The sequence below is a fragment of the Mercenaria mercenaria genome, chromosome 19 (assembly GCF_021730395.1).
Source record: "Mercenaria mercenaria strain notata chromosome 19, MADL_Memer_1, whole genome shotgun sequence".
Classification (NCBI taxonomy): Eukaryota; Metazoa; Mollusca; class Bivalvia; order Venerida; family Veneridae; genus Mercenaria; species Mercenaria mercenaria.
Window position 1 is genome coordinate 7544734 of NC_069379.1, and position 288358 is coordinate 7833091.

The following is a 288358-nucleotide window of genomic DNA, read 5'->3' on the forward strand; positions in this document are numbered from 1 at the left end:
CATTAAGTCTGTTTAGAACAATTCCTGCGTAATATATTATGCAATTATAAAGATGAGAATGTACTAGATGTAACGTATAATAAAATGTATTACATTGTATATGTAGGGTACATGTCACGCACAATAAAAATTAAAATGAATTGAATTATTTGACCTATTGACCTAGTTTTTGAAGATACGTGACCCTGTTTTGAACTTTACCTAGATATCATCAAGGTGAACATTCTCACTAATTTTCATGAAGATCTAATGGCCTCTAGAGAGGTCACAAGGTTTTTCTATTTCAAGACCTACTGACCTAGTTTTTGATCGCAGTTGACCCAGTTTCAAACTTGACCTATATATCATCAAGATAAACATTCAGACCAACATTCATACAGATCCTTTGAAAAATATGGCCTCTAGAGAGGTCACGTTTTTTTCATTATTTGACCTACTGACCTACTTTTTGGTGGCACGTGACCCACTTTCGAACTTGACCTAGATATCATCAAGATGAACATTCTGACCATTTTTTATGGAGATCCATTCACAAGTATGGCCTCTAGAGAGGTCACAAGGTTTTTCTATTTTAGACCTACTGACCTAGTTTTTAACCGCACATGACCCTGTTTCAAACTTGACCTAGATATCAACAAGATGAACAATCAGACCAACATTCATACAGATCCCATGGAAAATATGGCATTTAGAGAGGTCACAAGGTTTTTCTATTATTTGACCTACTGACCTAGTTTTTGATGGCACGTGACTCACTTTCGAACTTGACCTAGATATCATCAAGATAAACGTTCAGACCAACATTCATACAGATCCCATGAAAAATATGGCCTCTAGAGAGGTCACAAGGTTTTTCTATTATTTGACCTACTGACCTAGTTTTTGAAGGCACGTCACCCACTTTCGAACTTGACCTAGATATCATCAAGGTGAACATTCTGACCAATTTTCATTAGATCTCATAAATATATGGCCTCTAGAGAGGTCACAAGGTTTTTCTATTTTTAGACCTACTGACCTAGTTTTTGACCGCACGTAACCCAGTTTCGAACTTGACCTAGATATCATCAAGGTGAACATTCAGACCAACTTTCATACAGATCCCATGAAAAATATGGCCTTTAGAGAGGTCACAAGGTTTTTCTATTATTTGACCTACTGACCTAGTTTTTTGACGGCACGTAACCCAGTTTCAAACTTGACCTAGATATCATCAAGATAAACGTTCTGACTAATTTTCATGAAGATCTTGTGAAATATATGGCCTCTAGAGAGGTCACAAGGTTTTTCTATTTTTAGACCTACTGACCTAGATTTTAAGGGCACGTGACCTAGTTTCGAACTTTTCCTAGATATCATCAAGGTGAACATTCTGACTAATTTTCATGAAGATCTTATGAAATATATGGCCTCTAGAGCGGTCACAAGGTTTTTCTATTTTTAGACCTACTGACCTAGTTTTTGAAGGCACGTGACCCAGTTTCGAACTTGACCTAGATGTCATCAAGATGAACATTCTGACTAACCTTCATAAAGATCCCACAAAAAGTGTGACCTCTAGAGTGGTCACAAGCAAAAGTTTACGGACGCAAGCACGGACGCACGAACGACGGACGCAGCGCGATCACAAAAGCTCACCTTGTCACTTTGTGACAGATTAGCTAAAAAGTAAAAGCAAAAACATTGTGTGTGTTTGTGTCGAATTTGTTACTGTAACTCTCCATCTAAATTTATGTACACAACTTGTGTCTGACATATGTCTTTGGTTTTGTGCTTGCAGACGGAACCGTAACTACTATAATTATCTTAGGGTTATATGTATATGTAGAAACACACGATACTAAGATAAGACGATAAATGCACAAAAATTCACAATTTCAATTAACTTAATCTTAATGAAACACTTTTTAATGATCATGACAAAACATTTATATTTATGTGTGTGTGTGGGGGGGGGGGGGGGGGGGGGGGGGGTATGTTTGAAGAACAAATGCTCATAATATATGACACAAAAAGACGCAAGTACATCAACAAAAAGGATATTAAGCATATAATTCTATAAAAGCAAAAAATGTCTGTGTATTAATACATTGTGAGATATGCAAAATATAAGAAACCAGTTTCTATTCGTAAAGCAATTTGTACATTTTTATATTAAATAGTATCTAATGTGTGTCGAACCACGGCTAATTTTGAATGTAAAATGTATGAAGAACTATGACATAACATACTAATCATATCATAACATATCAAGCTAAAATTAAAACTCATAAAATGTGGTTTTTGTTGAAAAAAAAATGTTCACACTATACATTCGTTTTAAAAAATTACATTGCTACGTTGTTTAAACCCATAGCGCATAGAAACATTAATTACAAAATATTTTGTGCAATGTTTCTACTAATCCATTGCAAAATTAATGTTTTTACACTGTTGGATTAAGAACAAACTATCTGTCACTTGCAAGACAGTTTAAAGATTTTCATTTCAGGAAATATTTTGTACATTCATTGCATTTATCACTTCTACATCCTGCATAAATCTCTAATGCACCATCATCATCACGTATTTAGTTTTTCGTTTTCATCGTACAAAACTGTTACCATATATCGTCTTGTTTCCTTGCACATGTAAAAAGAATGCATTTATTGTAATCTACTGCCATTTGAAAGCACAACATCTAAAGGTTTGTCTCTAGAAGTTTGTACTCCGTCTGTTGCCGTAGTAGTATTCCCTTCTCTTCTCCGGTCGTCGGTATTCGTTACTTCCGCTACTATAACCATTCCCCTATAAACAAATAAACCTTTATTTGTAAAAGCTATTTGGAGGCCCGTTAAAGGAGACCGAAATATTTGCGATGTACATATACTGGTTTACCATCGACAAGTTACTTTCATTCAAAAATAGTTTTGTGGGGTTTATACGTTACAATATCAGGTCCTCAGCTTTATAATGTGTTTGCAAATGCTCGTACAGAGAGCAAAGTAAAATACCTTCCATATTATTTGATAGGTACGGTGGTTTTCATTGTTTTTAAACAGAAATCGTGTCTGAATAAACGCGTTACTTCTATGCGCCTACGGATAAAATATCATGCCAATGATATCTATCATAACAATTTTAAATAGTTCTGATGCGTTTCATACACAAATCTATAATATTAGAAGACACAAAGAAAAGAATAAAAACGAATTTGAGCAATTAATTATTCCGAATATCAAAATGATATATAAAACAAGTCAAATGACCACTTACTTTTAAAGCCAAATATTGAATGGAATGCATCAAATTGTTATATCTTATGTTTTGAATATCTAAGAAAAGTATTAATTTTATTAATTTCTTTAGTTTTATTATGTATACAATATAAGTTTGTTATTCTTGCCTTACATTTTCGAGAACTGGACAAATGTCACAGGTATTTCTATAATGTGTTTTTTCACATGACAGTTGTATTTATGCTTATTACAGCACGATTATTTGAAATTAGCTACAATAAAAATGACCATATTTTCGCAACAATTTCAAAGTGTACATTTGAATACAGATCGTATTGGTATATATTATTTGTAAAACATAGGACCAAGACGTCTTATACATTCCATTTGAAACAGGAACATATGACATGAACATGAGCACGTACATGTATGGTAATGAATTATATTTGTAAGTGATATTCTTACCACTCCGCTGTCCTGATCTATTAAGTTTTTCTCTTCGACCATAGTCCGGCCTCGGTGAACTTGGCCTTCCGTAATCAGGGGAAGGAGATCTTCGGCCATTCACATTGTTCCTCGGAGCTCTCCAGTCCATGTCGTAATTTGCGTCCAAGCCTTGGTTGTGACTTGAAACCCTTCTTGGCTCTTCACCCGAGTACCGTCGGGTATCAGAGCGATAAAAATGCGCATCATGATTCGCAAGGTTTGGCATAGAGCCGTGAAAGTTTGGCCTTGGTAGTTTATGAGGTTTCGCGTAGGCGGCTGAACCATTGAGGTAACCATTGTGGTTTCTATAACTGCTACCACCATTTTGTTGTTCATAGGGTAGAGACCTGAAAAAATACAAAAACATTTTGATTTGTTTGAAAATAGTACAAGATGACGGCCACTAAACAATATCATAATAAGAGAGGCTTCAACTTATAATTGAACGCAATGAAATATTTATAACTGCACATTTCACTGTTTTCTTCATTGTGATATCTAATAGATATAGTATTTCGATTCAAAATATCGTTTGCTGCAAACGCGAAAATATATGACAAATTACATGCATAGATCGTGGACTTTTGAAGATTCGCCATTCATATAAATGTATGATAAGAGGTAAACAACTCGAATATTAGATATCTGATTAAAAGCATTTGTCATGAAACTGTGCAAGAAAAAAGCACTGGTGGACTTAAACAATTCTTTCCAAGCACGACCTACAGCAAAAGCACCGACTATCCTTCGTATAAATCAAATGTAAATATTTTGACATGGGATAGATTTCAAGAGGCCAGGAGTTTTTAGAAGAACATTTAGTTGGGAGCAAAATGACGCATGTAAATTGGAGGTTCATCATCGCATCTCTGTACAAAGAAACAAACAAAAGGCATGCTCCTGGAGGCTATTTAAGAAAGTATGTAGACTATTCTATTTTTGATGAGGTTATGAAATAGATGTTTATTTGTTTTTTTTTTTTCGTTTAGCGTCGTTTTCCAACAGTTTTTCAGGTATGTAAAGGCTAGTGATGGGCAAATCGGTTAGATTTGCCAACCGATTAATCGGCATAATCGGACAAGCCAACCGATTCGATTAATCGGATATAATCGGATAATCGGTTACTCTAGTTACATAAGTATATATAAGTTCACCTCACAGTGTATATTTTATGTCATTACTTAAGAAATGAACCACACAGACATCAAATATCTTATTTCTATTGTATCCCTTCGTAAACACGAGTAAGTTAACAGCATAAAATAAAATATTTGTGAAGATAGTAAATTTCAAATCAGGTACTCTTAATTTCACCAGTGACTTATCCAGTGTTATTTAATTAAATTTAATTTAATTTTTTTTGGAGCAAAAAAAAAGTATTAACGATTTATTAATTCTTAATTAACGACTGGAATGATTTCAATCCCACAAATACCTTTGCTAATATGCTTGCGTAAGTCTTACGGCATGCAATGCATACTGCCATACTTATGTCAAGACTTTAGGTTGATGGTTTTCCCGGCTTAATGTTGTAAAAGCCACATATCTTCCAAAATCTGGGTTATCACAGATGACTTCAATTTCTTTCGAGACTTTGGAGGAAGCTATTTTTACGTAGAGTAATTTCCCTCGGCGTAACTGCCCTAAAGAACCGTAAACACCAAAAAGAAAAAGGTCAGAAACAACTAAATTATCCCTTTAGGGTGCCAAGTAATTAATCGGTCTGGGAAAAGTGAAGTCGGCGATCGCGTTCATGAATGCAACGCCGACGATTATTCGATTGTCGCCGATTGTCGGCCCATCACTAGTAAAGGCGGACAGTTAACCTGACCAGTATTCCTGGATTCTGTACCAGTACAAACCAAGTAACTGCCAACTTTGCCACATGAATCAGAGGTGGAGAACGAATGATTCGGACACAACATCTTTTATCAAATCGTCACGGAGAACATACGCTTCTGGCCGAGATCGAACTAACGACCCCTCGATCCATAGATCTACGCTCTCCCTATCGAGCTAAGCTTGCTTGTAGAAAAAAACTCGTTACGGAAAATGCGGATCAAGAAGTAATGAAAATGGAAGACAATAAACCAATAAATTATTACTACAACTTTTCCGTCTAAGTGTAAACTTTAGAATTCAGAATGAGTTACTACTGTGTGGCGGATCTAAAATCGAACAATGAAAATTTCATCACTGAACATATATTTATTTTCATATTTTTTGTTAAAATTGATCTCCTCTCGTAAGGTCAACGACGATGAACTTTTGTTTTAGCATTATTACAGCCGTTCCAGTAAGAAAAACTTTATGATACAATCGAAAATTGGCAAGCTGAGTTGATTATGCTGCCTCATGTATTTGCTAAAATTTGTTAAACTCAAAACGATCTCCGCCTATTTATTCTTTGAATGAAGCCTAGAATGTAATCAAGCATACTAATAGCAGACTCGGTTTATGAGCAGTAATGTAAAGAGCAGCAACCCCTAGTATATCTAATAGGCTTCATGATCCAAAAGGACCAGAAAATCTGAAAACACTGAGTCCGAGGAGGTCTTTTGCGGTCGCATACGGCACTTAAAGATTGCTGTAGTGATACTTATCGTTAATATAATCTATATGATCCATTGGAAGCACAACATGCAACAAAGCAAAATAAAAGCAGACTAATGAGCTAAAGCAGTCGAAAAGAAACCTTCATTGTGTACTTGCGCACAGTGTTGAAAATTACCGTTATATTTTCTGGTCCTTCCTGATGATCACGGACCACATTAAAGTCATCTACATATTAAAAGAATTCCGCTTAAGTTGGCGAGATTGTGTGTGTTAGCGATGTTGTACACTGCACCACCTCTCAAAAACATATCCTTGAATACATATTTTGCTTCCCAAAGGCTTAATGATTTTAACTACCTTGTCGTGTGGAGTCCGTAAACTTAACCTCGTACATGGACAAAGTTGAGTATATTCAATTTTTCAGGATAATACAGTTTTTGCTTTACTGAGTCTGCTGTAATGAACTGGTTTCATTCTAAGCCTTAAAAGTATTTTTAAAGCTATTTCACTATAAGTTTTACTTGTTTAGACGTATTATCATACATATCATCATCTAAATATAACTGTACCCGCCCTCTAAGCTGAATAGGGAAAGCGCAGATCTACGGATCTCGGGGTTGTGAGTTACGATACCCGGGCTGGGCGTATGTTTTCCGTGACGATTTGAGAAAAGACACTGTGTCTGAAATAATTCGTCCTTAATCTCTGATTCATGTGGAGAGAACAGTTTCTACTGGTACAGAATACAGGAGCACTGATTAGATTAACTGCCCACCGTTACATAACTGAAATACTGTTGTAAAACGACGTTAAACCCTAAACAAACAAACAAAAATCTGAAACCAACGGCTTAAAATACCACGATATAATTGCATTTAAAACAAAATTCCTTTCCTGTTGATCAAACATATCCATGTTTAAGAAATGCTCTACAAACTTTGCACACATAAAATGAGTTTACTATTTACCTATAACTATTTAAGGAATTCCTGTCGTATGAAAAGTTCTGACCATCCCTCATATACTGACTATTCATTAAAGAACCGTCGAACGATTTGAAGTCATTGTTATCCATGTTTCTCATAGACATTTTCTCAACTTCCTTAACCTTGGCTGCTTTCCATCTGGAAAAAATGAAACACACCTAGTTCTACAAAGATTGTTGGTATAGTAGTAATGTCACTGTCAATCATACTCAAAGTACCTTAGACTTAAGTACTAGCTATGCGCGAGAGGAAGTAGCTCTCTAGTTCTAAACTTTAAATACAAATTAATGTTTTGCTTTCGTAGAAAACATGTTGCAGTTGATGCGTCAAGTAAATGCGATAGCTACCTCAATAATTATCAATATGTGTTATACACCCGTGGAAAAGATATATGGAAGGACAACTAACCATATGTTTAGTAACGTGGTGAAGTTAAATATAAAAGTTGAAGTTATTTTCGAGGATATTTAGCAATATACTACATTCTGACTTCTATAGTCTATAATTCATATAGTCAAAATACACATATCTCGTTGGTTTATTGTAATTATATTTACCTGCATACTGCAATGACAACGACTGCCAATATAAAGACAACGGCTCCAAGACTACTCCCCGTTGCAATAAAAATCGTTTTGAGATCTAAAAATAGATAACAAGATACAATGACTATGATTCAAATATTTGACTTCGTAACATACGTATACATCGGCACTTCTGCTAAAAATGTTGAAATCCAGTTAATATAGTTAAGTGCTTTCGGTACCGACACTAATCAATCCGAATTTAAATGCTAATCACGAATGACGTCATCACCGATTAACAAAGAACATAACCTTCAGCTAAAATTAGACGTGGCCTACTTACCTTAAATTAATTTGCCTTGAACAGTACATAAAACTTATTGCCTCCATTTCTTATAATTGGTTTGAAATATGATACGTATTCTATAGACACTATGTAATACGTATATATATTAATGTGTATATACCTCTCAATCCATTTTCCTGTCTTTATTCACTTTTCTTTCTTACTTGACGTATCAAAATATAATAATAATCCAATATGTCACAAATAGCTAACTAGGGTAGTGCTCATTGACTTAGTCTAAATAAAATTCTTAACTTTGTAGGTTTAAGGTAGTGAACCATTTATGATACTTATTCTCCCTATACAATTTCAGCATTCTCCTTTTTTACGGAAAGACATGCACCTTTTGAACTACACACTGTATTAACGCCCATATAATGCCGAATTGCCTAATGAGAATACGTAATCACCCAGTGTCATGCGGGGTTTAATTCAAAGTTTAGCGCAGTCATTTTTCGAAATTTCCATTTTATGAAGCAAATGCAAGGCGACTACGTAGTCTTTTCAAGGTACGCATTTAATACATGTATGTGTCGAAGAAATACCTGTTTCCGCTAATTGTACGTCCTCGCATGTTTTCCCCGTCCACCCATCACGACACCTACAAATTGCTAAAACTATCAGTAACATAACTTTGTAAATATATGATCTAGGTACAAGTTGTCAAAGTGTTTTGTAAGGATTTTGTTTTCCTGAAATAATGCATTTATTTTCAATAAGTAAGTCTTTATGTCAGTGTTAGACCCATACAATTTCGAGAGAAGAAAACATCAGCGATACTTTTTTTACATGTATCTCATGTATATATTACTTTAATGTTTATGGAATATTCGGAATATTTCGTTAGGTGACAATGATGAAGGTTTATACATTTATTAAATTCATAATTTTCAATTATAGGTCATATGGCGACTTTTCATCTTTGATGATGGATGAAGACCTCAGCAACCCTCCGTTCATTATTTCTTAACGTGTTGGCACCTGAGTAGAACCACATACTTTCCGTAAACCAGCTGGATGGCTTCCACACATGAAGAATCCAACGCCCTAAGTGAGGCTCGAACCCACATCGCTGAGTGGCAAGTGGCTCTATGTCAGCGAGCTTAACCACTCAGCCACGGAGTCCCCTTAAAATCTCATTACTCAGCTAAATATAAAGTGGACTGGACCAATAAGCGGTGATAAACATTATGACTTTGCTACTTTAATGCATAAATAGATAACTCATGACGAATAAAAAGAATAATTTTCTCTTTTCCCCTTTTTCAATTTAAGTTTCATATAAAGCAAACAAAGGACAAAAACAAACTACAAGGCAAATAAACATTCTATGGAAGTTTAAGAAATGCCGTCGTTAATACATTAACATTATACTTGTTGAAGGACGACCAACGGACAATTAATCACCCTTTAACTGTTTCTGTTCATGCGGTCTAGTAACTGAAGAATGCATATATGAATGAAATTGCATCATTGTTCAAAACAGTAGGGCAAATTAAGCATATTAAAATTTTTCTAACTGTACATTACATTTTATCGTTAGCTATGGCCCTTCGACTTTCATAGGTCGGTGTAATACATGATCATATCCTATACAGAATACTCTTACATGATTCTGTTAAAAATAAAACGATAACACGAACTGATTCGATGCACTTATGAGCCGCACCATAAAAAAAAAAGAAGAAAAAAAAAAGTGCATTCGCGCAGTCTGGTCAGGATTCATGCTGTTCGCTAACAGTTTCCTTAATTGCAATAAGATTGGAAAGCGAACAGCTTAGATCCTGATCAGACTGCGCAGATGCACTATGTTGATTTTCTCATGGTGCAACTCATATCATGTTTTATACTTACCTGCACTCAAAATCGGTGTCCTCATCAATCATATGACATGAACCGTAATTCTGGCATGGATTTTCATTACAGGTATTATTTGAAACTGAAAATGTATGATAAAGATGCATATTTAGATAACTGAAATAGTAATTGGTCGAAAGTATTAAATACCAGAAATATGCCCAAAATACAACCGACTCACGTTTAAACAAGTGTGTTTTGTTGGCAAATAAAACACGTTTTGGAGTTAGATACGTAGATCAAAACATCGTGTTTTATTTGCCAACTAAGCAGGCAAAAGTAAAATCTATTTCTATTTTAACACGTTCGAAGTACACCAGAAAGGGCTAAAATAGATAAAGTGAAGAACTAACTCCAGAAATATACTTTTTACTTCAAAACTAACATATTTCGTCCATTGGACTTCATCAGAGTATAATAACAAAACAGCATGACGTCACAGGAAAGTAAGACGTCAATGACGACGTCAACTGACGTTACCCGTTTTGGCGTAATATTCACATGTAGTATAGGATCAAAAATAGATACTTATTCCCTGCAAAAATTGCAAAGCAAAAATAATATTAATACAGGCAAGCAAAACTAACTAATATGCAAACATACATTAGGAAGAATCTGTGTGATAAAATGAAAGACTAAAATAATATTTTAGCATTCATGCCATGAGGCCAGGCTGTATTCAATGTATGAATCCAACGAGTCTCTTTCAAGAGCCTAAACCAGTCATTTTTACCAAGTCGATTGGCATGAAAGAAAAATCACTAACAGAGTGATTTTCAGAATTGAAATGTTCAGATACATTTGTAGGAGTATCAGGAAAATGTCTAATATCAAATTTATGGCTGTTCATTGTTTGTGAACATTTCTGATGTGTCTGTCCCACATATTGTAACTTACACTTTTTGCATGTGATTAAATAGATAACATTTTCAGACACGCAGTTCAGATTTTGCTTAACATCGTAAGTTTTCAAAGTTTGAGAGCTTGTAAACTGTGCAGATTCAGTGATATTAGCGCAATGAGAACACCGTGTTCTATTACATTTAAAAACACCACCATTTACATCCGAAGACACCAGGCTGCTGTGAACCAAGATATCACTGAGATTTGTAGGTCGCTTGTAAGCAATAATTTGTTTGCATTTAACCAGGTTTCGTACACTGCTTTTCTCAGATAGTTAAAAGAGCCCCCAATATTTATTAAGGATCTGACAAATGTTTGGTAGGGATGGGTTGTATACGCAAACAAAGTTCTACCAATATTAACATCAAGAAAAGTAGCTGTATCTCTTGAATAACTGTGGGTGAATTTTATATTGGGATGGACATTGTTTAAACTGTCAATGAATTTAAGTAGGTCCGCTTCACTGTGTTCCCATATAAAATGATGTCATCAAGGAAGCGTAACCAAAGCGATGGCTTAACAGTAGTATTAGCTAGGAAATCGCTTTCCAATTTACCCATAAAAAGTGAAGCATAAGTAGGAGCCATACGTGTACCCATAGCAGTACCTAAAATTTGAACATAATTTTCATTATTTGAACTGAAAATGGTTTTTAGTCACGACCAGTTCAATAAGCTGGCAAATATCATTGACTGACTGATGTGACAAGTATGAATGAGCTTTGTCCAAATATTCACGGCAAGCCTCGATCCCATCATCATGCGGAATATTGGTGTATAAGGTGGAAACATCCATAGTAACCAAAAATGCATTAGGAGAGATATTATGCATAGACCCTAGCTTTTTAATAAAGTCAGTAGAGTCTTTAACACATGAGGACAGGGCTTCCATGTGTGGCTTCAAGATATTATCAATGTATTCAGATATGCCTCCAGTAACAGAGTTATACCCAGATACAATTGGCCGTCCTGGGTAACCAAGTGGTAGTTCTGAATTAATATCTTTATGAATTTTGGGCAAGATGTAAAATTGTGGCGTTCTGGCATCACTAGGTACAATTAAAGTATCATTAGAATCACCATTAACATTCATGATTTATATCCTGATAAAAATTAAATATGAAAGGGATACTAATCTGGGATTCTTTATAGGTGGAATAGCCAAAAGTAGATCATTTTGCGTGTTCTAATCAACAAGACAATGCACGGTAAATCCATCTTTGTATATATTAAAGAAAATCTTTAAAGTGTTAGAACACGTTTGGACCCTATGGCCTTTATCAAAATCATCACGTCCGTCCCGGCCCAAATTTCACGAAAAAAACTACGTTTTCCAATCTAATATCAGCTTCCTTTTGAGCCATTTTGATACATTCGTGGTGAAAGAGATAAAGTAACTGAAACATTAACTATGAAAAGAATTGTTCAAACAGCGTTATCTTACGTATGTACTGTTACATAAACAAAAAGAAACGAAGTATTTGATGAACAAAAAGATAGGAAACACGCTTAAAACTATAATACTTGTGATATAATAAATACCTACTATATGAATTTTAATAAAGATATTAAAGCACGTATTACCTTTGCATTCATAATCCGATTTGCGTGTGTAACCTTTCTTACATTCACAATGTAATGTTGCGTTGATGTATTGGCATTTTGTTGAGTCAGGGTTGCAGAGATTATATTGTGGTATACTGCATAATGCATCAGTTTGCTTCTCTGAAATACAGCACACAAAAATAAGAATAAATGTTTGTGATATCCAACTCCAAGGCACCTGGTTAGGAGGAACATGATTTATATCCTGATAAAAATAAAATATGAAATAATTCACCGGTTGTATTATACAAATGCAATTAATCATAATGGCATTTATTTTCTCCTCAGGGTGTATTTAGCTTTGTTGAATACCCTAGAAAACTTCAATCCAGTATGCAAAAAAGTATTTATACACCCATCAATAGTGACTGATTCATCAATTTGGCAATTGTTTAAGTTTTCTTTTATTAAAATCCAAATACATGTCATACTATAGAATATACTGAAAATGATATATTTATTGAGCTCAAGTTGTTTTAGCCAATGTACCTTTTTATTACCATTTTAGAATGAGATATCTACTTCTTACGACCAGTTTAACTATACTATAATCTTTGCATATAATACTGCATATATACAATCTTTTTAAGTATTTTATAAAACATACTGACAACAAAAGTAGCAGATACGAACTTCATCATGAACAATCACATGATGTTTGTAGTTTTCGAAAATGTACAGGTCGTAATCGGTTATCAAGTAACAGTTTCAACATTTCTATATTTAGGACATAGATATATACGTACACCTTTGTAAATAACAATATTATATATAAGCTTGGTACAGGTATATCTTAAATGATATTGTAGTATTGGTACAAACTTTCATCAAATACTACATCTTTATCAAATATCACATTGAATGGTAGATCGACAGATATATCATTCTTCTCTGCTTTGCATATTCCTTTTGGGCAATTTTCCTTCCTGTAGTCGTGCCATGCTTTTGTAATATTATCCGAATCCAATGGTTCATCAAAATGCAAAACAAATTCAACAGCTAGGTTCTCAGATGTTTCCCTGAAAATTGGAATTTATCATTCAACAGTTATATAACGCTAGTCATAAATGCAAAAGATGGCTATTGTTTGAATAAATATCTTGTTAGGTACTCCGTTTCGGTGAAATATCGACTGGAAAAGATGCAATACATTACGCCGTTGCAATCTTTGAAATACGACATAATTTCACACTATAGTGTATTAACATTTGGACCATATAGCCTTTATCAAAATCACCACGTCCCGGCCGAAATTGCACGAAAACAAAAAACATAATAAGTAATTACTAAGTTAAGTCTGTTATTTTAAAACCTTGCTATTGGTTAATTTATTGTTATTTCATGTCGACTGTTTCTATAGCTAAATCATACCTTGATGAGTAGTTTTTGTCTGCAGTACTTATTTCAATCATGCTAATATGATATTTCTATTTAAGCACCATATAATGAACTTAAGTATTTGCTTCAGTATATTTCTTATTTCTATACTTCATTTTCTGTAAAATTCAGAATTACTGTGTTTTGATCTATGTAATAGTCATATATGACAGAGCATGAGATTTTTGGTCCAAATGCAATTTTGGTCAAAAATGGGATTTTGGGCTAATCTGACAGACTGTGACCGTTTCTGAGTAAAAATCTTCAATTTGACAACAAAAATCAGCCGTTGTCATGGAGATATTACCATTTTTCGGACATCATGTTTTTGTCTAGCTGTATCAAAATTGAGGCAGTATATCTTAATAATGACTCCATATTTAAATAATATCAAGATGAAATACATGATAAAATAACAAAGGCAACAGGCAATTAATGGATTGTATTTCTTTTTGTCTCTTTCTTTCATGTAGTATAAAAAATATTTATGTTCCAAAAACCGTTTCTATAGCAACCTTGTTATTTAACCTCTTTTTTAACAGTACCTTGATGAATCTAGCAATAAATTACATAGAATGTGAAATAAATACACAATTAATTTTTCTAGTGTGCATTCAATTTTCCGACAACTGTTTTATGACATTCTTTAGAAACAAAATACAGACTATATTTGATATCAAATTAGACAACATCCCCAAAACGAGGACATTAATCTTATTGTTATAGACACCTTATCTATTAAACAGTAAGAAAGAAAATCAGACAAGAAGATATAATAATCAGACTGTTACTATCAACTGTGAGTTTGCTATAATTTCAGAAGACTTAGTTATACTGATCAGTGAATCATTACCATGGCAACAATGTGGTATTTTCTTACAAAAATACTAACATTTTTGGCAATTTCTTTGTAATAAATTGAATATTGGAAGTGTTTTTTCCATATATTTACATCAAAAGCTGTCTGTTTTCTTATTTAAGCAAGAGAGCAGACATCATTCCATGCAAATTAAGGTTTGAGAAATATATAATTTTCAGATAAACCTCTCTCAGTTACAACTATTGCCATTTTAAGGCAGACTTGTGTAATAACATAGTGCTTTGTAGATGCAATTATTACATATTGAAAATATTCACTAACATAATACAGCTTAACTTATATAACATATAAACAAGAAAGATGTTGTTTACATATGATGATATCCAAAATAATTTAAAAGTTAAATTAATGTTACCATGGCAACAATGCACTATTTTCTTAAAATAGTATTTTTTTTGTAAATTTTCCAGAAAGAATCAGAACATTTGTTCAGTGTACATTTGTTTTACACCATAAATGGTGAATTATGATCACTTATAAAAAACAAACATCATTTTATGTAATGTAATTTGTCTTTGAGAACTACATATTTTCCTGATATGCCTACCTGCATTACAGCTCTGCCACTTTATGGCAGATTTGTGTTATAACATGTTTTGTTGATGGTTACATATAAAAGATATTTTCTTGCAGAACATAGTCTGATTAGCAGAATATAAACAAGACACATGCTGTTTACATAATCAAACAAATCTAAATTTAAGTCAAATTTGTGTTACCATGGCAACTCACAATATTTTGCAAAAAAATTTAGTTATTTCTACAAAGGTCATGTCATGTAAAAATATCCTTTAACACAATTATAACCATGGATTTACATGATTAATTCTTGAAATAAGATATATTATATTCAGCCAGTAACAAATATTTTCTGCTATATTGGTAGTTTTCTGTCATGGCCATTTCTGGAAAAATCCTTCCTACACTCGCACTGGCAAGGCAGTTTATTGTAAAAATGTTTCCTCCAAAGGTTGTGCTTTAATGTCACACATGTTGTAGTTTTGAAACAACTAGGATTCATTCAACAGACATGTCTTAGTATTTCATGCATGCAGTTTTGGAAAATTTATAAGTTAAATTCTGTATTGTTAGAACAATTAAGATAGTGCTTCTCAAACAACTTCACAGCTGTCATGGCATCAAAACACTTATAAAATTCTTTTATCCAATATTTCCCACAGTTTTACTTTTTCTTGAAACACATTTGTAATTTGAATTAGAGTTTTTAACTTTTTCAGGTCATGAGGGCAGGAAACATGACCTTATTTGTGCAATATGGAGTTATTTGCTCATATCAGTATTTGTGACATGCACTCTATTCCACAGGCATGATGTCAGCTGGATGATCAGTAGAACATATTAATTCCTTCTGTTTCATTCCCATTTACATATTCATAGTTCTTTAATCACTGAAAAACAAAAATTCATCAACGTTAGAATTTCATTTTAATAAGATTTGTATAAGGTTACAGAATGTAAGACTGTAAAGCATCTTTTTAAGCTTAAGAGAGTCTTTTTGTTATAAGCTGAATGAAAGCAGATTTGATAAGTATAAACTCATCCAAGAATCTTACAGATTTAAGCAGAAAAAGTAGCTTTTCAAGAAAACATAAACTAGCTAAGATTCTGACAGACTAGACATACAATTCATGTAATCAAACTTAATGTAAACACAAATACTGTAAAAATAATTTTGAAAATATGAAAAAATACATACATGATATATTCAATTATTGTATATCATTACTTATTCACTTCTTAATATACTACACATATTTGTTGAATTGGTCTATAATCAAAATCATTTCTCTTAAAATGTTATGAATGAAATAGATCATTTATGTTTATGCTACTTTAATGTCTTTATCTTTCTTAGAATAGCAGTATAGTAACTGTAAAAATGTATGAAGAAATTTACAAACCACCATAAAATCCAACTTGTGGTGTATAGACCTTCCTGGAAAATCATTTCACTGTTTAAGGTCATTGCAACAAGCCAAACAATCCTCAGTGGTTGATCTGTAAAATGAAATAAATACTGAAAAAGGCTGAAATGTGAGATAAAAATGCCCTGGGCAGTTAGCTCAGTACATATTTAGCACAAAGACTTCTATAAAAAAGAGTAATAGGTTTGAATTCCTGGCAAGACTTTCAAAACAAAATGTATCTAAAGTTTATTTATTTTACTAAGTGGTTTTCAGTCACTTGCCAAGAACAGTACAAAATGGTGAGGAATCCAGAAATAATGGCCAAGTGAACAGTATGCAAATTTAACATGAAAAGCTTTGGAAAAAACTGTTTGTCTCTTTCCAAGTAAAAGCAATATTTATGCCTTGTAGAAGTTTTATGTATGGACTGATTTGACATTACATGTAAGAAATTAGTGGTTGAAGCTGACAATAGATGTGTTTCAACTATTCCTGATTAGTCACTTTCATGGCATGGCTATATAAAATGACCAGGGCTTTCACTTATGTAACTAAACATTATGACTGACTGTTGTAATTTTGTCTGGCACCAGAGTCACAAGGTCTTCATGTAATTGTCTTGCATACAGATTCTCCTGAATAAGAGTCAAAACCGATTAAAAAAAGTTGAATTCATGGCAGTTTTAGTAAATAAAATATAGTCTACAATATATTGACACTTGTAAATAAAATGTGAACTGCGCTACCTCGAATCTGTCATATAGTGTCAAATCCGGGCTATTTTTGGAAAAGATATCGGACAAAACTGTCGATATGAATTCAAATAATATTTTTTAACACTACATATCGCTTAAATACTTACTTACCTTGAGATTCGCTAACTGTCATTCTTTATACAATCGAAATAAATCATAAATAATTGTTTTTGTTAGTTTCATTTTCTCCGCGACCTTCGATGTTTACAAATGGCGTGTCGATACAAAGGGCGATAAATTATCAATCATTTAAAATTTTTAAAGAAACGGAATTGCAAAGCACGGAAATGTTTATAAATGTCACTTCATTTATTTCTTGAGGCAAGGTAGAGTATTATTGAAAACAAAAAATGCACTAATTGCCGCGAACACGTGGTAACGTCTACCATTTTTTTTTCGTGACGTAACTTTAATCGATGTTATCTCAAATGACGTAACGCCGAATTTGGACCCAAAATGTCATGGTGCGTCACATATACGGTTCTAATATAAATGAAAAAGTCAACATTGAAGACGTATCAAGAGCACAAACAAGCACCTAGCTAAGCAATTACTTAAGTTTTTCGTGAAACCTGGCTTTCTTGGAATACATCAACTAATCAAAACGTACTTTAAGTACTCGTTTCATTTTATAAAGAAGGTAATACCGAAAAATAAATGAAGAGTATATAATCTACTGAAATAAAATTTTATCTTATCTCTTTAGATAACGAAGGTATTATATAGGATCCTTTCAGAAACTGGAGGATAAGATGACCTCTTGTTTCTGATATATGTTATATTACAGTCCTCTATTACTATCCTCTAAAATTTACAGACCAATATGAGGTCCGATCATATTATTCAAACCAAACACAGTTATAATCTATTCATAGTAAAACTTGTAAGTTTCTTGAAAGATGTTACCCAAGAATTTCCATTTTGCAGTTTTATTACTTTTCGCCTATTTCTCTTCGTAAGAAAATACAGTAGATCAAATTTATGAAAAACAGGTGGAATGTATCAGCTTGGAAAAAAATATTACCACACTTTCGATCGTTGATTTGAGTGATACAACATATCTGCATCATTACTCTTACAAAAGTATGTCCCCAAATTATTCAGAAATTTTCCCCTAGTTAAAAGTACGTTATCCGCTATCATCAAGTGTGATTTGAATTTTTCAGTTTTTATGTACCTGATTATACCAAGGATTAGGAAGGATAGATTTCTCTTGGACTGCGAGGAGGTGCGCACTGTGTACTTTAATGTGTTGGTTTTGTCTGTGCATTTGTATGTGTATGTGTCTTTTCTTTTGTTCTTGGACCACTGCGAGGAGGTGCGCACTGTGTACTTTAATGTGATGGTTTTGTCTGTGCATTTATATGTGTATGTGTCTTTTCTTTTGTTCTTGGAACGCAGCTATCCCTTGTATATTTTTGTCCTTGTTTCGATCGAGTCCGTCTGACAGGTAATGAAATGCAAAACTCCTCTTACCTCGGCTTAAATGAGTTCTTTTATACAAACACATTGGACGGACTATCCCAAAATGAACTACAAAACCTTAAAGACAATGAGTCCACGTAAAGGGACAGTAGACGTTAAATGTATAAATAAGAACTGTTTAATGTTTTCTTATATAAGTCTATGTAAAACAATTGTACCACGGGACGGGGGTCAATTATGGTTCCAGGGGCATAACTTGAAGAAGTGTGGTTGAGAACCGCAACACAATGTTACATGCCAAATATCTATGCCCTCGGCCTTGCGACTTTAAATAAGAAGATTTCAAAAGCTTTTCATTTTAGTTGCCATGGCAACCACAGTTCTGCATGGAGTGGAATTCTTTGGAACAATTTGTTAAAGGACCGTCCAAAGAACATCCAGACCACGTTTAGTCCTCTTCCACGGACTGATTTCTAAGCAGATGTTGTTTGAAGTCTGGACGGACCGACGACGGACAGAGTCGGACGTTGAGTAATCACAACAGCCCAGACCGAGTACTTCGTGCTCAGATGAGCAAATATAGGTTCCGTGGAGGTACCTAAATGAAAAAATTTAATCTGTATGTTTATTCGTACTTTAAGATTAGAAAGCGTATTGACTTACCGTTTCTTCCTATTATTACTGCCCTTTGAAATGGATATGATTTCGACGCGTGCATTGTGCTCCGGATATTTGGATTCATAAGCAGTTTTTATCTGTGAAATAATAAGAAAAAAATATTTATTCATCTATTTTCAAATAGCACTTTGAATACCAGTCTAATGCTTTTGCATATGTAACACAATTTGAGTTTAACTGTTTAATTGAAATTGTTGAATATAATAACATTAAATATCGTGTTTCCATATTTCGTTTCAGGCTTGGGTTGTGTCCTTGTCAATGAGAAACCTTTGTATTGTGTGGTATTTTAGTTACTAACAACAATGGCCAGTTAACATGACTCCTTGATTCCTTGTCAGTATTACCCTGACTATCATATAACTTACACCAATAGATTAAGAGGAGGGATATCTACGAATCACAGTCAGTCATTACAGAGAACTCTTCCTAAACTTTATTAAAACTATTGTGTTCTTGGTATATACTGACCTAACGATGTTTAAATAGTTTTTTCCCAAAATATATGAATACCTGTGTCTTCAAATAGACTTTCAGTTCATGATCTTTATTTTCTATTGAACCAGTTACCGCTATACCTATCGTCGCAATGTAAACATATCCTCCTGAAATGTAATATTCAGTCAAGCTTTTTCTTTATATAATGAATGGTGTCTTGTTTGGATCATTGCGTTCTTTTTCTTTTTTTCCCTCATCACAATGTTCAATATCACAGTGTTGAGTGTTGAAACAAGGAAAATGAAAACACAGAATTACAATGATGAGATTCGGAAGTTGAAATTACGATGTTAGCAATCTAAATGACGATAATGAAAATATCTTACTATGATGATGGGAACACAACATCCCAATACCTCAATGGTACTAAGATGTCGCATTTTCCAGATCGTTATACTAATTTTCATCATTGTGGTTTCAATTTTTTGACCATCGGAGGAAAGCATGGTCAATATAAAAAGAAATCAGGGACAATACGAGAAAACACAATACGTGACTCAGACATTTGATAGTCTATACAGAAGGGGCCAACTTGAAGTTGAATATTGATTATCATAGTTATCGTTAATCAAGTTATCTGATACTGGAATAACTATTTGTTCTGGTAATCGTATTGGTTCTCGGACAAATAACAAGGCCAATATAAAATCATCTGATGATAACGTTATAGTAACTTTATCAAACGCTTACGTCACATTCTCGCATACCAGAGGTTAACCATGGTTCCCTAGTTCAACCGCTGATACATTTTACTGATATCGTTATTTGGTTACATTACAGGAAAATAAATACATTGTTAGCCTAGTAGTAGAGCGTCCGCTTCGAGTGCGGGACGTCGTGGGTTCGATCCCCGGCCGCGTCATACCAAAGACGTAAAAATGGTACTAGCAGGTACTTCGCTTGGAGCTCAGCATTAAGGGGATAGTGCTAGGACTGGTCAGCCCGGTTTCAGTATTATGTTATAATGTGACTGGGTGGGGTATGATGCCACGTGTCTACGGCGTGATATTCCAGTGAGGCAGCACTATAAAGCTGGGCATTGTGCTCACTGCTACAAGCAGACACCGTCGTTTATATGATTGAAATATTGTTGAAAAAGACGTTAAACCCGAATACACACAAACACAAATAAATTCATCTAATCAGCAATGTATTGCGTCATATCTTCGCGAAACAATCAAAATCGGCCGTGAAAAGCTTGATCACGTCATGTTCAATGTCGATGCCCATAATCTAGGAATATAGTTGTTTCTTGAGGCATATTTCGTAGCATCCGATCTAATGACTATTTTTTATTAATCGCAGTCATGCAGTTTCATCATAATTCATACTAGCAAGTATGTTGAAAAGATATTGTTTGAATTTTCAATCTGGCTGTCGAATAATGGCAAACATTGATTGGCTGAAACCACTACAGGTACTCATACTAAGGGTTTTTAAAGATCTACCTGAACAAAGTATCGTAGTAGAATTAATAGTCTTAGGTTCCTTCCCATCTGGGCAAATACATGTCCAGGAGCCATCTAGATTATCACAAACACCGTCAATGCAAGACTCTTGGAGGTCACATTCGTTTATATCTGAAAATTTCAATCGTCATTTAAGCTTCTTATTAAAGACATTTTTTTCATAACCATATAGATATCATAACTAAAATAATAAAAATGAGTTAAGTTAATTAATGATGACACTTTGTTTCATGCTGTTAAAATAGCACATGCAGCTTTGAATGAGTTTTTATGCATAATCTTACGTCATTCTGAAAGTTATGAACATATACACACTGCCTGGCTGCTGAAACTTTATCTCCTCGATGAATTTAACCTCGAAAGATTCGCTCCAAACCTAACACACTGTATGCCACCCTTACAAGGTAGCATCGTGATATGGCGCCAACTAATGTATAGCTCGTTAAATCGATAAGATTGAAGCTGAGTTTTTCATATAGTCTTTAAATGCCGAGAATTGTCAAATTTGATATTTATACACCCTTCAAATGAGCATAATCATTCATATAGAGATGACATAATTTTTATACCACGCAACCATTTTTCTAATATTTGATACTGCGCGATCTCAGGCACAGTTGTCGATCTGTTACTTATTGATTTAGCTTTGTGGTTAAACAAAAAGTTGAATAGTTGCTGGGTATATCGGACACTTTTCGTTAGTCAGATTGAATTAGGTATTAAAAAGGAGCGAAAACGTATGTTTCCATCTGCAAATGCAATAAAACAGAGATGCCTGCTAACAAGATGGTCAAGAAAATTTTGTTATATGTGTAAGAAATAAGATCAGAGATAAGGAGTAAAATATATTTGTTAAAATATTTGACAGAGTATTTGACCTAGAAAAGAAATATTTTTCTGTAAAAAAGAACCTTAATCCGTGTAATAAATTCGTAAATATTTCAGAAATAGCATGCATATCAATAATATAAAAATTCAAAAACAATCTTATTTTTTAGCTGTCATTAAAGTTAACATTTGTTGTATAATACGTTCCTTAACAGTAGGTTGCATACACAAAATAACACAAAATACAAATATGACTCTATCAGAGGATAAAAAATACATTTTAACAGCACACATTACAGGAAACGATGAATTAACATAATAATGTATAGCTTTACCTTCACAAGTAATTATTGTTGCTTCTTTATTTGACTCTCTTGTGTATCCACTGTCGCATTCACAAGTCCAGTTACCCAGAGTATTATTACAAGAACCGCCACAGTAATAAACACTATCCGAACATTCGTCTATATCTTTTAAAATGTTGCAATATATGGATAAGAGAATGATTTCCGCATAAGTCACAGAAGCAGGTATTTTTAATGAGTATAGTTAACACGAAGATTGCCTTTTGATAGAAAGATACAAATAAAAAATATTATAATTCAGTATTTAAACACACACACGAGCTTTTCTGCTTTGAGATATTTTTAACCATGAAAGCAAAGGTTGCGTTACAGTGGTGTTATTAACTATTACTTTTCATTTGAAATATATAGCAAAATAATACCAGCTTTTATAGTATTTCGAGCAAGCGTTTTAAAAATTCAATATAAGTTCTATTCGAATAACAGTCAAACAGACAGAAAGAACTTCTATGTATCATAGGGGAAAATAATTCATTTATTTAATACCTTCACATACTATCACGTCTTTTGAATACACGTGCTTCCGATATCCGAAATCATTGCAACTACAGGTCCAGCTGCCATGTGTATTTGAGCATTTCCCTTCACCACCACATGTATATTTTGGCGAATGACACTCATCAATGTCTGACAGTAAGACAACTATTATTTCATGATAATACATAATGATGAGATATATCTACGATGTTTCATTTCCGGATATTTCGAAGACTAACGTAGAAGCAGACCGGCCATATGAGCGAAAGTCGATATGAAAACCGTTAATTGACAGAATATAATATCTAAAAACATGCGTTAACTTGTAGTGGCATTTGGAGAAATGAAATTAAATGCATTTCTTAGAGTGTTTCCCGACAAGTCATATATAATAAGATGAATGAGTTAGTTGGGAGTAACGAATACGACCTTGTCATGTCACCTTGACCTTTGACTTAATGATCTGAAAATTAAGAGTTCATCTGCTTAATATCATGATTAACCATCGTATTAATTTTCGTGATCCTAGACCCAAGCGTTCTCAAGTTATCGTTCGGAAACGGTTTAAATGTTCCAGGTCGCTGTGACCTTGACCTTTGACCTCAAAATCAATTGGGGTAATTTGCTAGCCATAACCAACCTTCACAGCAACTTGTATCATCCTAGGCCCAAGCGTTCTCAAGCTATTTTCCGGAAACGATTCAAAATTTCCTGGTCACTGTGAGCTTTACCTTTGACCTACTGATCTCAATCTATCTTGAACTGTATGTTATAATATTACACCTATGTACCAAATTATACTATCTTAGGCCAAAGAGTTCTCAGGTTACACCTATAAACCGCGGGTGGGGGTATTTGCCATAAATACAATGTCTATATAAGGAAAGAACGATTATGTCATATAGACCAAAATGGCGTGGCGGCAGTTTCATTAAAATTATAATATTTAAAATGCCATATCCTTTTCCTTTGTAGTCTAATTTTATCATTTGAGTTTTGCTTGTTTATTTCTTTCATGATGTTCTTTCTTAATTTAACAAGTGAATTATGTATTGTCATGCAATACAAAGTCCCCTACTAAAGAGCACCTAATTTTCTCTACAGAATAACATAATGAACTTACATCTGTCAATGACGTATAAACAATATTGTACTATATAATTATGCGATATGATAATAACAAAACACTTGGATGAAAACTTGCATATACATAAAAATACAGTTGTTGATTGTTTCATCTATACATATAAACAAGAGTGCCAAAATGTCACAACATATGCCCGTCGTAGCACCTGCATTTTTATGAATTGTTTTGGCCAAATATAATGAAGTTATAATATAAGTTATCTATAATAATAACGAAGGGAAGTTAATTCTGGTGATGAACATTTGTACCAAGTTATATCACAATCCCTCCTTGTATGAAGACGAAATACTCCGGACATAGTCATTCTGGAATTTGACGTTTGACCTCCAAGAGTGACCCTGACCTTAGATCTAGGGACTGTTTCTTATGAATGACAATCTGACTCAGGGTCATGAATATTTATGCCAACTTACATCAAAATCCATCTATGCTTTAAGAAGAAATGCTCCGGACAAACTCATTCTTGTATCTGACCTTTGGCCTTTAACTCTGACCTTGACTTTTGACCTAGGGACCTAGTTCTTGCACATGATCCTCAGTCTGATGATGTTGTACATTTGTGGGGACTTATTAATTGTATCAATTGTAAAATATTGCATAGTCCCCCTAATGTATGAATATAGTAAAAACAAAAAATACTGTTGCTTTTTAATCGTAAAAGTCAAATTTAAATTCGATATTTTACTTAATCCAATTTTGTGTATAGAAATGCAATGCCAATACATGTGTACTCCAATCAATTATTTTTACCTTCGCACGACTTATTAGTTTCGTTGAAGATAAATCCTGTTCCACATGCACACGTATAACCGCCTGGCATATTTCTACATTTTCCATGTTGTGAACAGTTAATATGATTTTCGGTGCATTCATCAATGTCTAAAAGAGACAACATTTTTCTCAATTGCACATTCCGTGAAGACATGCTTACTCTCAGTTCGAATTCATATTATATATAGGAATGTAGAAAATATCAGAAATATTTGAAGATGAATATTATAAAAATTTGACACTCGATATGAATTGTAAGGTCACTTGCATAATTATGTCATTTCTTGTATTAAATGCTTGATTTATCATTAACCTCAGGTATTTAATCATAACCTCAGTTGTAATACGTCAGTAGATAAGTTATTATTTTTTTTTTATATCACTACTGGCAATAATGTATTTAAGCTTCAATTAAAGCAAGATAATAAATCTATGTAATTGTTTTAAGGAACTTACCTCTGCAAGTGATGTTCGATGCATATTGTAATTCGTCTGGATAAGACCGGTATCCGGTATCGCATTCGCATGTCCAATTACCAAACGTATTTTTACATTTTCCACCGCAAAAGTAGGAATTATCAAAACACTCATTAATATCTGTAAAGAAGAATGGCCGGAATTTACAAGTAAGAACTAAATTTTAAATTACATTTTAAGCTATAGCATGATATTCAGGATCGTGCTTCGAATATACTTTCAGTAGTATTATAGTTTTTTTATTAAATCTTAAGAGCTTGGTAGTTGAAACGGGATATAAAGTATAGCGAATATCTTTACAGCAAGTAAACATACCTCATTTAAAAACTTATATGACTGATAAAAGGATAAAAAATAAGTGACTTTACAAATTGAGAGAGAGAGAGAGAGAGAGAGGGAGAGGGAGAGAGTGAGAGAGTTCAATACCTTCACAGACCACAACATCCTTGGAAACTTCATTTTTCCAAAATCCAACTTTGGGGCAATTGCAACTCCAGTTACCAATTGTGTTATTGCAAGTTCCATTCTTACAGGAATATTTTGTTGAATGACATTCATCAATATCTAAATAGAACAAAGTCTTTTAAGTATGAAACCCAATAATATATTATAATGTAGTCGAAATTTCATCACTTATTTGCTAGTTTATTTCCTTCATTAAGCTTATTCTAAATTGATAAATTGTCTAATATTGCATAGTTCCCTTTAGGTGTTTATAAGAAAAATATAAACAAAAGTATTGTTATTCTTTTTAAATTGAAGAAGTTAAATTCATATAGAAATGCAATGCCAATACATGTGTACTCCAAGTTATTACATACCTTCGCACGACTTATTAGTTTCGTTAAAGATAAATCCTGTATCACATACACATGTATAACCGCCTGGCACATTACTACAAGTTCCATGTCCAGAACAGTTAATATTGTTTTCGGTGCATTCATTAATGTCTAAAAAAGACAACATTTCTGAATTGCTCTTTCCACGGAGACATGGTTAATCACAGATATAATTCACATTATGTACAGAAAGTGAGAATGTATCAGAAATTGTAGTTTGTAGCATTTGATTTGTTAGATAAAAAAAACAGCTATAAATGTCACACTAAATAATGTTTCGACTATTATACTGTTTGATATTCAAATGAAATGTAAGGTTATTTTCGTAATGTATTAATTTCGTTCATGATTAGTTGTTAACATCAAATACATCATGAGAGTAGATATGGTATTCAAAATTAATATGATTGATGACAATAATGATAATTTCAAACTTCAATTAAAGCAAGATAATAAATCAATGTAATTGTTTTAAGGAACTTACCTCTGCAAGTGATGTTTGATGCATAGTGTAATTCGTTTGGATGAGACCGGTATCCGTTATCGCATTCGCATATCCAGTTACCAAACGTGTTTTTACATTTTCCGTCGCACAAGTAGGAATTATTAAAACACTCATTAATATCTGTAAAGAAGAATGGCCTGAATTAACAAATACGATTTTAACATTTTGTTTTAAATAACATATATTTAAGCTATAGCATCATGTTCACGATCGTGCTTAGAATTTACTTTTAGTAGTATAATAGTTTCTGTTATTAAATCTTAAGACCTTGGTAGTTGAAACGGGATATAAAGTATAGCGAATATCTTTACAGCAAGTAAACATACCTCATTTAAAAACTTATATGACTGATTCAAAGATAAAACATTAAAATGAATTTATACAGAGGGAAAGAGAGAGAGTTAATACCTTCACAGACCACAACATCCTTGGAAACCTCATTTTTCCAAAATCCAACTTTAGGGCAATTGCAACTCCAGTTACCCATTGTGTTATTGCAAGCTCCATTCTTACAGGAATATTTTGTTGAATTACATTCATCAATGTCTGAATGGAACACAGTCATATAATATAAATATAATTCCAATTTAGTAATTATGTTCATGCTTCGAAATATTTTGTTATTTACAATAAAAATATTGACAATATTGTTTTTAAATTAATTTACTGACTTTATTCCATATGTTTTCATCTTTGACAAATAAAAGATATAAAGACGAAACGACGGGGAGAAAATAACATATATAAACAATTATTTCAAACCAGGGAACCTACATAACTTTTGGACTTCCTTTTTCACGATAGCGTTTCTTTTTAATGATGTTAATAATGCTTATGATGAAACATGGTAATACCGTAGCAGGAAACGTTATATGGATCTGTGTTGTTCATGGAGTATCCCTCTTCACATTCACACTTATATCCTTTCGGAGTGTTCACGCACTTTCCATGTCCGGAACAGTGGTCAATGTTCTCAGCACATTCATCAATATCTAAATATATCGTTTCTCAAAATAAGCATTATGCAATCAAAAAGTAGTTTTCAAGTCCTTTAGCTATTACAATTACGTAAAATTTATTAACTTTAAACTTATACCAATAAATTCGCTAATTATTTTCATGCTTCGAAACATTTTATCATTTACACTAAGACTGTTGACAAGATTGTATTTAAAATAAATTTGCTAACTTTATTTAAATTTTCTAATCTTTGACAGATATAAAATATAAAGACGAAAAAAGATGAGAAAATTCAATGCAAACAATTAGCTTCCATTCAAGAGAACCTTAATAACGTTTGGAATCACATTTTCACACTAGTGATTCTTTTCAAGTATGCTTTTAATGTACAGTCAAACCTGTGAACAACGACCACTCTTCGGAACAAGCAAAAGTGGTCTTTGTTCAAAGGTGGTCTTTATTCGAGGGGAAGGGTCACTTCTCAGTTAGCCATTATCATGCTGAAAAAAATATTTTTACAGCTTCTTTCTTTCTTTAAGTTCTATGTATTAATTCGGCTGGTGCAAACTTGCAAATTTTCAGTCAAACAGTTATTATTATCTTTGCTGTAATGCGAAAGTCATGAAAATTCGGCGGATTTCAAATATTTTCATGTCGGAACGGTCCAGCTTGGTCGTTATTGGGGGCAAATATGACCCCTTGGAATGAATAAGGCCGGTCGCTGGTAGCGGTCGCCAGGTGGTCGCTATTCATGGCCATTTTTCTACAGGGGAGAACGACCAGAGACCTGTCGTTGTCGACAGGTTGTTGCTATTCACGGGTGGTTTCTAGCACAAGTTTGACTGTATATGATAAAACATGGTACTACCGTAGCAGGATACGTTATATGGATCTGTGTTGTTCATGGAGTATCCCTTTTCACATTCACACTTATATCCTTTCGGAGTGTTCACGCACTTTCCATGTCCGGAACAGTGGACAATGTTCTCAGCACATTCATCAACATCTAAATATATCGTTATGTCTCTTAAAATAAGCATTACACAATCAAAAGCAGTTTATAGTTCCGTAAGTAAAGTAAATGAATAAAATTGATTAATCTTTAACTGATACCAATGAATTAAAACATTAAAACGCTTTCTATGCGACTCCCCATTTTAATTATAATATCAAAATACATCATTAATCTAATTTCATCTATGTAGTTTACTTTAATTGAATCATAATCTCTGCTATACGTTAAATAAAATGCGCAATAATTTTAAACTTATTGCCGAGAAAAGTTTCTTCTTACAATTATTAGACACAATGTTTAAAAGTAAATGCTAAAAGTATCTTTATACGTAAAAGAAATAAAGAAATACACACCTATATAAGCTGAAGTCAAAGTACTAGATATACATCATAATAAAAGTAGATATAGAGGTTAATACACGACAGAGCCGGGCCGGGAGGTGATAATCGGCCCGGAAAATGAATAATGGCCTGAGGGCTTTAGCCCCCGGACCATTATGAATTCCGAGCCGATTATCACCTCCCGGCCAGGCTCTAGCGTGTATCAATGTCTTTAATACATGTACTTTGTTGCACTACTCAAGTCAAGAGCAGTAGAACTACAATAGAAAAAAAGTGGAAACTTCGCAGGTCGCTCAACACGACAAAAACGAAAATGTTGAAGGCTCGGTTTGATTGAGCCTGTTCATGGACGGTAGTGGAAATACATGCTTCCGTCCACGCCCTCTAGCCCCGTGTTGAGCAGAACTCAACATTTACGCATGCTAAAAGTACAAAAAGCAATTTAGAGACATCCGCAGATGTATTCAAACGGCGGTGAACATGGAACCTTCAATGATACACGTGTTGAGGCGTGTAATTCCATGAAGAGCGGCGTTTGGTCCCCAGATAAAATAATGGGTTTGCCCCAAACGAGAAAACAATGGGCAGAACTAAACAGACTGGAATTTAGGAAGGGGATCTGAGGTTATGGAGCCTGCGTATCACAGGAACTGTCAAAAGACAAAATTAAAATGCAGGCACCATATCCAAGGGGTGATTATACAATACCCAAGGCTATGAAAGCGGGAGTATTGGAACCACCCAGGCCGAAATGGTCATGTTGAGAAACAGTACCAATAACACGACATAAAAGTCGTGCTGAACAATCTGAGAAAATCGAAATATAACAGCCCTGACTGAATGTACGGGGAGACTTTTTACGGCCGCCACACGGCACAAACAACGCTGCTGTGATAATAAAATAGAAAAAAAGTGGAAACTTCGCAGGTCGCTCAACACGACAAAAACGAAAATGTTGCAGGCTCGGTTTGATTGAGCCTGTTCATGGACGGTAGTGGAAATACATGCTTCCGTCCACGCCCACTAGCCCCGGTTTGAGCAGAACTCAACATTTACATATGCTAAAAGTACAAAAAGCAACTCCTGTCGCTAGATTTCAATGGCTAAATAGTTTGGAGATACTTGTGTCTCAAAATTTGTGTTTATTCTTGCACATTTAGACAAATTAGATCTACAGAATTTCTTGTCGGTAGGCCTACGGAGTTTTTAGGTAGATCTTAACTCGTAATGTATCTATCAAACTCATCTAAAGGTTCGCCATTCTAAAAATGTGGAACAACACATAATTTGAGCCAGTTCATGAAAACAAAAAGCAAAAAAAAAAAAAAAAAAAAAAAAAAAAAAACAATCTTAACAATAGCTCTAGCTTAGCTAGATATCTAGATCTAGATCTATGTTTATGAAAAGCAGTCATAACTTTTTCACCGAGAAGAACTCGCAACTTCGTCGGCGAATCATGCTGTTTTACAATGCATACTCGAACACTGTTGAAACTCGGAAGTCTAGATCCAAAGTAAATATGTGCATGTCATGTTTTATTACTAATTTTAAAATCTGGAAAGTAGATCCCTCGGAAGCACCGAAAACAAGCATTGCGATTCTGCGATAAACCACGGTTTACCGTTGTAGACCAGTGACAGACCATTATGACGTCCATGATGACGTTTTATGTAGCTACTGGTTTCACGCGCACGTGTTCACTGGGCGGATTATGATTATGAGTTTTTGGCCCGGGCCGATAAGTGATAATCAGTGCGTGAAAGCAATAACCTACTGAAAATACATTCATTGTTGTTACTAAATATAGTAACATATGTATTAATTTGTTATAATAGTCTGTACGTTGAGAATTTTTATACCTGTACATGTCATGAGCGTTTCATTGGTAGATACAGAATGATATCCCTTGGGACAGGTGCATATCCCTTTGTCACTTACGCATGACATATTACTGCCGTCACATTCAAAGTCTTTGAGTATATCACACAGACTGACTTCTGCATAAAAAGGTAAAAGGAATACAGATGATGTGCATTTCCTCTCTAACAGTGTCATTTTACTATCATCACAAAGTGAAACATGTTTCAACTATCTCAACTTAAACTAATCTATATGTAATAGATAGGTACCAGAAGTAAAAATGTATGTACATGGCAACTGTCAAGGTTGTGTCCAATTTTTTTTGTTTTTTTATATATTTTTATTTTTTGTTTGTTTTACTTTGTGTGTGTATATGTTAACCGTAGAAACATCATTACACGTATATACTACTGAAGGGTTTCGTTTATGGAAGTTGCTTTACAAACGTGTGGGTATTCCTACTGGACCGTTTCCACATTATCATTAACCATTATTCTTTATGTACCACATGACTGATGCATTATTTGAAAATAAGTCCTTTTTTCCCGATAACGTAGACACAAATAAAACATGCTAATGTGAATTTAGTGTCAGATACTTATATTGATAACACAATTCATAGTTACTTTTTACAAAGATACCAGTCTTAGTTACAAAATATTTTATACACTGTATTAGCTAACCTCCACAAGTAAAGTTATTTCTGTCGTCTTGAACCGGAACAAAGCTGCTGTTTTTACATATACACATCCAGCTTCCAGGAAGATTTACACACGTTTCATTGTTACAATTGTAGGTTTTACATTCGTCTATATCTGTATAAGATATGCAAAATACTCTGTTTATATTTCATTGTATTGTATTTACATCATGTATTGTACATAATGGCCGGGAAGCTTATTTTTAATATGAAACACAACAAAATGTGTGCGACGTATTATTCTATGGAAAGGAAAATATAATGTAAATATAAGAAATGGAACATATTTTTCTTGTTCATGCGAACGTCAAATTAAACAGGAATCACTACAGCGATCCATGCATATGCCGATCCTATTCCTTTGTTCATTTCGCATGAACACAGAAAAGATACTTCATTTCTAAATTATTTTCTCTCAAGCAAATACAAAAAACAAGCAAACAATAAAAAAAAATGAAACCAACAAGATTGATACTATACATAGATATGCTAATTATATTTCATATTAAGTTTTAGTGAATAATATAATCAGTAGGCATAAATTAAATTTCATTGCTCCCAAGCTGGTAACTCTACTATAGTTTGTCCTGCAACAAAACGATAGTTGCACAATTTCACATATTGAATAATATTCTAATATTTCTCATAATCTAAAGTCAAATACTTTTTGAGATACATGCGACACAAACATGCAGTCCTCTTGATAAATATCAGGTGCACAACGTCTTATTCTGAATGAAATGGCAATCCTGTGAGGTTTGACAACCCTAGGTCAAATATCTTTTGCACGATACAATTCGAACGGACGAGAAAACTTACGGACAAGAGTACCTCTAAGCACCTCCTCCCCGCTCTTTTTTCGAGGTGGGAAAGTGGGAGGATAGGACACAAAAGTAGAATCAATAAATAAGTCACTTTAAGCTTAGACAAGCTTTTATATGAATACATTTTCGAGTCTAGGCTTTTCCCGAATATGATTTCATTTTAACCCGAGACGGATTACGATATCTCAAATCTATTTTAATGTCAAACTTGAAGGATAATCTGATGATTCTTGGGCTGATTAGACTACTATAGTTTCACAGACCATTCATAAACATCTCAACTTTTCCATATTTGATAAAGATTAAGGATACTTCTGGTGAAGAAATACCAATGAGTTACAATGTTTGGAAGGGGGGATATCTAAAGTTGGTTCGCAAGAGTTCTTCGCGTACTTTGTTTTTTTTAGTAAATTTAATGGGTTTTATAAAGAGAAAATATAAAATTTTCGGTGTAACTTGTTATATTTCGCTTGCATCGCCAGTAAATTATTTCATACACTGATAATTACGTCAGAAAAAATTGGGCAAATTTCGAAAACATGTTTTCAATGAAAATTGGTGTTAGCTCACAAAGTGTGTGTGTGTTGGTGTGTGTGTGTACGTGCGTGTGTGTGTGCGTGTGTGTGTGTGTGTTTTGGGTTTAACATCTTTGTTAACAATTCTTCAGTCATCTAAACGACGGTGTCTACTTGTAGCAGTGAGCATAATGCCCCCAACTGCCTCATTGGAATATCACGCCGTAGACACGTGGCATGATACCCCACCCAGTCACATAAATACTAATACCGGACTGACCAGTCCTAACACTATCTGTTATATTTCGCTGGCATCGCCAGTAAATTATTTCATACACTGATAATTACGTCAGAAAAAATTGGGCTAATTTCGATAACATGTTTTCAATGAAAATTGGTGTTAGCTAACAAAAGCGTGTGTGTGTATGTGTGTGTACGTGCGTGTGTGCGTGCGCGTGTGTGTGTTTGGGTTTAACATCTTTGTTAACAATTATTCAGTCATTTAAACGACGGTGTCTACTTGTAGCAGTGAACATAATGCCCCCAACTGTCCCATGGGAATATCACGCCGTAGACACGTGGCATGATACCCACCCAGTCACATAAATACTAATACCGGACTGACCAGTCCTAACACTATCTTCTTAATGCTGAGCGCCAAGCGAGGAAGATACTGATACCTTTTTTACGTCTTTGTATGACGTGGCCGGGAATCGAACCCACAACCTCCCGAACTCGAAGAGGACACTCTATCACTAGGCTACCGAGGCTAACAAAGTGAATATGCTGCTATTGTAAAAGAAATCACGCAGTGTAGTCGTGTAGAAAATAAGGGTGCACGTAACACAGTCTAACTATAAATACTGCTGTTATAAATTAGTAGTAGAGTGTCTACCTTAATTTCGAGATGTGCTGGGTTCGAGTCTCAGTCAGAGCTTACATTTTCAGTATATAATAGAATGTTATGAAACTGTTCCAGATGTTCAATATCATAAGCGAACATTAGTCAGCAATTCAGATCACTGTTGAGAGTAAAATGTAGTACGCCCAAATAGAAAATATGCAATTTATTATGTCCCGTTGATGTTTCTGCTGTACATGTCCATGAAGAGTTATATGTCTTTGATCACAAGACTGTCTTTTAAATGAAAATATTAAACTCTCATTACCATGTACTTTTGTCTGGTTAAAATATTGTTAATATATATATATAACTTCTAGAAATATATGGACATTTGCCTGCATTTCAAAGCCTTCATACATATGTTTTGAAATTATATACAAGAAAACAACTACGCATACTTTTACAAGCCTACGAATATTAAGGCTTAAGTAAATAAAAGACAATGCATGGATATTCGAAAACAGGCGAATTTTTTGCAATTTATCTACGGACAGCATAGTATTCTTTTAAACGTCAGGGTTTTTAACAAATATTAAGTAATCGCAATGAGGCAGGACTGAATGAAATGTAGTGCATTGATAAGGAAGATTCGAACACAATCGACTAGAAATACCGCCTCTGATTATGTTGAAAGCAGGAGCATTTGCTATCTAATGAGTTCATTAAGCTTGTATCCATACCGATGCAGAATTTTTCTGATGGATTCAATTTCGCATATCCGTTCTTGCATTTGCAAAACGTTGTGCCATTCTTTTGCCGACAATCAGTTGTTACTGGGTCACAGTTGCCATTTGATGTCAAATCACACAGTATATTGTCGGAATCTTTAAAATGAATATAAAGAAATAGAACGAAATTCATAGCCATTACCGGAATTAGTTTCGAAACTATGCGAAAAAGGCAAGAAAGGTGTTAAACAAATACTGTTGCTAGAGTAATGTGTGAGTAACTAGTGGTTCCAAATTAAATTTTAAGTCAGATTAAAAGCAGTCAACAAATACTTCATGATTGCACTAAAATGTCATCTTTTAGCAACAACAAGGATAGCAACATGAAACTTTATTTCACATCACACCAACATTAGGTATATGAGTATGCAAACTAATCTACTAATAAACACTAATGTAAGGTTGTACAATCACGTTAATGCATTTTAATATGGGAGGTAATTTTCTAAATATATGACATTTCAATTACTGTATTGTTTGACGTTTATGCAAAATATTAATATAGGATAGATTTATTCAAACATTATTAATATTAAAGTGATGTGTGAGATATTGTACATACCTTTGAATATATAGTATGAAGTAAAAGTCATGTCTAGGTTCTGCGAATTATGGACCCACAAGCTTTTGTTACTAAACGCAGTATATAATACATTTGATACTCTCTCACTTCCAACATGTTCCCCCATGCGCAAATTATACAAAACGTTGTACTTATGCATTGGGTCAATTTTAGTACTAAAAAATAAAAACAAAATAAACTTAAAGTTATCAACTACACTGCATATTAAGTCTTGGACTACTTTCTTAATACCCATGACAACTGTGCGCGCTTGAATTTTCTTTTCATACTAGAAAGTATGTAAATCCGAAATGAAGAGAAAATTTAAAAATGTAAAGTAGTTTTTTACATGCTATTCTTTTTTAAATGTTTTATTCAAAATAGTGTTACGTTTCATTCGAATCTAATACACATTTACAGTAATAGCTTACCTTATATCTACTTTAAGACTCAGCACAGTTGCTGAGACAAACAGACTGCTTATAGGCTCGGAGAATGTTGTATTTTCGAGTGTCTTGTTTGTGTAGATAATCTTCAACTGGATTTATAAGACAAATCTAATTCAGTTTCTGTTTTGAAATGTACGTATAGAGTTTCACTATGCTTACCAGTATTCATTTCTTATTTTTTTCATTTCCAAAAATAATTTCGAACAACAACACGTGAAAGTAGTGCGTGGTTATGCGGTTCTTTATCCAAAGGAATAGTAACAATAAGATTGAAAAAGAAATAATGATTTGCTTATAGTTTAATTCAATTTTCTTGTATTTTAAGACCGTAATACCTGATCTTGGATGGAATTAACAATTGTGTCGTTACTTGACTGCCCCCGCCAGAGTATACTTAGGTTTCCAATGTAACTGAAATTTCCTGAAAAATGATTAATACACTAATGAATTAGTGTTACTGATCAGAAGACATAATTTCTTTACACATCTTTCTAGATCAAACTGCTCGCTTTAAGATTGTTCTGCACGTTCGGATATCATTCTCTTCTACAATGCAGAATTTGATTGAACCCTGATTTTTCAAGAAAAATCCTCAAATAAATAAAGATAGGATCGTTTGCTCCATCTTTTGCTAGTCTGATTTGAAAAATGTTGACATCACACAACTTTTCAAAATAGGAGTCTATGGGAAAATCTCAATGTTGACACAATTTTTGAAAATAGAATTTTTCTACAATGCAGATTTTGATGACACTTCTCAAAGTCGTAAATAAACATATGGCCTATAATATGGTGACATTAAATGTAAAGCTCCAAGTACTTGTTCCTAAGATATTTGCCCTTGATAAGATTGATCCACACATTTCAAGCTAATTTGAAGACATGTTTGAGAATTATTTACAATGTCCCACGTTTTACATTGTAATAGAATATCATAACCTAAGAAAGATAGTGCCGTTATAATATATCTTATTCTCTGTATGTCTTTTATTTATAAAATGGTTTTCATGACCATTTGCCGAATCCAGGTTTTATTCTACGTTATCCGGATAGATGGCGTTACGTCATTACTTCCGGTTTCTCAAACGTGCAAGACTACCTTATTGCTTCAAGTGCCTGCGGATAAATACGTGTAAAACTTTACAATGACAAAAATAACTTTATTAATTGCATAACTAAATGTTGTATGTTTACATCGCAGATGCTCAAGTCTATTTTCGTTGGTAATCATTTAGTTACAACAGTAACGGTTTTTCTTGTATAAAACCATAAATAGCTGTTTTAGTCCATTTACCAAAGCATAACAAAAGAAAGAAGAGCGCTTCGAAGGTGACAAGCGCTTGTTTACACACGTATAATTCATAAAAAGTGAGTAAAATAAGGCGCTTAAAGTGTTTTGTGAAAATTCAGTCAAAATGTAAATGTAAAAGAGCTAAATTATGTTCCATTCCAAAGGTTTACCCCAATATCGGTGTCATATGACACGGGGGATAAAGTGTTACACGAAGGACGGAGTTCGTTTGATAACCTGTCATGTATTCTTCTTATAACTGCAAAGATAAATAATTACCATTTTGATGACAGATTCCTTGTTTTGTCATACTGCAATCAGAGGAATTCGAACGTTTTCCAGGAACTCCGTAACAGTTATCAGAAGAAAACATGTCAGGTTATCAGAAGAACTCCGTCCTTCGTGTAACACTTCCTCCTCCGTGTGACAACACTACGACACTTATCGACAAAGAAACACGGTTGCATAAACTAAAAACGTCACCCACGAGAAATTTAACGTTTTTTCTGCTTTGTCAAATATCCAAATAAACGGCAAATTAAACTCTTTTTTTATATTTTCGTGCATTTGCCGTTGAATTTGCAGTCTGGAGCGTGCTTTAAATTTCACAGGGTATGTGCGTAATAGTCGCAAGTGTTACCTGACTTCTGTTTTCTTCTGGATTAAAAGAGCACAGGTTAATTACTGTATCTGGCACAAAGACTTGTTGATCAGTCAACGGCCCAGAGATCGATTGATAGTTCTATTTTTGCGCGGTGCTCAAATGTGTATCATAATTTGCACATGACTTACGTTAACTATCTCTATATAAGTATAATGCATGCAACATATTTTGAAATGTATAATATCCGGTGTCATATATATGTTGTGATAGACTCCAATGGATTATGATAGACCTGGCTTACCCGAGGCGCACGAGCGAATAAAACATAATGGAACGTTCAAAATGATTAAGGAGAAAGTGTAACATAGGTATAGTAGGAGCGGGACCTGAAAGACTCCTCCGACCCCACTATGAGATTTGGGTACGGGATTTGATTTGCCCACTTCCCGTCGTCCCCAGCACCTTTAAGACTTTTCTTCTTAGAAAAAGCAGAAAAGCTCATTTGAGAGAACATTTAGATAAGAATTTGATGCAATGACTATTGTCAAATGCAAATAGACAAAAGATTATAGAAACGCAGGAACTGTATAAAGAGAGAAAGATTTAACATAACTATGCATATCACATCTGGACCTATAAGAAATATATTGACGGTTTTCATATATACACCGAAAGTTAAATGTTTCCTTGTTCGTGTAATAAGTTTGTCAAATATTCTATAGGCTCCTTTCCGTCGGGAATTCATCTCACTGTGTATATGTATATGTTATGCGTAATATCCTGTCCGTTTGTTTTTTATTTTGGTGGGAAAATTGCACGTGTCTTCTATTGTGATCCATCGGTTCATTTACCTAAAATTACATGTTGCCGTCATGGTTCATGTCGACAGAAACGATTTTGATTTTGTCATAATAGAACGTAATGTTGAATTATTCTGTAAGCAAACCAAATGAAAATGTGCGATTCTGAGCGTGACTGAATGATGTATGATATTTTTCTTTCGGTAATAATAATGCTTTGAATTATGCATTAAAATTCAAAAAGGACGTTATTCGAAGCATAAAAATAGACTGTAACTAATGACGATCCTTTCGCTAACTGATTCAAGTGTAATATCTCTCTTGTACACCTCCTACTCATGCAAGCTCATGCACTCGCCTTTTCAGTTGCGGATCGAGTCATATACGATTAACAAATTTTTACTATAAAGTTTAATTGATATCTTAGCAAAATCTACCCTTTCTTCAATGGTGACTACAGGATTTTACATACAACATCTGGAGTCTTAAATAAAATGTGTTGAAGTAATTTTTTTTCTGTATGTTTCCCGAATACTCACTGGTCTGGGGCATGGAACTTAAATTGGGTGTTTCAGTGGGACATTTTTGAAACTGATATTTCTTTATAAGATGTGGATCCTAAATATTACTTAAAAATACAGAAATATTAACAAGATTATTTAGGAAAACTCAGAATTTCTGTTTCTAGCAGATTAAATAGCATCTTGTTAACGATCACGATGGCTTTTTTTATGTATTGACATAGATAAGTGTCACCAGCGCAAAAGTTTTGAGTAATAGACTTCTAATCTTTTTTATGTCATTTTTTCTCATCGCCGTTTCCGTTCAGATTAATGGGACGTGATTGAAAGGGAATATCCTGTAGGACTGCGAAGTTTACTTTCCACTTTCATTCATTAAATCAATTAAAGTACTTTCAGTCAGGACTCGGCGAGGGGTAATACCTACTTTGGTCACATCAACTGAAGTGAAGTTAGTTTCCTTTAAATGACAGAAAATATGATATAAGAAGAATGCACCTGTGTTATTATAATAAAGAGACGTTCGCACGAATATTTTTTTCTTTTTCTTTTGTTTGTTTCTTTTTCCTTTTTGTTCAGGTGGCCTGAACATCAATTTCCCCAAGTACTGACTTGGTACGGTATATTTAGAAACACAGTCTTGTCAAATATTAAATCGGGCATTTTATTTTTGAGCTGACCTCTAGTTCATGTTTATTACGCTACGGGTGACGCCATGTTGGAAAGTCGACGTAACGTCATATAGCATTACGGTCTATGGGAAAAAAGACAAATGTAAGATTATTTCTTTAAAATACACTTTATTGAAGAAATGACAAAAATGACTAGAAATATTGATGTATGGTATATAAATATTTTTTGTACGACTTTACAGACACTGATTACAGAGACACTAGGTAAACGTAATAGGTGGAATAGAGTTTAGTAAAATTGAAATGAAGGAATGAGTTGTTTCAAGATGCATGTATTACATACAGATCTAGATACCATGAACAAGTTTTAAATAAAAGTGCAAAGATTTTTTTCGAGAAAAAAGAATAATGTTAGAGGTGTCCCATGAACTAAAACTAGTCTTGCTGACGTCTTCCAAATTAGCAAAGTGAGAAAAATTATTAACACAAGTCATCTACTTAAGAAAGTAGTATGCCAATACATAGAATAATAGGTTAACAGAAACTAAAAGTCAAACAGAATATTGTGTAAAATAGAGAAAAGTAGAAACTTCACAGGTCGCTAAACACGACAAAAACGAAAATGTTGCAGGCTCGGTTTGATTGAGCCTGTTCATGGACGGTAGTGGAAATGCATGCTACCGTCCACGCCCTCTAGCCCCGGGTTTTATGTCCCTTGAACGGATTGACCAAATACTGAAAAAAACTAGTAAAAGGAAAATATTATCAACCTGACAATCATTGTCCATTTGTACACAAACTACCGTATTGCGGGTTATTTCTGCTGTCAAAAAAATCTGAGTTTTGGTTCCAAAAATTGAGGAATAAATGTGTGCTTGTTTTATTTCTGCGTTTTCCCATAAAAGGAAGAGAACTCTGCGTTTTCGATGCCAAGGAGGAGGTAATTTTCTGCACGATTCATCGTCGAATTACCAGCGCGTAAAAACAATATAACAAATTATTTCAGCACAGTATTTTCCTATGCTAGCGCGGTCACATGGTGTGTAAAATACATATTTACCATTAGATTTATGGGTCCCTACAGTTCAGGGATGGACAGAGAAGTGATTACATTCCTTGATTTATCATTTACTTCCTAAAGCACACTTTTTGATCCACAATCATTTTCAGGAAAACTATATTTATGTACACTGGGGAATGTTGCCAAGGACGAGTTCATTTGTTTAAAGAAAATAAGAAACACGGACTGAACTGAAAATGTCATTTATTATCTAAAATGACAGAACAAAGTAATGACTAGAATATAAACAAGAAAAATACAACTAAGAAAAACACATTTAAACAAAGTTGGGGCAAAAAATACGCCATATAAACAAGAAAAATACAACTAAGAAAAACACATTTAAACAAAGTTGGGGCAAAAAAGACGCCACTAGAAATATAAAAACAAGAAAAGTAAAACTAAGAAAAATATATTTAAACAAAGTAGGGACAAAAAAGACTGGGTAAAAAGACATCCTGCATAATATTATATCCAGAAAAGTAGCATTGAAAATAAATTGGCTAACAAGTTTTAGTTTATTGATGAAATTCTAAAATCGAAATAAGGGCGGGAAAAACTAGGGTTTGGGTTACAGAAAATTAACGTTTCTTGTGTAATCGCATAAATTATAGACGGTGTAATGATAAAAGCTACGCGTGAGAAAACTTACAAAGCTAAAGGTTTAGAGTACTAAATTATAACTGTGTGGTAGGTTAAGTGTACTAAATTTTATTTCGCAAGTGTGAAAGATAGAGGACCCCGAGTACATAAACTGATTTATTCGTTTTGAATAAATAGATTTTTATGTACACTGGGGAATGTTGCCAAGGACGAGTTCATTTGTTTAAAGAAAATAAGAAACACGGACTGAACTGAAAATGTCATTTATTATCTAAAATGACAGAACAAAGTAATGACTAGAATATAAACAAGAAAAATACAACTAAGAAAAACACATTTAAACAAAGTTGGGGCAAAAAAGACGCCATAATTTTGTGTTGAAAGTAAAGCTTTGAACGGCCTGAGCGAAGATTGCTTGAAACATAAAATCGCCCCAACCGAAGACCTTGGCAACATTGTATGGTGTAAAATGAAAAACTTGAAGATATAAGATGCCCCGACGCGCAATCATGCAATAAGCCAAATCACGCGAGTAGCGGAAGTCTAAAAAGTATTTACATTAAAATATCATAAGATAAAACCTTAAGCTGAAACTACTAAAATGTTATACTATAGACTAATTGTATTTAAGCAACGTTCAGTACATTATACACGTAAAATAGAGTGTACAAAGGCTAACTGATGGGGCAACAAAATGGCACGTTAACAAATACAGCGTTTATAAAAATACGAAGGACGGTAAAATTGGATGATGTACAAGGTCAAAACAGAAATGTACAGAGGCCAAAAATACCCCGTGTACATGTCGTTATGTCTGAAGCCCTCAGCTCCAAGACAAACTGTTTGACAAGTGCTGCCTGAGATAATATCTACCTAAAGGTTATATACACGTTAAGTGAATTAAACAAAAAGTATGACACAAAATGTAGCACTGACGGCATAATTGAAATGAAAAGAGGCAAAGATAATACACACAAAAATTTGAGACAGAACAGTAAAGAGGCCAAAATACCCCATTTACATAGCCCTAAATTCCGAGTAATCATAAAGTGATGTTTAAACTGAGTTACATTTACGAATGCAGAAAATGGTATATACAAGAAGTAATGCATACAAAATAGAATTAACACAAGAAAGGAAGAATGAAAAAATATACATTAAAAGTGGTAGATACTAAATGTGCAGAGGCCAAAAATACCCCGTGTACAGATTATTTTGTCTGAAGCCCTAAACTCCAAGACATTCAGTTGACTATTCCGACTAAGTTACAGGTGCACAAATGGTAAGGAGCCCTAAACTCCGAAACCAACCTAAACCTGTAAGGCTTGAATACGAATATATTTACGAAAAGCCGAAGATTTCCATCGGCCCATCTGCTGTATAATTTTTTCGGAAATTCCCAGTGCTGCGGCAGTTGAGGCAGCGCCTATACGAAAGCTGTGTCCTTTAAACCTGGCTGTATCGCAACCACAGAAGATCAGAGAGTTTCGCAGTTGCACCGAGAAGGCAGAACGCGAAACCGGGTTGTTATCCAGAAAAGCAAAGAAAGGACCTGACACTCGGCCGCGTACTTGAACATAATCCCATAAAGCTTGAACAGGGCACATTTGCACATTACTAGGTTTTGCAGTAACATTAATTGTGGTTGACCGACCTTTGTTATGTTTATAGTTACTGAGTAAGATATCTGCTGAAAGCAAGGCGTGATTTGAATCCTGGTGGAAGGTTACGTCAGAGAGTGATATAACAGGTGTGGTGCCTGGACTACCTGTAATTTCTCCTATGCGTAAGAAAGCGTGGAAGGCTAACAAGTACATTGCTTTAAAAAGCTTACGTTCAAATGCCAAACCACTCGTGAATGTCAACGAACTAACCAGTCTAGAAAGCAACTCGGCCGAAATAGGCAGCCTTTTATCCGGTGAAGAATGTTCCTTCGCATAGCCTTGCAGACACTTCTTTACAACAAAATGCTGTGTTGGGTCTGTTAAACCAAGCAGTTTGTGCACATATGCAATTGCCGAGATGTAGGTTAACGTCGTACTTGTAGCCAAATGCCTAGTATGACAATCAGCTATAAAGAGCAGTATTGTATGGACGGAGACCGGAAAGGTTCTTGCAACACTAGGAGTCCGCTGAAGAAAGTCTTGAAATCTTGATAGAGCTCTGTCATATACACGTTGTGAATTTGGTGAGAGAGCTTGCTTTAACAGTGTTTCTGCAACCTGTGTTAAAGTGACAATTTGTCCACTGGAATGTGTTCCGGTGTTGGATCTGGAAACGAGCATGTCTCCAAAAATCTGGGAACCTGTTGACGAGACAGAAGGTCTGCTAAAGTATTGTTTGTGCCAGGCACATGTTGTGCTTGAAACAGAATGTTACACTTTAATGATATCATGACTAAACGGCGCACCAGACGCATTAACACCTTATCCTTTGAAGATTGTTTGTTAATGACATTAACAACTGCTTCATTATCTGAATTGAATATTATGCATCTGTTTTGTAAGAGAGTAGACCAAAGCTCCAGAGCCAGAACAATGGGAAACAATTCCTTCACAGTAATATGCATCGCATCCCAGAAAGTATCCGCAGGCCAAACACCGGCAAAATAACGATTTGAAAGGTAGCCACCGAATCCAATGTTGCTGGCATCTGTAAACAGCTGTAAACTTTGCGAACTTTCCCAGCGGTCTGGCAACATTAAGGAAATGCCATTAAAACCATCAACAAAGATACTCCAGGCCGCTAAGTCTGCTCTTGCCTCTGCATTTAAACGAATCTTATGATGTGATTTTTTCACACCCACCGTCAAGTCAATGAGACGCCTGAGGAATGCTCGGCCAGGTGTTACAACAGAGCACGCAAAATTGAGTAGACCTATCAAACTTTGCAATTCTGTAAGGGAGACCCTCTTCCTGACTTTGATACTATGTAGGGTGTCACGTAGTTTGTGTACTTTATCTTCTGGAAGGCGTTTTTCCATGCGGACTGAATCAAGTTCAATACCAACAAAAGACATAACAGTGCTAGGGAGTAAAGTTTTATCCTCCTTAATAGGTAAGCCAATTTCATCCGCCAACTGGAGGAATTTCTGTAGATCACGTAAACAGCTTGAATAAGATGGAGCAACAAACAAGAAGTCATCCAAAATGTGAGTGCATGAGTGTATTTTCAGCCTGTTCAGAGAGACCCATTGAAGGGCACTTGAAAAACGTTCAAAAAGGTGACATGAGTGGCTTAAACCCATCGGAAGCGTTTTATCATAATAAAACTCCCCACAGAAGGAAAACCCAAGTAAATGTTGTGATTGAGGTGTTATTGGTATCAGTCTGAAAGCATTTTCGATATCGGTCTTTGCCATGAAGGCGCCATTGCCACACTGCTTAATCAACGCGACAGCATCATCAATGTTATTGTATTGGACAGAGCAGTCCTCCCTAGGTATATGGCTATTAACAGAATCACCCTCAGGAAAGGAAAGGTGGTGTATGAAACGATACTGACCAGGGTTCTTCTTTGGTACAATACCAATTGGTGATAGAATAAGATCGTCAAAAGGCTTTTCCTTGAAAGGCCCTGCAATCCTTCCTTCTGAAACTTCTTTGAATAGCAGTTGTCGTAGGATGTCAGGCTGTTGTTTGGCAGATGTAAGATTGGTAAGGGAGTCATTTGGAACCAAGGAGTTACCTTGAAAGGGAATATGGAAACCGTTTGTAAATCCATGTATAAGAAAATCTCTCTCATCAGCATAAAAGCCGTGAAGCCAAAAGTCTAATATATTGGGTTTTATTGGAGTAACAACAGCTGTATTAAGGTTTTGGTGGTCTTGTAATGGTAGCTGGAACTGATTTGCTTGGGACTTGGGTTGTTTTTTGGATGGAAGATCCTGATGAAAGCCCTGTAGTTGGTGATGGCCCAGACTGTTGGGAGAAGAGAGGCTTCTTGGGACAGTATCGCTTGGAGTGTGGTCCCCTGCATAACTTACAGATGTGAGAGAACCTGCAGACTCGGCGTAAGCATTGGCCATTGTTATTGTAGTTGAGGCACGGTAGAGGTGCTCTTTTGGCACGAAAGGACTGGTTGCTTTGAGATCGAAAACGGAAGCTTAGGCTGTCGGCCATGGCTTTGTTGTAAAGCTCTGCATTCGGATAGTCCCAGGGATGCATGTTAGGATCGGTTTCCCTAAGCTTGCGGAAAGATATGTCGTACTGAAGGGCTGCATAAGGACCTGCCTGTTTAGCCAGTTGTTGAATTGTGGAGGAATATTTCATCAATGACGGAGCAGCATGGGGCAGACGTTCCGTGTATATACCAGTAAATATGGTGAAAGCCTTGTGCCATCCTTCCATTGATTTAATGTCTTCTTGTTCGGCTTTCTGTAGGCCAATTGAACCATCGGGGTTTTGCCTGAATGTTAAAGAGCCGGATTCTTTCGCGGAAATCAATGATGCAAAAGGAAGGAACTGTTCGGCCCATATCTTGGCCTTCAACTTTGTATCGACTCCCACAGATAAAGCTATGCCAGTGTTATTAAATGATGGAAGATTAGTATTCGAACCTGTTGCATCCAACGGAGAAAATGCCCCAATGGTTATTTGCCGTGTAGATTGATCTAGCTGTAATTCTTGTGTGTGTGTGGCACTGGCATCAGACTGTGAGGAAGACGAAGCTGGGATAATGCAGCTGCCCTGAATAGTTTGTATGGATTGGTTTGCAGGCTCCGGTGGTGCAGTCACATGAACATCTACTAAAGTGCTTGGACCTGGTCCATTAGAAGCTTCAAAGCTACCAGTGGTTGAAGTGGATGTGATGGCGGGATGAGGTACCGACACACCGGTTGTATGATCAAGCGTAGATGACGTCTGTGAACTAGCAGCAACAGGGACGGGTTGTTGTCGAGGAAGTACCCCCAGATCATGCAGTGACTTCATAACTGCGGTTGTAACCTGTGGCACAAGACGTTCTGTAAGTTCTTTAATAGATGACGACTCATTGGGAGTTCGTTTCCTTTTACTCATCCTGAAAGTCACAGAAAGATGGTAAAGGATTGGCCTTGACCAAGCGCGTAAAACTTAAAATTGGTCCTGTAGATATGTAGCGATAAAAACCTGTGCGTTGTATATACATGACGGGTAAACATTTACTGGCTGATAATGTATGAAATAATTCATATGTGTTGAGACAAAAATTAATGAAATATTGTTGTATGTATTAATGTCACGTTAAAGTCTCTTTATGTTAACAACTGACGTGAACATGACCGAAATGTAAGGCTATAATTGGAGACTGAAGCTATGGCATCAGAGTTAAAAACATATACATGTACATCTATCTATCAATCTATCTATCTATCTATCTAAATATATAGATCAAAGCTGGCTTAGTCAAAGTAACAAATGAAAAATTTAGTTAATGGGTAAAACAGTAATTGTGAACCAAGGCCACATCAGTCAAAGTCTAAATGTAAATAAGTAACACCTGAAAATTCATTAAGTTTTTACAAAGGCCATACTAGTCAGATTTACATGTAGAATTTTACACTAACTGACAAGTCATTAAAAGTGGACGAAGCCATATCTTAGACTATACGGAAAGTTTCAACCATAAAATATACAAGTAGTGGTTTAAATAACATGAAATGTGGACCAACGCCACAACAGGGCATCAGAAATTGTGGTCCAAGGCCACCTCAGTCAAAGTCTTTATGAAAATAAGTACTTGTAACAGCCTGAAAATCAATTAATTGTGGACCGAGGCCACACTAGTCCATGTAAAATTAACATTGATTGATAGTGCATGAAAAGTGGACCAAGGCCACATATTAGGCTATTAGTACAAGTATTGTTTGTTAGCGGAAATTTAACACACTTAGTGATTTATAATCCATAAAATGTGGACCAAGGCCACATTAGACAAAGTGTAAGTGTAAATGTGGACCGAGGCCACACTTATCAGTGAAATAGGTTTAACATGGGGACCAATGCCCCTTTACAAAACAGTACTGCAGGACCAAGGCCATGCAATAGAATCATGCAATAGAATTATGTTGAACTATATACTAATATAGTTCTTGATTTAAGCGGATACATCTTTTGATGTTGTTTTAATGCAAAGTTTCCGGCCCCGCTCCTTAGGAAAAAGATAGAGCTCGGGCCACAACCAAGGCGCAAACATAATTACGAAATAGCTGGACATTGATACACATGCACCAATGCCATACCCGAAATTAGCGTAAAAATGCCATACCAAAAGTAGCGTAAAAATGCCATACCCAAATAAGCGTAATTCTTTAGATGTAATTGTATATGACTACAGGTTTCACCTAACCTGAATCCTGACGTGGAAAAACGTCGTGTAATTGAATTGTATTTGTTCAAACCTGTGTATATTAATAACTCAAATGACTTAATATGTAACATGCTTATGCATTAACACTTTCATATTAAAAGAAGACTGTTTTTTGTAACAACATTAATTTTGTCTTAATTTGTTACATGTCTGTGCATAATTTCCTTATTAAATCAATGAAAGGTAGTCTGTATTGTGAATTACTGAATGTATGAAGATAGCTAATAACTATTGTACACGTAATACAGGTACACATACCTGAACCTTAATAAATCTACCTGTTGAAATGAAGCCGACGTTTACAAATATGTAATTCAAAAGGTTGAAAAATTGTAAAATTGGACGTGTAATCCACATTGCAGGCATTGATACCTATACAAAATTGAGTAGACCTAAAAGACCAATCACCTTAATCGACATGAATAACAAAATAGACAATAAAACAAAATAGTGTAAGCCAAAAATTAAAGACTTTGCAAAATCTGTCATTTGACACTAAACAATGCTAAAAGTTTATACAGTCTTGTTACATTACACCGATTGAAATACAAATAACTTATGAAAGTTCTTGTCCATCCAGAAATAACCAACTGATAGAACTTTGTAAAAGAATGTCAAGTAAAACACGGTTATTGGTAATCTCTCATCCGGAACCAGCATTTGCACCATGGAAAAGTCAACGATTTCGAACAGCCTGTACGACCGCACCTCTGACGTTGAAAAACAGACGTCTCATACCATTTTGGTTCAAATGCACCCCGTCAATATAAATACCACGTGAAACGTCTGTCAGATGACGTAAATGCCAGTAGTGTATATTCTGGTAACCGGAACATTCCGCTTTGATTATACGATTAAAGTCTTTGACCCTATCGTTGAACAGCTGGCTGCTGATTAAACGTGTTCGCCGACGAGGCATTTGCTGGAGAATGTATACATTGTCCAGAGAATAGCGCAGTGACCATTGGCTTGCCAATGCCAAAATTCTGGCAGCAACAGCTTCTACCGAGAAATCCTGTTCGAGGGAATCCAGATCATTGCCCCCAATCCATAACAGCACGGAGTAGTTGGTCAAACTGCTGAACAACAGGATTCTGACAGATTTTGCCAGAACTTATGCCATGAAATCTAACGTTAAGTCCTTCACGAACGTTCAAATTGTTTGAGTTCTGACCAGATAAATATTGTACAAAACGACGAACGTGGGAATCCCCCAAAACAAGTATGTCCATCATTAATCCGACACGATACCGCCAGAACAAAGAAAGTTATTGTGACGTAACACGATTGTCCACTTCGGCGTAAAAATATCCTTTTACATCAATGTTTATATATAATCCGTTGAACGACAATGAAAGAAAACTAATATATAATAAATAACATCAATTTACGTTTGTATGTTGAAGAATTTCTACGTATTAAGCTTCTTTTACAGAAAATTAACGTTTTTTGTGTAATCGCATAAATTATAGACGGTGTAATGATAAAAGCTACGCGTGAGAAAACTTACAAAGCTAAAGGTTTAGAGTACTAAATTATAACTGTGTGGTAGGTTAAGTGTACTAAATTTTATTTCGCAAGTGTGAAAGATAGAGGACCCCGAGTACATAAACTGATTCATTCGTTTTGAATAAATAGATTTGTATCCTTTCTCTTTATGTATCGTGACATACTCATTCTACCGTTTTTAAGTCAAAAACAATTGTACAAACTACAAAAGCAAACTGCAATATACGTTTATAAAGGTTATATTAAGGTTACTAAAGTATAGATAGGAAGATCTTCACAAGGGATTAATAAGAATATGTCACGTGAACTTCACCCAGTTTATTTTATTCACAAACATAGTTTTCTTTGAGATTAACTGTTAGGACTTTAATTAAATTACGCAATTATCGGTTATGGATAGCTGACGATCCTAATTTTCAGAAATCAAATCTTGCTATTGTAAACTTCGGATTACCTTGGCCAACATAGCGTGAAACAACGGTGATGTAAAAAATACAGTTTCATTTGCGGTATAAAGTTTTGGTTTGTAAATATTCTGCTTGAAATATTTATGTTATTATACCGAAAGACCACAGAATCGCAGAAATATTCCACCCGTAGAAATAACCCGCTATACAGTATATGCTTTTGATTTATTAGCTTCGAATTTGATGGATCATTTCCAAAAAAAAGAAAAGAAAATCAAGTGATGTCAAAAATATGTGTAATTATGTAACATAGGTCATCTCAATTCATCCTCTATTAACCGGAAACGGAAAATATAAGGTTCATTGAACAAGCAATATTTTGCAAAAATAAGGAAAATTCAGTTCCCTGCTAGTATGTTTATTTGCAGAAGAACATCAGCATTAAATTTGGACGTACATACCTTGGCATCGATAAACTGGATATGTTGAATTTCCAACGTCTTGCCATTTTCTGCCGGCTGGACAGCTACAATTCCAAGATCCTACACTGTTATAACAGGAACCACGTACACATCGCTCTCCCAAAGTACGATTTTTCTCAAAGGCTTTGCATTCGTTTTTATCTGTTGGCAAATATGGTCACATATATACAGGTCGCAAATGTTTATGCTGAAAAAATGATCTAGACTCTTTGGATAACTGACTTGATTCTCTCTCTGTCTCTCTGTCTCTCTCTCTCTTTCTCTCATATGGAAGAAAGCCAGTGTGCACCCTCGGACACAAATTCAAGCATAAGTGGGTACCTAGCGACCCTGCGCGTTTGAATAGCTTCCTTAGAGTGGTATTCCCTTAGGTATGAGTTGAGCCGGTACAGTATTCAAAGACCTATGCCTTTTCGTAATGGTTGCAGTATTTTGATGAATTCATTTTTGTGACATGAGTCACCTGTATATGCATATGCACCTTTAATGTACGGAAAAACTACTGCCCTACCTGAACAATATTTCGTATTTAAGTAAGCTAGTTCATATCCACTTTTACACTGGCACTCGTACTCGCCATGCTCTTTATCAATACAGTTTGTACTGCCGCGGTCACAATCTGTTTTGCCAGGAACAGTACATAATGCACCCTCAGTCGTCGCTGAAAACCAAAGCAGTTGAATACACGGAATACATTTTAACTTCATATTTATTGTTACAAAATGCATGACGCTATTGACACTATGCTCTTACAAACATCAGATGTACGGACGGGTTGAGTTAGTGTATGTTACAAAGCAAAGAGCTAAGTTATATTTCAATATTTCGGTGTGAATCTATAGCTTTCAGATTCGTTTGATTTCATGGTTAATCAAAGGGTAAATACATCAAAATCAAGATGGCCATCGAAAAAATAAACATATTAGCTATTAAATATGTATTGAAAGTTTAAATGTTGTGTTTTATTTGAGTACCAAAATTAAAACAGTGATTTATAAAGCATTTGTGTTTGCCTTTATTATTTGATGACTCACTTGTACCTGTTATACAGCGGTTCGTATAGATATGCTTAAAAGCACCAAGGCCGTTCACTTTTGAAATAATTTTCTCGTCGCTTATTTTAACTGGTACTGGAAAAGCGTTAAGATGTAAAGATATAGCTACATGATAGTAGTTATGATAAGATGTGAGCTACCTCTTGAGCATGAGACAGTAGGAAAAGCCCCTTTCAGTTTTAGAAATAATATATTTTTTAATAGTGATTTGTTGCTGAATAAATCATTGTTTGAATTTCAGATGCGAAGGAATTATATCACGGACGTAGCCCGAGTGATATAATAATACGCATTTGAACGACAAACTGACTATCGACTGTAAGCTGGTTGTTATTGTCATTATAAAACAAATTTACGGGGACAAAACTTATTTGGTGTCCGAGATAAAACAGAATCATAATCATAGTAATTATTTGATAATCTAAAGAAATAAAATACTTTAAAAACAGCGAGGAAATAATGTATTCAATTCGTAGTGATACAAGTAGTTCTTAATAGAAAAATGTCGACTAAACAATTGAATTTCACTGGTCTACCTACAGAACATACTTACGATTAAAATGTTATTTTTGTGTATTTATACGGGTTTAAAATAGATTGAGACTTCACAACTGTGAATGGGGCTAGCGATTATTTGGTTATTTGCAATAAATACCAATGTGCTTTATGCCCGTATTATCGCCTAAAAAACGCATTCAGCTTTCATATTTACATTTTCTACAGTAACTTGCTACAAAAATAAGTGGTTTGATTTCCACGAGTATCAGAATATCAGAATATCGATCTCTTTAACATCTAAATATAATAGCCAAAACAACCCGTTCAATTGTAATTCGCATTCTAATAAAATGCAAATCATGCTTTTGTTTTCTTTTTAGTCCAGTGAAAAATCAGACAGGTGTGCCTTTTCAATTTTCATCTTTACGGTCACAAAATTTAGATTTAGCTATAACTCAATGCTCTTTTTGGAATATTGTTGCCCAATTTTAAAAGAATTTTTGTTCATTGGAATGACGTCAGACTGCACGAACAATCTCTAGGAAAGGTCATCCTTGATATCATTATACTAATGTTGTTTACACGAAAATAATGTTTCATAAAATACAAGATGAATGCAAATATATGAATATAATTACAATGTTAGCTATTATTACTGAATAAATTACTGTATAATAATATCTTGAAAATATTATTAATAGAACTTATCAAGATCACATATTATTTCTTGAACTATATAGACTCACAGAACAACTCTACTTCATAGCATACGACGGTATACAAGGAACGTAGTATGAATATACTGCTTATAATCTGTATAACTAATCAAAGAAACTTTCTTTTAAGGTAGTTCTGCTCGTTTGATAAACCGGAAGTGATGGCGTAACGTCATTTATTAGAAACACGCAGAATAAAGCCTGGATTCGGCCTATGGAAATGAAAATTATTTTATGAAAAAAAAACCTGTGAGTCAATTTATCAAGATGGCACTGTTTCTATATATATCTATAGTCAAAATCTGATTAGAAATATGACACATTAAAATTTAATAGTTCAAATTAGTCTGAAATTAGCGTGAAATATTCAGTTCACTTTACTGAAACATCCTAAAAATACGCACATGGACCTGTACATTTTATTTCATCACATTATAGGCTGTATGTTTATTTGCAGCTGTGAGAAGTTTCACCAAAATCTAAATTGGAGAAAAATTTTTGATCGCGAAAATGTTATGACAGACATGATTTTCCCATAGACTCCTACTATAAAAAAATGCGTGAGGTCCAAATATTTCAAATCAGTCTACCAAAACGTCAAGCACACGACTTTACTCTTTTTATTTGCTAGATTTTCTGGGTATACTATGAATTTTTGAAAAATCGGAATTTAATCAAATTTTACATTGCAGAAAAAAAATCTATCTAAACGTGCAGAACTAGCTTATCCACAAAAATATCATTCAGCAAATGATTTACATTTGTATCATATTTCAGTGGAATCTCATGGGTTTTTTTTTAATCTATGTATAAGACCTGGATATTTGTCTTACATGGATGTAAAAGGAAACTACACGTGCCCAGGTCTGTGACCGTATTTATCATGTGTGTAAATCATTTTAATGTTACGGGAAACACTTATAGAATTACGAACTAACGAACACAGTAACGTAATAACGGAACAAAGGATTACATTCACGCTTCGAGTTCATAATACATAGAGATGTGAAATACTAATCATATTCAGAATTCCTGTTGAAACTTACCGTTGTTTATGTGGTTTTCAGCTGACTCGAGGTTTATATTTACATTACCAACTTTAACAATTTTTTCTGTCCCACCTTTTGAAGTGAAGGTTTTAAAGGAATCCAACAATTTTGCTCCTATTACTTTAATGTCAGTTACATTTTTCCAGTGAACAACGTAATCTGCACGAACATCATACCGACCAGTATCCCGTCTTACACGCTTTTCCTGGCTGAAGGGAGAGTAATGACATTATTACTCCAAATGGAGGATTTAAGGATGGTGGCTTTGATTTCTGAAGTCGGTTCTAACTTTTTGAATTGAACACATTTATCGAAAACTGTTATTCTATGAGACTCAAACAACCTATTCATTCACCGAATTCAACTCTTATTATTAAAGATGGATGAATATGTTGTGAAAGTTTGGCATGTTTCAATTTACTATTTCTTTCAATTGTTGCTATATATTATCATTTTATGAACTGTTTTATAAAACGCAGTTGAATTTTCTTGACTTTTATTTCGATGTACTGTGCTTTCATATTAAATTCAGATACTCACCTGATAAACAAACTCAGTCGGAAAACTTCCACACTCAAAAACCCCTTCGTGTTATTAAATCCTGCAGCAAGCTTTAAGGGAAAGATATATCAATTACAAAAAACGCGCACACACACACACACACACACACATACACACACACACACAGACACACACACACACACACACACACACTGGTGGTCTATATTCATAAAATTAAAAATGTCCAAAGCAAAATAAATGTAGTTATATAAAGGATAAAACAAAATACTTGGACCGAACCTGAATTTAGATTTTGCACAAAAGCACTTCTGATACATTCCTGACTATTCACAAATCCCTTAGTGCTCACTTTTCTTCAAAATTTAATACATTATACACATCTAACCTGATATAATAGTTACACTGATAAAAAGGACTGATTGACAAACTGAACATTTACTAGTTGAACCAGTGACATCGTTTGAATAATGTACGATATAAGTTTTCTAATTTTTTAACCATTCACATAATAATCTAGGTCACCTACTATGTCATAGTATTACAGTGTTAGTCTGACAAATTCGATTAAAAACAAGAACATACATGAAAACACTCATTTCATGCATAACATAACATACATAACGAAACTATCTTATTCTGAGTCAAAGAGTGGGTTATGATAATAACTATTAACAGCGACCTTAATGGCATAATTTATTTCTTGTCTATCCCAGGTTACATTGGTTACAACAAATATGATTAAGAGCGGCATCTTGAAACATTACCTTCTCTTGGAAATCTTTTCTGTTTTTAGCAGAATCAATTGTCTTGTTAATTTCAGAAATATGTTGAATTGTCGCCGAGATAGTAAAAGACATATGTCCAACATATGTGGAACCCCCTACAATTAAGACAAAAGATGCATTTGTGCAACAAAGGATAAGGTGAAATAACAAAACAAATAATATGTATTGATAAATGGTCATGATAAAATACATTTTTTACGAATATACATCCAAATCCGAAAAAAGTATTCATAATTAATGTTTTTAGCTTTTTTGACAGTGTGTAACATCGAAACGATTGAAATTTGTATGTGTTTTACCTGTTTCTTTGCAGACACCATTTGTCTTGCTATATCCTGGCTCACAGATGCAATTAAAGTTTCCTTCAGTATTCAGACAAACCTCATTCTCTCCTGTGCATTTTATTGGAGGTAACTTGCATTCGTCTATATCTTTATAATAGTAAAAAAGTAATAAATTAAAAGAGATTCGTTTCATGTGAATAATTTATTAAGAAATACTCTTCAAATGAATTCCTGGACAAACGGGTATTTTTGTACAATACAGAACATTTCAAGATACCGTTCAAAAGAATGTATTTTGATTATTTTGAACGGACATCCCGTCTACATATTAAGACTGAATAGTACTTTTTAATTCAAATAGATAACATAGTTATGTGAAGAAATAAACGAAACGTGTAAGTATCCATCACGTCAAGTAGGAAGTAAATATTTAAAGATGTAATTTATTGAAATGTGTATTAGTTTCACTGTTTTAATTCCATTTAAGTATACTTGCTCACACTTGATTTGTTTAAGATGTTAATTTCCACAAAATTTGGCGTAGAATTATATGGTATTAAAATGACAAAGTAAGTTTAATAAAGAGTGCTGATTTTCACACTTAATACGTTTTTGGTTTGAGCGAAAAGAAAATTTTGCCTTAAAGGTGTGAACGAATCTCCAAAAAAGGAAAACTTACGCTGAATGAGGGCAAACCCAGCACAAACCTAACAAAGCATATTAATGGCCGTATTACTGACGGTCGATTATTGCTAAACTTCTATGTTATTGTTTATAAAAGATATGAAAGTGAGTTAAAAATAATTTTAAATATTCATTACCTGTATTGTAAAATGCAATACATACCATCACATTTATGACCATCTATATTTAACTTGAATCCTTCTTTACAAAAACATTTATATGAGCCATCCGTGTCATTGCAAATTTGTCCGCAAGGATTAGGACCAACTGCACACTCGTCTATGTCTGCGTGTGAGAGAATTTAAGATAAGAGAGAGATTTCAAGTTTATTTGGTTTTCTAATTTGATATTCCGTTTCAAGTACACGTTTATCTTTATACACCTTTTATTTATTTAGAGTAAAGTAGATTTGCTTTATATACATGGAGCATTGTTCCATTTACCTACATACACTGTAATAAAAATTTCGAATAGAAAATTAAGCTAGTTTGTCTTTGATTCAGTCCAGAAAATAAACCGAAAAGGACATGTTGATTTCAACTATGAACATATATCAGTATTTCAAACAAATTCTGTAGATAGTCGTTGATATAAGCGGAATATAATGCAAGAGCTTTGTAATTATACGAAATTTTTTAATACGAAAGCTTTAAAGAATTGAATCGCGGTTTAGTTGTTTCATTATAGGCATGAATAAGCGTGTTTAAAGTGTATTGAGGCTGAAAAGAATCCATGTATACTTTAAACATAGCCATGCATTTATTTATAACCTTATTGAAACTGTTAAACAGCTATTTATATCTTATAATTACAATTTCGTTTTCAATTTCTTTCTTTCACATTGTTTCAATTATCAGGTGACGCATACCTTGAAAGTTATAGAAACATTACACTCGTCAACAAGCAGTAACTATTTAAAGAGCAAACGTTCGTTCATCCAAATACATAATTTGCTTTTCATCGGCAATATTTGGTACAACACATGTATTTTATACGACAATTTGGGACATGCGAACACTAGTTGTGTTTTCACCTCTAGAATGTCTCGAGTTTTGGCCCCAAAAGATTCACTGGATTAGAGCAATAGCTCGAAGCAAATAATTCGAACTGAAATTATTAGGCAAATACTTTCTTGCGTGGTAAAAATTTAGAAATATTATAACTTACTTTCACAGGTTTGATTATAGGAAGCGACCATACTTCTTAGTCCTTCTGGACAATCTGCACACGGCCACGCTGGACTACTGCGATTGAAAGATCCATTGCAATTATCCTCGTAACAAGTGTAATCTTTACAGGGATCTAACTGTACTTCGCAGTAAAAGCCTTCGGAGTATGCAGGACACTTGCAAGCTGCTTTCTTTATTTTCTCTTTTGTAAGATAAAATATTTGTCAGTAAAAATGTCAATTAAAGCACTGAATGTATAACAATGTTTAATCATACTTTTTTCTGGCTATGCTAAAACTAGCAATACAATCTGACTTAAGTACTTGATCTTCTAAACGAAGATCTGAGAACGACCCATTCACATACGTCTTTAGACTAGCTCCTAGACTATGATATATCTTTTTACATTTTTATGATTGAATGTAGTGAACTGAGCCAGTCTATATCCTATGTCCAATATCATAGTCTAGTACAATCCGAAAATTCACAAACCTCTTTTTAGGTTTGTTATCAATCAATGTCAAGAACTGGCCACAGCCTAACTGTTTACTGCCACATGTTTATGCAATTTATTGAGACCATCTGGTAGCTGGGATTTACAACTGCAGGGGTCAGCTGAATTGAAATTTTACCAGAAATGAATTTTCATTTCTCTGTATTGGTACTTGCAGTTAGATTGGAAAATCTGAAAGATACACATTCCTATGGCTTGTCATAAAATGGACATAACTTATAATGAATTAAACTGTAATTGAACAATAAAGAAGTAGAACAGATGTGCTTTTTCCTGAACTGGTAGCGGAAAAAGTTAGCTTTGGCGATATTTGTGTTTAACATGTTTAAACCTTGAACATGAATAGACGGAATGCACATATAATATAGTGGTATCACCTCTTTGTGCATGAATGAATATAATCCAGGTTCAGGGGCTGAATAATGCATATTGAAGTTTTGTATTTGAAGGACAGTGAAACACAAGTACAGGCACATGAATCTGCAATCTTGCTCTGAGAATATTCGGACAGAATATTTTCATTTCTTGTTATCCTGTATTCTGTTAGTTAAAAGGTCTATGACTAGCTTTCCTGGGGATTTTTAGCTTTAAAAATGTATATGTAAATACATGATAACACATTTTTTTACATCACAATTGGTATTTCTGCAGAAGATAGAATCGTCTCAAAGTAAGATATAATTTTGAGCTTCTAATTCTTTTTTTTATTTTATGCAAATTACGCATGTTGCATACTTATATAATATTCCTTAGTTAACTCGGATCCAGTTAGTTACTACTATACAAATCAAGAAAACCCCATACTTGTATAATCTTTAGCACAGTCAGATGTTTTGAAATAAAAATTAATTGATTTGTGAAAAATATGAGCCACGCCATGAGAAAACCAACATAGTGGCTTTGTGACCAGCATGAATCCAGACAAGCCTGCGCATCTGCACAGTCTTGCCAGGATTCATGCTGTTCGCTTTCAAAGTCTATTGCAATTAGTGTAACTGTTAGCTTCATTTTAACGTTAAAAATGTTTAATACTCTAAATACAAGTAAGCATTTGATATTTCGCATAAAATATATAGCATTAGGAGTTAACATTATAACTCCGCCCTTTCATTTGAAAAATGCCACATGCCAAATGCAAAATATTTAATGCCAAATGCTAGATCTTAAACATGGAGTCATAATTGTCAAATGCGATGGCAAAACAATACTGTGGAAGGTCTGCGCCGTGCTAATTGCAAAATGCTAAATGAGATATAATATAATAAAAATGTCATTTAGCATTGAATAATAATTATGTATTTAGCGTAAAGTTATTGGCATTTAGCATTAAAATTGACATTTGGCAATTAGCATAATGAACTGGCCCTCCATACAAAGTTGAATGCTAACATGCATTGTCCGATGCTGGCATGACATGGTAGAAGATGCTTCAAATCAGATCCATAAAACATGATGCAGATCTTTATTTCATAAAATCAAAGGACAATTAGCATTATCTTTCAGCACTATTATAAACATTAGATATTTGAAATTTTCGCATTGATCATGAGTAAGAATATTGTATTTAGCGGTTAGCATTAGATATTTGGCAATAAGAATGGTGCATCAGCCTTCCATATATGCATTGACCTTCAATAGTTTTGTTTTTTTTATCAATCTTTGTTAAGAAAATAAAAGGTCTTTTTTGTTTGGTGCTGCAGTGACTGCAGTATGGTGCTTGGTCACTGAATAGAAATCCTTTGACAAAGACGTGCTGTAATAAACTTTTAAAATCCATTCTTCAGTTTCAGAATTTTAATGATTAGAATAATCCTTTAAATAAGATAAACATATTTTTGTTAATAAATATATTTGCAAGATAGAATGGTTCTTCAACTATCACCATTAAAAATCAGTTAGGTAAACAGATCTATGATCAGCAGCATAGCACTTGACCACTGGCATGATGTACCAAATTATCCATGGGTAATCTAATAGCCATAGGTGCCAATCATCTCTCTGAGAGCATTTCGGATTGTACTAGACTGATAATTTCAACATCAATCCTGTGTGAAAATCTCTAAAATAGACTGGCTTTTGTCTCTATGAAATTTAATTTGTCAAAAAAGGTAAAAATATAGAAATATAGTTATTATCAGTCTAGTGGCTAGTCTAATACGTCTTCTGTATATTTTGGATTTCCAGTATTGCTATTTTTATTTTAACCAATCAGACGACTTGTTCGAATGTCAAAGAGTAAGAAAAATGTAGTTATTCCAGAGCTCGAATCCGGGACCCCCCGCTAATAAAGCAAGTGGCCTACCGACTGAGTTATCCGGCTATCTGACACAATTCGACATAAGAATCGTAAATATTAAAAGTCAAGGTTACAGGTAGATTTGCACAATGTTGTAAGTTAAGCTCTGATTGGCTAGCGAAAGGGTCGTCAGAACGAGGCTATGAATAGGTCGTTCTCAGATCCTATGCGTAGCGTAATAGGAGATGTACTTTAGTCAGATTGACTAGCAATATGGACTCACTACTTCTACAGATATAGATGCTTTTCATATATAACAGATATCTTTCATTGTAACCATTTTAGGATCATTTTGACATAAAATCTACAGAAAAGTTGACAAAGTCAATCTACAATGCTTGTAAGTTGTGGATAAAGTCATTCCATCCAGTTTTATACTTTTCTTAAATCAAGGATGGGATTTTCCACAATTCAACAAATGCGGTTAATTCATTTGTGAGTTTTGTATTATACGTGATTAGTACTCTGATTACTGCGTTACACGACAATAACGTCAAAGAACCAAATAAAAAAGAAAAGAAAAACATCATGAAGTGTTTACAAACGTGGCTGAGTTAACAAAGATCTATGGCTTAGTCACACTTTTAATGATAAAGTAATATATATATTATCCACAGCTAAGGAATGCAAAATCCAGTCGTACAATAAAGACGTAGAAAAAGTCCAGTGTTGGACACCAAGTGTAAGATGACATTGTCGTATTTGAGTATTTCATTCGGAATTCTCTGTCTCATAGGTAGGAAAGAATTCATCACAATGTTAGCAGCGTCGGATTGTCGTGGAGTTCGTGGTTGTATCAGTCTTCGAATCAATGCAAATGAACAGATAAAATGCATATCCATTATATCTACAACATTTGACATGAACGAAAATCATTTTCCTAAGAAAGCATTTTGGACAAGACCATCGAAATTTTATGCCCGCAAAATTACATGATTTCGCAGTATTTCATCAATAAAAAACATAAAATAAAAATATTGTTTAAATACCTTTATTTTAAGGCTTATTGTAGAAATACTACTTCTGTTTCTGGTTAAGCCTACCTACTATGATTTCACTATGTCATAGGTCACTTTAAATTTATTCTTATTTAATTAAATAACACTATTTTCAAATAAATGAAGAACAATCAAAATTGAACGAAATTAGTTGAGAAATAATACTTTTCCTATCAAACCTGTCTTTCAGCTGTTCACTGCACTATATTGAATATCAACAAAAATACCGACAGAAAAAAGTCAAATTGTGGTTGCATGTGATGTTGATCTGTTTCGCCGAGCTAGTAAAAATATGACTGGTTTCGAGAGCTACATGCTTTTTGTGTCCTTCGAATTCTTAACCAGTATTGTGTATAAACAATATACTTGGTTGAAAATAAACTCATACCTGAAGAATTTCCATTAAACGAACCAAAATCACACTGTGACGGGTCCTCGCACCCACAGTAATAAATAGGTATTTGCTTTGCCGCTGAAAATCCCAGCGTGTCATTTACTGTAAATATCAAACTTGTATCACTGTATCTTAGATATGTGCCAACCATCCAGCTAAAATTGCCGTCTCCTGTAAAATAGATAAAAAGGATAAGATTATATTAGCAAAGGATAATGATGTATATGAGGATAAAGATATATAAGATTAAGGATATATTAGGTTAAGGATATATAATATTGATAAGAGTAAGACTAAAGTTACTTGTTTACAAATAGATATGATTCAGTACGATATATGTTGGATCGTTATTTAGTAATTAAATTATAAACGATGTAATGATTTCGTTTTTCTCGATGTGTGTTTGATACAGTCGCATTTTGTTTTTGTATTTAAGTACATTAATGTTAATCTTTAACATAGCGTTGTATAAATCCATGTATTCACACTAGTGAAATGATATGAGATACTGTTCCAGCGTAGAAGATATATGTTGAGTTTGTAGTTCCTTAATTTCCTAACAACTGAAACCAACATACTGAAAAAATATTCTTAAATGACTTATCAAAAGAGTTAATTTACCTACTTATTTGTGTGAACCCGGCAAACTGTGTGCAAATCTCTCCTAATCGGAATGCCCTTTGATGTAGGCTGATTTCTTGTAACTTATTCTCTATTCCATTTACGAATTTAAAAACAGGAGAAAACTTCAATAAATGCAATAATAAAAGGATCCTTCCTCCCGGTTAAAAACTTTAAACAGTATATAATGAGCATGTAAATTTGAAATGACTGATAAGGATTAAGGAACTGTTTCCTGTTCCTTTTACAGAAGTCAAGTAATATATAGAAAATCCGAAAATGAAAAAGATACGAGTCAGTAAAGCCTGCTAAACACCTTGTATTACAAAAAGAAAAAAACAAGAGATCGACTATTCTAAAGCCTTGTCAATTGAATAAATATTATAAAAGTTGAAAAGGGGGCACAATTTAGTAAAATGCAAAACCGAGTTATCGAACTTGTAGAATGCATGTCAGCTCGTCACAATGGACGAGTGTGTGGTGTTTCAATACATTTACATACAAAACTAAAGAAAAACTGCTAAGTTTATAAAGGGGCATACTTTTGTGAAAATGCACAGTAATGTATTTAACTCTGTGCAGTGTATGTCAGATCATCTCAGTGAAAAGTGTGTGAAGTTACAATTCATTCCCATTAGTGGGTACTGAGATACAAGCTTACATACAAAAACGTAACTAAAATATGCTATGTTGAAAATGGAACATAATTTTGTGAAAATTATCAGTAGAATTGGATTATGTAACATGTGCACTTCATGGAAAATCATAACAGTGAACAAGTGTGTGCAGTTTCAATCCATTCCCATTAGTGGATACTGAGACACACGATTACAGACAAACTTGACCAAAATCTGCAAACCCGAAGAAAGGGCAAACTTTTGTGAAAATACACAGTAGAGTTATGGAACCTGAGTACTGCATCTCAGACCATGAGAGTAAACAAGCTGTGAAGTTTCAATCCATTGCCATTAGTGGGTACAGAAATAGGATGCCAGCTCACATACGAATATCTTACTTGCTTAGTCTGAAAAAGGGGCACAATTTTGTAAAAAAGCAAAACAGAGTTACGGAGCCAGTCAGTCAGTTTATCTCAATGAATAAGCGAGTTAAATTTGAATCAATTCCCACTAGTGAATACTGAGATACAAAAAACAAATCGGGACACCGACGCCGACGCCGACGCATGAGTGAGTTCAATAGCTCTTCCTAAACTTTGAATAGTCGAGCTCTAAGAAACTTTGATACAAGGTTTTTAAGATGCTTTGAGATATAAATACAATATCTGCATTAGGGCATGGAAATTTAACAATTGCGAATATGATTGTTGTGTAAAATTAATTTGAATCAAAAGAGGCATTGATACTTTAAGGTAACTATCGGTAATTTCCGTGAGACTACGTATCCCCAGAATCCTTTACCGGCATCCTTCGATCATGACACAACATTTTTATTCATAACAACCTGGGATCGCCGAAATCGCATATAGAGAATAGGTAAATAGACGGAAAGTGTAGATTGTCATCATGGGTCCACTAACTTAATGTCAAGTAAAAATAAGGAACTGGAAAAAGAAAATAAATGAAAGTATGTAAAATCAAAAGTAGATATATTAGTAGATATATTACTGTCATGAATTTGAGTAAGCGATTCTTTCCAAGGTTTTCAGAATGTCGTCTCAAAATAGGGGAACACTGTTTAAATAAGGATATGGACTTGTATTAGATGACTACTCAGATTTGAAGCTCGTACGAAATGCGGCCGGTCTCCCTCAACGCGGCTCGCTTAGCGACTCCTGACATGTGAAGATCTGGAGAACGAACCAGTGACGATTCGTCCCTGAAGGAAATAAACTAATGGTGGACCGGTTTGCCCCAAACCCCACTTCCCACTGTCTTACTGGTTATCTCGGTCTGGAAACGAATAGGTGTAGAAAAATATAACTGGTCTAACTCAAGCTATGGAGCGTGTCCTTAACAAATGAGTTCTCACGGACGTCCCCAATGGTTTTGCAGATAGATAGAAAAAGTGCGGTCCCTCAAAGGTGGAGTCCTGCTATATTACATGGTGGTTCTGTCCGGAGTTCTTAGCCAGCGAATGAGCAAACGAAGAGAGTTTGGATTGTCTCATTCAACAACTGCAATCCATTAAATGTCCATCTTCTCCTGAACAATCTTGAATGTTTGTCTACGAGTGCAAGCTAAGGTCGGCATTATATGTAAACATTTTTCTTATGTTGATTTACGATTGCAGGCAAAGGTCTATAATAAATACTGATCTATAATACGAAAAACTTCGAAAATCTATATATGAGCTGCATTTGTTCGAATACCGATTTATGACCTACACTTTTTAATGTTGATTTAGGATTGCAGACCCTGGGCTATAATAAATGTCGATCTTCGAAATCTGTCTCACGTGTTTATCTTAAGATCTTACACACTCATGCTAACCCGTGGAAGTTTTTGAAAAAGAGTAAGGTTATGTTTTTGCATTGGTTTTTAAAGTATTATCCGGATAAGGAATGACGAATGAAATTTTAGGTCCAACGCGACAAAACGAAATTTAACACCGCAACATAACGAAACACAGAACATGACAAAACGAAACATTTAGTTTTGCATCGGTGTCCTCGCCATTAACAAGAATTTCGATATGGCGTGTTAGTATAAGAGCCAAAACGAAATGAAATGTTTCGGGTTTGCGTTCGTGCAATAAACATAGATTTCATTTTGGAGTGTTTCATCGCTTCGTGTTGCCACGTGCACCAGGACAACACAACGAAATGTGCTTTAAAGTGTTCCATGCAATTTTAATTCAGACAAAAATAAAGTTAACCCAAGTTATCCTATAACGTTCTTGGGCCGTATAAAGCAAATGCCGAAAGTCGTCATGTGCATGCATATTTCTTTATCATGTTATGTGTTTACATTAGAATCTACTTTGTTATTAAACTTGCTAACTTTAAAGGTAAACCACATTACAAAAATCCAAAAACTAGCATTTTTACTAAAGTCGCTAATTAACCATTTCTTTTTATTTCTGTAATTGAGAAATTAATCTTTTTTTCTTGAATCCAGTGTTAAAGAAAACAATTTTCTGTGTACAGATGACTACGCTAAATGTATGTAGGTATAAAACAGTTATTATCAAATATGTATCAAGCGGCATTTCAAAGCTAGTCAAATAATGGCAGAAAGAAATAGTTTTCATTTTTCTGAGTTAAAGTGGCATCTGTATGCTTTATGGTGTTAGTTTCTGTTTTTGTAACTTTGAATTCACACTTGACACTTTAGTAGTATTTTAAAGCAGATTTTATGCTTTTATAAAATTGTAAACAAAAGTATTTCACATGTGTTCTTACCAATCTTTTAACTTTCAGTTTTGTAGGTGTACCAAAGTATTCAGCTGTCTGACAAAAATATCTCTTGTTGATACATAACCACTGGTTTTCTTGATGTTATGCCAAGGTGTATAGATCATTTATTGATATAAGGTTAGTTATGCTATTTTCCTTTTTTTAAATATGGGCCTATATTTTAGTGACATCTTTAAGAAGATTTAATTATTGCGTACATACCTTTGTTCAGTACTGTCCAAACAATAGGGAGATAAAGAGCTGCAGAATTATCAGGCAATAAAAGATACTAAAACAAAACCCAAGACACTAAAAGTAAAAATTAAGTCTTCAGTTATGTGCTTTACATCGCACAAGGTGCTACGCATTCATGTTTACACGATCTGCACAACAAAGTTCACAATAGCGGGTTTCCAAGATTGCATTTGGAACCTTTAAGGTGAGACTCTGTTAACACCGTTAACATACTAATTTAATTTAAAGTTCTGAAATATATGTTGGATGACAATCCTCTCTTCTTTCCTAACTGTTAATTGAAATAAACACTTTTAATGGTACTGTGTAAATTATATACTCGTACATTTGTACAAAGGCAGTATACATAAAACATATACAGAAAGAGGCCGGGTTTTAGAGGACGTCTCTTTACCATGACCCAAGAGTGTCTTATCATTTAGTCAAGCATTAACATTCTATGACTCCAGCACATCTTGATATTAATTTTGCTTGTCCATTTTGTAATAGGTAAAACAAGAAAAAAGGACTCATAAAGGTCTTTAAACGTTTAGAACCTCAACCCTTCGGTGTCATTTTGAGGTCAGTTGAACGTTGTTTCTTTTCATGACAATGTATTTAGGTGATACAACAAAATGTTCTTTTTTCATTAACTATCCTTTGTGAGAAATAATAAATTAAAAAAAGTTTGCTTCAGTAAACTAGCGCAAATATCACCATTAGATACAAACTAAAGTTTTATTTAGCATGAAACAACTATGTAACCCTAAGGTCGCCAAATCGTGTATAGATGTCCAGTTGTAGAATTAGGAATTGGAACAAAAGAAAAAAGGTTAAACCACAGGTCAGTTCTATACATAGAACCAACAGAAAGTACTTGAACATTCTACAGTATTACGAATTTCTATACAAATAAATACTAAAAGAAATGGAGAAACCATGATTACTTAAAGAAACTGCATCATAACATGTTTAAATAAATGTTGCAAATGCAAATGAAGACAAACATACAAATTCTTAATAAAATTCACGTAAATAATACTATGTAAATATTTGAGAAGTAGATGTAATGTTATTTCAGCAAAACTATGTGCTTTTTCTAACAGCTACTATTTTTATATCTAAAACGTTTTGACAAATACCTATTATATCATATTGTTAAAAAACGATAGAATATTCACTTCCTTAAGGTAAAAATGATGTTTAATAAGAGCCATTACTGATACATATTTATGAAAGTCACAATGAATGGAGAACTTATAAATATCGTTTGATGTACGAGGAGTGTTCGATATGAATTACTTATTGTCCTCTAGCTCGATATCCACGTGGGGCACGATAAAAACCAATACCTACCTGTATAGGGTTACTCAATACCTACACAACGTTTATAAATGTACATGTTAGACTAAGTGTAAGACATAAACTTTGCCATTTGAATACACGCAATCACTGACCACTGTAGTAAAAATGGTTGGTAGAAGCGTCGACAAGAAAGATGAAATACGGGCTTACATCAAAGCTCGCTCAAAACTTGGTTGTTCTTTGAAGCAGCTGATGACTGAACTTTCTACTGCTTATGGACCTTCTTGTGTGTCTTATGAAACAGTTCGGCGGTGGAAAAAGAAATTTGAGTCTGGTGTAGAGTCCATCAAAAATGCACCGAAATCAGGTAGGCCAAAATCTGCATCTCGTAAAGAATTCGTTTCCAAAATAAAGGAAATCATAGAAGGAGATGCCAGATTTACAGCTCGTGATATTGCAGGAAAGGTAGGCATATCACTATCAACGGTTCACCTTATTTTGAAGAAGCATTTGAAAGTCAGAAAGATTTCTGCTAGATGGGTGCCACATCTGTTGACTGATGAGCAAAAGAGGCAACGGGTTAAAATGGCCAAAAAGCTGCTTCAAATGTTTCCAAAATAGGACAAAAAGCTGTTTGCCAATGTCGTCACAGGTGATGAAACCTGTGTCCATTATTTTGAGCCCGTCAGAAAGGTTAGCAATAAGATCTGGGCCAATAAACACAGCAAACGCCCAATAATTGCCAAACGTTCTTTGAGTGCAAAGGCAAAGAAGGTTTTGTATGCAATCTTCTTCTCTGGTGAAGGAGTTGCAATAAAAGAGCCGGTGAAAAAGGGCAAAAGCATCACCGGAAAGTACTACAAAGACGTAGTACTGAAGAAACTGAAAAAGTATTATCAGAAACGACGCCCTGCCACTGGTTTTAAACATGTCCGTGTTCTACATGACAATGACCCGCTCATATCTCCGCAATAGTTACGGCGTTTTTGAAGAAAGAAAAAGTAACTGTTTTGCCTCACCCCCTGTATTCCCCAGACCTTGCCCCATGTGATTTCTTTTTGTTTCCGAAATTGAAATCATTCCTTGCTGGGCGGAAATACCAGTCCCGGCAGGCACTTGGATCTGCCATTCATCAGTACCTTATTACTGTGCCCAAATCAGCGTACCGTGACGCCTTCAAGAAGTGGATACATCGGCTGAAACTTTGCATTTCTAGCCACGGGGAGTACTTCGAGGGCATGAAATGAGCCCTTTTGGGCTAACTTGAAATTTGAAGTCTCCAGCTAGAAATAAGCAATTCATTTCGAACATCCCTCGTATGTCGTAATTGCTTACTTACCAAATGTATAATTTGTAATGTCTGTTTCTACGCTGTAGCTCATATTTCCTGGCTTGTCGAAGTCATCAGCTACGTACTGCTTTAAGTCAAGTTTTACATAACTATTTACTCCGTATGTCACATTCAGGAAAGTCGGAGTATTATTCTTAAAATGAGGAGGCTTGTTGTCTGCAAAAAAAAAAAATAATAATAATAAAATAAAATAAAAAAATAATAAAAATAAAATAAAGGGTTATAAATTCAAATATTTACAAATAATATATCTGACTTAAAGGTGTTCAATTACATTTTAACAACATTTTGTGTCATTTTTAGTATTTAAAATATATACCATTGCATATCTTAATCAATCATGACTTAAGTTACACACCAAAATTTGATATTGTTATCCTTGTTTTTTATCGACTGTTTGGTTCAATGAAATAACGATCTTGACGTAAATGAACAAGTAAATAATGTGAAATAATCAAAATTTAATTTGTAAAAATGTCATAATAGTCTGTTGAAAATCGGTAGGTGGCGCATATTACCTAACGCACGACCTAATGTGTCCGTACTTTACTCTGCTTTATCACAATTTCTTTACCAAGATGCAATTCCTCATTCCACTCTATGTCGGCATCATATCGAATGCATTCTCGAATAGTAGAAAAGTGTACACGTCTTACCATGGTACGTTTAACATATGATGCATAGTTACCATATCGTGCAAAGTTTCATAGTTTCCATATCGTGCAAAGGTTTGATACTGAGGCTTAGTTTCAGTGTGATCAAACATTTTTATACATATTTACAGGTATATAACAATATTGTTTAAAGCAACGAAAAAGAGAAAAGGTATTTAGAACAAAAGTTAAAAGAATTTCAATTAAATGTTAGAAGCGTATTTGTTGTCGAGTTTTAGGCAGAGGCTTAAAATTTCTTACACGATGATAGATGTTGCGCAGACACTGCTTTACTTCATGCCAATCTTAACTGGATGTTATTTATACATTTACTTAACAGCGATATTACATGCGCCAAATCGATGAAAATGTGTCATTCGAATGTCACAACGACATCAACAAAAGCAAAAAGTATTTGCTACATATGTTGAAAACCGCAAATGAAAGTAAGTTTTATACAGTTATTCTTTATTTTCAGCTCTTCAAGAATGATTACGAAATTGTCCACGTGTAGACTATTACATAATACACAATCTGTTTACAATCTGAAGGGTCGTGAAATTAAGTCCCGGCGAGGTAGGGATGTTTCAAGTTTCAAATTGTTTTGATTTATTAATGTTTATTTCAAGTATGTTTGATTATTATCACTATATTCAAACGGTTTATAAATTTAGATTTGATACCGATGTAGCATATAAAATGACTTTATCAAAACATTTGTTTCATTCCACGTTCTTTTAATTTTTCACTATGCTAAACTTTATATAAATAATTATTGGAAAACTATATCAATTATCTGTGTATGCTGTAATCATAATTAAATGTCTATAAAATAACAACCATATTCTAGATTTGAATGTAATCCGAATCACTGAGTAGACAGTTATGTCTAATATTTAATTGCTCCATATTTTCTCTTGAAACAGCGGTTTTATTTTCAGTTGTAAGCATGTTATTTATCCATCACTACAAAGGATATAACTACATACATTACTATCATAACTATTATTATTATACCAAATTTATTATTGTTATATACATAGTCTGTCCAAGAATTCAACAAGCAAATTCTATGAATTGGTATCCCCCGCCGAAAGGGCTTGTGGTGAGGAATGACAAAAATATATCTGGCAAAAAGCTAAGGATGTTACTAAGAAGCAAATAATTTCATTAGCCAAGATCATTTTAGCAGAAAATGAATGTTCTTCTTTCTGGTTTTTTTCTTTTTGTTTTGAGGTGGCATGGGCAGCGGGGGTGACTAGATGAGAGTACGAAATCTTACAATGATGTTGATTATAAATATTGATGTAAAATTAAAACTGATGAAAAAAAATGGATGGGAGATGGGAAGGCATGATCGGGTTGGTAGGGCAAGACTAAGATGGGGGAACGGTACAATTTTGCATGCTAATAAATATTCATGGAAGGTTTGAAAAGAATTAATAATAAAAAAAGGAATCATTTTTCCCCTTATTTTCTTTGCTTATTTTGGTGAGTGGAAGGTGGGGGGGGGGGGGGGGGGGGGGGGGGGGGGGGGGGGGGGGGGGTAACCAAGGTAAGGTGGTGACCAAGTGTGGGTACAAAACTTCACATGTGTATAATAATTTGCAAGGAAAAGAATTAAAGAAGTTTAATGAAATTCTACCAATTGGTTGATTGTTATGTACAAATCTGTAGGTTATTAAACAATTAAAGGGCAATAACTCTAAGGAAAATTGACCAATTGAAAAAAATGACAGGTATCATCTAAGTATGTTGGTTCACATTCACATCAAGTTTCATGAAATTCCCTATCAGCTTATTACTGAGTAATGGCTGCAGACGTGGAATTTTCATTAAATCACGGTTAATAACTCATCGCACTATGTTGGTGCATGTTTATTTCAAGTTTATGAAATTCTACCTGATAGTTACTGAGAAATGGCTGCGGGCGTACATTTTCGGTCATTTTTCATTACATCAAGGGCAATAATTCTAAAGGAAATTGACCAATCAAAAAAAAAAAAAAAAAAAAATTGACGGGCATCATCGTGGTTCATGTTTATTTCAAATTTCATGGAATTCTACCAGCTAGTTACCGAGGAATGGCTGCGTACGGACGCGGGGACTCTTATCATTTTTACGGACTCTATTAATACTCTTATGTCTGCTAATTTATAATCACCTTGAAGGGCATATATTGTCTAGACAAAAGAAACATGTTTTTGCCGTATGTATTCCTTCAGATTAGCTAACGTTATAAATCATTTAAATTGACCAATCTGTAAACTAATATATTCATGAGAAACATAAAATGTTGCTTGCGACATAAACCCAAGTACATTGATCATTAAATAAGATCAGTATTAAAAAGGTAAAAAAAATGGTTCAATCTTCAAGAAAATCAGTGTGTGTTTATCATAAATATATTAATATTGAAATATTTCGGAGTTCATTTTTTGTCAATGTGTTTCGGTGTTGAGATACTATACGGTTTCACATTTATAACAGTTATATTTTGATGTAACATAAAAATTTGATAACATACTTCTCTTATTATCTATTTGATCCTGATAAAACTGACATAGCTCGACGTACTTAGCTTGGATCAGATCTGCATCAGTCACATGCAGAAGGTTAAATTTTGTTTCCCACTATATAATTTTTGATGTTTCTGATATATGAAATAAGGATCGATAAATTTTGCAAAATACTAGTCAAATTTACGTTTATGATGTACCACTTAAACTCATGTAAAACTACCACTAAAGCAAAATCATGTTTCTGTTGCAAAAGAAACTTAGCCGACACAGGTGTATGCGGAACGTTATGTGACAAATCGTTTTTTTTTTTAAATATTGAGATGGTGTGTAAACACCCAGTATAATCTCGTTAAAATATCGGTTGTCTCCCTTTGCTGTTACAGATAAATATCGTATTTGTGAAAATGCATCAATATTTGTACCATTAAAACAAATCCCGGATGTAATAAGTATGTTTAACATATGTTTACTTACGCAATATTACATATATGTGGTGTTCCTTTTCCACAGTGTCCATAATAGCTTCACCTTGAGTTTCATTCTTTGTTCTTGCAATTGTAGCTAGGCAATGGGCATTAGTCTGATTGTTCCAAGAATTTTTGCATGTCCTTCTGAATAAAGTTATATTATCGCCCGTAAAGCCTGCGTACAGTTTTTCCAGGTCACCTTTCTTAGCAAGATCTTCAAAAAAGCCTGGCACAGTTTTATCTTTTCCGTTCCAGTATGTAAAGTTGCCCCCAGTTATGCTATAATTAAATTTATTTTCGCTTTCTGGTGTTACCCTCCCTGTGAAAGATAAAACAGAAATAGGAACACGTCATACAGTGCGACAGCCAAACAATTTAAATTAACGTTTAATTTCTTAGTTACAAAATGCTCTTTGTTTTTTTTTTTTAATTGTCAACTTCCCAACCTTGACTGAGATGTCCCTCATCATACGGTTTCTATATTTCACAACTTATTCGTTTTGCAAGGGCCTGCTAAAAGTTAGAGGATTTCAATGATTGAAATCTACATATCAACAAAGATAAAAGCTGGACCAGAGGTTGCTGTTACAGGGTTTTTGCTTCACGAGCAAGGTAATTATTGAATTTCATATACATGTATTTTACGTATAGAACAATGATAAGTAGAAGAGAGCCATTCATTTTTTAAATGTGTGTTTACTATTAAAGTGTTAAAGTTACACGAACCGCTAAACACTGATTATCATACATGACTGATGTACGATAAGGTATCGTTAAGGACAAATAGTCATTATACGTATTACTATTTCTGATCCGTGACTGACAGGATAGTAATAAACCTGGTTCATGTGTACCTGAGAGTTACCATGTATATTCACTTGGAAGATGTTAAAGTAATGAATCATATTGACTTTATGGACACGGACTAATTAGTATTAGTTAACAAATATTCATTTTTAGTGATAATATATAGTGATAAAAAAAAATAGTAAGTAATGAAGAATACGTATAATTGTTGATTTATTTACAATGTGCTCTACCTCCATATCTTGAAATAAGACAAGGTTTACACATAGTTTACAGACAAGGTTACAGAATATGTAGGGATAAGTCGGATAACAACAGTACAATTCAACTTTATAATCGGTCAGTTTCCATTCTTCAAAATATTTATTACATAGGATGCGTTCATTTTGTTTCCGTTGATGGGTGACAGACAGACAGACAGACAGAAAGTCAGACAAATGGACGTCTTTTGAAAAAGGAATTTGACTCTCTGTTTAAAGGGACCAATAATTATTTTTCATACTGAGGTCTATGTGAGATTAGTTATACACAATTTAATAAATGTATTTTGAGGGCAATAGCTACCTACGTGCATAATATCAACAGATTTAAAACTGATGATATATAATGAAAGAACCAATTACAAATATCATGTAAATGTTAACACTCCAGATTTGAGTGTTCCATATGGTGAAAGAAATATAAAAAAGACATTGAAAATATGTCTTACATGATTCCCCATAATAATATAACTGCTCTTCTGTTGCATTAATGCTGCTGACTTTTGTTCCATTACTTGCAGTATAATATCCCTGCTGTAAATTTCCTGCTAGACCACTCATTCCTGTAATATTCTTTCGCGGATGTGATATAGTAACACTCATAAACGCTCCACCGGTAAATGTTATCTGCAATATACAATATCAAATAGACATCTTAAGACGTAGGCCGTTTTCATCCAATAGTTAATAGTCAATCTACATATCATGCTGAACAAATATGTGTATATCGTTTTTTCACTAAAATCCATTAAATATGGAAATGAAATGTTGACGTGGTAGTGGGGAGAGGGGTGGGGACAGTGAGGGGCTGGGCGCGAGCGAACAATGACAGCAGATTTGCTTTTAATGTGTTTACTTAATATGTAGAGCAATGATATGTGCAAAATAGCTCATATCCGTTATCTCCAGCTTAAGCAGAGCCAGTAAAAATAAGAACAGTTAGTTAATGTATGAACACATAACTAAAGCCTATCAAGTTTCACTAAAATTTAGACAATTAAACAATCTCTAAGAACTCATGCTGAAGCATATGACGACAACAAATAAAACGATAATAGCAAGTTTTGATGGTTACCTCTGATATGTTTAACGATGTTTGCTTTGTCCGTACTCCAAATCCGTTTGGTGTACAATGCCACTGAAATGCTATAGATTGTCCAGGCGTTATACCCTCCTGCTTGGAATTCTTCCATAACGATCCATTATGTTTGAATAGATATAGTGCCTCGTCAGTTCTATTGTATACAATCGTGATGGTGTCTTTTTTTAAGTTATCCTGAAAATGTTTAGATTTTATCTGTTTGTAACATAATGAATGGTATCTCCAAAAAATACTTATTTTTATACATAAAAACTTCTGACTTTAGTTTTAATATTACATATTTTCGGCGTTTTAATCCTTCAAAAATGTACAGTAAGTCACTCTATATGTTACTCTCTTTTACGTAAGTCACAAGAAAATTCAATATTAATACTGTTAAATAGATTACAGAAGAATTATTCGACTTACACGCACAAAAAATGTCACAGAACATTTTAATATATACCTGATGATAACATAGATGATGTCGGTCGGTGTGACATTATAAAACACATGAAAGGGAACAGTAGGTACTATCGACAAATATAAGGGAGTCATGGTTATCAAGAGGACTAAACATAAAAGCAAAACTTGAGTGAATTCCTAGAACTAAAATAAATGTTTTCGGTAAAAATTGTCAAGACCGTAAATTGAGGGTAGTAAAAAGATAAAAAGCAGGGGCGGATCTGTATATATATAATATGTAATCCGGATGCAGTGAAATAAAAACATTTCCCGTGCAATAATACAGATAAATTTTCAATTCGTTAAGACCACTGACATTTTGCCAAAAAAGGGATATTACATAGCTTTAATGTGCTTGTTTGCTATATAGTTTATTTGCTTTATTAGCATGAATACAGGTATATTTATTACGTTTCAAAACATTTTTAAATTAATTTAACAGTTCTAAACGCAGGCCAAATTTTTCTCGCGTTATACTATTAGCTAATAGTCCTTTTATTACTTCTTATTATTCAAGCACTTGTCTTTTCATTCTTTTATTTATTATATGTCATAGTATATAACTGCCTTCAGTTTAATTTTAGTACCCATCCGCTCAGCTCAATAGGGAGAGGGCAGATCTGCGGATCGCGGGATCGTGAGTTGGACCACCGGGTGTGGCGTATGTTATAAAATACATTGTGTCTGATATCATTTGTTCTCCACGTCTTATCTGTGTTGGGAAGTTATCAGTTACTTGCGGCGGAGAACAGGTTCGTACTGGACTGTTACACTGGTTAGTTAAAATGCCTACAGTTACATTACTGAAATAATGTTGAAATAGCTTTTGAATGTTACAAGTGTGATTTTATTACATTACATTTGTATGTACACTGATGAGCCGGTAGGAGAAACTAGTTTGTATTTTTGTAATTAAATACTGTTAGGAAGGCAAGTGAACCGTTTTATATATTTAATTTATAGACTTCCATCTTGTGCCGAGTCTTTTAATGGTCAAGTTTATATGTATATTACAATATCCAAGTGTTCAATTGTAATTTTCTTTTCATTATAATAAATAATTGGAAGCTCAAACATTGACACTTCCTCTGGGTCTTAAATGTCTATTTAGTAAAAAAAATAAAATAAAATATAACACGTTTAGAATTTAGCGGGATGGGGGAGGGGAGGGCCTCCGTGGCCGAATGGTTAAGATCGCTGACCTCAAATCAATTGCCACTCACCGATGTGTGTTCAAGCCCTTCTCGGGGGGTTGAAGTAGTCATGTGAGGAAGCCATCCGGCTGGCTTATGAAAGGTGGTTGGTTCTACCCAGGTGTCCGCTCGTGATGAAATAATGCACGGAGGTGCACCTGGTGTCTTACTCCACCATCACAGTTTTGGGAAGTCGCCATATGATCTTTTATTGTGTCGATGCGACGTTAAACCCAACAAAATAAATAAACTGGAATTTAGCGGAACTTTGCGGTAAGGTTAAACAGCGATATGTTAGTTCCGGCTTCGTGTTTCAATTGTTTTTTTTAAAGAACGCCACGATGTATCACTTGAATAGAGGTAACGAATGAAATAAAATAGAATGAAATTTAGACGTTTTGACTAATCGATATCACGTGTGTATAACAGTATCATAGTTTAAAGAAACATTTGACTACTTACCACAAGGACGAAGGCAACAAATATCGTAGCATCTATATTGCCTTTAATCAAGAAATCTGTTTGGGTCTGAATCTGTAGTGATCTAAAAATGCAAAGCACAATTTAACGATAACCAAAAAAAAAAAAAAAAAAAAAAAAACAAAAAAAAAAAAAAAAAAAAAAAAAAAAAAAAAAAAAAAAAAAAAAAAAAAAAAACAAGCACCATTGTCCAACATATTACAACGGAATGCCGAAATAAATGACTAAACTCAAGTCGCAGCCGCAAAACACATGCAGAATAAATGTCTTTTTGTAGTGTTGAATCGTATGAATAAGTGCACGGAATGTGTTTTTATCACCAATAAGTACAATGTAAAGCACGTAAGTTGAATTTTGTCGATATTCATTAATAGAGTCTTATTTTATCGACAGTCAGGAGGCTTGTTTCACGTGCCAAAGGACTTACGACGTATATTAATGTAATTGAATCTATGATGTATTTAACACATTTTCCATCGTATATAATTCTGTAATTTTGCCTTCAACATGAAAATTAATACCACTTATAACTGGTATGATAAGTTATGTGTAAACATATTTATTAATTAAAGACGAGTTGAACGCTGTACTGATCCTGATTCAACGATTCACATGAAGAATTATATCCTATAAATATATGATCACTTGGCCTTGACATTTTTATGCAATCAAAATCACGTTCGTTCCTTATGTGGACACCAGACCCAACAAGTGAATGAAGTATTGGCATTCAATACAAAGTCCCCTACTGGAAGGCACCTTACTGTTTCTACTGCAGTATAATATAATGAATTGATATATGTCAATGATGTATAAACAGTATTGTACTATATATACAATATGTTATAACAAAACACTTGGATTAAATTTGCATACATAAAAACCTGTAGCTGCTTTCATATGTATTTATTTTGGCCAATTATGAAAAGGTTATCATAAAAGTTATCTATAGTAACAACAAAGGGAAACTCATAAAAAATGTATTAGAAAAAAGTATATTACAAGTCCATAAAAAACTCTTTACCAGGTAGAGACAGGTCAAAATACATCTAAAAATTCAATGTAACATGCATGTTATTCCACAAAAAAGTGGTCTCGATTTTTCCCTACGGCCAGTAATGAAAATAAAAGTAACAATATAATCTATTTATAGTAAAACAAAGAGAGGTATTTCTTAAAACACGGGTGTCTCATGGCAATGAACATTTGTGCCAAGTTCCATCAAAATCTCTCCATGCATGGAGAAGAAATGCTCTGGACAGTCATGCTTATATTTAAACTTTGATCTCTAAGTATGACCTTGACCTTGAATCTAGAGACCTGGTTCTTACGCACGACAATCCGCCTTATAGTGGTGAACATTTGTGCCAAGTTTCATCAAAATCCCTCCATGCATGAAGAAGAAATGCTCCCGACAAAGTCATTTTGTATGTGACCTTTGGCCTCTATATGTGACATTGACCTTAGACTTAGGGCCTGGGTTTTGCGCATAACATGTTGTCTCATCCAGGGAAATATTTGTGCCAACTGATATTTAAATCCTGCCTTACATGACAAAGTTATAGACCGGACAGGAAAAAATCCTATTGACATTTGATCTCAAAGTGTGACCTTGACCTTTAAGCCAGGGTTCTGTGTGTTGCGCATGACACGTCATCTCATCATGGGAAACATTTGTGCCAAGTAATATTAAAATCCCTTCATGGATGGCAGAGTTTTGGACCGAACAGGAAAAAAGCCCTGTTGACATTTGACCTCAAATTAAGACCTTGACCTTTGAGTTAGGGCTCTGGAACTTGCGCATAACACGTCGTGTCCTCATGGGGAACATTTGTGCCAAGTGACATTAAAATCCCTTAATGAATGACAGAGTTATGGACCGGACACAAAGCAGACCCTGTTCATGCCATGTTAACATTTGACTGCTAAGTGTGACCTTGACCCTTGAGCTAGGGGTCTGAAAGTTGGGCATGACACATTGTCTTAATATTGCTCTGTTGGCATATGACCTCCAATTGTGAACTTGACTTTGAGCTAGGGATCCGGGTCTTGTGCATGACACATCGTCTCCTTATGGGGAACATTTGTGCCAAGTGAAATTAAATTCCCTTAATGAGTGACAGAGTTATGGACCGGACACGTCTCCTTCTGTGGTACATTTGTGCCAAGTGATAATAAAATCCCTTAATGAATGACAGAGTTATAGACCGGACACGAAGCAGACCCTGTTCATGCAATGCTAACACTTGATTGCTAAGTGTGACCTTGACCTTTGAACTAGGGGTCTTATAATTTATAATTTGTCTTATTATGAGGTACATTTGTGCCAAGTAATATTAAAATCCCTTCATGGACGGGAGAGTAATGGACCGGACAGGAGAAAAGCTCTGTCGATATTTGACTTTCAATTGTGACCTTGACCTTTAAGGTAGGGGTCAGGGTATTGCGCATGACACGTCGTTTCCTTATGGGGAACATTTGTGCCAAGTGATATTAAAATCCCTTAATGAATGACAGAGTTATGGACCGGACACGAAGCAGACCCTGTTCATGCCATGATAACATTTGACTGCTAAGTATGACCTCAACATTTGAGCTAGGGGTCTGAAAGTTGGGCATGACACATTGTCTTATTATGAGGTACATTTGTGCCAAATAATATTAAAATCCCTTCATGAATGTGAGAGTTATGGACCGGACAGGAGAAAAGCCCTGTTGACAGTTGATCTCCAATTGAATTGTGACCTTGACCTTTGAGGTAGGGGTTCGGGTTTTGCACATGACACGTCGTCTCATCATGGGGAACATTTGTGCCAAGTAATATTAAAATCCCTTCATGGATGACAGAGTTATGGACCGGACAAGAACTTGCGGACGGACGGAATGACGGAATGACTGAAAAGCGCATTCCTATAGTCCCTGAAACTGGTTTTCAACCAGTAGGGGACTAATAAAATCAAATACATACTTATTACTGGTTTCAAGAAAAGTGTATTCTCCATGACCATTAAATGAATACTTGTGCTGATCCACAGTGGTTATTTCAGGATCACCCCATGACGTTGCTGAAAGAAAGTGTTTCCGACGTTAATAATTGTACTTCGGGACGTCAACGAATATTGTATATTGCAAACACATAATGAAAACCACGAACTATTACTGATAACTAGCATGTATTTTGTGTCATTTTAAATACTTTTGTAAGCATGACCTTTTGAATGCATTTTACAATCTGTCCTGAAGATACTTTACAAGTTATCTTTGTGCAAGTAGCTAGTGCTCAAGAGTGTCTGAATATGAAATTACCTTGTACATAGATACATTCCTATCTTCCTTCCTACAAAGCTGTACTTAATAAACGTGTACTTGTTTATTATCATTTCCATGCGTCCAATATAGCAATTAATGAAACTAATTAATGAAATTAATGAAATATTGAAACAACTGGATTAGATCTAGAATATGTGATTTAATCAGTCAGAAAATGTCAAATAATTGAACGAGAACTATGCATTGTTTGAAAAAAGTACACAAACTTGTTAATGTTTGTTATAACTAAATTTACTGTATATTATATCCGTGCTGTCGGAACAATTGTTTGACGGAAACGTCTCGTAGAACAGTTTACATTGGTCATCATTCATGCAACATGTATTATGTATATCCGCAATATCAGGTTCCAGAATATCTGGTATTACATATCCGCCATTCTTTGGTCCTGTTAGCAGATGTCCATAGGCACTGAAATATTATAGAAAACATATGTGTATCATATGTATAAGATATATGATATTTTCTAACTGAAAAGGACATAAATAAAGGTTCACAGTCATATTCTGAGATAATACTGCGCTAAAACTGTGTGTGCTATATATTATTTCAATGACATGTTTCTGACATTTTTTGCGTGACATATTTCAACAAAAAGAAAAATACAAGTCAATAAACCAGTTGTGCTTTTATGTAGATACTAAGATATGTCAAAGCGAGAGCCTTACTCATAACAACACATTTGTTTCAATCCATTTTCAGAAAACCATTGCTTGTAGCAATCGCCAATCTTCTGAAAACTGTAATCAAGCGCCATCTTCTGTTCAAAACAAGCACAAGGTATCGCTGTATGCTGGTGTTTTAGAATGGAATTCTTTATTTCTTTGTCAGCTGTAATTCGTCGACAAACATGCGATCCGTTTTCAGACGCTGAAATGTAAAGACAACAACATTGTTTCTTAGTATGCTTTATAAATTATATAAACTATTCAACTCTTCAGAATAGCGAAACTAAAACTAGTATGTCATTGACAACACATGCTAGTACCTAGCTCAGATCTTCAAGTAACTTTATTACGGACGTTAATTTCATGTCGGAATGTAGGCACATAATTTCATTTTGGGAGTACGATAAAACAAAGCACTGGTAAACACTTTAAAATCGACAGTCAGATCGTTATAACTCTCAGAAATTGCTGTTTTATGTAAAGACAACCTTTCAATCAAATAAGGCAAAAGATAAGATATACTTACATACCTGTTATCGGCAAACGCGTATGGTTAAGCAAATATTTCATAATTGAAAGCAATTCAAAAAGTTCAGAGAAAATAACCAAATATTGCATACAAACTTTTAACCCACATCCATCATTCCTTCCCAAAGAAGGATGGTTAGACTTAGTACAACACAGTACAAAGTTGCATGCATTTAATACTCTTAGGGAACGTAAATTGTCATAAACAAATATTCTCTTTATCGTAAAATTAACGAAATACAATTATTAAAATGGTATAAAAAATCAAATAACGACTTAAAGGCGTACGCTAGAATTCCCTGTATATGAGATGGGCGAAAATTTTCCCAATAACAGAATTTCTTTAAACTTTGGATATTGAAGGACAATCATCTAAGAAACAAAAAAATGCAATAAAAATCATAGGTCACCAGATTCGAAAAAGAGTTATCTGCCCTTGAAAACGTCATTTTTGGGGGAAATGCCGTTTTCAAGGGCAGATAACTCTTTTTCGATACCGGTGACCTATGATTTTTATTGCATTTTTTTGTTTTTTAGATGATTGTCCTTCAATATCCAAAGTTTAAAGAAATTCTGTTATTGGGAAAATTTTCGCACCAAATTCTAGCATACGTCCTTAAACAATAGTTTTTTTTTCTCATTTACACAAATAATTTGTCCTCTTTGTTGATTCAACGCTAATAGTTTCAAAAGTAGTGGAAAGAAATGTTCGGCGTACTGATTTTGTTAAAGCTGATCACAAGTTTAGGATCATATCTGAAGGCTTTTATAATTTTAACAAATCGCTAGCACAACCATCATGAGATAACAAAGAACGTTGAATAATTGAACAAACAGTGACCTTAACATTACTTGTTGGAAAGCATTCCGATCGATCGCTGTATTGTCGAGGAGATAAGCCTGATATCGCCGATGGCTAGGCGTGCAATGCGATTTATTCGTGTCAAATATTTTTATGGCCTGCCAGGTGACCGCAAGGTAGAAATGTTTTTTTTTTACATTTCTGTTTCGTTCAAAGTCAATGTGTCTTGTATAAATGAGCATTAAAAGACGTTCACGAAAATACTATATTAAAATCTTTAATAGTTATTTTGAATATTGATACAAGAGGGCCAAGAAGGCCCTAGGTCGCTCACCTGAGAAACACACAATAACAGTGTAAACATGTTTGACCAAGGGATTTCATGGAAAAAATAATCTGACCAATTATCATTAAAATTGGAGCAAAAATCTTGAGTATAAATAAGTAATTTCTTTCATTTGACCTAGTGACCAAGTTTTTAACCCCAGATGACCCATATTCAAACTTGACCTAGATTTCATCAAGGCTATCACTCTGACCAAATTTCATGAAGATCAGTTGAAAAATACAGCCTCTATCGCATACACAAGCTAAATGTTGACAGACGACAGACGACGGACGCCGGACATCGAGCAATCAGATAATCTCACCTGAGCAATGCTGAGCTGGGCTAAAAACGACAAAGTAACATAAAAAGATATAAACGAACATTTTAGCTATTGCAGCTTTAAAGTGCATACTTTTTTGTCTTAACAGTTAATAGGTTCAAATAACCTATGATATTTTCTAATATAAGTAACGTTCTGCGTTATACATTATAAATTATAATAGTAAATGACACAATTATCACTCAAAATAATGAGTGCGGGCTGACCTCTTTTAAGGAACAGCTGAGTGGAGACTGACTTAACTTTAAGACTGAATGAGAATTTTTGAAATGTTCCTTTAAATTCAGTGATAATTCGAGACAACTTAAAATGTCTGCATTCTGTCTGATTTTTATAAGACTATTTTTTCTTTTATTGATGCGTATACGTGCTTTTTCGAAGAGTTTTTTTTAGCTTTTGTGGATTAACTGTGTGGAATAAATTACAGTTAGTAGTTTTTTAAGCAGTTATAATATCAAAGACATTTTATAAATCACACTGAATTCACATACCACGGACGACTCAAAATCTCAAAATGACCTTTACGACAATGGTATTTTTCCTAAAACTATTAGTAAACAAATTATATCATCCTTTTTAATTACATAGAATGTTATTTATCAATACGTATAATATCTATTAAGGAAAAACTGTACTAAACACCCTCCTGCTCAATGCAAATCAAGACAGACGCAACTTTTAAATCTCAAATTGAAAACTTACAATGTTAAAGGCGATACATATCTAGATTTTTTAAGGGAAATTTTGACAGTTTTTGTCAAAATAAGCATGACTGTGGACAGTAAAATAGCTTATCCTGTAATGAAACTTATATTTATACCTGATAAAAAAAACACTTTGGATTCGACGAAAACCATCTATAAATTACGATTCTTGCATATGGTTTGTCGGTCAAAAGTAAATCCAAATTTTGATCGAAGTTCAATGGAACTAGGGGTTAGATTTTCAAAAGACTGGCAAGTCATTCAATAATCAGGCATCAAACTTGTTTTCAAAGTTTTATAAAGTTTAAACCTAAGCCAAGCAAACCTGTGTTGGAAATACAAAGTTAGTTGTTGTACAATAGATAGCTAAACACAAATAACCAAAACAACACTTCAGAACTCGATTAAATGAAAATCAAGTTAATAATATTTTGTCATTATACAGAATCATATGAACAAGAAAAATAACATATATCAATGTACAGGGCCTCGAGTTACAGCAATATTCGAAACTTTGATTTTTATATATATATAATAAAAAAAGTAGGCAAAGTTAAGGATCGATAATAATATATTAGCTTAGATGAAATATGACCATTTCAGTGTCAGTTCACCTTGATATGCTCGCACTGATTATCTAATGAGAAAACTTTTTAAGTAGACGAACTTACATTCAAGAGTAAATATTACGACTAAAAGAGTACGCTTTTACATGTCTGTTCATTATTACTTTGATAAGAAAATGCATAATTATTTCAGAAATTAGATGTACTTCTTTTCTGTAAATTCCTTTCAAGTAAACTAGTCCATATCTTAAAATAAACAGTCTTTTGTTTCGAAGTTTTAAGAAAAAATAATAAATGACAGGAGCTACATGTAGTGGACGGAACCTGCGGCCACATGGATACTGTGGCAAGGGTTTCCCTACCAACTACGTTACCAACACATTGCCTTAAAACCTCGGGGATTTTCATAAACTTCCTTGCACATTGATAATTCAGGTGTTTGTATATAAAGCCTAGTTACAATCACGAAAGGGTAAGGACTCAGAACAACACAAATATAGTATATGTTGTTTCAATTATTATTTATATTACTTCGGCCGTTGCCGGTGTCGCAGGATCAAATCGACATTTACATAACGCCTTACAAGTACTCTATCAACTAGCAAAACACTAGCTAAAATTTACCTCCAAAGCATCAAATGCATTTATCTCAAGAGGGAAACGTAATGTTGATTATTTTATTTTTAGATACTTTTCTCTGCAATATCTTCATTTTTTTATATTTTACCTTCCTGATACTGTGATAAAGTGTTTTTTTCACAAGGATGTGTTTATCTCCGTATTCTAAGATGACCAAGCATTAAAGCTGGGAGTGAATAGTGATGTCAAATGCTGTTCAAATTGTTCCGCGTTATTTTAACATTTAATCAATACATCGTCGATCTCTTCGTCGCTGCTTGGTGAATAAACATAAGGCTTAAGTTTGAAAAGGAAATATTTTAAACGGAATGTTAAAAGTTTTAATCAAAACATCGTTTATGATCAATGCAAAGAATGTACATGCTGTATGGTTTCCTAAGCATTCGGGCACCATATTGTATATGTGTTGTCATATTTCTTATAATTTATTATTGCATGTACATTTCTAAATTTCATAATATCGCAAGATTACCTTGGGAATATAACTACACTATATTTCATTACCATTGAACTACTGTAAATAACTGCAGAAAGAAACACTTATTTTTCATTTTGGTCATAAAGGTAACACTTGCAATGCTAGCTGAATTCGTTCAAAAACGACATTCCCAGAATAATGTCATTCAGCTGGTATTACTATGGCAAACAAGTGTGTGATTTTTAGTGTGTGATTGTTTAGTTAACTAAGATACCACCTTGATTACAATCGCAAACGAAATATGGTTGATAAATGGACAAATACAAAAAAAGAGACATGATTTATCTAAAGGAAAAGTTATGGAATTTAATACTATTACAGGAAAAGCAAGACTTAAATTATATTTAGTTGTTATAAATAATAAACGAGATATGGGCTTGCTTAGAATGGTTAACAAGGTGTCTACATATGACACGGATAGAGACGCCGACAAAGATGTTATCGCAAAAACAGTGGTGACTTTCGTCATGCTGAGATATAATATTGTTCTACGATGTTGATTTAATAAAACATTTTTATTCCTCTTTGTATCCGAAGGAAATTTAGCCGGATAAAAAACATTTTTTTTTTGTAATTATATCGATTTGAAAATAATGGACCCCAGTCGATGTAAATAAAGGCTTTCAATAGAAATTTACATTTTGATGAAATTTCATGGAAAGGAAAAGTTCTACATTGTAGATTTAATGCAGCTTGCCAAACCTGTAAATGTACATCTTTTTTTAAATCATGTGGTCAAATAATGTAAAGATCTGTTGGCTGTTTTATCCACAATTCGCCAAATATTAATTAAAGTCCTTACAGTGGTACTTATGTTATTATTTCAGATTATTTAACATTTAAACCAATCTAATGTTTTTTTATCTAACTATATGACTCTGAGATCATCAAGATTTTTTACCTAGGTGCCATTATAAGGATTTAGCTTAGCGTCCCGTCGTATACAAATGTATTAGTTGCCTTTAGTGGAAAAGTCAGTTTCATATTTTACACTGACTTTACAGCCACGACTATCTAAGAACCACAGGAAGAAGGATAAGTAAAAAATTGAATATGTAATTTTAATTCCCACCGGACACTGGTATATAACTAGAAATAGATAAGTACTTACACACTAATTAGCATTAATTCTTACAGCCGAACAGATTCATTTGTGATTAAGAAATAAATTAAATGGACTTGCTTCCAGATCGTTCGACATCATTTTTTTTTAGATATCTGGAAATAAATTCCATATTTGTAATGAAGACTTTAAAGCTTAATTAGCGACCAACTAAATGCTGCAAAAACACAAGAGAGTATTTGCTGTTTTTACTACATTTTATGATGAAAATCGAAAAGTGTTTGTAACGCTTTACTCTGGGTAAGCTTTCTCGATTAAATATATCTATATTTTAAGTCATAATTTACCAATTCCGCTAAAACGCTATTGGTTACGACGACGGGAAAATGTCTCTATTGCCTCGGTGGTACGTTGTTCGATTTCTGACACGGTCATATATTTTTCTTGATATGGAAGTTTTAAAATATTTAAGAAACAAAAGCACAAATTCTAATATTCATAATATGACCAAACTTGAAAGAAAGATCATTTTGGCCAAACCTTGAGGTCAGTGTCTTTAAAAAAAGAATATAATTCTAACCTGCTGACGGTGGAAGATATGCACTGCAATTGTCAGGTGGATTGATTTCATAGAATGATTGGCATGACGTTTCGTATGTAGTTGAATCGTTTCCACAGCAGTCTTGATGAGCATTTTCAGTGGCTTCTTCCTTTGTCTGAAGGAGAAGATATCCAGCAGCCGAACCACCAGTAATCAGGTTACCATTTTCACTAAAAATTGAAAGAAGATTTGATTTTCAGACAGTTCAGAGGATTGAAAATGCATGTCTACCAAATTATTTGTTGTGACTGTAAAAATATGCGGATTCAGTGATGTGTGTTTTACTTCTTTAATATCGTTGATTCCATTTATTATATTATGTGTAATTGGAAAGTTTAAGGAGTCGTGAGGGGTGTTGCACCTTTAATTACCGCTCATGAACATGAAAAACGAGTTATATTACATTGCTTTGTTGTATTCCGTGCTTCGAAAGGATCTTTAGCGTTTTATTTTCTAACTATTTTAGGGTTGTGCAGGTATATAGTTATATTCTATCGACAGAATATGAAAATGTTTGTTATTAAGAAGCTTCCTGTTCATAAACACATTATTTCACATCTTATGTTTCAACCAAAACATTCCGAATTTGCTCAAGTATTTTGCAAAATAATAGAAGTTACACTACCGGCTTCTTTGTTCCGATGAGGTCTATAAACACCTTATAGACCACTTATTATATATAATAAGAAGTCTATAACAATTTCCAGACCTGTCCTACCTCTACTGTTTAAACGAAACTGACGAAAAATCTCAAGTGCCTCTAGCGGGAATCGAACCCGAGTCGCTCAATGATAGTCCAATGCTCTAAAAACTAAGTCAAATTGTCGACGCACTTACGCACTTGTCAGAAATTAATTTGAATTTATGCTTAAGCGACCGAAACAATGCATTAGAAACATGAGAAATCCGTGCCTGTCATTAAAGTGAACGCGTGACTGACTCCGTAAATATAGTATCATTTGCTTCAAAAAAGTACGTTCAAGTGAGAAATTTCCGACCAGTTTTACATATCTTGATAATTGATCTAAACATGACTTTACTGTAAAGTTTTAACATTAAATTCTGAACAGGCATTGATATTTATCTGAAAGTTAATACGGGCAAACTCGTACGTCTAGGATGAGAATGCTTCATGAAACAGGACATTTTATTTTACAAAGAAAAAATAATGACAATAATATAATTGCAAAATGTACAAACAACACAAATTTCCTCCAGGTTAATCATTTATCTGCTATTTTAAATTGTGACGATTTTCTGTACAATTAACATGGAACATAAATTTAGAAAATAGCCCAGTTTAATGATCGTGATACATTCCAAACGTGTCTGAAATAAGATTAACAGGTTAAACATATTTAAAGGCAGTTTTTAGGTAGTGGTAATTGGCCAGAAACTGGTCAAAGTACATTTCTTGTTTTCTGAAAAATGTTCTTATTTTGCTGAATGTCATTCATTCATATCAAACTAACAGTTGACATTTTATGCCTTTAAATATCATAAGATATTTTGCACTTTACAAACTTTTGTCGACCTGACAGCCTTTCATTTGTGTAAAACTGTCACTTTCCTGGATTCTATACTTGTATTTACATCCATAGGTATCTGACAACTTCTTCACGTGAATCAGATGTGGAGGACAAGAACGACTTTAAACTATATAATATTTATTCATATCGTTGCCATGTCAATTAAAACAGAGGCCTCGAACTACAAGCCCCGTAATTAGTTGTACTCATTACTTTCATTGTCAAGAAGACTGAAGGTTTTATTATCTTCTTGATGGTGTGCGCGCAGCCCTTTTGACTTAGAATTTCAGGTTAAAGTTTTGATGCACTTTCACTACTAAATGGATTTGATTTAATTTCATCATCCCCCACATCATATGACACAATGTCCATAACTCTTGAACCAATTTCCCATTTTTATTTAGAATTTCAGGTTAACGTTTTTGTACACTTTCACTCTGTCTCTGTTATTACTAAATCGATTTGATTAAAACTTAAAATAGTTGTTCCACCTTATCACCCACATCATATGACACAAGGTCCATAACTCTATTACCAATTGTTCATGAATAATGTCCCCTTTTACTTAGAATTTAAGGTTAATTTTGATGCATTTTCATTATATCTCTGTTATTACAGAGAGGATTTGATTCAAACTTATAATAGTTGTTTGGCATCACCATTCACATCATATAACACAAGGGCCATAACTCTAGTACAAATTATCTCCCCTTTTTACTTAGAATTTTAGGTTCAAGTTTTCGTACACTTTCACTCTGTCTCGGTTATTACTAAATTGGTTTGATTCAAACATAAAGTAGTTGTTACACATCATCACCCACATCATATGACACAAGGTGCAGAACTCTTGCACACAGCTCTTGTTTTATAAATAGTGCATGCGTATTGTGTTATAAATCTACATCAGGCTGGTACATTCATTTACAAATATAGGTGTTCTTTAGTGGCAATAGTGTAAAAGGCTTTCCTAAATATGACAAGAATGATCGATGTCATACTTTTATGTTACTAACACAAGACAGATAAGGTCAGACCATGAACACAAGACAGATCAGGTCAGACCATGTACAGTACATGCGTTTGTTCTAGTGATTAGCCGATTTCAAGCTGAAATTTTCAGCAAAGGTTATACGCAAATCCAGTGTAACTAACTTGTAACCGACAGTGGTCTTGGTCTAATAGTATTTCATATAATGTGTCACTGATTTTCCACAAAAATATCTTTATACATTAAAGGCTTGGTTTTAATGAACAATTATGGTTTGCAGCATTCTATCAGTTTGTATTATTTTTTAAAAAGAAGAGTTGGATTGTTAGCCATTTTGACATCAATTTGGTAAAGGTGCTATCATGAAAAGTTCTGATTATTTTTGTTACCTTTGTACGGATATTGAAATATCGTCATAATAATAAAAAGTAATTTTATTTTATCTTTCATTTACCTCCGAAACCGTACTGTTTGTTTTTCATTGTTGACTTATTTTAGAATCATAGCTTCTTGTACCATTTAAACGTCCTGCCTTATAAACTATGAACTCATCGGACATGAAGATTTAGCTATAATAAATGTTAGACCTGTGACCTTTTTAAAGCATTCTGTTTAATTCACATGTCTTTTATAACCTAAAGCAATACGAAATATTAAAGTTACCGTTCTTCGAAACACATTTTGTTGCTAAATATAACACTCACATTAAAATTCATTACTGTTATTTTATTCATCATACACTGGAATTTTCCAACTTATATTTATGTCTCTACTTTGTTTGCTTCAGCTGATCCGTCATTTCCTGGTTCAATTACTTTAACGTTTGCGCAAAAAATTAAAGGAACTAACGAGACAATTAACACAGCTGAAAATAGAAAATCTTTCAGAAAAAAGGTAAAATATCAATTTTAAGTAAACTTTTGCAAGATACATTATTAACATTTATATTAAAATCTTCATATACATCTGCGAATGTTCTTTTAGGTTTTCAAAGATACAAAGACAGTTTTGCTGTCAAAATGCGCTAATGCAGATCCCCTCGAAAGAAAACTAATTGTTTATCCAAACCTCAAACTTATTAGATTGATCAATAAAAGTACAACCTACAGCAAATATCTTTTTTTCATAATTTTCTTGTTTATATTTTAGCTTGAAGAAGCATTTAAAGGATCGAACGGAGTTAAAGGGATTCCAGGTTTTAAGAGTGTCGAAGTAATCAGAATCATATTAGTTTTGGGGTAGGTTAAAATTTGTTGCATTCATGTTATTGAAATATAGGGTCTTAAGCACTACATTAGTAAAAGTTGTTCTAGATAATTATGTTTATTACTTAATACATGTGATAAGTTATCTTTTAACTGAGACAGGTCAGTTTAAGTAATTTTTGTTTAAAAGGCACATCAAGTAGTTTCCTTCTAAACTACAGAGTTTCTTATAACGTTCCCGAAAGTTAAAACTACTGTCAAATATCAACAATTAAAAGGTTCTTGTGTAATATTTTGGGACACAACGTCCGGGTTTCTCAATTAAATAGTAGGTTCAAGTTGCGACTTAAAACGAGAAAGACGCTATAAGCACAAAGATTCGCAATAGAAACTGTTGAATGTAGGCTGAAGTTACTTTGTGCACGTTAAACAATTGAAGACGTCATCGGAAATAAGCTTCCAGCTTGATTGACTATCTATAAGTGCTTAATACTATTAAGATCTCATTCACATTTCACTATTTCATCATTCAACAACTACTGAGACTTTCCGATAACACTGGCCTGCTTTTTTCGTTATAATGATAAAATTGGGCCTGTTCTTATTGACAGACTACTTTTAAAATCAGTTCCTTTCCAAATTCAATTTTATGATATTATGTTATATGACTTTTTTACCATATTCTATAATATCTACTAGTAATTTTCGTAACTCTGCCTGTCCCCATTTTTATCAAACGGAAGATAGTACTTACTGACGTCACTTTGGAACGTACATGATAACATACTGTGCATTCTTGGTTTATCCCTTAATTAAGGCTTTTGATTTTTGTTTACCTATATGCAAAAGGTTTTTGTTTACTATTATTCTTTGAACAGTGAAAATGTAGAGATAAAAGTCTTTCTGACAGTGCTCAGTCAGGAATTGAAATTTTCAACGCTTGGAATATGTGTCTGTCAAATGTTTTAAAAAAATGTAGAAATATTCATATTTTGATTAATGATTAATGACCACTATGAACTTGCACCCCTCCCAAACAATTAAAATATTTTATATTAAATGCACGTGAATTGCCTTGTTTGCATACGGGATTTTTCCCATTAATACATTGGCGGATCCAGTGAAAAAAGTGTTTTTTATGCAAGTATACAATATATACTTTCTACATCAAACTATGGGTAAATTTTAATGAGAATTTTCACAAAAGTAACCGAAAGTATGTTCGAGTAACCGACTGAACATTAGCGAAATTTATTTACTGGAAACAAATGTGTATATTTTTGTGGAAAATATGCCTTAAAATGTTCAATTTTACTTTCTTGCAGTAACAAAAATGTTTTCTAATTCGTTTCATGATTTAATGTTTGTATTTTGAAGTTTAAAACGTTTGTTCTTATTTGAGAAAATCGACGTAATCATAAAATGTGTCGAAATATAAGATGGTTTAGATATTTTAATTGAAATTCTTCGTGATACTCAAAAGCAGTGTTGCAGTCTTTAAGAAAATATGGGTAAAGTGTCATCTGGCGGCTGTAAAATGTCTCCCCATACTTGAGTTCTATGGCATTATATTTTCTGGTCCTTTGGAATCGTGGAGTGTATTAAGCATTACTTGTATAATAGAGATCTGCTTAAACCGGTGCTGGATAGGTGCGTGACTGGTGTTATGCGTTTCATTACCTCTCTTGAACAGACACAGTTGAACCGAGTCTGCTGTTACTTTACAAAGATTAATTTTTATAGATATTTTGGCATAGAAGACCTGTTAAGTGTTTGTAGCTATTGGTTAGGTAATTCAGAGTCAAATATTTCAAAGGCAATCTATATGTACATGCACAGTATTTTCAGCTGCATGTTTTAGACACGGGTTACCTTACACAGTTCAGAGGGAAACATATGTTTTCTGAAGATGATATTGCATATATGTTTATGAAAAATAACCTTTTACAGTGGTAATCGTCGTAAAAGAGAAGCTAGTAAATCTAATAAAGTACAAGCAGAGTACATTGTCCACATTCGGAAAAATGAAAAGGAGACAACAGATGCTGAAAAGCTAACAACAGCTTTGCAAACAACTTTTTCGTTATATATGAAATCCAACAAATCATTAACAATTGAAATTGGCAATGAAAAGGTACAAGTATCAGGAGCAGATCTTCAAGTATATGATGGTAAGTAATTCACAAAAAAGTACACACAAGGTTAAGCGTTCAATTTACGTGATTGAATTCGATTTACGTCACTCTTATGTCAACACTTAGAATGCTCAAGCATTAGTGTTAGCTTTGGTATAAATAGCTTTGATATAAAAATAAAGGTTTGAATACACGAGCTTTTCAAATATTTCTATCTGGTCTCTTTTTGTTTTATCTTTATACAATTATTTAATGATATTAGTATCATCGTTCTCATTATCACTTCTCATGTATTGTTATCGTTCGTTCTAACATGCTTTCGATCGGTCAAGTTAACAAATGCATTTATTTGTCGACTAGAGTCAGTCTGAATTATTCAATAGCATTCAACCAGTAAGTGCTGCAAGACTTTTTTCAAGGCTTGGACTCATTGTTCACGTTCCTAAATTCAGTAACTATTTATCTAAAGGTCTCTTGTACGACTGTTGTTCAAAACTATGAGTGAACTTTTACATAACCATAAAAAAGTCAACAAAAGCATGCAAGAATTATAATTCTGTAATTTAGTTGTTTCATTTCAGTTGAAGAAAATGGATTGTGCATGATACCAAATCGAACAGACTGCGATACAAAAAGTACATTTTGCAACAACACGTTTGGTGGTTTTGAATGTGTCTGTAAACCTGGTTACAAACCTTTCCTACGATTCAAGAAGTCTTGTGAAGGTATCGAGTAATTAAATAATATTACAGATTGGAAAATCGGAGTAAACGGTTATTATGAAATTAGATATTGCAATAATTTGCATTTGAAAAATGACTTTGCCAGTGAAAACATGGTGTCATATTTAGGGGACTAAATAGACTGCAAATGCCGCTATTTATTAAACTATTTTGCAGGACTTTTCCACGAATTTTAAGTCATGGTAGAAACGCTGGTAATTTCAGAGATTTTGATACACCACATTTCAAGGGTTCCCTGCCAAACATTATGCATGCAGATGCATATATTTACCGTGGCGATCAGAGGCGATATTCATTCCAAGAAAAGAGGCGGTATTCCAGTTATGACCAGGACAGGAATGTAGATACAGATTTAAATTTTGAAGGGAACCGAATGTCTCTCCGACACGAAATCGAGAGACCACCTTCACCATTGCCAGATTATAATCGGATGGTAAGTTTACAATGTTTTCATTTGATGAAAAGATTCTTGCACGATTTGAAATATTTTTATCATTGTGAAGTGCTTCTGTCGCAAAGTAAAAATCTATATTCAATTTTCTGGTCAGTGACTCCAGTGTTCGTTAAGATAATTAGGCCTAAAATAATTCTTTGTTCCCGGTAACATGCTAAAAAAATTAGGGTAGGTAGGTCAGAAAAAAAAATGTGGAATTTGTTTTATTAACCGAGACTTTTCGGAAATTATTTTTGTGTCAAAAAATGAATACAAATAAGGCGGGTAATTATGCCTTTAGAGCGTCAGTAAGTTGATTTCACTGGCCACGTTTAAAGCATAAAAAGTGCAGTTTTGCATCTTTTTGTTAAAAGGTTGAAAAAATAATATTCTCCAAGGCCATAAAAACATTTAGGGTCGGGCCAAAAGTTTAGCGTAGGTCGGGATAACGGGAACAAACATTTTTTACGCCTAATATTCGCGTCATCCATTATTCCTTATACAACCTCACTTTTTATAAGTCATTAAAATTGTTAGTGTCTTACATTTGATGTATAGCCGATACGTTAATAGGAAGTGTGTATATCCTCATTGGTACCTGATATTTTCTTGCAGAGCAATGTGGACCGTGGTGGCATCCAGACAAATGGCAACCGTCGTTCCGGTCACTTTGACGAGTTTGGTGCCCCGATTAAATTTTAATTCTATAACTGCACAGCCGAATTGGGCATAAATTGAATATTCTACGATATCTGCTGAAATTACAATACAATTGTTCACTAGTGGAAGGTGCTAATTGATAGCTGGAAAGTAAACTATTTAGGCAGTAACGACGCCTTACCAAGTTACCCGAGAGCCGGATATTTCAATTCACATTTACAATCAGTGATCGATTATTTTTTTTCATACTGTAGTTTCAAAAATTAAAAAAAAATAATGTAAATACGAATTGTTTTATTCACAAACCACATCACGTGAGTCATCTTTGGACGAAGAGTTTTCCCAGCAGTAATTCAAGAAAAGCTATTGAGATGCGCCGATTGAAAGATGATACCACCTCTAAGACGCATAGTGGTATTAAGATAGGCAAGTTTAAAAACGTTCTATAAAAACCTTAAAGTTACGAGTGTCCGCGTTGTTGAGGTAAACTATTTTACTGCAAAAATAAGACGCTGTGCTTTATTTCTGTTGGTGATTAAGACATTCAGCTGGTTTGTGAAAGACAGGCGGGTCTAGCCAGATGCCTATCCGCGATTAAGTGTTTTCATATTTTGCGAACACTGTGTGTTTTGTCATATTTAATTCATATTACTATGCATTATTTACAATCAGAGTGTGTATTATTGTGCATTATTTACAATCAGACTGTGTATTATTGTGCATTATTTACAATCAGACTGTGTATTATTGTGCATTATTTACAATCAGACTGTGTATTATTGTGCATTATTGTGCATTATTTACAATCAGACTGTGCATTATTTACAATCAGACTGTGTATTATTGTGCATTATTGTGCATTATTTACAATCAGACTGTGCATTATTTACAATTAGACTGCATTATGTACGATTTTCTTTAAATCAGTTTTCAGTTATATTCGAATTTATATACCTGTTCCATTGTTAAAGCATTTAAGACCATACTATATCATTTACATGCATGTTTACATCAATTTTTTCATTGTCTCTTTGCCTTTTGCGAAACCAAACATTAGACATTATCTATTTTCAGTTGTCATTTTTGAGCGCCATTAACATTCATGAGATTTGTTTTGTTTAAGATATTTATTTATTAAATATGTCAGTGTTTTTATTTTCTTGCCAATTTGAATTTTTCCCCAATTTCAAAGCTAAAATTCTCAAAGTTATTATTATTATTATTTTTCTTTTTTTACTTTTTTTCAACTTTTCCGAACAAGATTGTACTTATGAAACCTTAAACATTTGAAGTACAAGACAATTTGCAAGCTAAATGCATAATGATAAATTGTATGAACATTATGTCCTTAAATGTGATTTTAACAATACATTACAACCTCTCTAGAGCGGCCATCTCTTAAGCAAAAACCTCTTTATAACAACATTATCAAAATTTCCCTAAGCTGAAATATACTGTCAAATTACTTCTCCAGAACAACAACCGCTGCATAACAGTCTATAATTTTATCTCCCAAAGGGTGTTGCTCTACAGAGGTTGCACTGTACCTATTTTAGGCGTTTTACGACGCAATTTTCCTAACTGTTAAAGGCTAGGCCCCATTCCGAAATCTGTGGTGGAAATATATTGTAGGGTTTAGAGTCAAACGAACACAGTTTAGGTCTAGTGGTAACTTTTCAGCTTTTTTTTATGGCGGCTCCTATTGTCGTATGTGTTAAGCTTTGGATTTTACTATCTTCAAAAGAACCACAACAGTCATAAAGCGACATTTGTTGAATCAGATTTCGGACATATCATTACTCGGATTTAGTACATTTTAAATGGAAATATATGCTTCTTTATGTTACCTTAGCAACCGGTAGGTATTTCAAGTAGAAACACCAGTGTTAAGGTATTTGGCTACTAATAGTAATGTTTAAAAAATGGCATTTGCTTGGTATATTCTTAAAGTTGATCGTGTTTCGCACTGTGTTGCAATATTTAAAAAAACTTTTACCGTGCCGATGTATTGTTCATGATATTTTCTCAAGCTCAAGTAGAGACACATTAAAGTGATGGCCACTATCTGTTTTAGAGATAAATTCACTTTGAACAGAAAGTAATCGCTGATAAAATGATTTTTTTCCATTCTTGTACAGTAAATCAATAATAAGTCTTGAAAGAAGTAAAAACTTACTAGGAAAAATGAAAATAAGAAAAAAAATGTTGGTCCCTGTAGAGCTTGAACCTACGCACCCCTGAAAATTGCAGTTAAAGTATGTTTATGGTAGAAACTGAATACTCTTCAAAAAAGAGGTACTCTATTACATGCCTAATACCTTAATGCAAAAGAAACAATTATCCAATGAAATATAAGGAATTTCGAAATTTTTTCCTTATGAACTATGTCTTAAAACCTACTGCAGCAAGATGACAAACGACAGTTTGAAGAATATGTTCATGTCCAGCTGTATTTTATGTTGACTTTGCACAGAAAAACCTTGCTCGGAGTCATCAAATAAGCAGCTGATTTTCTTTTACCAAAAGCAGCCAACTTAGGCTTATCGGGACCGGCTCTCTCTCTAGATATTATTGGAAAAACAATTCAGTTCCTCTTATGCATACTCAGTCATACTGGTAAAAACAGTAAAAGGTAAAACGAGTATGAAAAGTAAAAGTAAAGTATAGTAAAGTGTTTTATTATAGCAGTTTGCTTACATGCATTGAAGAGCATTATTTCTCGATTCCTATTTTTTTAAAGCCAAGCACCACACAGATAGGCTGGCGGCTCACCAACTATTCTGTAACAAGAATCGCCTCAGACAGGGCCCGAACTTTTATATTTGGATTATTTAACAACAAGTAAAATATTGATGCAGAGCATCAAATCGCCGGAAAACTGTCGCCTAATATTTTGAAGATTGGATTGAAAAAAAGGCTAATAAAGCTATAACTGCTATGGCGGTGCATTGCATGTCGTTGAAAGACTGAAAAACGTCGTATCCTTGATGAAAGTTACCCAAAATTAATCTTTTTCCTTTGTTTACAAAACCCATGCACCAGCATCCTCACATATAAGAACGGATATCTACGACGGCATATATTTTTCACATTTTCAAACAATAAATGCAAAAGATTTCTCGTAACCAAAACATTTCGACAAATTATATTATATATCTTCTAATGAAAGGCCCATAGTTTGTAAAGTAAAAAAACAATGAACTTTAATGACATTCATTTATAAACTGTGTTACAGACAAGAAACAGTCACAGAATTTGTCCTAAAACTGTGTTACTTCCATTGCCTTACATGCGCTCATGTAGATCTTTTTTTCGTCTGCAGTAGTACGAGTATATTCTAAATATACGCAGCGTGACGTAGACACAGGTAAAGACTCAGCCAATCAGTGCTCGCTTTATTTACGGCTGAATATGATAGGGATTAGTTCTTTATACATTTTTTCTATTTTCCTAAAAAAGCTATTTTTTAAAATGATAAAAATCTTATGCAATTTTCAGCTCCTAATTCCTTTATGTAAGCCTTTCATTACCTGCCATATTTTTCTTTTATTTACAATATCATTTTTTTTCATTGTCACATTTTAATAACTTCTCCTACCACCTGCAGAATCCTAAAGCGTATCAAGTATAGTTCTACCGGCGACTAATTAGATATTCTTGTCGGTTGATATCTCACTTTGCAATCCAGTCCTTGGATACACAATGTGTCTATGACAGATATATACGCATCCAGCTCTGGCTGTTGTTTTTGTTTTGTGTTTTTTTTTATACAAGACGGACACGAGAGCAAAACACGAATGAAGGAATATACTAGGACTACGCCTTGGCACACCGATGCAAATACTCACCTTATCCCATAAATCATCAAGATCAACATTCTGACCAAGTTTCATTAAGATATGGTCATACATGTGGCCTCTACAGTGTTAACTAGCTTTTCCTTTGATTTGACCTGTTTACCTAGTTTTTGACCCTACATAATCCAGATTCAAACTGGACTTTAAGACCATCAATATTAACTTTCTGACCGAGATTTAAGAAGATATAGTCACAAATATGACCTCTACAGTATAAACAAGATTTTACTTTGATTTGATCTGGTGACCTAGTTTTTGACCCCAGATAACCCAGTATCAAACTGATTCGAGATTTTATTGAAGGTAATATTCTGACCAAATTTCATTACGGTTGGGCTAAAGTTGTGACCTCTAGAATGTTAACAAGCTTTTTCTCTGATTTGATCTGGTGACCTAGTTTTTGATTCTACATAATTCAGATTCAATCTGGACCTTAAGACCATCAATAATAACATTCTGACCAACATTCATGAAGATATAGAAAAAATGTGGCCTCTACAGTGTAAAAAAAGAATTTCCTTTGATTTGATCTGGTGACCTATTTTTTAAACCCAGATAACCCAATATCGAACTAGTTCAAGATTTTATTGAGGGTAACATTCTGACCAAGCTTCCTTATGGTTGGGCTAAAATTGTGACCTCTAGAATGTTAACAAGCTTTTTCTTTGATTTGACCTGATGACCTAGTTTTTAACCCCAGATGACCCAATATCAAATTCCTCCAAGATTTTATTGAGGGTAACACTCTGACCAAGTTTCATTAAAATTGGGCCAAAAATGTAACCTCTAGTGTTAAAAAGATTTTCCTTTGATTTGACCTGGTGACCTAGTTTTTGACCCCAGATGACCCAATATCAAAATCGTCCAAGATTTTATTAAGAGTAACATTCTGATCAAGTTTCATTAAGATTGGGTCAAAACTGTGATCTCTAGAGTGTTAACAAGATTTCCTTTTGATTTGACCTGGTGACCTAGTTTTTGACTCAGATAACCAAATATCAAACTCGTCCAAGATTTTATGGAGAGTTACATTTTGACAAAGTTTCATTAAGGTTGGGCAAAAAATGTGACCTCTAGAGTGTTAAAAGTCAAATTGTTGACGAAGGACGACTGACAATGGACGACTGACAGACGGACGGACGACGACGGACGACGGACACAGGGCGATCACAAAGGCTCACCTTTGAGCACTTCGTGCTCAGGTGAGCTAAAAAGCTTTGATCTCGTGTTGTGACCTTGATCTTGAGCCGACATGGCTGACTCGAGTTCTGCACATCGTCTTGATGAGGTGATCATTTGAAATCCTTCAATGGGTTTGGGAGATATGGAGCGGACACAAAAGTTTTTCGGACGGACGGACGGAACGACGGACGGACGGAGACCATTCCTATACCCCCCACCCCCACGCACACACACACACACACACCACTCGTGGCGGGGGAATAATAAAATAGTACACTGTTCCGCTGTGGTACCCAGCATTTCCATAGCTGCTAGGAAACCAGACCTGCTTTCTATTGTATCTATAAGGTGAGAGTTCTGTAGTTTTATTGCATCGTATTAGTATGTGCCATAACAAAGCATTGTGCAAAACAGGACAAAACATGTTATTGCACATTGGCATGCACATGGCAACACAATAAAATATGCAACAAATGCCATGTGCAGGCCAGTGCAACATAACGGAACATTTTGCTTTGTCTTGGTATGCATGACAACACAAAAATCTTTGTTAATACTGTGCACACCCGTGAGAAATAAAATGTTTTGTCCAATTCGTTCAATGCTTTCATTTTGTCACATAGGCGTGCCTGCCAAGACAATACTACAAAACTTCGAAAATGTCATTACAGCACATTTGCACGCGCGGGCTGCTTACGATGACACAACGAAATATGTTACACATGGCCTGCACAAGCCAAACTGATATTGTGAAGCCACCACAATAACATATTTTTATGGAAAATGACAATAATACCTCTAAAATCTTAAAGACAATGAAATAATTTGGAATGACAGCAAACAAAATCTAAATCTGTCTTTAAAAGATCGTTTTATATTTCCGATAAAATCTAAGCAATTTACAACATGCAGCCCATCATTTTATGACAATATTTTCCAGTTTATATAAATTCTATCATTATATTAACATATTATGCATTTTAAATGCTAATAACATCCATTTGATAACAAAACAATATTCTTTCAACTTTCATAAAATAATCAGCGTCCAAAAATATATCTAACAATTTTTAAAGGCAATGACCTTCAGATATTCGTTAAAATTGAAGTTTGGTCACATTATGAACATTATACCATGAGGATTTGTTTCTAAACTATCGTAAAATGCAAAATCAAGGAAATAAACATGACGGAGTCGAGAATCCAACCGGGGTCACCATTGTAATAAAAAGTTCCCATACAATCTTGGCCAAAAAAATACACAACAGAGAAATACATACAAAACTATCGTTAAATAAAATGCTTTATAATTAAGGCAATTACCTCCCGTACGCATTACAAACGCTTATAATTTTAACTGGAAAAATCAGTAAAACCAACTAATTCTAATCCTACAAAAAAGTGCAAAACAGCCGCCTAGAGCTATCATTAAAATGTGATTAATACCCCTACTGAAAGCCTTGTTTGAAAAAGGTTATAACACAACTAAAAATAACCACTATACCGTTTGAATCTGGAAGATAATTTCATATTTTTTCAAGAAAGAGTGATGATAACTCTATTTCAATTTATCTACCTTTGTGTAGAATTACATGGAATTACATGGAATTCCTTTAACATTTATTTTTCTTACGGTAAACCTTAAAATGCGAGCAGTAAGTACAAAAAAATGTAAATTCTATGACTGTGATTCCGTTCTCAAGTGTAACAACAGGCCGCAAATTCACGAAAAAAAATAAACACTTAGTTACGTCTCTTATTTTAGAATTATGTTATTGTTTAAGTTATTGTTATCTAATGTTGATTTTTTCTATAACAATGTATTTATACCTAAGTAATAATATGGTTAGTAGCTTTGTCTGCAGTACATATTTCAGTCACGCAAATGTGATATTTCTATTTATTAATAAGCACGATATAACGAACTTAAGTATTTGCTTAAGTATATTTCTTATTTCTATACTTCGTTTATTTCAAAAAATAAGAATTGCTGTGTTTTATTTATGAAATAGCCAAAAAAGGATCTGACATAGATGAAAATGAAAAAGCCAACATTGAAGACGCATATAGAACAAAAACAGGCTTTGAAATAACAGACATAACTAAGCAAAGAACTTAAGTTTTTCGTAAACTGGAGCCAGGTCAATGCCCAAAAATCAAAGTTGAACGAGAACATACGATATTTTACAAATAAACATATTCTACAATATTGACGATCTACGACCTTGTCGGCTGCTTGATAAGCAGACGATATGAACGTGATACACAGAAATCGTTTAGGCTCTGTGCACCTCCGCAATATGGCGGAAGTAGCGTCACTCCTCTTATCTTGAAAGGGTATTTTTTCAATCGCGCTCAAATGTCAAAACAAACAATTGATAATAATGCATTTTACTGAATTTTAACATCGTGGATCGTTGACACTTTAAGAGAACAAATGTTTCCATAAAGTAATCACATCTAAATTTGTGAAATATCATAATTAACGATTACGATTAATTGTGCATGGAGATTTCAGTATTAGCATAACAGACTTGTATCGAAAGTCAGTGAAACATTGAAAAATGGGAAACTTCATCAAAACTCTGAAAATATTTCAGCAAGCGTTTATTGTATTAATCGTTGTACACATTTTACTAACTGAACCAACAGTTTCAAGACCAGGTAAGTTAATGTTCTCTTATTTTGCCTGTGTTTGAACTATTCTGTGTTAACATATAATTACATGAATTATTTTGTGTTTTACGTATAATTGCATGGACTCTTCTGTATTACATAATATTAATTATATATGATGTACGAACTGTTCTGTTTACATACAATTACTTACATGTAACAACATGATCTATTCTTAATTCATATAAAATTACATCAACAATTCTTTTTAGTCACCACCTGACGAGAGATAACTTTTATTCACAGAGTGGGGGTCTGGTGCGCATCCTAAACTGATTTAAACTTTGTAATTGAGTTTTTGTCACTGATAGTTCTAAGGCGGTGCCCCAGTGCATTCCTTTGTTTGTTTGTCTCGTGTAAGGAGTATTTACGTTTAAACGTGTTCTCGTTGAGTGTTGTTTTTACAGTCATACAGCTAAACCTCGCGATTCGATTTGAGTGGGCTACGAGCTTCGAACGATTCTATTACTTTTTTTGCAAGTTTCGTGGGCGATGTTGACGTTTATAGATTTAAAGGAAGATTTTGATTGAAAAAAAAAAAATAAAACATACATAAAATAATTGTCTAATAACTCTTCAAGTATCATTAAAACGAGTTTTATATTGCTTACCTAGAGGACCGGCTGGCATGTTTATTTTACATTATTTTGTTTCCTGACATACGTGCGTTAAGTTAAAACAAATTTACCTAAACATTGCTATGGAATATACACCATTTTTGTTTTCCGATTTTCCTTATAATCGACTCAATACGGTGTTTATAGTTTGATAATCAGGCTTCGTCACATATTTTCGTGATTTCACATATCGCCAGATGATGTCATATATTGTCAAAGGGGCCTCCGTGGCCGAGTGGTTAAGGTTGTAGACTTCAAATCACATGCCCCTCATCAATGTGTGTTCGAGACGCACTCGGGGCATTGAATTCTTTATGTTAGGGAGCCAACCAACTGACTTGCAGAAGGTCGGTGGTTCTACGCAGGTGCCCGCTCGTGATGAAATAATGCACGGAAGGGGCACCTGGGGTCTTCTGCCACAGTCAAAGCGGAAAAGTCGCCATATGATATATAAATGTGTCGGTGCGACGTTAAAGCCATTAAAATAAATAAATAAATAAATATATTGTCTAACAAGCATTTGTGTAATAAAATGACCTCCTGATAGTAAATATTAAAACAGAGTGGATTGAGTAACTAGAGAGATAAAACTAGCTTTACAGAAATGTTAATAAAATCAACTGTGTATTCACTTGTTATAATTATTGTGAAGCAAGTCTCCAAAACAAAACAAATGTCTTATGGTATAGAAATAAATAATCTTATGCTATATTTTCTGGTCCGTTAGTATAATGGAGGCCATTGAATTGCGACATAATAGAAGTTCGTTTCACTTTGAGCCAGTGATATGAGGCATGCGAGATGATGTGCATTTCTTACTTCTCATGAGCTGACTCAAACCGAACCTGATACCGGTATTATGTTGCTTTTTGAATTCTATGCTTCCAAGGGACCTTTACGCAGATTTATCAAGTTTTTACGAGATTAGTGGCGCGAAAATAAAACTTTATAACATTTTCTTTTACTTTTTTTACTTTTTTTACATGTGACTTTTTGAATTGCTTCAATCGTGGTCTAATCAGCAAGGTAGAACGTGATAGAAACAAGGTGCGTGTGGCTTTTATCCTTGAAAAAAAAATGACATCAACGTACTTTAATTTAAATCAGAAAAAAAGAAAATCTCATTTATTCTGAATAATAATTTCCCCCTTTTGTCAAATGGATTTACTCTTATCAATGTTTTTAAGTTCTCATTTAATTTCGCCTCTCAAACAGCGGAATTAGTGTGCGCATATAATGCATCAAATGTTGGTCTGTTTCAAATATGTGTACACGCAATTTCACAAAGATAATTTGAGCCGTGCATGAAATCACTATGGTTGCAACAGCTGGATCCAGCCAGCCTGCGATCCGGCAGTCTGTCAGGATCCAGCTTTGCTACGGTCCTAATGCTTAGCTGACATGAACAGATGGATTCCCGACAGACTGCGCGGGTGCGCAGGTTGTTGATCCATTTGTACAAACCCACTATGTGGTTTCTCAGCACGGCTCATTCTAAATGAAGTTAATTTAGAGTAGATAAAGCATAATATTTCTGCGCAGATCCAAGGAGATTGTCAAGAGGTCCGGATCTCTTAAAATATTCAAACAAGGGAAAGAAAAGAAGAAGGAAAGAAAATGGTATTTCGAAAAGGCAATATTAGGACCGCATTCAAAGTATATGTGGCTGCTATATACGACCCCGAAATAATTCATATTTATGTTAATTATCTCAAGAAACAAAAAAAAAATAACTTTTATGAAATCTCAATTTTCTCAAAATGCTCCAGAATGCATGAAATGAAGTGCTGAATTTCAAAATTTTTCTGATGGGCATGCCGCTGGTCGGACACTTTTCTATTTCAGTCTGTTCTACGGCCCTGTACTTATAAATGGCTAACATAAAAACACGTCGAATTATTTAATGTAAAAAAACACATGATATTAAGGGTTTGGTTGGACCCCTCCAGAAAAAAATGGCTGAATCCGTCCGCGCATGAATATTTAAACAAATAGAATTCTTTTATCAGAGTGGTTTGTCGCCTGATATATCACGGTCGAGATGCGAATAAATTGAACGTGTGGTTAAATATCCAAGCATCTAAACAATTAACCATGGTAAATTAGACAATAAACTACCAGAAGGTCTTGATTGTTTTCATTGTTAAAATGCTTATTGAAATGTGTTGAATGTTTTGATTAATACGAGCATTGATTGGCTGAGTGCTAAAACTGACGTCATTACTGGCATTATAATGCTGTATCACCGGTCTACACGTTAACATACATGATTTGAACTCCCTCTTTGTTTAACTGGCAGTGAAATTGGGGCATTTTTAGAACTATATAGATCTACTGAATCATTTAGACTTAAATGATTCATTTATGTTACCGGCATAGGAAGAACGAACACCATGATACATTGTGTATTTAACGCCCTGTAATTTAGTTAAAATGCCTGAGAACGTTCAGGTCTGATATTGTACCTGGATCATTAAATAAGCCGTGCCATGGGAAAAACCAACATAGTGTGTTTGCGACCAGCATGGATCCAGACCAGTCTGCGCATCCACGCAGTCTGGTCAGGATCCATGCTGTTCGCTTTCAAAGCCTATTGCAATTAGAGAAACCGTTAGCGAACAGCATGGATCCAGACCAGACTGCGCGTATGCGCAGACTTGTCTGGATCCATGCTGGTCGCAAAGCCACTATGTTTGTTTTCTCATGGCGTAGCTCAAATAATTTTAAATTTTTTGACACTCTACAAATTGTTGAGTGATTATCCGATTGCTAAATGTTAAGTGCTGCTCTTCAAAGATAGATTTTATCTCGTGTCACCTTAAAATGTCATTTATTTATCTCCTAATTTAGATTTCGTGACCAACATTATACATCTCAGCATAGAGTATCAACTTATTTATTGCAGAGCATTATTTCAAAATCCTGTATCCCATGACAATTTTATATGATTCATCTTCCTATGCACGCTCTAAATCTGTGGTGATGAATTACTACAAGATATTGAATGGGTACAGATATATGGACACAGTGCCAGCTGTTTTTTATCTTTGGGTATAAGATATTGATAATCACATCAAGGTAGCAGAACCGTTATGACCATAATAGCCGCACCTTAAAAAGATAAAAAAAAACATAGTGCATTTGCGACCGGCATGGATCCAGACCAGCCTGCGCATCCTCACACTTTGATAGCAAAGAGCATGGATTCTGATCAGACTGCATGGATGCACAGGCTGGTCTGGATCCCCGATGATCGCAAATGCACTATGTTGGTTTTCTCATGGCGCGACTCAGTGATGGAAATTGTGTCTCACGATGCGGTTTCGGCCTTCTCCAGTCTTTTTTTCGGATTGTCGTCTGCGTTTTGAGCTTTATTAACGTCCGAGAAAAGTCGAAATGCCTTAAGAGAAAACGTTATGACAAAAACATTGTCGTAGATCATTATAGATAAAGAGGATATTACATGAGTGTCTTTTCATATTGAATTTATTAAACTCGTTGAATAAAATGATAAAATGCGAGGCTCTGCCGAGCATTTTATCAATTTTATTCAACGAGTTTAAAAAATTCAATATGGAAAGTCACAAATGTAATATTCTTTTGGTCACATGTTAGCCTTTCCTGTCGAAACAAAAAAATCTACTTCCTTTTACTATATAAACAAGTCAACGTCTCCTATACTATAAACGACGTCGATGTCAAAGCTTTATTACACTAGTGTTTTACCATTTTTATTTAATGGCTTTAATACACTCCCGCAAACATACGAATGCACTACATTAGCATTACGTCACCAAATTAAAGCTAAGCTGAAATTGAATGTCTTCTGTAAGGTAACGATTGCTAAAATTTATATCAAAATCAATTGACATTGAAAATTATCACACAAAAAAAATCAACTTAACAGTTTATGCCAAATAAATCCAATTTTCAGCACATTGCTACAACTACATTTCAGCATAGTAAAAGTTAAAAGCCGCATTGAACATATAATTTACATGAATGCTGGCGAAGCATTGAAATGCAACAGAGATTACAAAAATATGAGAAAAACATGAAGGTCTATGGGCAATTTGTTTTGTGAACTTATCAGTTTATATGAAGTTTGATATCTTCAGATTTATACTGTATCACAAAAAAAATCAACTTCACAGTTTATGCCAAATAAATCCAATTTTCAGCACTTTGCTACAACTCCATTTCAGCATAGTGAAGGTTAAAAGCCGCATTAAACATATGATTTACATGAATGCTGGCAAAGCATTGAAATGCAACAGAGATTACAAAAATATGAGAAAAACATGAAGGTCTATGGGCAATTCGTTTTGTTAACTTATCAGTTTATATGAAGTTTGATATCTTAAGATATATACTGCGCGTGGTATTCAAATAGTTCTCTCGACAAGGAGAACTAAATAACTTCCGTCTGGTGCAAAAAAAAATAAAAATGGAAAACTGTCCAGTTGTGCTTTTAGACTTAAGAGGGAAGAGTTTTACATGGACAAAATTCGACAGCTGCCATACGGGGTAATAATTTCCCCCTGATAGTGACAGAAAATCGCAGTTTATATTACCGCTATTACTCATATATAATTGTTATTCTTTTATACCAAACTTTTCACATCCTTGTACTTTTGTGAAAAATATCAGCAACTAAACTGTTGACAGTGTTTACCCAAGTTGTCACCATTATCAGAAATGAAATACCTTAAGCACCATGCGGTATTAGGTTTATCTTAATTTCATAACGATTTGTGTTGAAGTCAGGTATGTAGTGATACCTTGCATTGTTGTTGGTATTTTATCTATAAAATTTATGACAATTTGATAAGCTGACAGAATTGTACAAACATCAATTGCAACAGGGATTTGTTTTACCGGATGTCTTTGAGATATATCATTGATATGAAAATATGTAGGCAATTTGAATACTCTTACTTGAACACACCACGCCTTAGCAAAGATACCGAATTCGGTGAATAACAAACATAATTTTGGCAACGTACGCGATAACCTTGTAGTGTCTGTCAACATTCTGAGTCAGCACTAATATGTCCCAGCACTGAAGATTACTTGTATTTATTTGTGTTATTTATTTTATTCTGCTTAGTAACTGATTTAGGAATTTTCGTTATATCGCGTTGCCGCACGTGCGGCTCTTGTAAAACACTTCGTTGTGTTGTCCTTGGGCATGCGCTAACGTGAGACAGTGAAACATTTTATTTCCTAAAGACGAAATCGTTGTTAATGGCGCGCACACTAGCGCGAAATATAGATAGAGTTCTGTCGCGCTGGCGTGCGGCTATATAGCACATTTCGTTGTTTCTTTTTAGCGTATACGCTATTGTGAGATAGTGAAACATTTTATTTCCTTATGGCCGCGCGACAACACGTAATGACGGCATCGTTGTTAATGGCGCGAAAAACTGACGCGAAAATTATCTGTTTCGTTCTGTCGCTTTCTATGTTTTGTTATGTCATTGTGTTATTTTTATTTTGTCCCGTTGGTGCACACACCAAAATGACATAAATACTTTCAATTTTTAATTATGGTAGATTGGCGGGCGCGTCCGGACCATGCAACGAAAATTCTACATTAAAAGTGCACACGCCGATGTGACATAACGAAAAGTCCTAAATTAGTCACTATATTGCATTTGTTTGTTCTTCAGTGCAACCTTTCTATTCGTAGATTTAATCTGTAATTTATTTTTGACTGATCTTATTCCCAGACGATGATAATCAATCTTTGTGTGAAGAGTTCACAAGGAACAAGGAAATAAAAAGACGTATAGAAACCGGACAGAGACATGCCCCTCCATGCGCATGCGCCGAACAACAAATGGCGTTGGACAGTTCTTTCAAAAAAATGGATAGATGTTATGTACAATGGTTCTTTGAAAATGGCGTCAAACAAATATGCTGCTACAAGTGAGTGTGTTTTCCGTAGAGAATATAATAAGAAAGCATTCCGATTTACATATCATGCCTGATTCAATATACCGGTCACCGTGGCCCAGTGGTTATGGCGTCCGCTTGGGGATCGGGAGGTCGAAGGTTCGAGCCCCATGGAGAGCGTTCGTCCGGGGAATGTTTGTCATGGGACTAGTTCCGAAAAGGCCGGTTCGTGAGCTGCGAGCTAGTTAAATGAATGGGTACCGACTTCTATTCGCCTGGCGCCTGGCATAGTGGTAGGAGTTGGGAGTTAATTGGTACGCACAATAAAGGTGTCTCTTAAGCCAAATTGGCTGGCCCTTTCAATAGGGGTGACACTATAATAAACAAGACCTTTACCTTTACCTTTTTATATATTGGTGTGTGTTCGGGTTTAGTGTGTTTTCTCAACAACTGTTCAGTCTTACGATGGTGTCTAAATCTAGCAGCCTAGTAAGCAAAGTGTCCAACTTTATAGTGCTGCCTCAAAAAAACATCCATGTTGTTCGCTTTCAAAGCCTATTGCAATTAGAGAAACCAATAGCGAACAGCATGGATCCTGACCAGACTGTGCCGATGCGTAGGCTGGTCTGGATCCATGCTGGTCGCAAATGCAATATGTTGGATTTCTCATGGCGCGGTTCATTTTGTTATCTTCATACTTTATCATTTATAAAAAAAAATAAATACAATTACATTTACTTTAATAACTGTATTTACATATATAAACATGGTTTGGGCGTAATCGATTGATTTTATCTAAATTGCAGTGAAATTGGTGCATTGCAATTAGGAAGCCCAGACGGAGGATACCTGTTGTTAGAAGATGTTAACATGTTGTATATTAAAGAAAGCTGCTGTAGTCATAGAGAAACATGTCACGTGTTCTATGAAATAAACCAATCAAACAACTGCAGCTCATATAGTCCTCTTGAAACAGGTAATGCTGCTTGGTTCGTGTTGTTTGTGTGGAATTAAGATTGGAATCTTAATAGTTTTAGTCGATTTGCTCCTACACTTTAAGAGCTGGCATGAAGGTGGGCCGGTGGTCTAGTGGTAACACGCTTGACTGTCAATCCAGAGGTCCGAGGTTCGAATCCCGGTCTAGGCACTGAAAATTTCTGAGATGCTCTTGAGTGTCTCCCGCCTAACCAGAGGTCTGTACTGGTTCTTCCCAGGAAATACGGCTTCGCGAGTATCGGTGCTATACACCGGGCACGTTAAAGAACCAGACTGTCTGTACTAGTAGAGGATGATTTCGCGCCGTGTGTGGCTGCAGTTGCTGTAAAGCGCCTTTGAACGTGTTTATCATGAAAAGGGCGCTATATAAATCTGGTATAATAATAATAAATAATATGGATATTGTTCTAATACAAAATATTAGCCCGGATCTGAAAAGATATTAGCCCGTGTGGTCATATATACTGTACTGTTATAGGTGTAAACGAAACCATGCACAGAGGGGAACTTCATAGACGGACAAATATTTCATTTCAAACTATAATGTTTCACGACATTTTTGCTGAACAATACTCACATCAGTTATTGCAAATTCATAACTTTTCGAGGACGCTTTCATTATTAAGCGTCTTACATTTCACAATGACCAATGCAGAATGAACATGTAAAATCAAAATCACAATTTACCTGTATAGGGAGCCTCGAATCAAGACGACATTTGAACCGCGCAACGAGAAAACAACAATGGATCCAGACCAGCCTGCGCATCCGCACAGTCTAGTCAGGATTAATGATGTTCGCTTGTAACGACTATTGCAATTAAAAAAAAAGTTAGCAAACAGCATGAATCCTGACAAGACTGTGCGGATGCGCAGGCTGGTCTGGATCCATGCTGGTCGCAAAGTCACTGTGTTTGTTTTCTCATGGCGCGGCTCATTTAATATGTATACGGAATTAACACATAAACACGTTCACGTAGAGCTGCGTTGATCTAACGAAAGAGGCGTCTGCCCGCATCGGAAGGCTGAACCTTATCAGAGGCGTCTTGTTACTGAGGAGAGACCGGTATGTGAGCTTCCAGCTAGTTTAATAATGTTTACCAATTACCTACATGCATTAACACTGGTATTTAAAAAGAGATAGGAATCTGGAAGTAATGCTAGTCAATGTTTGTTGGTGTATCAAAAGCCAATATGAAATAAACCTTACAATGATAACAAGCACTTTATTTAGTTTAGTTTATATAACATTCAAGGATTTAAATCTGGACGGACCGTTAAAGACCAAATGAAAGCTTGTTTACCCGTCTTTCTTTGCGAGAAATTATAAATACATTTTCAAGCTGAGAACCAGCTATTGCTATCATATAAACCCTAAGAGACTCTTTCAAAGTGAAAGTCTTTTACCTTTTACGCAACCAGTCAATGGTGTATGTAATTCATAGATCTTTCAGTCTTAGTTATGTCGAATATTAGTATAATAAACAGGCCACAAGCTAATACCAAGTAGCTTACCCTGTGTTATATTTTCTACAGTAACATCCTGGGGAGATCCAAGGATACAGACAATTGATGGTGCAGAGTATGACTTCAACGGGCATGGTGAATACGTGTTTCTAAAAACAAGGTACCGACGGAACTCGAATTTTATGTCTTCTTGTAGTCATGATTAGAAATAATGCAAAAAAGCATATCATTTTGTTTTAAACTCTATATATATTTAAAAAATAAGCTTAAACTATTTTATACTGGAATGCGTTCTATATACCACGAATAAAACATGCGAAGCAAACTGCATTGCTGCTTAGTCTTAGTTTACAGTATTAAGATTTTAACACGAAACTTTTATTACATTATTTGTTGTTTCAAAACGAAGTTGATATGACCCTATTTGCTGTTTCAAAAAAAAGAGGATTACCTCAAAAGAAACAGATAATACATTATTTATTGTTCTTAACAAGCAGCTAACGCCTGACGGCACTTTGGCCGGGTTTTCCGAATTAAGTAAGCTCTTATAATGGCATACAATAAATAAGTTGGATAAATAAGCAATATTGAAGGAAAGGGAAGCGGGGAGGGGGGGAGGGGGGGGGGAATGGACAGATAGAAAATGAAACTAAAGAAATAAATTTGTGTAAAAAAGGCAAAAAAGGCACATTTTCAATGTTCATATCCATGTGACCTTGACCTTTGACCCTGAAATTAATGGGGGTCAGGTACACATCAAGACCAAGTAGAAGTTCCAAGGTCCTTGGTGAAATACTTGGCCAGATATTGAGCGGATACCATATTCAATGTTCAGGTCCCTGTGACCTTGACCTTTGATCCAGTGAAATCGAAATCAATATGGGTCCTTTTCACATCAAGACCTACGTACCTATTTAGTTTCAATGTCCTAGGTGAAAAACTTGTCCCGATATTAAGTGAACAAATACCTTGACATGTTAAGGTTAAGCAAACCTGGTGTGTTAGAAAGAAAATTTCATCCCTTCAACATTATTTGTAACACTGTTATTGTAAAAACCCTGTTTTTTCCTTATACAAAAGCTTAATATTTTGTGTTGAATGTACTTTCACAAAGACCTCTGTTTACCTATTACTTTCATAGTACCACATCCTTATCCACAGAGTACTGAATATTACAGGTGTCCATCAGTATTATATCAGTTTATGAATATGTTTTTTATCTTCCCACCATCGATTTCTTGAATATGCACCCCTTCCTCATTTCTGTATGAACTGTGAATGTAGCAATATGCGTCCCCTTAAAACGATGGCAATATTACATTATTTGTTGTTTTCAAAAAGGAGCCTGATATTACATGATTTGTTCTCCCCAAACGAAGTAGAGCAGATATTACATGATTCAATGTCTCGCAAAGAAGCAGATGTTGCATTATTTGTTGTTTTCTAAAGGTTGCAGATATGTTATCATTTGTTGTTCTGAAATCGAAGCAGATATTACTTTATTTGATGTTTTCAAAACGATGCATATATTACATTATTTGTTGTTTTCAAAAAGAAGCAGATATTGCATTATTCGACTTTTACATAATTTATTTTTCCGCATCAGGTAATGCTTTCATGCCTTTATCTTTTATGATGATATTTTTGTTCTTTAATCGTGAGTGTTTATTTACAAAAATACAGCTGAACATATAATGACAGATGTGCTTCTGTGGTTCTGTCAGGTACTGCAGAGTGATTTTCAATCATCTAAGAGCATGAAACTAATAACTGCAATATAATTGTGATTGATTTTTTCGCAATAACCGTATGAAATATAATTGTGATTGATTTTTTTCACATTAACCGTATGAAACATAATTGTGATTGATTTTTTTCACACTAACCGTATGAAAATTGATAGTTTTCATCTGTTATACATGTTTTTATGCATTATACCGATGAAAAAAAGAACTATGTACATGCTGCATATTTTTTTCAGTGATTTGGAGATTCAGACCAGGACGGACTACACTTCTCACACTAACCATGATGCTACTGAATTCTCGGCATTTGCCCTCTTTGTAAGTCATGTTTGAAACTGTTCATAAGGCAATGTACCCGTAATGACAATCGGCAATTTCCGTGCGAACACATATCGTCTGCATGCAGTTTCGGCATGCTTCGGACATATTAGAAAATTATTTTCATAACAAAAGAAGAATGCCGAAATCGCATATAGAGAATACGTAATGGAAAGGAAATTGCCGATGTGCCATTACGGGTCCACTACTTTAAAAGCTTCTACACACGACATTGTTTATATTTCGTTAATCCTTTCATTCAGTTAGGCAGTTTATGGCAATATCTTTCGACATTAGAAAACCAGAAAAGTGGACAATTACGTAAAACTGCCGTTTCAAGCATATTTTCCATATTAAAGAGTAGAAGGTATGACACGTTTGATTTTGTTTAAGGCTATAGTCATTGCTTACTTTAGTCTATCACTGCCAGAAAGATGCTTTTATATGCAGGCAATATTTGCATGTCATTGTATAGGTGACATGTACAAAAGCAACTTAGCAAACATATTTGAACAGTTTAGAAACATAAAAACATTATTTTAGCGATATTGTCTTGTCACAGAAATCTCTGTGAACTACGTTACTATTTTGAGCTGAACATTTAAAAATTAATGCGTATATAGATATGTATTATGATCAGTCTAGAAGACAGTCAAAACATAGAAAAGGTACAGTAAGAATTATTTCGTTCATATGTCTCGACAAATTTTCAAAACAATCCTTTAAAATCGGTACCCCGTTAATTTTACATTATTTTGTGAACTACGTTACCATACATTACCGCTATATGCAGTAAAACCAAAGGTATGCCTATTTCTCACTAAATACATATTAGTAAACAGTATTATATTAAAGCAAAAAGGTTTTACTTTGCATCATGTTTATTAAGTCAGACAGACTTAACCTATTTTTGTGAACTACGTTACCGTGAACTACGTTACTATCAAATTAGCAAAATGTCTGATATTAAAACCTAGGATTAATTTATTGGGGAGCAATACACATGGTGACTGACTACACTTCACGATGTTCTGTGTAAACAAGGATGGTGCGTCCCATCTGTGATTTCATCAAATAAGAGTCACACAAACAATCATATTTTAACCAGTCCTCGTTTAGTAACAGGTCAAGTAGGTTGATCAAATGATATATCAATTTTCTACATTTTCTGGTGGTAATATGATGACTTTGTTGTGTGTAACTTCTACATTAAATGCAAACGTAGGTATAATACATGGAGAGCATGCTGGAGATGGTTACGTAGTTCACAAAATGGTAACGTAGTTCACATAAATTTATTTGTGATCAGAATTGTCTTTTATCATTTTATTTTGGCATAAGCTTTATGTTCTTTTCGTTCCTTGTTCTTTTGATTGAGTTACATCTAGTTCACATTTCTTTACGTTGACTGTCATTACTTTTATTTGTAATAATAAGCGTAAAGTAGCACTTAGCGCACAGTTGATCAACACAGTCTCAACTGCAATCCTTATATATTAATGTTGTTTACTCGTCTTACTAGTCATATAATGATTTAGTACTAGTCAGCATCAGCATTCCTGGTTTTATTGTGATCCCTAGTAAATATTTGTTAACTGTGGTGACTATATGTCTATTTTGAATAAATATGGCAGGATTCTTTACATTACAGCTATTCATATTAAAATACTGCAAAATAAGAATTTTGTGAAAATATAAGATGTATGAAATTACTGTATTACAATATAAAATCGTGAAGAAAGTATTTGGCTTAAGTTATGAAAAATGATGTAACATAAATTAACGGCAACGTCACATTTATAGTCTGCAAACTATAGAATGGTGAACTACGTTACCAAACACCATTTGTTTTTGTGTCCAAGTATATTGCAGATTTTGCTTCTTCTAAATTCAAATTTTGGATTATTCATAAAGTGAAGTCATAATACTTATAATTAAATGTACTGTCCTGTATTGAAACATTATTTTGCCATCCACAGTTAAACTTTGAAATAAGATATATGTAGAAAATGGTGTAAAACAGAGATCTGTTAAACAGACACATTTTAAAATGCAAAAATCGGACAAAATATGTCTGTGGTATAATGACTGTATCCACTTCACTATGTAACATAGTTCACATAGCGAAATTGATATGTATAATGCTGTTTCCAAAAACATATTTTGCCAGTATTTGCAACTTTTTTAAATGTTAAAATTGGTAGCATCAAAGATTAATCTGACGAAAGTAAACGCAAAAATATCTAATTTACGAAAAAAATCTCCAACAAAGTTTCTCAAAAATTGTCCACATTTCTGAGTTCAATAGGGAAATAGTATAAAATAAGTACTAAATAGGTAATCAAGCAGTACTTCCGGGCTAGTCGGATAATGGTGGAAAGACAAATCCTCATTTTTCCCAGTTAAAGTGGCATTTTCATGTTTTATATAAGCCAGTTTCTGTTTTCGTTTCATGGTGAACCTATACTAGATATTTTGGTTGCTTTTTCAAGGAGATTAGGACTTACAAAAATGTAAACTAACCTTATTACTAATGTGTTCATACCCTCATTTTGGCTGAAGATATTCCATATTGTTGACCTGTCAGACAAGAAATCTCTCTTAAAAGATACGTGACCTCCTACATTTCTTGGTGGACTATTTTGGACAGATTTTGATAGAAAATGAACATTGCATTGCAATTTGCTGCAAAAATTGTGAAAAACCCAAAAGTGACAATTTTTCACTGTTTTTGTTGTATTTTTAAATGCTTATTCAGAGTCTTAATATCACATATTCATAGCTATCACAGTAAACAGTTTGTATACTAGTAATTTAACAGTGTTTATGCTTTATTTGCTTGCAAATTTTATTACAAAATAGACAAGCATAACTTCATTTCTTATAGAACCAATATGCCTCTAGTTCGTTTGAATTGTTGTAAAATAGGAACTCTGGTGACATCTTTTCAACATTCAGTATAGTGGATATCTGACCTTACGACATCTGGTACCTGGAATTTGTTGCATGAAGCAATGGCAAAACAAGGATAATAACTTTCATGCACAAATGTGCTTAGATCTGATTATAAGGAGATTACGGAAACGTTGAAACAAGATTTTAAAATTTTGATGAAGTTTTAGAAATAATAAATGCAAATACATTTATTCTATGAAAATATCAGATAGATTACAATTTTCTTTTTGTCCCATTTATGCACACTCGACATCGCAGGATACCGATTTCACTATTTTTGTATAAAATATTCCGATTTTGTAATTTTTGTATAACATATGTGGTATCAAACGATACGTGAAACCCAGCAGTATAGTTAGAGCATTTAACGATCGATTACAGTTTTTAGGAAAAAATACAAAATATCTTAACAACAGATTAGCAACTTTACATTTGTTGTCTAATAGTTACTTCATGTTATATATGTGTTCTTATTTTTGTAGGACAAGCAGTCAGGCGAGCAAATTGAATTCCATCACAATAAGACTGCAGGAGATATTATTATTTACCGGAACGGAACTAAATCTTGTAATGCAAAACGAGATGGAACAAAGCCTTGTGTTAACCCTCCTCTTAAATACAATTGTAATATAGTCGCTGGGTCTGGGAAAGTATTAGTTTTAGGATGCGGCGTTGGGGACATCGCACAAAATGCAAGTCTTTCAATATTTTTAAAGATAGATTTGTTTGTATTTTCAATTTTAGTTCTATATATGAGTTCTTCTGTAATCTTAGGATCTGGTGTGATAGGATATGCCCATTTATATATAGAAATAGTGGAAGTACTTTTTGTTTCAGGAATAAAAGCATGTAGGACCCAATCATGTAATATGCCACCATTTAAATACATGCCTTTTTAGCTCACCTGTCACATAGTGACAAGGTGAGCTTTTGTGATCGCCCGTCGTCCGTCCGTCAACAATTTCTTGTCTGCAGGACAGTGGTTTCATTTATGATTTTATTTTAACCAAACTTGCACACAACTTGTTTCACCATTAGATCTCGATTCCTTTCCTGAACTGGCCAGATACCGTCATGGGTGGTTCCAGAGTGATGGCCCCTGAAAGGGCCAGAATTAGCTGTTTTGATCTTGTCTGCACAATAGCAGCTTAATTTATAATTTTATTTTAACTAAACTTGCACACAACTTGTATCACCACAAGATCTTTGTTTCATTCTTGAACTGGCCAGGTTCCATAATTAGTTCTAGAGTTATGGCCCCTGAAAGGACCAGAATTAGCTATTTTGACCTTGTTTGCGCAATAGCAGCTTTATTTATGATTTGAAATTAATCAAACCTGCACAAACCTTGTGTCACTATAAGATCTCGGTTCCTGTTTTTGAACCGGCCAGATCCTACCATGGATTCTAGAGTTATGGCCCCTGAAAGTGCCAAAATCAGCTATTATGACCTTGTCTGCACAATAGCAGCTCCATTTATGATTTGATTTTAACCGAACTTGCACACAACTTGTATCACCACAAGGTATTTGTTTCTATCTTGAACTGGCTAGATTCCATTATGGGTTCCAGAGTTATGGCCCCTTAAAGGTCCAAAATTAGCTGTTTTGGCTTTTGCAGCCATATAGAGACTTAGACTTCATTTATAGTTTGATTTGATACAAACTTCCAAAATATCTTCAACAATAAAAACTCTTGGATTCCATGACGAATCTGTCAGATCCATCGTAGGTTCCAGAGTTATTTTATATCTGATCACCTCTCCTGATTGTAATCAAAATGGATTTATATCAGTAAGTACTTATAGGACTTGTATCAAATTTCCCCGCCCGCTTAGCTCAGTAGGTAGAGCGTTGGTCTACGGATCGCGGGGTCGTGAGTTCGATCCTCGGGCGGGGCGTATGTTCTCCGTGACTATTTGATAAATGACATTGTGTCTGAAATCATTAGTCCTCCACCTCTGATGATTCACGTGGGGAAGTTGGCAGTTACTTGCGGAGAACAGGTTTGTACTGGTACAGAATCCAGGAACACTGGTTAGGTTAACTGCCCGCCGTTACATGACTGAAATACTGTTGAAAAACGGCGTTAAACCCAAAACAATCAATCAATCAAAATGTATCAAATTTCATTATTGTGATAAGTTGAACTGAGGCAATCAGGGTAGGTAAATATGGACTGATTTCATGTCAAATCACCTCCCTTTATTTCAAGTTAAAATGGGTATATCTCCGTAACTAATGAAGATACTGATCTGAAATTTCATTTATATCAGCAGATGGACATGGACAATCAGTGAAGATACATATTGACTGAATTTATGATAAGTTATCTCCCTTTATTTTATTTTTCTAAATGAATACACCTTAGAAGCTTCTAATGAGATTGGTTTGAAACGTTATTTATGTCTTCCATGGTGAGAAATAATCATATTAGATAACTCTTGATTGAACATTTATCGATATGAATGCATTACTAATATATTGTTGTATAAGCTTGTACTCTGTATCTTCCACATGCATGTACAAATGCATGATTACCTCCCCTGATTGTAATAAAAATGGATTTATCTCGGTAAATATTTATAGAACTCATTTGAAATGTCATTATTGTCTTTAGTTGAACTGAGGCAATCAGGGTAGATAGGTATGGACTGATTTTATATCAAATTGCCTCCCTTTGTTTCAAATTAAATGGGTGTATCTCGTTAACCAATGAAGATACTGATTTGAAATGTCATTTATGCCATCAGATGAGATATATCTCAGCAGCATCTAATGTGATTGGTTTTAAATGTTATTTAAGTCTTTCAGGGCAAGGAATAGTCATGTTAGTATAAAAATGCAGCATTTGAGCCTAGGACCGTCAAACTTGGTATGGAAATTAGCACTGACTAGGTCAAAATGGACTGTTTCAAGAAAATGTTTATCCTGATGATATTTAATGTGTATGCCTATGTGCTCTATGTCGAAACTTGATCATATCATTTTGAGCAATGGTACTCAGGTGAGCGATACAGAACCATCGTGGCCCTCTTGTTTGTTTTCAGATTAAACATGAATGTGTATATGTGTGTCATAAAATACATAATTTTAAACCGTCATTGTTAGGCAAGGCGATCCAATTTGAGACAACAAGAATTTATTTGAAACAACGCTGTGTGAAATGCATATGCTTTTTAAATGTATTTTGCAGCATAATCGTTCTTTTAAATTCCAGATAGAAATCAGTACTTCTAAAACCTTTATGAAACTGACAATTGCACATCCTAATAAGGACATAGAATCTATGAATATTTCTGGCCTGGCAGGAAAACTTCAAAATGGCAGCCTCTTAGGAAGACACGGTTCGCAGGTGAACGTCAATGCCACCGCTTATGCGATATTTGATTTAAGTGAAACATGTAGGTACTAAGTATATGTACTTATAAATTTAACCTGTTTCGTTTCTGTATTTATTCTAAATAGTGTATGTAATAAACATGTTATGTTATTGATTGATTTTTAGTGTTATGCCTAACAAATCCATGGTTAAACAGCCATATCTTATGGTTAGAGGTGTTAGCTACGGAGCCCCTAAAGTGGCATATGAAATTATTATTTTACATGTTACATTTTTTCCACTTTTTTTAGAAACGAAATATTATTTATAATATTTCGTATTTTCTATATGTATTTTGTTTTTACAAATAAAATTACGAAATATTATTCCTTTTTTTTTCATTCGTTGATATTTATTTCGTTTTTTTTTTACGAAATAATGTTTCGTTGTTTTTTTTTTAAATAATATTTCGTTTTTACGAAAGAAAAAGAATATAAAGTGTAAAATAAAAGCACAAAATAATGATACCTTTATTTCAGATATATCTTTACGTCCTTTGGTCATTTTTTAGGATGCATAAACGTGTATCTTTATTGTATGAACACAACAATACTTTTTAAAACGAATGTAATTTGTATGATAAAGTCTTTTATCTCTTTTATATGACATGTATATATTATTACTCGGCGATTTTACTCTAACCTGTTTATATTTTCAGGGTCACTTCAAAACGAAAATGAGAGTCTTTTCTTCTATAACATTACTGGTGGTAACTATACAGTATACAACAGACACCATACTGTACCAAGATTTCTAGAAACTCTTGTAGCAAACCTGACGGAGCTATTTAAAACATTTTCACCTGAAAATATAACACTATTCAATAAGACGTGTAGAAATTACTGGAACGGTGAACACAATGACCAATGTTTGCTCACAATAGCTAGAACCAAGGATTTTAGTCTTGGATTAGATATTATGACTGAGGTTAATGAAACAAGAAGGAAATGGGAGATACTGCGTACGTTTATTTTATATTCTTAGTGTATCTTCATGTTTTTACTAAATGAACTTATATAAGTTACTGACAAAATAAATAATACTACGTCTACTTAATGGTTTGTCATTTGTAACGGAAATTATTTTGCTTTTATTTGCATTGCATACTTCTAGTTCTGCTAAATGTAGATTGTGTGTTTCCGTGTAGACAAGAAATACTATTTATTATTGGACTCTACATATTCGTTTTTCATATTTCGTTAGGTTACAGTGGAATATCAAACATTAATAGGCCCTACTTTCCATATTAATACTCAATGATTATCAGATGTGTGACGTCATTTGTGACATCTGCTTTATGTATATCGTAAAATCATTAATGGCAACATTTTTTTATTTCATTCAACTTATATGCAAATTTGTATTGTAATATCATAGTTATAATTGTAGATGTATCTGTAATAAAATATTGTTATATTCGCACCAAGAAATAAATACGAACTTATTCATTCGAGGAATAATATTGCGCTCCTGATGTCGTTCAATATTTCCAGGTAGATCTATATAATTTATCCTACATCTCCTTACAAATCTAAAAATTAAGAATACTAAAATGAGCCGTGCCATGAGAAAACCAACATAGTGGCTTTGCGACCAGCATGGATCCAGACCATCAGCGCAGTCTGGTCGTCAGGATCCATGCTGTTCGCTTTCAAAGCCTATTGCAATTAAGCTACTATGTTGGTTTTCTCATAGCACGGCTCAAATACTTAAATTTTACTCTTTGAAATTATTTTTCTTCTTTTTTCAGACAATAAACCTCCTAAATTTCTTGATGGAATGCCGAGAAATATAACAAAAGTTTTCAAAACAGATTTGTATTGGAAGATAGACCTGAAAGAATATGTAAGTGACGATACAGACTCCCCGTTAATATACGGCATTCAAACAAGCCTTCCGAAAGAAGAATATTCACTCGGTAAAATACATCATATTGTTTGTTAGTTTGATAATTTACTGGGTGACCACAATTTTATGCTTAAAATATAATATTATTTGTTTCCAGTTATCTAAATGGTCATATCTTATGCAACCAGCGTCTTAACATATCTGACTTATTTGTTCTATAACTCTAGCTTCCATTTGCATCGAGGCCGTATTTTACTAAAGAATGTAAGTTGTATGCAGATATCAAAATTGTGTTGATTTCAAGTAGACATTCCGCTAAAAGGAAGTATTAGATTTATATATATAGTGCAGAGAAATGATAAAGACTGCCCAGTTACTCACACTTTGTTTTGAGACATGTATTTGGAAACAGTTGGTTTAGGTCTTGTCCGTTGGCTTGTCAGAATTGTGAAGAAAAACTGTTAGAAATTTCGTATTCCTCAGTTATGTTAAATAACTTAGACACAAAAAGACTCGCAATATAACCACATTTTGGCTGGTGTTTTCTCTATTAAAACAAACCGATATCTGATGATTTTTATTACATTCATTCAGACAATGGCGTGTTTAACTGGACTATCGGAACAGGGTTACGACACATAGACACGCATTTTATTTTCCTTGCGACGGATCGTCTCAACGCAACAGCAAGGCATGAGGTTTCTATACAATATTGTGGATGCAATGAGCCTGTTGAATGTAAATTTGATGTCGGTCATTCGATTTCTACAGGTACATGTATTCACGAACTCTCTCTTGTTCCTACTGTAACTGTGGTAGTCGTAGTTTTAGGAATTACACAAAAAGTAATAAAATTTAGAGAAAGGTTCCAATAGCAGCTATTGTAATTTGTTTGGGGCCTAAAACTAAACTGAAATAAAGCGCACAAACTTTGTACAGGTACCTTTCCCCTTAGTTAATCGAATGACTGAAATCTTTGATATAACACTAAAAATGTGCTACACCCTTCCACCCGAGAATAGGATTGGTTTAGTATTTTTAAAACCCTTTATTTGTTGAGCACAGACAGAATAGACAGCACTAGACCGGTATTCAAGAACTGTCTAAAGTATATTTGGCACAATTGTGCAGGATCATAAAGACCTTCAAATATATAGGGACAATAGCATACCTCTTTAGCCGAAGCTAGGGGGCGTTTGGATATTGCATATTTCATTACCTCTCATAAACAGACCTTACCAAACATATTCAATTTTGCTCGGTTGTGATCCATGCTTCCAAAGGACTTTGTTGTAGATTTATTACGTATTTCAAAATAAAAGAATTACTTGTGGTTATCTGTTTAACGATTTACTTCCATAAGTTTGTTACTAGATGAATATGGACGCTGATTAATTGCCATAGGAACACTATTGTCCAAATGTCATTTCAGAAGTGTAGTAACATCAGTGATAATATAAAACGAACTGATAAAAACATTAATTACAGCATTTTAAATCTACATAGCAACCTGTTACTACCGTTACAATGTTACAAACACCTACGTTACAGGAACACATATGCAGAAAGCCACCTGCGAATGCCTGAAGTATTATGAGGGGGATTTCTGTGAAAAATTTACAAGTCCTTGTGAGAATGACACACTTAAATGTTACGCAGGGCTCTGTAATTCCACCGTGCCCAGAGCGGACCCATCGGACAAGACGTGGCCTTGTTCTCCATGCCCAGTGGGGCGACATGAAAAATTTATCGGCGACAAACAAAACTGCGAAGGTATCTTGTAACAGTTGGCCTATACTTTTATACAGATTATTATTGATATCACGGGAGGTCGTTGGATACAGAACTGACACTGCTCTTTATGGTCCGCTAATATCATTAATACCATGATAAAAATTAGCATGTATCATTTTGTCTCTGATTTTTATGTGTGAATGAAACGTTTAAAATCTGTGCGGAAGTACGTATCAATTCAGGATTTTGCAAAATATTTAATAAATCTATATACTGACAGTTTTTGAATGTTGCAAACAAATAGCAATTGGTAAAAAATCAAATTAAGACCATTCTTGAAATAAGATATCAAAATTTACATGTTGAATTGGTGCGTAATAATTTGTAAATATTTGTATAGATATTGACGAATGTACCACTACAGAACACTTATGTCATCAGGGGTGTGACAACACTAACGGCTCCTACAGGTGTACGTGTGAGAAAGGATATGATCTTGACAGTGATGGCTTCCATTGTAGTGGTATCTATAACAATTTAACTTCTTCAAAAACAAATAACATAAACATTTTACATCTTACCTTTATTAGCTGGAATCGCTATGGTCCAGGAGTTTTAAGATAAAGTACGTACATTTTTTGTTTAAGCAAACCATTCTGTCGCCATCACATTATATGCAATACAGTGTCTGACATTTTGAAATTGCTTCTTGAACACCTGAATGTCGCATGATTAGAGTAACATTCTGTTATACATTTTTTCAAAAACAAAAGCTTCTTGAAAACATGAATGTTACATGATTATAGTCACATTCTGACATACATTTTTCAAAATATTTTCTTGAACACCAGAATGTTACAAGATTAGGCTAACGTCCTGTTATACATTCAGATTACCTACCAGAACAACTGAATCTTCCAAGATAAGACTAAAATCCTCTTGTGCATCTGTTTGTAGACATAGATGAATGCACCGACCATAAACTGTGCAGCCAAACTGAAGTATGCGTAAACACTATAGGAAGTTATACATGCAATTGTGCACCAGGTTCTATGCGCCATGAAGAAACCAATACATGCGTACCTATAGGTATGTGCTTTGTTATACGTATTTAAACATTACAATAGATTTTTGCCATTTATTTTCACAGGTATAATCTTGATGTTATTGAAAGCATGTTTTTGTATTTTCTTTCTTAACTATAGGCTAATTTAGTTTTAATTTTTGAAAAGTATAAATCTCCCAGTTTGCTTGCGATGGCAGTTTGAAGAAGCCGCTGTGATATAAATCTTTATACAAATGTTAAAAACGGTTAGAACTATGCATTATTTTACTAACGTTTCTTCGTTTTGTAGTGGCTAAAACATACGTTTCAACAATTTCATTTTCCGTACTAATTATAACACAAGATGGATTTGACAAAGATATGGTAGATACTGAGGAGAACAGAAATAATATACAGATAAAGGTACACACAAATTTTCCGGTGAACTTGTAACAAAACACATTTTTATCTTTTAGTTTAAATGCAGTTTGAACCATGTTTCCAATAAATTCCAAATGAGAAACGATTTCTTCCGCTGTAAAGTCCATGTTTTACTTACACAATGTGTATGTAAAAAATAAAACTTATTTATTTGCTTATATTTAGAAGAAATGCTTATGTATAAAATATATTTTCGTTTGAAACAAAGAATTGAAAAAGACTTATTGTTTCACGTTCGCAACTACGTCCCGTTATTTCAATCATGATTGTACTCGTACATGTTTAATTTCATGTATGAAGCTTCAAGAGAGATATAAAAATTCAACAGGCTTTGTAGGAGTACAGGTTGTCAAGATCTCAATGACAATAATTTCTGAGTAAGTGCATGTTAACAATGTTTTCGTATTATGATACACTTCCATGCTTTTCCCATGATTTCATTAATTAAAATCTACTTTTCCCAACTAAGTAGAGATAGACCCTAACATTTTCATCGATAGAAATACATTAAATAAAGTCTAGACATTGATTTCCAAGTCCTTGAAATAAACAAAAATGATTTCACAAATGTGCAATGTACGATAGTTTTGCTAATATCAATAACAGAAATTTTAATATTTAATTCAAAGTTGTGATCCGCAAAGAATGTCAACTCTTGCCTTGGGCTAGTACTTTAAAGCAAAGATATCTATTAGTTTACTTCCCTTGCAATTACACAATAGAGTAGAAAACGAAAACGGTTTAAAACACAATATTATACATTTTTGCACAACAAAATCGTTCAGGATTTATTAATATGTGTTTGATTTATCCCTGAATCACTGGTTCCTATGATTTTGTCAACTTACTTATGGTAAAAATTAACTTTTAACAAGCCGATAATAAAATGAAATACCAGTAAGTATTTTATAGTGCAGATAATACAGTTTTGCTTGTATCAAAATGTTACAATAGAAGCACTTTTGTAATACAGAACACCTGGTAGGATTAGTAAAGGTGCAATTATATTGATCTCTATTTCCTATGCCTAAACTTAGAATACAGCGAAAATAGATCAATGAGTATCAGTGTCCCCAAACCCAAGCAAAAATCTTAGGGTGGAAAAAATAATCTTTACAATTATTTCCTGGTTGCTTATAAATATCTAAGAATTTGTGATTTGTAAATACATGAAAAAATAAACATTTTGTCATTATATTTTTATTACAAACACAATGTCATGTTCATTCTGTTTTTTTATAATTATTATATAGTCTATAGTAGACGAAATTATTATATAGTCTATAGTAGAAGAAAGTTACAAATATTCAGACCTATTCTACATTCAATGATTCATGGACGTGAAACATAAATCTTCGAAACACTTGTAAACGTTTCTTTTTTTTTTTTTTTTTTTTTTTTTTTTAAAGAAAACTTGTATCTATGTAGAAACAGCGCAAGAAAGAAACGCGCAAACAGGCAACTTGCTGCTAGTTTGGATGCACAATACATTCTTTACTGGGAAAATCGAACAGACACAACGACCATACAGGAAGCTCTCAAAAACGCATATTCGGTGGATAGCACAAACAGCCTGCTAGAGCCAGATGGGATAATCCCTGGCTTAATTTTGACAAGTGTAGCCAACATCTCTGTGAATACAGGTAATGCATATTATAGATTTTAAAGCCGCAATGGTTTTAAAAAGTAAGCATTGCGTTTTTAGTTTTTCTAAGAACATTTTTTTCTTAATTTAGTCTGTTTGTTGGAGATAATGATATGTGCAACACCCTATAAGGCCCCAAAACTAAAGCGGAATTCTGTTACACAGTTTCAGAATTGGTTTAATGATCGCGAAGGACTAGAAAACAAAACATCATAAATGTCGCAATAGTTTTAAAGATAAGCACAATTATTACATTTGTTCCTTTGCAAAGGCTTAAAAAGATTTTAACAGAAAATATATAAAAACGTTCAATAATATTTATATCAGTATGTTGAGAAAAATTGTTGTATTTGTAAATCAAATTCATTGGCATAAACTACACTATTCTCTTGATAAAATTTGTCAATTATCTTTTATAAACTTCTTTAAATGAGCCGTGCCATGAGAAAACCAACATAGTGGCTTTGCGACCAGCATGGATCCAGACCTAACAGTTTCTCTAATTCCAATAGGCCTTGAAAGCGACCAGCATGGATCCTGACCAGACTGTGCGGATGCGCAGGCTGGTCTGGATCCAAGCTGGTCGCAAACCCACTGTGTTGGTTTTCTCGTGGCGCGGCTCAAATCTTTATCAAACTTCCTTCTGGTATTGTTGCATTATTGTTATTAGCAATAATTTGAACATTCTTTTTTTGTGTTCAACGTTTGTGTATTAAATTTATACGTTTGCATAATTTTATCGATTTAATTAAGCACCACATTTGTAAATGTAATGATACTTTTAAAAATATTTTACCTCGAGTGTTTTGGGGGAAGTTTTGTTAACTATTAAAACTACATATATTGTGCCAAATTATGTTACGCATAAAGTCTTAAGATCATCTTGCTTTTATTTTATATCTTTTTTCTCTGAAATACGTACTAATAGCCTATAATGTTTGCTACGATATAATCAGAAGACGCTGTTTGGATGAACGTCAGATAAAATGATTGTAATTAAGTGACATTGACTTGATTGTGTAATATCTTGTAAAATAAAATTGACATAAGTGGGGATATCTTTTGGAAATAATAACATTGACAAGTTGGTATTGTATGGCGATATTAGAATATGTTGGCATTGACTATATCTCTCTTTAATAATTTCGTTGACATGAGTGCGTTGTGCCGCGATCTTGTAAGAGAGAGACATTGAAAACAATTTGTTAAATTCTGATCTTTAATATAATGACATTGACTTCAGTTGGTTGTTACGGGATTTGAAATATAATGACATTGACCACAGCGTACTGTATCGCGATCTTGCAAGATAATGGTTTCTGTGCATTGTATCGCGACCTGACAAAATAATGATATTGACTATAGTGTGTTATAATAACAGATATCTGCTCCATTCCTGGACAATATGATTGTGACCATTCAAGTGCAGAGTGTGTAAACCTGGAAGGTGGCTACAAATGCCAGTGTTTAGCGGGTTACGAATACCCGGAGTACAGCAAAAAATATTGCACAGGTATGTATCTATGTCTGTCATATACTATTATAAGCCAATGTTTTCAACAGTAAATGTATATTTCAAATGTCTTTATTACCTGTTATATTCACTGTCGTAATCATTTCGTATGATTTGTGTATGAAAAAGTAATGCAAGTTTGGCTTAAGAAAAATTTAATTCTACAAAATGTGACTCCGTATGACCTACATATATACGAATATTGTGTTTTAACGTTATCGATATTGACTGTCCAAAATCATATTGAAAGTGTTACATTTGATGTTTCAGAAATAGATGAGTGCAAATTGTTTGTAAACAATAATTCAGTAAAAGACCGTTGTGTGCATGGCTCATGTGTAAATGTTCCCGGATCTTGGAACTGCACATGCCCTGAAGATCGGCTGTGGCAGAGTGTTGGTAACGATGTTCCAGTGTACAGGTGTCAAGGTATACTTTTCCAAATACGAAATTCTTGTTTGTAATATCATCTTTAAATATTTCTTAGTAACGAGTTACTATGAATCTTCTTTAACAGCTAGCAGCTGCCTTTCGTATGGAACGCCTAAACCTCGTCATGGTAATTATAAGTTCGTCATGTGCCTTGTCAAGTTTGTTCGGTACAAATCATAATTTGTTACGCATATACAGCAGCTTGTTGTGTGCATTTACTAGTTTGTCTGGTACATATCTCAGACCGTGCTGTGCATTCACTAGCTTGTGCTGTCCATTTAACTAAGAAATATACAGGACAAACTAGTAAATGTACATAATAAACTGTTATATCTACATAACAAATTATAACTTGTACCGAATATTTTGTTAAATGCACATGACGACGTATTTATTGTAGAGCACAAACTAGCACAAGCCAACCTTAAATGACTACGAAATTTTTAAAAGAAAATATCATTTCCTGGCAGTCAAAGTATTCATTAGTTTTGACTATTTACATTATGACAATTATGTCAATCTGTTGAAAATGTAAATTGTAACTTGAATGGAAAGATTGCATTCATTTTTGTTCAGAAAACAATTATATTTACTATCTAAAACGAACTTTTATGAATTATGATATGAACGTAAATTCTATTTATGGGGTGATCTCATTTGAATATGGACTAGACTAACTGCATTCTGTGCTATTTAAGGTATTTTATTTCTTAATATATGTTGTAACTTTCCTTAACCCCCACTTGACAAATGATATAATAACTTTTTGAATATAATTGTCAAACTACTTACTTTTCACGTTTTGTTCCTCTAAAGGGACTTTGGTGTAACTTGATACAGTGATTAAAGCAATGTTGGAAGTGAACAGTGACAACAACCCTGTTCTCATTTGTTCCCAGTTATTTTCTTTATTTTTATTTCCATATGTTTATAAATTACACGGTATTGACCGTAGTTGGAACCCGTCTTTTCAGGAAATTACAGTTATATAGGTACCATCAGAGTACATATGATGTCTGCTACCTCGAGCGAAGAAGAAATAGTCGCCTTTGTTAAAGATCAGGTTTGTAGAAAAATTTACTTTTGAGATGCTGGTTACTAACTGCTTAGAATAATATGCAGTAACACCAAAGTCCGCTTATTTTAGGTCATTAACGAAACTTATAAGACTAGAATGCACAACTAAATTACAGGAATTGGCACCAAAGAAACAAACGAAAACAAATTGAATACTTGCATAAAAGATGTTTTGTGTGTTTAAATCGGAATTAAGTTGATGCTTTGATAACCCTTAGTTTACAAGATCAAATATTCGACAGTGAATGTAAAATAATTTGATATCATTTTATAATCCTAACTTGATATAAAGCATATAACAGATCTTAATCCGCAGCTAATATCTAGTATAATTTATTCGTTTTTTTTTTCTTTATTTAGCTGAACCTGACCTTTGGTAATAAATCGCTCAATGAGAAAGCAGAATACGACACTCATATCAGCAGCATATTTGTTCATGCAACTGTACTGAGATTAGAAGAGGACATAAGTGCATCGTAAATAAATCTTTTTAAATTTTAACGTCACCCCAACACAATCATAGGTCATATGGCGACTTTCAACATTCGGAGCACTTGCACTTTAGCGGTCCCTGTAATAATAGTTTAATAATGTCTTAAATATTTGAAGTTCAAAGGGGTAACTTTATTTTGAGATGAATATGTTTGGTGGCTGCCGCCCCCACACCACAGCTTCACCTCACACCCCAACTTGCTGTGTAAATGTCCGGGAACCGTTAAAGTGCATTCTAACTCAACATTCTAGTGAAAGAGGGGTACCTTATATGTCACACCTGTACAGAACCACAGACATTCCGTTAGCCAGCTAGTTTGCTTAATCACATGAAAGAATACTATACAATAGGCCAGTTTTCGAACCGACAGTGGTGAGGGACAAGTTATTAAAAGTAAACCATATACTCTCGGTCATAAAGAAGTGACAGGTGCTAATGTTGTTGTTATTTTTTCTTTTTTATTAATCGGCAATTATATTCCACATGGCAGTTACAGAATAACGTTTAACCTGAGACTGGGTGAAATTGTTGATACAGGGAGACTGACAAGTGTAATGAAAGATCTTTCCCAAGGACCACACCTTCATATAAATAACCGATCGGAAGTTTATTTCCAAGACACTCATATATTTAATGGTAAGAATCTTAACGTAAATGATTGTGAATTAAATCAAAATATTTTCCTTCCTGTACATATACAGTACATGTAATTAGTCGCTGGAAATGCTCGGTCCTTTATTTCTTATTCCTTATTATTCTAATTTGATTTAATTCTAACATTCAGCGATATCTATTTCTGTAAGTTCTCCTTCAGCGTAGCTTTGGTGATCAGCCCCTTAATATGACACCAGTACTGGATTTTCCAGTAGGCGTGCTCGAGAATGGTTCAAATAAGCTTGAAGCTTTCATCGCACTCGAGCTAAATCAAATTAGTATCAATTGAGCGTGACTGCCATACAACAGACATGAAAGATAAAAGACGTTTTGTCTCAATAGTCACTGTTTGATTGTCTCTCGGTCGATCAGCTATTATTTCATAATATGAGCCGTGCCATGAGAAAACCAACATAGTGGGTTTGCGACCAGCATGGATCCAGACCAGATCCGCGCAGTCTGGTCAGGATCCATGCTGTTCGCTTTCAAAGCCTATAGCAATTAGAGAAACCGTTAGCAAACAGCATGGAAGCTGACTAGACTGCGCGGATGCGCAGGTCTGGATCCATGCTGGTCGCAAAGCCACTATGTTGGTTTTCTCATGGCACTGCTCATATATGTATCATAATAGTGTCAAAAGGTAAACATAACAATAATGAAGAAGTGACGTCGATATGAATATATCACAATAAAAACAAATGATATTTTAAATACAATGAATGTTTAAAACTCACAACAGATTCAGAAAATATTCTTTGCAACTTGACTTCATATGGGGATTGTGACGAAAGGACAACAACGTGCCAGCAACAAAACGGGAAAACATACTGTAGATGCAAGTCTGGGTTTGAAAAACGCTATGAAATAGATAAATTCTGCAGAGGTAAACATTGTTATCATAGATTTTTATTTCGTTAAACGAAAGCCTGATTCAGTATCTGGCTGCCATTATTATAATTGGTCACGAAAATAGGTATTCATACATGTATTTTATACACGCGCATTCGGATATGACTACTGTTTATTTATTTTTTTTCTTTCTTTTTTATTTTTTTTTTTTAATTAAAATAGACACTTATTGAATGACCTGGCGGTCAATAGTCAAAACTGTTGCTCAGGTCCGAAGTAGTTTATTACTTGTCATCAGAAGTTTTTCTTTTTGCAGATTTATATTCAGTTTTTACATATGAGCTCAAAAAATATTGTTAAAAGAACAAAAACTATAGACCAGCGATTCACATATGGAGTCATATGATAAGGGGAGTTCAGAAAATTTTATTGTTACAGTATAGAAAAATATTCATTTGATAAGATAATCCCAATTTATACGAGTGTGGCTAGCTAAAACCAGTTGTGATGAAATATGAAATTTTCAAAGTATCTTGCTACTGAAACTCGCCATAATTCAATGAAAACAAAATCGTGATTGTACCTGTAACAGTTTTTACGGAAGCGCGCTAGTCTCAAAATTTTCAGAATTTCCCTCGTACATTTAATCGTTATTAGCAGTTAGTCCTATTCAAATCTGTACTGTAAGCGTGATTCGTGTTAACTGTAAAAATTATAGGCTTAAGTGCAAAGATGTTGCATAAAAGAAGGAAAGACACTTATAAATATTGAATGAATTGAAATGTAAATGTCAGATTCATTTATTAATAAAAAATGTTACATAATTTTTATGTGCTAAAAAAATATCCATTCACGTTTCTATTCTTTTTCACGTATATTTGACTGTTCAAAACCTTTATCCAGTAAATAGTATACTTATAATGAATACGGAGCGAAACTTTTCCCAATAATAGAACTTTTAAAACTTTGAATATTAAAAGACAATCATCTAATAAACAAAAATACGCAAAAAAAATCATAGGGCATCGGCATTGAAAAAGAGTTATATGCCCTTGAACGTTTTCTCCCCCAAAATTCCGTTTTCAAGTGCAAATGACTCTTTTAGCATACCTGTGAACTATGACGTTTATTGCATGGGTTGCATGTGTTATGATTCTACTTCAATATCCACAGTTTGAAGAAATTCTGTTGTTGGGAAAATTTTCGCCCATCTCATCTACAAAGAATTCTAGCGTACGCCTTAAACGTATATTTTAACTGCCTGCCGAATTCCAAGCTGGTAATAAGAAACAGATCACGCAGTCAAATACCTATAGAACTGGAATATCTGAAATTACCCTAGGTGCTTATATCTGAATGCTGTTTTTCTTTCCTATTCTAAGACGTGAATGAATGTGCAAACGCGACATACAAATGTCTTGGAGGGAGATGTAATAATTCACCTGGACAGTGGTCATGTGAATGTGAAGAACGCAATTTTGCACCAGTTCAAATAGATGAATTTACGATGAATTGCACAGGTAATTGCAACAGTTTTTGTTTATGATTTTGGTATCTATATAATTAAATCTTATAAACAGATTTTAGGGGTGTTAAATTTTATATGTTATGTCAATTGTTAAGGTAAGGATCCGAAGTGGGAATAGGTAATTTCCATATGCCTTATATTTACTAGGATAAGCTTTAAAAGACTTCTGCATAAATAAGTATAACCTGAAAAAAATGAGCATGAAATGTTTGATTGAGAGGAGTAGAATTATTCATATATACATTGTGGCTCCGCCTTGCTCACTAAATTAAGATATGACAGTCAAATTTCAGTGTTTTCAGATGGTTGTAAAAACATGCCGTGTGACAACGGAGGAACCTGCCGTATGATAAATGATGATCAAAATGAGATACATTTTGATTGTATGTAAGTAGCACTAGCAACCTGTTTACAATCTGACAATTATACGTGTGTAAACCAATTGGAGTCATACTGACAGTCTGCCATTTCCGTGAGATTTCAGATTCTCTTCCTGTTCAATCGTGAAACCTCGGGTATTTCCGTATTCTTCATAGAATGCCGGGGTGATCAGATTGCTCGCCTGTTGTTTCGATTTTCTTCGGCCGAACATGTAGCTACAACAAGAAAGTGACCGATTTTCATTACTGGTCTACTACCATATTAGCTTATACATCGTCTGTTGACCACCAGAAGGTGTTATCAGCAAATGAAATAAGATGGCTGATAGCACCTTCTGGTGGTCAACAGACGATATATACATTTCATTAAATACTATTTGCATCACTATGACGACACAAAAGACAAATTAAAATTCCTGTGAACTTGATTAGCGGAAATAGGGTTTTTAAAAAAATAAATATGTACGAACGATTCAAATTGCAAGGCATGTGAAAATAATTTAAATAGATCTAGAATCACTAGTAGCGGATCATATCAAATGGTTTTGCCTATATACCATATACTGTAAACGCACATATTTTCGCGGAGTCAAAATTTCACGAATTTAAAATTTGGAGTATGTTCGCGAGGTTTAATATTCGCGAAATTGTAAAAATGGTATCCTGCTTGAATAAGAATTATACTAATGGTGAATATTTACGCGAGGATTAATTTTCGCGAGGTGTAGGGCCTCGTGAATATAGCGAAAATTAAACCCTCGCGAAAATTTCTGCTTTTACAGTATTCTCTTGTAAATAGTATTATTTTATTGTATTATTTCAACACATATTATTCTTCTTTTCATTTATTTACAGATGTGCCGAAGGATGGACCGGTAGTACATGCCAAGAGGAGTACGAACAACCTTTACCTTTAGAGGAACCTGAAACGGGTATAATACAATGAACGATTGCTTTGTTCAATCATTTGATGTACAGTCCTACCAAAATGTCCGAGAAGGTTACTAAAATCTAGCAGGGGCTATTCAGCTAGGCAAATAATCTGTAACTGTTAATATCCCATAAATCTCCATGGCCTGCTGTGCTGGCCGACATCCTCACATTAATTACCTGCTATTTGACCTTATCTTACATGAATTACGACCACAAGTTTTATGCCTTTTTACTAATCAGCAGAAATTTATAGAAGTCTTATATTGTTGTCTACAAAGCAGGGAATGTTTTTTTTTCATCATTTCCAAAGAGCTATAAAATAAATTTAATCGTATTTTTTTTTACAGGTGAGTAATAATATATTTTTTTGTTTATATCAGTTTTGTTCTTGAAACAAAATTTATCTGGAAAAACAATTAGAAGTACAGTACAGTTATTTTCGAGAAAGTTCTTTTATCATTATTATACACAATAAAACTAAGAAAATTAGTATTAGTCCCTACCTGTTTCACTAGAGGGTTTATAGTTTTACTACTTTTATCAGTTTGTCTGTCCATGCTTTAATAAGAATCAGTACTTATGCTGCTACAGGAAACGATACATAATATTGAATTCAATTTATTCGCTAATTCTTATTTAGTGATTAAAACTTCTTTTAGGTGACTTAATTCCGTCTACAAGAATGTCCTTCTAATTGTTTCAATAAGACTTAGTGTACAAAAAAAAGATAATGCAATTTTGATGAAACTTTCTATATGTTATGAAAAACCGTTGATCAGGTGAAAATGCATGCATTTTGTTTTTACCTAGTTATGCAAATGTAAGAAACTGTAGTCTGAAATGACTTAATAAGAAGTACATGGTAGGTTATTGTAACTTAATTGCTATACTGATAGGAGGCACATCATATAATTTTTGCAATTTTTGTACCTTGTCATGAGAAAACTTAATAAAACAGCTCTTGCAATAAATTGAAAAGCATTAGAGGTACATCAATTAAGGGACTTTTTTTTACAGAATGAATACACACATAAGGCATTTGACCATTCCTGCCGTGGGAAAGTTATGAAATTATGCGATAATTTTAAAAGTATTTTGGTTGTATAAAAATAGGGGATATTGAGAAGGTCAAGTAACACTTAAGATTAACCTACAGCATGTTACCATATATTTTTCTGTGAAATTTTAGTTGTCTCTTCATAGAAAACAGTAAAAGACCTGCTCCGCTACTATTCAAATTCTTTTGTGTGTATGCAACCCATGATTACAATAGGCAACAGCTGTAACGGCCACGTGCAAGACTTTAGCACGCAAAACCACAGGTATTTAATATAGAATTTTATATAAAATAGACTTAATTTTGACAGCAGTCACTGTTCATAGTTAGGATTTTCATGCTTTTTCAGTGACAATTCAAGATTAAAAGGTAGCACGGGAGCAGGGCTTTAACTGTTACCTATTGTAATCATGGGTTTCATACATACAGAAGACATTTCTCTCCGTTTTGCAATATCATTGAAATAAAATACAACATGCTATATTTCAGATTTATAATTTAAACTTTTAAAAAGCAACGCTAAATTATGTTCTGAGCAAATAAAGGCCAATTTCGTCAGAAAGTTTATAACTTTCTAGGTAAAATAATGCTGTTTGTAATTATTACATTCAAAGTATTACTGGGCCTTTAAACTATAACTCCAATATGAACTGCTAATTGTAAAGATTAATTTTATTAACTTTCATAGGTTCATATGTATTACTTGAATTTCAAGTGTGTGAAATTTCCTTCAACATTTCATTCAAAATACAACAATTGTATCTTTTTCTTGATTCCTCATGCAATAAAACCACCTGACCTAATGTTCATCTCAATATTATAAGCTGGCCAAGGAGAAGAGTGCCAGTAATTTAATAGGGCTATTAAAAGCCAATCTAAAGATGTTATTTGTAACTCTCTGGCATTCCATGTTATTATAATTTCACGCCAATCATTAACCCTCTGACCAGAAATTCTGGGAGAAATTGAAATCTTGGACATTTTAGTAGGACTGTGTAATCCATATATAAATAGTCTTTGCTAATCCCTTAATTTTGGCAATAACACCGATTCATATAGTTTTACAATTATAAAAATCGCTATTAAGGAAGTTTTTCAATCTCAAGTGACGGCGTAATGCTAATTCTCCGGAAAACGTAGAATAATGCCTCGTAGCCGTTATATGGGTAGACTTAATGTTGCCGGGAACCTATTGTATCCCGTGTATTAAGTGTTAAATAGTCAGCGCTAGGTTTTGACATTTTGATAGGTTTATATTAACATAGTTCAAACTAGAAGCATTTAATAAGAAATTTAAGGACTTCAATTGATATTTGCCGAATTCTGAAAAATTGAGTTCAGTGACCTATACATTTTATTTGTCCATCTGATTGAAAATAGGTAAGCCTGCAACTATGAAATGTTTCACTAAAATACATATTTTGGAACTCTGGAGATTTTTTTATGATTCTATTGGTGCTCTTTACGTGTGACAAAAAGGTCTCAGCAAATTGGAACTCTATACGGGAAAATGTCATTAAAAGTGCGATTTTTCCATAGAAACCCATTGTGAAAATTGACCAGACCACCAATATTTATATTTTTATTGGAGTTTAAGCAAGTGGTATATTTCTTGTTTTTGTATTCGGACTATATATCTCATGATTACATACAGTAGCTTGAACGTTGTGTGAAAAAAATGTTTGATAACTTGTTGCAGAATCACAGAATAAGTTTAAAGTAAATGGGATTTTATATAACCGTCAATGTATCTCGAAGAAATCCGCAATAAACCCAATATATCATCTTTTGTCATACGATTGACATTAGTTAAATTCTAAACTGTTCATTTTCGCATCCTACTAAATAATTATCTCTACTGAAATATAGTGATTTATTTTTGTCAAGTCGCAAGTCTGAGCTTCTTCTTTGTGAAGAATAAAATGTTGACATCTTCAGTCTGTGCTAGACGCAAATTACGTAATATAACCACTTTAAGTTGAAGATACACTGATTATTGCCTTCTGGTGAGGTCGATAAATCCACATATGTTGTATGTTTAAATCCATTCTACTTATAAGTATAAAAAATAAATACAAATATATGTAGCCTTTGGTCATTTTCGTAGTAAATTGTGTACGACGTCGCATTATTTAGACGTCAAACCGTGATGACGTTACAGCTGGAGGTCAATACACGTTTGGGCTCCGCCTTTGAGTCAATGCGACTTTTTAACATTGATCATGTGACCACATGTAGAAAGGACTATAAATATAGATTTAATCATTATAAAATGTTTTCTTTTCAGATCTTGAAACACCATTTATTGCAACCGGAAGTACTCTAGGTGGCCTTGTCATTTTACTATCAGTTGCTGTTTTGGTTGTATACAGGTATTTATTTTTATCAAATTTCTTAATTCTTTCTCTAAATACTAACGAAATCTGCTAGAAGATATCCTTTGAAGCGAGTGTACTCCATGATCCCAAAGGACCAGAAAATATAACATAATTATATGTTACTTCTGTTGGTTGTCATACCTATATGTATATAGTATTTATCTTCATGTATCTAAACTTAATCGTATATTAAAAAGAAATATTGTACAATACTTCACATTTCCTTTTCAATACAAAAGACCTTTCAGTCGCTATTTTGATATTCTATTACCTTGTTTGAACTAGGCAACTGTTTGAACAATATATAAAATCTACGAGAAAGTGTCCTCGAAACCAAAGTCAACAGGATCTTTTGCTGATGTGTTGAACAAATCTATTTAAATGATAAAATACACAAAATACACATATATTTTATTTCTAATGCGATATCTAAACATTTTATACAACGCAAACAAAAGTTCATATTTTTGATGTTGTGAATATTTCGTTCTTTTAGATGGAGAGGTGCTAAGGTTAAAGAAGCGACAAAACATTCGAAAAGATATTTAGAAAGAGACGGTTTCAAGCCGTTGGAGGGTTCAGTCATAGATGAGCAATATTTGGATAACACGCATAACGTTCATGACATATCCTCAGAAAGTGGTTTCAGGTACTATTTGAAGAAGCCCACTATAAGCTTTTTAGGTAGAACCCAGTGCTTTAAATTGAGACTCGCGGGCCGAAGATTTGGTTGCCAGTTACTTGAACAAAACGCAAGCTAGTACTTGCACATCATCTTTTAATATTTCTTACGATACGTAATATACAACAGAGGTATTGCTGAAAAACGATTTTAGGCACAATTCTGACAAACATGACAAAGTACCTTTTGTTGAATCTTCTGTTTATTATCATAATCTCAAGAGTTGTTTCCCTTGACAAAATGAAAGCGGAAAGCTTTGAGCTTAAGAAATATTATTTTGTTCATGAAAAAAGTATACTTTTACGGAGATTTAAATGCGCTGCAAATATTGTTCTTTATTTTAGCTTGCAAACAAACTATTTTTTCAGGACATTTCCAGGAAAATCGAGTCATGGTGCGAATGCTGGTAGTTTTATATTAAACGATAATCCACATTCCAAAAGTTCCTTGCCAAACAGAATGCATGCAGATACGAATCTAAATTTTGAAGGGAACCGAATGTCTCTCCGACAAGAAAGCGAGAGACCAGCTTCCCCATTGCCAGATTATAGTCGAACGGTAAGTTTACGATGTTTTCATTTGATGCAAATATTTTTTATCAATTTTGAAATATTTTATCATTGTGAAATGCTACTGTCGCAAAGTAAAACTCGGTTTTCTAATTAGTGGCATTAAGAAAATCATTCACGTTCTCCATTATTCCTTATGAAACCTCAATTTTAATTAGTCATTAAAATTGTTAGTGTCCTATGTTGGATGTTAAGCCGTTACAGTCATAAAAAGTGTGTATCTCTTCATTGTTGACTGATGTTTTCTTGCAGAGCAATGTGGAAAATGGTGGCGTCCCGACAAATGACAAACGTCGTTCCGATGACTTTGACGGGTTTGGCGCCCCAACTAAATTCTAATTCTATAACTGCACAGTCTAATTAGGCATGAATTGAATATTCTGCGGTACCTTCTGAAATTACAATACAACTTTAGCATAACTTGAATTTATAAGAATTGTTCACTAGTGGAAGGTGCTGATTGATTGTCTGTATGGAAAGAAATTATTTAGGCAGTAACGGCGCCTTACCGAGTTACCCGATAGCCGGATATTTCCATCCACATTTACAACCAGTGATCGATTATTTTTCTTTCATATCGTATTTTCAAAAATTAAAAGAAATAATTTAAAAGTAAATACGAATTATTTTCTTTGAATTCGCGCATTCATTCATAAACTACATCACGTGAGTCATCTTACAAGATGTTTGGACGAAGAGTTTTCCCAGCAGTAATTCAAGAAAAGGTATTGAGATGCGCCGATTGAAAGATGATATCACCTCTAAGACTTCTAGTGGTATTAAGATAGACAAGTTTAAAAACGTTCTATAAATACCTTAAAGTTACGAGTGCCCGCGTTGTTGAGGCAAACTATTCTACTGCAAAAATAAAATGCTGTGCTTTATTTCTGTTGGTGATAAAGACATTCAGCTGGTTTGTGAAAGACCGGCGGGTCTAGCCAGGTGCCCATCCGCGACTAGGTGTATTCATATTTTCGAACACTGTGGGTTTTTTTTTTGTCATATTTTACTCACATTACTGTGCATTATTTACAATTAGACTGTGCAGTATTTACAATCAGACTGTGCAGTATTTACAATCAGAATGTGCATTATTTACAATCAGACTGTGCAGTTTTTACAATTAGACTGTGCAGTATTTACAATCAGAATGTGCATTATTTACATTCAGACTGTGCATTATTTACAATCAGACTGTGCATTATTTACAATCAGAATGTGCATTATTTACAATCAGATTGCGCAGTTTTTACAATTAGACTGCATTATAAACGATTTTCTTTAAATCAGCTTTCGGTTATATTCGAATTTTGTTCTATTGTTAGAGCATTTCAGACCATACTATATCAATTAAATATACATGCTTTCAACAATGTTTTTCACTGTTCCTTTGCCTTTTGCGAAACCAAAAATTAAACATTATCTATTTTGCAATTGTCATTGTTGAGCGCCATCAGCATGAGATTTTAAGTTTAAGATATTTTTTTATTAAATATCAGGTGTTTTTTTCTGGTCAAATGCATAATGATAAATTGTATGACCATTTTCCCTCAGCTTTTTATGGCGGCTCCTATTATCGTATGTGTTAAGCTTTGGATTTTACTATTTTCAAAGAACCACAACAGTCAAAAAGCGACATTTGTTGCATCAGATTTCGGACATGTCATTACTCGGATTTAGTACATATTAAATTGCAGTATATGCTTCTTTATGTTACTTTAGCAACCGGTAGGTATTTCAAGCAGAAACACCAGTGTTAATGCAAAAGAAATAATTATCCAATGGAATACTGTGAAATCATTTTTATTCGCCTAGGACGAATTTTCGCGTATTTCGCGCTAGGACCGATGCGCGAATTCAAGACCGTGCTATAATTGAAAATGCGTGAATAAAAGCCCGCGCGAAACAGTCCTTCCTCACGTTTGCGCGAAATTTCATGCCAGCGAATTTAAATGATTTCGCAGTATAAGGAATTTCGAATTTTTTCCTTACGAACTATGTCTTAAAACCTACTGCAGCAAGATGACAAACGACAGTTTGAAGAATATGTTCATGTCCAGTTGTATTTTATGTTGACTTTGCACAGAAAAACCTTGCTCGGAGTCATCAAATAAGCAGCTGATATTTTTACCAAAAGCAGTCAATCTAAGCTTATCGAGACCAGCTCTCTCTAGAGTTTTGGAAAACAGCACTTCAGTTCTTCTTATGCATACTCAGTCATACAGGTAAGAACACTAAAAGGTAAAGCCGCCTTAAAAGGAGTATGAAAAGTAAAAGTAAAGTAAAGTGATTGTTTTATTATAGTGTCACCTCTACTGAAAGGGCCAGCCAAGTTGGCTTATGAGACACCTACATAAATTGAACAGCATTACTTCCCGATTCATATTTTTAAAGCCAGGGACCAGGCAGGTAGGCAATCGGTAACCATCCCGTTACTAGTGGTGGCTCACCAAACGGTCGCTCTAAAGAAACAAGACTAGCCTCTGACAGGGCTCGAACCTGTACATAGGCGTAGGAGCCGGGGGGGAGGGGGGGCGCTAGCGGGGGCCAGCCCCCCCCCCCCCCAAGCTAGGATAGGGGGTCAAACTATACTTTGCCCCCCCCCCCCCCCCCCACCACCACCCCCAACATTTTGGAAAAAGAGATATAACTTGCAGTCTAATATAACATTAACTTAGCATCATATTCTTTTCAACCTGATTATGATTTGCATTTGGCCTTCTCTTGCATTTTTACTTAAATTTTCTCTTTATGCAGTTTGAGTATTGAAACCTGTACGTGCCAAGGATTGTTTGATTACATTTCATAAAAATAATATAATATTGAGCGCAATCAGTTTGCCAAAACGACATAACTTTTCAGCCTGTTTATACATGTAAATGTATATATTTGTTTTTCATTGTCCATTCAATGGAAATGATATATCTACAACTTTATATCACAATTAGACAAATGCAGCACTATTTGATTGAATGTCCAGGCAATGCCAGGACAGGGCTTCAACAGAAGAATGTAAAAAATGGCACACTTGATTAGAACAATACATATTTTGACGGATTAAGTTTCAAACAGCAGACATTTCAGCGACTAGTCGTGTGTGTATCATCAGAATAACTCAATGACTGCTAAAACGTAGAGGCTTGAGGGGGCCTATGGCCCCTATAAAGGGCTTTGTCATGAATGCACCAGGGATGCCTTGCTTTCCACAACAACCGGAAATTGCCGAAATCGCGTAAAAGAAAATATAATTAAATTATTATAAGAATGTCTAAAAAGTTTATTTGGACATAGTATATCTCTAAGTGAGTCGTTTTTTAATGGCAGATATAACCTGGATAATGTAAACAAGAGGGCCAAGATGACCCTAGGTCGCTCACCTGAGAAACACACCATAACACACCATGTAAACATGTTTGACCTAGTGATTTCATGGAACAAAATACTCTGACCAATTATCATTAAAACTGGAGCAAAAACCTTGAGTATAAACAAGTATTTCCTTTGATTTGACATAGTAACCTACTTTTTGACCCCAGATGACCCATATTCGAGCTTTACCTAGATTTTATCAAGGCTATCATTCTGACCGAATTTCATGATCAATTTAAAAATCCAGCCTCTATTGCATACACAAGGATTTTCTTTGATTTGACCTAGTGACCTAGTTTTTGACCCCAGGCAACCCATATTGGAACTTGACCTAGATTTCATCAAGGCAACCATTCTGACTAAATTTTATGAAAATCCAGTGTAAAATGCAGCCCCATTGCATACATAAGTTTTTGCCTTGATTTGACCAAGTGACCTAGTTTTTAAACCCAGATGACCCATATTCAAACTTGTTTTAGATTTTATCAAGGCTATCATTCAGACAAAATTTCATGAAGATCAGTTGAAAAATACAGCCTCTATCACATACACATTGTTTTTCTTTGATTTAACCTAGTGACCTACTTTTTGAATCTAGAGTTTCATCAAGTCAGTCATTCCGACTTACTTTCAAGAAGATCAATTGAAAAATACAGCCTCTATCACATACACAAGGTTTTCCTTTGATTTGACCTAGTGACCTAGTTTTTGACCCCAGATAATCCATATTCGAACTTAACCTAGATTTCATCAAGGCAATCATTCTGACTTAATTTCATGAAGATCACTTGAAAAATATAGCCTTAATCGCATACACAAGTTTTTTTCTTTGATTTGACCTAATGACCTGCTTTTTTATCCCAGATGAACCATATTCAAACTTTACCTAGATTACATCAATGCAATCATTCTGACCAAATTTCATGAAAATCAATTGAAAAACGCAGCCTCTATCGCATACACAAGGTTTTCCTTTGATCTGGCCTAGTGACCTAGTTTTTGATCCCAGATAACCCATTTTCAAACTCTACCTAGCTTTCATCAAGGTAATCATTTTGACCAAAATTCATGAAGGTAAATTGAAAAATACAGCCTCTATCGCATACACAAGGTTTTTCTTTGATTTTACCTAGTGACCTAGTTTCTGACCCCAGATGACCCATTTTCAAACTCTGCCTAGATGTCATCAAGGTAATCATTCTGACAAAATTTCATGAAGATCAATTGAAAAATACAGCCTCTATCGCATACACAAGCTAAATGGTGACAGACAGACGGACGACAGACGACGGACGCCAGACATCAATCGATCACAAAAACTCACCTATGCTCAGGTGAGCCAAGAAAAACAACATTTAAACATGTACTGTTGTATAAGATTGTGGTCTTACATTTCATGATGGCACCTTTCTGAATCGTTTTTCACTAGAATCCATGCATTTTCAATCGGACTGAGATCAGGAGACTGTGCCGGTCCAGTTGGCTGTGGAATGTTATTTAATTATTTCCAAGAGTTAGTTGCACGTGATCTATGGCAAAGGGCTTAAGGGCAGACCACAAATGTTCGTCTAGTATTTTTATATATTTCTCAGAGTTCATATTTCCGTCAACAAATGTTAGAGTTTTAACACTGATATATAATCAGTTGCAGCGTTGTATCATGGGCGAGTAAATCTGTGGTAAAATTATAAAACAAAAGCTAGAATTGTGTCCATTGGACGCGGATGCCCCCACATACTGTGCCATATTTTCTAAATAGCAAAGGTTTTAGTTCAGACCATCTTCACACGAAGGATGTTTGACTAAACGTTTGAAGCAAATTGTATTTCAGATAACTTAAAGGTTGTGCTTCTGAGCAACTGAATCCCTTTCTTTCAAACAAGAGCGCCGCCAAGCGGGGCAATGTACGCCCGAAGGCTTACATCATAGGATGGGAGCAAAATTTTAAGAACTTGACTGTTGTAGCCCCAAAGGACTGGAACAACAAAAGGAAAACTTCAAAAAACAGATCTAAGTCCACAAAAAATACTCAAAGTCTACAAAAAAAATCCTTATCACGTACAGGTATGTAAAAATACACCTTAAAATTGGTGGTACCATCCATGTTGTACCACAGAAGTGGTCTCGGTTTTTCCCTACGGTCAATAATAAAAAAGTTTCAAAATAAGCTGTTTATAGTAACATAAAAGGGAAGTAATTCAAAAAAAATATTGTAAGTACAAAAAAGAGATCTGCTAAATAAAAACAAGAGCACTGCAATGCAGAGCAATATACACAAAGCAAAGTCATATATGACCTTTGACCCTTAAGTGTGACCTTGACCTTGAAGCGAGTCATCCGGATCATGCGCTCTGCACATCGTTACAATGTGGTGAACATTTCTGCCAAGTTTCTTTGAAATCCTTCCAGCAGTTCAAGAGTTACAGAGCGGACACGAAACAAACTGATATGACTTTTGACCCCTAAGTGTGACCTTGATCTTGAAGCAAGTCATCCGGAACATGCGCTCTGCACGTCTTCTAGGTGTGGTGAACATTTTTGTCAAGTTTCTTTGAAATCCTTCAAGAGGTTCAAGTGTCACAGAGCGCACACGAAACAAACTGATATGACCTTTGACTCCTAAGTGTGACCTTGACCTTGAAGCGAGACATCCACAACATGCGCTCTGCATATCGTCTCGGTGTGGTTAACATTTGTGTAAAGTTTCCTTGAAATCCTTCAAGGAGTTCAAGAGTTACAGAGCGGACATGAAAAATTAACTGATATGACTTTTGACCCCTAAGTGTGACATTGACCTTGAAGCAAGTCATCCGGAACATGCGCTCTGCACGTCTTCTAGGTGTGGTGAACATTTGTGTCAAGTTTCTTTGAAATCCTTCAAGAGGTTCAAGCGTCACAGAGCGGACACGGAACAAACTGATATGACCTTTGTCTCCTAAGTGTGTCCTTGACCTTGAAGCGAGATATCCAAAACATGCGCTCTGCACATCGTCTCAGTGTAGTGAACATTTGTGTCAAGTTTCCTTGAAATCCTTCAAGGGGTTCAAGAGTTACAGAGCGGACACGAAATTGCTAACGGACAGACGGACGGACACCAGCGTCATAACATAATACGTCCCTTCGGGCGTATAAAAATGTATGAGGTGTTGCGCACACCAACTGTCTTCACTATGGACTATTTTGTGAAATTAAGAAAGGGCCATAATCCCCAGGAAATACTTAGCCTCAGAAAAAAGTCCATTCTTTAAGGTCATCCTTCATCTGAGAAACTTTCATGCATATCCTTTCAATAGAGTTTGATAAGTTGGAAACACAATATTTTCTCATTATTACATACTCGTTTCTATTCCCCGTTAAGTTACACTGGTACCGGAAACGTCAATATTTTTCCATAAACTGACGCCTGAATTTCATATCGGGTGCGTGACGTAATTCAGTGTGTGTAGTTGCACTATTTCTTTCTGTTTAGTTCAGTATTGTCAATCCTACTCAGGCTATTTAACATTTTTATGATATTTACATAATATTTATACGTGTAGATGCGTATGTAATAAAAAGGTTATTATCTTTGCATCGGGAAATACGCACTCGTTCTTCAGCGGAAGAATATTGCGCTCCTAAAGTCGCGCAATATTTCCGCTGAAGAACTCGTGCATATTTCCCGATACAAAGCTAATAACCTATAAATATTCTATATATACAGCAAATTATCAAAGGGCAATAAATGCGGCAAAATAGTTACAGAAAAGTTCATTTCTTTATGGTCATCTGCACATCAAAGTTGTTCATCTGTGTAAGTTTCAAGCAATCAAGCTTATAGTGTAGGAGTTGGACACATAAGATAGTCTATATTCTATAAAGCAGAAGTATCAAGGGGCCATAACTGCGGTAAAATAATCACAGCAAAAGTTCCTTCATTAATGGTCATCTGCACATCGAATTTGTTCATCTGTGAAAGGTTGAAGCAAATTTTCAGCACATACACATAAAAGATTTCGGGACATGCGGACGTATGGACGGACGTACTTACAGACGGCACTAAAGTGCATCATAAAAACAAAGTGTTGTTCTCTACAAGTAAGAATGAGCACTCGTTTCTGTACATATATAATTTCCTGACTAATGACCATGGTTTCGGAATTGGAGTTGAAACTTTAGTGCAGGAAGGTGTCATTGAAAACGTAAAATCGTCGTTGAAACAATTATTAGAATAACGAAAATTTGTTTTTTTCTGGTGTTTCAGCATTTGAAAACCACCTTTTAATGCACATATTAGATGCAAAGCCCCTAAAATGTGACAATATTTGGCAGTGTTCTAGCATCAAATTTAATCCAATACAGAGGCAAACCACAGATATACTCAATCTGACCAGTTTTTTGTTTAACGTGGGTAGTCAAAGAACGTCCCAACCTGGGATGGATGGAACTTATTTCCAGCTGAGCCCACGGCATGCGTCATAATTTCCTCCCCAGCATCCAGTCTAGGCCGGTACTGCTGGAAACAGTACCAATTTAAGTAAATCACCCAGCACTGAACACTAGTCGGGGTATCAGCCGAGTCCGAGAATCGAAGCCGGACCGCTGGCGAAGTAATTTAACCTGCTAACCACTATGCCACTGACCTAGGTCACATTGCTTTGACCACTCTGAAAATTCTAGAGTAATCTTTTAATTTTTGTAAAAGAATAAACTAGTACACCGATCCGCTCTGGTACCCGGCACTTCCAGAGCTGATAGGAACCCAGACCTGTTTACTATTGTCGTAAATATCTTATTACGGGACTGTTCTGTAGTTTAATTGCATCGTATTAGTGTGTGCCATAACAAAGCATTGTACAAAACAGAACAAAACATGTTATTTCACATTGGCATGCACATGGCAACGCAACAAAATGTACAACAAATGCCACGTTTAAACCAGTGCAACATAACAGAGATATTTTGCTTTGTAATGGTATGCATGCCAACACAAAAATCTTTTGTTAATACTGCACACCAGTAAGAAACACACCACTCTGTTTGATCCGTTCAATACTTTCATTTTGTCGCATTGGCGTGCCTACCGAGACAATACCACAAGACTAAAAAAATTTCATTACAGCACATTTACACGCGTGGGCTGCTAAGGATGACACAACGAAGTATGTTACACATGCCCTGCACAAACCAAACTGATATTGTGAAATGTACTAAATAAGCCACCATAATAACACATTGTTATGGAAAACGTTAACGACAATAAAATAGGTAGAAATGACAAAAAACAAAATCTAGATCTGTCTTTTAAAGATCGTTTTATATTTTCCATAAAATCTAAGCAATTTACAACATGCAACCCATCATTTTATGACAATATCTTTCAGTTTATATATTTTCTATCATTATATTAACGTATTATGCATTTTAAATGCTATAGTAACAATCATAACAATAATCATTTGATAGCAAAACAATATTCATAAAATAATTAGCGTCCAAAAATATATCTAACAATTTTTAAAGGGACTGACCTCCAGATTTAGGCTAAAAAATGATATTTCGTTAAAATATAAGTTTGGTCATATTATGAACATGAGGATTTGTTTCCAAACTATCTTAAAAATGCAAAATCAAGATAAACAGGGCTGTCCGTAAGACAGCGCGCTCGACTTTTCTCAGTTGCTTGAATTAGATCTTTGCCAGTAAAAAAAAATCCAAGTTAAAAAAGAGCATAACTCTGTCAAAATTCAAATCAGAGTTATGGAAATTGTGTCTCCTGGTGTAGACTTTGATAGTAAATAACTATTTTGAGTTTCAAGTCAAAAGCTTTAATAGTAACAGAGATATTTGACTTGATCAAAAACTCTAACCAAAAATTTTAAGTTAAAAAGGGGCATAATTCTGTCAAAATTCAAATAAGAGTTATTGGACTTGTGTCTCCTGTTGTAGATTTTGATAGTAAATAACTATTCTGAGTTTCAAGTAAAAAGCTTTAATAGTAATAGGGATATTTGACTTTATCAAAAATTTTAACAAAAAATTCTAAGTTAAAAAGGGGCATAATTCTGTCAAAATTCAAACCAGACTTATGAGGATTGTTTCTCCTGGTGTAGACTTTGACGGTAAACAAGTATTTTAAGTTTCAAGTCAAAAGCTTTGATAGTAAGAGATATTTGACTTTATCAAAAACTCTAACCAAAAATTTTAAGTTAAAAAGGGGCATAATTCTGTCAAAATTCAAATAAGAGTTATTGGACTTGTGTCTCCTGTTGTAGATTTTGATAGTAAATAACTATTCTGAGTTTCAAGTAAAAAGCTTTAATAGTAATAGGGATATTTGACTTTATCAAAAATTTTAACAAAAAATTCTAAGTTAAAAAGGGGCATAATTCTGTCAAATTCAAACCAGAGTTATGGGAATTGTTTCTCCTGGTGTAGACTTTGGTGGTAAATAAGTATTTTAAGTTTCAAGTCAATAGCTTTGATAGTAACAGAGATATTTGACTTTATCACTTTATCAAAAACGTTAACCAAAAATTCTAAGTTAAAAAGGGGCATAATTCTGTCAAAATAAAAAATCAGAGTTATGGGGATTGTTTCTCCTGGTGTAGACTTTGATAGTTAATAACTATTTCAAGTTTCAAGTCAATAGCTTTGATAGTAACAGAGATACATGTATTTGACTTTATCAAAAACTTTAACCAAAAATTTTAAGTTAAAAAGGGGCATAATTCGGTCAAAATTCAAATCAGAGTTATGGGGATTGTTTCTCCTGGTGTAGACTTTGATAGTAATAACTATTTAAGTTTCAAGTCAATAGCTTTGATAGTAACAGAGTTATTTGACTTGATCAAAAAATTTAACCAACGGCGACGCCGACGCCGTGGCGAGTACAATAGCTCTACTTTTTCTTCGAAAAGTCGAGCTAAAAAAAACATGACAGAGTCAAGAATCGAACACGGGTCGCTGTGGTAATAAAAAAGGTTCCTGCAGTCTTGAAAAATACACCACAGAGGAATACATACTTAAATATAACTCTTATGATTAAGGCAATTTTCCTCCGGTACCCATTACAAACGCTTTTGATTTTAAATGGAAAAAATAGTAAAAGCAACTAATTCTTATGTATTTCCATAACATATAACCTGCCAACAACCACTTAAGAAATACAGCAAAAAAATCGATATCTTAAAATTTGATTTTTACTGTTGTCGTATGATCTTGAGGTCAGTGTCTTTAACTGTCTTCTTGAATTCCAACCATTTATCGTATGGTGAAACGTTTATAGATACTGGATTAGATTTCTATCAAGAAATATAAAAAATATTTTGTGCAACTTTAAAGAGTACCATATTATTCCACAAAAAAATGTGCATTTTTCTCAATGCAAAATATAGCTGAACTACAGTTATCACTAAATGTGATTAATACCTCCATCAAAGGCCTTGTTTGAAAACTTTTATTACATTACTAAATAATAATCACTGTATCTTTTGAATATTACTATAATTTATTGCATTTTGTGTATTCAATATGGGAGATAATTACATATTAATTCAAGACAGAGTTATGATTCTTGTGATTTTCAGTCACTTTCATCTTAATCAACTTATGTGCAGAAGTTCATGGGATCTCTTTAAAGTTATTGTCTTAAATCATAAAATGAGAAAAAGTAAGAACAAAAGGTGTTTTATACAACAACAATAGTGCAACAGATAGTCATGAAAGAGTTATCGTTCTGCTGTTCGTCTCATCTTTAACTGCGTAAAGACATAATTAATTTCCAAATTTATTCCTTACATGTTAAAAATTGGGAAAAAAAAAAAAATACAAAAATCAATTATTTAACGTTATACTAGATGACTTAGCCTGAAATAACGACATTCACATAGAACACAATCTAAGTTTTTAACAATATTTATATGATAATTTATATACAGTGGTAATCTTCTAAACAATGAAAACCAGAACCCTGAAATACCTGCCCAGATTAATTAATTACAAAATGAAGACAATACAAGTCAAACTTCGGATAATTCGAACTCTGCCCTCCGCACAAACTCATAGTCAGGTCCCGGCAAAATGAGTGTAAGCAAATGTAGTTCAACATAAACAGTATATATATATATATTTGTGTTACATTTGTATAAACTGATGAGCTGATTGGCGAAACTAGTTTGTATTTTTTTTTTAATTAAATACTGTTGTAAACGCATGTGAACTCGTTTTATCTACTTAATATATATATATATCTACACAGTATCATAAGAACTCTGTTATCCTTATAACAGGTTTTAAAGGCAGCACAAGTCCGCAACTGTAACAGTAAGGTCTAAAATATCAGTTACTGTAAAATCATTTAATTTCGTGGGCAAGAAATTTCGTTGTTTTTGGTCAAAACAGCTATTTTGTAAGGAAATGAATTTATAAATTGTGAAGGTAAATTAAATGGGAGTTTTTTGTTGTTTGTTGGAATTTAGGTTTTCAGTCTGACTCTACAACAAAGTCCTAAACAAGAGCTGTCAGTTGACAGCGCGCTCGACTATTCTCAGTGCTTGATAGTATAATACAAGCTATGAGTAAAATTTTAACATTACAATAAGCATATTCTAAGTAGAAAAGGGGCCATAATTCAGTCAAAATGCTTGATAGAGTTGCCTCCTCCTTTTTACAGACGGGGGTCATGATGGTAAACAAGTATCCAAAATATGAAAGCAATATCTCAATGGACCTTGAAAATAGTTGGGGTGGTACGCAAACTTTAACATTACAATAAGCATATTCTAAGTAGAAAAGGGGCTATAATTCAGTCAAAATGCTTGATAGAGTTGCCTCCTCCTTTTTACAGACTGGGGTCATGATGGTAAACAAGTATGCAAAATATGAAAGCAATATCTCAATGGACTTTGAAAATATTTGGGGTGGTACGCAAATTTAACATTTGTGTGACGCTAACACTCACGCCGACGCCGGGTCGAGTAGGATAGCTCCCCTATTCTTCGAATAGTCAAGCTAAAAAGTAGTCCCCCACGAAAATGAATAATTTCACTGTACTGAATTCCAACAATACATAATCGATATATCCTCTTAAATACGTAATGTATCTGTAATTCATTTAGCAATATTGTTATAATCATAAAGGTGCATCAACAACACAGATAAAAATTCTACGAGCATTTATCAATAAATAAATAACAAAGATAAAAAACTTAATTCAAGCAATATACCTCTAAAAATATTCAATTTTGTTGAAATATTACAATTAAATTAACAATATATTTTTCTAAACATACAACAAATTTCATTCTGCTGATCAAACTCGCGAATGTATGCGAATTGAACAAAATGTAAAAGTCCGGATAATTCACAGCAGATTTTAACTTGATTTATATTAAACTCCTTCACCATGACAGCCCTGGATAGCTCACCTTATTTACACAGCTTGCTTGGACCATTTTGATTAAGGGTCGCGCAAGGAAAATGTCTGATATATTATATATTGGTCCAGTGTTTCCTGACACACTTTTTTAAATTTCCAACGTTTACATATAGGAAACATTTAAACATCTAACAAAAAGTGACACCTTTTTGATGTCTATTAACTGGAATAATTCTAACAAACTTGGTATAGGGTCACGAAGGAACAATTCTGTGAAATAATTTCAAAATCGAACTTCTGTTACATACATACATGTATAGGGAAAATTGACCAGCGGCTCTAGTAGCCATGCTTTTTCCCAAATCAAAATAATCTTAACACTCTTGTTAGAGGCTCCCTATAATGAAATTTCTGTAAAATTATACTGTAATCAGGTCAGCAGTCCATGTAAAGAAAACTGAAAGTTTCATATACAGACAAAACCTGCCGTGTTCCATTGTGGAAAATATTTTATGACAAAGCTGAAAACTTTTGGCAGAAATTTACCAATGGAACTTGCTGCGGCGTAATTTTAGAATCAAGTAAATAATATTATGACAAGACAATTTTTCTACTACAGTCCAACAGAAAAATAAGAAGCTGCGTTCAATAAACGCTTGATGTCCCCGGTGGCATCCTTGTCGATACAAAGCAACCTAAATCCAAAACGAGGTCAAGATCAAGGTCAAACTGAGATCAGGTGATGTCTAAAGATGAGGAATGGTCACAGGTTAAATCTGCATTAGTATCAAGTCATTCTAGTAAGGGGCATTGATGCTAGACGAAACGGTCCCATTTGGTTAACCTCGTTCGGACGGACGGACGAACGAACGGACGGACAATCACTATATGCCTCCCGCATTAGTAGATGCCGGAGGCATAAAACCCTGCACTGTCCACTTGCTACTATGTTTCTAGCAAAGCCGAATAATCTGAAATAATATGGTACAGTGTAATTAAGGAACATTTATGCCAGTTTATTTAAAAATCAAGCCAGGAATTACATAGCCATAAAGAGAAAATTAGCACGCAGTTTCAATACAACTTGAAGGAATTCGATAGACGGGATAAAGAAGATTACTATGAAATTATTTTGAAATTGGGCCAGTAATGTCACGATAGATAATTTATAAAGCTTTCTATATAGTCAGGTAGACACACAACTCAACATGGCTTGAAGGAATCTGGCAGCAGTTCGTCGAAGGCATATTGCTGTGTTTTTATTCCTGTAAAGTCTAGGAACTGTCTTAGCTGTACAAAGTTATTGAGCCAGTCATGAGAAAACCAACATAGTGCGATTGCTCATCCGTGCAGTCTGCTCAGGGTCCATGCTGTTCGCTTTTAACGCCTATTGCAATTTGAGAAACTTAGCGAACAGCATGGATTCTGACCAGAATGTGCGTATGCGCAGGCTGGTCTGGATCCATGCTGGTCGCAAACGCACTATGTTGGTTTTCTCATGGTGCGGCTCATTTCTTGTTCAGTGCTACTTTTTAAAATTATTTTCTCATATTGTATAAATCCATGTGCAATACTGAGAGAAATGACATTCCAACCATTTAATTATTCACGTAAACTATTTCCACAGCTTAATCACTTTTAAATATAAAACTTGAAGCCTTATGCAACTTAAAATTAAAGCGACTGCCATATTTTATTATTTATGGTGGCATATTTCTGGCCATATTTCTGCCAACCACATATCCTCTTATTTATGTAGACAGTTTTCTCTAAAAATGTCACATATCCAGTTATTAGCTGGCAAGTGGCAAAACTGCGTGTTATACAGATAATTAAGTTAACAACACAGAACTGCCTGTTAGTGCCCACATAAATAAGTGGTTATTGTGAAAATTTTCATGTTATCCAGTTAATGTTCGTACCCAAATTGGCGATTAACAGTTAGACTTTTTGTCCTCTATACGGAATTGTCACGGTACAGAATACTGAAACGGGGAGAAATTGTATAGGCGGCCGGGTAGCTCAATCAGTAGAGCATTGGGACGGTATTCCGAGGCCCCTGGTTCGAGTCCCGGTCTGGCTGCACATCTGTCTCATCCTGTGACATTTGGCATCCAACGTGAGCCCGTGACGACTGTTCTCGCACCCCGCTGCGGATGGCTTGACAAGACGCCTTCAGAAGAAGAAAAAAGTTCGGTATGACTGGTTAGTCTCCGACGCGTGTAATTGCTTGATTTCTAAAGTACCCGCTGAAATTCGAGGACGAATTTCAAAATGGTGGGGAAATATGACACGGTACAGAACTTGAATATTAAAACAGGGAGAAAATGTGTTGGCGGTCGGGTAGCTCAGTCGGTAGTTTAACTTAGTTTAATCATATTTTATTGCTTCTAATTTAAATAAAAATACACAAATCATACAATGAAAAAGGATTGCTTATTTTAACAAATTAAAAACAGTATGATTAGAATTCAACTTACATAAAAGCAAAAGGGTTGGGCCACAAGTTTTGCCAACATTAGAGGTTGGCCCGTCCCATTTGTCACATTAAATTTAACAAAATGAGCAGTATTTTCTTTGTATGTATGTCATAGTAATGTACATGTAAATGATTTAGAGAATTTAAATAAATACAAAAGTTTAACTGATTGGTATTCCGAGGCCACGGATTCGAGTCTCGGTTTGACTAAACATTTTCTCACCCATTGACAGAATGAATGAGTGTATATCCGCCTTATCCCCTACCACCACCCCTGATGGCGTGTGCCTACAGATATGATTTAGAATTATAAATTTGTAAATTTGTTTAATTGTTATGCCTCTTTATGTATTTTCATATATTCCGTAATGATAGGGAACGATTACGGGATATTGCAAATCATAACTGACTAACTGACAAAAATCAAGATACCTACTGGTAGTAGTTAACGTAAGTGAATATGTGGATGGCAATGGTGGGCATTAACAGGCAGTTTTGTCCTGTTAAGATACTTAAGTGGATAACAAGCAGTTTTTGTCACTTGCCAGATAATAACTGAATAAGTGACATTTTTACGAAAAATTTCGAGATGAATACGTGGATATGTGGTTGGCAGAAATATGCCACCATAATTATTAACATAAATTAATTCCTTTTTTGTTGATTTTTTTTTCATGTTTTCAATAACTCTTATCTAACATATATATGTTATAAGACAGAATATTTGTTCATTTGTATTACTGAATCCATTATCCCTTATTACCTCCTTTATAGCATTGACAATGTGTTTTTCTAATTATGTAATTATATTTATAAGCATATTCTTTTTCTCTACTTCTAATATGAGATTTAAAATACTATCAAACATCAATTCTGTAAGAAGATTCAAAACATAAGCAACAAGTATGAAATGAGACAGTACACTGTTCGCTATTCAGTGAACACCTCTTCGAATAATAAATTGCACTGCCAAAATTGAATGATGGACCAGCCCATTTTAGAAATTTAGATAAAGGTTTAAGACATGAGGACTTACACAAAAATCCAAACAAATAGATGCTAACAATCAAATTACAACAATACCTTGTTAATAAATAAATATATCAACATCATGTCTATGACTTCATGATCATAGACAATCTTGTTAAGCAAAATATAAGTGCAATAATTCAAAATATTCAAAGGAACAGACAACAAAAAATAGTGCAGTTCAGCCCATAAAAGTGAAGTAACTTTCTGACATTATTAGTAAAGTATTTACTCTTTAAAACTTCTAAACATGTTACTAAAAGTATTAAGAAAGGCTGACAGATGAAACAGATGTCCAATGTTTTAAAAAGAACTCTAATATGACTAGTTAAGAAATAATTTATAGCAAAAGGAGTGCTTTAACACTATTTATGCACGATGGGTGGTTATACCTCGGGCGTAATAAATTATTTGTACGACGTATAACCGCCCATCGTGCATAAATAATGTTAAAGCACTCTTTTGCTATAAATTATTTCGATTCTAATATATCTTTTTGGACATAGATATTATATTAACGTCATGTCGACGTGATATTTAGCGCCATATATGCATCTAGAAATAGCTCTTTCAAATTTGATAAAATATTTTACTTTATAGAACGTTTAAAACGAAATGTCACATTGCACAACTGTCTTGGTTAATTTACACCCATAGTCATGATAGTGAGTTGGGTATTCGCTTTACAGAATAATTCGCTATCATATTCGCCCAAACTGACCTCTTCCACAAGACGTATTACCATTTCGGATCTCGGCGTGTATAAACAAAAGAGAATGACGACCTACCATTTGGCGCAATGTATACGCGAGAAAAAAAAACAGTTCTATCATATTTAATCTAAATTATACAATAAAAGACATATCAGAATCGAAATAATTTATAGCACAACCGTGTATGAACACTATATTTACACTCAGGCGGTTATACGTCTTAAGAAATAATTCCACTAGGGCTGCGCCCTTTTGAAATTATTACGCCGATGTATAACCGCCCATTGTGTATAGTGTTAAAACATGGTTTATTATTTTTTAAATAATTTATGTATACATGAATTTACCAGGTGTAAGCTTAGCTTTTCTGAATGTATGTGTATTGCTGAAGTTTTCAAACACAAATGTATGTGTATACATGTATATCAGGCTTTACCAACATTTCATTTATCTTCTAGAATGTAAAATATAGTTTTGTGTCTATAAGATTAACATTACATGGATCCACTTAAGACAAGTATCAGCGAACAGTTTCTAAGTGCCTATTTTAGGCAGTATTCATAACTTAAACATTCTACCTGAACAAGGTTTATAATAAGCAACAGCAATAGCTAAATATATGAACCTAACAAAGTTTCAATATTATCATATTCGTTCCATTTGTCCTCCTGTCCATTCAACATATCAAATACAGAAACCTCAGTCTTCCTTTTCACACCTTGTTGACTCACAGATTTTCTGTCAATATCCTGCACTCTTCCATCTCTTTCAATAGCATGAACATTTCGTCGTCTTTGCAAATCTGCAGTAATGCAATCCTTTCCATTACTTCTAACCAAATACGGCTTTTCCAAAGACGACGTATCATGTTGAACTTGAGGGTTCTTTCTTAAATAACTTATGTCTGATTCAAAGTGTTGGTTGTGATCCAATGCATCTAATGGCTGAGACATGTTTGGCGTATAGGTTGAATGAACCGGGCTGTAAGCACCAGACATACTGGCTTTGCTTGTATCTAAATCATTAGTCACTTTTTCATTAACTGGCACATTTGGTAAAATAACCCCATGACCTTCAGGTCGTTTTGACCTGTAAGGCAAAGGTTCAGAACTACTCTGCACTTCATGACTTTCAGATTCATTTCTACTTACATTTTCTCTCGTACTAAGGCTTCTTACAAACCATCTCAAATCTTTTCTATCAAATCGGCCATGATTGAGTTTGTGAAGTTGAGCAAGGTTTTTATTTATCATCATCAAATCAATCTGTCTATGAGGCATTATATCAGTTTGCATTCCTGCCACTGGTTCACGTTCTATGTGTGTCGAATTAGAATCTCCAACGATTGCCACTTCCTTGTTCTGAAACCCTGTATCCTTTTCAGAACGTTCATGTGGAATGAACGGAAGAAGTTCGGCAGAATCGGAAGCAGCAGTGTTATCTAAACATTTCTCCGGCCGCATGGCAGAATCAGAACCCCATGTTCTTTGTAGCTGTAAGTGAGTAGTATAACCTGAAGTGCAAGGGATAGACTGACTTCTTGAAATTTGTACAGAATTTGTAACATTACTGGCAGATGTTGCTGTTCCTGAAAAAGCCCTAGGTAATTGAAGACTATGCTGGGAATACGAAAAAGATGGTGAAATCAATGGCGATTTAGAATATGTACCCACAGAGTGATGTCTCCTGTAGAAATCTCGTTCACTGATATTTCTCTTGTTACGAGAAATGTCCTGATCAGCTGCTCTGTTTAGATTAAACATGTGCTCTTTTTCTTCAGCTGTTGTCATGGCTACAAACGTTTCCGCTGAATGCACTTTACTTTGACTATTATTATGGCTATGCACTTTCAACGCTACTGTTTCCTTGTTATTACTTGATAAATCTGTTGCTTTGTCCTGAAAATATTCATTTTCATAATCAAATGGGTTTGTTAGAACCGATTTTTCTGCATGGGTTCGATACTGAATATCATTTTTGTGTGCAGCAACAAGGTTTTTTATCGCTTGAAAGCCACGATGCATGTACTCTTGCGAAGAAGCTGTACTCTTTCCATGGAAACTTTCTCTTCCACTTGCCTGCTGAATATGATCTGTATCTGTGTTTTCAATTCCAGACGTTTTTTCTGAGGATTCCATACCCGTGTACATTCCAGAAGAATCATGAGTTTTTGTAATAGTCATATCGTTCTGTCTTTTTTTTACTGTGAATTCCTCACTTGTATAAATACCAGAAGAATCATGAGTCTTCGTAGCAATCATGTCATTTTGTTTATCTTTATGTTCTTTACTGGCTTTTTCTTCTCTTTCAGAATCATTAGTTTCCACATCATTTTTGTTACCACCATTTATAAGGGACTTTTTCCGTTTCGCAGCACTCAAACCTAACCAATGAAATGGAATATTTTGCTTTCCAGATAAATCATATGATTGGACAACAGAGTCATCAGTCTTGTCAGTAACTCTGTGCCGTTCTACAAACTGTTCGAAATCTTTTACATCTGCTGGTTTATTGTACAGAGGGTTTTCAAAAATTGTTTTATCAAAGTTTTCTTCGTTTTGTAATGATAGCATATGTTTTACCAGAGAAAACTTTCCTCTTGGTATCATCTGATCTGGTGGTGCTGTTGCCGATTTTGATGTGTCATGAACACTTTCAGTTACTGTTTTGTCATGTTCCTTAAGCTGATCTTCCTTATTATATGCACTTCCTATTGAAGGTGAATTTCTATTTCTGTTTTGAATAAGAAATGGGTTATGCAATTTTGTGTGAAGATATCCAAGTTTTGCTGGAAGTCCAAACCATGTTTGTTTTCTGCTATGCTCCAGTTCATCATCACTTTTTTCATCTGCAATACTACCAGCAGTTTTTGGATTCTCCTCTGGACCAGACAATATATTCTGAATTGATGATGGTTTAAATATTAATTTAGGAGCATCCTTTGCATTATCAGTTGGAAAACTAGTCAACGCTGAATATCTATGCTTTATGTCAGTCTCTAAGTTTTCAATACTTTGCTCTGAAACCAAGTCATTTTCACTCACGTTTCCAAAGTGTGAAGTATCTTTCCCATAAGATTTTACCTTATTATTAGCATTATTTGTACTGTCTGATGTTTCACTTAAATCACCAGATTTTTCACAGGGTGGAAAAGCCTTTTGTAAAAGATGCATTTGACTGCAATTATTCATTTTATTTCCTTCTATTGTAGCATTATGATTTCCAGTATTTCCAACATTCTGTTCTGTTGATAAAGACCTGTCTCTGTTCTTACTTGACATATCACCTGAAATTTTAAACTTCTTTATATCATTACATTCATTGTCAGTAGGTGTATTTAATCTTTTCCTGGAGGCAGTTTTATCACTTGAACCATGATCTAAATCATCATCGTCAGGAAATTCATATTCGTCAAATTCCTTACTGACGGTGTTTCCTTTTCTTGGATTTAGCAAGCTACCATTTCCGAAATTAAAATCATCTGCTACTGAACAAATAGCACTCCTTTGTGCATTCTTACTAGGATATTTATAAAAAGAACCAATATTAACATTGTTACTAACTGACTCTTTTTCAGAAATTTGTTTTTCTTGCGTCACTGATTCTTCTTGCATGTCGCCATGAGCTTCAAATTCATCAATGTCATTATCACCATCAACCTCGTTTTCATCGTTTATTTCATCATTTGTATTCGTAATAAGATCCAAGTCATTTCTAAGACTGCTTGCATTGTCAACAGTTTTGTCATTTCTGCTACTGCTCTGCATTTCATGAAGTAACTCGTGTTTTTGGAGGGCTTGTTTCCATTTAAACTCTCGCCCACAAGACTTACAGGCAAACTCTTTTTGAGTAGAATGAACTGCTAAATGTTTCCTAAGATTCACAGGTTGACTGAAAACACGATGACATTCTGGACATTGATATCCGCCATCTTGATGCACGAACTTAACGTGCCTGCAAAGGCTTTCTTTAATTTTAAACTTTTGGTCACATTTATCGCAAGGGTATGGAAACGACGTTTGATGAAATATGCTAAAGTGCCTTGCTAAACTATCTTTCGAGCTTAATGTCTGTCCACATTGCATACACACTTGTCTTTTATTGTCATTATGAGCCTCTTTATAATGTTTCTTTAATGACGTAGTACTTACAAATTCCGTCTCACATATTTTACACGTACATGTGATACCATCACTAGGAATTAGTTCCTCTTTTGGAGTTATTGCACTTGCCTCGCTAGTTTCATTTTTAGGACGGGTTGCGTTTTGATCTCTCTCAACATCAACATCGGCAACATTGCAACCCAGCATTTCAATATGTTTTTTATATATCTCATCAGTTTTGAAATGTTTGTGGCATACAGTGCATGCAACAGGAAATTTCCCATCTCTTTTAAGTCTGCGATAATGTTTTCCACGATCATCTGAGTTCTTGAACCTTTGTAAACATACCTCACAAGAAAAGGGACGGTCATTCTCATGATATGCGGCATGCCTTTCTAAGGCTTGTTTAGTTTTTGCTACCTTGCCACACTTTCCACAAATAAAGTTATCAGGCATTTTTATTCCTGTATAAATACACACTTTCTGATGTCAAAATATCAGTTGAAACAGCTGTTCATTTTCTTTTTGGGCTTTATCATCTGAAATACAGAAAAAAAGTGTAATATACATGAGCAATAGAAGTTTCCTTTTGAAAGTGTGTGTCTGGGGGTGGGGGGTGGAGTGCGGGGGTTCATTTATTTATTTATTTTGTTGGGTTTAACATCGCACTGACACAAATATAGGTCATATGGCGACTTGGGGGAGGGGGGGGGGGGGGGGGGCGGGTTCAAGTGGTTTAGACACTGCAAACAGTCACAATTAAGTTACCTGACATTTATCCACCAAGGATTACCTTGACCTTTGAGCTAGCGATGAGGGTTTTGCACTCTACAAGTTGCCTTCATGAGTTTAACGACTGATACTACTTTTATGAAAATCTTCCCAGTAATTAAGGAGATGAGCTGACATAACGTATGTTCAGATACACGAACAGATGGACATGAGTGACTCTAATATACAATGTAGCCCCAAAATACTCTGTGCATTTTAACAAGAAAAGAAGTGGTACTATTTATGCATGTATATTATTGGGATTTAACCCTTACCCTGCTAAATTTCTATAATTTCTCTAACAGTGCAGATCATGATCAGACTGCACAGATGTTCTCGCTGACCAAGATCTACACTGGTCGCAAAGGCAGAATCAGTTGTGTCCAGAATGATAAGGTTAACTGTACATAGTATTTCTCCACTATATGTCACGTTTGTTATTTATGTTGGTGTGTGAATTAGCCTTCTGGAGGAAATCGCTGAAACGCTTATAAATGTGGTAAAATTCTACAGAGAAAAAAACAAATCTTATACATGTCGTTGTTGTTGAAATATCTATACCACAGTATCGCACGTTCCCAATCCCCTGTCACAAGGTATTAGTAATACAGATTACACAAACTGTGAAACTCCACTTGCTGAATTCAATAAGTTGCCACAGCAACATTCTATTTTCCCAGTTTGTTTCGCTATTTGAATAGCTTTGCTGGCAAAAATAAGTCTACATGTACTGTTGAAAAAAAAACGACAGAAGATTAACTTGTTTAGTCAATAATAAACTATCATTAAGGCTTACATTCTGGGAAAGACAGAATAATATAGAACACGTTAAACTTCACTAATATATCTTATCTTTAAATATTTACTTCAGTTTACGAAATGTTGAAAGTTTCTATAAAATGTCCTTAACTTTAATAAATATATAAATTAATTGTGTTTCTTTTTTTCATATTAACCTTTAGCCTGCTGGCGGCTAGTGATTCTACCTTTGCGACCAGTACAGACCAATATCAGTCTGCATATGGTCTGCATTGTTAGCTATTCAGTCACTAAATTTTCAGTTAATACCCCTTTGAATAATAAGTGGTACTGCCCAAATTGAATGATGGATCAGTCCATTTTAAAAATTTAGCAGGCTAAAGGTTAAATTTCACACAGTAACAGTTCACACAATAAAATCCAGTGTTTTACTCATGGTGCACATTTATAGCTGTTTAGTTACTTGTAAATGTTTAAAGTGCAAATTATTTTAAACCATATGCATACATGTTGCACTGATAATACATATAGACTTGTTTATTTTTATAATATGTTTACATAATACATATAAATTATAATGTAGTTACTGTTCATATTTTTATAGATAATAGTCGGGTCCAATTTACTTTTAACCTTTAACCTGCTGGCAGTAAGTGATTCTGCCTTTACAATCAGTGCAGACCAAGATCAACCTGCACTGGAGTCAGTGCAACCTGCACTGACTCCAATGCAGACCAAGATCAGCCTGAACTGACTCCAGTGCAGACTAAGTTCAGCCTACACTGACTCCAGTGCAGACTATGTTAGCCTGCACGGACTCCACAGTGCAGACCAAGATCAGTCTGCAAGGATTCCAGTGCAGGCAAATATCAGCTACTAGCCTGCATGGACTCCATCAGCCTGCACGGACTCCAGAGCAGACCAATATCCAAATTGCATATCTTGGTCTGCAATGTTCACTATGAAGTCAGTGAATTTTCAGTGAACACGGTACCCCTTCAAATAGTATTGCCCGATTTGAAAGACAGACCAGTCAATTTTAGACATTTAGCAGGGTGAAGGTTACTAACAAGAGCTGTCAGAGGACAGCGCGCTTGACTATTCTCAGTGCTTGATAGTATAAACTATAAAATAAGCAATGAGTAAAACTTTAACATTACAATAAGCACATTCTAAGTCGAAAAGGGGCCATAATTCAGTCAAAATGCTTGATAAAGTTGCCTCCTCCTTTTTACAGACTGGGGTCATGATGGTAAACAAGTATGCAAAATATGAAAGCAATATCTCAATGGACTTTGAAAATATTTGGGGTGATACGCAAACTTTAACATTTATTCTAAGTTGAAAAGGGGCCATAATTCAGTCCAAATGCTGGATAGAGTTGCCTCCTCCTTTTAACAGACTGGGGTCATGATGGTAAACAAGTATGCAAAATATGAAAGCAATATCTCAATGGACTTTGAAAATATTTGGGGTGGTACGCAAACTTTAACATTTATTCTAAGTCAAAAAGGGGCCATAATTCAGTCAAAATGCTTGATAGAGTTGCCTCCTCCTTTTTACAGACTGGGGTCATGACTGTAAACAAGTACGCAAAATATGAAAGCAATATCTCAATGGACTTTCAAAATAGTTGGGGTGGTACGCAAACTTTAACATTTGTGTGACGCTCACGCCGGGTCAAGTAGGATAGCTCCCCTATTCTTCGAATAGTCGAGCTAATAATAGATCTATAATGTCCTGAACAAATTTTATCTTCAGAGCCTCAGTTCCACCTAGACAAGGCAAGCAGCTGCTCTGGTATGAATTCCGGGAGCACTGTGAAATTTTATTGAAAATACACTATAGCGTAATAGTTGGGGTGATATGCAAACTTTAACATTTGTGTGACGCTCACGCTAACGCTCACGCCGACGACGGGGCGAGTTGGATAGCTCCCCTATTATTCAAATAGTCGAGCTAATAATAGATCTATAATGCCCTGAACAAATTTTATATTCAGAGCCTCAGTTCCACCTAGACAAGGCAAGCAGCTGCTCTGGTATGAATTCCTGGAGCACTGTGAAATTTTATTGAAAATATATACTAAGTGAATTCTGGAGATAAAGATGTCATATACAAAGTATTCTTACCTATACCATACTAGAATTACATAAACAAGAGCTGTCTGTAAGACAGCCAATGCTCGATTATTCAAATTGTTGTCCCAGAAGCAGGAATATTAACCTAAATGTTAAAATATCTATAGAGTTTTAATCCAGTATCTGCATACAATTAGTTTGGGAGATCTATAGTAAATTGTATGCAAAATTTCAACAAGAAAGGGGACAAGTTAGAGTTATGGGCCTTGATGCTATGACCACATTTTATGACCCCAAAGACACATGTGAAGTTTCAATTCAATATCTGCATTAGATTTGGAGATCTACAGTAACTTGCATGTATAGCTTTAAACCAGAATTTTGAAGTCCAAAATGGGGCATACAATTGTAATTTGCCCAAAATACATGTCAGAGTTATGGGACTTGAGCCGGTGAGGTTAGTAATTGACCTAGAAAAAGAACAAGAGCTGTCGGATGACAGCGCGCTCGACTATTCGAAGAATTGATTGAAGAATGGGGTCAAAATATTTCCATAGATTTTCAGACTAAACAAAAAAATGGATTAAACAAAAAATGTTCCTGTATTTGTGGATTTCGATTAGTCTTCCACTAAATGGCAATGTGTGACCATGATGGCAAATATGTTAAGTTATATGTTAGGCAAAACATGGACTTATATGAAAAATTTAACTTATCTCCAAGTCCAAAAGGGGCCATAATTCAGTCAAAATAGTTGACAGAGTTATGTACTCTTCCCTACAGATGGAAATCATGTTGATAAACTAGTGTTAAAAGTTTCAAAGCCACAGTTCAAATAGTTTTGACAAAACGCTGACTTGTAAGAAAAACTGAACAAATTTGAAAGTCCAAAAGGGCATAATTCAGTCAAAATAGTTGTCAGAGTCATGTACTCTTGCCTAGAGATGGAAATCATAATGATAAACAAGTGTTTAAAGTTTAAAAGACATATGTCAAATAGTCTTGACAAAACATGGACATATACAAACAGAACCAGTTTCCAAGTTCAAAAGGGCCATAATTCAGCCAAAAAAGAGGAGAGAGTTACGTACTCTTGCCTATTGATAGAGACTATTATACTGAACAAGATATAAAAGTTTCAAAGCCATATGTCAAACACTTTACACAAATATAAACTGGTACGAAAAACTTAACCAAGATTTCTAAGTCAAAAGGGGCCATAATTCAGTCAAAATGCTTGATGGAGTTATGTACTCTTGCCTACAACTGGATATTGTGATGGTAAACAAGTGTTGAAAGTTTCAAAGCTTTATCTCAAAAGACTTTGTCAAAATGTGGACTGGTACGAAAAACTTAACCAAGATTTCTAAGTCAAAAGGGGCCATAATTCAGTCAAAATGCTTGATGGAGTTATGTACTCTTGCCTACAACTGGACATGGTGATGGTAAACAAGTGTTGAAAGTTTCAAAGCTTTATCTCAAAAGACTTTGTCAAAATATGAACTGGTACGAAAAACTTAACCAAGATTTCTAAGTCAAAAGGGGCCATAATTCAGTCAAAATGCTTGACAGAGTTATGTACTCTTGCCTATAACTGGACATGGTGATGGTTAACAAGTGTTGAAAGTTTCAAAGCTTTATCTCAAAAGACTTTGTCAAAATATGAACTGGTACGAAAAACTTAACCAAGATTTCTAAGTCAAAAGGGGCCATAATTCAGTCAAAATGCTTGACAGAGTTATGTACTCTTGCCTATAACTGGACATGGTGATGGTTAACAAGTGTTGAAAGTTTCAAAGCTTTATCTCAAAAGACTTTGTCAAAATATGAACTGGTACGAAAAACTTAACCAAGATTTCTAAGTCAAAAGGGGCCATAATTCAGTCAAAATGCTTGACAGAGTTATGTACTCTTGCCTATAACTGGACATGGTGATGGTTAACAAGTGTTGAAAGTTTCAAAGCTTTATCTCAAAAGACTTTGTCAAAATGTGGACTGGTACGAAAAACTTAACCAGGGTGTGACGCCGACGCCGACACCGACGCCGACGCCGTGGTGAGTAGGATAGCTCTACTTATTCTTCGAATAGTCGAGCTAAAAAGTAAGTTCCAAAGCTATATGCCTTTAAATGAAAGCCATATGTATACTTGCAAGCAAAACTTTAAACAAGGTGTGACGCTGACGCTGACATCTACAACAGGGTGAGTAGAACAGCTAATAGTCGAGCTAAAAATTCCACTGCATCCTGTTTGGTGGCAATTCATCTATTTTTTTGGGTTTAACACTTACCCTGCTATGTTTCTATAATGATCTTGTCTATCTTTTAAATCTGACAGTACCATTAACTGTTAAAAGGGGTGCTTACCAAAAAGATACTGAACAGTGAACAGAACAGGGAACAGTGCAGATCACGACCAGACTGCACAGATGTGCAGGCTGATCAGGATCTACACTGTTCGCAAAGGCAGAATCAATCGTGTCCAGCATGGTAAGGGTTAATGTCACACTGACACAACTGTTGGTTATATCACAACTTTCCATGTTTTATCGCAGATAACCTTCGAAGAACTATTTCTCAGTTTGTCAATTGTGAGAAAAATATCTCTCTAGTTATTGATCAAAGACAAACCACCGCGGCAATACAGACATTTTCCCATCATCGTAATCATTCGCGCTATAGCTGAAGTAGTGAATAATGACTTCTTAATACAGATATTTATAATCGAGACAGTTTACCTGGAGTAAAAGCATGACGAACGCTTTTCGATTTTCATCGTTAAGATCTTAAGAAAGTGACACACCAACAGACTTGTACCGAATGCGCAAAACAATATACCACAGAAACCACTCTCCTTGGAAGGGAAAATTCATTAAAACTTTTGTATATCCCAGCCCTCTTTCTCTATGGGGGCATAAAAAACTTATGCCTTAGACATACTTCTGACTAGTACAGTAACTTAACTGTACCAGATTTTTCTGACCTCCAGATTTGGCTAAAAAATAATCTTTCTTTCAAATTGAAGTTTGGTCATATTATGAACATCAGAATATGAATTTTTGTTTCTAAAATATTTTAAAAATTTCAGATCATGAAAAAAAGATGACTGCGTTGGAAATCGAACCCCAGACTGCCGCGGCAATACAGACATTTTCTCATCATGGTAACAAATAGCGCTATAGCTGAAGTAGTGAATAATGACTTCATAATATTGATATTTATAATCGAGACAGTTTACCTGGAGTAAAAGCATGACGAACGCTTTCCGATTTTCATTGTTAAAAGTAGTAAAAACAGCAAAATCTCATGATGTGTTTCCGAAACATAAAGTCTGAATGTCAGTAATTAAGTTTTAAAGCCTTCTTAAGATATATAGCATTTATTTAAAGAAATCTAAAAAAAAAATATTTTTGTTGTTGTCGAACGATCTGGAGGCCAGTTGCTTTAAGTTGTGGAATAACCCTATTTGTTTACCCAACCAGCTTAAAACTGCAACATCTTGAGTGCTTCAGTGATTTTCATTAGAAAATAAATAACATTAATGTAATGTTTGTAGCACATGGTTGCATTTTGAATGTGATATGAGGATCAATATTTATAATGTAATGTTGGCATTAATAATTGCAATATTTATAAACTGAATTAAATTCTAAATATAATCATTTTAAGAAAAAATCCTCATTTTTAGAAAAACATAATATTATCATACTACTTAAATGTACTTATTAAAAAAAATCATTCTATGTCACTCATGTTTTTTTTGTCTAATCATAGATATCTCAATCATATAAGGCCTAAAAATAATTTGTTGGTTTTTCTGGTAACATGCTCAAAAAAAATAGGGTAGGTAGGTTGTAATTTTTTATTTTTTTGCTGTGGAACTTTTTGGAAATTATTTTCGTGTCAAAAAATGAATACAAATAAGGGGATTATGCCTTTAGAAGCATCAATAAAGTGATTTCTAACATCATTAACCATCGTAAAAGCATAAAAAGTGTGGTTTTGCAACTTAAACATTTAGGATCCGCCCAAAAATTTAGGATAGGTTGGGATACCGGAAAAAATAAAAAATTTTAGACCTAAGAACTGTAATGGTGAGCAAAATATTGCTGACAGCAGTACCCCTCTGAAATTTATATGTAGTTCTTGGACAATTACATAATTAAGACAATTACCTTATTTAAAAAAATACTGACCCTGATATTTTAAATCGACCATCTGTTTAAAACTTGACATGACGTCATCCGCAGGTCAGCCGTTTCTCACCAGTGCGGAGATGTTTTGGTCTGACTTTTTTAGCTAAACAAATTGGGTTATGCCATAACATAATGAACGCGTTACAATCAGAATATAAAAATAGCATCAGTTAAGTTATGATAGTCAGAACTACAGTTGAGTACATAGGGAAGTGTACTTGGCAATGTATTTTTTTTTGTACTTGTATTGGTCCTGTAGAATCTTCTAGATCTCGAGTTCTGGTACTTGTCTTCTATATCAATCAATTTATATATTCCACCTTTTTTAAAACTACACTTACGGTGTTTAAAGAAGTTAAACGATTGAGTCAATACTAATGAGTGATTATTTAGGTATCAAGTCAAAACATCCCTTACTGGTAAATGTTACTGGTAGTGGCATCAAATCTAGTATCACCATGATATAGATCTATCTAACAGAGATTTGCATTATAATACATTTGTAACACTGATGATATTGTCTGGCAAATCATTTCACATACCAATTGCTCAAACATGATTTTAAACCAGAGGTTTTTCAAGTACTTGGGCTTTATCAACTTTGTGACTAGCATGTGTAACTAATTGTGTGCAAAGGGCTCTTTGATATATATAGAGACTATAATGCCCTCTGCCCACAACCCACTTACCATTCAAAACAATTCAGAAAGTTTTCCCTCTATGTGTAAATAACAAGTGACACAATCATGTCGCTAACATTGGAGGCTTCAAATACATATTTAAACCCAATTTTTCACACTAAAAATTACTTGTCTGGAACACACACACAGACAGGAAAGCTCTTTCCAAATACAATCATTATATGTCCTAAGCAATGAGAAAACCTCAATTTGTAGGCAAAACACTCCTAAACTCCATGTATGTCAGCGTGTTTTCCGCTTACACCGTTAAATTTCTACCTCCATCATGTAAAGCTGTTTGTTACTGTGTATTGAACAGTTTATTTTCTAACCTCAATTGCTCAATATGTATATGTAAAACTATAAATCATGAAGTTTAAATTGCGTCAATTTCCACAACAGTTTTGCTTCTACCTATTTCAGACATAGAGGTAAAGGTAAATTTTATTAACTATTGCTTTGTGAAATAATTAATATAAGCTCTGTAGAGCTTTTTAGCGACCCAATATTAAAAACAGTTAAAACCAATTATACCTTACCCCCAGGATTCGAACCAGGGGCCTTCACTTCCGTAGGAAAGCGTCTTAGCCCTCTCAGCCAATGCGTCCAGGGACAGAGATGATAGTAAATTTTTATGTCAGTTTGTGAAATCGGTCAGTCTTGCATTAAAAATTCAAACTTTTATATGACAAGCTGTAAGACAGATAGTTAAACACAAATATGCAGTCGAAAAATCTATATATATCTACATGATACTCCCAACAGTCAATAACTGACTATGACTAGCAGGTGACTGTCTGGGGGAATTCAGACTATTATGTGACCAGCTGTAATACATACAGTTTAACACATTGTTTTGTATTAGGCCACCTCCAACAACCTTGCTGTTGGGTTTACCTTTGAGTGTCCGCCTTAGTAGGGGTGTAACGATACGCTACATATCGTGATACAGATGCAACAATATGGTACGTATCGCGATACACATTGGGCATTCATGTGACAAAATGAAAAAGAAAAAACAAAGTTCCTACACTTGGAAAGTACTTGAAATTTTGTTTTTAAGTTAAAGAAACTGTTATAAATAAATGATACATTTGTTTAGTTACGACCTTTAACATTGATTTTATTAAAGTTTTTATTCAATGTTTTCACTTTTCTCTGTATCGTGAAACAGGTCCATGATACGATATATGCTTATCACTAGACTTAGGTATCGCAATAACGTGAATTGTGATATAACGTTACACCCTTACGCCTTAGGATTTAGGGGTTCGAGGTTCAAGCCCAGCTTGAGGCTTGGGTTTTCCTCCTCTAGTTTACCATAATAGCGCCGAGGATAATTCGGTGTGCAGGTTTAGGCCGCCCGGGGAGCAGGAACGGGATAGAAACTGTTAGGATGTACAGTTCAGGCCCGGCTCCAAAAAGGTAAAAGAGTGAGGAGTGTTTTGTATTAGGCCACTTCCAACAGCCTTGCTGTTGGGTTTACCCTTTAGCAACATGGTCGAGTGTCCGCCTTAGGATCTAGTAGGGGTTGGATGTTAAGCCCAGTTGGAGGCTTCGGTTTTTCTCCTCTAGTTTACCATAACAGTTATACACTGACCACATACAAACTGCATAATTGTCAATTCTGCAGCAATCTTTCCAAAGAACTTATTAAATCAGACATGCAGTCATGTACTTATCATGCTGACCCAATTAGTTCAGCCTTCACTGCTTCAGCCAGGGATGTTTACAAGTCACTGTTATTTTCACAGTGGACTTTGACTTAAATCTTAACATATATCAAACAAAATTTGGAAAATGCATATAATAAAGATATGTAATTGATTCTGCCTGATATAATTTACCTGTTAAATCTATAAAAGTCATTGATGTTGTTCAGTCGTTTTTTTTTTGGTTTTTTTCTCATTTTTTTAATAAACAAACTCCTGCACAACACAGACTAAACAAAATATTTTACGAATAGTCCTTCTTGTCGCTGTTGTCATCAATGTATTCATGTAGGATCACTTGTAGGTGTCAAACTGTCATTTGTGTCTTTAATTTATGCATCATTACCAAAAGGAATATATATTCAAAAGACAGAAATGTCCCTTTAGATATGAAGGCAGCCTACATAAAAAGTAAATCTAATTAACCACTCCTGTGCCAAGGGCCGATTTTGAGCCGATGTTGTAAACTACGTTGAGTGCCAAGGGCCGATTTGGGCCGATCAGAACTGAACATTTACGCTGTGACATACTATAGTTTCTATGGAAATGAAAACATAACGATCTTACTGGCGTCATTTACATGACGTCATTTTCGAGTTGATGTCACTTTTAAGACGTTAACTTAAGAACAATTCCCGCCGAAATTATAATACATATCGGTGGTATTGGTATTATAAGACTGACCGAAGAAACGTGATAAAATGACTATGACGCACGTTTTATGACGATCATGTAATAGAAAAAAATATTTAATTAAGATATTCTTTACTTCATTAAATCGAAATACGTAGAGCAAATTACGGATGTTGATAAATAATTATCCAGTCTTGCACACCATTTAAAAAATAAAATATTACCTGATTAAAAGTCGAATAAAGTTCTTTTAAATCAAAATACATGTATACGATAAGCACTGTCGGACTAGTGAGAGAATACAGGCAGGTACGTTTTAAGAAACAAGCTAGAAGCATTAATTAATACTTTACCGAAAATATCCTTTTAACGCTCTGTGTTAGAAATTTCCGAAGCTGTTGTGCACTGCCTTTGAAATGTCTCAGTTATACATTTTGAACAAACTTGAAACCTACGTATATCCTTTATAAAATCTTGATGAATCTTTTTATAGATATAAAAAATAAATGTCATCATGAAATAAAGTGTTACTTCACATGATTTTGTTGTTGCGGTTACAAGACAATAAGACTTGAGTGTCTTCATCTTGACTAATGTTTTAACATTAATCTAAATTTAGAATATTTTTACGGTTAGACCCTATAAAATTACATTTTGGGGCATTTTTGACCGCTGACTTCGAATCACTTGTCCTTCTCAGTTGCGGGTTCGAAACTTAGACATGGGCTATGTCGATTTTTTTTTTCATATCACTGCACATAAGGTGTGATTTTAAAATAATTTAAACAAGAGTGCCAGATTGTCGCAAAATACGCCCGTCTAAATATTCAGTTACATATCATAAAAAGATTTCGAGCAATTCTAAAGCCATAATATAAGTGTGCGTAGGGCGATTTGGATGGTTATCGAATTTGGCCAAGATATTATGCCCACATACATTGTCACCAAGTTTGGTGAAGATCGGATGAAAACTGTTCGACTTAGATAACGGACAAGGCTAAATTCGCAGTTTTTCGGGTAATTCAAGGGCCATAATCCACATAGGGGCGAACAATGTTAAATTCGCAGATTTCGTGTAAGTTAAGGGCCATATTCCAAGAGTTCCTGTGACGATTTGACAGGTTATCGAACTTGGCCGAGATATTATGCCTACAAACATTATCACCAAGTTTGGTGAAGATCGGATGAAAACTGTTCGACTTAGATAGCGGACAAGGCTAAATTTGCAGTTTTTCGAGTAATTCAAGGGCCATAATCCAAGAGTGCCTGGGAAGAATTGGCTGGTTACCAAACTTCTACTTCTACGGGGTTACTCCCAACAATCGTTTACTGATTATAACTGGGAGGTCGGGGACAATCTGTTAAAATAACCTATATAATGTTACATAAAATGTAAGACTGCTACATACAATGTTAAAAATGTTAAAAATAAAAACAACAAGATGGATTAGTTCATGAAAGTATTTAGACTGACAGTGAAGTTTGCTAGGCTTTCGCTAGCCTTGATGTTGTAAGGGAAGTTGTTCCAGTAACGAATAGTCCTGAGAAAGAAAGAGTTCATATGGTACTGTGTTCTCAAAAAAGGAATAAGGTAGTTGTGATTTCTTGCCTTAGTAAGATGGTTATGGTCTACAAATACTAGGTTATTATTGATTTATACAACATGATTAATGAAGCTTGTTTTGTTCTAGTGTTTGCCATTTGAGAGCTTCTCGCATAGATGTGACACTGCTAAATTGGGAATAATCGTTTAAAACATATCCGGCTGCAGCCTTTTGCACCCGTTCAATTTCATATGTTAAGGTTTTCTGCCATGGATGCCAAATTGTACTACAATACTCTAATTGAGGCCTAACATAAGTTTTTTAGGCTGTTTTTTTTTAAGATTTTGATCATTGCTCTGAACATTCCTTTTTATAAATTCAAAGATGTTGCTTTAGATGATGTATTTTCTATATTTTTTCCAGTTAAAGTCTTCACTGATGGTAACCCCAAGATATTTAGCATTTTTTGTTTCTTTTAGTTCTGTGTTATGAAGTTTTAAGGGAAATTTGGTGATGTTTTTCTTTTTTGATATTCTCATAATCTCACATAAATTTGTCAGGGTTAAATTCCATAGATCATTGGTTTTTCCAGTCTTCTAATATGTTATGATCTTCTTGCAGTTTTTTTGTGAGTCAGATGAAGAATCAACAGTTAAGTAAACAATGGTGTCATCTGCGAAAAGTCTGATTCTATTTTTAACTGAGTTGGGCAGGTCATTTATATATTATAGAAAAAGAGAAGGGTCCAACACAGAACCTTGGGGAACTGCTGACATTATTGGCAGTGAACTTGGCGAGATATTATGCCCAAAAACATTATCACCAAGTTTGGTGAAGATCGGATGAAAATTGTTCGACTTAAAGAGCGGACAAGGCTAAATTCGCAGGATGCGAGTAACTCAAGGGCCATAATCAAGGAGTACCTGTGGCGATTTGGCTGGTTATCAAACATGCCCGAGGTATTATGCAAACAAACATTGTCATCAAGTTTGGTGAAGATAGGATGAAAACTGTTTGTCTTAGAGAGCGGACAAGGCTAAATTCGCAGATTTCGAGTAATCCAGGGGCCATAATCAAGGAGTGCCTGGGGCGATTTGGCTGGTTATTAAACTTAGCCGAGATATTATGCCAACAAATATTGTCAGAAAGTTTGGTGAAGTTCGGATGAAAACTTGTCAGAAAGTTTGGTGAAGATGGGATGAAAACTGTTTGTCTTATGGAGCGGACAAGGCTAAATTCGCAAATTTCGAGTAATTCAAAGGCCGTAATCAAGTAGTGCCTGGAGCGATTTGGCTGGTTATCGGACTTGGTCGAGATAATTTATTTTATTATTGCCAACAAACATTGTTAGCAAGTTTGGTGAAGATGGGGTGAAACTGTTTGTCTTATGGAGCGGACAAGGCTAAATTCGCAGATTTCGAGTATTTCAAGGGCCATAATCAAGGACTGCCTGGAGCGATTTGGCTGGTTATCGGACTTGGTCGAGATATGATGCCAACAAACATTGTCAGCAAGTTTGGTGAAAACCGGATGAAAACTGCGCCCACCCGCATGCCCGTCACGGGTGTTCACATAATAAGCACCGCTCTTTCAGAGACGGGAGTATAAAAAGAAAGAGAGAAACGACACCAGAATGTTAGTCCTATTTGGTGTAATAAATTTTTAATGCGTTTATGCTCAGTAAACCCAAATCAGTAAATAGAAATTTTAAAGTTCTACATTCTAAAGGGTTGAAACATTTCAAAGTATTCAAAAGTTTAGGCATGTTTCAAAACTGAAATAGAAAAGCCTTAATGGCATGTCTTTGGTTGACACTGGACGGTCAATAAATGTTAATCAGCTCAAGTATATGCTGTTTAGAAGATGTCATATTTCGGTGACAAGTGCTTGTTGATTTGATCAGCACATCAGGCAAAAGCTTTATTCTATGATCGATTTTGTGACATTTTGTGACTTTCATGTTTGGATTGTACGCCTTGTTAGACACACAGATATATGAGAATAGGAATTGCTTTGTATAGAAGGTTTTGTCAAGTACGAGTTGCATTACAGTTAATGCTAGTACGTTCAAAACATATGCCTTACATAGGAATTACTTGGAGCTACTTTAGTGTTGCGTTTTGAAAGGATTCGGTGTATATAAAAAGCTGAAACTTCAAAAACTTCTTTTCTGGTAAAAAGATTGATTATTTTATTGAAAATCACACATTTTGATTTGGTAACATCTACCTAACTATGAAATACCACAGTATCACCACCCACTGTTCAACATGATAACCTCTGTAATGTGGACGGGTATTTGTTTCACTGTTACAAATGCTCGTTCTCCCTAAGGTCTATATGGTTCAGTAGAATAGTCTACCACCTAACACTATCGTTCATAAATCCATTAATTAGAGATCTTTAACTTTTAAATGGAAGAATGCAAATGTAACTCCAATCTATACAAAAGTGACAGGTCAAACTCAGCCAACAATAGGCAAGTCAAACCTGTGTTAAAGGCCACCTCTGAACAGTGACCACCTGGCTCTAAGGACTACATGTCTTGTTTCCCATTTTAACGTTGACAGTGTATTTAACCTGTGAATATATTTATAAAGACCACCTCCCAACATAGACCACATTTCGGCTCTCCCAAGGGTGGTCTTTATAGACAGGTTTGACTGTAATTTGCAAAACCTGGAGCACTAGCAGCAATCGGCATTGAAGTTTTAATTATTACATTTCTCTAACCAGGAAATCCCGTAATATGTCCATCCACTGTTCTTTGTGATATCTCATTCTCCCCAAGGTCTATATATAAATGGTTCAGTAGAATAGTCAAACATCTGATATCTCCATACGCCAACCCTTGAGCAGTTTAAGTGTTGCTACACTAAACTTTAGCGAATATTGGTTATAAATACTAGTCATTTCTTAATTTACCATGTCTGTCTGTCGTTAGTAACTGTTACACCCTCTTTCGAGAGTGTTATTGACTGGAATGCGTGCCATGACAAGTGACTGGTACATTCCTTGATGATCTAATAGACTGATTCTGAGAGAGCCTGCTTGAAAGACTCTATGCAAGGCATGACAGCACTACGGAGAAGCAGACCAGTCGTTCCAGAATAATGTGGCATTCGGAAAAACGAGAATTTTAGAATCTGTGCAAACATAACGGAGACAATTGTGGTTCGTACGGCGGGTACTCTTAACAGAAGGTTGGAGATAAGCTAGAAGTTGTGTAGCAACTAAGTTATTGTAATATTTATAAAGCATTATATGCATTTCTAGCATCATAACTTCCTATCATACGCAATTTTACCTACCTATCAGATAGTATCTGTTTATTAATCCTACCTAATATCCGTTTTTAGTTTATACATAATTTATTTAAGGTCGATTGTGAAGGAAGTTGTACAGCTTATAATAATCACTCTCGACACCTCATTCCTGATGGAATCCATTGCCACAAGGGTATGAAGAAGAGGTCAGTTTCCCTTTTAATGATGAGCGCCAAGCAAGGGAGCTACTGGTACCATTTTTCCCGTCTTTGGTATGACGCGTCCGGGGATCGAACTCACGACCTCTCGCACCCGAAGCGGACGTTCTACCAGGCCTAAATATAGTAAAGGAACCACCGTGGGAGCCATCAGGTCTAGTAGCGTAATAGCGGACAGGTTTTTGAACACTAATTTGTCACTTGGCATGACAACAGAGGTCTAAATTAAAGCTAGTTTCTGTTTAAATTTCGTTGTGGATATATTTTTGACATTTTGTTAGGAAAAATGGGAGAGTAGGTTGTATTTGGTGAAGAGTAGCTCAATTTTAGTATGAGTTGTACTTCCAGGTCACAGCAGTGTGATTTTGATGTGATTTTACAGTAAGCAAATGTGACCAGAGAAATCTCTCTTAGAAGATGCATGACCCCTACTGTTCTCTTCATTTTATATCAGTTTTATCATAACTCTTTAAAATAAGGTAAGGATTCGTTCTCTGAAATGGGTCTAGCTATGTTTGGTAGCTCTTAAAAATGTCAGTTTTATATAGAATATATAGGGAAACTATTTACCTGTTTGTGACCTATCGCGCATGCTAGATAAAAATGGCGGCGTAAGAATTTAATGTCACGAAAAGAGAAATTGAAAGAAGCGAAAAGTAGTAAATTCAGTGGGTTGTATTTAACGTACTGTAGTTTTCTTATATAAAAGTTAACACCCCCTTTTCTTTTTGTTTTTCTTAAGTAGCGATCTAGTTCTTTATGGGAATATAAGTCTCTGAAAAGCTGATATGCTAGAAAATGTCGAAAAACCGTTATGAAGTGAGTGGATTTTATATCAAATAAAGAATAGCTGGATTTAGTGGTGTTCAGCCTATAATGGGCCTAGATGAGCGCTGTGCAGGCTTTTGAAACATGCCCCCACCAATATTTAGTGTGTTGAAACCTTTAGTCTCCGACCTGTACACATTTTGTTTATTATGCACCGATGACGTCATATTCTACTATATAAATAAGAAAATCAGCAGTGCGTGTCAAACAATAATTTCGCGTTTACGCCAATTGGCGTGATGTTGAAAGCCTCGCAAGCAATAGTTATAGACGAAAACTTTGGGCCGAAAGCTTTAAGCGAAAAGGCAGATATGCCTGCACTACAATCAACTAATCTGTGAGTATAACACTTTCGATGTTTGTGAAAATAATCCTGAGAACAAGTTGTCTCTTTTTACGTGCTGACCTTCATTCAAATCAAAATGGCGACCAAAATATTGATTTGATAAAAAGGAGATCTGTTTATAAGTGTACATTGTGATAGATTATGAATACGAGATTGTTTCATCAGATTTTATCCGACAGAATCTGAGATTAAAAATGTACAACAGCATGACGATTGTTCAGTAGTCCCACTGCCACTGGGAGGATGGTGTGTTCAGCGGAAGTATTCAGTTCACAACAAAACATTGGGGATGGTCTGATTACTGTATCAGCCTTTCCGGTGTGTGTATCCTAACCAGTAATCTTGCCAATATGTCACCCTAAAATTTATCAAATCAAAAGCCATAGCCTGACTTTTTTTATTTAATATATCGTTTAATCCATTTGGAAACAGGCTGATTCGGACCGTGGCTGATTCGGACCATGGCTGATTCGGACCACATATTTTGGCTGATTCGGACCACATACCTTGAATAAAAGTAGATAATGACCATATAGTTTGACTGATTCAGACCAGAAACTTTGATTTAATAGTCAATAATGACCATATGTTTTGGATGATTCAGCAATGTTCAGACAATGATGTTGATTATAGCTTATATAGAGGTTTAACTTGAAGTAAGAACATAAAATATACACCGTACAAGCAGGTAAGAAGTTTTGACAAACTAAAATGCATCACTTATGCATTTAAAGAAGGACTTTAATTATTCTTTGCATCAGAGATTAAACTTAATACTCATAAATTTTATTTTTACTCATGACATTTATGTCAGGAAAACTTAAACAATTTGGGCCGAATAAGCCAAGTAAATTTGGGCCGAATAAGCCAAGTTAATTTGGTCCGAATCAGCCATGGTCCGAGTCAGCCTGTATTCATCCATTTTCTTTAGATTTGTTGTAAAATGAACCATGAAGCACCATTTGAAAACAAGGTATAATCATTATTTATGGAAATTTTTGTGAATTTAAACCTATCATGTGTCTATTGTATGATTTTATATGCTTACATTTTAAGTCAATTAAATTCATTAAATATAAACAGGGCTTTCGGTAGGTTCTGAAACTCAAGAGTCATTGACTCTTCAGCCTAAATTTTCAAGGGTCCAAATCAGATTTTCAAGAGTCAAGATCAGCTTTTCAGGGGTCAAGCTACATGTATACTGTTATTAATGCAACTCCCACAGACATTATCTAAAACTAGTACATTAGTCTTAACAGATTTTCTTAATTAAGCAATTCATATTTTAGTTGTCTTATTTTGCACATTGCCTAAAAGTGGGTGGGGTTTAGTGCTTTGCATGCTTTTATTATCAGCAAATTCTTCTAAATAAGAGCTACTTTGGCAACAGTGATCATATTTTTCGTAAATGCAGACGTTTTATTGGCTTTTTATTCAGATTGTACTCGAAAAATCTTGTAAGAAATGATAAAAATGTCCGAAAATGGCGGTCTCGAAAACGCGTGACAAATACGGAAAACGAAAGTAACATTTGAAATTCTTGAAAATATAACTGTTTTAATTTCATTTTCTCATCATACCACGTATAATTTCTGCTTATTTAATTTGTTTTGGCCCAAACAAAGCCTCGGCAATGATAATAAATTTGCTATAGACTGTGACGGCCGACCGGCTCATGTAATCGTATCGAGCGCACAAAATAATTAACAAGTGGTACAAACACGATAATCTAAGGCTGCATTGTTTATCAATTAATTTTTACACATTGATCAATAAACACCTTTGATAATGACAAGGCATATTGTACTAAATACAAACCGCGAGATAATCACGTGTCATTTGGCGCGTGGCGTGACTGACATCTGTCGGTAGCTAATTAACATACGACGCTCCGCCTACTGCCAAATTTCCACTTGTGCCGACGAACAATATTGAAATACTGGAATTTTGATTGACAGGGGGCAGAACTATCGAACTTGAGACGCATCAAAGTAAATTTCCGCGAGTCAAGCCGACGCACGTGGCGTAATTTATGCGGGTCAAATACGAGTTTTTCTCGATTTTCGCGGGTCAAAACCCGGGACCTCGGGTCAGCCGAACGCCCTGATAAAAAAAAAATTATCCTGAAATTAAAAAATAACCATGTGCTACGAACTCTGCATGACGTCATCAGTTTCTCGCGAGTCAGTGCGCCCATGTTGCTGTTCATTCTTGTTAAGTAAACAAATAGGGTTACACCATAACTTAATGGACGCAACCATCAGAATATAAAAGTAGCGTTGGTTAAGTTATGGTAACCAGAACTAGTCGGTAAATTGTATCTCCTTTATGTTTTACATCCTCTGGCAGCAGTATTGAAAAACCTTGAGTTTTTCTGATCGCTCGATGTCCGTCGTCCGTCGTCTGTCGTCTGGCGTCTGTCGTCTGTCGTCCGTCGTCTGTCAACATTTAGCTTGTGTATGCGATAGAGGCTGTATTTTTCAATTAATCTTCATGAATAATGGTCACAATGATAACCTTGATGAAATCTAGGCCGAGTTCGAAAATGGGTCATCTCGGGTCAAAAACTAGGTCACTAGGTCAAATCAAAGAAAAACCTTGTGTATGCGATAGAGGCTGTATTTTTCATTTAATCTTCATGAATATTGGTCAGAATGATAACTTTGATGAAATCTAGGCCGAGTTCGAAAATGGGTCATCTCGGGTCAAAAACTAGGTCACTAGGTCAAATCAAAGAAAAACCTTGTGTATGCGATAGAGGTGGTATTTTTCAATTAATCTTCATGAATATTGGTCAGAATGATAACCTTGATGAAATCTAAGCCGAGTTCGAAAATGGGTCATCTCGGGTCAAAAACTAGGTCACTAGGTCAAATCAAAGAAAAACCTTGTGTATGCGATAGAGGCTGTATTTTTCAATTCTTCTTCATGAATATTGGTCAGAATGATAACCTTGATGAAATCTAGGCCGAGTTCGAAAATGGGTCATCTCGGGTCAAAAACTAGGTCACTAGGTCAAATCAAAGAAAAACCTTGTGTATGCGATAGAGGCTGTATTTTTCATTTAATCTTCATGAATATTGGTCAGAATGATAACTTTGATGAAATCTAGGCCGAGTTCGAAAATGGGTCATCTCGGGTCAAAAACTAGGTCACTAGGTCAAATCAAAGAAAAACCTTGTGTATGCGATAGAGGCGGTATTTTTCAATTAATCTTCATGAATATTGGTCAGAATGATAACCTTGATGAAATCTAAGCCGAGTTCGAAAATGGGTCATCTGGGGTCAAAAACTAGGTCACTAGGTCAAATCAAAGAAAAACCTTGTGTATGCGATAGAGGCTGTATTTTTCAATTCTTCTTCATGAATATTGGTCAGAATGATAGCCTTGATGAAATCTAGGCCGAGTTCGAAATTGGGTCATCTCGGGTCAAAAACTAGGTCACTAGGTCAAATCAAAGAAAAACCTTGTGTATGCGATAGAGGCTGTATTTTTCAATTCTTCTTCATGCATATTGGTCAGAATGATAACCTTGATGAAATCTAGGCCAAGTTCGAAAATGGGTCATCTCGGGTCAAAAACTAGGTCACTAGGTCAAATCAAAGAAAAACCTTGTGTATGCGATAGAGGCTGTATTTTTCAATTGATCTTCATGAATTTTGGTCAGAATGATTGCCTTGATGAAATCTAGGCCGAGTTCGAAAATGGGTCATCTCGGGTCAAAAACTAGGTCACTAGGTCAAATCAAAGAAAAACCTTGTGTATGCGATAGAGGCGGTATTTTTCAGTTGATCTTCATGAATTTTGGTCAGAATGATTACTTTGATGAAATCTAGGCCAAGTTTGAAAATGGGTCATCTGGGGTCAAAAACTAGGTCACTAGGTCATATCACGTAAAAACCTTGTGTATGCGATAGAGGCTGTATTTTTCAATTGATCTTCATGAATTTTGGTCAGAATGATTGCCTTGATGAAATTTAGACCAAGTTTGAAAATGGGTCATCTGAGGTCAAAAACTAGGTCACTAGGTCAAATCCAAGAAAAACCTTGTGTATGCAATAGAGGCTGTATTTTTTAACTGATCTTCATGAAATTTAGCCAGAATGATTACCTTGATAAAATCTAGGCTGATTTCGAAAATGGGTCATCTGGGGTCCAAAACTAGGTCACTAGGTCAAATCGAAGAAAAACATTGTGTATGCAATAGAGGATGTATTTTTCAATTGATCTTCATGAAATTTGGTCAGAGTGATTGCCTTGATGAAAACTAGGTCGGTTTTGAATATGGGTTTTCTGAGGTCAAAAACTAGGTCACTAGGTCAAATTAAAGAAAAATCTTGTGTATGCGATAGAGACTGTTTTTTTCAGTTGATATTTATGAAATTTGGTCAGGTTGATTGCCTTAATGTAATCTAGGTCGAATTTGAATATGGGTCATCTGAGGTCAAAAACTAGGTCACTTGGTCAAATCAAAGAAAAAACTTCTATATGTGATAGAGGCTGTATTTTTCAGTTGATCTTCATTAATTTTGGTCACAATGATTGCCTTGATAAAATCTAGGTCGAGTTTGAACATGGGTCATCTAGAGTCAAAAACTAGGTCATATCTAAGAAAATACTTGTTTTATTGCAAGAGACCAATTTTTTGGTCCAGTCTTAATGAAAATTGGTCAGAATATTTGTTTCCATGAAATCACTAGGTCAAACATGTTTTACACTGTTATGGAGTGTTTCTTAGGTGAGCGACCTAGGGCCATCTTGGCCCTCTTGTTTTGTATAGAACTATGGTAGGCTGTGAGGCACACAGTTTGACTGTATTATTATTCATTTCAGCTTTTCGTCAACACGGCAGTTTATACGTCTGGGTGCGGGGCCTCGGCAGTGTTCCTGATGTTCCCCATGCCGCCAACGTGTCATTCGTGACAGAGGGCAGCGGTGTGGGGGTTTCAAAAGAGCCCCCTGTCAATGTCAAGGTCATCAATACAGACAGTTGCTATGGATACAGCAGCACCCTGACATCTGAAGCACAGGTTTGTGTTCAAATATCTTACTTCACCAATGTTAACGATTAAGGACTAATAATGCCTTTATTTGAATGTGGCTGTCACATTTTCCACCATGAATACAAAAACTATTAAAATCTTTGTAAATTTGATTTTCGATAACTTTCTTGCTTTTAAATTTAGTCAGTGTTTCAAATTCAATATTGATGAATGTAGTTTAAGAAAGTTTATTTGAATTTATTGTTTTTGGTTACCTCCCTTTATGTCTCTATCTGCAGACATTAATGTACAGTATTTAAAGTAGAGCTTCTCTGACCATGCAATTGAGCATATCATTTTTTGACAGGTGTTTCATTTGTATTTTAAAGTCATATAAATTTCAGTAAGTAAGCATTGTCCACTCATAGGCTTGGTAAAGGGCCTTTGAAGTTCTGATATATCATTAATATCCAACATTGCAGAAATTCCATTACCTTGCAGGGATATAAATTAGCAGGGGCCAGTAGCCCATGGCCCCTATATTTTGGGCGGGGCTCCTGAATTGTTTGAGAAAATACCCATATACCTAATGCCGTTCATTTTTGACAGTCTGGGCCCCTAAACAAAATTAGCTAGTTTATATCCCTGCCTTGATCTATTAATGAAGTATTTGTTTATGTATTTGCAGACAGCCTCGAATCTGTGTTTTATCGTGAATGTAGCAGCCAACGTGGAAGTTGCCTGGGAAACCATCTACGCAGACAGAAAATTATATGTAGAGATTCCCACCAGCCTCCTGCCCGAAGGATCGAAAGAAAGGTACTTTTTTTCTTATGGTCAGTAAACTGAATTATGTCTAAGTGTTGAAAGTATAATTATGATAATTTTGTACACAGAGTATGAAAAATGCTGAAGACTTATTATTGAGCTTGCACGCATTTCATGAGACTACATATATTCTTTACTTTAAAATGATGGTTTTCAACCAGTTCATATCAAGCAAGTATGTGTATATCATGACACTGAAAAATACAGAGTGTGAAAATAAGTGTTAAGATATTGATAAAAAGGCAATTAGAATGTTGATATTATCTTCATTATGTCAAAAGCATTGTATTGGTTTACTCACATCTGCACTGTATTTTTTGTTATTTATTAGAATATTTTGCAAATATCAAGTTTTAGTAAGTTTGTACCACAGTACCAACATTTTACAGATTTTTAAGACTAAATTTTTTTGTCTTAGATATGTGATGGATGTTTCCAAATCATTACAAATGTATGTGATAAAATGTTAAAGTTTTAAAATAATGTTACCTTGTATATCCAGCTTGTTCTACATTTGGTTTTATTGTAAGACGGAGATATTTTTTTGGCTTGATGTCTTATTTTCTGTTTTGTATATTTTCAGTCTTGTTACTCTACTGGAGTACGCAGAAGAAGAATTGGATTGTACCCATGTTATTCTTGTCTTCAAGAAGGCAAGAACTGATAGGGGTAAGAATATAAATTATATACAAGTGTGTCTTATGAACAACTTGATAAATTGTTATAATATTTTCAATGAATAAATTTCTTTGTTGAAAATGAGATATAAAACCTGTGTCAGTCAGAATGTCATGGAAAAAGCATGTGTTGTCTACTGCAAATTTGGTGGAAAGCATTCAAGGAGGACTGGGTCAGTCTGGCCCAAAACGACTAAATTTATTACAAAATTATTGATTAAATGTTTACCACTGAAAATTGCCTCATAGAGTTTTGAAATGAAATGTGCTGTTTTCTGTTTAAGTTTTCATGACGTTATAAATTGCTTAGATGGTAAATGGCAAAATAAATTCTAATTAGCTTTTGGACGTTATTTAGTTTATTCTGGCATTAAAATGTTGAAGTTAATCTGTTGCATTAAACATTCATTTACTTCTGTAATGTGCATCTATATACACAATATATTATGTTATATTTTGTAAATTTCCTGTATTTCCAGCATGTCTGATTCGGACTTTCATGTTCCTGGGATTTGAAGTGGTTGTGCCGGGAAATCCGATCGTGCCGAACGCCGACGACCTAATGTTCCTGGCCTACACCATAGACAATTACGATTCCGATTAGAAAAATTGAAATGCACAGATTCATGTTTTGGGGCAACGCAATCAAAAAAATTATTTTAGAAATAAAGAATAGTTTCCTGCAGATTTTTGACTAAGTTCCATTTTAGTTTTCTTTCAGTATGTTTGACAGCTACTTTGATTATTTTTTTTTTCACTTTTAAAAACATGGTTTGATAAGTAAGCCAGTTTTAACAAGTAGATACCATTGCTCAAATACAGAATGAGTTTTGAATATAGTATGAATATTTGAGAATATGAAAATGAAACTTTTGAGACATTGAGGAAAAACTGTATATTCAAAGAGATGTTATATCAGCATTGGCAGATTTTGAAATTATTTTTACTGAACCGTTGCCTCAAGACATTGCAGACTTTAAAACACATGTCAGGTGTTTGAACTGATTGTTGTATATGTAATATTGTCTGTTTTGACGAATTTGATGTTTCTTCACCCAAACCCTTAAACATATTGTTGCACTTTATCTTTCTCTCCTTTTCGTCTGTCACTCTCAATCTGTTTCTTTTTTTTCTGAATATTTTCTTCTTTTGTGGGTCTTGGCATTTTTTGGCATCATGTTTGTAATAAATGCAGGTTTGGTGGTTATTTTTAGAATTGTTCAAGTTACGTTAACGCTATACCCTTTAGCTCAAGTCCACGTGTTTTTAATTTAGGAAAGATCTAAAAGTTGAAAATTTGTCCTAAATAGCTGTTAAATTGACTCGTATTCTGTAATTAGTCTGATATAAGGATGAAATATTTAATATTATTAAGACATCCTGCTTTACAATGGCACAGGAAAAATGTGATAAATTCATAGATAAGAATTTCAGAAGGATTATATTATTTATATAATTTTAAAGGGTTTATATTTTACTGAATTTAAAGGGCGATTTGTGAAAGACTGAATGGTAAGGTAACTTGAATGATGTAAAAACAATCGCTGAATTTGCAGGTATTTTATAATTAAGACATCTTAGCTCATTTGAGTTTTTAAAAGTTTGGGAAAATTTGCTGTGAAAATATACAGTTTTATCATCTATATAGCAAGCTTGCCATTTGGTAGTTTACTGGCAGGCAGTTTGAGGGTTTTTTTTCAGTGTGTGTGACACTTTATATTCATTGTGGTATTTGGTTTTCAGAAAATCTTTATCATACAAGTGGTATACATAAAAAGCAGACATGTTTTGTAGATAAAAATCATGCATTATCGTGTTTTATACAATGTTGATTTTGCAGTACAAACAAATATGACATGACCTAGAATTTTTGCCAGATAGCAACCCAGTTTGTTTTTGATAAATAGATTTTGCCTTGACCTACTTTCCGCTGAAAGACAAGTTATATTGTTATGCTGATAAGAGATAAAATGCATGAACGGCAAACAATAAAATTCTTAAACCCAATATATACCATGCACAGACTGTTTTCATAAGAGTATATTTTCTGATAATAAACTACCTTGATATACTGAATGGGTAGTTGTACTGCGCAGTTATTTAAAGGGTAACTCATCTATGTCATCATATACACTTATTGATCGGCATTTTTTCTTTTAAATGTAACAAGCTTTTAATTCAATCAGAATAGACTGCGTATATATAAAATAATATTAAACGTGGCAAATTTTAGATAAAGATTGAAGTGAAATATTGGTTCTGTTGTAAAAACGCAAGATTATGACGTCATTTAGTTATTTGATTATGTAACATCTGCTGTCAATCGTTATTCTGTTGTACAACATATGGTGTCAATATTTAAATATAACATACGGTATCAGCATTTCAATGTAACTGCCCGTCTTTCTTCTATTGATTTCAACTTCTTCTTTCTGTCACTAATGACTTCAACAGTATAAACTGCATTGACGAAAGATTTTTAAAAAAGTGCAAAAAAAAAGTAAAAAAAAAGAGGAAAAATTGTAAAAAAACCCCAAAAAATTGCTTTTTAGTTAACTCTAGTGCAAGTATACCTTTAAATTTGTTAGCATCATTACTTTGTTTCTTTGTAATTTTTTTTTTTCTTTCATAAATCATGTTGTTTTAATCAGAGCAGAAGTCTGTTTAGATATTTAACAGATTAGATAATTTAAAATTGTCCCTTTATCATTTTGGCTTATCATTTTTTCATCATACTATAAATCAATGAATTGTCTACTTAAAAAGCAGTTATGCAAATAGCATGAATTTTATGCACTGGGGATACGTTTCTCGGAGAAATATTGTTTCTTCACGCAAATATTCATTGATTTACAGTATAATTTTTTTCTTGATTGTATGGAGCACTAAAATACACTTTAGATATAACCAGACCTTTATTATTTTGTTTCAGAATGACCAATATTGTTGTTTTGTTTTTTTGTGATTGTATTTTTTTCTTTGAAATTTTCTTGGTGTAATCTTCGCTTGGAAATGAAACAGTTAACCTTGAAGAATGAAATCTGCCACCCCTACAGACTTCCATGGAGTCTCCCAATATTGGAACAGTTCTATTTTATGGAAAAAGGGGTTTTCAGAATTGTCAGTGATAATTAGCCAGGATGAATTGATAGTGTTTTCATTTCATTAGAACAAAAAACTGTTTTATTTTCAAATGATTGATTTCAATTTCTGGCACAATAAATGTACATGCGTCATTAAACTTGTGTTGCTTCTTTGTTATAAGTTTTGAATTTCTATGATTGTCAGGCGATGAGGCCTCAAGAATGAGTGATCAAGGTTGCAGGCTAATTAATGGCACCATGCTGCTTTAAATATGAATAGATTTTCCTGATCTAGTTATCATTGCACATGAAGAGCCATAAGAGCTAAGAACAGAATGAAATTAAAACAACTGATTTAGACAGGCCTAAACATCTGCAAGGACCAGTTTGTTTGAATTCCCGCTGCCCTCTGCACCACTACACTCGCAAGAAAAAAGTGCAGGGGGCCTTGTGGCTGAGCGGTTAAGATTGCTAACCCCAAATCAGTCACTCCTTCACTGCCATTGGATTGAAATCTTGCTAGGGGTGTAGAATTTTCATGAGAGATAGCCTTTTGGTTGGCTAAGGTTGATGGTTCTACCCAGTAGCCAGTCTGTTCCCAAAATAATGCTTGGAGGGGCACCTGGGGTATTTCTGCTATCAAAAACTAGAAAGTACATTATGGTAATGGTATATACTGTAAAATCATTTAATTTCGTGGGCATGAAATTTCGTGGTTTTGGTCAAAACGGCAATTTTGTGGGGATATGAATTCATGGATTTCAATTTTCGAACATAAATGAACGGGAATTTTACTTGTTCTTTCGGATTAAATTTCGTGGATTGACTCAACCATGAAATCCATGAAAATTAGTCACCCACGAATATAAATGATTTCACAGTAACTGACAGTGCAATGTAAAACGAAACGGCATTACTGAGACAACTCTTAAAGTTTTATGCATGCACCTGTAATAAACGCATAACAGAAATGCATTACTTATAATACAAAATGAACTACAGGTAGTCCAGAATTAACACCTTTCCCTCCTATAAAACACCCCCATATTTAGTAAGGAAAACCCTTTATTGAAAGCTCATTTAGGCTGTAAGTGAATACCAGCACCACGGAAGTGCTAAAAATGTTAAAATTCACTTGTTAGAAGTTTGAATCAAGCAATAAAAATTATGGCCTTAACAAAAGCCCCCTGCAATTTGAATTACAACGATGGTGAATAATTATGGAGAATTAATTTTCGCGAGATGTAGGACCTCGCCAATATAGCGAAAATCAAACTCACACGAAAATTTCTGCTTTTACAGTATACTGTAGAGCTGATATTTAAGTTTCTAATGCATTTTCTACAGGTATATGTTATCCAGTTTGAAATTATCTTGAAATGATGTTGTCAAGCAAAATGGAAATATAAAAGTTTTCAGTTTATTATATTACTGGCAGTGCCTGTTGGTAATTTCATACTCTACTTAATATGTAGCAGAAATTTGGACATAAGAGGTGAAAAATGTTGGAAAACGTTATGATGATTTTGGTAAGAAAATAGCTGTTGACGTAGCTTAATTTGTACATCGGGGCTCACCATACCCTTGAGCTTATTCCCGTCTATCATTCCAGTTCATGTAATTATTTGTGTATTATAGGACAGTGCAATATACTGTAACACTGTTTTTATGCGCCCGAAGGAACGTAATACTATTATGTTATGACGCTTCTGTCCGTTAGCAATTTCGTGTCCGCTCTGTAACTCTTGAACCCCTTGAAGGATTTCAAGGAAATGACACAAATGTTCATCACACCGAGACGATGTGCAGAGCGCATGTTTTGGATGTCTTGCTTCAAGGTCAAGGTCACACTTAGGAGTCAAAGGTCATGTCAGTTTGTTTCGTGTTCGCTCTGTAACTCTTGAACCCCTTGAAGGATTTCAAAGAAACTTGACACAAACGTTCACCACACCAAGATGACGTGCAGAGCGCATGTTCCGGACAACTCGCTTCAAGGTCAAGGTCACACTTAGGGGTCAAAAGTCATATCAGTTTGTTTTGTGTCCGCTCTGTAACTCTTTAACCCCTTGAAGGATTTTAAAGAAACTTGGCAGAAATGTTCACCACACTGAGACAATGTGCATGTTCTGGATGACTCGCTTCAAGGTCAAAGTTACACTTAAGGGTCAAAGGTCATATATGACTTTGCTTTGTGTATATTGCTCTGCATTGCAGTGCTTTTGTTTTTACTTGGCCTATCTTTTTTGTACATATATTTTTTTTTAATTACTTCCCTTTTATGTTACTATAAATAGCTTATTTTGAAACTTTTTTATTATTGGCCGTAGGGAAAAACCGAGACCACTTTTCTGTGGTACAACATGGATAGTACTTCCAATTTTTAGGTCTATTTTTACATACCTGTACCTGATAAGGATTTTTTTGTCGACTTTGAATATTTTTTTGTGGACTACGATTTGTTTTTTGAAGTTTTCCTTTTGTTGTTCTAGTCCTTCGGGCTACAACAGTCAAGTTCTTAAAATTTTGCTCCCATCCTATGATGTAAGCCTTCGGGCATATGTTGCCCCGCTTGGCGGTGCTCTTGTTGTTGGGTCTAACATCGTACTGACACAATTAAAGGTCATATGGCGACTTTCCAACTTTGATGGTCGAGGAAGACCCCAGGTGCCCCTCTGTGCATGATTTCATTACGAGTGGGCACCTGGGTAGAACCACCGACCTTTCGTAAGCCGATTGGTTGGCTTCCTCATATGGAGAATGCAACGCCCCGAGTGAGGCTCAAACCCACATCGGTGAGGGGCAAGTGATTTGAAGTCAGCGACCTTAACCATTCAGTCACAGAGACCCCCACTGTTCTGTATTTAGCTATAGCAGGCCAATCTGCAACTCTTGCAATGACAAATGAAATGAACCCATTAAGTGTAAAACATACAATAATTATCATCTCCTGTTGATATTTTTGCTCTGTAAGTCCAAGCAGAGTTGCATTACCTTTGATCTTATATTTTCTTTCATTCTGAAATTTTAAAGTACCTATTGGGCTTTGTTATACATGTAACTACTATAAATAGATGTTTTGAAATAAAATGGGTACTGCCTCTACAATGCTTTCCATACCGGACATTTTACATGTATAATAAGCCTGGGTTCCCTTGCCAGATTTGTTCAGTCCATTCCATTGTTGTTAAATTCGGGCCAAACACAGAGCGCCTGCATTTCAGGCATTTAACCTTTAGCCTGCTGGCGGCACGTGATTCTGCCTTTGCGACAAGTGTAGACCAAGATGAGCCTTTGTATTAAGTCAGCAAATTTTCAGTGAACACCCCTTTGAATAATAAGTGGTACTGCCCAAACTAAATGATGGACAAGTTAATTTTAGAAATATAGCAGGGTTGGGGTTAAATGTCTTTTATTAATGACACTTTTTTGTTCCAAACATAAATCAAGCAGCTTTCATTTTAATACCAAATAAAACAAACTCTAGATTCTGTGTGACTAGAAATTTAATGTATTATTCAGACAAACAGAAACTGTAATGATTAAATGAATATGTTATACAAAGATAATATTTAATTTCAAAAAACCTGTATAAACAACAACAAATAAGTATGTACACTTATTATAAACTTACTATAAGAATTGTCTTAATCAGACCATACCTCCTTCATACTAAGTCTATTAATTACTGAAGTAGAAGGTGGAAGCTGCAAAGTAGAGTGGGTTCTGGGAGTCCCATTTAGGACTTTTATTTGCTTCAGGAATGGGAACCATGGCTTCAGAACACTAAAGAGGGGAAATCCACCCCTCTCCCTCAAACCCACACCAGATGATATACAGTACAATGGAATCATGTTGACAACTTTACATACACCTTTAGTATAAAGTAAGTAAGTTCACAACTAGGTCCTAATACACCCTCTTGTATTCTATCTCCTACTAAGGGATTAGTCAAATATTTTAACGGGCCTGAAATGCTAAATCTGGTATAATAATAATAAAGCAAATTTTCCTACTGTTGTAAATACTGTACCAAGTAAAAAATTCAAACATATACATCTTAATTCCATTTCAACCAAAGTAATCCAACTAGAATATGACCCATCTACAAATACAGTAAACTCCTCCTTAGCAGCCACCTGCATTAAGCAGTCACTTGTCTTAAGGATATACGAGCATTTTTTTCAGGATATCCGCCATTTTGAAAAATGTTTCTCCGAATAGTGCTTTCTAACAAAAGTTTTGCGAAAAATTAATGATAGATAATTAATATATGGCTAATAATGTACCATTTAAGCAAATATATTCTAATTTTTGCGAAAAAAAAATTTTCACCCTTATTTTTGGCTGGAATTTGCCTAAAATTGACTTAAGATTTACAATGGGGTAGGGGTAGGTAATGTCAAATATCTATTAAAGTAGATTAGGTTTGGTTTTGAAAATTTCCTGACTAATACATATAATGATGAGCTATAATTAAAATAAAAGTTTTCAAGATAGCACATTATATTATCTAGAAAACATATTAAAACAAAAAGAACAAAAAATATCAAAATTCACCAATTTTTAACAGTTTTTTCTTAATAAATCTCTTAGATGCACGGTGACCCCAACTTTTTTTCTTTCCATTTTGAAGCATTTTTGTGGGTCATTAAAGCTGCAAAATATTTTGAAAATCTTAATAGATCTAAATATGTTTTTTCCATTGACAATAAAGTGGGTGGGGTAATTAAGTCAATATGTGAAAATGAAAAAGAATTGTTAGTGACATTTATGCTTATATAATACTGGCATTACCTTGTATTCATATTAACCTGTAACACCCAAAATCCCTATAACATTAAGTGGGATATTATATGTTTTATAAAGTACCACCATTTTTCTAATTTTACAAAATTTCAGAAATGCTTTAAGCAGTGGGTGAAGAAAATGCCCTATAAAATTAAAACGAGTTCAGTGACATATGTTTTTTCTTCTCTTGTTTGTCTTGGAAACAAATGTTCTTCAAGCTCAGAGTATGAAAAAATTCTTTACGTTAGAAAAAATTCGCTCCTACATCCTTAAGCAGTTGCCCATTTAAAGCAGTTATACTGTATCACTCCCTTGGCTGGTTGCAAACTTGTACTAAAGCATTTCCCCCATATACAACCAGAAACCTTAATTTAATAATTTCCTGTCCTAATATTGGACTCACTCCCTTAGTTGGTCGGATGCTTAATACTGGCTTGGCTGTAAGTTAACTAAGCTGAGAAGCATCTGTAACTAGGATAAATTTGCAAACAACCTTTATTAGTCAACCTTAAACTAAGGATTTTTTTTCTCTGTTTTTTTTTTTTTCAGTATACAACTATTATGCATACATTGATGATCACACTGATCAACTGTCTACAACCATAAACTGAAACTAACTTAAAAACAAAAATAAAACGGAAGTATTTGTTATTGCACTGCAAGATACAACTATATTAAACCTAAAATATAAACACAATCTATGTGCTATAGTGTCTATCTTTAAACTAAAAAAAACAACAATATTTTACCTACATCTAAACAAGTACCGGTAGTTTTATGGCTATCAATAAAACACTGTTTTATGACATTTTATTACACACATTCTATATGAATTGGCCCCATGTTTGTACAAAAGCATCAGTGCAAAAAGCTCTTTTAAAGTATTTCTAACTTAAGAGTTAAAACTTTTGAAAACAGTAATATACATCCTTGTTTAAAATATAAAATGTACTCTACAGGGAGCTACAATAAAATATCTTAGACTAAAACAACTTAAAACGTGTCTTTCTAATAGAAGAATAAGTATGCCCAAATGAGACTATTTAAAATATCAAAATCAAAATATGATCATAAACACAGCTACATATCATGCAATAAAAAGACACTAAACATTGAGACAGCGATGTGTTTTATTACAACACTCGTGATCATAATTATACTGTGAAATTATTTATTTTGGAGGTGTAATTTTCATGGGTTGTTGCAACATCAATCTATGACATTCAAATCCAGGCCCCATGTTCACAAAACATTTTCAGTCTCAGCTGAGCTTGATAATGAAACTTTATTTCTCATTTATATCAAAAAAGCATGTTTAACACAAAATTTTAAGTTAATAATTATTTTAAAGTGATTATTCGGTACTGATGGTCAGTCTCATTTGGAATTTAAGCTTGAAGTTTTAGTAAAACTGATATTAAAATTTCAAACTCAAACTCAGCTGAGATCAAAAAATGTTTTGTGAACACGGGGCCTCGCCATCTTAGCAATATACCTTACTTTATCGAACATGCATCCCTATGAAATAGTAAACTTGGCAAAAAACATGAAATTGTATGCTAACAAATGTAAACATTTTGAAGTATTCAAGTAACATAATATAAATATTAAACTATAACTAGAAACTATAGGGAGACAACTTTGGTCCATCTAATCTTTTTCATTCACTTTTTTTACTTTGTGAAGAATATATTTTCAATTTAAAAATTCAAGTATCATACAAAATATGTAAATTCAGAGTATTATATATTCTACTCTGTTGTTTTATAAAATCCATCAGTCATTACATTTTTAGCTGATCCAACCGAGATGCCATTTGCTAATATGAATACACTAATGTCCTATACTTTATTCTTTGATGTTTAAATATTTCTCCTCTTTAATATCCTGTTTTCCTGTTTTCCAATATGTGACTCTATAAATTCAAAATGTCAATTACAAGCTTTTATCAGAACTCACCGCTGTGCCAGACTTTCTTACAGTTGAAAGGAATTCAGACTAGTGCATTTAATGAATCATAATGGTAATATTCATTTTATCTTGGGGACATTACTAAACTTTCAATTTGTCTTGAGACATGCAGCTTTAATCTCTTCTTGGACATCCAGCTTTCATTTGATTATGGGACATTCAGCTTTCATTTCATTTTGGGACACTCAGCTTTTATTTTGTCTTGGGAATTTCAGCATTCATTTTATATTGGGACACTCAGCTTTCATTTTGTCTTGGGACATTCAGCTTTCATTTTATATTGGGACACTCAGCTTTCATTTTGTCTTGGGACATTCAGCTTTCATTTTATATTGGGACATTCAGCTTTCATTTTGTCTTGGGACACTCGGCTTTCATTTTGTCTTGGGACATTTTTTAAGCTTTCAGTTTATCTTAGAACATTATTCAACTTCATATTTTCTTGGGACAAACTGCTTTTATTTTATCAATGGATATCATTCAGCATGCACTTTACCTGGGACATTCAGTAGCTGAGGATGTACATGTACTATATCTCAAAAATGGGACATTTTTGTTACACATGTGGAACATTTCGCAATTCCAATGTGGTATATTTTGCAACTAATTGTTGGACATTACAAAATGTAAATTTGTGACATTCCACCACTCAAACATGAAACTTGTATTCTTTTTGTTTATATAAGCTTACTTACTACTGCCACTAGTGGAATGTCACAAATTTACATTTTGTAATGTCCAACAATAAGTCGCAAAGGCAGAATCGATCGTGTCCAGCATATAGGCAACTCTTCCAGGAGACTGTTAGCCCTTATCATGCTGGACACGATCGATTCTGCCTTTGCGACCAGTGTAGATCTACAGTCTGATCATGATCTACACTGTTTGCCATTCAGTCAGTCTCCTTTTGGTAAGCACCCCTTTTAACAGTTAATGGTACTGTCCAAATTGAAAGACGGACAAGTTCATTATAGAAATTTAGCAGGGTAAGGGTTAGTAATATTAGTGGAAGACAGTGCAAGATGAAGAAGGTGCTCCATTTCCAGCAGCTTCATGGATTCTTTAGCGTGCACATCTATACACAGGACTGCTATCCTAATGTTACTATTTTAGGTGGAGGAGAGGGTGATGGAGGTCATGACCCCTGGTTCTGTAGTCAGAAGGTGGTACCACTGGACCACTTAATCCGCTTGACACGTGTAACTCTACCGAAAATCCAGATATCAAAAAATGGTATTTTTTTCAAGACACAAGTGTGTGACATTTGGCAACAAAACCCCATGACATTCATATGAGGTAGGAGACATTCTGTAGATAAAGTGTGGGACATTCTTCAGTTAAAATCTGTGATGTTCCTAATCAAATTTGGGACATTTAAAATCAAAGGGGAAATCTCGAGAACAATTTTACTGCGTACACACCAGAACTGCTCCATCACCGAATTACAATATACAAAACAACTGGCAAGTCTTCTCCAAAGATTATGTCGTATAAAATCATTAAATGAGCTGTGCCATGAGAAAACCAACATAGTGGGTGTGCGACCAGCATGGATCCAGACCAGCCTGCACATCCGCGCAGTCTGGTCAGGATCCATGCTGTGTGCTTTTAAAGCCTACTGCAATTAGAGAAACCATTAGCGAACAGCATGGATCCTGACCAGACTGCGCAGGCTGGTCTGGATCCATGCTGGTTGCAAACCCACAATGTTGATTTTCTCATGGCACGGCTCAAATATACTGCATCAAACAAAAAGGGCCCTAATTGAAAACCATGTAATATCAAAAGTTAGTCATAGTTCTTTAGAAAAATAAATCAGTCAGAATCTTGGAAGCAATATATTTATCATCAACAAAATGTGGAAGTTTAAGTAATTTACAAAATATCTTCTGACGGGGAATATCTATAGAATGATATATAAAAAATATAATCAAACTAAAAGTAATTCTTCAAGGGTACCTTTCCACTTGACATTATTTAAAAACATACAAATGTACTATATACAAGCTATATCGAGTAATTATCTAAAAATGAAAATATCTATAAATGATAAATGACTCTAAAATAAGTGTACATACAACTACAGGGCACATATTCATAAAAATTTTAAGTCTAAAATTCAGACTTAGACTTAAAAATGCTACATTTTACACTGTGCTCTCTCATTCTTATATTACCAGAGAGTAATGAAACTTTGCATGAATATTCATTTCTATAGCTACAGGTAGTTCTAAAAAGTTTAATTCATATGGATGCTACAAACCAAAGTTATGACAACTTGAATATTAGCCATTCTTGGGTTGGATTTTCAGACTTTTTAAAAGTTGATGAGTACGGGCCAGGGGAAATCATCAAATTTCAAGTCTGAAATTTTAACTTTTACTTAAATATCCTAAAACAAGAACTTTCTTGTCTGACATTGCTTATTTTACACAAATCATGATTATTACTTTTCTTGAAGATGCTTTGTAGATTTAGGTTTTGGTTTTGCCCCACACCCACACAGTACAGGTTATATGGTGACAAACAGATTAAAAATTTTGGTTTCTCATCTCATTTACATTGAAATCAGAGGTAACAGTTTTTTTCAACTTTGAGGGTAAGTGGTCTGCACCTGTTAGTTGTGGAAAAAACCTCTGTATTTTGGCAAATGGGGAAGAAAAATCTTGATGTAAAGTCAATGTTACAGGAAAACTGCATGATTTGAAAAAAATTAAGGGAAGACTACATTATAACAAGAGGACCATGATGGTCCTGAATTGCTCACCTCTTCCCACATGACCCAGTTTTGAGTATGACGTCGTTTTTTCTATTATTTGATATAGTGACCTAGTTTTTGAGCTCATGTGACCCAGTTTTGAACTTGACCTAGGTATTATCGAGATAAAAATTCTGACCAATTTTCATGAAGATCCATTGAAAAATATGGTCTCTAGAAAGGTCACAAGGTTTTTCTATTAATTGACCTATTGACCTAGTTTTCGAAGATACCTGACCCTGTTTTGAACATCAAGGTGAACATTCTCACTAATTTTCATGAAGATCTCATGAAAAATATGGCCTCTAGAGAGGTCATAAGGTTTTTCTATTTTTAGACCTACTGGCCTAGTTTTTGACTGCACATGACCCAGTTTCGAAACTGATCTAGATATCGTCAAGGTAAACATTCAGATCAATTTTCATGAAGATCCATTGAAAAACATGGCCTCTACAGAGGTCAAAAGATTTTTCTAATTTTAGACCTACTGACCTAGTTTTTGACCGCAGTTGACCCAGTTTCAAACTTGATCTAGATATCATCAAGATGACCATTCTGACCAATATTCATGAAGATCTCATGCAAAATATGGCCTCTAGGGAGGTCACAAGGTTTTTCTATTTTTAGATCTACTGACCTAGTTTTTAACCCCACGTGACCCAGTTTCGAAACTGACCTAGATATCATCATGGTAAACATTCTGACCAATTTTCATGAATATCCATTGAAAAATATGGTCTCTAGAGAGGTCACAAGGTTTTTCTATTTTTAGACCTACTGACCTAGTTTTTGACCGCACGTGACCCAGTTTCGAACCTGACCTAGATATCATCAAGATGAACATTCTGACCAATTTTCATGAAGATCCATTGAGAAATATGGCCTCCAGAGAGGTCACAAGGTTTTTCTATTTTTAGACCTACTGACCTAGTTTTTGACCCCACGTGACCCAGTTTCGAATTTGACCTAGATATCATCAAGTTGAATATTCTGACCAATTTTCATGAAGATCTTGTGAAATATATGGCCTCTAGAGAGGTCATAAGGTTTTTCTATTTTTAGACCTACTGACCTAGTTTTTGATGGCACGTGACCCAGTTTCGAACTTGACCTAGATATCATCAAGATGAACATTCTGACCAACTTTCATAAAGATCCCACAAAAAATGTGACCTCTAGAGATGTCACAAGGAAAAGTTTACGGACAGACGGACGCACGGATGGACGACGGACGCTGCGTGATCACAAAAGCTCACCTTGTCACTACTGTCAAATCATTAATATTCGTGGGGGACTAATTTTCGTGGATTTCGTGGTTGAGTCAATCCACGAAATTTAATCCCAACAAATACGTAAAATTCCCATTGATTTTATCTTCAAAAGTTGAAATCCACGAATTCATATCCCCACGAAATTGCCGTATTGACCAAAACCACGAAATTTCATGCCCACGAAATTAAATGATTTTACAGTATGTGACAGGTGAGCTAAAAAGAAAAAGAATGCTCTGCTGAGCTACTTTTAGCTAAGCAAATTTTCAGCAATACACATTTTTCAAAAAAGCTTTGGCACACTGAATATTCTGCACTTAAGTCTAAGCATGAATTTCAAACTTTAAATGTTGTGAAAACTGGCCCAGGCTGACCATCACAAATGTGTTATCTATTAATACCAGTATGTGTGAAAAAAAACCCATTTATGTACTTCCTGAAACATTTTCAAAGGAAAAAAAACAGACAGAAATCTATTGAAAAGCATAGACACCTTTAGGGACATGTCTTTTCATCTGTTTCCCTGTCTCCAGTGATCTTAGCTCATTCAGTATTAAAAGATGCTCGCTGCAGCTTCTTGTATAAGAGATGGGGGAAAAATTTCCCAATAACAGAACTTAATTACTTGTTCAAACTTTGTATAAAGAATATAGCCACATGTTTGAAGCAGACAAATGCAAAAACAATCATAGGTCACCTTGCTTGTTTAGGAGTTATCTGTCCTTAAAACTGGATTTTTCTTCAAATTTATATATTCAAGGGCAAATAACTCCTGAACAAGCATGGTGACCTTCGATTTTTTTCATAATTCTGTTTGTAACACGACACTATGTTCATATACAAAGTTTGAACAAAAATTCTATTATTGGGATTTTTTTAACAAAAACTGCTGCAACCGTCCTGAAGGAAAATGTTAACAAAAATGCTGCATAAATGTTTTTTTGGTGGTCCGATTTTTATCACATGTACAACATAGGTCACCTGTGATGGCCGACCTTATCTACATATATATGGAAATGTCTATATCTGGAATAGTTTTCTGTGTGAGCAATGACTTAATGGACATGACAAAACAAAAATATATCTGGTACTTGTTTCATACAATCCTTTGGACTTGTCTTAAGGTTGGCATGAGTTTGATACTACAATTCATATGCTTTATTATCAATAGAAACTTGTTATTCTATTACCAAAGCCAAAGTGCTTAAAGGTGTCATAAAATTCATGGATTTATCAAAACTTAATTCCCTTGAAAAGAAAATCTGATGGCATGAAATACTGATAATTTCCCAAAAAAAAGTTGACTGTGTGAAATTATAATAGTTTTTCTGATTTCATGTAACACATTGCAGGGTGCATAAATTTTTGTGTTTTCATTTTTAAGACAGAATTAATGGAAAATATATTTAAATTTGTCAGCATTTAATTTTGTGGTCTGATGTAACCACGAATTCCATGAGAATTAATCCCCTATAAATATTAACAATTTAATAGTATTCACATCAATTAGGACATTTTTTTCATTAAAATGTTGACTTTAACCGTGATACATTCATCTCGTAAAAATGTACATGATACAACCTTAAAAATGTCAAATGAGCAAAACTTTTACAATCATTGCAATAAAAATCTAAAATACCTACTTAGCGATCACCTAAGATTTTCTAAAATCTGTATGGATACATAGTTTACAAAATAACTATACAAATGAATTATCACCTTAACAATTATACATGTAATATCACATAAAGATTACAAAATATTATAAACAGTATATAAAATGGGTAGATTTCATAACTCATAAAAGAAAAAAAAAACATTTACAAAGCTGGAAATAAGAAACTGCCCAATGAGGCAGACTTTTCAGAGAGATCTGAGGCATGCTAATGTAATTCACAACTGAAAATCGAGGCAAAATCACCAGTACAGATGTTTTGGCTTGTGATTCTCTAACAATATTTCAGCTATGCAATGTGAAATATCTGCGTAGAGGAGAGATCAGTTCAAGCATAAAATCAAGAACACTATAAGATTAGTCTGACCGATGTGCATAACCAAAATATAGCTGAAAAAAAACCCAGCATTAAACCACTGCTAAAAATAGACGGTGACTCAATGCAGACTTGGAGCGCCGGTATAAATTACAGACTCCGGCACATACCGGATTAACTAAATTTGAACGAAAATATCTTAAATGTATATATTTTGTAACCATGGTGATACTAACCTTAACCTTTAGTCAGTATTTTATGCATATTGTACACTAAATGCATGCGGACATGCAAAAATATGTATATTTATGCTGTGCGCTACAACTGATAATCACTTTCGGGCATGCGCAGAAGACCGCTCCAAGTCTGCAATGAGTTACATCGCTAAAAATAAGCCAACCATTAATGTTTGGATTGATTCAACCAGGAAAATAAGCCTCACATGAATATAAGTTGTTTTACATTCTAATACGACCAGCAAATAACCTATATACACATAGAAGAACATCAGTCAACAGTTACTTTGCAATAACTTGTGGGCGTGCAGTGACGTCATCCGATACAGGTGCGTAGCACGGTTGAAAAAAGGTAGTTACCATTTTTTTTCTAACACTGTTGATACTAGAATGCCGTGTTAGAATCAGAATAACATGTTCTCAAGTGTGATTTATCGTAGAATTACCAGTTTTTCATTCTTACGCGAAACAATATATCATTCAGGCCTATGGCCTTCCTAATATATATATTCTTACGCATAAGAACTGAAATCACGGGTTATTCTACGATAAACCATGATTGGGAACTTATTATTTCTTAACTACAGTGTAAAACCATTCAATTCAATCTTTCAGAGAATTATTTTCATGGACTTTATGGCAGACTTATCTTCCTGGTTTCCCTGAAATTAAATCCGAACCGACAAACAAACTTTAATTTTAAAATCAAGTAATTCACGTCCCCAATCAAATAGCAAAAAAAATCGCAGTTTGGTCTTGACCATGAAATTTTATGATTACAAAATCAGATATCATAATAATTTTCTTCTTTTTTTTTTTTAGTTTTTGTGTAGTTTCTGTCACCTAGATATTTTGATGCAACATCCTCCAACAATGAATTATCAACACTATGTATCAACTGTACCACCCCCTATTTCATACTACATTGGTAACAAGAAATCTTTGAATATTACTGACTTAGCAACTTAACCCTTAGCCTGCTGGCGGCAATTGACTCTGCCTTTGCGACCAGTGCAGACCAAGATCAGCCTGCACATCTGTGCAGTCTGATCATGGTCTGCACTGTTCGCTATTCAGTCAGTAAATTTTCAGTTAACACCCCTTTGAATAATCAGTGGTACTGCCAAAATTGAATGATGGACCAGTCCATTATAGAAATTTAGCAAGCTAAAGGTTAAACAAGTCTGCTTTGAATATTCAAAGTTATAATCGCTTGTCCTAAAGAGATTCAAGACTATGTTGGCAAGCATATACATTCATAAAAGTATTGTCAAGGGACAAAATGGTCACTGCTCCAGCTGCATAAATCATTTATATCTAGTACAATAACAAATCATTATAAAATTGTCACTAATATTTCTGTACAGTCTACATTTTTCACATGACAGAATTTCATTGACAAGTAATACCGGTACATCCTGTATCTACACAAAGTAGATCATGCATTTATAAATCAGTTTGCTTTATAAATCAGTTTGCTTGAGTATCATATTGGCTGCTTTTCGAAAGCAAGAGTCTAGTAATTTAATATCAGTATTACACTGTACACTGTTTTACTGACATTTTAAACTGACAGTTAATCTTTAACACTGTTTTTTTTTTTTTTTACTACTGACATTTTATACTGACAGTAAAACTTTAACACTGTTTTTACTGACATTTTATACTGACAGTAAATCTTTAAGTTTTCACTTATTAATAATAACAATAATATCCTGAAAGGGAATCTTTAAACAAGACCTAACTATTGCACTCCATTAATCCACTGTCTTATAATAAGGCACTTCATCCATTTGGTATCCGTCATCCATGTATGTGTATGTACGGGCATCTGATGTTCCGTACGGCGGGGCACTCGGCTCAGGCCGATGATAACCAAACTCAGTGGGAGGGTCATACGGGTCTTGTTTTATTCCACAGAACACATATTTTAATTTCTGAAATTGCAAAATAGTGTTAAAATATTTTATTCTAAAATAGTCTGAGATTTTATATCTATACTTCCTACGCAAGAAAAGTATGTGTTGAAAAAAGCAAAAAAACATTATGATAAATTCTAACAGACTGACTTTTTTCACATATTTGTTGAGTTTACCCCAATAAAATTATAAGCTGAATAGTGACTTTCCAGATTTGCCTGTAAAAGAAGACCCAAGGTGCCTGTCCTTGCATTTTTTCAGTCATAAATGAACCATCGACCTTACATAAGCCAGCTGGATGACTTCCTAACAATATGTTATAACTAGAAATTGCTTTTGTAAAAAAGCACATGTCTCCCCCAATGCAAAGTCCTACAGGCAAGAAGTCAATAGGGGTCAGAAGCGAAAGTCAAAGAGACACTGATGGTTGGCTGCAATAGGAATCATCTACTTGGCATGTCCAGTCATCCCGCTAAATTTCAACACTATTGGCCTAGTGGTTCTCAAGTCACTGTTCAGGCTCCTGTGACCTTGACCTTTGATCAAGTGACCTCAAAATGAATAGGAGTCATCTACTCTGCATTTCCAATCATCCTATTAAGTTTCAACATTCTAGGTCAAGTGGTTCTCAAGTTATTCTCCAGAAATGATTTTACATGACCAGGCCCCTGTGACCTTGACCTTTAATAGACTCACCCAAAATCTATAAGGATCACCTACTCTGTATGTTCAATCATCCTATGAAGTTTCAACATTCTGGATCAAGAGGTTCTGAAGTTATTGATTGGAAATGGTTATCCATGTTCAGGCCCCTGTGACCTTGACCTTTAATGGAGTGACCCCAAAAACAATAGGGGTCATGAAGTTTCAACATTCTGGGTCGAGTGGTTCTCAAGTTACTGACCGGAAATGGTTTTCAATGTTCAGGCCCCTTTGACCTTGACCTTTATTGGAGTGACTCCAAAATCAAGAGGGGCCATCTACTTTGCATGTACAATCATCCTATGGAGTTTCAACATTCTGGGTCAAGTGGTACTCAAGTTATTGATCGGAAATGGTTTTCAATGTTCAGACCCCTGTGACCTTGACCTTTGACGGAGTGACCCCAAAAACAATAGGGGTCATCTATTCCACATGACCAATCATCCTATGAAGCTTCAACATTCTGGGTCAAGTCGTTCTCTAGTTATTGATTGGAAATGGTTTTCAATGTTCAGGCCCCTGTGACCTTGACCTTTGACGGAGTGACCCCAAAAACAATAGGGGTCATCTACTCTTCATGACCAATCATCCTATGAAGTTTCAACATTCTGGGTCAAGTGGTTCTCTAGTTATTGATCGAAATGGTTTTCTATGTTCAGGCCCCTGTGACCTTGACCTTTGACGGAGTGACCCCAAAATCAATAGGGGTTATCTACTCTTCATGACCAATCATCCTATTAAGTTTCAACATACTGGGTCAAGTGGTTCTCTAGTTATTGATCGGAAATGGTTTTCAATGTTCAGGCCCCTTTGACCTTGATCTTTGACGGAGTGACCCCAAAAACAATAGTGTTCATCTACTTTTCATGACCAATCATCCTATGAAGTTTCAACATTCTGGGTCAAGTGGTTCTCTAGTTATTGACCGGAAATGGTTTTCAATGTTCAGGCCCCTGTGACCTTGACCTTTGACGGAGTGAACCCAAAAACAATAGGGGTCATCTACTCTTCATGACCAATCATCCTATTAAGTTTCAACATTCTGGGTCGAGTGGTTCTCTAGTTATTGATCGGAAATGGTTTTCAATGTTCAGGCCCCTGTGACCTTGACCTTTGACGGAGTGACCCCAAAAACAATAGGGGTCGTCTACTCCAGCAGCCCTACAACCCCATGAAGTTCGTAGGTTCTAGGTCAAATGGTTCTCCAGTTATTGCTCGGAAATGAAGTGTGACGTTCGTACGGACGGGGGGACGGACGGACAGGGCAAAAACAATATGTCTCCCCAAGTGGGGGGGGGAAGACATAATTATAGACTCTAAGCTGGCAGTGAGGGGGTCAACTGGTTCAAAGTGAGTAACAATAAAGCTATGATAACACTGATTTGTTTGTTTTGGGTTTAACGCCGTTTTTCAACAGTATTTCAGTTAGAAACAGCGAGCTGTTAACCTAACCAGTAGTCCTGGATTCTGTACCAGTACAAACCTGTTCTCCGCAAGTAACTGCCAACTTCTCCACATAAATTAGAGGTGGAGGACAAATGATTTCAGACATAATGGCTTTTATCAAATCATCACAGAGAAGATACGCCCCGCCTGGGGGATTGAACTCACGACCCCGAGATCTGCAGATCTGCGCTCTCCCTATTGAGCTAAGCGGGCAGGTTCTAATAATACTGTAGCACAGAATTCTGCAATTACTTCTGATAACTGTACACTACTTCTGATACACAGTATAACACTCAAATGTCTAAAATATGCTAGCAGCCAAAACCACGACTTATGGCTGAGAAAATCAATTATGGCTCACCTGTCCAAAAGACCCATTTTCTTGCTGACAGCTATGTATCATAGCTGCAGGGATGGCTATGAAAGGCGCACTGGCCAACACCCAGCACACGAGATCCCACGTCCCTCGGATAAGTACGTTGTTATAACCAGGTACTGTACTTAGTTCTGTTATGAAGTAGTACAGAAAAATTGCCTGAAAAGTGAGAAAGGATTGATTACACTAAATTATCATTCAAACAAGGTTTATACATCTTGGAAAATATTCTTCTAAAGTTTTGTGTGAAACCTGGGACCAACTTTGACCTGTAAACTTGACTGTACACTCCTTTTCACTAAATTTCAGTTCATAGAAACAGTCTAAATACAGGGTTTTAATTTTCAAGTAATATTAAGAATATTTCCTTTAAATTACATAAAATCTGTGTTTTTGCGAGATCTACTTTTAATGAAATACTCAGAAACATTCAATTTGTTAAAATTAATCTCTCAAGAAAATTTGAGCTGCGCCATGATAAAACCAACATAGTGTGTTTGCGACCAGCATGGATCCAGACAAGCGTGCAGTCTGGTCAGGATCCATACTGTTCGCTAATGATTTCTCTAATTGCAGTAGGCTTTGATTCGCAGGCTAGTCTGGATCCATGCTGGTCACAAATGCACTATGTTGGTTTTCTCATGGCGCAGCTCACTTTGCATTCTTAGTTATAAGTGAAGAAAATATTGCGTACAGATGTTATAATTGTTGACACGCCACACCACATAGACATGATAATCCTTTCTGCTACACCAAAATTCTGTTTCGCTGAAAATATGGCAAAATAATGTAGTCATAATTTTTCTCACTGAAAATATTGCAAAATAATGTAGAATCAGTATATTTCATTGGGATTTTGTAGTTTTGTCAATCTATGAAATAACATTAAATGAACAAATGAAATTCCCTTTTTTTCATACTTAGTCTGCCAATATCTTGGGAAAATGTGACTTCTGATGGCATTTTTTGTTAATGCTCGGATATTAGTATAAAAGTGTTCCTTAGGATGGAACATGAAATTTAAAAGGGGCTGTCGCCTTCTAGGGTTCCTCATTACAGTACAATGGGGTCAAAGGTCAAATAAGTGCATTCACAAATAAACTGTGCCACTGCGCACTCGTTTTATTTTCATATACCATCTAAATTGGTTTAAATATTGTGTCTCAACGCCCTTTAGTACATTGTATTTTGTAAATAAAACTAATGATAATATATAAAATATATATAATATATATATACTATTATAAAGAATAACATATCTGGGAAAAGTGGCATACGATGGCAAAGTGTGTTTTACTTGACATGTTTGCTAATCTTAATATGTGGATGAACTAGAGTAAAGTTTTTGGAACTGTCGTATCCAAGGGTCAATGTGATTTCAAGGCCACAGACATGTCAAGGTCAAATCTGAATTTTTAAAAAATGACTTCTAAGTTATTAAAGGTAGCAAAATGGTGCGTATATTGATAATATACTAAATCCACACCTGCTTTTTCCCTTTATCGCCAAATTATGACAGATTTGAATGAATGTTTTACACAATGTTAAATGATTATTTTGTTATAATATAACATAAAAAAGATCATAGCCTGATGTAAATTCATTTGTAAAGGTAACAATAAGGTAACCCTTAAATTAAAAGTCACATAATTAGTAAATCACAGTAGTACACTTTGATCCTATTAATTCAATGAATTTCAAATTATTATATTCTGAATGTTCAAGTCTGTTTAGTTGTAATGGAACATCCATCAATATTTTCAATATGTTATTTCTTTATCAGATTTGTGACGTCATTAATGGCACCACATTAATGACAAAATTTATTAATCCCGCTGATGGCAGTACTTGCCGCATACAGACCAGCACCAAGTTGCATTCATTCTGTGACATTTTTGGGGAGGGTGTGTACCTTATTTGAACTGTCATGGCACAACGAATGTACGCACAATTGATATCGCCTATTTAATTGAACTGGTCATTAAACAATGTGTCCAATTTTCATTCAAATCTGTCAAAATTTGGCAGAGATAAAAACAAAAGTCGGGTGAAGAATTAGAAAAATTGTTGAGCAAATTATTATAAAATGACACTGCTAATGCATTTCTTACATTTCAGGGCACAATAAAATTTGAATTTAAGCTTTGAACTGACTTCTATAAAAAGAATATTTACATCTTGTACACCTTTTGAGAAATTCGTGCGAAAGAGAAAATATGATGGGTTTTGAGGAAGAAGACTACAGGGGAAAATAAATTACATATAAATGTATAACATTTCTCACATAAACAGTTAAAATCACTTTACTATCATGTATACAACCAAGTATTTTAAGCTTAATAAGTAGAGCGCAGATCTAAGGATGGCGAGGTCGTGAGTTCGATCCCTGGGAGAGGTGTATGTTCTCCATGACGATTTGATAATAGACATTGTCAGGAGAAATTTCGTCCTCCACTTATGAATCATATGGAGAAGTTGTCAGTTATATGCGGGGGCAAGGCTACTACTTGTAGCGACATCAGAACACTGATTAAGTTGATTGACCGCCGTAAAATGACTGTAATACTGTTGAACGTGACATATATAATATGGAATCCTTCTCCAGCCCCTAAAGAAATGACTTCAAATCTGGTGATGATTCATTATATGATATATATTTATGTTAGTTTGTCCACGCAATGATGGTTAAATAGGACCATTTTAGAAGAAAAACTGAAATATTGGTCACAACATAGTTCATCTATACACTATTCCCTTGATTTGCTGTAATAAAATTCTTTTGTTACTATCGGTCAGGCATTTATCATCGTATTTTATGTATTTGCAATTAAGTAGCACATTTCAAGAACTAGATTTTCTATCACCGAAGCTCTTAATGCGATATTTGCATCAATTTTATTCTGAAAATTCAGCACGCTATTTCTGTTTCGATGCTTTTTATCTTTTGCTTTGCTTCTACACTCACTTGCTGTTCGAAACAAAAGTGGAAAACGAATCAGATCGTAACAATTTACAGATTTGACAATTGGTTTCAGACAGGAAGTCCTTGATAACATTGTGAAAACAATGCTAGTATCTTTACACTGAAACATTAGTCATTAAGAAGTTTTACAAATAAAAATGTAAAAATAAAGGTATTAAAATATCAGAAGGTTGCTTTAGATTTTTTTATAATAGTAACATTAAGGCTCATTCAATGAAATATTGAAGTTATACCCTCCGATATTTTCATGATTACTGATAGATGATGGTTCAACTAACCAAAATGATGAAATTTGGTGGTTCGATAGTTACCAAGAGATATAGAATGCGTAAAAATAACTTCCTGCAGGATGAGAAGAGCATGAAGAAGAGATTTGAAATTCAAAACGATTGATTTATAATAAACAAATAATGCCGATTGAATATGTCAGACTAAGACGTCTATTGCTTGTGAAGTGTTATGGGGTTTATTCATTTTTTTATATAAGGGTAAGAAGTTATTTCTATATAAGAGTAGTTCATTCTAGCATTCCGCACTTAATTTAATTGACAATATATTTATTTTTACACGTTGAAGGCTACACTAGCGTAAGCGCACATTTGTTTATTTTATAACATCAGTAAATTCCTTTGTGATACATTGGTAAGTTTGCTCTACTGGGTTTTATTACCAACCAATCACTCGGAAATCTAAAGGTGCTGTAACAGGAAAACAAACATGCTTTGCCCCTTTATTCACAGTCATAAAGATCATACTATTAAGATTCGATAAACTATCAAATTCACTGACATTATCAAGCATTTTTGAAGTTATGACATCCATAGAACCAACATAAACAAATAGTTACAAAATTGTAGATATTGAAAACACTTGGAGAGTGGTTACCAGTTCTTATAATAGCCTATTGGTAATGTGCAAAGAAATATTTTTTTCAGCTGGTTCAAAAATATGAAAAGTACCATTTTCATGCCAATGGAATGAAAAGAAAAAAAACCATACACACACAAAACGTAACATTTGCGGTTATCTAATATTTATATTTACACTTTGATATCGCTTGATTTTTATACATCTTAGGTAGTAATTCTAAAAGCCCGCATATTCATGAAATTGCTACAACACATGCGTAAACCGCTGGAATAGAGTTTTCATAGACAATATAGACCATTTTAGATCATGCTTCAGAGAATTTGCACATTTCATACTATCACACAAACAGACTTAATCAAACTGAGTTTGCTATTTTTACATCCTTGAGTTCTATGCTAAGGAAGGAATCTTTAGAACTGTCAACAATTAGTACAGTCAAACTAGTCACTAGAGCTCGACGGGGCAAGCAAAATGTGTTAGTACAAGCCAGCGTGAAGAATTCATTATAAAGACTTGACGCTGAGTTCGAGCCAAAAGTAGTAATTGGATAATCCGAATTCGAGCAAAAGAAGTTTGACTGTACTAGTCTTTATAAAACACGCGCCATAGATTTTTTTCTGCCTGTACTGTTCATACAGACAATCAAACAGGTAACCAACCAGACTTTAGCCTGAAAAACGGAAATTTTAGAAACATGAGAAAGATAACTTCCATAAATGAACAAAATATCAGAGCGTACGAAAAGTTAAGCAATTCTATATAAATAACTTTAGTCGTTTTGAATTTTGCCTATCTCAAATGCAAAAAATCTATTTGTAGTAACTTGTTTTACTTCTCAGATTCATAATTATAACCGAAAAATTACAATTTTGTATTAAAATGTAGCAAAATGGCGAAAATCTGAAGTTTTTAACAAAAATGCACTTATTGACCTTTGACCTTGTGCTGTGACCTTACTATGACCCTTAGAAGGCGACAGCCCCCCTGAAAAGTTTCCAATTTTTATAAAGTTAACAATAAATATGGCTGTCGGGCATTAACAAAAAATGCCATCAAAGGCAATTTCTAGGCCTCTTTTTTGGATATATAGGCAGACTAACTAGTAACTTTGTTCGCTCCAACTCTAAGAGACAAGCAAAATTTATTTGAATAACCAATAGAGCCATTGAATTACATTATACAGATTTTGCCAAGACTTGACAGGCTAAGGGTTGTGTACGAATTATTCAGGATCGCTCTGTAATAGATCCAGTTTCTCTCATACCAGCCTCACGCTGCAGACAGGTTCTCCAAAAGCACTGCACTCTAAAGGGTGCAATCAAAATGCTGACAGGTGAAAATTTTATATATACTTACCATACACAATGATTAAACAGAAACCATAGAGGGCGACTGTGAGAAAATATAATTTTGTGGTACACTGATCCATTATAATGATGTAATATAGGCCAGCCTGAAATGAAGAAGAAACCATATTTACCCATCTACAAAACAATCCTTAGCCTGAAAAAAAAGCATAGGTATTATATTAAACCATCTATAAGATGATTCCGCTATAAGCCAGGTTCCTTAAATTATTTCAAGATCACAGTTTTTTAGCAGACTGGTTCCTCAAATTACTTCAAGATTTTTTAGCAGACTGGTTCCTTAGATTACTTCAAGATCACAGTTTTTAGCAGACTGGTTCCTCAAGATCACTGTTTTTTAGCAGACTGGTTTTAGCAGACTGGTTCCTTAAATTACTTCAAGATCACAGTTTTTAGCAGACTGGTTCCTTAAATTACTTCAAGATCACAGTTTTTAGCAGACTGGGGCTTTCTCTGATGACTTCAGGTAGTGGACCCATAACGACAATCGGCCATCTCTATTTGATTATGTATTCTCTGGATTCGATTTCGGCATATCCCGGCTGGTCCGGAAAGTCAATTGTTTGAGATACATAAACAGCCGAAGAAAACCAAAGTGTGTAATTGCACGGATATTACTGAATGTTATTATGTGTCTTTTACCTTAACTGGATTGATTTCTGGGTTATAATCTCCCCTCCCCCCACTCCTCCCCACCCAAAATGTTATTTGTGCTGACAATATACAAATCAAAACTAGCAAAGAATGACTTTTTGTGTGCTTTCTTATTTTTAGAGCCCCCAAAAGGTGAAGTTAATTATCACCTACCTGCGTTGTGTGTAATATTGAACAGCCAACTCCAACAGAAATGAGGGCAAAACCTGCACAAAAGTTAACACAAGTACGTCTTTCTTGAAAAGTTTCACTCCAATCTGCAAGTCCTTCCACTAAGTTATCGAGTATTGTGAACAATGCCACAATCTGAAAATACAAAATATCAGAAAGTTAACCCTTACACTGCTAAATTTCTATTTTTCAATTTGGACAGTACTGTTAACTGTTAAAAGGTGTACTTACAAAAAGATACTGACTGAATGGCGAACAGCGCTAGTCATGATCAGACTGCACAGATGTGCAGGCTGATCATGATCTACACTGATCACAAAGGCAGAATCAATCCTGTAAAGTATTGTAAGGTTTAAATCAATGGGAAAAAAATACCAAATCTATCTGATATTTTCCAAACACTACTGAAGGTAGGTAACTTAAATTGAGCTGTGCCATGGGAAAACTAACATGGTAGCTTTGCGACCAGCATGGATCTGCGCAGTCTGGTCAGGATCCATGCTGTTCACTAACAGCTTCTCTAATTGCTATAGGCTTGGAAAGCGAACAGCATGGATCCTGACCAGACTGCGCAGGCTGGTCTGGATCCATGCTGGTCGCAAACCCACAATGTTGGTTTTCTCATGGCGTGGCTCAATTTAATTCTAAAAACTTTTAATCAAGATCAACAGTGTAGGAAGCTACTGCAAAGCATGTACTGTAAAATTATATATATTTGTGAGGGACTAGTTTATGTAGGGTTTTATTGTTCTGTCAATCAACTATATTTAATCCCAAAGGACAAGAAAAATTCCTATTCATTTTATATTTAAAGGTCTAAATTCAGAATTCATATTCCAATGAACTACCTGTTATGACATTTACTATGAAAATTTAAGTCCATGAAATTAAATGATTTAACAGAAAATCTGCAATTTAAATCATATTATTGAGACAATGTTGTGAGAAGATTCAATTCAGTAAAAAATCTCAAACAAGAGGACTGTGATGGCCCTGGATCACTCAGTGACACATGAATTACACTCCTTGCTTGAACATTTTTGGAAAATCATTTTGCAAGGAAAATCTGTGAAATTGTTATCAAACATTCCATAAAGGGCAAGCAGTTTCAATGACTTTAGAACTGGGCCTGCTGATCCGACATGAAGATTTTTAAAGTTTCCAATATATACATGGGGTAAGCTAAAAATATGACAGGTACTCTTTACTGTTGATTATTTAAATTAAAGTATACCCTTATAAACAGACCATGTAAAGCACTGACAGCAACAGAGGATATTTTTTGTAACCAACTAGGTTATTATGACAAGCCTAAAGATATAAGCTGTATTTCAAAGAAAACATTTAAATGTCACTTACCAAAAACATCACACCAGCGATGAAGATTGACAAGTAAAAGAGTAGTGCATACACTGGTGGGATTTCAAGCTTGGAGAAAGCCGCAGCCATTCCTGTGAATATCACTTCAAACCCTGGAAGTAGAAAGCAGTTAACGATATAATGCAGAATTTCGACACATGTTTTTTGTTATTTTAAGAAAACATTTTTTTTATTTTTATTATATTATTTCTTAAAACAAAATAGTCAATCATATTCATGAAATCAACAAATCTGAACTGCACATGTTACAAGTTTGTTAACCCCAGTCTGCTTAATTTCTAAAACAAACTCATTGGGCAATACCATTTATCATTCGAAGGGGTGTTCACTGAAAATTTACTGAACAGCGAACATTGCAGACCATGAACAGACTGCATGGATGTGTAGGCTGATCTTGGTCTGCACTGGTCCCAAAGGCAGAATCAATTGCTGCCAGCAAACGAGAGGTAAAAGTACGAAGGGCGTTCAATATGTAATGTTACTCCGTATGTAGTTCCATAACCGTTGGTTATTTTTAGATGCAGTTTTCGACACATTATAAAGCAATTTATTGGGAACACAATGCTAAATAAATGCTCAAAGTAAATAATATAATCATTGGAGTGAGGTGTACTCGGGTATACTGGACCATAATTATAATTTAGGTTTGTCCTGGGCATCTAGTGTCTCAGAAAAATAGAATAACTTGTAAAATCACAAAATTCTATCATTTTTCTATGAGGTACAGCAATTTGTGTATCAACATAAAATACCAGAATTTTTTAAATGATTATTATCACACCTGACAAAATTGCAGAGGCTTATTGTACTCAGCTTGTCATTTTTCGAGTAAAAGTATACACACTCAATTTAATACTGTTATAAACTTTTTTATTTTAGTTTTCATATGTTTTTATGAAGATCATGATTTGTTTTATCTGTTTAAACTGAAAATTGAACTATAGTTCTAGTTGTTGAATAGTAGAATCAAGGAATTTGCATATATTATATATACAGTCAAATACCGTTACCTCGATATTCAAGTGATTTTCACACCTTACAAATAACATGGATATTTTTGACAGGCTGTGATATCGACTAAACCAGGTGTAAAAACAGTACAGGTAAGTTGACGAGACTGAAAAATCTCATCGAGCTAAACAAAATATCGAGCTAATGATATCGAGGTAATGATAAATAATAACATTAAAATATATAGAGAAAAGTCGGGACCGACTAAAACACATCGTGCTAACCGGAGTATCGAGCAAACCGATATCGAGGTAACGATATTCGACTGTATTTGCAAATATTACAATCTCAATATTTTGAACATAAAATTGTCCAGTATACCAGAGTACACCTCACTCAAATGATTATATTTTTGCTTTGAATCTACAGATTTTTATAATTTATAGAGCACTGTGTTTCCAATAAATTGCTCTATAATATGCCGAAAACTGCATCTAAAAATAACAATCGGTTAGGGAACTACATACGAAGTAACATTACATACTGAACGCCCCTCGTACAGATCAGTGTATTGTATCTACATTGTAGACAGACATATATGAGCCGTGCCATGGGAAAACCAACATAGTGGCTTTGCGACCAGCATCCGCGCAGTCTGGTCAGGATCCAGGCTGTCCGCTTTCAAAGCCTATTGTAATTAGAGAAACCGTCAGCAAACAGCATGGATCCTGACCAGTCGCAAAGCCACTATGTTGGTTTTCCCATGGCGCAGCTCATATATAAAGTCTCTGTTATACAACAGTCTCATCACAAAAAGAAATTGATGAATGAATACAATCATTATGGCATAAACAAGTTTTTAAGTGAAAAGGTTCAAGTCAGTATAGGTTACTAAGTTTGTTTGTTTGTTTTGGGTTTAACGCCGTTTTTCAACAGTATTTCAGTCATGTAACGGCGGGCAGTTAACCTAACCAGTGTTCCTGGATGCTGTACCAGTACAAACCTGTTCTCCACAAGTAACTGCCAACTTCCCCACATGAATCAAAGGTGGAGGACTAATGATTTCAGACACAATGTTGTTTATCAAATAGTCACGGAGAACATGCGCCCCGCCCGAGGATGGAACTCACGACCCCGTGATCCGTAGACCAACGCTGCTACCTACTGAGCTATGCGGGCAGGCTTACTAAGATACTAACTAAGATACAAAAACTGAGGGTGTAAAAAGGGGTCATGACTTTGATCCAAGGAAAATTAGAGTACATGGAAGCCAATATTTACCAACCTGCTATTTTAAGTATCTGATTGGGAAGAACCTGTTGTAGATTACCAATATATGGGGCCATACATAACTGTGGTAACTGACATGTCGCTGCATACACAAGAATTATGAACAACCATGATCTGAAATATATAAAATATTGTTACTATATACATTCTTAGTTATTTTGCAGTACTAAGTCTAGAACATTATTATCTTTTCCAGATTCCCAGACTTTCAGATTTCCAGACTTCCAGACTTCTTCCAGATTTCCAGACTTTTTTTTTTTTGACTTAACGACCTTAATCAGCATACATTTATTGTTATAAATTTTTTATTCCAATATTCTTTGTCAACTGGTCTGTTGAAATGAAGTACAGCTGTGTGTTGTCTGTTGCATTAGAGTAGCAATAATATGTTTTAATTTATCACCCAACTTGACAAAGTCTACAGCAAAATTTACTTTGAACATATCAGTGATATGAAATAACTATGAAACAATAATGGAGGATACAGACTGGTGTACTTATAAATATACTTCTTAGGTCCATGTCGTAGATTTAACGCAAGATCTGAAACATACGGAGACACAGGCAAAATTTTTTAACCCAATGGTTCAGAAAGTAGATGCTTACATATTTCTACTGAGACGTCCATTTCCCGTCATCTTGCCCATGGTTGGAAGAATAGCAGTCCACACAGGGACCGAGTCCATCACCAGTCTAAAGCCTGTTACCCAGTCCTACAAAGTACGAATAAGTATTGTTACATTATTTGAAACAACATCCTACAAAATAGCTACCTAAGCTTGCATTCTGACTGTTTTTAAGTTGTTCAATGCTATTTCAAGCAACAGCTAGTAGAAGTGTACACAAAATTTGTAAGAGTGAAAAATGTACAGATAGAGTTATATACCAGTCTAGCAACAGTTTTCTATTCTGTATGGCAAACACAGTGAAACAAGTACAATTGTGGATAGTACACCTTTTTTTATTTACTTCTGAGTTATTAGAAAGGCATTTATTCAATTCTAGAAAGAATTTGACTGCTTATATTTCAATTTTTCCGATGTAAAAGGTTATAAATTTGCGTTTTGGGAACCAGTCTCACAATGCAATCATGCCACTGGCCAAAATTTCAAAACAGTACTCCGAGCAACCAATCAGAAGGCTTGAATTCTGAGACTGGTCTTCAAATTCAGATCTTTAATCCCTTTTCTACCATCTATAAAGGACATTACTGAAAGCTATCCTACCTGAATTAAAGGTGTATTTTCATCATGTAGATTACTGAACTGTTTCATGTCCAAATTGTACAGGTCATACAGGAATGTGTTGGACCCGTTACTGTCTAGGTGACTGTACCCGTACCCTAGCACAGTAAACAACAGGGCCAGGAATGCTGGGCCAAGAACAAACAATATCTGAAACGAAAATACATGTATCATATACTGCATCATTTAAGGTATATAGACACCATACATGAAAATACATGTATCATATCTTACATCATTTAAGGTATATAGACACTATTCATGAAAATACATGTATCATACATTGCATCATTTAAGGTATATAGACACCATACATGAAAATACATGTACCATATATTACATCATTTGAGGTATACAGACAATACATGAAGCTGGACTCATTGCTGTTAAAGAGAATATACCCATACTCTAGCACATTAAACAAGGCAAGGAATGCAAAGCCAAGAAATAATACAGTCACACCTGTGTTAAGCACCACCTCTGAGCAGAGACCACCTGGCTCTAAAGACCACATGTTTTGTTTCCCATTTTAACATTTCAGTGTATTTTAACCTGTGAATAAAGACCACCTCCCAATAAAGACCACATTTCGGCTTTCCCAAGGGTGGTCTTTATAGACAGGTTTGACTGTACTGGAAAAGATTGAAATAAATTCTTTACAGTGTGTCACTACCCCAAATCAAATTTCCCCTCACATTTTTTTAAAGCAAGTATTGGGACACCTTTTTGTGTTTGGGGGTATTTCTGTGAAATAAACCGTAACAAAGCAAAAGGCTTCCCAGGTCACAATCTGATCTGTGTAACAAATTAGAATTAATCTGTTTAACACCTTCCACTTACCCAACCACAGACTCTAGGTCCGAACGCTAGTGCAAGGAATATAAACAACCAGACAGCGACCATGGCAAGGGGTAGAATTGAGCCACTGAAGTTCTGCACTTCCTGAGAAAATGTCCACACAGGAAACCCTCGTACATCTGATATATTACCTGATATTTGTAGGTACTCATGACTGAAACAAACAAAATGAGCCACGCCATGAGAAAACCAACATAGTGGCTTTGCGACAAGCATGGATCCAGACCAGCCTGCGCATCATATAGGCATTAGAGAAACTGTCAGCTAAACAGACTGGATCCAGAACAGACAGTGCGGATGCGCAGGCTGGTCTGGATCCATGCTGGTCGCAAACCCACTATGTTGGTTTTCTCATGACATGGCTCAAATGCTCTTCCCTGATATCTGCATATATAGTCTTTTTGCCCGATATCTGCATAATATAGTATATGACGTTCTTGCAAAATACCTGCAAATATAACATTCTTTAACAAAACTTTAACCGAAGTGCGGAAAAAAGACGTTAGCGCCAGGTAGAGTAGGTCAGCTTTCAATATACTTCATCTAATTGAGCTAAAAACAACCGATACATGTAAACATTTCTAAATGAAAAATACAACAATCATTTCATGTTTTTGCCTGATATTTTCAGGGCTGAAGTAAGCAAAATGCCCTTGCCTGATATGAGAAAATACTAATAATATTTGAAGAATTAAGTAGGCATCATATATATTTTGAATCCTTCAAGATGTCAGGTTTTTTTAAGGAAAGATGGGTATTCTAATACCAACAAAATCTATAAGATCTATAGGAAGCACAGAATCTAACCAAGCAAAACAACAGCCGATTCGGTTTGACTGACTCTGATCATGGGAAGAAAATTAATGGAATGTGAAACACAACTTATGCCCCACCAGCACCAACTTAAGCGGCCATTTAGTATTTTTTTTTAATCAATGACCCCAGAAATTAGTTTTTTTTTGGTTCTTAAAATCTGACTGGTCATATAACTTAAACTATGGACACTTAAAATTTTACTAAGAGTCAAGATTGTGTTAAACCATACTATTTTATACATTTAACATCAAGATATTTTCTACCCAGTAGCACTTCAAACTATCATGCTTAGCACCATTCCTGTGTGAAACTTGTATGAGCTCTCAAGGATATTTGAGCCGCGCCATGAGAAAACCAACATAGTGTTCGCTAACATTTCTCTAATTGTAATAGGCTTTGAAAGCGAACAGCATGGATCCTGACCAGACTGCGCGGATGCACAGGCTGGTCTGGATCCATTCTGGTCGCAAACCCACTATGTTGGTTTTCTCATGGCGCAGCTCATTTTATTCCTCAGCATTTCATGAATATACTTACTCAAAAAACTGAGATTCTGGTAGCTGGTCAGGTGTCTTGGGATTTCCTAGGATAGTACTATATACAACGCCTAGCAGTCTGAAATAAAAGATTTATTTTATTGGTTGGGAGTAGTTTTTAAAAATAGATACCAGCAAGTAATCTCTATACAGTTGAACTTTGTTTGCTCAAACTCAGAAATTTTGTACACCACCCTTGGCTCAAACTGATCATCAGGTCCCGACAAAATCCCTATAAAGTGTATATTGATAGCTTGCCCATGAACTGCTGATCATTCGAACACATTTTGATGCTCTATTCAAGTTCAAGAGAACCAAATTCGACTGTATATAAAATCAAGCATAACTAGAGATGCTTTTGAGAAAAGTGCATGTCTCCCACAACTGCCCCTATGAAAAATGTCTAGTTTCTCTAGATGGCTTAGATGAATGGACCCAATTAGACAACTTGGGCGAGTGGACTCAATAAGTAATTCAAGGGCCATAATTCAGAAGTGCCTGGGCAGATTTGGCTAGCTGTCGAACTTGGCCGAGGTCTTATGGTCAAACACACTTTGTTCAAGTTTGGTGAAGATCAGATGAAAAATGTTCGACTTAGAGTGCGTACAAGCTTTGTGACAGACAGACACACAGACTGGAGTAAATCAATATATCTCCCACACCACTGTGTGGTGGGAGACATAATAAATTGAAATTGGGTATTTAAGGTTTGTTTGTTTTGGGTTTAAGGCCATTTTTCAACAGTATTTCAGCCATGTAATGGTGGGCTGTTAACTTAACATAACCAGTGTTCCTTGATTCTGTACCAGTACAAACCTGTTCTCCGCAAGTAACTGTCAACTTTCCCACATGAATCAGAGGTGGAGGACTAAATTAATGATTTTAAACACACTGTCGTTTATCAAATGTAGTACACCAGTAATGACATTCAGCCAATTATGTATTCTGTGTATGCATGATCAGCACTGTTTTCTTTTATGGAATGTTACAACTTATTCAACTATGTCCCGAGAACGTTGAATTGCTCAAGAATACGTAACCAAACAGCAATGGCCCCTGTGTCAGTATGGGTCCACTACCTTAAACAACCTTTGCAAAACTATTTAGCTTTATATACTTTCTAAATATGTCAGATACAAATCCTTGAAGACTCTATGGCATGAGTTTCATTAAGCATTACATGCCACCTTAAAATCGTATTCAGAGTTAGATTATATGCCATCTTTATGATCTATGGTGTTTTTATACATTGGTACTAAATTCTATATATTCTATGTAAATCTGGCAGATCTTAACCAAAATTTTCAATGATTTGACTTAGTGACATAATATTTGACCTCGGGTACCAAACTTTTGACCTTGACCTAGATTTCATACAAACAAACAATCCCGCCAAGTCTCATGAAAATCAGGTAGCAAATGACTTTCTAGGATTTTACCAAGCGATCTAGTAATTCTTGACCCAGATAATCCAGTGTTGAACTTGACCTAGACTACATAAATAAATATTCTGATAAAGGTTTATGAAAATCAACCTGTTGTCTAAGAGCGTTTAACACACCTTTTCTAATGCTTCTGCCTAGTGACCTAGTGTAAGGCTTCTCGTAACCCAATTTTCAACCTAACTTGGATTTCAAAGAGATAAACATTCTGCCATTCTGCCAGTGTGTATAAGTAGTGTTAAAACAGGGTTATGCAATAAATTATTTTGATGCTAAATCTAAAATAGTAGATAAAATACAGAAGCACTCTTTCTTGGTTGCAACAAAAACTTTGACGTCACGATACTTCAACATGACTGCATTCTAGCGCAACAGTGTTTTAACAAAGACAAGCATATGAGAATTTGTCATGTTTGTAGCAAGTAATGGTATGTTACAGAAAAAATGCCATAATATTATTATTAAAATATTGTATATACTTACGAGCCTGAATTGACTCCTATATGACTTTGACACGATGGTGTGTTCCAGGCGTTGTTACAAGATCCCCAGACATAGGGACTTTTTGCTATGGCGATGAATGCATACATTCCATAATGTGTCACCATGGGAACCATATATACACATACAAGAAAAAGTTGAATCAATAAAGTAATTCCAACACCTGAAAAATATAAAATAATAGTGATTCTGCCTGTAATCAGTACACGCCAAGATGTGCATGCTGATCATGGTCTGTACTGTTCGCTATTCAGACAGTAAATTTTTAGTGAACATCCCTTCAAATAATAAGTGGTACTGCCCACACTGAGTGACAGACCAGTCCATTTTAGAAATTTAGCAGGGTAAAGGTTAAGGACATTTTTACAAGTTATTGTTCTGATAAGGCACAACTCGCAAAAATTAGTAAATTGCAACGAAAACCACCCTAGACCTGGACCTTATTATTATATACTTGTGTACTAAAAATCTTCCTTTTATGCACAGACATGCACTCACATGCTGAATCCAGCATAACCCCCAGGGGTCTAGCTAGGTCCAATTTTTTGGGAGAAGTCACTTCTCCCTCAAGCTGATTTAGGGAGAAGTGGGGATACTTTAGGAGAAGTGGGAAGACTTTTCCTACTGCAATGATGTTGAGTGATTAAAAGGTGGCTGTAAGTTCTTGATAAAAAGTATTGAGTGTACCATTCATTTTCTAGTTAGATCATTTCCCATACAGTGTTATTGTTTCGTTAAAAAATTTGAAAAAAGTCGTTTTCAAAATCAAGCCGATTCTGTAAATGTAACACGCCGAATTTTGGTTATATCTTGTATGAAGTGTTTATTATTAACACCGAGCAAAGAGCTATAAAAATAAATTATACTTCTTTGCACCGAGTCATTCACCTAGGAATGTCATTACCACTCGAATAAAACTGAAAGTAAACTGTGTATCTAGAAATACATATTTCAAAAAAATTCATCGATGGAAGTCATTTAAACATGTTAATACATTACATGTCGTTCTTTATCATAGAAACAAATAATGTGTACCAAATTCCATTAATGCATGGTTAATCAGCAGTTTCTTTAAAAAAAACTTTGCTTTTAGCACTCAAACATGTTGACAATAAAAACGAAGTGTCAAAGATGTAAACGCGACGCTAATTGGCTGAACACAATCAACGAGGTGTATCGATAATTTGATTTGCTTTCAAACTTCTCAGGAAAATCTCGCAAGTACTGAATAGGCGGAGCTTAATTTGCTCCCGGCGTGTGTTTGTGTATTCGGCACTCGATATGACACCGTGCAAGTTGTCAACAGTCCGGGTAGCACTAATTAGTGACTGCGGAAATCAAAGAAAATCGGGCGACTTGCATTTCGCTTTGAGGTTAGATTTGAGCGAAGTTTGAAGTTCTAGAGCGCCTATTTTGCTCAAGTCGCCCACTCGCGAGAGCCCTGACCCCCTCTTTAACTTCAATTATGGGGATGGGTGCTTTTACTTTTTTTGGGGGAGGGGGGGATGATAATGACTACTCACAAACAATACTGTAAAAACATTTATATTTGCAGAGGACTAATTTTCGTGGATTTCATGGTTGAGTCAATCTGTAAGTATACAAAGTCCTGACTGCAATGGTCAAATTTTCTTAGCCAGCTAGTGAAAGATGGATATTCTAATACCTAGTTATTTAGCAACTGTTTTATCACATGATATCAGAAACTAATTTTTTGTTTTTAAAATCTGACTTATTAGCCCAGTATGCTGAATACTGTGAAACTATTAATATTCTTGAGGGACTTATTTTGTGGATTTCGTATTTAATTTCAATCCCAACGAACAAGTAAACTTCCCATTCACTTTATGTTCAAAAGCTGAAATCCACAAATACATATCCCATGAAATTGCCGTCTGGACAAAAACCACGAAATTTCATGCCCATGAAACTAAATGATTTTACAGTATGCAACATTCAATTCTTCAAGTTAAATGTAACTTTGTACCAATCTGATGGTCAACTGAAAAGCTGCCAGTAATATTTCTAACTTGGCAAAAAATATCGGAATTTTGGTATCAATGAATATTTATGACACACTTGGATAAAACATATTCCAGATGCTCCATGGGAAATTTGGAGAGTACTGATTGTGTATGGTAATCTTGCCACTGGCTGTTACTAAATCAAGAAGATAACCGATAGATTACAGGTTATTATATAGAAAAAATGATTTTGTTCAGAGAATACATTTTTGTTACAGCAGTTCCTCAGGTCTGTATTCATTAACATTCTGGGTATAAAATGCTGACTCAAGAGTTTGAAACGTTTAATTTTCTATTTCAAATATTGTTGTTATCTTGATTTACTGAAACTTGGTCAGTCTGAATATAGCTCAGGTAACTTCAAAGCCATGCCAAAGAAATTGTACCACAAATATGATAAACTATTTTACTGCAAACAAAAATGTGTACGATTACTGTGAAATAATTCCATTTTGAGGGCGTAAAATTTCATGGTTTTGCCACAAATGCCTATTTTTGCCTTCATTGGTTTTAAATTTGAAATTAACGGATTACTGCAAAAGTATGAAATCCATGAAAATTTGCTCTATCCATGAATATTAATGATTTCACATGATAGGCTATTTATATCAATCACAGAATTATATTGCTGATGACTAGGACACCATGAAAGACACTGGCGCTCTTTTATTTCTTTATATTCCTTTACTCTTCCAAGTTTTCTAAAAAATACACATACCTTTAAGTATAGGAACATGCTTAGAAAGCAGTCCCACAATGCCTTTCTGCTGATGGTTGCCGATCTTGAGTTGTATGAAGACAGGAGGTACACACAGGACAAACAGGAAGATATAAGCTGCCAGCAAGGACATTCCTGAAAACATGAACACCAAACATTTCAATAACAAGTTTAATAGTGAGTGAATGATTTCGAACAAATCTCCCTGTACCAGGGATTGGGTATAAGGTTATAAAACTGACCAATGACAATGCTGCTTTCTGAGACTGGTCTGTTTTAAAACCTTGAATAAATGACCCAAAGAATGCATTTAAGTAAACCAATGTTAAATACACATCTGATGTTGATGACCAGGGTCATAAATCCAATGAAAACTAGAGATGCCTGGACCGATTTGGCTAGTTATCGAACTTGGCCGAGGTCTCATGGTCAAACACATTTTGTTTAAGTTTGGTGAAGATTGGATGAGAAATATTCGAATTAGAGTGCAGACAAGAGTAAAAAGACCGATTTTTGGTAATACAAGGGCCATAACTCCAAGACGCCTGGACCGATTTGGCTAGTTATCGAACTTGGCCGAGGTCTTATGGTCAAACACATTTTGTTCAAGTTTGGTGAAAATCGGATGAGAAATGTTTGACTTGGAGTGTGGACAAGCTTTGTGACAGACACACACACACACATAGACTGGAGTAAATCAATATGTCTCCCACACCACTGTGTGGTGGGAGACATAATAACTACTGGTAAACTGGAAACTGCTGACAATATGCACAATACTCACTTAAATGAATGAAGTTAAGTGTAATTCTGCCAAGTAGTGTCAGAGGATTTGCATAAACAAACTTTGTGACAGACAGACAGACTAACAGACATACAGCACTAAATCAATATATCTCTCCCACATCATGTAGAAGATTAACCTGTGTTCCGACACTATGTTTTGTTCACAGGAGATAACTTATGAGGGTATTCAAATTTTGTTTAATTATGTCCCTTTACTTCTTAAAAGATAGATAATTAAACGCCAAGAAAGATCGTTCAGACTTTATAAGTGTAATGATTAAGATTATCTAGTCAGATAGTTGGGGACATAACTTAAAACAGTAAAATTATGTTGCTTTTGTTTTTGTTTGGCTTAATGTCACAGTGACCAACACAATTATATGATGGAGGAACTCTGTGCATTATTTCATCACGAGCGGGCACCTGTGTCAGAACTACCAATCTTCTGTAAGCCAGCTGGATGGCTTCACAAAGATTCAACACCCTGAATGAAGCTTGAACCTACATCGGTGAAGGGCAAGTGATTTGATGTCAGCTACTTTAATCACTCAGCCACGGAGGTCCCACAAAATTATTATAAGATAATACAATTCTTCGATTGTTTTTCTGTCAAGATGAGGGATAAATGAGCCATGCCATGAGAAAACCAACATAGTGGCTTTACGACGAGCATGGATCCAGACCAGCCTGCGCATCCGTGCAGTCTAGTCAGGACCAATGGTGTTCGCTGTCTAAGCCTATTGCAATTAGAGAAACCGTTAGCGAACAGCCTGCGCATCTGCGCAGTCTGGTCAGAATCCATGCTGGTCGCAAAGCCACTATGTTGGTTTTCTCATGACTTGCTCAAATATTGATTTTGACTGGCATTTTACCTAGAGTTTAATTCTTATTGGAATCAGATGGGTTTCCCTGGAGTGTAATGATCTACACCCAAGATATTTCAGAAAATGAGATTTTAATTATCCCAAAAGATCAATCTTTGGAGATAACAGAGTGTCAAGAAGGCCATTGGTACTTCAGAAAGATCAATCTTTAAGCTTCATTGGAAAATTGTCAGATATCTAGAAATTGAGGAAAACCTTTAAACTGTCACTGAAAAGGTGGGTTTAGCAAAAGACATAACTTTACCTTTCTATGCCCTTTCATTTCCTATAAAACATACTGCATTTTTTTTAATCTCATCTCAGTTCGGATCTTGCATACATAAAATAGCTGTAATATTATTAATATCATAAATAATTCCCCGTTACATAACAGCAGATAAAAGTTCATGGGGAAATTACTATTGTTTGGAGTCTTGTTTTCATTTAATGGATGAATAGCCACGCTAAAACTGTGTTCATTTTCGTTTAATTACTATTTTTAATCAAAGATGAGAAAAAAGATACCCTATAAAAGGCCAGATTAGGTATTTTTCACTGTGTATGGATATTTTTCAGACTAAATCAAGAGTTCCAATCACTAAACATGTAAAGTAGCAGGCTAAAGTTGGTTATTAAGACAAGTGCGTCGGATTTTACGGCAATCTAACACAAATTAAAGGCCACAGAGGTTAAGAAAATCTGAACAGCAAGGTCTTGCTGTTGTTGTTGGGTTTAACGTCGCACCGACACAGTTTAAGGTCATATGGCGACTTGAACAGCAAGGTCTGCCAACTTCGTCAAGAGCAAGCTGACCTTATTTACCCCAGCTACATAATACATGTAATTATTTCATCATGTAATTTAGACGTTAACGTTCTTATTCCTTTGAGAGTAAAAGTGCAAATACTGAGAAAAATTGTTTTGTAACCAAATTCTGCGAAACTCTGGTTAAAATATATGTATAAATATAATGCAGATTTATCAGGTTTATGAATGTTACAGATTTTATTATCCAGCTTGCGGAGTAATTTCTTACCTGATGGCATACGTGTAAAGGACAGCCATGCTGGATAAACCACTATAAATGCAATCTGCAACAAGTTCCATGGTGCTACTTCCCCAGCCATCTTTTTTTGTTTCCTTTCTGTTTGTCTGTGTTGTTTCTCGTCTGTTGATGCTGTCGCTTTTTCCTCACCCACCTATTATCCTGATGTATAATCGCTGTTAACTTCCTTTTGTTTACTTTGTGTCTCCCTATTTATTCTTTCCCTCAAGTTTATCTCTTGATTACCTCCCTTTGTTTGGCTAATGTCTGTACTTTTGTTTACCTCCCTTGTTTTTTGTTATTTAATCTCTTTATCTCCCTTTCTTGTCACTTCTCTCTTGTTTACCTCCCTTGTTTTGCTTTTATCACTTTATCCCCATTTATCACTTATCTCCCTTGTTTACCTCATTTCTATCTTTTTTTTCTCATAACACATTCACTTAAAATTCAAAACCTATATCTTCAGTGTAAGCAATTCAATAAGCAATTAACTACACTACTGAAGAAGAACCTTTTGCATTTTCATTATCATGTAGTTTCCCATTAAAGCTTTGAACTTTCACAGTAATTACGAAACAACATTATCCACAAATCATTTCTGCTTTAACCTATAATGACCGTGCAGATACACAATAATTACTCTTTCATATAATATCATGCTATCCCTTTATCCATCCAAGATTCGCATTTTTTCCCTTTCCTTTCCTTTGCAGCCTTTGAAAAGCACACTGGTCCACAGACTGCTCCACATCTAACATCAATCTATCAGAAATAATTAGCTAAACCATATTTCAAGAGCATGTATCACCTTCCCTACTGAACCAATTAACTGTCAATTTGTTGTTCTTCAATTTCCTTTCCAGTGATCCCACTGTTATGATTCCAAATATGAGATCAACATTTGCCTGAAAGAAGAACAACACTTGTCTTTATTATAGCAATCATCCCACTATTAAACCTTAGCCTGATAGCAGCAAGTGATTCTGCCTTGGCGACCAGTGTAGACCAAGATCAGCCTGCACTTCTGTGCAGGCTGGTCATGATCTGCACTGTTCGCCATTCAGTCATTAAATTTCTGTGAGCACCTCTTCCATTATCAAATGGTATTGCCCAAACTGAATGATGGACCAGTCCATTTCAGAAAAGCTATCATTTAGCAAACATAAAAACTTCCTGTAATCCTACACAAATACTAATCACTAACAATTACCCAACTTTTCTAAAATGAATTTCTGGGCAGTACCATTTATTATTCAAAGGGGAGTCCACTGTAAATCTACTGACAGAATAGCGAACATTGCTGACCAAGATAAGCTCATCTTGGTCAGCAATGGCCCCTTGCCGCAAGCAGGCTGAGCAGGCTAAAGGTTGTCAGAAAAATATAATAAAACACCACGAAAACTTCAATAATTCATTTTCGCCAAATGTCTCTTAACACAATTCTCCATACTCTAAAAATTGGATGTAAACACTAGTATTTAATTACTACCTTATATTAATGCAGCTCAATAGCAATTCGCAGCAGACGCAGCGGAAGGCAAAGAGTCAAATAGGAAATATACTGGGAACTATTTTTCCTGGGCACAAATAATTGATGATGTGAATGACAGCTCGACAGAAACATAATTGAATTGTGAAATAGTTCCGACGTTCCTTGTTGATTCTCCTGTCTTACGATATGTCCTAACAAATTTCGCTACTGAAATATTTATAAGAAACCACCACAACGAAATGTTTGGCATTTAAGCTTGATAAATCTGTCGAATTTAATCCAAAAACTTCTCAAGGAACATAACTATAGAGACCAGGGCATAGCTGTGATGGTACAACGATCTAAGAGTGTAGTAGTTACGAACTACACATTTGTCCAGAAAAATGTTTAGTGTGTTACAAATTAAAACTACTGTCGAATTCCTTCCGTTTGTCCACTTTAAAAAAAAAAAATTCCGGTAAACTATACTTCTTGAAAGGTGTTTTATCAGATTTTGGTCAACTAACGATGTTCTTCAAAACTTAACCAACTGATTCCACAGGAAGTATTTCTAAAATTTGTCCTGGCTGCCCAACCAAGATAGGGTTATTTTACTACTGCAGATTATAAAATTAACAATGTGTGTAAAGGTTTAATACAGTACCCAGTAGATAATTGTATGACCATTAAAAACTGGGTTTTTTTTTTACAAACAAGTGATATTTAATTATGTATGTAGCTGCAACATACACAATTAATTCAGTTTAGTATAGTTCCGTATGAAGATTTTCTACATTTGAAGTAAATATCTTAATATTTTAGTGAAAGAAAGCCACTGGATATCTTTAACATTACCTCTGTCAATAATCCAAGAATATCAGAATTCACTCCACATATTAAAAGAACCACAATTTCTCAAAATTATTATATAAATAGAGTTCAATTTTACTATTTCATGTATTAACTACCTCAAAACAGAACAATTTTTCGAGAACCAACCATATTTTTCAATTAGATCTAATGTCACCCATAGAAAAAAATCCCATTAATGCAAAGGAATGACCCAGCTGCACAGTTCACTTCATTCAGATTGTGATAAAGTCATTAGCTTGTAGACACTTGTCATCTAACACCCCTAATTAGCAATCTATTATCAAATTGTGTATACCCATGATACTATACTTATTCAAATACATGTATCTATATATAGACCATTATTTGTTTCCCAAAATCAATTTTGAATACTGGCTGACTGATTTACTTACGTCAGAAATTGTTCAGAGTGATTTTTTAGTTCATCTAATTTTGCAGGCATGAAGTTTTTTTATGGTATTTTCATGGTGGCATAAATTCAAGGAATTTATATACTGTTAAATCAATATTAATTTCGCAAGCAAGAAATTTCGTCATTTTGGTCAAAACCGCAATTTCGCGGGAGTATGAATTTCTGGTTTTAACTTGCCACATAAAATGAATGGGAATTCTACTTCTTTGTTGGGATTAAATTCCGTGGAATGACTCAACCACGAAATCCACGAAAAAACAATCCCCCATGAATATTAATGATTTCACAGTAAATGGGAAATTTATCATTCTGTCTGTTGGTATTTGACTGACCTCGACCTTGCGTAAACACCTTGCATTAAAACAAAATCGTATCACTTGACTATTTTCATCATGCATGCTGCAGATTTATGCAAGTCAGTGATAACAAAATATTTTTAAATAAAATTGTTATGAACATTTTCTTCCCAGTCGTTCAACTAACAACCTTCAAACTGGGTATACAAAGAACAGCATTAATTCAAACAAACTGAAAATGCAGTCAAACCCTAAATAAACTTGACTGTGGAATAATTATCTGACCTTTGACATACTGTTTATTATCGCTTACAAGATCTATGCATTTGTAGGGGTTGCTGAATTTTTTCTCCATAAACAGCGATGTTGACCAAAGTGAGCTCCAAAATGGCCTTAAAACTTCATTCATTTCTACATTTATATAAACTAAACACAAAACTTTGCTGAAATATGAGAAATGTTATTATATAAGCAAATAAAACAAAAGTTCCAGTGGTCTTGACCTCAAGTCTAAAATATTCTTTTGTTATACATTTTGCACCTCATTATATGTTGAAAAGTATACAATCAATGCACCTCTGTGAATTAATATAGTGCTTTTCTTACAGTTAATAAAACACTGTAATTATTTCTAATTAATTTTCTTGCTATCAATTATTCATGCACTCCCAACATAGCCTTCTTCTGTATTTACACCAGTCACCAAATCATATAATCTCTTCCAAAAAAACTAATTACAAGAGAAAAATGTTCTTAATACTGTCAGAATATCAATAACTCTGTCTAAAAATGTTGTAAATGTAAGAATTTCGGAACTTATTAAAATCATTAATCTGATTCAACATTATATTCCCCAGCTAAAATATTCACAGTCAGTCACTTCAGGCAGAAGCCTATCTCTACATTACATCTGCCAAATTTTTGAACTATAGAAAAAAAGCAGCCACACTTAACTTTGAAAATATTTTTAGTATGTCAAACAGAAAGGGGCAGCTTGGTACATTGCAGGACTACATGAATTGTGAGGTGGCAAGATGAATCTACCTAACAACCTATTATTAGCAATTAGGAGTGACCTGTCGCTTTTATTTTTAGATTTGGATTTTCCAGACTGTTCCATTTATTAAATAAGGGTTTGAAAGATATTTGACTTATTTAAGACTATAAATATATTTTAAATACTGTGCAGATTGAAATTGCATTGATAGCTCAGTTGGTACAATTGAGGAATCTTGTTGGTGATTTAACTTTTCCGATTAGGAGGCTGTGGGTTCGAATCCCACACATGGCGAATTGTTTTATGATTGAATTTGTTTTATTTATATTTTTCTTATCTTTTTTTTTTTATTTCATTTGATTTCATCATTTCAATTTCAGTTTTATTTCATTCATACAATTTCCATACATTCATAACATTTCAAACACACGCGCCCAATGGAGCATCCTCACACTCACTGGCGGCGTCGGTTTCTTCCGAATCAGTGTCATCAGCTAGTTGAATGACAAAATTGTCAAGAGCTATGTGAACCATGTTGAATAATTCACAATCAAGAAGATATTTGAAAAACCTATGTTATATGCGAAAATAGCAAAATGATACAAGTAATGCAATTCAAATACATCTTTAACATTATTATCATTTTAAATATATGTTGCCAAATTATAAAATAAAAAATAAATAAATGAATAAAATGAAAAAAAAAAAAAGATCTCCGTTGGAATTCGAACTCACAAAAGTTAGATTCTGGAGCCGTCACGCTTTCCACTGCACCACGGCGTCTAATTGTCGAAGAGGCAGTCATTTAAATATTTATTATAAAAATAAGTTATAAAAAGGTAGGGTACCCCTTATACTGAAGTGGTTTATTCCAATAACCTTTCAAATCTATTAATAAAAGCGACAGGTCACTCCTAAATGCTAGTAGGTTGTTATCGTTAATAAAAATTTGAAGACAGTAAACTATATGGAGTCTAACTCTTTCTTGTTATAATCAGGCAAATCACCTTTGATACAGAATATCCATTTCTACTATTAAAATAGGTCTAAGAACCTATCAAAAGTAACATTTTTTTGTTCAGCCTAATAGTTAATTAAACCACAAATATGGCTAATCAGTTCCTATTACAGCCTACACCCAGACCACATCAATTAAGTAAATCTCTTCTGATTAAAAGGCTCAAAAGTGCATTATATACTAGTAAAAAGAATATTAATTTCAGTAAAGGTTGAAAGCAAACATCTGGAATAAGCCAACATTTTGATAAAAGAATATGTATGAATTAATCAATTACAAAATAGGAATGAAACATAAAAATAAATTAAGGAGGAAGAGGGGGAACATAATTTTGAATCACAAGTCACGCACTCATCACTGGATTTGAAACTTACAAGAGGGCCATTTGAATAAACATTTTTAGTGGTGCTCTACCCCTGCTTGGCTATAGATGTGCATCATTGATCATTTGAGCTGTGCCATGAGAAAACCAGCAAAATAGGTTTGTGTCCAGCATGTATCCAGACCAGCCTGTGCATCCGCGCAGTCTGGTCAGGATCCATGCTCTTCGCTTTCAAAGCCTATTGCAATTAGAGAAACCATAAGTGAAAAGCATGGATCCTGACCAATAAACTGCGTGGATGCGCAGGCTGGTCTGGATCTAATGCTGGTCGCAAGCCCACTATGTTGGTTTTCTCATGGCACGGCTCGACATTTATGTCTGGGCGAAATTCCCTGCAGTCTTCCCTTATTATAATCATAACAGTGATGATAATGACCAAAATTATGGGAAAAAGGAGGTTAATGTAGAGATCTGAGAAAATCAAAGAAAAAACAATTTCAGGGCTGTGAGATGCATGGCCAAATGTGTTATAGTGTATAGCAGGCAGGTTACATATAGATAGATTTCTTTTTCATTGTTGCATTGATGTGACGCTGACAGAACTGTGTTCACTCAATAAGTTTGATTGCATTCCGTGCTGCAAAAAGGGTTAAAACTGTAATCATACCAGATTCATAAACAGCCCTTTTTTTATTCATAAACAGCCCTTTACAGGTGCTTTACATATATTATAGCAAATACAAGTAGCCTCACAGCCCACGAAATTCATCCTCTACTGGTACAGACACAGAGAGATCTGACCAGAGGGACAGGGTGAGATCAAAGCCCCAGAAATCTGTATTAGATACATGTCTGTCCATCTAATATGACTGCCTGGTTTTTAACGTGCCTGGTGTATCAAAACTGATCAAGCTCTTTCCTGGGAAGAACCAGGACAGGCCTCTTAAAGAGTAGGCAGAACTGCTTTCTAAAATTACCTGCAACTTCTATAGATATGACTTAATGCCCTGGTCTCTTCATTACATTACACCATGTTTAAATGAGCCGCGCCATGAGAAAACCAACAGAGTGGGTGTGCGACCAGCATGGATCTAGACCAGCCTGCGCATTCATGCAGTCTGGTCAGGATCCATGCTGTTCGCTAATGGTTTCTCTAATAACAATTATAGTCTTTGAAAGTGAACAGCATGGATCCTGACCAGACTGCGCAGATGCGCAGGCTGGTCTGGATCCATGCTGGTCGCAAACCCATTATGTTGGTTTTCTCATGGCACGGCTCAAATCGCTTGTTTGATCATGGACCTTTATTTGTCTGATATGGGGAAGGGGTCTTAGCCTGTCAATTAAGGAAAAAAAATATTTCAACAGCATTCGGGCAAAAGGGATGACTGTGAAATAAACTGTAAAAAAACTGCATGATTTGGGATAAACTAATCTGCTTCGAGGGTGCTATAATATAAACATTGTACCGCAGCTGCTATTAAGAAACAAATAACCTCTGTAATGAAGTACTAAATGTTTCATGAAATAATACAAATATATCTCAGCAGTCCGCAACAAAAATCGTTACAATAGTTCTGTAGTAATTAGCAGTTAATGTCTGAAAAAGGATTTGTAAATCAATATGATGCTTACAAACATCTACATTTTTGTATTATGCCTGATGTCAACAACACTAACATAAACAAATTACAGCATATCTGTCAGTGCAGTTCATTTACTACAGGATTGCAATTTAGGGCTCCCATCGCGCTTGGCTCTTGGTAAGAAAATAGACAGATGTATTAAGTAACTATAAACTATTACCTGAAATCAGCCCAAATTGCCAATAAAAGCACTAAGTGTTTGTTTATTATAGTGTCACCCCTACTGAAAGAGCCAGCCAAGTTGGCTTCAAATATGAGACATCTACATATATTAAACAGCATTACTTCCTGATTCCTATATTTAATGACATGCGGACAACAGACAGGTACACATCAGTAACCATTATTTAAGTAGCTGGCGGCTAACCAACCAGTCTCTCTTCAGTAACAAGTCCCGCCTCTGACAGTGCTTGAACCTCCGACCTCCCAACTGCTGAGCAGGTGTCTTATCCATTAGGCCATCGCAGTTCGTTACATTATATTGGACAGTTAAATTCTTGATAATGTTGTTTGTTTATCAAATACTTCTCTTGTTTGCCGACATTTACTGCTAAACATTAAGCATTAAATGACAAATATCACACTTAGGGATGTTGGGTTACATGAACCTGCCTCCGTAACAGATTCTTAACAAGTGTCGCCTTTTTTAGGATAATATTCTATGTAATTACTTGCCATCATTGAAAATGAAAATAGGATTACATTTCATATAACCGATATATCTGCTCAATAACTGATTTATTCAGTGTAATTTTGACCCCAAATACTAGTGACCATCACTGAACACATTGTATAAATTGTAAAATACACAATTATGCCATTTTGTTTCCGAAATGTCACATATTTCACGACAAGCCGTTTTTCTATGTCAGGAATTTCTGCCAACAGTTACATAAAATGATGTACTTTAAAAATGTGGTATTTCACAAGCCATTTTTCTATGTCACGGATTTCTGCCTATAATACCAGTAATAATAAAGTAAATGACTTAGAAATGCGAGTAATACAGACACTTTCTTTATTGGAAATTTGTCTTTTATACATGAGACAGACATTTCATATCATATGTCTGTAAATGAATTTATTTTGTTAACAATAGGTCGTTTACATTTTTCAGTTAATGCTATTGACAGTTTATAAGCAAGAGCTGTCACTAATGGTGACAAATGCCCCCGCAGCGCCTTGACCTTTGACCTGGTGACCCCAAAGTCAGTAGGGGTCATGTACTCAATAAGTACGATCAGCACGTGAAGTTCGAAGGTTCTGGGTGCAGTAGTTCGCGAGTAAAGTGCCTTCATGCAAAAAGTTAACGTTGTGATGAACGAACAAATGGATGGACAGTGGAAAACTAATATGCCTCCCTTCGGGGGCATAAAAAAATATTTTACTAAATTATGCTGAAATCTTTTACTGGCACATATAATCAACTTCTTTGATTTGGGAATTGACAATGTGTATTTTCCATCCCTCGGATGGTACATACAGCGAGCAAATATATGCTGACATATTCTGTTTTTTCGTTTTAAATCTGTATGTACTTTAATCTGTTACCTTGACGGCTATGAATTCATCTCTTCATCAGGATGGTCATAATTCCCTAAAATATATGACATATGCTGCCAAAAATTATGCACATTAATTTTTCTAAGAAATGCAACACATTTTACTACACTTTGAATTCTTTACTGAGTTACCAATTTTGCTGTCTCCACTCAAACATAAAGTTCAAACTTTCATCTCCAGTGTTACATTGGTCTGTAGGAAAAAGAAACAACACTGTGCCAATAAAATCAGCTGTCAGTATCTAAAAATATTTTGACTTAAACATTATTATGATTTTAACCTTTACCCTGCTAAATTTCTAAAATGGACTGGTCCATCATTCATTTGGTCAGTACCACTCATTGTTTGAAGTGGTGTTCACTGAAAATTTACTGACTGCAGGAACAGTGAATAGTGCAGACCATGATCTGCCTGCAAGGATGTGCAGGCTGATCTTAGTCTGCACTGCCATGGTCACAAAGGCAAAATCACTTGCCGCCAGCTGGCTAAAGGTTAATGTATATTAGGATAGAAATAGCATGCTATTAAATACATGGGCTACAAAACATGATTTTGACTTACTTGTCTGTTTTTGCAAAGAGCTATCTTCTACTTGTCCGTATGTATGGTTACACAGTAAAGAATGGTGAATACCTACAAGCCTGTATAGGCTCTGAGACAACCATAATTGATTTCTTCACCCATGTATTGTGCCTTAAGTCCCTTTAAAAGTTTATAAACTCTGTCGCACGAAAATGAAGACGTAAATATTTATTTAAACATTAAATTTTTAATTCCTTAGACTAGAATTATAATTTCCTACATTCAACAGAACAAATCGCGCCAATCTGCACGGTACAACTGGCACCAAAGTGCACAATCAACTTATTTCAAGCTGTTTCTGAAATCAGCTTAAACTCTGCATGTTATCAATGAACAGTCTTTTCTGTTTTGTTTTAGAAAAAACTGTTCATTGATAACATGCAGAGTTTTAGAAAAAAACACAAAGACAAACTGGAATTTTGCACAGAGATCATTCATTAAAACATCTATAGGCCTTTATGTTAAATTGCAACCATTGAACAGATCTACTTTTGTCCCAGTATTTCAACAGAGATCAATATCTTCCTCACTTCCCAACAGTCTGACAAAACACCTTTTAGTTGTATTTCATTTTAGATGTGGGTATAAGCATTAAGGTAACTGGACACCTGATGTTGATATATTCAAGAAATTTGATTTCATGTGCTATGTAATATTTATATCTGGACAGCTCTTGTTTCTATAGAAAAAGTATGACATTAGTACTAAACACATGCCTCCAAACTGACCTTGACCTTGAATGGACGGATCAATCTCATGCATACCACTAGACCTTCTAATTCAAAGTGACCTTGACCTTGAAGGTGCGGAACAATCTCATGAGTTACATCAGACCTTCCCATTCAAAGTGACCTTGACCTTGAAGGTGCAGATCAATCTCATGAGTAAAACCAGACCTCATTCAAAGTGACCTTGACCTTGAAGGTGCAGATCAATCTCATGAGTAACATAAGACCTTCTCATTCAAAGTGACCCTGACCTTGAAGGGGCAGATCAATCTCATGAGTAAAACCAGACCTCATTCAAAGTGACCTTGACCTTGAAGGTGCATATCAATCTCATGAATAACATCAGACCTTTTCATTCAAAGTGACCTTGATCTTGAAGGTGCATATCAATCTCATAAGTAACATCAGACCTTCTCATTGATGGTCATACTTAAACCTTTTTCCGAGACAAAAAGTCTTTAGTCTGCTAAATTTTTAAAATGGACTTGTTCATTATTCAATTTGGGCAGTACCACTCATAATTCAAAGGGATGTTCACTGAAAATTTACTGACTGAATAGCGAACAGTGCAAACCATGATCAGCCTGCATGATTGTGCATGCTTATCTCGGTCTGCACTGGCCGCTAAGGCAGAATCACCTGCCTCAAGCAGGCTAAAGGTTAAAATGGACAGTCAAAATGACTAAATTACATATAGACAGACAATTGAATGATTAATGTAATAGCCTTCAGGGGTCCTGAAATATTTTCAGAGTCTACTTGTCCACGGACAAGTTGGGCCCACAAATCCACTTGTCCGTACCTAAGAAGAACTTGTCCATACTTTTTAGTTTAAAAAGGAAAGGATCAGCATTATCATTACTAAATAAACAAATAATACAAACATACACATCTGTTGACTTCTATTTTGACTTATATAAAGTTTTTATGTTATGACTAGAACCATCTGTTTGAAAATATGTTATGACTAGCAAGCTAAGTGACTAGAACATCCACTTGAAAATGTGTTATGACTAGCAAGCTAAGTGACTAGAACATCCATTTGAAAATATGTTATGACTAGCAAGTTTAGTGAGTAGAGAATAATTATGAACACTTGAACACATGCCATTGACAAAAATAATCTCAGTACAAAGGGGTCCGACACATGTAGGTCACCTTAATATGGCATAATAAATAGTCCTAAGGCACTGGGGGCAAAAACATTGGTCAATAGATATATAACTGTCACAGTTCTATATCTATTGACCAATGTTTTTGCCCCCAGTGCCTTAGGACTATTTATTATGCCATATTAAGGTGACCCACACGTGTCGGACCCCTTTGTCTCAGTATGCCTAGAATTTCTACCCTGGTCCCATAACATACACTGAATACTGCACTGGTCTTTCAGGGGTCCTGAAATAAGCAGTCCGAGTTGTTAAATGTCAAAACAATCGACTCGAAAAATTAAGCCACAAATTTTGGCTACTAAACTTTTTTACATAGCACCAACCTAGCTAATCGATTTTCTGAAAATCAAAAATGAAAGTAGATAACGGGAATCCCCAGACTGGCACTCATTTTCAACTTCATGGTATAATTTTTTAATAATGATCATTAAATGTAGTAAACCAGTCCACGTGTCTATAAATGGCTGCATACATTTTTGTTTTGATAATTTAAGGGTCATAAATGATCACAAACAGATTAGATATTGCCTTTAGGCATGCGGAAATCACAGATGACGCCGATTAGTTTCGTTTTCATAAAATGTTTACCACGGAAATTTTACTTGTCCCCGGACAAGCCAGCTTCTAAAAACTGCTTGTCCGGACCGAGGAATCCACGAATAGGACAACTCGGACAGCTTATTTCAGGACCCCTGGCCTCATTAGCTTTTCAAGAACATAAAGATATCCTCTCTTAATTCAAAAGAAACAAGCAAATTCGATGAATTGGAATCCCTCGCCGAAAGGGTCAGAGTTGAGGAACGGCAAAAAAATATATCCAGCAAAAAGTTAAGAATGTTACCAAGAAGCAAATAATTTCATTAGTCAAAATCAAATTTAAAGACAAGAGCACCGCCTTGCGGGTGCTGACGCTCATCTGATTTTTTTTGTGTAATAGAAATATTGTCCTACCCATGATTTTCTAAGTCTAAAAAGGGCCATCATTCTTGCAAAAAGCAGGATAGAGTTATGTTTCTTGATGTACAGTGTCCACTTATGATGGTGAAAAACTGTTGCAAGTTTTAAAGCAATAGCTTTGATAGTTTATGAGAAAAGTTGACTTAAACATAATACTCAACCAAGAAAATGATTTTCTAAGTCCAAAAGGGGCAATAAGTATTGCAAAAAGCAGGATGGAGTTATGTTGCTTGCTGTACAGGGTCAGCTTATGATGGTGAACAAGTGTTGCAAGTTTCAAAGCAATAGCTTTGATAGTTTAAGAGAAAAAGTTGACCTAAACTTAAAACTTAACCAAGAAATCTGATATTTTCTAAGTCCAAAAGGGGCCATAAATCTTGCAAAAAGCAGGACGGAGTTATGTTTCTTGCTATACAGGGTCAACTTATGATGGTGAACAAGTGTTGCAAGTTTAAAGCAATAGCTTTGATAGTTTAGGATAAAAGCTGACCTAAACATAAAACTTAACCAAGAAAACTGATTTTCTAAGTCCAAAAGGGGCAATAAATCTTGCAAAAAGCAAGATGGAGTTATGTTTCTTGATGTACAGGGTCTGCTTATGATGGTGAACAAGTATTCCAAGTTTCAAAGCAATAGCTTTGATAGTTTAGGAGAAAAGTTGACCTAAACATAAAACTTAACCAAGAAATCTGATATTTTCTAAGTACAAAAGGGGCCATAAATCTTGCAAAAAGCAAGATGGAGTTATGTTTCTTGCTATACAGGGTCAGCTTATGATGGTGAACAAGTATTCCAAGTTTCAAAGCAATAGCTTTGATAGTTTAGGAGAAAAGCTGACCTAAACATAAAACTTAACCAGGCAACGCCGACGCAGACGCCGACGCCGACGCCGACGCCGACGCCGACAACCGCTCAAGTGATGACAATAACTCATCATTTTTTTTCAAAAAATCAGATGAGCTAAAAATGAATGGTTTGTTTGGGTGGGGCTGGGGGGGGGGGTGAGGATACAACAGTTTACATGTTGATTATAAATATTGATAGAAAATGAAAAATGAAAAAAAAATTAAAAAAATAAAAAAAAAATGGGGGGGGGGGGGACCAGGTTTATAATAAATGTTCATGGAAAAGAATGAAAGAAGTTTAATGAAATTCTTCCAATTGGTTGGTTTGTTATGTACAGATCTGTGGATTTTTAAACAATTAAAGGGCAATAACTATATGGAAAATTGACCAATCAAAAAAAAAATTGAAGGGCATCGTCGCAGTATCTTGGTTCATGTCTGTTTCAAGTTTGATGAAATTCTACCTGCTAGTTACTGAGAAATGGCTGCAGACGGACATTTTTCATTAAATCAAGGGCAATAACTCTGCTGGAAATTGACCTATCAAAAAAAAAACTTGACGGGCATCAGCACAGTATCTTGGTTCATGTCTATTTCAAATTTGATGAAATTCTACCTGTTAGTTACTGAGAAATGGCTGCAGACAGACATTTTTTATTAAATCAAGGGCAATAACTCTGAGGGAAATTGACCAATCAAAAAAAAAACTTGACGGGCATCATCGCAGTATGTTGGTTCATGTTTATTTCAAGTTTCATGAAATTCTACCGAGTAGTTACTGAGAAATGGCTGCGGACGGACGGACGGACTGACGGACGGACAGCGCCATTTCAATATCCCCCTCCCGATTTCATCGGCGGGGGATAAAAATCTACCAGTAAGTTATTCATTTAAGTTCTTTCTAAATTAGACACATGCAAAGGTATGCTACATTCTTAACTGCATTTCATAAATGTGAACAGTGTAATTGTTTTAAGGACAACAGAATGATAACACAACGGTACATAATGATAATCAATTGCCTTTGCAATTTGTTTTGACAGTTAATTACTCAATATTCAGGTTTTGCTAATACAGCTTACTAAGCTATTGTTTGTGCAGGCTGATCTTGGTCTGCACTGGTTGCAAAGGCAGAATCACTTGCTGCCAGCAGGCTAAAAGTTTTATTGTGCTCCTTAACCCTTACCCTCCTACATTTCTATAATGAACGCATCCATATTCTAATTTAGACAGTACCATTAAGTGTTAAAAGGTGGTGCTTACCAAAAAGATACTGATTGAATGGCGAACAGTGAAGATCATGATCAGACTGCACAGACACACTAGTCGCAAAGGCAGAATCAATCGTGTCCAGCATGTTAAGGGTTAAACCAGAGGTACACCAATACAATGCAGTCATCTACAATGCTGGGCATTCCACTAATTGATCATCCAGCACTAGCTAATGTTTTAATACTTAACAAGTGGTATCCGAAAATAAAACTTTCTGCAAGTGCATAATTTCCCTTGGGGCTCTCACTGTTTTAAAAGATAAAAGCTTAAATTATTCCTGACAACTATTAGATTACGTTAAATAATAAAACACCACCATGAGAGCTGTTTCCGCATTCTGCAAGTCCTGGAGCAATTGAAAAACATTATAACTTTCTGCAACATTTGTGCAAATTTAGCTGGTGTGAATACATCAAAGTTGCATACAAATTTTATGCAAACTCCACCATGTCCACTCCAGCGAATACATCAACGTTGCACACAGAATTTATGCAAATTTACTGGTTAAAATTCATCAAATTTGAAAACAGAATTTATGCAAACTCCCAACTTTGGATACAGAATATATTCAAACTCTCCTGGAGTGAATACATCAACTCTGCATTCTCAATTTATGCAAACACAAATGAAATCAACTGACACCCAGATGAGGATCGAAGTTCAAGCACACAGATGTGGTAAGATCTGAGGTTAGCATAATTATGCCATTTTAATAATTCAACCATGGAAGCTCTCAATTCAAAAGCAATCAAACTGTTCAAACATGATAAATTATATAATGCTTTACAGATTGAAGCTGAATTGCTGAAATCTGGCCACATTTTAATATAATTCTGGCAGCCACTTTCAAAAATCTGTAGCCAATTCTTTGAAGTTAAAGCATTTGGCTACAATGTACATTAGCCAATGGCAGAGGCGACGAAATCTGATTTTGACTAGCTTGTCCGGTTTTGTTCATTGCTATTTATTACTTGTCCGTATGATTGTTATATAGTAAATTCTAATCAAATTTCACTTGTCCGTGCAAGCTTTGGGACAACATGGGCAATTAATACGGAAAATTAAATTAGCTACCCCTGCCCTGAAGCCTTCATTACATCCAAAGTCTGAATGTGCCATATAAATGCACTCTTCGCCTTGTCCTTACATGCAAAGCAGTTCCCCAAGATGCACAATTAAATCCTTGAAAACACTGCCATGAAAACGCAGTGAATTGGTGTCCCTTTAGAGTTTTCATTTTCCCCCATTGGCCAAACAAAAGAGGAAATCATTGGTCACAGCCCCTTTTACCTTTTTAACAATCTGTGCAAATTTGTTACCAAATCTGACAACTTTTATTTCAATGTTTTCTGTTCAAAAAACAGGAAATCAGCTGAAAAGCGGAAAAAAATCATATCCCAGTACTATACTATACTGTCATTGCCTACACAGGCTCAACAACTTTTATTTCAAACTTTTCTGTTCAAAAACCAGGAAATCAGCTGAAAAGCGGAAAAAATCATATCCCAGTACTATACTATACTGTCATTGCCTACACAGGCTCAACAACTTTTATTTCAAACTTTTCTGTTCAAAAACCAGGAAATCAGCTGAAAAGTGGAAAAAATCATACCCCAGTACTATACTATACTGTCATTGCCTACACAGGCTCAACAACTTTTATTTCAAACTTTTCTGTTCAAAAACCAGGAAATCAGCTGAAAAGTGGAAAAAATCATACCCCAGTACTATACTATACTGTCATTGCCTACACAGGCTCAACAACTTTTATTTCAAACTTTTCTGTTCAAAAACCAGGAAATCAGCTGAAAAGTGGAAAAAATCATACCCCAGTACTATACTATACTGTCATTGCCTACACAGGCTCAACAACTTTTATTTCAAACTTTTCTGTTCAAAAACCAGGAAATCAGCTGAAAAGTGGAAAAAATCATACCCCAGTACTATACTATACTGTCATTGCCTACACAGGCTCAACAACTTTTATTTCAAACTTTTCTGTTCAAAAACCAGGAAATCAACTGAAAAGCGGAAAAAATCATATCCCAGTACTATACTATCATTGCCTACACAGGCTCAACAACTTTTATTTCAAACTTTTCTGTTCAAAAACCAGGAAATCAGCTGAAAAGCGGAAAAAATCATATCCCAGTACTATACTATACTGTCATTGCCTACACAGGCTCAACAACTTTTATTTCAAACTTTTCTGTTCAAAAACCAGGAAATCAGCTGAAAAGCGGAAAAAAACATATCCCAGTACTATACTATACTACACAGCCTCCAAAGTGGCACCATAGCTGCCAGAAATGAAGAGTTACAATAACACTGCTTAAAAGGCAATTACTGCATAACCATTTTCTATGAATAATTGATAACACGTCAGCTTCTACACGCCAGTGCAGTCTTAACATCCTTAATAGCCTGTAAGTGTCACCTGGGACTTTCCCTCCATATCAGCAAAAATTCTCAAAAACTAGAATTCCTGGAAAAATAATTTCCAATGAGGGATAAATACATGCTTTTTTATGTTAATAATATAAAATCTGCAGAATTCAAAGAGATTGATCAGTTCAGGCGAGTTATCACAATATCCCTAGGGATTCTGCAGATTCAGGAAACAAGCAAGTGTTGACGCCATGCTAGCATAAAACATGCAAAAATCTGAATTAATTATATGTCTACATGTAAAATGGTTCATTTCCTCTCCAATCTTGTTCATATCAAGCATTTTGATTATGTTCAATCATAGGGCCGTATTAACATGATTAAAATATTACTTTATTATACCTCTCTTTTGTCTACAATGATAAAATTCCATTACCCGGGACAGAGGTATTTTGACGATCAAAAACATTTTCAACCTTTTTCATTTTGACACTGTGACCAAGCGAAAGACTGACTGTCAGGTCATGTGACCGTGCTGATATTTTGAATGTCATACAAGAGCAATTAACTGCTTCAATTATTTAGGTAAATGATTGCCTCCCTTGTATTCATATTATGTCACTATTCAATGTGTACACATGGGGTTACCGCGCTAAAGATGAAACTTTTAAAAACATTTTTATGTACTAAATTTTGTTTGGTATAATAAAATAAATATCATATGGCAGCTTGTGTGACATTGATAACAAGAGCCATGTTAGACATGGCCAATCCCCCCACCGGGCATATTATAATTGAAGGCTAAAGTTCCTGGCAAGTTAGTGTCTGAAAGTATTAATTTTGGGGAAAGCTTTGAAGAACCGTTTAGTTGTGGTCCACATCAGGGGTTTTAAAGATGTGGAAGAAAGAAAAAGTCAGTGGTGAGATGGTTTACTGGTAAATTTTATTAATTTTCATGAACAGTTTTTCTATATATGGCTACTGTAAAAAGAAGGAATGGAAAGCTAACAGGGAACAAGAGTGCCAGAATGTCACAATATACGCCCGTCACTGCAAATTTCTTTACTCAAGCAGCTGTATTTGCAAATGGAATTTTAATTTTGAGGTTGTTTAGTAATCATTGTAAGTCTTTTGTTTTTCTAAGTCCACAAAAAAAACTCCTTACCAGGTAGAGATATCTTAAAATACACCTAAAATTAGAAAGTAACATCCATGTTGTACCACAGAAAAGTGGTCTTGTTTTTTCCCTATGGTCAATTATAAAAATGTTACAATATAAGTTATTTATAGTAACAACTAAGGGAAGTTAATGCTTCGGACAAAGTCATTCTTGTATCTGACCTTTGGCCTCTAAGTGTGACCTTGACCTTAGATCTAGGGACCTGGATCTTGCGCATGACACTCTGTCTCGTGGTGGTGAACATTTGTGCCAAGTTATATCAAAATCCCTCTATGCATGAAGAAGAAATGCTCCGGACAAGGTTTTCATTCTTGTATCCTTTGACTTCTAAGTGTGACCTTGACCTTAGACCTAGGGACCTGGTTCTTACGCATGACACTCCGTCTCGTGATGGTGAACATTTGTGCCAAGATATATCAAAATCCCTCCATGCATGAAAAAGATATGCTCCGGACAATTTTTTTAAGAAAATATGATAAAGGGGAATAACTCAAAAAATAGGCAAGGTAGAGTTATTGTTCTTGCACATTGCACTTCCTCCCAATGTGTTCTATCAGTGTATGAAGTTTGAAGTAAATCCCTCCTTTACTTTCGGAGTTATGCTCCGGACAATTTTTTTTAAGAAAATAAGATAAAGGGGAATAACTCAAAAAATAGGCAAGGTAGAGTTATTGTTCTTGCACACTGCACTATCTCCCAATGTGTTCTATCAGTGTATGAAGTTTGAAGAAAATCCCTCCAGTACTTTTGGAGTTATGCTCCGGACAAATTTTTTTAAGAAAATAAGATAAAGGGGAATAACTAAAAAAATAGGCAAGGTAGAGTTATTGTTCTTGCACACTGCACTTCCTCCCAATGTGTTCTATCAGTGTATGAAGTTTGAAGAAAATCCCTCAAGTAGTTTTGGAGTTATGCTCCGGACAAAGATCGTTGCGGACGGACGCACACAGGCACGCACGGACGGAGAGCATTTCTAATATCCCCTTCGCCTTTGGCAGGGGGATAAATAATTGTGAACACTCGAAACAGAACGTCACCACTCGGCTTTCGCCTCGAGTGACATTCTGCCCTCGGGTTGACAATATCAATGTCACACATGCTGCCATATGATATTTATATATCATATTAAACTATGTCTCACCACGGAATACGCAAAAATATATAACATGCTTGCGATGGTGGCCTTAAGGTATTAGAGCACTAATAGTAATGTTTACAAAATGGCCTTTGCTTGGTATATTCTGAAAGGTAACCGTATTTTGCACTATTTTGCAATTTTTAAACAACTTTTACCGTGCTGTTTTTTTTATAGATTTTGTATAACTGATGGTATCTCTTCAAGCTCAAGTAGAGACAAATTTCAAAGTGATAGCCACTATCCAAAACGTTTGCAGAGAACTCATTTTACTATAGATTAATTTTAATAAAAGAAACATCAAACTATTGGTAACAATTATAAAACACAAAATAAAAATGTCAGTATCATTTTTTCTATGGTGCCTCAAGTAAACAGGTTTAATGAGACAGAATTCATACTTCAGCATTGAAAAAATAAGGTCAAATGCTGTGTTTCTGTTTTGAATTTTGCTTAGTCCATTTCAAAATAACCTTAGGGCAGACGTAAAACCTACCTACATTTCTTCCACAATATATAATCTAAGAGTGAAAGCAAAATAGAGAACTTTCACCGCATGTAACTCAATATTTTTAAAGATGTGTAATATTCTACCCCTTCTGTTTAAGTAGTAAATTCACTTTGAACACCAAGAAATCGCTTATAAGATTAATCTTTTTCCATTTTTGTACAAGAAATCAATAATAAGTCTTGAAAGAAGTAAAATCTTACTAGAAAAAAGGAAAATAAGCAAAAAAAAATTTGGTCCCAGTGGGGCTTGAACCTACGGCCCCCTATAAGAATTGCAGTAAAAGTAGGTTTACGGTAGGAATTGAATACTCTTCAAAAAGGAGGTTCTTTATTAGTGATCACCTTAAGACACTTGACCTTGGCTGATTGACAATGAATATAATTACATTATAGGATACACTGCATTATGAACATGATGAATGGTAACAACTGCATCAAGTATAAACAAATAAACAGTTCAAGCGCCAGTTTGTAAGAGGCCCTTACAAGGATGCAACATGTCGGAAAAAGACTCATTTAAAGGTATTTCTATATTTTACCTCTAGCGGCTCCTTAAAATAGCCAAATGCCCTAATTTGAAGAATTCCATAGAGGATTCTAAAATAATGCTACATGCCAAGTTTGATGAAAATCAATCCAGCAGTTCCTGAGAAGAACTTGTTAAAAGGTATTTCTTATTAACTCTATTTTAGCTCTAAATGCCCCAAAATGGAGCTACCAGGTAAGAGCCCCCACTGGAACAAAACTGAGAGAGGACTTTACTGTATAATGATGCTCCATGTACAGACTAAGTTCCATGAAGATCTATCAAGTGGTTCATAAAAAAAAAAATGTTTCATAATATTCCCACTAAGGCACTTTTAGCCCTAGCAGCCCCTAAATGGGGCTTAGTGCCCCCTGGATATTTGAACACTTGATAATGATGCTACAAACAAAGTTGATGAAGATCCAACAAGTGGTTCATGAAAAACAGTTGTTAAAAGGTATTTCTATTTTTTTAGCTCTAGCTGACCCTTTTAGGGTATTTAAAAGTTAAACATGTATTTTTTATGAAATGAAGGCATACAAATCAAGGATAAAGTTTGGTAAGAAAGAGCTGGGATCAGTCTTTATCTGGGGTCCCCTGAAGCTGAAAGAAATTGTCAAATATCACATACTCTTGGATCCAAATCCAACAAGCCAAAGGGTATTTCTTGTCAACAATTTCCAAAATAATTTCAGCAAAACATGGAATCATTGAAAACCATCCGTGTATGAAATGAGAAATTGTGAAGATAGCTGTTAAAGTGTTTGCATAAATTTATTAACGAATCATTAAATAGCAATGCATCTTGGTCATAAACCACATGACTGTTTTATTTTCCCACTAAAGTAAACTGATATATATATAACGGGCTTAAAGCAAAACTGGTCCATCTGTATATAGAAATAGAAGTAGATAGACCAGTTTCTCTCTAAGCCCTTGCATGATGCGCCCTATACATTTTCATGGCACAGAAGTTTGCAGACATTTACTTACAAATAAAAGGAATGAATAAACAAAATACATTCTATATCCTTAAAGTAACTGATGAAAATAAAGCAATCTTCAGTGTTAATGAAAAAATTACAGTGACTGGAAGATCGCTGTAACAATGTTAGAAGATGACCACAAAATTTCCAAAAAAGTTTTTTTTTTAATCAGGGCGGGGGCCTCTTTTCACCACTGGGTAATAATTTCAAAATTTTGGTAGAGGACCATAAGGCAATGCTACATACCAAATATCAAAGGTCTAGACAAGAAGATTTTTAAAGTTTTTTCCTATATAAGTCTAAGTAAAACTTGTGACCCCCGGGGCGGGGCCTCTTTTCAACCCAGGGGCACAATTTGAACAACCTTGATAGAGGACAATAAGATAATGTCACATGCCAAATATCACGGCTCTACGTCTTGCGGTTTTGGACAGGAAGGTTTTTAAAGTTTTTCCTTTCGGTTGCCATGGCAACCAGAGTTCTGCATGGAATTAAATTCTTTGAACAATTTTGAAAGGGGACCACCCAAGGATCATTCCTGTGAAGTTTGATGCAATTCTGCCCAGTGGTTTTCAAGAAGAAGATATTTTAGAAAATGTTGACGGACGCACAACAGACGGCGGACATTCAGCGGTCACAAAAACTCACCATGAAGTTTTAAAGTACCAAAGATATGTCTATAAACAAAGCTTTCGAAAAAATTTAACATGAAAATAATTCCAAGTAGATCTATAACAATTTTGTGACCTTGACTTTGGGTATAATGGGCCCACCCCGTGCACACACTTTGTTTGTATGATGGACAATGTTTATAAATGTGAACTTACAGTAAGATATAAGCAAGAGTAACAAAGATATGACAGAAAAACAAATGTTGCCAAAAAACTTTAACCTTAACAAGAGCTCGTCAAACACGAAATGCCCCCCTTGATGCATTCAGTAATTGCACAAGGAACAGAAATTATTTGCTCACTGTAAACAAAAGTTCTACTGTTCTGGTTCAATGTGACATTGACCTTTGACCTACTAACCTCAAAATTTACAGGGTCATCTGCTGGTCATGATCAAGTCAGATCAACCTCCCTATTAAGTTTAGTGATCCTAGGCCCAAGCGTTCTCAAGATATTGTCCGGAAAGGGTTTAGATGTTCAGGGTCAATGTAACCTTGACCTTTAGCCTACAGACCTCAAAATCTATGGGTCATCTACTGGTCATGAACAACCTCCCTATCAAGTTTCATGATCCTAGGCCCAAGCGTTCTCAAGTTACTGTCTGGAAACAGTTTAAATGTTCCGGGTCACTGTAACCTTGACCTTTGACCTACTGACCTTAAAATACACAGGGGTCATCTGCTGGTCATGATGAACCTCTCTATCATCTTTCATGACCCTTGGCCCAAGAGTTCTCATATTGTCCAGAAACTGTTTAACTGTTCCTGGCTGATCTGACCTTGAACTTTGACCAAATGACCTCAAAATCATTAGGGGTCATCTGCTGGTCATGATCAATCTCCCTATCAATTTTCCTGATCCTAGGCCCAAGCGTTCTTGAGTTATCGCCCGGAAACCGTTTCACTGTTCCTGGTCACTGTGACCTTTTATCTACTGACCTCAAAATCAATAGGGTCATCTGCTGGTCATGACCAACCTCCCTATTAAGTTTTGTGATCCTAGTCCAAAGTGTTCTGAAGTTTTTAACAGTTTTAAATGTTCCAGGTCACTGTGACCTTGACCTGTGACCTACTGACTTAACAAGAGCTGTCAGTGGACAGCGCGCTCGACTATTCTCGGTGCTTTATTGGCATTTAATAAGCAGCTCAGACTTTGTTCAATTATTTTTTCTCCCTTTTTGTTCCAGTTTGCTTTGATTGCAGACCTCTCTAATTATTGTTTGTTACGATTCAGTCAAGGTCATGATCTTTTAAACATTTTTAATTACCCTTACTGCATACACGTCTTGGGCAAATACACAGCACCTGTGTGTAGTCAGCGAGTGTTATATCTACGTATCGATTGACACTAACAGTTACTTGGGATGTCTAATATTTTGACAAACGATTGATAGTTTGGTTAGATATATTTAACTGCTGAAAGGGCAAAAGGGTGCTGAAGAAAGGCAAAAGGGTGGCGATTAGGGCAGAAGGACGACGCCAAAAAGGACAGAGTGCTGTGCCCTGCTATTCCGCTCTAGAAAAATCCTTAAATAGGTAAAATTATATTAAATCATTAAGAAATCAATAACTGGACAGCTACATAATGCTATTTCCTGCGGATCTACTAACCTTCCGGTAACCAGATGCCTAAAATTATAAATCATATTCATAAGGCAGTGGCTAAGATTACGAGTCTGCTACTTATGATACACCAATATCCATGGTCAATTTATTGCTTAATATTATAAAGCTGCAATAAGAACAATTAAATTCAAAGCCTTCTATGAAAATAAAGGTATCCGGGGTGTCCCGTGGTATCCCGGGGTGTTTACACCGACCGCATAAATGATGTTGTTAACTTACTTATTTTACTTACAAAATGATTGGGCAGGCATGAGAAATCGCTATTTTAACTTACTTATTTTACTTAAAATAACTATTTCTCATGCCTGCCCTATCATTTTGTGTTATCGATCAGCCATTTTTGGTATGATATATTAATGGCGGTGCACGGAAATATTATATAGAAATATGAATGTGCAAAGTTAGACCAAAGAAGTATAAAATAGTTTATAGCTCTTTGGTTGGATTAAAAAAAAATCTATACTTTATATAAAAGGGGTTGATTTTGTTTGTCACCTGAGTTTTCCGCGAAGAAACAGGCGAAATCAACACCCATATACATATGTTTTTCTTTCCAAAAACCATACAATTTTTTAAATTGGCAGACAAACAAAGAATTATATTAATTTAATAGCTCAACAGCATTTAAATATTCTACACAGTTTAAATTTTATTTGACTTTGCCTGTCACTTTAGATTTCCACGCATATAGAATCGGGCGAAAGCAACACCCATATACGTTTTAGTATTTTGTTTTCACAATTTTTAAGTGAAATAAGTAGTAAGTACAGCTTACAACATCATTTATGCATGCCTTAACATATATTTGATGCCACTTAAATACTTCTGTAATCCTAGCCTATCTTCACAGGGTTGTCTAGGGATACGGAACTTCCGTACTCCTAGAATCGGGGGCTAGGATTACGGTACCAGGGTTTTTTCCAGCTAATTTGGGAATATAGCCTATACCCCCAAAATTGGGAATTTTGATGCGTAAATGTTCCAAATTAGGAAACGTTTAGTCCCATAGGATATAGTAAAGATGTGTTTATGCACTTTCTTTTACTCTTGTTTCACATTTATGTACCAGCACTTTATGAACCAGTTTAGACACCTTATGTACCACATATATGATATATAGTGGATGATCATTTTTGTATTGATTTGATGAAAATGTTACATTTTATGTTACTTGAAATGTTTTTTACTAAATTTAATTTTCATAACTAATAAGGTAAAAGTTAACAACATTCTATGGACTTGAGCTGATTAAATCAAAGTTGTTTTCACAGGTAATTATCACATATTCACAGTGCTACACTATGAGATACAATTACTATATAATATATAGGTGGTACACTAAGTGTCAAAGTGGTACATAAAGTGTCTGGTACATAAAGTAACTGGTACATAAGGTGTCACACCCGTTCCACATTGTACCGTTGCCTGCTGCACAGTAAATGGGCCAAATGTGTTAGCATCAAAGTCAAAAATTAAAGATTTCTTACCTGTTAAGCCTTTTTCATGAAGTTATATGTTTTAACTTCATGAAAAAGTAAAATAATAGATAACTTTTTGCTAATTTTTGTTTTTATACATCATTTTCTATCAGTGGTTGGGCAAGGGGACGGACGTTACATGGGAATGTAAAAAGCTTGTTTCTGAAGCTGTTTACTGTCAATAAGATGAGAAAATTCACCAAATCAATAAACCAGTACATCTTTACAAGAAACTTATAAAAAATTTGCCAAAAATTGGAAAAAAAAAATTTTTTTGTTATTTTACCTGTCGAAGCAGAGAAGGAAAAAAACAGCCATACTCATATTTTTCCTGTTACCATTTATAATATTATACTTAATTGGATAACAACCTTTTAAATGAAAACACAAGAACATAAGTTATTAAACATTTAAGTTTTTTATACGCCCGTTTGAAAAACGGGACGTATTATGGGAACGCCCCTGGCGGGCGGGCGGGATGGCGGGCGGGCGGGCGGCGTCCACAGACTTTGTCCGGAGCATATCTTCTACATGCATGAAGGGATTTTGATGAAACTTGGCACAGTTGTTCACCATCATGAGACAGAGTGTCATGCGCAAAAACCAGGTCCCTAGGTCTAAGGTCAAGGTCACACTTAGAGGTCAAAGGTCAAATTCAAGAATGACTTTGTCCGGAGCATATCTTCTTCATGCATGGAGGGATTTTGATGAAAGTTGGCACAATTGTTCATCATCATGAGACGGAGTGTCGTGCGCAAGAACCAGGTCCCTAGGTCTAAGGTCAAGGTCACACTTAGAGGTCAAAGGATACAAGAAAGAAAACTTTGTCCGGAGCATATCTTCTTCATGCTTGGAGGGATTTTTATATAACTTGGCACAAATGTTGACCACCACGAGGCGGAGTGTCATGCGCAAGAACCAGGTCCCTAGGTCTAAGGTCAAGGTCACACTTAGAGGTCAAAGGATACAAGAATGAAAACCTTGTCCGGAGAATTTCTTCTTCATGCATAGAGGGATTTTGATATAACTTTGCACAAATGTTCACCACCACGAGGCGGAGTGTCATGCGCAAGAACCAGGTGCCTAGGTCAAAGGTCAAGGTCACACTTAGAGGCCAAAGGTCAGATACAAGAATGACTTTGTCCAAAGCATTTCTTCTTCATGCGTAGAGGGATTTTGATGTAACTTGGCACGATTATACACCATCATGAGAGAAAGTGTCATGCACAGTTCCTTTCTTTAGAATTACTTCCCTTTGTTGTTACTATAAATAGCTTATATTGTAACTTCTTCATTACTAGTCGTAGGGAAAAATCGAGACCACTTTTCTGTAGTACAACATGCATGCTACATCCAATTTTGAGGTGTATTTTGACCAATCTCTACCTGGTGAAGACTTTTGTATGGACTTACATTTTTTTTTTTGATTTTTTTTTTTTTTTAAGATTAACTTCCCTTAGTTGTTACTATAAATAACTTATATTGTAACTTTTTTTATAACTGACCATAGGGAAAAACCAAGACCACTTTTCTGTGGTACAACATAGATGTTACTTTCAAAATTTAGGTGTATTTTAAGGTCTCTCTACCAGGTAAGGAATTTTTTTTGTGGACTTAGGAAAACAAAAGACTTACAATGATTACTAAACAACCACAAAATTAAAATTCATTTGCAATACAGCAGCTAGAGTAAAGAAATTTGCTGTGACGGGCGTATATTGTGACATTCTGGCACTCTTGTTGTATATTTCTTTTTTATTTAGGCTTCAAAACTAGTAAAGAGAAACTGATGGCAAAGGGGGACGGACGTTACATTATGAGGGGACGGACGTTACACTAATTATATACATTTGTTTTTCAAGCTTTAATGTGGCTCTACTGAATAAAAACAGATTCTGTTAATGTTAAACCTATCTAGATGAATGAAAAATGATACAAAGTAATAAAATAAAAAGAAATATGCTGAATTAGAGTCTTAAAATATGGAGGGAAAAAGAAAACAGTAATATTTTTTAATCAGGAAATTGATAGTGTTCGTCTTATGTATTCACTGACTTAGTGAAAAGTGTTTCTAAATTTTCATTATTATGCTAATGTCATTCAATAAAAGATATGTGTGTGGTAATGGTACATCTTACTGCTATAGTTAAGTAAATTAGGAGGGACGTTACAAATTCACCATAATTCTAACAATTTTTCTTTGCAAAAACTATGTTGAAGAATAAAACAAAACGAAACAGAACAAAATGAGAAACGTATTAAAATACAAATGTATTTCTTTTCATGAACATGTAAATGATATGTATCATATACTATCATACACTTTTAAGAAAGTGACAGCAATCATCATCTCAGCATAAACACTTTTTTAACCGAGGTGAGGAGGATCATTTTGTTTCACTTTGAATTTCACAGATACCACTATAAATCATACTGATATACATAGATTAAGAAAAATCCCTTAAGTATGTAATCTGAAAGTAATGCTGAAAATACATTTAGATAGACAGTATTTTCTATTCCCCAGTTTTGGGGATTGAAGGAAGGATCCATTAGGAGGGGAAAATATGTCATAATGACAAATACTATTTGGGTCATAATATGAGTTTGAAAAAAAAAATACCCTGCACCCTGTACAACAGTTGGTACATTTACTTAAAATATCTGTGGTTCATTGCCATGACACATCAGATTTTGTTTATGAAATGATCATAATTTAGAAAAAAAAATTATTCAATTTAAGGGTCTACACAACCATATGGCCATCATCACTGGCATGAGCCTGGATCATAAAATTAGTTCAACTTAAAAGAATTTCACACATTTAGTCCCACTCCTAATCTGCATATGACAGCAAGCTCCTCCCCTTTCTCAGTTTTTCAAAAGAAATCACTTTGTATATACAACGCTCATTAACGAGTCAGTGTTTTTACAAGGACTAGGTATGGATCCAGAAATGTATATACAGGGTCCAGTTTTATGGCACCTTGTATAACGCTTAAGTTTTCCCAAAGTATGTGTTAATACAAGACTCGTTAAGAGGGTAAGTGTTGTTTTTAGAATCTTACAAGGATCCAGAGATATATACATGTATAAACTGGGCCCAGTTAAGTGGATCCATTTTATCAGTTTTGTATATTTTTCTCATGTTGTTTTTATAGCCAACTGTTGTTCCAGCAGAGGTCTCGTTACATGTGACATATTATTCTTTTGAATAATGGCCTCATATTTGTAAATAAATGCTTTGTTGGGAATGATTTAACACACAGCATCTTTATTTATCAATATATAACCTTCAAAAAGTTACTGATGGATAACAAAATCAGAACATATGAAGTACTCAATTATCACAATTTTTGTAACATCCGTCCCTTTTCTGTAACGTCCGTCCCCCTATGTTTCAGATGAAGATGATACAACATCATATAAATCTAAATGAATCTTTTTATATATTATTACTTACTGATGCATGTCCTATCAAACAGGAGTTAATTTCATTTAAATTTCCTCACATAGCATAAAAAACAAAGATTTTTGCTCTAATTTCAGTTTTTTTTCTAGTTTTCAATTAAAAATCCTCAAAAGTATGAAAAAAAATTTTTTCAACATTGTTTTTGATAATTTCATACTTTTTACATACTCTTGTGAAATAATAGAAATCAGATATTACCATCAAAACATGAAAACACTACATTTTGTACATGATTAAGAAAAGCATATATAGGGGGACGGACGTTACAGGACGGACGTAACACATAACTTTTGATATTTCGTCATTTTTTTTTCCCAGCAAGGCTGCAGATCTATTTATTTTTCATTTTTTCATGATAGGTATGTCATTAAGCATATATGAAAGTAATTAATATCAATATATTCATATTCAGTTATAAAAAATAGTGGGGGACGACGTTACACTTTTTTTCACGCAAAGGGTTTTTTTGGGTGCTTAAATGGACTTTTTTACTAAAATGTCCATTGAAAGTGCTGCAAGCATTTTTTTCATATTCTACAAAAACATAGTAAGACAGTGAGCAAGAAAATATATTTTGAATATGTAAAATTAAGACATTTTGGTTCAGTTTCAAAATTTAGCATTTTTGTTAAAAACAGTGGTTTTACATGAGTCACTCTTTATTATCATATTCATAAAAATGTAACGACTTCAGTGATCATCAATGTTCTACATCATTTTAAAGCTAATAAAATTATCTGTTTAAAGGTATTCAAATCAAACTTATATTTTGTTATTTGAAAATAGTGTAGCATTTTTTGAAAAGTGTAAAAATCCAATGGGCTATTCCAGAAAATATCCACCCCCCCCCCTGTGGAAGCAGTTTTTTCGGAGAAAATTACCCCCCCTCCTGGAGACATTATACCCCCCTCTCCCCCTTCCACACCCCGGTTACCTCAAAATACCCCCCTCCCCTTCCTCCCAATTAGATCCCTCCAAATACCCCCCCCTCCCCTCCTCTCGGGTTATTTCAGAAAATAACACCCCCCTCCCCTCCCATCGGGCTATTTCAGAAAATATCCTCCCCCCCCCTCCTAGAGACATTTTTACCCCCCCCCCTCCCCCTTCCACACCCTGGCTACCTCAAAATACCCCTCCTCCCCTTCCTCCAATAGATCCCTCCAAATACCCCCCCCTCTCCGTTATTTCAGAAATATCCCCCCCCCCCCCCCCCCCCCCCCCCCCTCCTGGTGACATTTCCCCCCCCCCCCTTCCCCTTCCACAACCCGGTTACCTCAAAATACCCCCCTCCCCTTCCTCCCAATTAGATCCCTCCAAATACCCCCCCCCTCCCCTCCTCTCGGGTTATTTCAGAAAATAACACCCCCCTCCCCTCCCATCGGGCTATTTCAGAAAATATCCTCCCCCCCCCCCTCCTAGAGACATTTTACCCCCCCCCTCCCCCTTCCACACCCTGGCTACCTCAAAATACCCCCCCTCCCCTTCCTCCCAATAGGATCCCTCCAAATACCCCCCTCCTCTCCGGTTATTTCAGAAAATATCGCCCCCCCCCCCCCCCCTCCTGGTGACATTTACCCCCCCCCCTTCCCCTTCCACAACCCGGTTACCTCAAAATAACCCCCCTCCCCTTCCTCCCAATTGGATCCCTCCAAATACCCCTCACCTCCTCTCTCTCCGTTATTTCGAAAATATCCCCCCCCCCTCTCCCATCGGGCTATTTCAGAAAATATCCCCCCCCCCCTCCTGGAGACAAAATTTTTACCCCCCCCCCCCTCCCTCTTCCACACCCTGGCTAAACCCCAAAATATCCCCCTCCCCTTCCTCCCAATAAGATTCCGCCAAATACCTCCCCCCACCCCCCACATTGGGCAATTTCAGAAAATACCCCTCTCCCCCTTCCAACCCTGGTCAATACAGTATTCAATTCATAGATCTCAAGCATTTGCGACCCCACCCCCATGTAGTTCTTCAAATTCTTCAACTCCCCTTAGAAGTGTTTCATCACCATTTCCTAGCTACCAGCCAAACAGTTCCCACCCCCACTTGCCACCACAAAAAACAATGCAGTCTGAAAGACAGCTAAATCCCCCGTCACTGTTATAGTGAAAGGGTAAACCTTTGACCTTGAGCTGTGACCTTGGCCTTGAACTGACATGGCTGACCCATGAATTCTGCACATCAATCTTGATTAGGTGGTCATTTGACCCAAGTTTCATGAAAATCCTTTAAGGGTAAGGGTTTAGAGCATCATAAAGAGCTCAAACCTTTGACCTCGAGTTGTGACCTTGACCTAGAACTGACATGGCTGACTGATGTGTTCTTGATAAGGTGATCATTTGACCAAAGTTTGATATAAAAACCTTCACCTGGTTTAAGAGATAGAGCGAACACAAAAATGGAAGGCCCAAACCTTGACCTTGAGTTGTGACCTTGACCTTGAGCCGACATGGCTGACTCATGGTTCTGCACATCGTCTTGATGAGGTGATCATTTGACCCAAGTTTCATGATTATAATTCAAGGGGTTTAGGAGATACAGAGTGGACACGAAATGGAAGGCTCAAACCTTTGACCCCAAGTTGTGACCTTGACCTAGAACTGGCATGGTTGACTCATGATTTCTGCATATCACCTTGATGAGGTGACTATTTGTCCCAAGGCTCAAACCTTTGACCTTAAGTTGTGACCTTGACCTTGAGCTGACATTGCTGACTCATGAGTTCTGCACATTGTCTTGATGAGAAGATCTTTTGATCCAAGATTCATGATTATCCTTGAAGGGGCTTAGGAGATACTGAGCGGACACAAAATGGAAGGCCCAAACCTTTGACCTTGAGTTGTGACCTTGACCTTGAGCCGACATGGCTGACTCATGGGTTCTGCACATCGTCTTGATGAGGTGATCATTTGACCCAAGTTTCATGAATAAAATTCAAGGGGTTTAGGAGATACAGAGTGGACACGAAATGGAAGGCTCAAACCTTGGACCTCGAGTTGTGACCTTTGACCTAGAACTGACATGGCTGACTCATGGGTTCTGCATATCGTCTTGATGAGGTTATCATTTTACCCAAGTTTCATGAAAAATCCATAAGGGGGTTTAGGAGATACAGAGCGGACACAAAATCTTACGGAAGGATGGAGACCATTCCTTAACTCCCCACCACTCGCGGCGGGGGATTAAAAAGATTAGTGCTTTCACACTGTTTGACCAAATTTCTCCCGCCTACCAATCCAAGAGTCTAGCTCCACCCTGGCTGACCTAGTGTGGTATCTTCTTGCTACATGGTTGGACAATGATAAATACCTGCTCACACGACCCCAGGACAGATGTCCTCCACTCCGCCACCCACCTGGTTTCTGCTAATGGCAAAACAATATTCATGCTAAAATGTGCTCCACATCCCTTGTCTATACAGTATTCAGTTCATAGACCTCACCCAACATACCTGCATTTGTCCCCCTACTTTCTGCTTACCTCAAAATACACGCCCCACTTAACTGGCCACCCCCTGAATTAAACTGCTTCCACACAATCGATTAGTTCTCACTTCTTCAAAATGTCCCTGTCCTAAAGGGTGCTTCCAGACAGTTGTTCAATACCCCCTCCTACCATCCAAATAATCCAGCCCCTCCCCTAACCCTAGTGTGGTTTGTCCTTTCTACATGACAAGAGGGCCATGATGGCCCTATATCGCTCACCTGTTATCATTGCACTTAAGGACAAGTCTTCAAGGTCAAAAGATCATAATAGAAATCAATCAAAAGAATTATGAGAAAATATAGTTGAAATTTTCTTTAAGTAACTTTAAAAACAAGATTTGAAAACTTTTTGTAGAGGTCTACTAGGCAATGCTACATGTCAAATATCTAAGCTCTTCTGGTTTATTTTTAGAAAATTTTGAAGATTTTTCTATGTACAATCAAGTAACCCCATGGGGCAGGGTCAATTTGACCCCAGGGGTCATGATTTGAATAAACTTTGTAAAAGTCTAATAGGCAATGCTACATGTCAAATATCTAAGATCTAGGCCTTCTGGTTTATTTTTAGAATTTTTTTTAAGATTTTCCTATGTAAAATCAAGTGACCCCTAGGGCGGAGTCAATTTTGACCCCGGGGGACAAGGTTTGAACAAATTTTGTAGAGGTCCACTAGGCAATGCTACATGTCAAATATCTAGTCTCTACGCCTTCTAGTTTATTTTTAGAAAATTTTTGAAGATTTTCCTATGTAAAATCAAGTGACCTCTGGGGCGGGTCAATTTTGACCCAGGGGGTCATGATATGAACAAATTTGTAGAGGTCCACTAGGTAATGCTACATGTGAAATATCTAAGCTCTAGGCCTTCTGGTTTGTTTTTAGAAAACTTTTGAAGATTTTCCGTTGTAAAGTCAAGTGACCCCTAGGGCGGGGTCAATTTTGACCCCCGGGTCATAATTTGAACAACTTTAGTAGAGGTCAACTAGGCAATGCTACATGTCAAATATCTAAGCTCTAGGGCTTCTGGTTTTTGAGAAGAAGATTTTTTAAATATTTTCTTATGTAAAATCAAGTGACCCCTGGGGCGGGGTCAATTTTGACCCCGGGGGCCATGATTTGAACAAATTTGTAGAGGTCCACTAGGCAATGCTACATGTGAAATATCTAAGCTTTAGGCCTTCTGGTTTATTTTTAGAAATTTTTTGAAGATTTTCCTATGTAAAATCAAGTGCCCCCTGGGGCAGAGTCAATTTTGACCCCGGGGTCATGATTTGAACAATTTTAGTAGAGGTCCACTAGGCAATGCTACATGTCAAATATCTAAGCTCTAAGGCTTCTGGTTTTGAGAAGAAGATTTTTTAAGATTTTTTTATGTAAAATCAAGTGACCCCTGGGGCGGGGTCAATTTTGACCCCGGGGTCATGATTTGAACAAACTTGGTAGAGGTCCACTAGGCAATGCTTCACACCAAATATCTAAGCTCTAGGTCTTCTGGTTTTTGAGAAGAAGATTTTTAAAGTTTTTCCTTTCGGTTGCCATGGCAACCAGTGTTCTGCATAGAATTCAATTCTTTGAACAATTTGAAAGGGGGCCATCCAAGGAACATCCCTGTGAAGTTTCATCAAAATTGGCCTGTTGGTTTAGGAGGAGATGTTGTTTAAAGGAAAGTGTGGACGGACGACGGACGGACGGACGGACGGACGGACGGACGGACGGACGCCGGACGGTGAGCGATCACAATACCCACCCTGAGCACTTTGTGCTCAGGTGAGCTAAAAAGGTAAACTATTTACCCCCTCCCCTCCCTATTATCATCACCTCCACCCACCTGGTTTCTGCCTGCCACAAAATAATACCCCACTCACACTTGAAAGTGCAAACTCCACCCTTTCACATATAGTAAATTACCTTGGTAAACTAGATGCCCATGGGCAACATGTCGAGCCCGCCCTTTGACCTCTAACTATGACCTTGACCTTCGAGATAGAGTCCGTCTCATTGGGTTAAACATTCATACCAAATATAAACAAGATTCCTCAATGCATGTCAAAGTTATGGGCCGGACAAGATCTGACATGAACTTTGACCTCAAACTGTGACCTTGACCTTTGAGATAGGAATCTGGGGTTTGCGCATGACACTCCGTCTCACTGAGGTTAACATTCATGCCAAATATAAACAAGATTGCTCCATGCATGTCAAAGTTATGGTCCGGACAAACAAATCCGGATGCACGCACATACACCAAACAGCCATTTGGACAACTATGTCTTCGCTTCCGCAAGCGCGTTCGACAAAAAGTATGTAAGCAAGAGATAAAAATCAGCTCTTTAATATGTAAGAGATTTGTTTACAGTAAGCAGTCTTGTTATAACTGGAACATAAATAGACATATACACAACACATAATTATACACCCTGCATAGGGTGTAGCTCTCATTATGCACAGTACGTATATGCATAATATAAAAATACAGGTATGTTTGTTGCCAAAACAAGAGTTACTAAATTAAAGCATCTTTAATGCAAGCAGGAACTTATAATATATAAGGCTCAAGACCCTATTATATGCCAAAAAATGCATCAGAATGCACCATTTTTTATCTAATTCTCCAAAATTGGCAATAATAGGGGGATGCTTTTAGCAGTTAAAATATTCAAAAATTTGACCTTTTAAGTGTACTAAGTCCCCTTGATATCCAACAAAATGCATCAGAATGCACCATTTTTGATCTAAGTTTCCAAAATTTCCCAGGAAACTGGCCCTGGTGCCACCAGCAGAATGGGGAAACCTCCTCCCCCACTCAGCTCTTGCATATCATTTTTGAAGCTCTGGCTACGCCTATGCCTTGCAGTGTTTTTTTCCAAATTACAAAATAAAATTCTGTAAAATGTTATATGAAACCCAATACATTTGAAACACAAGGCAGCAATCTAAATTAAGTTAATTACTCAAAGTAATACTTGGACATTTTTAAAGTATCACCTTCTTTAACACTTCCAAATCTGGACATAATTTTTTCCAGTTCTAACATCCTTGGCCAGATTCTCAATTCAGTGGAAGAAAACACAGCTCTGTGGATTCCTTCCATTAAAGTAATGGATTATAATGATACAATCTGCAATGTCAGCAAAAACCTACACCCCTACATAAAATGAAGTTTCAGATCAGTTTTTCAAGCCCTGTTTGCTAGCATTGTATATATACATGTATATTTAAGTTAAATAGTTCATCCCTTATGAGTAAAAGTATTGTGATTGCACTCATTCTCTGGCTTGTATTCAATTTAAAAAGTGAGTTTTGAGTTAAAAAAAGCATGTTTTGAGGTAGGAAAGGAGTGTTTCGAAGTTTCTTGATAAAATCAGAGGCAATATAGGTCTGTGTGCTGGGACTGGTACTTCTAAAATGAATTATATTTCTGCTGTTTATCAGTTCTAGGACTTAACCTTGCATCTTATTTAGCACAGATTTACTATCTGATACAGGCCACTACTGAGTAAAATGTTATAAAATCTTTCTGCCATTAAATCCTCTATAATACCACTTTCTGAATCTAATGACTTGACAAAATAGTAAGTAATTACATGTGTAAGTAAGTAACGACTTTATTTATAGTGGATGACATATTTCGCAGAGCCAATTTACAATATGGTCCACTGTATAAATATGTACAAGTACAATACCACATGATTATAAACAAAAACAAGAGAAAATTTTACAAAACATGACAGCAACTGTTATGATATAATCCATTATTAACTACAATTACAACAAAAGCAATATGAACTGAAATAAATTATATACATGTATAAACAAACAAAAATATTCTAAGTAAAGTTAAAAGTCTGTACATGTAGAAACTTAAAGAATTTGGTAGGCAGTATTTTCTGATAGTAATTTTGGTTGAGAAAAGTGCCATTGAAGATAGGATTGTTTGAATGCATTGTGAATGCATGCCATGACAGTTGTTACTCCATCTCCACTAAATCCATGCATGTAATTTTATGACCATTTAATGGACATAAGTTAACCAAAAGCTGTTTATTAAGACAAGGTGCTAATAGATATGATCAGGCCTTACTGCCTCTGCTATAATCCAGTGATTTCTTGTCTGCAGAAACAAGTCTGATCAGATACATGATTTTATAGTTTAAACTATGATACATATTTAAAAACCATTCAATGTTAATATATAAATGTCTGTGTACAAAATTAATAGTTTTAAATCGGAGTCATCACAAATAATTTTATTATATACCTATATAAATTCTGTAAAAAATCGGCTTGTATTTCACAATTAAATATGAACAGACAGACAAAAATTCCGTATTGTACCTTTTAAATTCCGTATTGTACCTTCTGTATTGTATGCTGCCAGACTTTTTCCATTAATATGCATAACCTGACACAGTTCTATAAATAACGCACATAAAAACTTCACTAAGTTCCATTTAATATCGATAAACATTGAAGATTTCGTTCAAGAACTAAACAAGAATCAAAATGGTAAAGGTATATAATAAAAGGGTCATTATAAAAGTAGCTGTATCTGGGACTTTGTATTCGGCTCTTGAGGATTTTGCAAGGTCGGATCACACTCTGCGCTTGTGCGCCTTGTGAGATCCGATCTGGCAAAATCCACTCGAGCCGAATACTGCATCCCAGATCAAGCTACTGTTATAATAACCCTATTATATTGTATGAATTGAAATAGTAATTTAATTTATTTTTTATTTTAAAATATTATGAATATAGTGCTCTGTTCTAAACAAATATAAATTTATTCTTAATGCAACATAAAATTACTGTAATTTATAGCTGTATAAAATATGAAAAAGGGCTGTGTGTAAGAAAAAAACATTGAATACATGGTATAAAATTTTACATACAATCCAACTTCATTCGCTTCAACTGAACACCCGCTTTTACTACGTCCATGGCTTGAATTTCTCTGGGCGCAGCCAGTTTGAGCAAACAGAATTGAGCTGTATTGTATTTCGTTGAACAATGATCAAATTACATAATAACAGGGTTATAATATAATATAACAGTAGCTCGATCTGGGATTTTGTATTTGGTTGGAGTGGATTTTTGCCAGATGGGATCTCAAGAGGTGCGCAAGCGCCGAGTATGATCCAACCTTGCAAAATCCATGAGAGCGGATACAAAATCCCAGATCTAGCTACTGTTATATAATGACCCCTTTTATTATATACCTCTACCTTATTATTTGTTTTGTTATTGAACGAAATCTCCAATGTTTATCGATATTAAAATGGAACTAAGTGAAGTTTCCATGTGCGCTATTTATAGAACTGTGTCAGGTCATGCATATTAATGAAAGTAGTCTGGTAGCATACAATAGGGAAGGTACAATACGGAATTGTTTCTGCCTGTTCATATTTAATTGTGAAATACAAGCCGATTTTTTACAGCATTTATATAGGTATATAATAAAAGTACATATTGCTACATCTTGATATCAAAATTTTCAAAACAGCAACATCTACATTAAAGATACATGTTCTTTTTCCCTTCAAAAACTATGTGATATCATCATTCATAATGCAGATAGTACAGATCCTAAATATATGTCATTCTTAATAGTACAAAAAGATAAGAAATAATGTCTTTTTATGTCCCTGAAGGTGTGTATATTAAAATCGCACTGTCCGCGTGTGTGCGTCCGTGTAAATTCTTTGAAATAATTTGGCATAAATGTTCACCATAATCAGACAGGCAAGACCCAGACCCTTAGCTCCAAGGTCAAGGTCACACTTACAGGTCAAATGTTAACAGGGTCTATTTCGTGTCTGGTCCATAACTCTGTCACATGAAGAGACTTTTGAAATAAATTGGCATAAATGTTCCCCATAATGAGATGGACATGTCATGCGCAAGATCCAGACCCCTAGCTCTAAGGTCAAGGTCACACTCAGAAGTTAAAGGTTAACACAGTCTGTTTCTTCAATATTCATAGGGGATTTGAAAATGATTTGACACAATTGTTAACCATATTGAGAAGGTGTGTCGCGCTTATGACCTGGGTCTCTCAGGTCAAGGTCACAAATGAATCTATATATATTTGTGAAAGCACTAGCCGATTCTGAATCGTTTTTATATAAAACTATATGTTAGTCTCTAGGAAAACTTGCACCATAATGTTCCACAGCATTCCTTCCCGATGCACACAAACTTATTGACTGCAGTTTTTACACTCCCTTTTCTTCGCAGAGCTGTTGCATGAAATGTATCTAAACTGTTGTGCACGTATTTTGTCTATTTTTCTGCAGAATTGTAAAGTTAAATCACCAAAATCAATAAGGATATGTATCAATGCACCATTAAACATCAATATCTTTAACATATTTGCATGAAGAAAACATTACATTTCCAGTGCGCATGATAAAAAACAATTGGTTTGCAAGGTGAACTTATCTTCTGTTAGTTTTAAATCATATTTTGTTGCTATTATATATATAGCAAATGATAGAAAGACCTATCATAAAAAGCTGCACTTCTTTATTTTAAAGTATTATCGGCAAAGGCAGAAGCAAACAATAAAAACTGTTATTAGTTGAGCAGTATGTGGCAAAAAGATCACAAGTGGTAATTTTTGCGTTTTAGCCTTAATAAAAATGTTTTGAAACATGTTTACTAAACATGTGCTGCATGATATCATTAATTTATTCTAAAATCTGAGATGACTAATTTTCGATAAATCATGTTCAATTTATTTATTTATTTGGGTTTTACGGCGCACCAACACAGTATAGGTAATATATGGCACCAAACAGGACTACAAATTTTGGTTTCACATCTCATTTACATCGAAAAAAGAAATGACAAGCCTTGTTGGCGTCTGGTAATACATACATGTATGTTTTAAAATAAAAATGTCCTTAACTCAATATAATTCTTCAAAAACTGTATTTCTGTAGAAATTGTGCTAGATCCATTATACATTTTCATACACTGACTGGCAGATTTTCAGGATATTTGGTTGAACACAATTTATAGATTTGGACATTAAATTATAAAGCGCCAGCCTAAGTTGCAAATAAATCCGGCTTAGATATGCATAAATATTGGGCCTTCTTATATGCCAAGATGGAAGAGGAAGCAGAAGTTTCTTCAATGTATCTTGGCATGAAAACTGCTTGTGCCTTTCATGATGCTCCTTTGATATTGACTGCATATTTACAGAAAATTATAAGTGTTGGGTCGGAAGGAGGATTTCTTTCTTTCGAGTAGTGAGTTTCGAGTTAAAAAAGTGAGTTTCGAGTTAAAGAAAGTGAGTTTCGAGTTAAATTTTAAAAAGTGAGTTTCGAGTTAAAGAAAGTGAGTTTCGAGTTAAATTTTAAAAAGTGAGTTTCGAGTTAAAAAAAGTGAGTTTCGAGTTAAAGAAAGTGAGTTTCGAGTTAAATTTTAAAAAGTGAGTTTCGAGTTAAAAAAGTGAGTTTCGAGTTAAAAAAGGTGAGTTTCGAGTTAAAGAAAGTGAGTTTCGAGTTAAATTTTAAAAAGTGCGCTTCGAGTTAAAAAAAGTGAGTTTCGAGTTAAAAAAATGTGAGATTCGAGTTATATTTTAAAAACGTGTATTTCACGTTAAATTTTAACAACGAGTTTGTTTAATGAGTTTAAATAAACAGTCTGCAATATAAAACAAAATAAATATTTAACGGGAAATACATTTTTGCTGGTTCGTGATGCATACTCTTGAGACAGAAGTGCAGTACATTCCGCAAGCTAATACATAGTATACAACTATTTTATACTCTCTAATAAGACACTATTACATCGTCTATCAAAGCAAATCTTTTAAGAGACGACTGTTTAAAGTGTTCAAACAGTTATATAATTTTCACCCGCTTATGATTTTTAAAATAACGGTTGTTTGGCCATTAGTTAATGAACGAAATGGGTGAATCATCTGATAATTAAATTTAGTAGACAAGATGTTTTGGTTCCTCGCACCATTTTGGTCATTTGAGTGCAACCTGTCAATACTTACGAACAAAAACCCTGTTATCCCCGTTCCGGATCTGGGATAATATGATGTGGGAATGATAAATAAATTTTGTAGTCTAGGTTATATACATACTGAATATTTTTGTAAGACTGCTTTTAAAATTGTTCCAAGTATGTGGAAAAAAAATCCTACAAAGTTTTATGAAAATAGGCTCAAGAACATCTTTTGTTTTAAATATATCAATTAGAAATAACATAAACCAATGATAAATATTTTTGTAAATTATAACATAACAAGATATTACATACTAAAATGATTTACATGCATATTTTAAATCAAGAAAAAAGGGATTGGGTCGCTTAACATATCAACCACTAGTTCTCCATTGACAACGAAGTTTGGGCCGAAAAGATGAAAAGACTCTGAATGGCAGTTATTTGGGTGGGATTTTGTTTGGATGAAGTCTTAAAGAGTAAGAAACAATACTGAGAAACACAGTAAAGTAAAAGAAAAAAAACGTAAAAAGTAAAAATATAAAACAGGACTCATCTCAAAAAAAATTTTAAGAACTGCAACAAAGATGGGAGGGATTTTGTGAAGGGACATTTAGAGACTAAGTGAAAACCATTACTTCCTTCCAGATAGACAGATGAACGACAAATGCCGGCGCCAGTTGTGGGGTGGGGAGGTTTCAGAGCTCTGAAAACAGCTCTCGTGACTTTATCACAGAAGTGAAAAAAAAAACTTAGATGCTAATTAATTTTTGTGTTAGAAAACTATCAAATAATCTGAATGCCAACCCCCCCTCCCTCCCCCCCCCCCCCCCCCGCCCAAACAGTGAATATTATTTTTATTACTCATCCATAAATTTGAACATCACTTGATTAAACCAAACACACATTAAAAGTTCAACTGAAAAGTTTAAGGGGTCAGCTAAGGATAGTAGGGACACACCCTTTTTAATTAAAATTTCCCAAAGAGATGCATTCATTGCATGCAAATATTCAGCTATATTGCAGCAGATAAACTTATTAATGAAATTATACATTAGTTTTAAAACTAAGTGTAAAGTTACTTTAGAAATCTGATTACAAAAAAAACCTGGTTGTTATCATTTATTACAAACTTTTCTTCAGTGCAAATCCCTATTTCAATGGCATGTTCAATCTCTGGCATAAGATAAAATGATGGCTAATTAATGATTCTCCAGGGACCGGTTTCTCATCTGTTTGACCTGCAGCAAATAAACAATACAGGTTAATACTCCCTGCTACTGTAATTGTATATTTAGATTTTATGTCATTCATTTCTATATGTACAATAAAATCTAGCCTAGCCTGGCCTGGCCTGGCCTGGCCCGGCCTACTCGAAAATTTGGCTCATCGGGCCAGGCCAGGCCGGGCCAGGTCAGGCAAGAGTTTAGAACATGCCGTATTTGGTAGACAGATTTTTCACAATTTACTCTCAGAAATCACCTCGTGTTTTTGGGTATCATTAGTAAATCCATGCTATATAAGATACAAATATTATTAATTCCTATAGAGAGAAGTACAGATTCTGGAAATACCAGTCCCAGCACGGACCCTTGATAGATATACTTGAAACATATCTATATTGAAACACTCCATATTTTGTCCAGAAGCTCGGACGTTCTAACGAAACGGTCTTTATGTGACTCCCCCATTGTTCTCTCTATTGTTCTAACAGTCAAATAAAAAGAAAAATAGTCACATAAACAGAACGGAATGAATGACATCAAAGAGAAAGTACCGTTATGCAGTCACTTAACCATCATTTCGCGGGCACGCATTTTCTTACTCGTAGATCACTTCTTTAACTCGAAACTCACTTTTTAGATTTAACTTGAAACTCACTTTTTTCAGGTTTAACTCGAAACTCACTTTTTTAACTCGAAACTCACTTTTTTAAGCTCGAAACTCACTTTTTTAAAGGTTCAACTCGAAACTCACTTTTTTAAACTCGAAACTCACTTTTCACTTTTTTAACTCGAAACTCACTTTTTTTAACTCGAAACTCACCTTTTTAAAGGTTCAACTCGAAACTCACTTTTTTTTAACTCGAAACTCACTTTTTTTACTCGAAACTCACTTTTTTAACTCGAAACTCACCACTCACCAAATATTAAATCTCGGCCAGGCCGGGCCAGGCCAGGCAAGAGTTTAGAACATGCCGTATTTGGTAGACAGATTTTTCACAATTTACTCTCAGTAATCACCTCTGTGTTTTTGTGGTATCAGTTAGTAAATCCATGCTATATAAGATACAAATATTATTAGTCCTATAGGAGAAGTAGCAGATTCTGGAAATACCAGTCCCAGCACGGACCCTTGATAGATATACTTGAAACATATCTATATTGAAACACTCCATATTTTGTCCAGAAGCTCGGACGTTCTAACGAAACGGTCTTTATGTGACTCCCCCATTGTTCTCTCTATTGTTTTAACGTCACATAAAAAGAAAAATAGTCACTAAACAGAACGGAATGAATGACATAAAGAAAAAGTACCGTTATGCAGTCACTTAACCTCATTTCGCGGGCACGCATTTTCTACTCGTAAATCACTTCTTTAACTCGAAACTCACTTTTTAGTTTTAAACCCTCGAAACTCATTTTTTTCGGGTTTTAACTCGAAACCCCACTTTTTAACTCGAAACTCATTTTTTTAACTCGAAACTCATTTTTTAAAGGTTCAACTCGAAACTCACTTTTTTAAACTCGAAACTCACTTTTTTAAACTCGAAACTCACTTTTCACTTTTTTAACTCGAAACTCACTTTTTTTAACTCGAAACTCACCTTTTTAAAGGTTCAACTCGAAACTCACTTTTTTTAACTCGAAACTCACTTTTTTTACTCGAAACTCACTTTTTTAACTCGAAACTCACCACTCACCAAAAATTAAATCTCTAATAAAGTAAACCAGTGTTTTTTTTTAAGTTTTGGGGAAATGGTGGTGGCCCATAAAGGAGGGGAAAATTGCACCGTAACCACTAAAATAGGGGGAAAATAAAAGCAGTATTTTTCATTAAAAATGTTGCACTAAAAAAGAAATTTACTTTAAAAGCAATTGTCTTTATGACAGTTTACATTATAATGTACATCTAGAAAGGGTTTTGTTGGTAAGGATATGTTTTTTTGTTGATTTTTAGGGGTCTTTTTCAGAAGAAGGAGAAAATAACACAACTTTTTGGACAGGGAATGGGGCCAAATTTCAGTAAAAATTACTGTAAACATAATACCTATATTTTCAGATGATGAAAATAAATACTCTGTTCTTAATTAAAAATGTAACATCATAAGATACATATTAATCTAACATGTAACTTCATCCACCACAAGTTGGATAAAAACTTGCTCATAGATTTCCAAAATTTTAACAGCTTAAAATGTGCAGGACAAAAAAGATTCTATTAAATATAAATGCAGCACAGATCACCATTATCAAACCCGTGGCCCTGTAACTCTACAGGGGGCCCGGAATTTACTGCTATGGTGATAAATTAATTGCTTCACAAGTTGGCAGAGCCCTAGTTGTTTCTACTACATGTCTAGGGGAAAATAGAAAGGAATTATTACAAATTTGCTACATGCATGTATTGTGAAACTTTGGCTGACTTCAATGGCCTGTACACAGAATCCCAAAAGGCTTTAATTAGTGGAATAAAGTAACAAAGCTAGTATATTGTGTTAGGACTGACCATTTGATATTCTGGGGCCTAGGATTTTTTTTTTTGAAGAAAAACATTCCGACTCTAGATTTTGAAAACGATTCTGGCATATACATATAAAGAACATTCTGGCTCCTGAATCACTGAAAAAATTCTGGCTTCTGGACAGAGTTATTTCCATTGTTTCTGAAAGCCATATTCTTTGGTTTGAACTCTTAAGGTTTTTACTTTAAAAATTTATAAGTATTTCTTGAAAAAAGTATAATTATTATTATGTAAATATCATAACATAACACAGCATCTCCAGCCACCTTTAAATATTAAACATTGCTGAAGAAGAGTGCAAAATTGATTTGAAAGTATTTAACCTGTATGGTGTAATTTTTAATATATTAATTTACATATAACAGTATAATTTTGAACAGTAATTTTTTCTATTTTGTAACTTATACTGTATACATGGGATCAGAGCATACCACCTTTTGAGTGTCTATATATCTCCTTTTTACTGATACAACATACTGACTAGTCAATAAATCTGTCATGTGTTTTTTGAATCGGGTAGAAATATTCGATCAAGGGCACCTGAGCATTGGTTTGGGAACAAGGCTATTTCGAGTTACGCCCATACGCAGGTGACCATTAGGGACTGATATTTTTATCCAATTCGTAAACACGACTGATATTTTTTCTTGCATATCGTTTACATAATTATAAGCTTAATTTTTATTCTTGCATACCGTATTTTACAAATAATAGAATAAATAAAGCAAATCGAAATACTTTCTTTGTAGCACTCTTTCTTATGGTAGAGTATGTATACACAAAGCGCGGGAAATTAACGTCTGTAAGCAGGAGTGACGTCATGACATTTCAGTGACGCACAATATAACAAAGTTCCACTTTAGTTTTGTTTGTTCGTAGCATTCTTACCCGAAAATAACGTAATTTGAATCAAGAAATATACTATAAAGAACAGAGAGAAACAATCAAGGTACCCAGCCACCTGAATTTTTCGTATTTGACATAAACAGTATACAATCATTGCATGAATTTCTAGTTGTCATTAACAGCATGAGAGTACTGTCATGGGGGGTGCCAGATGGATTTTGCCGGCATGTGTAAAATGGAAATGCCAGTCCAGTGTGCAAGAAAATTTTATCCTTAAAACTTAATATCTGCATTATTTTGTTCTGCAGATAGTAACTTGCATGCAAAACTTTAACCAGAATTTTCTAAGTCAAAAAGGGGACATAATTTGCCTGAAATACATGTCTGAGTTATGGGACTTGATCCTAGTGGTCCAAAAGGGGGGATAATTTGCTCAGAATACATGTCAGAGTTATAGAACTTTACCAGTGAGGGTTTGGGAATTGATCTAAAAAAATAAAAAAAAAATTTTAAAGCTATATGCCTTTTGGTAATGCTGTATGTACTTGCACCAAAACTTTAACCAGGAATTTCTAAGTCCAAAAGGGGGGATAATTTGGCCAAAATGCAGGTCAGAGTTATGGGACTTGATGCTATCAACTAGTTTTATAGCCCCGAAGACACCATGTGAAGTTTCAATTCAATATCTGCATTAGTTTTGGAGATAGTAATTTGCATGTAAAACTTTAAACCATGATTTTCTAAGTCTAAAAGGGGGCATAATTTGCTCAAAATACATGTCAGAGTTATGGAACTTCACCCAGTGAGGTTGGTAATTGACCTAGAAAAAGAAAAAATAAGTTTCAAAGCTATATGCCTTTAAAAGATAGCTGTAGCACTTGCATCAAAACTTTAACCAAGGTGTGATGCCCACGCCAGGGTAGTAAAATAGCTAGACTATTTTTCGAAAAGTCCTGAAACTAAAAAATAAAAATTTGGGTTTCTCATATAAAACATATTGCCTATTAGTCTTGATTTGATCATTTTGAAGCATGTTGGTAAGATTTTCTGAAACTTCTTATTTAATTCCATGTAAACCGATCTTGCATAGTCCTAACCTGTCAAGTCATTGATCAATATTAATCTCCCAAATTTTACCGTAATCAAGACAGTTTAGAGTAAAGGTTTATAAACGCTTTTCGATTTCAACATAAAAGTAGTAAAAGAGCAAACTCTCAGTGTTTCGGTAGCATTATAGTTTTCAGTAATTAAGTAATTAAAGCCTTCTTAAAGCCCAGTTCCGCGGCTATTCAAATTCTGTTGTGTGTATGCAACCCATGATTACAATGGCATACACTTATTTGTGGAATGGAATGAGATACTTATTCCATTCCATTCCATTCCAGTATCTCATTCCATTCCATTCCATTCATTTTGGTAATGTCCCAGGATTAATTGGAATCATGCATGTCAAGGGCAAACTAGCGTACTTAGAGTATGATGCAGTCTTGACAAGTAGTCTGAAGCTGGGATCTAATCTTGTCATAAATATTTTTCGTGTCCTCACCTACACAGTACTCTTTTATAAGTTTTAAATTGAATAAAAAGGGCTGGCTTTGATCCAAATGAGTTGTGGTTTGTTTTTGGGAGTTTAAAAGCCCTGATCAACTTTTTTTCATTCATATCAATACGATTAGTTTAGTGACATACCGTTTCTGGGCAAGCTACCGCAGTTTACCAGCACTTGGTGCACAATTTCCTATACGAAGTAACAATTTCCCTAATTGGAACAGAGGTAGGGGGTGAAGAAACTCCCTGACTAAATGCCATGGGAAATGCTCCGACCAGGATTAGGAATTGACCCCCCCCCCCCACCCCGCCAGGAGGGACCAGCGCTCCAAATGAACACCAGAATAAATAACTTGGCCCTATTTTTTTAATGTTTCAAAGCAAAACAAATAATCCATTCTGATATCACTCGATCCCTATTCCACCCTCACCCCCACCCCCACCCCCACCCCTAATCAAATAAAAATCAGACCCAAAAAAGAATCTAATGACCTAATGACCTTTTTTATTTCTGGCAAAAACAACAATATATAGCCATCTGAATCATTTTCAAATATAACAATAAGACAATAACTGTGAGATAAATTTCTGCAAGAGATATCCCTTGAGATTGTCCAACATTTTTAATGAACCATTTTACCTAAAGTTGAACTTTGGTTTGTCAATCTGTTACAAATGGCAATGAGATATGACCTAAAGATGTAAACAAATCAATATATTTTGGAATGGAATGGAATGGAAGGAGATAGTGAAATGGAATGGAATGGAATAAGTATCTCATTCCATTCCACAAATAAGTGTATGCCGATTACAATAGGTAACAGTTAACGGCCATGTGCCACACTGAAGCACACAAAACCACAGGACTGGTATTCTGTATAGAATTTATATAAAATAGACTCTATTTTGACAGGCGTCACTGTTCATAGGATTTTCATGCTTTTTCAGTGACAATTTAAGGTTAAAAGGTAGGCCTGGAGCAGGTCTTTAAGAAATATAGCATTTATTTCCAGTAATCTAAAACAATTTTTTTTTGTAATCGAACAATCTGGAGGCCAGACCTTAGTATAATCGTTTATTCATGCATGTTCTTAGATACTCATGTGTAACATTTTCTTATATCAAATTTCTTTTAATGAAATAAATAATGGGAGAGAAACAAATAAAGAATTAATACTTTGATAAATGAAAAAGAAATATCAATAATCATGATTGTATTGATTATGTAACTAAGAGTCTCGGTAAAAATGAGTTTTCTTGTTATGTATTAACTTGAAACAGGAACATAACAACCAAATATCTTAATACTGGTGATTTTGATAATCAGGAATGGATATCACATATTTTTCTAATGCTCCTTTACCACATGCATGCATAGTAATCTGTTAAACAGCCAGGCTAACTTATCACCATAAAATTGGGAATCATTGCAAATGAGCTTGTGATGTAACATAACCTCTGGTTGACTCCAGTGCCATGTAACAGAATCTTTAATAGAAGTCTGAATAATGAAGTCCTGTAAGTAATCCAATTTGGCCAACCCTTCATAAATTTGATGCTCTTATGTCAGCTACTTCCAAAAGGATTATTTGCAACCTTGTAAAATTTATATACTAGCTATTCAAACAAAAAACACATCATAAATATTTTCGGTAAGATGAAAAAATATTCTTCTGTTCATTCATAATTTCTGTTCTTTTGAAAATGTATGAACTATTGCTCTTGCTGCATATTATTTTGGGTTATTTTCATAGCTATAAACATTGTATATTATGTTTAATGCTAATAAAATGTATTGTATTGTATAATAAGAGTGTAATTATATATGATATCATATTATATTGTTATCTTATTGTAGTTTATATATTAAATGTGTAATAACATTAAAATTTAGATGCAACACGGTAATTTCCTACTAAAAAGTGTACTCCGTGGAATTATACCATACTTGACAAGATCTGAGATTTCAGAAGTAAGGTGTTAAATGATCTTTATTACAATAGTTGTAAAATCCTTATGCTTTTTAAAAAATGGTATCTGTAACATCATTGTATCTGATTCAGCTGTTTCATTAAACTTTTATACAGAACACAAACTGTTTTTATTATAAAATTTGATATATATAGTATACAAACAATGCATTAATATATATATACTATATAGCGAGTTATATTCGCGGAGGTTTAATTTTCGCTATATTCGCGGTCAACATTTGACAGCGCGAAATCTAAACACCGTGATTTTTTTGTTCCCACGATTATACACATTTCACCAAGGAAGACCACTCCACTATAAACTTTACTCATTAGCGTTGTTGACTTTGTTTTTTGTTACTTTACGTTGTGTGCGACAAATTGCAATGTATTGTGTCAGTGCATGCGAGTGGGTACATTCACCACCTTCAGTGATAGCTCTAGTTTTATATAAATTTAATAGTATGTTGAAGAAAGAAATGTGAAAAATCCTAAAATTATGATACAAATAAAAGATCAACTATTATCTTTAACCGAGATAAAGCTGTGAACAACAAAACTGGCACAAGATGTCACGTGGCAATTAATTACTGGCCACTTCATCTATAAAGTTTTAACAGATTGTAACAAGGACAACCACACCATTTGTTATCGGTTTGAATTGGAGAAGTTGATGTCATTTTGAAAATCACCATTCCACATTGCTATCTATTCATAATAAAAATATTTGAATTTTATAAAGGAAACATCAAATAGTTCAGTGAGACCAATTCCACTCTCAGCAAAGGAGGTAATTTATTATCGGTGCGATGTAAATCTTTCATTTTCATTGTCTACCTCAAAATTTTTGTATTTATTATTTAAATGTCTAGGAAGGGTGACCTCATTTCCTGTTGTTTACAACCAAGGTTTATAATTCGCAGTCAAAGTTAAGTTTCTGCGAAATTAAGACACTGTGAATTCAAAACTCTTCAAAAAACGTGAACATTTGGTACTGTGAATATAACCTGCTATACAGTATTATGTATAGAATGTATTAAAATATTGATTCTAATAATAAACCATGAAATATTTTTCTTTTAATAATTGTAATGAACAAGCCTAGTTTATCAGTCAAAAATGATCACCTCGATCACCCATCCAGAAAACTGCTTCCACATTGGGTGACCTTTAGTGCAAAACTGCCATCTGATCACAAACATGAAGAATTACCACCCCGCCCCCCCCCCCCCCCCCCCCCACACACACACACACATACTGACCAGCTATAGTTCTAGAAAACTGAAAACTGCTTCCACAGCAACTTGGCTCTTTTGAAAATTGTAGTCAGTATTTATGACAAAGATGAATTGCTGATATGACATAATGTGAAACTAATAAATGGGGAGCTTTTTGTCCCCCGCCTTTTTCAAAGAAAAAAATTGGGGACACAGAAATAGGCTGCATCCTTCCTTTTGAGTCTGTCACACTTCTTGTCTGGTCCATAACTGCCATCCATGAAAGGATTTTGAAATAACTTTGCATAAATGTTCACCATAATAAGACCATGTGTCATGCGCAAGACTCAGATGCCTAGCTCCAAGGTCAAGGTCACTTTGAAGTCAAAGATTAACAAGATCTGTTTAATGTCCGGTTCATAAATCTGCCAGTCATCAAGGGATTTTGAAATTACTAGGTACAAATGTTCCCCATAATGAGACAACCTGTCATGCGCAAGATCCAGACCCCTAGCTCTAAGGTCAAGGTCACAGAGGCCAAAAGTCAGATACAAGAATGACTTTGGAGCATTTCTTCTTGCATGGAGGAATTTTGATGTAACTTGGCACAATTGTTCACCATCATGAGAACAGAGAAGAAGTGTCATGCGCAAGAACCTGATCCCTAATTTAGAATTACTTCCCTTTGTTGTTACTATACATGTAAATAGCTTATATTTTAACATTTTTATTACTGGCTGTAGGGATAAATTTAGACCATGCACTTTTCTGTAGTACAACATGCGTGTTACATCCATTTTTTATGCCCCCGAAGGGAGGCATATAGTTTTTGAACCGTCTGTCTGTCAGTCTGTCCGCAATTTTCGTGTCCGGTCCATATCTTTGTCATCGATTGATGGATTTTCAAATAACTTGGCATGAATGTCTACCACAGTAAGACGACGTGTTGCGCGCAAGACCCAGGTCCGTAGCTCAAAGGTCAAGGTCACACTTAGACATTAAAGGATAGTGCATTGATGGGCGTGTCCGGTCCATATCTTTGTCATCGATGGGTGGATTTTCAAATAACTTGGCATGAATGTCTACCACAGTAAGACGACGTGTCGCGCGCAAGACCCAGGTCCGTAGCTGTGTGGAAGTAAGGAATTTAACACATCCCTCAATCTGTTTCCTAAATACCCTCCCCTGCCCCTGCCACTCTAATTTATCTGTAAAATACCCCCCCCCCCCCCCCCGACGAAGAAAGCTGCTTCCACACTGTGTAGACCTCAGACTAGACCCTTGCTTTACTACGTGTACAAACAAACATATGAGCTAAAGGGCTATTCCAGCAAAGTTCATTCCCACCCCCATGTTGAAGCAATTTTTGTCGAGCGGCAGTTTGGTGTATGTGCGTGCGTGACTGACCATCAGATTTTGTACGGACCACCATAGCTCCCCCCCCCCCCCCCCCCCCCCCCCCTTGAAAATGACCCCCCCTCTCCCATCTCTCCAAATTCATCCCTCCCCTTCCCCTTCCACACCTGGTCTACACAGTATTCAATTAATAGTTGGCCTCTCACAACACTGTGATTACACCACAGTCAACAAAAAATAGCCACCCCTCCTCCGTCTGGCTCCTTCCTCAAAAAATGACCCCCCCCCCCCGCAAATACTCCACCCCCCCCTTGGTTCCCCCAAATACCCCCCCCCCCCCTCCCCTTCCACACCCTGTCTACACCATATTCCATTAAAAGGCCTCACGCCACACTGTGATTACTGGTTAACTAAATATCCCCCCCCCCCACCAACACATACACAGCTCCGTTTCTCAAAAATCGACCCCCCCCCACCACCACCACCTGGTCCCTCAAAATACCCCCCCCCCCCCTCCTGGAGACATTTTACCCCCCTCTCCCCCTTCCACACCCTGGTTACCTAAAAAAAAACCCTCCTTTTCCTCCCAATAGGATCCCTCCAAATACCCCCTCCTCTTGGGCTATTTCAGAAAATATCCCCCCCCCCCCCCTCCCATTGGGCTATATCAGAAAATATCCCCCCCCCCACTCCTGGAGACATTTTACCCCCCCCCCCCCTCCCCCTTCCACACCCCGGCTACCTCAAAGTACCCCCTCCCTTTCCTGCTTAACTTAAAATACCCACCCCCCCCCTTCCTGCTTAACTTAAAATACCCCCCCCCCCTCCCTTTACATGCAAATCAACAACACAGAACATAATACCCCCCCCCTCTTCGCTCAAGGCACCCCCCTGTTCCCTCTTATCTGTAAAATTACCCCCCCTGTACCAAAAAAACTGCTTCCACAGGGAGGGGTGGATATTTTCTGGAATAGCCCAATGATAACGCATTACATGAAAAAACGGCCTATTTTCAGCCATAAAATGGCTTTCAAAATTTTTTTTGGTTGATTATGTGATTTTTTTTTTACTGCAGCATTTGAATACTAATAAGACACATTGAAAACAGTTTTAACAAAACTTGAAACAGATGTTCCTCTATAAATAAAATGCAGTTACATGTTTTTTGAAAAAATTGGCCCATTTACTGTGCAGCAGGCACCGTAATCGTTGCCACTGCCTAAAATGTGACACACAAACTGCCACTTTGTTGCATTATAACATACATTTTCAGTGTTCTTTGTTTAATTGGAGAATAAATCAGGAAATCAGGTCATAATAGACCTTTTCCTTTGAATATAAAAACAACAAATCGCGCATTAACAAAAACCTATGTCTTTGGTACGAAGTAATTAGAGAACGAACAAGAAACACATTCTCCTGAAAAAACGTTGCGATACAACCTGTACATAATCCTATGCTCTATAATATCAAACTTACCTTCCCTGTCCTTTAAAAGCATGCAAGCAACTGCAGCCTAATAGCAAAAATCTTACAATATTCCCGTATTCTTAAAATTTATGCAAACTTTGTAAACCGGAAGTTCAACATCAATTAAATTATTAACTACAGGAAAGTGCATCTATAAAGGGGGTCCTAAGATAATGAAATACCGTGAAGTAGGTAAAGTTTCCTTTCAGTTTTTTATTTCATGTTTTATCTCAAGTAGTTCTTAGGCTTTTGGTCAAAAGCAGCAGGTCTTTCTTTCACAGGTTTAACTTCATCTCTTATTTTACAGCTTGCTTACTATATGTTTTAACTGTTTATCTTTGTTATATATAGTCGGTTAAAAAGCACTTGTCGCTTATGTTGTATTGTTTCTCTGTCTTGCCGGCTTAAAATAAAATTTATCTTATCTTATCTATCTTATCTTAAAGCTGCCCATCCGACGGTAAAACCCAGTCATGTACGGTTATAATGTTTCATTCCACATAAATTCTTGAATATTCTATCCACTTTTTTCATTAACCTTAGGGATGAAAGCAAATCTTTCTGTATTAAGTACACGTAATCATTTTTTACAACAATGTCATAGGACAAGAAGAATGATGCAAAGTTGTGTTGCTGTAAGTGATATTTGGATGCAGTGGCCGAAATGTATCTACCTAAATAGGGGGAGACCCTCTAACCCCAATATGTGCAGTATGATAAGATAAGATAATATGTTTATTATAATAGTAGATCGATCTGGGAGACTGTATTCGGTCAAGTGGATTTTTGCCAAACTGGATCTCACAAGTGCGCAAATGTTTGATCCGACTTTGCAAAATCCACAAGAGCCGAATACAAAATCCAAGATCAAGGTACGCATTGTTACAATGGCACTTTATTATATATACCCCCACCTTTTTATTTGATCTTTTGTTATTGAACGAAATCTTCAAAGATTATTAATGTTAAAATGGAACTTACTGAAGATTTTATGTGCACTATTTATAGAACTGTGTCAGGTCATGCATTCTAATGAATGTAGTCTGGTAGCATAAATACAAAAGGTAAAATACGGATTTTATTTTCTGCCTGTTCAAATGATCTTGTGAAATACAAAGACAAATATAAAACAGGGAATGCCATGCATCAAAATCACAGCCTCCCCAAAACGAAACCTACAGCACGCAGACGTGCACACCACAAACACACACACACGTACACATGCACACACACAAAGCCAACACACGAGGACAAAACGAACAAACAAAGGAACACACACACATACACGCGCGCACACACAAAGCCTACACAAGAGGACAAAACGATCAAACAAAGGAACACAGTGGGGCACCGCCTTGGAACGGTCAGTGGCAAAAGCACCACTGGGGAGCTTAAACCGGTTTATGGTGCGCACCCAACCTCACTCTTATCCCCACCATGTTCCAAAGACACGGGACCGTGTAAATAAAAGTAATCCCCTCCAGGTGAATCTCTAACACATGTAATGGAGACAAAAAAGGCATGGCATGTAAAACACAAAAATGCTCGTGTATAAAAATATAAAAAGCAAACCAGAGCAACAAGACAAACACCCTTAAGGGCCCGACGGAACAGGCTAGAAGACAGATATCAAAACAGTTCAGTCCTGGTAGGATTTAAAAACTGCCTATCATAGAGTCCTCCCCCTCTTCCGTCAGACACAATCAAAGAGGGAAGCGTAGTGTCCAACTGTAATCGGGTTGAACACTAAACATGCGGTATGTCTCAAAACAGTTGGGTCGTAACCTCTTTTAATAAAACGTTTTATAATTTTACCAAATACATTTGGAAAATTACCATGACCCAAGATCTTACGAAGTTTGTAAACCACATCCCAAAAAAAACGGGTTTAGAAATATCTTCTCGCAGAAGTGTCTTTCAAATTACTATTGAATTTTAAAACTAAATCAGAATTACGATAGTAAAATTTACGCAATTTGTAATAACGGTAGCCTTGCTGAAGAAGTTTACTTGTAATATATAGATTGCGTTCAAGCCGATCTTTTACAGAATTTTTATAGGTATATAATAAAAGATAAGATAAGATATACGGTAGCCTTGCTGAAGAAGTTTACTTGTAATATATAGATTACGTTCAAGCCGATCTTTTACAGAGTTTTTATAGGTATATAATAAAAGATGAGATAAGATATATATAGTTGGTTATATATTTCAGTTACAACATAAGCTAGCCCAAAGCCCTTCATTTTCCAGTTACGTAAATACAATATCTATCACATATACATGTAACTAAGATCTATATACAAGCCTAATATTAATAATATTAAATTAGCATAAGAATTTTATAACAGCAAAGCAAAAATCAATAGTGGTTCAGGTTTTAGGAACGAATAATTAAAAATATGTTTTCCAAGTACTCTCGTCTTATAGAAAAAACTTGCGTCTGAATTTTTTCTCTTGTCCATGTTTGAATCTTTCGAGCAGGCAGTATGCCAACATACATGCAATTGAATGTAGCAAAGCGTGTTTTAACCTGATTTTACTACTCTTGTCTGCATATCTAACATTAAGTCTTATACCCTTTTTCAGTCCAACTTTCTCTCTTTGATATCTCATTGTCAATACAGCTTTAAACATCTTTCTCTTGCACTAATTGCGCGCCTGTAGTCTGTGTAATATCGTAAAGGGGAATTTAACAGTAATCAAAGACAGGTATATTGAAACTAATAAGCTATATAGACATATAATAATATGAGGGTACCAAAGGTAATTAAAGCAGCTATTACAAACTGAAAGCAACTAATAAAATGTTTCAATAAAAAAAGAAAGAAAAATGTTGGAAATAAGCTGTAAGGCTTTAACAGGTTATCCTATGTGTTATATATATGTCTTATCGCATAGTGCGGCAATTTTCCTTTGATCTTTGCATTATGTTAAACATGGTAACACTCATTAATACTACAAAATCTGTGCTGATATTTTACAAAACTGTTACGATATATATCAACACAGAAATCTCTATAGAGTTTCATTAGAAAGAAAATGTTATAATATATATCAGCACAGTAAAACTATTCCGATTATATCCAACACTTTTTCTCTTATCATGGCCAGGTCCTATCGAGGGAGTATAATTTTTTCCTTTCAAGGAAAAGATGATTTTAGCTCCAATTTACAGTTCACAGAGGAAGAATTATCACAAACACTTACATTTACAAAGTAAAAGAATAAATAAACGAGAATATTTCAAAGCCTCGATAGTTATCGCCAACTTCAGAAATACATGAAATATATGAAATTCTGAGATTTCTCAAATGTTTCTTTTTCTTTCCTTTTTTTTACAAACAAAACAACAAGTTTTACAATATGTTTGGCCAATGAAATGCAAAGATTTAAAACCAATGCAGAAATCTGTTGGATACTTTTATCTGGGGAACCCATTTTCTAAAACAGAAGTTTAAGTGTTTCAGTCAGCGAGGCGCAGAAAGGGAACCAAAAGTGTAAAAATAATAATAAACAAATTTAAATGAAAATAACATATAGATTTTAATGATAAAACTATGCGATAAAACAGTTATAATATGCAATGCTCGTGTGTAACGAGGATATATCAGAGCTAGGGGACATCTCGGTATTTTTCTCTGCACATATCTGTCTCGGCCTACCGGCCTCGACGATATGTGCAGAGAAAAATACCGTTGATGTACCCCTAGCTCTGATATATCCTGGTAACACACTCTCACACATACTATAACTATTACATATTAGTACACTAGTCACCAAAAATATGTCTGTGATATCTGTGTTTTGATATGTGCTATAGCATTGTATGATATTTGTTGTGACAGAATGACGCATATATATGCACAAATCTTTCTCTATCTATTTGCCTGTCCGCTTCCCGCCCGCCCTCCATCGCTGCCTACCTACGTACCTACCTAACTACCAACCCTACCCTTCCCTACCTATCTAAGTCATAAAAAATAAACAAATCCATACGACACAGGTACGCTTTGGGCCACTCCAAGTCTGGATTAGTTTCCTGAATTCATTACAATATGTGGTGGTGCGTCTTTCATTTTGAACACTTTTCCGGACCTGTGTTGTTGCAAAGCAGAAAATGCAGGTAACATTGAAATTAAAGTCACAGTGAAGTAAATAACAGTCCATTTCGTAGAGGTTTAGCACGAAAATGTCCATTTCGAAGGACACGGTCTTAATAAAGTGGAATATTTTGGTTATGGATTTGACAAATGTATTATCAAAGTTGACCAACATTTAGCATTGTCTCTTTTCTATCATATATACTTAAGAAAAGTAAGATGACATTGAAGTTAAGGTGGTTCGATAAACCGGAAGTGTTGGCATAACGTCATTTATCCAGAAAACGTAGAATAAAGCCTGCATTTGGTGAACAGAAATGAAAATCAGTTTATGAATTAAAGACAGTCTGTGAGTAAATTTATTACAATGGCACTGTTGCTGTCTTTCTAAAGTTAAAATATGATACTAAAACGTCTGACTTAAATAATTCAAAATAATGTTTTAGAATTAGCTTGAAATATGCGGACCACTTTAATCATGGCCAAAATATCTCAAAAATAAGCAAAAGGATCTATACATTTTATTTTACCATATTATAGATAAAATGTTTATTATGAGTGTAAGAAGTTTCATTTAAGAAATGAAATGATTTTTCCGGTGTTCCTGAGAAATAAGCGACAGCATACGATCGGCAAATCCATGAACTGCACCAGTGATTCATCTTTAATTTGCCGATCCTATTCTGTTGTTCAATTCGCTTGAACACCGAAAAATGTAGTTTCATTTATATTTACATTATATTTCCTTTCCATTCGTAGACAAGATAATGTTATTATTTGCACATATTTTGTGGCATTTAACATTAAAATCAGCTTTCCAGTCATTCTGTTCACCAAACAGAACAAATGCGATGTCATCTAAGGAACGTTCTCCCTGACTGTATTGTGGGCGTCGTCAAAACAGTAGTCGGTTATCACTAAGCAGTGATAATGTTACTTTCGCACCTCTCTTTTTGCTGTTCATATGAAATGAACATCTTAATTTTCTATGTAAAAGAATAGGACAATTGTAAATATTACAATCTTTATTTTAGAAAAAAAAACTATTTGTAAAAATGTTATGACAGTTGCGATTTTCCCTTTACTACCAGTATAAAAAGTTGCACAAGGTCTATGGTTTTTAAATTAGTTCAACAAAAAAATCTAGCACACAGCCCTGTCCTTTTTTATTACCGAATTTTGTAAAATCAGAATTTAATCAAATCTTACACTGTAGAAAAAATCGATCCGAAAGTGCAGAATAACCTTAAAGTCACAATTAAGCTTCGTAGAAATTAGACACGAAAATGCTCACCCCGAAGGTTGCTGTCTTAATAAATTGCGATATTTTGGTTATAAATTAGATGAATACATCATCAAAATTGACCAACATTTAGCATTGCCTTTTATCTATAATATCTATGCAAGAAAATACACATTGAATGAAAGTCATAATTAAGAAAATATTTAGGGAAATGGAGTCGATTTCACACTCTATTCCTACCCTAACTGATGAGTTTAATTGCCTGTCGGCCGATAATTCACCAAATCAAACACCAGCCTTAAAGAACTATACTTTTAACAGGCAATGAATTAAGAGGTACACAAAAGCCGCAGTAGATCATACTGTTTGATTTTTTTAGGTTAACAAATAGTAAGAATGTAAATTATGGGGCATTCCTCGTACCTCTTCTACTAAAAATATCAACTTTCGTTTTTACATTTTGCAGCAATGACTTTCAAGTTCTGGGTACAAGATACAAGATACAAGAAGCTTTATTTTAAGTCGGGTAGTATAAACAAAGAAACATTAGCTAGACAGCTATTTTCCGACAAAAATAAAGTCATGCAACAACAAAACGAGAAAAACATAAAAACCTGTAAAAGAAATATTAAGCACATAAAAACAATTAAGTTAAAGAGCACATTTAAAGAGAGAACATGCAGATAAAACACATATCACAAAAAATATTTAGTTAAAGAGCACATTTAAAGAGAGATCGTGCAGATAAAACACATATCACAAAAATATTTAGGTTAAAGAGCACATTTAAAAAGAGATCATGCAGGTAAAACACATATCATAAAAGCTACGTTAGGAGAAGCTATATGAAAAAATCACAAAAGGATACATATTAAGACTAGGTTTCGGCAAAGATTGTGTACAAAGGCATATAATGACAGCACAAAAGTTATATAAAACAACACAAAATAACTGATAGTTTAAGGCATCTAAGGCAAAGTAAGTAAACACTACATAGTATGGCTAAAAACTAAAACACAAATACAAAAAGAAGCAAAATTGAAAGACAACTAAAAGCAAGCTGGGTAATACAACAGAATCACAAGCAAGCATTCAGAAATGATACAAAGAACTAGCAATTAAAAACAAACTACATACATAGGGAGCTTTTACAGGATGGTCCAGTCCAGTTACGGATTAAATAAAGCAAAATTAAAAGACAACTAAGACAAGCTGGGTATTACAAAAGAATAAACACAAGCAGGCATTCAGAAATGATACAAAAAAGTAGTAAACTAAACAAACTACATACATAGGGAGCATTTACAGGATGGTCCAGCCCAGGTGCGGATCAGTCTCCTGAACTCTTTGAAGTTATCCACCTGTCTGATTTCATTTGGGAGGCTGTTCCACACCTGCACTGCCTCATACCTGAATGACTTCTTACCATAGGTAGTGGATTTTACAGTTGGTACTAGTAAAGTATTTACATACCTGAAAGAATAAGAATCATTTTTAAAGCTAACAAGATCATGAAGATAGGAAGGAGAAATTTTGTACAAACATCTGAAGGTTTCTATAGCCAAAGCTCGTTTCCTGCTAAGATGTAAGGTTGGCATATTAGCCTTATGTAAGAGGTCATTATATGAGGATATAAAATCATTGAAAGTTATTTTCAATGCTCGGTGTTGAAGTTTTTCTAATTTTTCAGTATTAGCTTTATTGCAAAAGTGCCAAACAAGAGGACAATAGTTAAAATTGGATCTAATAAAAGATTTGTATATAAGTATTTTGTTTTCAGTATTAAGAAATTTGCTCATGCGTAAAAGTACATTCAGCTGCATTGCTGCTTTCCTGCACATCTTGGCAATTTGGTCATTAAAGTTTAGCATAAAATCAAACACCCAGCAACTTAACAGTATCATCACAAGTAATATTTACATCTCCAGCTTGAAAGGTAGGAGAGACATCATGTGTATATTTTCCAACAGAAATTGCTTGAAATTTATCAGGGTTTGCTTGCATCTGGCTAAAGTTGAACCATTCTATAAGATTTAAACTTTCTTCTTCTAAAACAGGTTTTAAAACATTTATATCTTTATGATTTAAAGAAATGGTATTTTCATCAGCATAATTATACAGTTTAGATTTTTCCACAAAATAAAAAATATCATTAATAAAAATATGGTTGGTAGTGGTGGATCACTGTCTCTTAACAATATACTGATACTAAATAATAAACACCGGGCTATGGCGGGAGGGGGTGGGGCGGGAAGTTACCTCTTTGTAGTTATTATTACTCGTTGGGTTATTTTATCAGATTCTAATACTGGTTCTTCGCGCGTCATCCTCTGATAATATATTACCGCACAGTGAGCCGGTTAGAGAAAGGGGATTGCAAAACAAAAAGTAAACTGTCAACAAAACTGTGATTTCCCCATTAGTTAAATTACCGCTTCTAACATTGTCAGGTTAAGAACAGGAGGTATTTTTTATTTGTTGATTTTTTGCACGTTTTTTATGTATTCATGTCCGATTTGTTTTGAATTTAACTCATAGATCTGACAATACGAAATTTTGCAAGGAAGAGTCTTTGCCAGTTGTTATTTCAGCAGGGGCTGACTTGAGGCTGATATAGCAGGGTCAGTTGAAATGGGAAATTACTGGCTAAACTTGTTTACCATTGGTCCAAACTTTTTATTGAGATTAATAATATCTGTCATGTGTTTACGAATCGGATAGAAATATCTGTCCCGAGGGCACCTGTGCATTGGGCGGTAATGAGGCTTGCCGAATTACCGCCCATGCGCAGGTGGCCGAGGGACAGATATTTCCATTCAGTTTGTAAACACATGACTGATATTTTTTCTTGCATATGATATATATATGTAAGCATTTTATTCTGGCAGATTATTTTTCTTGCATACCATATTTTACAAAAGGTAGAAATACTTTCTTTTTAGGAAGTGTCTAGGGGTACGGATCCGTGCCTCTAGAATCAGATTCTAGAGGTACGGATCCTTACCTCTAGACAAGACTGTAAGGAGTTTTCTAGAGGTAGGGACCTCCGTTTTTCTGGAGATTAAGGGTCATTTACATTTCAAATTTTATTGAAAATGAAATAACAAATAAGACTTCATGAGTATTCACCTTAAACTTGGGTCTAAATGGTTTACAGATAACAACGTTCATCCGATTTGTTACATTTTCCTTCGAAACGTAAATAACCGAGGAACACCAAATAAATCCCGAGGATTCGAACTTGCAGAAAAGAAGATTTTTACAAAGTAATGTTAAGGATGTACGAGCGTTTTCTTTCTAATGTTAAGAAATTTTTCATACCCTGTGAGCTTGAAGAACAGTTTCTAAGACAAACAAGAGCAGAAAAAACATAGGTCACCGAACTCGTTTTAATTTTATAGGGTATTTTCTTCACCCACTGTTTACGCATTTCTGAAATTTTGTAAAATTGAAAAAATGTTGGTACTTTATAAAACATATAATATCCTATTTAATCTTATAGGGATTTCAGGTCTTACAGGTTAATATGAATATATGGTGATGTCAGTATTATTTAAGCATAAATGTCACTAACAAATCTATTTAATTTTTACATGTTGACATAATTACCCCACCCACTTCATTTTCAATGGAAAAAACGTATTTAGATCTACAAAAAAAATTCTGACGTTAAGATTTTCAAAATATTTTGCAGCATTAATGACACACAAAAATGCTTCAAAATGGAAAGAAAAAAAGTTGGGGTCACCGTGCATCTAGGAGATTTATTAAGAAAAAACTGTTAAAAAGTGGTGAATTTGATATTTTTTGTTCTTTTTGTTTTAATTTATATTTTCTAGATAATATAAAGTGCTATCTTGAAAACTTTTATTTCCTTTATAGCTTAACATTATATGTATCAGTCAGAAAAATATCAAAACCAAACCTGATCTACTTTAATAGATATTTGAAATTACCTACCCCTACCCCATTGTAAATCTTACGTCAATTTTTGGCAAATGCCAGCCAAAAATAAGGGTGAAAATTTTTTTTCGCAAAAAGCATAATATATTTGGTTAAATGGTACATTATTAGCCATATTTTAATTATTTAGCATTAATTTTTGGCAAAACTTTTGTTAGAAAGCAATATTCGAAGAAACATTTTTTCAAAATGGCGGATATCCTGAAAAAAAAACGCTCGTACATCCTTAAATATGTTGTGAAAAAAAACTATTTTTAATGGTAATTAACTCGTAGGGTATTTATGTTTTCCACACATTTGGTAGCCGTTACGAGATACTTGTAAGGGACGTTTTCACAAACAATTTCTTTTACTTAATGTCGGTGATTGATAATTAAACAAGCAGTTCCGTGCCGATTATCAGTATATCTTGTTAAATAACAAAATAAATAGGTGCATAATTATTATTATGCCTATTTTTTCTGTTGAATTTCATATATAATTTATTCAGCGGTTAGATTCACTCTTTAATCTGTTATCAACAGTTTGTCCTTTACGATAACTAATTGACACGGAACAGTGTATTCATTTGGAGTTCCTCGGTTATTTAGGTTTTGAAAGAGAAGGTAAACAATTGGGTGAATGCTGGTATCTGTAAATCATTTAAATCCAAGTTTTAAGTGAACACTGGTTTAGTCTTACTTGTTATTTCATTTTCAACAAAATTTAAGATGAAAATAACCCTAAATCTCTAGAAAAGGAGGTCCGTAATCCTAGAAAACCCCAAACAGGTTTGTTTAGAGGTACGGATCCATATCTCTAGAATCAGATTCTAGAGGTTCGGATCCGTACCCCTAGACACTTCCTTCTTTTTAGCACTCTTTCTTATAGTACAGAATGAACACAAAGCGCTGGAAATAAACGTCCGTAAGCAGAAGTGACGTCATGATGTTTTGCGTTACGCACAATAACAAAGTTCCACTTTAGTTTTATCGTTTGTGGTGTAACATTATGTTTTAAGGGATTAAACTAACGTATTTTGAATCGAGAAATATACTATAAGGAACGGAGAGAAACTATCAAGGTACCTGCTTTTTTCGTATTTTATATAACAATATATTATCAGTGCATGAACCACTAGCTGTCATTAACAGCATGAGAGTCATCTGGCATGGGGGGTGCCAGATGGGTTTTGCCGGCATGGGTAAAATCACCGGAAAAGCCAGTCCGGTGTGCAAGAAAAGCATCTGATTAACCTTTTTTATGTCGTCAGTTTTGCGGGTTTTTTTTTGGAAGCATCAATTGGCGGCATGTAATTTGTCAGGAAACGTTCCATTTCGCAAAGTTTCTTTTGGGAATTTTAATATTAACTGTCTGTCGCCATTTTGTGTACGCCAAGCAGATACCATATTAAGACGCGGCATAGGATTGGTTGTTTTCACAGTTTCACACACTTGTATGCATCATAGGATATTTAAGAAATAATATATCTCATCCAGTGATTTGTCGTTGAATAAATCATTGTTTGGAGTTCAGATGCGAAGGAATTATATCACGAGGGCGCAGCACGAGTGATATAATAATACGCATCTGAACGACAAACAATGATATATTCAAGAGCAAATCACTTAAATGAGATATATTATTTCGATTCTAACAAGTTACAAAGGATTTTTAAGTACATCCTTGATGACATGCATTAAATATTTGCCCGTTTTCAATCGGTTTCTTTTCCAGCATGCCGCTATGCCGTTTGACGCCATGACGTAATAATTGTGACGTCAGAACAGTGATTTGTTGTATAATAATTCACTGTTTTCTGCCTTCTTTGTTTAATAGGAAAATGAATAGGATCGTGTTAGAATGGTTGTTTTTGCACGCCTGTTTAATCAAATATTATTTTACACTTTCTTGTGCATAAGTCAATTCGTGGCACACACTTGTGAAATATGTGGTTTTGAAAGTTTTCTGACAGAATGGAATTAAAATGTAAATCTGCAAGCTGATATTTTCAATATTTATAACTCATTCCAAAATTTTCAGCAGGCCAGACAGGCTAGCCTATTGGGTGTACAGCTGGCCCAAGGTAAAAGGCTGTAATTAACCAAAGAGCTATAAAAATAAATAGATCGGCAACTTGAAAGGCATATAGAGCAAATCTCGCCAATATCCCGTGATAACTGAATGAGATCTCGTTTACCGGGAGTGACGCTTTTTCTACGCGCCATTTTGTATGCGAAAGTAATTATTCATCGGTAAATGAATTATCACCGTATGACCACGCTTCTTTTGATGGCAAGAAATGTGTACTTTTTGTCTTAAGACTATTTCACATTAAACTAATGTTGTTTTAGAAGCTAAAATGTATTTTAAATGTAGTTTTAAAGGTACAAATTGTAACTCCATGCTCACCGATGTTTGTTTTTACTAAGATAACGCCGATTCATGCTCTGACACGAGATCACGCGAGAATACAGCCAGTTGCCATTCTGTGTATTTTATACTTCTTTGAATTAACACTATGGTTGTGCTGATTAATATTCTTACTGGCACACTGGCAAGTTGATAGTGATTCTGTTTTTGGCACAACAAAATAAGATGCAGTTAAAAGACTAGTTAACATTATCAATACCACAATAATTTTGTTTATCAGCATGACCCTCATGCTGTTTATTTTTCATTCTAACACGATCCGATTCATTTTCCAATTAACCAAAGAAGGCAGAAAATACAACAAATCACTGTTCTGACGTCAAACGGCATAGCGGCGCGCTGGAAAAGAAACCGATTGAAAACCGGCAAATATTTAATGAATGTCGTCAAGGATGTACTTAAAATCCTTGGTAACATGTTAGAATCGAAATAATATATCTCATTTAGTGATTTGCTCTTGAATAAATCATTGTTTGCTGCGCCCTCATGATATAATTCCTTCGCATCTGAACTCCAAACAATGATTTATTCAACGACAAATCACTGGATGAGTTATATTATTTCTTAATTATTCACACAACAAACATGCCTTGAAAGTTATGCTGATTATTTTTGTTATCCATACAGCTTACATGTACATACTGGATATATGTAGAGTTTAAGCAGTGGCTAGGAGTTTGATATTGCAACAACTGAAGTAATTGAGCCACGCCATGAGAAAACCAACATAGTGGGTTTGCGACTAGCATGGATCCAGACCAGCCTGCGCATCCACGCAGTCTGGTCAGGATCCATGCTGTTCGCTTTCAAAGCCTATTGTAATTAGAGAAACCGTTAGCGAACAGCATGGATCCTGACCAGACTGCACGGATGCGCAGGCTGGTCTGGTTCCATGCTGGTCGCAAAGCCACTATGTTGATTTTCCCATGGCACGGCTCAATTAGACTTTCATTTCATTGCTCAAATATTACGTCCAGCTTGGCCATGTCTGAAAATTTCAGAGGCAATAGGAAAATTACGATACAGAGTAAATGTTTAGTGTATGATGATGTTTTCAGTACATTTTAGTAGTTCTATAATAACCAATTTAATTGCACAAATACTCTCAGAATTTGGCTGAGACAATGTGCTTTCTCATAGCAGCTGAATGAGATGTGCGTACAGTGATGTAATGAAAGAATGATGTCATTAATGGCGGAAAATAGGTCAGAGATGTAGCTCATTGGGTGATTTTCTTTGGGTAGTGCTAGTTGTTCATGATATGACATATCTTGTGTCACTCAAAACAATGCGAAAAAGAAAATTTGCTGTTTGAAAAAGTTTTGCTTTTACCATCAAATCATCACTGTGTTTACAGTAATGTCTTGAATATTGAAATATTAACATTGCTTTTTAGCTCGACTTTTCGAAGAAAAAGTAGAGCTATTGCACTCGACCCGATGTC

At 34.9% G+C, this 288358-nt stretch overlaps 9 protein-coding genes across 13 annotated transcripts in view; 6 read left to right on the plus strand and 3 right to left on the minus strand.

Moving 5' to 3' along the window:
• Positions 1–1961: 1961 nt before the first annotated feature.
• Positions 1962–87368, minus strand: LOC123542570 (uncharacterized). The gene is made up of 46 exons (XM_053532105.1): positions 87340–87368; positions 85799–85989; positions 79771–79972; positions 79338–79513; positions 78741–78837; positions 75755–75836; positions 73629–73829; positions 73003–73180; positions 71494–71805; positions 67833–68000; positions 60973–61149; positions 56775–56978; positions 55770–55892; positions 54939–55070; positions 54619–54734; positions 53873–53943; positions 53330–53541; positions 50526–50675; positions 49994–50155; positions 36093–36178; positions 35740–35846; positions 35309–35484; positions 34699–34842; positions 31759–31890; positions 31075–31212; positions 28728–28865; positions 27754–27891; positions 27308–27445; positions 26879–27019; positions 26377–26505; positions 25982–26119; positions 25535–25675; positions 25058–25186; positions 23170–23310; positions 22654–22788; positions 21470–21601; positions 20037–20128; positions 19509–19600; positions 13303–13499; positions 12460–12600; positions 9971–10055; positions 8662–8717; positions 7804–7888; positions 7229–7384; positions 3684–4051; positions 1962–2787 (listed from the first exon to the last, which is right to left on the minus strand). The coding sequence occupies exons 1-46, from the start codon at positions 87366–87368 to the stop codon at positions 2774–2776; spliced, it is 6552 nt and encodes a 2183-aa protein (XP_053388080.1). The 3' UTR covers positions 1962–2773.
• Positions 87369–87503: 135 nt separating this feature from the next.
• Positions 87504–92412, plus strand: LOC128551298 (uncharacterized). Its single transcript, XM_053532106.1, has 5 exons — positions 87504–87540; positions 89124–89230; positions 89486–89574; positions 91492–91712; positions 92258–92412. Exons 1-5 carry the CDS (start codon positions 87504–87506, stop codon positions 92410–92412), a joined length of 609 nt encoding a protein of 202 aa, XP_053388081.1.
• Positions 92413–92531: 119 nt separating this feature from the next.
• On the plus strand, positions 92532–94575 carry LOC128550950 (uncharacterized). Its single transcript, XM_053531135.1, has 2 exons — positions 92532–92852; positions 93468–94575. Exons 1-2 carry the CDS (start codon positions 92547–92549, stop codon positions 93552–93554), a joined length of 393 nt encoding a protein of 130 aa, XP_053387110.1. The 5' UTR covers positions 92532–92546; the 3' UTR covers positions 93555–94575.
• Positions 94576–100836: 6261 nt separating this feature from the next.
• On the plus strand, positions 100837–116121 carry LOC128551299 (mucin-4-like). Its single transcript, XM_053532107.1, has 6 exons — positions 100837–101215; positions 107577–107775; positions 108549–108718; positions 110274–110364; positions 112186–112267; positions 115705–116121. Exons 1-6 carry the CDS (start codon positions 101116–101118, stop codon positions 116119–116121), a joined length of 1059 nt encoding a protein of 352 aa, XP_053388082.1. The 5' UTR covers positions 100837–101115.
• Positions 116122–118447: 2326 nt separating this feature from the next.
• On the plus strand, positions 118448–139322 carry LOC123542280 (fibrillin-2-like). Of its 2 annotated transcripts, none has more exons than XM_053531392.1 (23): positions 118448–118625; positions 119262–119564; positions 120354–120521; positions 121046–121222; positions 122003–122224; positions 122586–122708; positions 123143–123274; positions 123541–123653; positions 123972–124048; positions 125100–125314; positions 126698–126829; positions 127100–127258; positions 128236–128324; positions 128699–128814; positions 129322–129467; positions 130225–130368; positions 131717–131854; positions 132156–132249; positions 133098–133174; positions 136520–136604; positions 137107–137259; positions 137661–137850; positions 138114–139322. In XM_053531392.1, the coding sequence occupies exons 1-23, from the start codon at positions 118469–118471 to the stop codon at positions 138198–138200; spliced, it is 3297 nt and encodes a 1098-aa protein (XP_053387367.1). In that variant the 5' UTR covers positions 118448–118468; the 3' UTR covers positions 138201–139322. The 2 variants fall into 2 exon arrangements, with proteins under 2 accessions (XP_053387367.1, XP_053387368.1); XM_053531393.1 differs by having other exon boundaries at positions 132165–132249.
• A 14790-nt stretch (positions 139323–154112) lies between these two features.
• On the minus strand, positions 154113–169455 carry LOC123541792 (uncharacterized). Its single transcript, XM_045327399.2, has 2 exons — positions 169245–169455; positions 154113–159451 (listed from the first exon to the last, which is right to left on the minus strand). The coding sequence occupies exon 2, from the start codon at positions 159366–159368 to the stop codon at positions 155421–155423; it is 3948 nt and encodes a 1315-aa protein (XP_045183334.2). The 5' UTR covers positions 159369–159451; positions 169245–169455; the 3' UTR covers positions 154113–155420.
• A 6350-nt stretch (positions 169456–175805) lies between these two features.
• On the plus strand, positions 175806–185673 carry LOC123543189 (ornithine decarboxylase antizyme 1-like). The gene is given in 6 exon segments (XM_045329281.2): positions 175806–175935; positions 180779–180833; positions 180835–180975; positions 181616–181746; positions 182339–182424; positions 182912–185673. Coding segments are annotated over 6 exon segments (636 nt in total). The 5' UTR covers positions 175806–175837; the 3' UTR covers positions 183037–185673.
• A 7098-nt stretch (positions 185674–192771) lies between these two features.
• On the minus strand, positions 192772–275326 carry LOC123543077 (sodium- and chloride-dependent taurine transporter-like). 4 transcript variants are annotated; one of them, XM_053531010.1, is made up of 15 exons: positions 275203–275326; positions 223464–224377; positions 220779–220913; positions 218019–218199; positions 216095–216172; positions 214724–214895; positions 213866–214033; positions 213246–213352; positions 212635–212753; positions 210378–210490; positions 209001–209153; positions 208183–208279; positions 203668–203741; positions 202959–203132; positions 192772–200467 (listed from the first exon to the last, which is right to left on the minus strand). In XM_053531010.1, the coding sequence occupies exons 2-15, from the start codon at positions 223552–223554 to the stop codon at positions 200288–200290; spliced, it is 1842 nt and encodes a 613-aa protein (XP_053386985.1). In that variant the 5' UTR covers positions 223555–224377; positions 275203–275326; the 3' UTR covers positions 192772–200287. The 4 variants fall into 4 exon arrangements, with proteins under 4 accessions (XP_053386985.1, XP_053386984.1, XP_053386987.1 ...); XM_053531009.1 differs by lacking the exon at positions 275203–275326 and adding an exon at positions 232632–232876; XM_053531012.1 differs by lacking the exon at positions 275203–275326 and adding an exon at positions 225912–226044.
• A 7554-nt stretch (positions 275327–282880) lies between these two features.
• Positions 282881–288358, plus strand: part of LOC123541804 (protein mono-ADP-ribosyltransferase PARP6-like) — a 19371-nt gene continuing 13893 nt past the window's right edge. Inside the window, exon 1 of the mRNA XM_045327410.2 lies at positions 282881–283003. The gene's annotated coding sequence lies outside the window, so the exon portion shown is untranslated. The remainder of the gene's footprint in view (positions 283004–288358) is intronic.

What these genes read in the sequence shown, in the direction of transcription:
- LOC123542570 (XM_053532105.1), bottom strand. Translation starts at nt 87,368, where the DNA reads ATGAAAGGCTGTCAGGTCGACAAAAGTTT. An exon ending in CATTACAAATTATACATTTG is followed by an intron (nt 61,150 to 67,832) that starts GTAAGTAAGCAA and finishes TCTATTTTACAG; the next exon opens with GAGACGGCAATTTTAGCTGG. An exon ending in GGATGTTGTGGTCTGTGAAG is followed by an intron (nt 25,676 to 25,981) that starts GTATTGAACTCT and finishes TCTTCTTTACAG; the next exon opens with ATATTAATGAGTGTTTTGAT.
- LOC128551298 (XM_053532106.1), top strand. Translation starts at nt 87,504, where the DNA reads ATGTCAATTAAAACAGAGGCCTCGAACTACAAGCCCC. An exon ending in GAAAATCTTTCAGAAAAAAG is followed by an intron (nt 89,231 to 89,485) that starts GTAAAATATCAA and finishes TTTATATTTTAG; the next exon opens with CTTGAAGAAGCATTTAAAGG. An exon ending in AGATCTTCAAGTATATGATG is followed by an intron (nt 91,713 to 92,257) that starts GTAAGTAATTCA and finishes GTTTCATTTCAG; the next exon opens with TTGAAGAAAATGGATTGTGC.
- LOC128550950 (XM_053531135.1), top strand. Translation starts at nt 92,547, where the DNA reads ATGCCGCTATTTATTAAACTATTTTGCAGGACTTTTCCACGAATTTTA. An exon ending in TGCCAGATTATAATCGGATG is followed by an intron (nt 92,853 to 93,467) that starts GTAAGTTTACAA and finishes ATTTTCTTGCAG; the next exon opens with AGCAATGTGGACCGTGGTGG.
- LOC128551299 (XM_053532107.1), top strand. Translation starts at nt 101,116, where the DNA reads ATGGGAAACTTCATCAAAACTCTGAAAATATTTCAGCAAGCGTTTATT. An exon ending in ATATAGTCCTCTTGAAACAG is followed by an intron (nt 108,719 to 110,273) that starts GTAATGCTGCTT and finishes TATTTTCTACAG; the next exon opens with TAACATCCTGGGGAGATCCA. An exon ending in TCTCGGCATTTGCCCTCTTT is followed by an intron (nt 112,268 to 115,704) that starts GTAAGTCATGTT and finishes TTATTTTTGTAG; the next exon opens with GACAAGCAGTCAGGCGAGCA.
- LOC123542280 (XM_053531392.1), top strand. Translation starts at nt 118,469, where the DNA reads ATGAAACTGACAATTGCACATCCTAATAAGGACATAGAATCTATGAAT. An exon ending in CGGTCATTCGATTTCTACAG is followed by an intron (nt 121,223 to 122,002) that starts GTACATGTATTC and finishes CCTACGTTACAG; the next exon opens with GAACACATATGCAGAAAGCC. An exon ending in TGCCAGATTATAGTCGAACG is followed by an intron (nt 137,851 to 138,113) that starts GTAAGTTTACGA and finishes GTTTTCTTGCAG; the next exon opens with AGCAATGTGGAAAATGGTGG.
- LOC123541792 (XM_045327399.2), bottom strand. Translation starts at nt 159,368, where the DNA reads ATGCCTGATAACTTTATTTGTGGAAAGTGTGGCAAGGTAGCAAAAACT.
- LOC123543077 (XM_053531010.1), bottom strand. Translation starts at nt 223,554, where the DNA reads ATGGCTGGGGAAGTAGCACCATGGAACTTGTTGCAGATTGCATTTATA. An exon ending in CTTTACACGTATGCCATCAG is followed by an intron (nt 220,914 to 223,463) that starts GTAAGAAATTAC and finishes TCATGTTTTCAG; the next exon opens with GAATGTCCTTGCTGGCAGCT. An exon ending in CCAGAATCTCAGTTTTTTGA is followed by an intron (nt 214,896 to 216,094) that starts GTAAGTATATTC and finishes TGTTTGTTTCAG; the next exon opens with TCATGAGTACCTACAAATAT.